This window comes from Episyrphus balteatus, chromosome 4 (genome assembly GCF_945859705.1).
Source record: "Episyrphus balteatus chromosome 4, idEpiBalt1.1, whole genome shotgun sequence".
NCBI lineage: Eukaryota > Metazoa > Arthropoda > Insecta > Diptera > Syrphidae > Episyrphus > Episyrphus balteatus.
Window position 1 is genome coordinate 81,191,009 of NC_079137.1, and position 288,358 is coordinate 81,479,366.

General features: G+C 31.1%; 5 protein-coding genes, 3 long non-coding RNA genes and 2 other non-coding genes across 11 annotated transcripts; 7 read left to right on the forward strand and 3 right to left on the reverse strand.

The window, feature by feature from the left end:
• Positions 1–45,512: 45,512 nt before the first annotated feature.
• On the reverse strand, positions 45,513–48,947 carry LOC129918964 (uncharacterized). Of its 2 annotated transcripts, none has more exons than XR_008773030.1 (2): positions 48,605–48,947; positions 45,513–45,776 (listed from the first exon to the last, which is right to left on the reverse strand). It is a non-coding gene; the product is annotated as an uncharacterized LOC129918964 (long non-coding RNA). The 2 variants fall into 2 exon arrangements; XR_008773031.1 differs by lacking the exon at positions 48,605–48,947 and adding an exon at positions 48,150–48,243.
• Positions 45,750–53,942, forward strand: LOC129918963 (uncharacterized). The gene is made up of 3 exons (XM_055999732.1): positions 45,750–45,965; positions 50,472–51,326; positions 52,093–53,942. The coding sequence occupies exons 1-3, from the start codon at positions 45,770–45,772 to the stop codon at positions 53,925–53,927; spliced, it is 2,886 nt and encodes a 961-aa protein (XP_055855707.1). The 5' UTR covers positions 45,750–45,769; the 3' UTR covers positions 53,928–53,942.
• Positions 53,943–59,351: 5,409 nt separating this feature from the next.
• On the forward strand, positions 59,352–65,922 carry LOC129919535 (uncharacterized). The gene is made up of 4 exons (XM_056000448.1): positions 59,352–59,664; positions 62,438–63,103; positions 63,226–63,789; positions 64,480–65,922. Exons 1-4 carry the CDS (start codon positions 59,499–59,501, stop codon positions 65,916–65,918), a joined length of 2,835 nt encoding a protein of 944 aa, XP_055856423.1. The 5' UTR covers positions 59,352–59,498; the 3' UTR covers positions 65,919–65,922.
• Positions 65,923–69,041: 3,119 nt separating this feature from the next.
• On the forward strand, positions 69,042–74,430 carry LOC129919387 (uncharacterized). The gene is made up of 4 exons (XM_056000247.1): positions 69,042–69,399; positions 70,884–71,660; positions 71,773–72,345; positions 72,983–74,430. The coding sequence occupies exons 1-4, from the start codon at positions 69,234–69,236 to the stop codon at positions 74,428–74,430; spliced, it is 2,964 nt and encodes a 987-aa protein (XP_055856222.1). The 5' UTR covers positions 69,042–69,233.
• A 4,135-nt stretch (positions 74,431–78,565) lies between these two features.
• Positions 78,566–88,219, forward strand: LOC129918846 (uncharacterized). Its single transcript, XM_055999590.1, has 3 exons — positions 78,566–78,819; positions 82,409–83,689; positions 86,843–88,219. Exons 1-3 carry the CDS (start codon positions 78,657–78,659, stop codon positions 88,177–88,179), a joined length of 2,781 nt encoding a protein of 926 aa, XP_055855565.1. The 5' UTR covers positions 78,566–78,656; the 3' UTR covers positions 88,180–88,219.
• A 5,457-nt stretch (positions 88,220–93,676) lies between these two features.
• Positions 93,677–94,695, forward strand: LOC129918338 (uncharacterized). Its single transcript, XM_055998814.1, has 2 exons — positions 93,677–93,943; positions 94,028–94,695. Exons 1-2 carry the CDS (start codon positions 93,760–93,762, stop codon positions 94,576–94,578), a joined length of 735 nt encoding a protein of 244 aa, XP_055854789.1. The 5' UTR covers positions 93,677–93,759; the 3' UTR covers positions 94,579–94,695.
• Positions 94,491–207,650, reverse strand: LOC129918340 (uncharacterized). Its single transcript, XR_008772946.1, has 3 exons — positions 207,557–207,650; positions 94,708–94,907; positions 94,491–94,596 (listed from the first exon to the last, which is right to left on the reverse strand). It is a non-coding gene; the product is annotated as an uncharacterized LOC129918340 (long non-coding RNA).
• LOC129918339 (uncharacterized) lies at positions 115,620–115,936 on the reverse strand. Its single transcript, XR_008772945.1, has 2 exons — positions 115,850–115,936; positions 115,620–115,789 (listed from the first exon to the last, which is right to left on the reverse strand). It is a non-coding gene; the product is annotated as an uncharacterized LOC129918339 (long non-coding RNA).
• Trnay-gua (transfer RNA tyrosine (anticodon GUA)) lies at positions 144,784–144,874 on the forward strand. Its single transcript is given in 2 exon segments — positions 144,784–144,820; positions 144,839–144,874. It is a non-coding gene; the product is annotated as a tRNA-Tyr (tRNA).
• Positions 207,651–251,441: 43,791 nt separating the features above from the next.
• Positions 251,442–251,558, forward strand: Trnal-caa (transfer RNA leucine (anticodon CAA)). The gene is made up of 2 exons: positions 251,442–251,479; positions 251,514–251,558. It is a non-coding gene; the product is annotated as a tRNA-Leu (tRNA).
• The last annotated feature ends 36,800 nt before the right edge of the window (positions 251,559–288,358 follow it).

Sequence of the window (288,358 nt, forward strand, 5' to 3'; positions counted from 1 at the left end):
ACATTGTGAGCTAGAAAGATCCCTTTTATCTAAAACCTCGCGATAAATATTTTGCGTATATGAATGTATCTCATCTCACACAACCCTCCTGAGAGCTCAACAATATACCGCACAGATGATGAATGCAACACACTCTAAAAACTCTATAAAGGAAGCAGCAGATGATTGTGTGATGAGGACAATCGCTGGATGACGATGTCAATTTAAACATCCATCGCTTCTATAAAATATCACCTGGGTGATGAGGCGAGGCGAAATAAGGGTTGAAAAGACACAACACCACCACCACCAATGCTCTGTTAATGGAAATTACATTTTAAATGAAAACGCAACAACAACAAGAAAAAAAAACACATATAAACCGGGTGCGTTTAGCGCTGTTGCTAGGCCAGAAATGTGTGGCGTATCCTTTTTTTTTTTTCAAAAAAAAAATATATATATAAAAGCTGTCATACAAATTTATGGGGTGAATTCCATCTGCCAAGCAAAAATATATTGCAGAAATCCACTACACTCTGTACGACGACGACGAGTATATACGACAGATTGTGGCAAATTATTAATGATTTCTTTTGACAGTTGACATACTCAATCGAATTTTTCATTTTTTTTTGTATTCTTTTATTGTTGATAAAAATTTTAAGACGAAGAAAAAAAAGAGGAAAAAATGTGTGCGTAGTAAAAATGATTAATATTGAGCTTAAGAAATTTAATATGCAGAGATGATTTTTTTTTTTTGAAATTTTTTAATAAAAAGCATTGGTTCAGGCTACACACAAAAATTTGTTCCAAATTTTAAATAAAGGGAGCCAATTAAGTTACAGCAACCTATGCGCTTCTATTGGCTATGTAAAGTTGGAGCCCACAAATGCTAAATTTTTCTTCAAACTCGCCTGGTTCGATTGCCCACCCTTTGTAACAAAATTATAACGGAATTATTTATTTTTTCCATCTCAAAAATCACAAAAAGTATTTTTTTTTTATTCCGTGTTACAATTGTTGGTTTTTCACTGTGGTTCGTGAGCCAAGGTAAGCCCAAGGTTAGCCCAGGATAGCCCAACTTTTATTTTCGCTATCCTTAACTGAGTCTAAAAATTATAGCAGTAATATTTTGTATTCAACTAAAAAAAAAAAAAAATAGTACGCATACACCTCAGTGACCCTTTGTATAATTTTTAATTTAGAAAAAGTTGATTTGCTTTAATTCACCTTAAAAAACACAAAATACAAAAAATTTTTCAAGTGTAAAAATCATTGATTTTTTTGGGTTGCCATATGAGCACCTAGAAGAGCTACATGCTTAGTACAATCTATTTTCAAAAGTAACAACAAATATGAAATAGAGTGTGAGGTGATTTCTTTTTCAGTACATGAATAGTGTTTTTTAAGTACTTTCTCAACTAATCATGGTAATACCAACAAATTCTATCAATTTTTCTGTTAGCAATTGTTTCTTAATTCAAAAGATTATGACAAAAATGTTTTTTTAAATTACCAACCTCTTAAAAATCAAAGTATTTTTTTTTTTTTCAGTGCAGAAATTACCAAACAGTTGAATCTATTACACTGATGTTCGATTTCGTGTGAAAAAAAAAAACTATTTTTTACACTTTTTCTTTAAAAAACTGTAAAAATTGATAAATAATGTGTAAAAAATGTAAAAAACGGTAAAAAATTGTAAAAAAAAACTTAAGATACGCATTCATTTTGACATGTTGCGGCATAGAATTCTAATAAATGATTATATATTAAAGGCGTGTTTTCTCTAGAGCCCAAATGTGATAATTTCGCAAATTATATAATTTGACAGAAATTTTCTATACTATTTGAAATTCGAAATAAGCTTATTTGGCCTCTAGTGAAAACAGGCTTTATGTCAGTTTCGCAAACAATAAACTTCAAAGAGTTGAATTTTGTGTAACTCTAATCTAATATAAAATTTATTGCAAACCTTACAGAACACCGAGTAAGCTCTTCACATTATTTGTAACCATTTTTCTATACCGAAATTCTGACAAATTAATAAAAAACTTTAACTTTCTTTTAAGAAATTTTTCAGCAGAGAGGGCATTGAAAATTGGGATAATTTTTAATTTTAAGAAAAAAGTGGAATAACTAAAAAAGGTGATGTTTTTGGACCAGGGATGAAATAAAAGGCGGAAACTTTTCCAAATTAGCTTGCACTCTTAACCAACCCAAATTGCCAAATTTAAATTTGGAGCAAGTCCATTAGCATTTAAAAGATCGAGAAAATTAATTCACACTAAAAGCAGAAACACAATCACGCTTTGTCAGACGCGTCAACGCGTTACGAGAAATCCTCAAAGCGCGCTTCTGTCACTTTGACTTCGAACAGCTGATTAAAACATGAAATCTGCTGTCAAATAAAAAAAAATACAGTCACTTACAAAATTATTGGGCCAAGTCTTTATCTTGATTTAAAAAGTGGAAAAATAAAGAAGGATATTAATGTGTTTAAAAAATGCATAGAAATTTGTTTATTCTTTAATCATATAGTTATAAAAACAAAACCAATCAAAATTAATTGTTTTTTAAACAGAACAAACAATAAAACTCAGTCTACAACATCATTAAATTATTTTTGTTTTTAATACGTAAATTGTTTTTATTTAAAATATCTCGATGTCGTTTTTTTGTGCAAAATCTACACATATAGAGAAACAAAAAAACACACCTAGTTTTGTAATAATTAATTTTTTTTTGTATTCACATTTGGCTCAATAATTATGTGGATGACTGTAACTATGTCAGAAAGCGAGCAAAAATTCAGTCTGGTTGAACTTTTGCTCGCTTTCTTACGTTTCCTTACGTTACGTTTGTCAAAAAAGCGTACGTAGAAAAAGCTTCATTGTGTGAGGTTACACAGGTTTCGTATGGTTGAACCTTGAACTTTTGGCAGTTGTCTAAATCGACGGCAAAGCGTGATTGTGTTTCTGCTTTCATTTTACTTTCAATGGCAAACGAAATTAAGCATCTCCTCTGAATTTCTGACGATGATTTAATGAATTCAACTAAGTAACCTAAACCACTGTTCAAAGTTTTATTTTTTTTTTCTCCAAATACCTATGTATCTAGTTCAAGGCAATCATTTCATTTTTTGTTTTGACTTTTTAAAGAAATTTCATTTTTTACCATTTTTTGCATCAATTAGGTTTTTCTTTTTACATGTAATTTTCAAGTTTCTTACATGTCAAAACCTTGTAAAAAACTCTTTGTAAAAAACTGGCACAGCACTGAATCTATAATAGAAGTTTGGTATTATATTTCTTTCCAAGCAGAAATCCTTAACTTCTTTTAATAATAACGCAGCACAGCAAAATATTAAGATAAGCCTCTATTCTTGGCAGTATTCTCTTCATTGCACATCGTGATTATTACTGTTGTTTTTCATCAGTTGGAGTTTTATTAGAATTTCTGTTTAAAGAAAATGTGAATTATAAGAAATAAAGCCAAATTAAATAAACTTGTTGTAATTACCTACATCAAGCTGGTGTGTTATCTACATTTCAGCACTGGATCGGCCCGTTCAGCGTTACCGTTGAAAATTTTTGAAAGGTCGCTAAAAAAGTCGCTTTCAGAAAAAAAAAGTCGCTAATCTGAAAAATTGAAAAAAAGTCGCTTTTTTGTCGAAAAAATCGCTAAATTTGAAAAAAAAGTCGCTAAACCGTTTTCATATGTTTTTATATAGAAAAATAGACACAAGTTACCTTGAAACAACAACAACAACAACAACAACAACAACAACAAAATAACAAAATTAGAAACTATAAAAAAACAGTCTTCATTTTATACCATATAATTTCGCAAATTACCAAAAAAGTGTTGTCACTATGAAATATCTCATTTCGACTGTCAAGTGTCAAGTGTCAATTCAGAAATGAGTTTAGATTTGAAAGACATTTGACAATCAATTTATAAAAAAAATTAAAACAAACAGAAGGTTTTTTAAACTCAACAAATAATTTATTTTTAAATGGAAATATAATTTTATTATGCTCCTTGCTTTTAAATATTGTGAGCATAAAGCGCAACTCATGGAATAACTGAAGAAGACGGCTGGACCCAACGCCGACAATGGATTAGTCAAGAAGTCTTCGACTAATTTGTCAGACACTAAAACAAAACAATGCAAAGAAGTTCTGAAAAAAGGGTTGTACTTTTTTCGTACCTACATTGGAAGCAGTGCAAACAAACACACCTGTACCTACACCCATGTAATGTAATGGACTTTGAGTTTGAATTGAAGTTGTGGGTATTAGTAGGGGAGCCCAGGAAGGGATTTCGCGCGTTACTCGAGCGCGTCAGAAAATCATATGGGGAGAAAGCTTGTACTCAGTAATGTACTCCTACCAAATATAAAAGCTTGATACAGTGGTCTGCGTTGTGGGCAGCCCGTCAGATTAGTAAAAAAAAATCGATCCTCGTAAATACTCGAGCGCGTCAGATTAAGAAATGGTAGGTTAAGTACATCTAGAAAAGTGTATATTTCAATAATCTGACAATTTAAGCGTGACATAAGAAAATGGGAGAGGCACAAAGTTGTAAAAAAAAAAAACATCACCTGGAAATACTCGAGCGCGATTAACTTTTTTTTTATTCTGAAGGGAATTTTATCAGGAACACGAAAAACGTATAATCTGATGGTTTTCATGGGGCATTATAGCCAAAATTATCGATAAAGCATGAACGTACAGTAAAAAAAAATACAATTTTTTGGTTCGTGTTGCTGAGTTTTTATCGTTTTTGTCGAAATATCTAATTTTTTTTGTCTTATTTACTTACACTTATTATGTGGATACGGATTGACTTAAAAAAAACTAAAGAATTCATTAAATTGGATAAAAAATAACGTGTCAAAGGGAATAAGCCCCAAAAGACGTTTTATATGGAATTCACTATCTGAGAATTTCCAAGCCGGTCCAACACTCAAATTTTTGTATCGAGGTATAACGTGACATTCTTAACATCTTTAATAAATATATAGAAGCTCTGATCGTCTGGTCATTACGTAATGTTCTTAGATTTGGGGTATTTTTTCTTTCGTTAAAGACCAGACGAGCAAAACTTATGACTTTAGGTACGTTTACTTATTAATAATATAATATCATACGAAAGAAAGATTATGAAGTAAGTATCATAACCATTTTTGCTTACAGAAACACGAGATGACGACAAAGTTGAACAAGTGGAAACCAACCTGGAAGACGAATCCAGTTATTATGAATATTAAATTATTATTGATTGACCTTTGTATATAATATGTATATAATGTAAATTTTGTATTACATCCAGTAGGTAATACCAGAAGAAACGAAAAATATTGTTTTATTCAAAAACTGTCTAATTTTTTTTTAAATTGTCAGATTAGTAATACACCTTAACATAATTGTCAGATTATCATTTAGGGTGCCTCTGACATCGAGCTGAACCTACAGTAGAAAAATCTGACGCGCTCGAGTAACTTAAGTTAACAATTTTTTTTTACATTTTCAAAAATGATTTATAAGTGTAGGCCACGTCCAAATCGTCAGTTATTCAAATTGAACAATATTAGGAGTTCACTGAACGTACCCTCTCAAAATCTGACACGCTCCAATAACTTTTTTTTTTTATTTTTTTCTACCGCTTTTTGTAGCCACCCACCACTGTCATCGTCAGATTAATATTTATCGGTTATCACAAAGTCAATGCGAGTATACCCTATTAATATCTGACGCGCTCGAGTATTTCAATGTGACAGTTTTTTTTTTACATTTTCTTAACGTGTTTATAAGCTCTTATCCCCACTTAAATGGAAAACTTCCATATACTTTTTTTCGTTTTAGAACCTAATCTTCGCAATCCAATAGGTCCCCATGGCGCTCGAGTTACTGCAAATTTAGCATCTCGGGCTCCCCTACTATATGGAAATGGATGAGTTAATGGATAGGCTTTTTTTTAACTCAGAAAAAAGCTCTGAACAGAACCAGAACATTTCGAGCGAAAAGGTCGCTTTGAATAAAAAGTCGTCGCTTGGTCGCTAAGGCTTTAAAAAGGTCGCTAATAGCGACTAAAGTCGCTTAGCGGTAACGCTGGGTCCGTTAGGTACGTTTTGGATTACAAACCTTCTATGGATCTTTAATAAAACAAGACGTCAATCAGCTGGATCTCTTTTACTGAAAAAAAAATCTAATTAGGTCTTTTTTTAATAATTATTTTTGTACTGTTTAACATAATCTAAAAGAAAATAACTGATAAACACTTGAAGGCAGTAAGCTTTTCAGTCCCAAGATTATTCTTCAATCTTCAAAACAAAATTAAAAGAGGCTATTTATTTGTACTCTTTTTAAACATTGTGAATAAACACGTGCTAACTGAAAAGATCATTAAACATATAACAATAATATTGAAGATCTTATAATGGCTTGGTTTAAAACAAAATTTTCTCTAACCCTAAAACAATTTCTATATTTTATTTTAAACAGCCTCTTAAGCTTAAAATGATAACATTTCACAAAAATCCCATTTAATAAATGTTCTCTAGATAAATTCGTTATTAAAAATATTCCTTTATTATGGCTTTTTTAACTTTCATATTCCACAAAAAAAAAAAAAACAATATTCATAAAAGAAAACATTTATGTTTCTCCATTTAAATTCTAGATATGATCAGGAAATGCCCAATGAAATAAAACAGAATCCTTCTCTGCTCTTTTTGTTCTTCACAAAAAAAAAGAACTCTTTTCATTCATACATATAAATTTTTACTTCAATCCTTAATGGGAAATTTTTCTCACATTCCCAAAAAACCATATAAAAAAAAATCCCAAAAAAATAGACGAGAAAAAAAACTCTAATCGCTCATAAAAAATAACTTCCCGAGGTCTCACTTCCTCTATTTGAACCAAAAAAAAAAAAAAAAGTCAATTGTCTAACAAAAACCTTCTCTCAATCCCCCCAAAAAACCCAGAAAAAAATAATAAAAATATCTTTATAATAAATCTAATGCTTTAAACCGCTCTCCAGGGACACAATTATCCTCAATCTCAGGGATGTAACATAAAAATGACAAAACCACCACAAAGAGATCTCATTTGGATGCAAAAAAAAAAAAAGAAAAAAAAAAAAGGTTTTTGTGCGAAAAATAACCTGACGGTTAGGTGGCGTTGGTGAGGAGAGAGTTCATATCTTAAACCTTTTCTCTTTTCTTGGTTTTGGTGTTAGTCTTGCCTTTTGTGTTTTTTGTATAATAACAGCTCTTCCCTTCAAGCCATCATATTATCAATATTATTTACGATAATCACTCGGACTTGAAATGATTACATAAGTGTTCTCTCTGTTGCCGGTTCTCGACGAAGACTTCTCGTGTGTTTGCCGGCACTGACTCGGTGATAGTACCTAACCAGGATAATAATATAACAGCCCTGTGAGAGATAAGGATATTTTGTAGTGTTCCCAATGTTCCCAGTCTACGAGTAAGTATACCCTGTCCCCTTTAGTCCCCCAACTGCCTACACCACTGCTTGATGGGACTTTCATTCTTTTGTATAATGCCGCTGCCTTGATATCACTCATTCTCCTCCTATATCGAAGGGATAAGAATGGTGTTGTGGTAGTGGCAGGCACGGCACGTTTTTGCAATAACATTCCGCACTTGGTTGGCCGGGAATAATCTTTAATCGATTTTAACCAAAAAACCATGCCCTTGAAAGAGGGAAATCCCCAAAGGTACAATAGGCAACACTGACACTGACACTCGCTGTCAGTGAGAAAAGCAGTAAAAATATGAGAATGGGAAAGGGGAACAATCGTAAGGAATCAGCTTGCACCCTCTCCCGGAAGGACACGGAAATTACTTTTTATCTCTTGACTGACACTTTTGTCGTAGGTAACTTGTAGTTATTTTCCTTGTTTGGTGACTTTTTGGTGTTGTTCTGTCAGTTTGCGAGGTGAATAAAGGTGTATTCCCCTCACTACCTTCCTACTCTTTTTATTATTTTTACACACGGTCAGCATTTTCGTCAATCGAAAGTTGTTGTCTTCACTTGACCGTGACTAATGACAATAAGAACAAGAACACCCGAACGCTCAATCGTCACCGACCGCATGTTAAATTTAGATTTGCCTTCAAAGCGGTATTTCACCTGACATTTGCAGAAAGTAGCGGTGATCGCGTACCTACACAACATACAGAGCGATATCAGACAACTTCCGTTCTTACTCATCGGTCATTGCTTACAACAGCGAAAAACTGAATTTTCTTATGCAATCTAGGCATAAAAAGAAATCAGAGACATAACCCATTTATTACTGAGTAATGATAACTAGTTTGGAGTGTGTCATCAAACAAAGAAATCATAAAATAATGATTGATTTTGACAGTTGTTGTAATTGAGCTTCGTAGGGTTTGCGCTAGATGGCACGTTTATTAATTTCAATCACCTTCTGACCTTCTAATTGGACAAAGAACAAACAGTTTTTATTAGCAAAGATCTGTCAAGTTGCCAAAAATTAATAATGACAGCTAGTATATCTACTCATTTCACTTGTCACTTGTCATAAATGACATTTCTCTAGTCTAGAAGAACGTTTGTTTGATTCCTTTGTTTGAATGGTCAGCTGATAGAATTTTTATGAAAATCTTCAACACTCAGTTGGTAGTTCTGTTGGTTAGCAAAATATAGAAATAGGTACCCATTTGCCACTTTTTCTGTATACTGCACTCTGCAGTAAATTGGTAGGAAGAGGAACACATAATATAAAAAATTGGTAGCGATGAAGAAAACATAAAATAAAGAAAAAAAAAAGAAGAAAAATCCAACAAAAGAAAACTTCTTTTTTTTTTATTTCATTTTGATCATTCATCTGGATCTCGTTTTACGTGATCGCCTGACCTTTGTCGATGTGTGAGTCATGTAAATCACCATGTGACAGTGCTGCACACTTGTTTCGATTCTTCTTTTGTTATTTTTGTAGGTATATAAAAGTGCAGCTAGACATTGCGGTGCGCTCCCCAAGTTTTCATACATAACAAAATTTGTAAATGATATATATAAGAAGAGAAAGAGAACTATATTTAAGTTTTAAGAGATCGTAGAGGGGAATTAAAGAGAAATTGTTGAGGGAGGGAGAGTTATGTATCATGTAAAGACTGCGATCAGCTGGCCTTTTTGGAGCTACTGAATTACGCTCTTATGTATTGTAAGATATAAAAGTAATGATAAATATTTACTTCAACATGAAAATAATGTGTTTGAGATGCATGATGAGAATAAAGAAAGAGCAAAGAGGGTTCTTTATTTCTTATGCCAAAAGAAACATGACCGTACACGATCAATTATGTTTAAGTCGAACAAGTGTGGTGCGGTTAGCTAAGTAAAAGAAAAGATAAAGATAAAATTGAAAAAAAAGAGGTTTGCAAACAAAGAAAATGTAGATATACCTATACGAGTATAGTAGGTAATTTAGAATTAGAGGCTTATGAAAATTAATTTTCTTAGATAGAAAACCTTTAATGAAAGTAATAAATAATTGGGTCACTTGTCAAAAGAAGGCACACAGATTTTTCTAATTCGTAGGCTTTTTTTATCAATCTATTAAATATTTTAAATAACTAATATAATATCCATTTAAAATCAATAAAAATCATGACTTTTTTCTTCAAATTACTAAGAAGTTAAAGGGAAATTTTTATTTGTCTGTTTGTCACGCCCGTTACAATGTTGAAAAAAGTATTTTTAATACTCTATCACCGTTTTATGTATGTATCATTCTGGATTGTGGACGTAGTTTTAGAAGAAATTTGTATTTAGTTTTAGTTGGTAAGTATTATAGGTAGGAACCTGTACCTACTAATGCTAATACTAATATGTACTCCACTGAAACCTACATATATCTAGACTTAGGGTGATTTACGCTAAAATCTCCTCTAAATCACGTGATTTACCCTCAGAACAAGATTTAGAATAAATCTCCTCTAAATCTACTTGGAAACGGAAAATGAGAAAATCAAACATACCCAAACAAACCAATTTTTCTGAACACAGTCATTTCCTTTTTTGACTAGCTACTTATGAAAAAAATGGGAAATTTTAATTATTTTGTAATTTTCTCACGATACACAGTGCGGCCTTTTGCAGAAAATTTGGACAAAAATCCTTTTCTTCATTTTATAGGTACATTTAACTATTTATTTGTACAAATAGAGCTTAACATAGAATTTCTTAAGATAAAACATAAGTTTTGATTTCATAAATATTTTTAAAATACGGAAATTCTTCTCTGATGAGGGATAACATAAGTTATTATTTTCCTTTTGTTTGGCTTATGCAGTTGCAGTTGATTTTGTGCCAGTACCATTTGGTTCATTGCTTAAAACTGTCTTTTTCTGTTTTAGAGCAAAAAGCCGCTACTTTTGTCCAAATGATGCCGCAAAAAAATCATGTTCCTTGCTTTATTGATTACACTGGTTAACAAGGGTTTTGTTGCCGAAACAAAAATATACTTTTCTGAAGGTTTTTGGTGTGCTAAACTCGAATCCGAAGTCAGAAACAACTAATCAGCTCCTGTTTTTGAGATATTACCGTTAGAAAATGCAAAAATAAGTTTTTTTGAATTCTTCGGACCTTATTCTTTTGTATACAGAAAATTGTTTGAGCTTATTTAGTAACGGTTTCTATAAGAACATCTTTTGACACCTGTTTAAATCTTTTCAATATCTTTTATATTGCCCGAGATCAGGGGCGGATCCAGGATTTTTTTCTGGGGGGGGCACAAGGGACGGATTGGCAAAAAAAAACAGCAATAACAGTTAGAAATAAAGTGAAGTACCATACGACTGACTAACAAGCAGAAAATTTTAACGACCCACAGTGGTCTAAAACCTGGCCAAAAATATTTAGGCACATTTCCCACATCAAATAGGTACCAAATGACCAAAAAGTTATTCGGAAGGAAAAATTTTCATTTTCTTGTTACAGTAAAAGCCACTTAAGTGCTAACCCTCTTACTCCTGGATTAGCCGGAAGAAAAAAATATAAAAAATCAGAAAATGCACGTACAATTCTGTGCTATATTAAAGTTAGTAATCTATTCTTTGTTTAATTTTTTGACTTAAGTTGTTTCACCAAATAGATTTTGAGAAATTAAGTTTTAAAGATGAAATTTTGAAAAAAAAAAAATGTTTACGTTTTTTAATTGATTTTGTATAAAATTTTGCAATATTATGGACATAATTATACCATTAGTTAATGACCTAGTAGTTTTTAGTCAAATACTAAAGACTTCATTCTAATAAATATTAAAGTTCCTAAGAATAACAAAAAAAACTGAATCCTACTTTTTTGCCGGGAAACCCAGTTTTTTTTTTTTTATTTGCATTAACCTTTTGTAACCCAAGGTCGTAAATTTAAAAATTAATAAGTCAATCGATTGGCCTTTATCTTTAATAAAACACGTATTTTTAAAAAATTGAATTAAGTCATTATTTACTTAGTTATTTCGATATTTTGGGAGTAAAAAAAAAGTTTAAATAATTTATTTTTATATAAAAATTCAAAAATTCAAGCAAAAAACAAAAACAAAAACTATTTTTTTCTGAATTTCGTAGTTTTTATACAAATTTGCTTATTTTCAAAAAAAGCCCAACTTTCAACATTAACTGTCAATTAAAAACTATTGGTGCTATTTATTAGAAATTTGAAGTACTATTTCGATAAAGCAATACTTAAAGATTATAATATTAGAAGCTTCAAAAGAAAAAAAAATAGTTTGTAGAGCTTTTATGCAATCTTTTTCGGTTTGTTACAGAAATGTCACATGGGGCTACAAGGGGTTAAATTGTTTTATACCTCAAGAATATTGTGTTCAAATCGTAGGTCTCTTGGAGCCAAATTGACCAAGTTATAAGTATTTTAATACTACCCTTAGGAACGTTTTAGTCTTTTAGTCCAGAGTTCAAAACTTTAAATCGTTATCCCCACAACTAATGTTTTCAACGCCGGTGCTCCTCATAACTTCAAAACTACTGCACCGATTCTTTTGAAATTTGGAACACTATTATTTTTACATATTTTTAGAGGTATCCCTGGAGAAATTTTCTCAATAAAATAATATTTATAAAAATCTATAAGTAAGGGTCGCTTTTGAGGAGTTTTTTTTCAAGGGGTCTTTATTTTCGGGGTGCAAACTTGGGCAAACTTCTGAAATGCAAGTTTGTTCTACATATATAGCAGTTCTATAATGTATAGTTTATGCAATTTTGTGACGTGTTCCGCTATTTTAAAAACACTAATGTTGAAAAAAAAACAACGAAAAAAGTGCAAATTTTTTAACCCCTCTGTATGAAAAAATAGAGTTGCATATACAATTATTTTTTTTATATCATTCAATGTCATTCGATGTCCATATCAAAATTTTTCACCAAAATCACTTTGAAAATTCACTTTTTTTTAAATCGAAAAATCGTTTATTTATTTGTGAGGTGGAGCTTTTCATGGGAAAGGGATGAAACAAACAACAAAATTCGCATTTTCAGCCAGTAGTACAGGAAAGTTAGTAAACAAACAGGCATTTTGTGGAACGAAATACAGGACGGCTGAATTTTTCAAATCTGAAAAAGAGGTATTAGAAAAGCTTAAGTCCTGGTTTTCGGGACGCCACCCCCCTGGTGAAATCCGCCATTTTGGAAAACGCGAATCACTCTATATCTCCAAAACTATGAGTCCTATAGAAATGGTTGTCAGACCAAAGTTCTTGGAAATTTAATTATCTTTTTCTTTGTAGTACATTATTTTTCTCAGCGGGCAATAGTTTTGAGGTTATGTTGTTTTAATTTATTTTTTTTTCGGTTTTCTTAAGATTATAACAATCCCAGTACTAGTTACATAATTTTTTAAACAGTAAAAGTTATAGACCATCAAATTTCCAATAATTTGGTATATTTTTGAAAGTCATGCGATGTATGAGTCGAAAGTTATTGAATTGAAAACTATAGTCTAAGTACAGGAAAATTAGTAAAGAAATCAGGCATTTTGTGGAACGAATTAAAGGGAGGCTGATTTATTCAAATCTGAAAGAAGGGTATTAGAAAAGCTTAAGTCCTGGTTTTCGGGACACCAACCCCCTGGCAAAATCCGCCATTTTTTAAAACGCGAATTGGTCTATATCTCCCAAACTATTGGCTTGATCGAATAAGTTACTGAACCAAAATTGTAGGTAATATAAATATCTTTTCTTGTGCATTCACTGTTTTTCAGCGAGGATATCACTTTTTAGGTTATGTTGTTTAATTTTTTATTTTTTTCTGTTTTTTTTTTTTCTTTAATTTTTCTCAGTAGAAGATAGAAACAGATAGAAACATAATTTTTTAGCATCATAAAAGTATGATGTTTGACTTAAAACAAAATATGTGTACCTCAATATTGTAAGTTTTACCATTACCCACCTTAATAGCTCCCCCTCATATCATATTTTTCTTGTTTTTACATTAGGTACCCGATTTAGCCTTTTTACTTGCTCAATAGGGCAAGTATTGGTTTCGTGTAAAAAAAAAAATTCGAGGTTTTAATCAAAACTAACATTACGATGATGGAGAAGTCCGAAAAAGTGGTTTTCGTCATGACGTCCGTCGGTCTGTGCGTCGGTGCGTCGGTGCGTCGTCACAAAAAGCTGTACATGAAGCTGCAGCCTAAACGGGTTGAGGGATTTTCTTGAAATTTGGTACAGATGATTTTTTTGTAATTTCCAAGGTTGTTTTTTTTTTGTTTCTTAATATCTCGCTTTAAACGTATACCTCCCATACAAAGTTTTGGAGTTATTGCAACTTTCTCGAAAAAAGCTCTAACGATTTTGATTAAATTTAACATACGTAATGCTGTTTGCAGTTCTAACATAACTGCGTTTTTAGTTTTTCTCAAAAAATGCGGATAGTGAAAATATGACATTAACTCTTTTTAAATCGCGGATATCGGCTCTTCCCGTACATCTTAATGGAGTTATTGCAATTTTCTCGTAAATGACTCTAACGATTTCGATTAAATTTTACACAAGTAATGTTATACGTAAATCTAACGTAACTGCATTTTTAGTTTTTCTCAAAAAATACGGATAATGGAAATATGACTTTACATTTTTTTTAATCTTTGATGTCGGCTCTTCCCGTACACCGTTAATGAGTTATTACAATTTTCTAGACTAAATTTGATATACATAATGCTTTAAGTGATTTTAATATATGTAGCTAATTGCGTTTTTTGTTTTTGTCAAAAAAACACGAGTAACAAAAATATGGCGTAAGAAAAACTAAAAAAAAATAATTTCGTATTTTTTCATTTCTTATGAAATTCCTTAAAAAAATCAAATTTTAACTAATTCAATATATTTTTTTTTTAAATCTTTGACATAAAAGCTACTTTTATCATAAGAGCAAGTACGTGCGGCCCCAGTCGTGCATTTTATTTTCATACCTTATGCAAAAACATATTAGTATATTTTTTGAAAATGTTGAGAGGGATTGCTCTTTAAGTTCCGTATCTTTGGTTTGAAAAGTCATATAATCTTCAAAAGTATCCCAAATTAATGTAAATTTGATGTTCTACAACTTTAATGATGCTACAAAATTATATTTCTATCATAGAGACTGAGAAAAATTAAAAAAACAGAAAAAATAAAAAATAAAACAACATAACCTAAAAAGTGTTGTCCTCGCTGAAAAACAGTGCATGCACAAGAAAAGATATTTATATTACCTACAATTTTGGTTCAGTAACTTATTCGATCAAGCCAATAGTTTGGGAGATATAGACCAATTCGCGTTTTAAAAAATGGCGGATTTTGCCAGGGGGTTGGTGTCCCGAAAACCAGGACTTAAGCTTTTCTAATACCCTTCTTTCAGATTTGAAAAAATCAGCCTCCCTTTAATTCGTTCCACAAAATGCCTGATTTCTTTACTAATTTTCCTGTACTTAGACTATAGTTTTCAATTCAATAACTTTCGACTCATACATCGCATGACTTTCAAAAATATACCAAATTATTGGAAATTTGATGGTCTATAACTTTTACTGTTTAAAAAATTATGTAACTAGTACTGGGATTGTTATAATCTTAAGAAAACCGAAAAAAAATAAATTAAAACAACATAACCTCAAAACTATTGCCCGCTGAGAAAAATAATGTACTACAAAGAAAAAGATAATTAAATTTCCAAGAACTTTGGTCTGACAACCATTTCTATAGGACCCATAGTTTTGGAGATATAGAGTGATTCGCGTTTTCCAAAATGGCGGATTCCGCCAGGGGGGTGGCGTCCCGAAAACCAGGACTTAAGCTTTTCTAATACCCCTTTTTCAGATTTGAAAAATTCAGCCGTCCTGTATTTCGTTCCACGAAAAAGTCTATCTTTCCTGTACTACAGAAATAGACAAGAATTTCACTCAAGTTCTTTCTGTTTTTATTAAAAATAAAACTCTTATAGTTTGATTTCCTTTAAGTATGAACTTTAAGTTCTGGGGGGGGCACGTGCCCCCGTGCCCCCCCCCCTGAATCCGCCTATGCCCGAGATATCTCAAACTGAAGTAAGTGGGTTTGGCTTCATATATCATAAAGAAGATAATGACGTTATAAAATTTATAAAAATACCAAACAACTTAGGATATCTCGGGCAGTAAAAAAGATATCGGAAAGATTTAAACAGATTTAAAAAGGTGGTAAATAGTACTTATGAAAACCGTTACTAAATATGCTCAAAAAATGTTCCTTATTTATATAAGAAAAAGGTCCGAAGTACTGCATTTTCTAACGGTAATATTTCAAAAACGGGAGCTGATTAATTTTTTTTGACTTCAGATTCGAAAACCTTCAGCACACCGAAAACCTTCAGAAAAGTATATTTTTGTTTCGGCAACAAAAAAAAAAAAGTTTTATTTTGTTAACCAGTGTTATCTTTAAAAATTTATACTGACTCAAGTTTTTGCAATATAGAATAACATAATGCTGTATATTTACCGCAAAACTCGTGTGGTTATATGGTCTATGCTTTTACCCTGAAGTATTATGTTCAAAGAGTAGTTATAAATAAGGCTCTCAGAATTTGAAAACTCTCATTCAATGGTTTTACCTAACTTTTACTAAATCAAGGAAGGGACTTTAAATATTTTTTGTAACTGCACTTTAAATAAAAATTATTTCAAACAACAAAAAAACATTTTTTTCTTAACCTTATAAAAGATATTTAAAAAAACGAATAACATATTTTCTAAAAATCTTAACTTTGCTTATACCAATTGTTTTAACAGAGAAATCATCATTAATATGAGTAAAGGTATATAAAAGAAAGCGTTTTCTTTAATCATCGTAACGTGGTAGCAACTTTGCAGATAGAGCGTTACTGTAAAACAATTTTTTTCTAAGAATAAACCCAAGAATCACCCCTTAAATTGTTTTTGTCTTGTAAGGGACAGCTGTCCAAAAATTAAAATAAAACAAAAATTTAAAAAACTTTTATTAACCCTCTACCGCATACTAACCCATATATGGTTTATCGATTTCATATCGATTTATTTCCGTTATATTGCACCAAATGTCAAAAAGAATAAACTATAATAAAACTATGTCTATTTTTGTATAAGTAACCGGTTTTTATTATCAGTAAGAGAGTCCTGATTCTGAAATAAACTCATTGTTTCAAGAGCATGTGTAAAGTGCAAATCAGTGAATAAAAGTGTGTACTTTTCAAGTGTTTTTTTGTTATAAAGAAGTTAGTTGCATCTAATTAAAAATATGTTTCGTATGTATTTATTATACTTTGATATGTTTACGAAGTTTGTTTTTTGTTTTTATAATAATTTTTGTCTTTTTTTGACGTTTTTTCCAAAACACCATATATGGGTTATCATGCGTTGGTGACTTACATTACTGATTTTTGTGAGATTTTAATTTATTTTTGTAAAATGAATTCGAAGGCTTTCTATAGAAAAAATAAGTGTCTAAATGCTATAACTTGTGATGGCTTTCGAAGTGATGACGATCTAGCTTCAGATTCTGGCTCTTTTTAATATCAAACAAGCCATCTCCGAGCACTTATGCAAATCTTTAAAGCCTACAACGTCACGAAAAAGAGGACGACCTTCAACTTTGGCAGGTGATCAATGCAGAGATGGAACAGAACAAAGGTGAGGGAGTTATACAAGTCACGGAAGTCCATCCCCATCTTATCCCGAAAGTTCAATTCACTCACAACATCAACCAAGGGCAAAAGTCGTTGAATTCAGTGCGAACTGGAAAAATCGACCATATCCCTGAATGGCAAAAAAACGCCAAAATATATAAAATTTACCGAATGAAGACGTACACAATGTGTAGAAAATGGAATGTGTTCTTCTGCTACAATGATAAAACAAAGAGTTTGAATAAATTCCATGAATAAGAAAAGTCCATTGTAATAAAAACATACTTTACAAAACATACCTTGAATGCGTACTAAACCATATATGGGTTATTAATTTTCTGTAGGAAATCGCCTTACTGCATACTAATCCATATATGGTTTATGTTTCTAAAAATGTATATATATGTAAAAAAATAAAAATTTTTATGTAATACCTTTTTTCAACCCCTAATAAAACTAAAAAATTGTAAAAAAAATGTTTATATCACTTCGTTCATAATTCATGCGGTAGAGGGTTAACACAAAAATGTTTTTTATGGTTTGATCTACGCTTTTAAAAAATCATTTAAAATAGTGTAGCAGTTTGTAGCAGTAAATTTATACAGTAGCATATAGCCAAACATATAGTCTATGCGTTTCTGTACAAATTACAGGATATTTTGAGCCTCTAATTTTTTACGTCTATTCAAAGTTCCTGAACTTTTCCAAAAAAAGCAAATTAAATGGTTATTTTCAAAATTAAAAAAAAAAATTGAAAACCTCTAATTGATTTCCAAAATATTGTATATAATAAAGCATTATACCTTCTTGATAACCCAAAAAAAATTTTTTGTTTAACTGTTACCCGTACTTGTTAAGAAAAATAATCGTTCGGACTTACCAAACTAGGCTGACTAAAATAAATTTTTTCTTGTTGCCAATGCATAGTTGCAGCAGACTTGTCGAAAAACTATTCTGCCCAATGGGAAAAAAGATTTGTTTTCCAATGGTTTGGTTATTAGACTATATGATGTAACCCTTACTTTTGTAAAAATCGCACACATTTTGTTTCTTTTTGTCCAAGGAGTGCCGCACTGTGCGATATGGCAAAATATTGAAAACTTTTTGCGTTAAATAAATCATATAAAGGTTTAAGACAGTGAAAGAATCAGTTTACAAAGCTGAAAATACACAATAAGTAGGATTTTTTTTGTCAAGTAGCTGGTATTGAAAATCCAATCCGATTTTTGAAGAACTGTCAAAACATATCTTCTTATAAAGCAACTCATGTCGGTGGAAACACCATTAAATTTCCTTTTCTAAATCTAGATTAAGGTTTGGTGAATTGAGTTAAATATTTAGCCAAGGATACATTTTTGACACTATTGAGGTGTAAAAGGTAAATTTTCAGCTGTAAAAATAATTTTGCTTGTGTAATGATCAAGAAAAGCTTCTTGTCATGATAAAATTGACTCTGCTGCAAAGAGTGCATTCAACTACGTATTTAATTTTTAATTTATTCTGAATAATTGCTTTTTAACTTATGGTTTTTTTTATCTTTATCAAGATCGCTACTTGCAGGCTCAACTCTTTTATAATAAAATTCCCATCAAAACAACATAAGAAAAACTCATTGCTTCCGATCAATATCAATTTTATATTTTTAATTAAAATTCAAATTACCAACATTATATCGTGATTCGTGAGCCATCATCAAGCAAGACAGCAAATAGGCATCCAAGATTACATACCTATCTGAAAAAAAAACTAAATTGTGCACTTTAAAATTTAAACGAAACAATCCCCTTCTCCGATTCAGGATTGGATGGTTTGGTTCAATATATTTTTTTTTACTTCATTCCTCTTTTATGAGCATCAATTATCTGATAAAAAATTAAAATCCATTTAACGCTATCAATTTCAATTCTATTCTATTAGTTTTTCTTATCTCAACACGACCAAAGTAGAAAAAAAAAATAATAATAAAAAAAAACTTGTAACGAAATAAAATGAAAACCATTAAATCTGTTTATGGCCAGTAGTTTGGAAAAGGCGAGTGAGTGTATGTTCAGCTCTATACGCTTCATTGCACCAATTGCCCATAATAGATCTAAAACGATACGCCTACACACATCCAACATCCATACATCAGAAGACCGAGAGGCCATTATTGTTATATTCGATTCCATTATATATATTGTTAGTTATACCTTCACATAGTATTTTAATATAAATGGAATAGAAGGCTATATGTGTGTTGTTTGCACATAATTTTTCTTTCAAATGGTTAACTCAAGTACACTTTAAGAATTTTTTTTTGTACATAGTTCTTTTGGAACCAAAGATATTGAAAGAAAAATAAGAAAACGTCACCGTGAATCGTTTTTCCTTTGGGGACTAATAATGATAATTTTACACAAAAACTGTCCAAATTTATGAAACCATCCAAGGGGACATAATTTCCTTTTTTATTATTTTTTGTTTGTTTCACATTTCAGAGTAATATTTTTAATTTTTATATTAAAAAAAAAAAATACAATCAAACAGAACTTATCAGAAAATGTCAAAGAATTCGTTCAGGTTATCAATTGAAACTATTCTGACAGAACAAATTGAAATGCGTTAAGCTGCGTTCACATTAGGTCTGTTTGGGTACTGCCTAAAACAGAAATATTTTTACTTTTTTCAACTTTTTTAACCCAATTCCTGTTTGGGTACTCTGAAATAGAGCATTTTTTCACAAAAAAGATGACCGCGAGAGAGAAAATAATTTCCCCTTCTTTCGATTTTCTGCCCAAAAAATTTCGTTGGACAAAAATCTGAAATCTGTCAAAATGTAGTGCTTTCTCTGTTTTACATATTCGGTCTTGTCGCACAACATACACAAAACAAACTATAAACATGGCGGTGTGTTTTTTTGTTGTGAAAAAAAGTGTTTGACGTGTTTTGATATTTTTTGTTTCTTTATTTTTTTTTTTTCAATTGTTGTTTACATTTTTTGATGAAAAAAAAAAAACAAACTAAAAACATAGCGGTGTGGATTTTTTTGTGTTTTTATTTTAATTTCTTAAGTTTTAGTGGTTAAATGCCTAAAATATATTTAAAACAAAAAATAATAAAAATTGTTTGAAAAAAAAAAATTTTTTTTGATATTTTTCGTTTGTTTATTTTTTTTTCTTTTCTTTGTTTACATTTTTGGAAGCAGAAAAGTTTGAACAAAAAGCGTTTGGGTACTTTTGAACAATTTTTCTTTCTCTGAGAGGATTTCATCCCCACTCCTCAAAATTTGACAGGTTTCATGTGTTTGTACATAAACGACCCAAACAGACCTTTTATATCGATCAACACGTGTATTTTGATGTTGATTGTCAGTGTAATGTCATTTTAACAGTCATTTCACTGACAACAAGCTGCAACATTCACAACAGAATATAATTACTGATCTCTAGACGGAGTCATATTGATCTGGTTCAACCAACTCATATTAACGTTTCTGTGTTGCTTTTCCATTAATTTGCACTTCATGGTGTGAAAGAAATAGCCAAAATAGGCAGGAAATTTTAACCTCATTTAAAATCTTTGGACTCACAGAAATGACAGCAGTGAATCCAATGGCTCTACTTATAGGGTGCGTTCCTTTGGAAATATTTATCTACTTTTTAGTACTTAAAGCTGTTTTGAACTACTTTTTCAGTATAGCAAAGTAGATCAAAGTAGTTTTAAGTACTAAAAAGTAGATAAATATTTCCAAAGGAACGCAGCTATAGTCAAATTTAGTGTTTAAGCCTAGTACGCAGATCGAGATAAATTTTAGTTCCCATACAAATTATCGAAAAATCGGCTAAATTTTAATGTGAGCTAAAATTTAGCTTTTTACAATTTTTATTATCCAATACGATATTTCAATGTAAAAGGTTACACATACGTCACAGTTACCCGCAGTTAGGACGGACGCAAACAAAATATTTAAAAGAAATTTATAGCTTACTAAACATTTACACCATTTCAACTTTACTGGCCATTCGATAAGAGTCAAAAGTAAGTAAGTAAAGTAAGTATCGCAAGCAAAAACCTATGCAGAAAATAAATCATAAAACAAAATGGCGGAAGTTGGCGGAACTTTTTATTTTCTTACCTGTTATTTTCTAAATACGGCAAAAAAATGTAGTATAATAAGTTTTTAGGTACCAAAGGTACCATATAACTTCTTTTTTAATATTTCTTTTTCAGCTTTCGTGGAAAAAGAAAAACACTTTCAACTCTGACTTAAAATGATCAAAATTAAAAAAAGATTGAAAAAATATGCTTAAAATAAAGTTGATACCTTTATATTAAGAGCCAAAGAAAAAACTCTTCAAAATAAAAAAAAAAAACAGGAAATCCACCTTATAAAAAAACACCTTTCAACAAAAACGCACAAAAAATAGTCGAATAACTTTTGACTAAGAATAAAGGCAACGGATCGACATGCCGTGATAAATATGGTTGTAACATGATGCAGTGATTATTTATCTATGGCATCCTGATAAAAAACGGAATTCCACCTCACCACTGCTGCACCACGTCCGCACCATTTCACTTTGAATGAAAAAAAGCGGTGCACCACCACCCGCACCAAGTTTGCACCATGATCAAAAATTCCATTCCCGTATTTATACAAATGTTTAACTCGTCTTCAAAGTTATTTTGACTTAGAAATAGTTCGGACGTGGTGCAGTCGTGGTGCGGCAGTGATGCAGAGCATCAGTTATGGTGCGGCGATCAAGTTTTTTTTTTTCTTTAAAAATTCAATTTCTAAATTTTCGCGGGATAACGATTAATCTTTTATTTAATGCTTCATTTTTTATATTTGACTTTTAATCAGCTTTATAAATATCCCAATGTGCATCAGTCGTTGCTGGTGTGTTAGGCGCAGGGCCTTTATCTTAATTTATATTGTATATTCTACACGGTTTTTGTTTCCCCGTTGAAAACTCCTGTCAAAATCAGAACATTATGAATTTTATTCGAAGAAGAAAAATAAAACACGAAAAGTTTAGTATTCATCTAAAGCAATTGAATTAAATAAAAGTTTCAGACAAAGATAATAATTATTATAATCTTTGAACAACAACAACATCTTGAAGGTGCTACCACCAAGTGTTTTTATGGCTAGAGTTACAGTACTGTTTCACGGATGCCAATCCGATCATCAGACTCCTTTAATTCCATTTTGTGTGTGGTGCTTGGTCTAGTAATTTTTTCATTTGATTTGAAAAACTTCTTCCGTCACACTTGAGTATTGAACCTAGACCAAGCGAGTTCAGAAGCCAGTACACTACGCACTGCGCTACCTCGCCCACGTGGTTAGCTTCACCCAATTGCAGGTTTTCTTTGTTTATCAACATGCAAATGAATAGACTTAGCATTTTTACTAGCTCCTTCAAGTATGATTATTGTTTGTTCGGCTCTTTCATGTTTTTCTCCATAGTCTTAAGCATAGCAACAATTCGTTTGCATATACGAAAGTAGGAAAGTGATTAGAAAGATGTTAGGCGCGGGCCCTGATTATTTTTCATCATATTATGTTTACAGTTTTTTCGTATGTTTCCATACTTTGCAGTGACTGCTTTTTTTTGTTCCGTCAATTCCATTATAATCTTTGAACAACAACAACATCTTGAAGGTGCTACCACCAAGTGTTTTTATGGCTAGAGTTACAGTACTGTTTCACGGATGCCAATCCGATCATCAGACTCCTTTAATTCCATTTTGTGTGTGGTGCTTGGTCTAGTAATTTTTTCATTTGATTTGAAAAACTTCTTCCGTCACACTTGAGTATTGAACCTAGACCAAGCGAGTTCAGAAGCCAGTACACTACGCACTGCGCTACCTCGCCCACGTGGTTAGCTTCACCCAATTGCAGGTTTTCTTTGTTTATCAACATGCAAATGAATAGACTTAGCATTTTTACTAGCTCCTTCAAGTATGATTATTGTTTGTTCGGCTCTTTCATGTTTTTCTCCATAGTCTTAAGCATAGCAACAATTCGTTTGCATATACGAAAGTAGGAAAGTGATTAGAAAGATGTTAGGCGCGGGCCCTGATTATTTTTCATCATATTATGTTTACAGTTTTTTCGTATGTTTCCATACTTTGCAGTGACTGCTTTTTTTTGTTCCGTCAATTCCATTATAATCTTTGAACAACAACAACATCTTGAAGGTGCTACCACCAAGTGTTTTTATGGCTAGAGTTACAGTACTGTTTCACGGATGCCAATCCGATCATCAGACTCCTTTAATTCCATTTTGTGTGTGGTGCTTGGTCTAGTAATTTTTTCATTTGATTTGAAAAACTTCTTCCGTCACACTTGAGTATTGAACCTAGACCAAGCGAGTTCAGAAGCCAGTACACTACGCACTGCGCTACCTCGCCCACGTGGTTAGCTTCACCCAATTGCAGGTTTTCTTTGTTTATCAACATGCAAATGAATAGACTTAGCATTTTTACTAGCTCCTTCAAGTATGATTATTGTTTGTTCGGCTCTTTCATGTTTTTCTCCATAGTCTTAAGCATAGCAACAATTCGTTTGCATATACGAAAGTAGGAAAATAATCATACTTGAAGGAGCTAGTAAAAATGCTAAGTCTATTCATTTGCATGTTGATAAACAAAGAAAACCTGCAATTGGGTGAAGCTAACCACGTGGGCGAGGTAGCGCAGTGCGTAGTGTACTGGCTTCTGAACTCGCTTGGTCTAGGTTCAATACTCAAGTGTGACGGAAGAAGTTTTTCAAATCAAATGAAAAAATTACTAGACCAAGCACCACACACAAAATGGAATTAAAGGAGTCTGATGATCGGATTGGCATCCGTGAAACAGTACTGTAACTCTAGCCATAAAAACACTTGGTGGTAGCACCTTCAAGATGTTGTTGTTGTTCAAAGATTATAATGGAATTGACGGAACAAAAAAAAGCAGTCACTGCAAAGTATGGAAACATACGAAAAAACTGTAAAGATAATAATTATTCATGAAATAGGAACGGAGATAAAACAGAACCCTGAGGCACACCGTTTTTATCAAATTTGATCAGGTAGAAAAAGATATTTGAACAGTTACGATATTTTAAAAATCAACTAATGTATTTATGTATCGTTTAATAAGAAATTGAATAAGTTTTACGTGCAAATAGGTATCTACAAGAACATGTTAAACCTAAAACGCCGCAGTCCTCATGAGTGCATTCCGCTATGAAACAAATTTTAATAAACAAAATTAAAGAAACCATCTGCGTAGACGCATTTTTGAATATTTTTGAATACAATTTATATAATTTTGAAGTTCTCTGCAGGCCTTCAAGTATTTTATTTGATATTTTCGACTGAACAAATACAAAAAAAAAAAATGCGATACTTGAGATTTTGTTCTTCGAAAAAATTGAGCACAATGTCAATTTAACTTATAATCCCCTTTCTTTTCTTGTATAAAACATAATGACAATTATTATGCGTATCTAAGATATTGTATGACATGTATGCTTTCTGCTTATATAACCTTTTTACCCAAGGGAATCCAATTCAATTTTCATCGAAAGCAAATAACAAGGGTGTTTTACAAAATGACTCTTTGCATGAAAGAACTAAGAATAAACCTTGCCTTAGGCATAAGAGGTTGAAATTGGAATCTTTTTTCTTGACATTTTCTAAAAGTAGTCTTTTAGATAGTTTATTGAAAAAAAAAAACAGTGGCCTCTTTTTTGAAGAAGAAATGACCTGAAGGAATTATAAAAGGATTTTCAATAAAACTGAAATGAAAAATCCGCATAATTAAGGTTAATATTAATAAATTTAGGGCTGTCTGTAACTCAACACCCAATTAGTTTACCTATCTTTAGGTTATGGCCTCTGGGAACAAATGAAACTCAAGACATCATTCATAAAATTAGTGGGCTTATTGGAAAACCTTTTGTCTAAAACCTATAGAATGAAATCTTCTTGAAATCTGAAGACGATCGCACTTTTTCTAATCAGATTTTCCCATTTGCAAAATGCCAGAAAGATATCGCAATTTCGCAATAAAACATTCAAGTCGCAACCAAATCCATCTAAACACAAATTGACAAGCCCGACAGCGAGAATTGCATATCGCTTTGTGTTTTTGGATGGCAATCCTCGACATATTCAATTTACTTTCTCTTTTTCTTTTTTTGCCTTCATCGAGGTGGATAGATAGAAAATTCCCTAAAACATAAAAAGAAAAGAAAAAAAAAATCCTAGAAATTGATTTTGTCCAGATTTCTTTTTCGTGCGCATTTTTGATAACGTCCTTGAATAGAAAAATGGCAAGCTCTTCGTTTTTATTTTATTACAGGAAAAATATGTTATCTGCACGTCCTTCCTTTCATAGACGACTTATATACCAAAGAGAACAAGGACAACATTCACCAGGAACAGAAAACCTTGCTTCCATTCAAGATACAACTTTAGATACTCTATATACGCTCTCTCACATACCTGCACACAACAAATTGCTGATTTTGGCAAAGACGACGACGACAAGTACGACGTGCAGGGTATTTATGCCATACTCATACCTTAGAGCCCACATCAATCCACCCCATCCACCCCCAGCATGTACGCAATGAATTGGCAGCCAAAATTTCGAAGTCAGAAGGATGTCTTCATCAGTTTTTTTTTTTTTTTTTGAGACGAGCGCGTGTTATGGTAGGAGGGGGGCTTCGCACAATGATACCAAAAACTGAGTTACGTGCGAATTGCTTTTATGATTCCCATGCCATGTGGAGGCCTTCTGAAAATCACAACCATCAGGCAGGGGCTAAATAGCCCTCGCGTGAAACTCTGTATTCCGCAAATTCCAACAACTACTGTGCCATTTCGCTCTTGAAGTCTTGAATGTAATTTGTAAACGTTCGTCGTCGACAAGAGAATATTTCATTTACCTACAACTGCGCGCTATCAATGTTTGGCGCGGTATGGTGCAGTGACGGGATAGATGTTTATTTATATCCTTGCGAGATTGCTAAACAGGAGCGTTTCGCAATATTCATGAGGCCTTTACGAAACGTGTAACAAGGCGATTCGCAAATATCTATAAAAGGTTTGCGAATATTTGCGAACGACTTAAATAAGAAAAAAAATCGTTTATATACCTTTTTTATGCACTTTGCAAACATTCGCTCTTAATTTGCGGATAAATTGACTCAGACCCAGATGGCAAATCGTATTTGCACAAAATTTTTGAGAATTAGCAACCATTGGATCAAATCTTTGCTTTGGATTTGCCAGCAAATTTCCTGAACACTTTTTTGCAATAGTTCGCCAACCATTTGATTCGCAAGACCCAAATCGCAAGTTATGTTTCGAAAATTGTTTGAAAACTTAGACAAATAACTTGCCTGATGTTGTGAGCATATTATCTTTTATGAAGTCTCGAAAATATGACTTTGCAATATTTCTGAGGTTGGTCATTTTATAGTAACAATTGACAAATTGCGCAAGCATCTCTTTGCGGCACTTTGCAACTGTTGGCAAGAACGATCTATAAATTAAGAATTTGTTTTTGAAAATTATATGGGCATCACAATAATTTGCTAGATTTCTATCTCAGTCATTTGCGAACATACGAAAATAAAATTTCTTAATGAAATTTCTTAATTTGGAATATCAAAATGAATCATTGTTATTTTCACTAAATCTACTTCTGCTTCATTGGGATGGTTCGCAAATATTCGCAAACTGTTTGTAGATGATGCGCAAGAGCAAAATGCCGTTAAACTTATAAAAAAAAAACTATTTTATATAATTTATATGAAATTTTGAGCATCTCATATCCATTAGTAACGAAGCTTCAAAAATATAACTTCCCAATATTCTTAACAATTTGTAAGAATTGCTGACAAATCGTGTGAAGATGTCTTTGGGAAACTAGCTGTTCGCAAATGTTCGCGAATAGTTTTAACACTTCTTTGGGATAGTTTGCGAATATTCGCAAAGCGTTTGCACGTAATTTGCATCAAAATCGAACAGTTTCATTTGCACTAAATACCCGTCTTTCATTGGGAAAGTTCGCATATGTTCGCAAACTATTTGTAGATGATTTGCGAAAGCCAGATACTTGAAAACTCATCAAATAAATCATTTATGACAATTTAACCGTGTTTGCGAAGACCAAACTTTTTGAGGTCACATGAAAATATTGTATTTGAGATGTTTGTCTTTAGGTTTTTGCAGCGCCTTTCATGTTTTAAAAACCTCATTACATCCCTGGACTTATATGACACACATGAAATAAAGACACTATTACGTAGAGAATCCGTTTACCGCATCTGTTACAGGTGAAGGATGTGCGAAATTTTCTCAAATTACATCATCCTTGAGAAGGGTGGTTAGGTTTGGTTTGGATTCCTGAATTGGCGCGATGCTTTAAGCAAATGAAGATGGTGGTTTCTTAGCTTTATTTTTTGTAAAGCATAATATAGCTCTATTTCATCTATGCCATGCACAATCCTACAATAATGTAATAAAGTTCCACCAACTTTTGTCGAATAGAATGCTTATATATTTGCGGCATCATGACTGAATAGCTAGGCTATGTTATAACATTTTGGCTTTTAGCGCACACGTGCAAAGCTAGGATAACACCTAATTTAACCGTCTAAACGTACATACACAACACATAGATGTAATTTTATGTTAGCATTTATAAGTTTGGTTCGTGTTGGGGTAAAAAATTTCCTTCATGAATCTCATCTTTTGTTATTCTAATAAGAAATAACAAAAAACAGGCAGAGTATACGTACAGATGTCGACTTTTGTCTTTATTTTAATAACAATAATAATAATAAGCTTCCCCCTCTTTTCATCAAGTAAGAAAGGCATTTTTCTTCTTTCTTTATAAACGTTTGCTTGATTGAAGGCTTAAAGGCTACCATTCTAATGGTGAGGGGTTTAATACGAGATGATGTGTATGTGGGGATATGACGAACATCAACATGATGACTTTGGTTTCGATTTTAGAATAAATAAATATAGGTACCTAAAGAAAAATACAATATATCCTATACAGCAGATTTATCACAAAGGTAACCTAACAACTTAAAAGTAGATTAAATATGCGATCAAAATTATAACATTATTGTGCGCTTTGTTAAAAAATCATTCATCGAACGCATTCCCGAGTAAAAATAGAAACTGAATTTTTAAAGAAATAAAGAAAAAATAATCTTGACCGCCGCACCACAGCTGCACCATAGCCGTTTAGCAGAAAATTACGGTGCACCACCGCCGCACCACCACCGCACCACGACTGCACCACGTCCGCACCATTTCATTTTGTATGCAAAATTCGCTGCACCATGGTACATAATTTTGGATTATTGAAAAATTAAAAATTACCGACGAGAAGGAGATTCGAACACGAGTATCCAGAGCACTTTCAATTAGAAGTCCAAGGCCTTAACCACTCGAAATTTGTTGCTTAACTCAAAATAACTTTGAAGACGACTTAAATATTTGTATAAGTACAAAAATAGAATTTTTGATCATGGTGCAGACGTGGTGCGGCGGTGGTACACCGATTTTTTTCATACAAAATGAAATGGTGCGGAAGTGGTGCAGTCGTAGTGCGGCGGTACAACGCTGCACCACGTCCGCACCATTTCATTTAAAAAAAAAATGAGAAAATATGAAAAAAATTCGCTGCACCACGGTACGGCGCAATAGAAATTTTTTATAATGGTGCGGACGTGATAAACAATAAATTTGTGTATTCAAAAACTGGTTTAAAAGAAAATATAGGTATACTCCTTACATTGGAGACAAACGAAAAGATGCCTTTCAAAAAAATTGGGAAATTTATCTCATTGAAACCAAAACAACCCATTATTCTTTATCCTTATCCTCTATTCTTTTATATGCATAGTGTCTGTCCGTTCGTCACTGTCGTAATTAAACCCATTAACTAGATTCTACATAACATAGATACCTTTAGCCCAAATTTTATGTATCTTCTGCTACATTCTCTTCCATCAAAGGGATGGGGGATCCCATTCAGTAGCCAGCCAGCCACATCCTCACATCCTTGATATATTTATACATTATTCGATGATACCTATACTTAACAACACACAACTTGTTTACGGCTGACTTATGTTTCCAGGCATACACAAATTAATCCCATAGTCTCATTATCGCTGCCATGGAACAAAATAGTTGAACCAGACTCTATTAATGAACCCTAAATAAAAGAGAGAACACAAAAAAATAATAATAAAAAAAGAAAAACAGGACCTGGGTCATTAAGTAAATCACTGTCTTCTACAAAATTTGGTTTTGTTGTTGATGTGATGGGATATCTCACATCTTTCCCCCATCGACATCTCTCAAAGGAGAAAAACAACAACGAAAAAAAAAATTTAACCAAAACCGGCCCCAAGCAAAGTATCTCTCTACACAACATATAGATGAGTCAGTCAAATGCAAATGTGTACTTATTCCTCCTTCGCAAGCAGAGTCTCGCATCAGTATAGTTGCCATCACAACCATTTTAGATCATTCCTATCCTGTCTTGATAGATGCGTCATGCCAACCGCAGAGCACTACAAACATCTCTCTCGTCATCATCCTCCTCCTGATTCACGGTTATTAATTAATTATGCCCAAAACAGAATCTAACAAGTTCCCTTCTTAAATATTAATGATGCACTACCCCCAAAGGGGGAAATCGAGAGTTGTTGTTGTTGTTTTTCGTGTCGGTTGAGACTCGACTTGACAGTACCTGCTACAAAGTATAGAGACTTTCTCTATAATATAATTTCGCTATTTTCGGTTTAATGGCAGCAAAAAATTATTATAGGTCCCCTGGATTGTTGTTGAATGTTGAGGTTTACTCATCACCAGTGTGACCAAGTTAACGGAAAATGAAAATGTTTAACTACTTGTAGTATTTTGCTATTCGTCAATGATTGGTAAATTACAATTGGTAAGTGGTAAGTGTACAAAATTCAAAATGACAGAGTACTTTTTGCCCGATTTTTAAATTTGCAAACCAAATTCACCCCACAATTCAACTTTTGGATTTATTCCGCTTGAAACTCATGATTTTTTATTAGTTTTTCATTTTATAAGGTGAATTTGGTTTGCAAAACGATTAATTCAATTTGTCAAGAGTTAAACCAGTTTGAACACTTAATATTGACCCACACCAACAAAGAATGAGGACAAAAACTCGGCAGACAGAATTTTTACATAAAAAAAGTGGTTGTCTGGAAAGCCGGTTTATGGACGATGATTTTACGTGATAACGTCATAAGAAAACAGGTTGTGTGTTTTTGTTAAAAAAAAATGATCTCAAAATTATTTATTTGTCAACTTTCTTGTTTAATATTTTTTTTTTAAATGAAGCCATATATTAATTTAATTATACAAATAACTTATTGAAACAAGAATTTTTCGTAAAAAAAAAGTGAAAAATCGAACTTTTATTCTCCTAACACCATTCAATCCTTTTTTTATATATAAATTTTATACCATCTGAAAGCCTGTTGTTTCAGCTCAAAATATTCACATCAACCATGCCTGTACGAGATCTACAAAAAGAGGTAGAATATTTTGAACCCAATCAATTTTCATCAAAAAAAAAAAAGCAAGAAAATCAATGATCTTTTTGATCAATTACCTTAAAGTCCATTTTTTTAACTGACAACTTAAAATAAATTGTATATCATCGGAAAGCTTATTATTTCACCTTTTATATGACGCTTCAATCATATTTCTATGAGAATTTTTTAAAGCCAACCATGTCGAAATTTTAAACTGAGAATAATAAATAAAATTTGTATCTGTTCTAGATCAAAAGAAAGAACGTATTGAAAAATAGAACATTATTTTACCGTTATCTCAAAATTGTGACTACAAAATTGATTGAAATTTTGCACAGATAGTCCTGTTTATTATCTAACCACAGTATAAATTTCATTTATTTATCTGTTGATGAAAAAAAGATAAAAATAAAAAACGGTTAAAAACGGTCAAAAAACTAAGGACAAAAAAGCTTGTTTTTCCCGTTATTCAGTCAAAAATCATTTGCAAATACCAATTTGCGCATGCATGAGATTTGAGATTTTTTGAAAGTTACGAAAAATTTAAAAAAATAAAAACTCACCCAAAAATACCCCAAAAAAGTAGGTGTTTTTGAAAAATTCATATTTTGAAAAAAAAAAAAAAATTTCATATTAAAAAAAATCTGTATCAGAGACCCTTAATTTTTTTTTATTATCTATCGAATGACAATTTTAAAATTGTCAAAAAAATTTCCCCTACCTATAATCACTTCTTTGTAAAAGGTCTACCTCATGTTTTAGTTTTAAAAAACAATTTATAACTTGGTTTTGAATTTTTTTTAGAATTTTTTCAATACTATTTTCAGCCTTTCAATAAATTTATCTATCGACAAAAAAAAAATTCAACTTTCTACAACATCGCGTTTAGAAAATAGCCACTTTTTTTCAATTTTGTTTTACCCCTATTTACCCTATTAAATGGCGGAATTTTTAAAAATCCTTCATTTTTATTCAACTTTAGTTTTATATCTTTCAAATAAGCGCAGATAAGTGACGCACTGCTAAAAATTTCAGGCGGAACGGGAGAAAATGGCGTCGCTTTTTCGTGAATGCTGATATGGTTCATCGATTTCTAAGACGTTATCATGTCAAAAATTACAAAACCGGAACGTCGACATTCAGGTGTGGAATATTTTTCATACAAGAACGATGTCCCTTGTGTTTTTTCGTCTGATGACTTTGTTGGTCTGGGACAGTCTTTATTTAAAATCAACTTTCATACTAAATTTTACAAGTTAAATCCATTCAATTTATAAATCAAATAAATCATATATGGAATCTCAAAAAATGGTCACCCTACTAATCACAAGCGCATCTCTATTAGATTGTGAATCATACACGGTTGATGCGGTTCGGTTTTGGATCGGCTTCTGGTTGTGTTCCCTTTTATGTGCGACGACTATGAGCTGGGTGTTTTTATTTATTTTCTGTCATCGCATGAGTGGTAATATTAACATAATTATCCTGATATTGTATTATAATTGCCAGATGCCTCAAAGCAAGAGTCACTTATAGCCTGGTGGTCTTATATAAAAAAAAATAGAACTTCTGGTTCATTTCACACTCGACTTTTTTGCCTACGGGGACCCGGAAGAGTCCTTTTTTTTCATTCAATTTTATTTTTAAAAACACTCGAGTGTTTGACTATGAAAATGAAAAAAAATATGGAAAATGTGTAATCAAATACGGAAATTTATACCAAAACCTCTCAGCGAGTGTTCGCATTTTGGGTTCCAATTTCGATGAGCATTAATAAAAAAAAAAAAAAAAATTACTAATTTTTTTTTATTGTAGAGTCGTTTCTATACGTGTTTGGTTTACACAGGTTCTGCCTGCCTGCTCTCTTCTGTGCATATAAGTTCTGTATTTATCTTGCTTCCTTATAATATTTAAAGAATCAGTGAACCATAAAGTTGCAAAACTTTGTGATATTTGCGGTGCTTGAATTGAACACACACTCGTCATAGATCAATTTCGTGATGTGTACATAATGTAGGTACATGTTGTATGTACACATGACATATAGTTTGTTATATGATGGTAATGGTAGTTATATTAGCCTTTAATATGCGCAGTGACGGATTTGACTAACTTCCGAAGATAGGGCCTGAGATACTCAACTCCTTATTTTCCGTTCCTTATTCGCGGTCATACTTGCTAGTTCTGGCATGAAAGGCTTAGACCTTTTTGCTAAAACCCCGAGTAAAAATGGAGTTCCGCCGCACCAACACTGCACCACGTCCGCACCACCGTTGCACCACGTCCGCACCATTTTAAAAATTTCGAAACCACCGCACCGCGTCCGCACCATTAAATTTTGAATAAAAAATTCGGTGCACCACCGCTGCACCACATCTGCACCATAATCAAAAATTCTATTTTCGTACTTATACAAATGTTTAAGTCGTCTTGAAAGTTATTTTGACTTAAGCAACCAATTGCCAGTTCGTACAAACATGACTTGGTGGTCGAGTGGTTAAGGCCTTGGACTTCTAATTGAAAGTGTTCTGGATACTCTTCTTCTCGTCGGTAGTTTTTTTTTTAAATTATGTATAATGGTGCAGCGAATTTTTCATACAAAATGAAATAGTGCGGCGGTGGTGCACCAAATGTTTTATTCTAAATGAAATAGTGCGGATGTGGTGCAGTCGTGGTGCGGCAATGGTGCGCCGAAATTTTCCGCCAAACGACGGTGGTGCAGCTGCGGTCAAGATTTTTTTTATTTTTTTCTATAAAAATTCAATTTCTATTTTTACTCGGGGGCGTGGCAAAAAACAATCGGGAGAATCAACTTTTGAATCTTGAAAAACTGTTTCGGATTTGATTCGATATTTCGGATTTCAAAAGGCTCACTTCCAACTCGAATCGGCCATGTTACTTATTCAAACTTTAAACGCTCTTCCCTCTGTGTTGGCCCGAGTTTTTGCAATAAATGCAAAAATTCAAATGTACAAATGTAATTTCGGGTAAAATCAGAGTGAATTAAATTGATTAACGCATGATCGGGCACACACAAAGTACACAAAACAGTGCTCGCTTTCATGGTCTGGGCAAGGCTCTTGGCAAATGAACCACAATATATTATAAATTGCACCCAACACTGCATATTTACATATATCTACTCGTATCTATCTTTTAAACCTGCAGTTTTTACACAATATATACCGACTATGTACATTTAAATTCATGTATAACATTTTGGTTTCCAAGCTCTTGCAAGGCTAAACGGGTGAAAAAAAAAAACTGAAAAAAAAATATATTCGTCCTTTTTGTGTGGGCTGGAGAAAGAAAAACTTTTCCAAATAAATTCTGAAAGGCTCATTTCCCATTTTTATTTTTTTTTTGCTTTTTTGTTTTTGTTCTATGTACTTCAAAAGTCGTTCTTGTTGAGAAACAAGATGAAAGAGGCCTCCTGCACTTCATAAATTTTCTCTCAAGAAATCTCCTTGAAAAAGTTTCACGCACTCTGCCATATAACTTTTTTGCAACGAAGACGACGACGACCAAACACCAAAGAAACAGAAGAAGAAGAAAAAAACTCGGGCAGGAGCAAAACTTTAAATCCTTGAAAATTATTTTCCTTTCCGCCGGGACCGATATTAGTTTTTTCTTCTTCTTTGATTTTCTTTCTCACTTTTTTGGCATTCGAATCCTGGTTTAAGGATCTATTTTTTTTTTTGTTTTTTTTTTTATACTCAAAGGAATATACCTATGTAAGGACATTTAGTGAATAAGCACGTGCCTAACCAATCGATTTGAAGTCCTTTTTTTTTAGCAGTTATATTGCTCCTGTTTTACCGCACCAACCGCGCGCATAACTTCGTTGTGTTACGTTTATTCCATGCTATTTACTTTCAATGCGATTCTAATTGATTGAGATTTGCTCGTTGATTTATTTTTGGCAATTATTTGTTGGCTGTTTTTTTTTTTTTGTTTTGCCTGTGCAATTTTTGTGTTGTTTTGTTCTTCTTTTGGTTGAACTCTCTCAATTTCACACATAAAATCCGATGAAACAATACACAAAACAAAAAGTTGTGTGTGTTTCTGTTTCGTGTTGTTTTGCAAGAGAGTGAAAGCAGAGAGGGTTTCAATTCGAGCTTAGCTTTGAAAATTGCTTGAGAAAAACTCTGACATAATGTTAAAACTTTTCTCGAAAAAAAAAAAAAAACGGATAAAAAAGTTTGATTTTTGCTTTCTTAATGGAACATTGATGTGATCGAACTAGATTGGCCTGAGGTATGGCTCTGTATAACACTTGTATTGTGTACCTTCTTGGCCAGTGCGGTGGATATCTCTGGTTGATAGTTAAAAAACTAAAAAAGTATAATATTAAAACTCTGAAACATTGATTCGATGTGATGGCGATGATGATGATGGTCAGAGAAGTAGAGTGAAAAGTCCATTGGAAAGTTAAATAGACATCCGTCAGAGGGCGGTTTTAGAAGAGAGTTAAGGAGTAGGGGGAAAAAGCGCATGAATATAGTTTAATTAAGTTCTTGGAAAGTTTTCTTTTAATTAAAAGTTCAGTCGATGAGAGTTAAGTATAAACATTGGGTTTATGTAAACACACAAAGTTAGATTATACCACCGCTGTTTCATACAATCTTGAAGGCGAAAGAATTGTCTGGCGTTTTTGTATTAAGTCAATATGTACAAAAACCATGATGGGGAAAAGGATATGAAAACATATTGATAAATTAATTTTGACCCTGGATTTTCATTAGTTTCATTAAATCAATTAATTGTATCCAACACCACCTGAAAATCAAATATACATACATACATTAATTACCTTGGGGTCACACGTGTATGCCCTCCATTTATGTATGATGTCTCATTTGTCGACAAAAAACGCAGCCGACAGCGTTTTGGTATGAAAAAACTTAGATGTGACAAATGAAATATACCTAATAAATGGGAACTTCTATATGGCAACCCTATTTTAAAGAAAAAAATTGTCATATAACTAATACTATCACATCTTTTTAGCTTGATCAAATAACACATTTTTTGAAATGCCAAACAACAGCATAAATAGTGAATAAAATTAATAAAACAATGTAAAGAATGTAGGCAAACAAATACGGCAACCCTATTCAAATAAAAAAAAAAAAAAAAAAAAAACATTACAAAAAATTTCTTTTCAACAAACGAGTAGGTACAATTTTGTATACACTTAAAGGCTAAATTATATTACACCAAACAAAAGACAATCTCTTCTATTTTAAAAATGTCGCGTTGCCACCTCTAAAGTATGAGCAAATAGTTGGCAACCCTACGATAATTCTAAGAAACAATGAAAATACTTTTTTTATCAGCCAAAATGTATGTATGATAGAGTAGTATGAGATCCCTTTCTTTCTTAAAAATTTCGGGTGCAACCGTGCCATCTCTAAAAAACGAACATGTAGGTACTTGGCAAACCTACACAAATACTGAAATATATAGTTCTATGAATTTTTCTTGAAAAGGTAAAGACAAGTGCCAACGCTACTTGCGGTAAGCGGTGTATTTTTTTTCAACTGGGGTCTGTTTTCATTTCCAAAAAGTTGCACTTATATTTAACTGCCTGTTAATGTAAATTTTGTATGAAAAGTCGTTGTTGCACTCCGCATACCAGCGCAGCACTCTGCCAGTAGACCATGCTCGAATATTAAAGATGAGTGGAAAATATAGGGAGCTAATTAAAACCTCACATTGAAATGCAATGTTTTTTCTCGAATTGTTTAAGAAAAAACATTGCATACTTAAAAGATAAAAACATTGCATACTTAAAAGAACCTCTTGGAACAGACTTCTGTCACTTGAAAACACGAGGCTTCCTTAGAGCGGTTCAAAAAGGTCTTTAAAAAGCCTTCTTTAACTAAAATTTACAAGGCTTCCTCTAAACACTTCTAGTAAGTCTTAAGGAGACCTCCTTTTTTTCCAAAATGGTTGACTTGCGTTATCAAGCCTTAAACTAAACCAATACAAACTATAGCTTGTCGAATCAAAACAATTGAACCTTATGCAGCAAGCCAAATTGTTACATGGGTTGCAATCTTCTTCTTATTTATCCGAGACTTACTGCTAATTATTAACGTTTGATCATCCATTAAATTTATTTAAAAACGTTACGAATTCATGAAAGCTGCCGTCGAATTGAATAAAAATCTGGGGTCGAATTACGGCACACGATTACGATCATACGTTAACGTTTTGACTATTTCTGTCTCTATTTAATTATTAGAAAACGATAGGGACACATAGCAACCATTCGTTAACGAACGTATGCCGTAATTCGACCCCTGATTTATTTTCAACTAAAGATCCGGATTAGTTTAGTTGACATATTGCAATCAATTGATAATGGGCAGGTTCAGAAACGTTAGGGACTAGATATTTAGGTAATTTCTCGGTCTCTGATTGGTGAGCTGTAAAAAAAAATCCTTCCAATTTAGGTAACTTTATTGGAAAGCTGACTGGAAAGTTAGGCAAGAAAATTTTCCCTAAAAGTTTAGGAAAGTTTTTTTTGTCAACATGACAGTAGATTGTTTTTAATTAAAGAATTAATTTAGCAAAATTACATTTATTTGTGTGAAAACAACTAAAAAGTGCATTATCGGTTATAATTAATTTTATTTATTCATTACAGTTAAGTGAAATTTGGTGCCTAAATATCTAGTCCCTATTATTTCCTGAACGTGCCCAATGAGTTCAAAAATTGGCTAGACATTAAAATGTCAAGTCATCGTTCATCCACGTTCAAATTAAAACCAAAACAAAAAACATTATTTAAACTTTTACAATATTTAAGGGCTTTTAAGCAAGAAGTGCTCAAATGTCATACTGTCCACTTTGATGACACTGACGTTTGTTTTTTTTTATTTGAAAGCATTTATGAAAACTGTTCAGTTATTTTTTTAATAAAAAAGTCAGCAACAACTTAGCTAATAAATTCATACGAAAATTATAATTTAAAACCCGTGTTTTATTAAATTTGAAATTTGTATCTGTCATGTTCTTCATCATGTTGTCAGATTTGGCTTTGACAGATTCTGTTACATACCTATTATACTTTTAAGGACAAAAGTAGATAAAAATCGAGATAGCGGATAGCGCTGTGCGGAGGTGCGTTCTTTTTCTAACAATAGTCAACGATCGTTGTTATGTCAAAAATTATTGTTGAAGTGCCATTGTTAGAAATCGTTGGATTTTTTACAAATCATTCAGGAACGATTTATTGTTAGAGATTTTTAGACTGTCAAACCACCAGCTAAATTTCTTTTGAGAATACTTTTATTTTCATTATTATAACAAAAAAAAAATGGTTTTTTATTCAAAATAAATTATCTTTCATCAAAAAATTACAAAACTCTCTTTTTATTTTAATTTTTTCCGCTTATTTCCAAAAGAAAAAAACCTTTCAGTTTGTTTTGTAAACAAAACATACACTTTGACACATCAACAATCTCATGAATGTTCAACTCATATCATTGAGGTGAGTTGGAAATAGTTACTATTTGTAACTATCCCTTCAAGCAAACAAGTCCGACCTCGGTCCGAATCCGCTCCGCCTCAGGCGGAGCTGAGTCCGACATCGGCTCAGGAACGGGTCCGAAGGCGGTTCAAATTAGTATGGAAATTATAATCACCGCGGAGCCGATTTTATATGTATTGGTTTTTTCACCACGATTTCTCCTTCGACTTTGTGTTCATACACAAAAAGTTGCAAGTGTGTGAGTGCAACCCCGTTTTTCTCGGTCGAAGGGCGGAGTGTCTTTTCTGAACTCCGTTTTCTTGCTTGAAAGGATTTGACACTTAAAAACGAGTTTAGGAACGATGTTCATCTGTCAAATAGTTACAAATCGTAACTATTTTGTAGTTTAGGAACGACAAAAGTTAACGATAGTTAACAATAGTTAACTATTGTTAGAAAATGAACACACCTCGGAGGTCACCTTCTGTCAACTTCAAATGGAGTAAAAAGTATTTGACATACAGCTGTGTTCAAAATAATAGTAGTGCCTGCAACAAAATAACATTTGTTATATTTACGGTGCTTCTATGGTTAAAAATTTAATTTCTTTGATGTCAAAGTTTGTAACGGTCAATTACTAATAAATGTATCGTAATTTTAAAGTGGAAAAGAAGGTGCCAAATAATTTTTCAATGATTTTTGGTTGTTCTTTCGAATTTGACCTGTTCAAAATAATAGTAGTTAAAGTTATTTTTTAAGAATTTAAAAGCGCTTTATAACTTAGAATATTTATTTTTGGTTTAAAAGTAAGTACTCATATAATTTGAATAATTTTTCAACAAAAAACGATTTGTTTCGGTTTTAATCTATTTAAAGTTCGAAGAGCAAAACACTGCAGTTCGGATAACGGAAACTTATACGAAAGCTGCTTGAAGAAGGGAAAACCTACTTGGAAATTCAAGTTTATATTAGGATGCTCCCCTACAATGGTAGCCAATGCAATAAAGTCAACGAAAAACCCGAAACGCGCGGTAGAAGAAGAAAAAAGACCGCCGTAGATGACAGGAGTAATGTCCAGACGAGCAAAGTTGAGCCTTCTGCATCGTTGTTTCACATCCAGAAGGCTTTAAGCCTGGATTACAGTGCAGTGAAAATTCGGAGGCGAATGTTAAACACTAATTTGTACGCTTGAAGTCCACGAAAAGTTCAGCGAAACATGTTAAAAAGCGTATCCAGTTTGTAAAAGACCACATAAACTGGCCAGCAAAGTAATGGCGTAACATATTGTTTATTGATGAGAGCATATTTGTCCCCTTTGGTGGTACTGGATCTCCAGAATAAGTCCGACGTCCACCCAATACGGAATATGTTCCAAAGTATACGACGGAAACAGTTAAACATGGAGGGTCGAAAATTTAAGAATTTAAACATATTTCTTTGTTAACAGCGGAACTTTTCGTGGACTTCAAGCGTACAAATTAGTGTCTAACATTCGCCTCCGAATTTTCACTGCACTGTAATCCAGGCTTAAAGCCTTCTGGATGTGAAACAACGATGCAGAAGGCTCAACTTTGCTCGTCTGGACATTACTCCTGTCATCTACGGCGGTCTTTTTTCTTCTTCTACCGCGCGTTTCGGGTTTTTCGTTGACTTTATTGCATTGGCTACCATTGTAGGGGAGCATCCTAATATAAACTTGAATTTCCAAGTAGGTTTTCCCTTCTTCAAGCAGCTTTCGTATAAGTTTCCGTTATCCGAACTGCAGTGTTTTGCTCTTCGAACTTTAAATAGATTAAAACCGAAACAAATCGTTTTTTGTTGAAAAATTATTCAAATTATATGAGTACTTACTTTTAAACCAAAAATAAATATTCTAAGTTATAAAGCGCTTTTAAATTCTTAAAAAATAACTTTAACTACTATTATTTTGAACAGGTCAAATTCGAAAGAACAACCAAAAATCATTGAAAAATTATTTGGCACCTTCTTTTCCACTTTAAAATTACGATACATTTATTAGTAATTGACCGTTACAAACTTTGACATCAAAGAAATTAAATTTTTAACCATAGAAGCACCGTAAATATAACAAGTGTTATTTTGTTGCAGGCACTACTATTATTTTGAACACAACTGTATATCAGTGCTGCCAAACTATTGAAAATTTTAAAAGTTCCATATTTAATGACGATCACTATATGACTCATTAGATTGCATTTATTTAATGTATTTCTACTTAAGAACGGAAAAAAAATTACATACATACCCATCCATTTGAAAACGTCTACTTGCACGCCTACAGAGCCTACTACAGCCCATTAGGTAGTTTATACATATAGAAAAGACTGCTCTGGGTGTCTTTGCATCTTTTCAATTATGGATAAACGCATGCACGCACATCACATATCCAAGTACCCACTTTTTGCCTATATGTACCTTTACATATTTCCGTCCCATTATCGTCCACACCATCCACCATTACTCTACAATTTTATCCTGGAATATACCTACCACACTTTTAACTGCATGATTGCTGCAAGTATCCTTAAAAGGTAAAATTGTAATGATGTTCTCTTATGGAATACATTTTTTTTTCTATCCGTTTATTCCACCATCATTTCATCCGTGGGCTTTTGGTTGATGTCGCCTTTAGTCGTATATTCGTGCTCAAATATATTCACATTCATTAAAAATTCCACGCACAGCAAACTCACCGGTGCGATGGTGGTGTTCGGCGTTGGTCCTTGTTAATTTATGGATTAAACAGTAATCACCTTCTATTTTCTCACATCCTTTTTTTTCTCATCGACTCGTTCCAAAGGCAAAAAAACACGGTACACGTACAGACGTAATACAAAACCCTATTCATGTGCATATAAATGTTTGCTTGCATGTTAGTTTAGTATAATATTTGTAGGTCAGCGTTTATTTGTTTGTATGTGTGTGTGTATGTGTCATGTAGCGTGGCCATTGCAAAGCAAATCAAAATAATAAATGCACAAACGAAAAACAATCAATATTCTCCTACTCTCCAAATATCCTTCATCATGGTGCTCCTCGCCACCATAGAGGTCCTTTTAAACAGGCATATGCAATGCATAATGAACGGTTTTTGTTTGTGCGTTAAGCTTTTTGCTGACTTCGACCACGCTTTGGTTAGCTTAGCAACAGGAGGGTTTTTCCCAGGATATTCTAAAAGGTATAAGAGATGGAGGATTACCTGACTATGCTAGTTGACGCAAGCATATACATATACAACGGTAATCACTAGTTGATTTATGTTGAAACGATATCGTGACTTCCATATAACCTCCCAAGTTTCTATGTTAGGAAAGGATAGGAGGTTTTAAACTGAAAATGCATCATCACGTTGTAAAAATTACTACCCACAGTAATCTATTAGCTTGACCATTGTGCTAAAGGACGAAATGGTGCGTTGCTCATTTTGTTTCCTTTCTTTATCAAATTCCGTGTGAATGTGAAAATGATGTGTATTTTTGTACAATGATTGTTATGATTTAACCGGAAGAAAAAGTTTCGTCTATCTACAATAACTGAACATGTACTGTAGAAGAAAATTGCTTTTGTATCGACAAATTAATAACCATTTCAGGTCCTTGTGTTGGTTTTTATGTAGTGTAGATAAACTGTTTTCTTATTTTAATTCAACTGAAAATGTCTATATGGCAACCCTTAAAAGTTGAAACAAATAAAAATGTGAGGAAACTGCTGATCTCTATAAAACACTGAACAAGGTTCAAAACAAAAGTTGCTTAGATAATAATTTTCTGCTCTAATAAACAAAAACCGACGTTAAGCTCCTCATTTGAAGCTAAGATTATTCATATTCCTGAGTAAAAATGGAATCCAACCGAACCGTCACTGTACCACAGCCGCACCGTTTTCAAAAATCACTATTCTGCCGCAGCATGATCAAAAATTCTAATCTCGTACTTAAAAATACACAGCAATATTGCCTCAAATAAGGCAAAAATAATAGATTTTTTGTTAACTCTGTTGTAGCTTACGATAAAAGGCTTGATATTACCCCTGAAGAAATAGTTGTTAACAAAACTATATATAAAGGCCTTTAAGTTAAAAAATTTCCTATACACATATAAAAAGACTACCTAAAATTAGGCGGGTTTCTGCATGGTTTTTTGCCAAGATAACTTCTATAGCGGAATCCATATAATCAGTGGCGTAGCGAGGGGGGGGGGGCGAGTTCCATTTATTTTTGTAGTAGATCTCATAGAGGACACAAAAAGGTGTCTAGCGGTTTGGAAGACATCTCTGATCTAAATTATTTAAAATAAGAAAAACCAAAAGATTCGTTTAAAAAATAGATGAATATAAGTAATGAACGAAGGAATAGTTAAAATTTTGATTTTGGACAAAATGGCGGCTTCCAGATTTTCGTTTTTTTACCACGAAAATTTACACTTTAAAGTGGCTTAAAAAATCGAATTATTGTCGTTCATTATCTGACAAAAGTATTTAAGAAGATCGTGTGAAAATTTCAAGCCGATTGGCCCACCCGGTTCCTGACCGACTTTGAAAACACAGTTTCGAGAAAAATGCGTTTAAAATTTTTGGGAACCATGTCAAAATGTCTTCAAAAATACGTTAATTTCTACAACTAATTGCCATATCGATGTGAAAATTTCGAAAAATAATCTTAAATATATGGTATAGACTCAAAATATGCAAACAAAATTATTTGATTTTTTCCAAAAATTACAACTAGATATAACCCCTTAAATTTTTGTTCCTTAGGCCCACTAAACAGGTCCGGCTTACTTTTAGTTCCCATACAAAAAACCTTTCTAAAATTATGCCGAGCTAAGATTTTTTAAGAACTTCACTTTAAGAAAATCACATTTCCGTTTCGAACTGCACGTTTTGTATCTGTAATAATTTAGCACACGGACCTAACCTAACCTACCTAGCACACGGAAAAAAGAAAACAATTAGCTCGATCTGCGTACTTGGCGTTATGTTATATTTTCAATTTAATTTTATAGATAAATTTCATTTAAAACATAAAATTTGTTTTTAAAAGTACAAAAACATCTTTAAACTCCATACCAAGTATTCAATTTGACAAAAAATTGTTACAAAAAAAATGTTCAAAATTTTTGGTGATTTTCAAATACAAATTAAAAAATAAATAATATATTTTTTAAGTCCAAAAAATATTTTTTTGAAAATTTTTCCTTATTTAAAAAAAAAAAAAATTTAAATCGGTTGTACCTTTGGCAGTTCAAATTTTTGCGATTCCAAAATTTGCCTATGGAAGTAAGAAATCATAGCTATATGTATAGAATAATGGAATTTCAATTAAGTATTTTACTGAGGGTGACACCATAATTGCCTCCCCGGGTGCAACCCATGCTAGCTACGCCACTGCACTTAATCTAAAGTGAAAATCTTTGTTATTTTTATGATAATAAGGAAACTTTCATCTTAAGTTAAGTGGATTTCCACATAATTTTAAGACGGAAGCCATCTTGACAAAAAAAGATGTAGATATCTAGCTAAATTTAAGGTGGTCTTTTTCTCCGTGTATAATTTGATCCGAAAATCATCTGTCAAAATTTCTTCAGTTTTATTGATTTGTTATTCAAAATTTTAAATCGTTCCAATTTTTCATACCGTCAATTAATTTGGAAACAATACTTTACAGAACGAAAAATTATGGCAAAACTGCATGAAATAAAAATCTTTCGAGATCAAAATTACGTTGGCAAACAATGCTACACTAAAAGAATTTAGCAAAAATTCTTAAGATTCTTTATTTTCATTACATTACTTTTATGCGAAACTCTCCCATCTTACGATTGAAATCTTGATTTTAAAAGATTAAAAAATAAATTTATCCTGTTTATAGTGTATATTTAAGAAAACAAAAAATACATACTAAATGGCTGGCAACTCTACCTCACTTATTTTAAAAATTTAAGAATATATCTTTTCTCAATGTTTTGAATTTTGATCCTCTTTCTTTTGCTCGCTCTCTCTCTCTCTTTAAACGAACAGAATTCTCACAGAAACCAAGGATCTGACAGAGTGACAGTGATGCCATGTTATAAAAAAATATCAAAAAATTGAGAACAAAATCTCCTTTTAAAATTTTAGAATTAACTTCAAAAAAAGAAATTAACTTTAACACCCTGTTGCAACAATTCCACTTACTGTCTAAAAAATCAAAAAAACGCACCCAATTTTAACGCTCAATGAAGAAATTACACAAACAAAATAATTTCAAACAAAATTCTCTATTATGATTTAATAGCACGAGAACCACATACTCACCGTCACCAGTGGTACCACTTTACTTCAATTGAAGTAGATCTACTTCTTTTTTTCAAAAAAAATTAAAATCTACTTCCTACTTCGCACCATCACAAAAATATCGAAATCTACTTCATTTTAAAATCTCTGTTCCAATCTACTTCAAATTATCAAAATTTAAGCCAAATCTTTTTTCAGAAAGCCAGATATTTGGCTAAAAATTGTCCATTTATACCGAAAATATGGAGTTTGAATGAATTAAAATTTTTTGTTCTAGTTGTTTTTACTAATTATAAATTATTTAACTTAAATAAATTTAATAGAATAATTTTTTTTAGCATAGATTTTTATTAAAAAAAGGATATTTTAAAATCGGCTTCGATTTTTCTCAATCTACTTCCATTTTTTCTTCAAATCTACTTCGACTTTTTTTTCTGCAAGTGGTAACGCTGACCGTCACCTACCAAACGCAGACAGTTGCTTGCTACTCTCCATGTAGTATCAACCAGCAGAAGCACAGTCAAATCTTTTGCAATACTATTGTTTTCTCTTTCATTCCACAGTGATATTCAATTCTGTCAATATACTCGTCTCTATCAGTTTGCCCATTGCAATTTTTCAGAGTGAATTATCACACAAAACAGAATCAAAAATTGAATACCCCTCAACTCCTCAAGAAAAACGAAAACCCCATTGCTACTCTATTGAAGCTTGAAGCGAACAACAAACAAGTTTGTTTGATATCGCTATCGCAGGGAGAATATAAAAAAGGGGTATCGAGTTGGTCTGTGCTTATGCTTATGCCTGCCATGTTGATGTAGTCATGTAGCGCCGCATCGCAACGCGCCGGCCGGCAATAGTTGATGTGGAATTAAAATAAAATGTGTTTTATTAGTGCGTTATGATCCACAATTTATTTTCTTTTAAATTTTCATACGTTTTTATCCAAATCTAAGAAAAAAAAATAGACAAAATGAAATTTTTGTCTGTTTCCCTTTCTGTTCTTTTTCTATTTCATGATTTTGTTCTTCACCTTCATAATTACTTTATAATTCCCCTTTTCTCATTTTTTGTTTTTTATCTCTGTTTCTCTCGTTCGTTTTTTTTCTGGTATATATTTCTTTTTCAACTCTGAGAAAATTTGTGTTATCTTTGTTTCGTTTTTTCTTCAGTGTCTTCAATTAGTTTCGTGAAGTTGGATTTGTACTTGTAGACTTCGTCGTTTATTTATTTAATTTAAAAAAAAATGTATTCTGCAAAAATAAATCGTTTTTATCAAAAAAGTTCGGTGGAATTCAAAAGACTACTAATAATGGAAATTAAGAAAAAACCAAGTGTATGGAATGATGAAAATGGATATACAGAACCGGCGGAAAGTGATAAAGATAGAGATTGGGAAATTATACAAAAAGAAATGGGTTTACGTTCTTTATTTACCATAAGTGAGTATCTATCTCTTTTTGTTTTGGTTGTTGGATGGAGAAATATGAAAATATGTATGAGTAAACGATGCTGCCAGCTTTGAAAAATATGAAATTTTTAATAAGGTTTAATAAAACAGCAATTATTTTTAAATTATAAATTAATAACACTGGTCGGCAACGGATATAGAGCAAGAACCAAACCCTACTTTTCGAGAGGAATTTTGTGTGCTGAGTCCGAATCTGAAGTCAACATTTCACTGGCACGTCACGTTTTTGAAATAATTGAATATAAATAGGTCAAAAACGCTATTTTTTGGGTACATTTGACATCGAATTACATCACCGTTAATTTTTTTTTTTTGTAAAACTACTTATGCAATCGCAAAATGCCATATTAACACGTCCTAAAGGTATTTATATTTTTTCAAAATTATTTTTTTTCTCAAAGATATTGAAAAAAGAAATTTATGATAGATATATCAAAATCTTGATAATTTTTTTCAAAGTAATGAATGGTTTTTTGAATCAAATTCCATCTTGCGTCTTTTGATTTGGACATATAAAGAGCAACATATTACGGAAAATATATATTTTTGACTTAACATAAAAAAAAACTCAATTAAAAATTAGTTTTTTAAGCTCTATAGCGAAAATAGTGATGAGTATAGCTCAAAAACTAGACGTGATAGAAAAAATCTGTAAACTGTTTTGAATTCAGCACACTAAGGCTAGGCGCACACATGCGATTTTAGTCGCGCGATTATTCAGTCGCAAAAATGGATCACAAGGATTTCAATGACTGTGAACACACATGCTTCTCGCGATTAAAAATTTGAAAATTGTGTCTACAGTCAAAGAAATTCTTGTCATCTAATTTGCGACTGAATAATCGCGCGATCGAAATCGCATGTGTGCGCCTAGCCTAAAGTCAATCAAAATCACCTTATAAAGTTCTTGCTCCCGACTTTTTTTAGTTTTTTGCCGACCAGTGTAATTGGCAATGGCAATAGGGGTATGAATATCTTTGCACAAACATAATATTTTTGTTTGAAAATCAAGAAAAATTTATAATTTTTAGTAAAAAAAAAAATAACGAAAACTACTTGATTACAAGTCTTTAGCTGAAAGGGTTCTCTAAAACATTTAATTTTATGTCTGACTTATTGTTCGAAATTTTAATGTCACACCCGTAACTTCATTGAATTGATATCGAAACAAAATAAAACGCATTATTACAGTTGTCAAATATCAATAGATTGATAAATTGCAAAAAAAATGATTTTACGGTCGACAGTTGATAGATTAAATTAGGGTGGTGCAAAAAATATTTGTTTTTTTCATTTTTCGAAAAAAAAATTGATTTAATGACAGAAAATTTCTAAATCGTGTAAACCAAGTAAGATCTCTAAACGATCAGAGATTTTTTAAGTAAGAAAAAAAATCTCAGATGAGCGCTCACTTTTTTTACTGAGATTTCTGAGACGGATTCAATTTCTCAGTTTTCTTTCTCTTTCTTTAATTTTGTTGTTGTTATTGTTTTGACGTTTGTGGTGTGCAGATGCAGATATAAAAGTGCTAAAAACATGAAAAATTTAATGAAAATTTGAAAAAAAAATGTTATTATTTTGAGCTTGCTTTGCAAAATAACCTATTTTGAAATAATTTTGTAACACAATTTAATATTTGAAGAAAAGTTGCAATTGTGTAAATTTGCAGTTGAAGTATTGGATTTGAAAAAAAATTGGGTTCATGTGAGAAACTTGTCTAACAAAATTATTTTGCTCTCTTTCAAAATGACATTGAAGATTGAGCCCTCAAAGATTTTTTCTTGGTAGGACGCACCTAATGATTTTAAATTGATTTGTTTCGTATTAGGGTGGCTCTAAAATAGTTCTTTTACAGTTGCTTGTGGAGTTCGAAAAAAATTCAACGTGGATATTCCTTTGATTAAATTATCGATAAAAAATTTCCATTACGGTGATTCAATATTTTCTGTTTTTATTATTAAAAAAAAAAATATTTTCACTGCAGAGAATGTTTGTTAAACATGGCTTATTAAATATAATCTAAAATTGGGTACATATTTTCGCATTAGGGGCTCCGAAAAATGGTATATTTTACATTTACTCTTGGAATGCAACCAAAATCGATTTAATAAATTTGATATGAATTAAATATTGTCACAGCAAAAAACTTAGGTACTTAACAAACTTCTATGCGCTAGAACTAATTTTTTTTAAACACACAACATTTTTTGAGCATCTTAATTGAAAACATTTTTTTCCATCGATATAATTTGTTTCAAATCCGCTATTAAAAGAAGAAGAAAATATGTATTTTTGTACTTTTTTTTTGCGCCACCCTTGTGAAACACGGTTTACAAATTTTCCGTGTTTTTAAAAACAATATTTTCGGGAACTGAAAATTGAAATTTTTTTTGCTCATTCTGTGGTAATTTTGTATACTTTTTTTTCTGACGTTTACTCAGTGACTGCTGAAAATTGTACTGACGCAGGCCTGCAAACGAAAGAGAAATGAAGTTCTCCATACAAAAATAGCATAACGAAATCTTGAACGAAAAATTTCGTTTTGCTTTTCATTTTTCAGTACCCAGCTCTAGGGAAAAATTGAAGCGTTTTCACTCATTTGCCACTTACTTTTTCTTGTCCTGTGGATTTATCTTGACTGTAATGGCCGATTTCATAAACATTTAAAAGGCTTTAAAATTTTTAAATTACGTTTTTGTATGGAACAAACGTCATTTAAGGACGTAAAATTCGGATAAATATTTAAAAGGGCTTTATGAAATTGGTCATAAGAGCAGTATTGATGTTTTTTTTTTTCAATATTCATTTATTTCTTGTGTTAAAAGTTATTTTCTGTTGTTTTTCTTGCTTTTAAAAAAATTTTGGAGTTTTTTTATTTCGACTTTGATAGAATACTCGATTATATTTTTTCGTTGTCGATAAAAGCAGAAACACAATCACGCTTTGCCGTCGATTTTGACAGCTGTCAAAAGTTCAACCATACGAAATCTGTGTAACCTCACACAATGACGCTTTTCCTACGTACGCTTTTTTTGACAAACGTAAGGAAACGTAAAAAAGCGAGCAAAAGTTTAATCAGACTGAACTTTTGCTCGCTTTCTGACATTTATCAGATATAGTTACAGTCACCCACATAATTATTGGGCCAAATGTGAATAAAAAAAAAATAAATTATTAGAAAACTAGGTGTGTTTTTTTTTTTTGTTTCTCTAATTGATTTTGCACAAAAAAAACGACACCGAGATATTTTAAATAAAAACAATTGATGTAATAACAATAATTTAATGATTGTAGACTGAGTTTTATTGTTTGTTCTATTTAAAAAACAATTTATTTTGATTGGTTTTGTTTTTATAACTATAGGATTAAAGAATAAACAAATTTCTATGCATTTTTTAAACACATTAATATCCTTCTTCATTTTTCCACATTTAAATCAAGATAAAGAACTGGCCCAATAATTTTGTAAGTGACTGTGTTTTATTATTTGACAGCAGATTTTATGTTTCAATCAGCTGTTCGAAGTCAAAGTGACAGAAGCGCGCTTTGAGGATTTCTCAACGTAACGCGATGACGCGTCTGGCAAAGCGTGATTGAGTTTCTGCTTTAACATATTTTCGTTGTCGGCTTCAAAACTTCAAAATGTTTCGTTTCGCTTCAGCGCCAGCTCTAGGCTTAAGTTGAAGTTGATTTTTTTTTTTCTTTTATTGAATTTAATAAAAATTATAGAGGATTGTATTAGAAATTAGACTGATTAAAAATAATCAATTTTTCTTGAATGTAATGTATATCAAAATATTGATGGAATGATGAAAAACAAATCCCTTAATATTATTATGAAGATAATATTATAAATTTTAAGTTTCTCAAAAAATGCTCCCTGTTAAAAAGAAATCAGATATTACTTTTTAATCAAGGTCTATAGTCTATCGAAATTTTTAAACAAAAGCATTTATATATTTTTGATATACCTAGGTAAATCAATATTCAGGAAAAAATAGTTTTTGGGTTAAGAAATTTTTTTTTTTGAAAAATCAAATTTTTGAAACGGGACATTAAATTTTTTGAAATTTTGGTTTTGATGTAGAAAAGTAATTTCAATGAAATGGCATACAAATTTTATTCATTTATTTTTTTTTTTCAAAAAATGCATCTTATTAAAAGAAATTAAACTGCATGCTTCATTTGGAGCTCAGTTGCTTTGAAAAATGAATTTTATTTTTTTTTTCAAAAACATTTAACAAATTTGAATATAAATTCCAATATAAAAAAAATATATATATAACTTAAAAAATTTTGCGACTTGACCATTTTCATTTGACCTATGCATTTATTTTTTTTTTACAATTTTTTTAAATTTCGAAAAATTTGAGATATTGTAAAAGACTTTTCTAAAATTATCGAAAACTGCTTAATTTTTTTTATAAAACTTAAAAATTAATAACTCAAATTAAAACAAACAAAAAAAACTTCTTAGAACAATTACAGGATATTTGGTGGACCATACGATCATTGTATTTTGAAAAGATATTCATAAGAACTATTGAACGAAATTTTGAAGCTCCAATATGGCCATATTTTCACGACTTGACTTTTATGTACGAAAGTGTTAAAGAAAATATTCAACAAAAACTTGGTGGTATTTCACCGCCATTATTTAGATCAAATCCGAATCAAGATCCATGTCCGTGCTGCTGCAACTACAATGGATCTGATCCAAACTTGGTAACAAAAATTGATGAAGTCAAGCAAGAGCTGGAATGCAATGAAGCAGAAAAATCCAACGAAGAAAATGATAAAGTTATTGAAAAAACTGAAAATTCTGAAAAAGAAGAACATTTGTTGAATTCCATAAAAGTCAAAGAAGAGCAATCTAGTCCTGTGAAAAACTCACCAAAATTAGAAGAACCAACCGAAAATGAATTCCAAAATTCCTTCGATCAATCACCAAGTGAAGGCGCAACCAACCATGCTCCAATTCCAAATTTGAGTTTTGTGGATACGAAAGATAATATTTTAAGAGAAAGTATAGTTTTTCGAGTACATTTTAATCAAAACAACAACTCTTGTTCTGATATAAACAGTTTAACCGAACACGACGATGAAGAAATTATGCCAGAAGAGCAGGGATCCATCCATCATAAAACTGGAAAGCATAAGAGTGTGTTTTCGAATTATGTTAATGCGCGATTAATCCAATATAAGCTGGTTGACGCTGTTAAGAATAATCCCATAATCTATGACACTTCTTTGGAAAAAAGTAAAACACTAAAAATGTATATATTTAAAGCTTGGAAAAGGATAGCTAAGCAAATAGGATATCCAAACATTCGTAAGTATAATTCTATTTTTTTTTTTTTTCAAATAGGGCTAGCTTACAGGTTTTTAAAAACAAAATTCAAAACACAGATCTCAATTTTTTGCTTTAAAACTGTAAGCTAGTACCTTGACTTAGTTTGCCCGAGTAAAAATGGAATTCCACCACTTTTTGACCGCCACACCACATCCGCACCATTATCAGAAAATTCTATTGCACCGCACCACCGCTGCACCACGTCCACGCCATTTAAAAAAATTCTAAACCGCCGCACCACCGCTGCACCACGTCTGCACCATTTCATTTTGAAAAAAATATGAAAAAACTCGCTGCACCATGTCCGCACCATTTCATTTTGTAAGAAAAAAACCGCCGCACCACGTATGCACCATGATAAAAATATTCTATTCTCTTTTTTATACGAATTTCCTTATCGTCGATAGTTTTTTTATTTTTCAATAATCCAAAATTCTGTATTATGGTGCATCGAATTTTTCACACAAAATGAAGTGGTGCACAGAATTTTTCATTCAAAATGAAATGGTGCGGACGTGGTGCAGTCGTGGTGCGGTGGTGGTGCGCCGAAATTTTCCCCCAAACAGCAGTGGTGCAGCTGTGTTGCGGCGGTCAAGATTTTTTTTATTTTTTTCTTTAAAAATTCAATTTCTATTTTTACTCGGGTAGTATTTTTGAATGTTATTCTTATGAATGTATTATAACTTTTTTCTGAAAAAACCCATTTCGTTTTTCTGTTTTTATTTATTTTTTTAATTTTTAATAGCATATTTGAAAACAAGATGGAGACGGTTAAGACATGACTATTTATCTGAATTAATGTATGAACGTTGTTTTGAAGAGCGTAGAAGATCGACTTGGAGATATTTCAAAAAATTGGATTACTTACGCCCATATCTACAAAAAATTGTCGAAGATAGAATAGCAAGAACTAAAAATCCAAACGCATTTAAAAAAATGGTCGAAAGAAAACAAACAAAAGCTAATGAAAAATCAAAAAGAAAAGTTTATACCAGAAAACGTTTACGTAATAGAAAAAAATCTATTATTGAAGATCCTAGAACGTCACCGTTGCCCAATGTTAAGGATGTAAAAGAAGAAATAGACAATTCCAATGATGAAATGCCTAAAAATGTGAAAGAAGAAATAAGCACTTCCAATGACGAAATTCCACCAGCTGCCAAAAAACCGCGAAAAACTTCGGGTTCCGAAAATGAAATGGCGGAAAGAATCCCTTCGCCTGTTGTTCTCAGTTCAAGTGCAGATATTATAGGCATTAAAACTACAGTAAAACCGGCGCCAGTTGTGAAAATAAATCAATTACTCAATCAGAAATTTTCTGCAACACAATTGGCCAAATTTGAACAAACCATGGCAGCTTATCGAAATGCAAAGAAGAAAACCACTGCTACAAAAAATCCCGCCGAAAAGACAGAAACATTAGTTTTAGATCCAAAAAGTCTGTCGAGCTTGAAAAACCGAGCGGTACAAATTATACCACTTAAATTTGGCCAATCTCAAAACGCTGTTAAAGAAGACGAAACTGACTCAAAAGTTGGCCCTTCAACTATCAATAAATTACCAACAAATTCAGAGCCCAAAAGTCCAACAACAACACAGTCCTTACCTTCAACTTCAAGTTTGAAAATAATTGAATCTGTACCCGTAGTTAAGATAAACCAAATTCTAAATCGAACAGTTTCTCAAGTTGAATTGGATCATTTTGAAAAAACCATAACAACTTACCTGAATCAAACAAACCCATTAAAGAAAAAACAAGTTGTTAACACAATTCCAAAGAAGACAAAAGAAGTTACACCAGTTTCTTACACGATTCGACAAAAAGTCGTTCCAAAAAATGTGGTGGAGACAGAAAAACCTGTCAATCTTCATCCAACAACGTTATCGCTATTACAAAACCGGCCTATAAAATTCACTTCCAAAAATGATGCAAGTTCAAATAAAGAAGTTTTACGTCCTGAAGACCTCCAGACAAAAGAGTTCATAAAAGAAATGTCAAAAAAACCTACGTTGCCTTCGGCTCCTAGTAAAGATGAAGCTCTTGAAAAATATCGCAAAAGTAAGTATTTTTGGGAGCAAAGCCCTCAACAAACAGCAAACGGTTTTGTTTTGGATCCAAAGAATTTAAAGACCTACCGTAATCGACGAATTAAATTAACTCCCTTAAAAATGAATGCATCACTTGAAAAAAGTTCCATTGAACAGAGTCTTCCGTCAACTTCCAAGAGATTATTCGGAAGTACAGGGTCTGTAGAAACCGAAATAAACAAAGCACCTAAAAGACTGAACTTACCACCTCCCACTACTCCAAAAATTTTTCCGCCATTGGATTTAACACTAGATGATGACGAAGATAATGACGCGGTACCAAACCCTGTTGCCAATTCTTTAATTTCACAAACCACAAATGAAGACAGTAATCAGGGAAAACAAACAAAATCAGACAAAATTGTGATGAAAAATAAAAACAAAGACGATGACGATGTAATATGTCTTGATGATAATGATGAAGGTGAAGATGATGATGTTATTGTAATTGTGTTTGATGAAGTTTTTGCTGACAAAAAAAATATTAAATAAGATTTTAGAAAAAGATATGTTTTCTTTTTTGTGGTTAATTTATAGCAAAAGGATTTAAAAGGGGGGCCCAAAAAAAGTGCCAAGACTTTTTGCGTAAGTAGTGTAAAATTTAAGCTGGAAAAAAAGAAAGAAATAAGTATGTAAAGTACATCAAATATAGATCATCCTACATATATTTGAAAATATACTCATTATTTTAGGTCTATTGCTCTTTGATTAAAAAAAAATACAAACATAAGTAGAAAATATACAACATTAAAGGAACTTTATAATTCAGAAAAAAAATGCGGCTAATATGAACCAGTTGTGTCAAATATGGCGATGAACCATAGTATGACAACAGCTAATTTTAGATACAAATAAAAATATAGGTGGACCATATTTGACACTATTCTTTTGAACTTGTTATAATTTTGAAATTGTTATATCACACAAATTAAACAAATGAAGATAAAAGTTACCAACTTAACATAAAATTTTATCTTGAAACACTTAGGTACTAAAAATTACAGCGAAAGCAAAGAAAACAATTTAACAATTTGGAAAAGAAAATTCCCCAAATTATTAATTTATTCTTCATGGTAACTCAGTGGAGCAGTAACCTAGTTGCAAATAACTGATTTTTTGCTCAATTTGAAAAAGTTTGAATATCATAAGCCCGATTTTTCGCCATCGTGAAATTCACCTTTTGGCCACCATCTTGGATTTTAGTTTTTATTAAATATCTCGACTTTTGTTCATCCTAGGTAAAAGTTGTTTATACAAAAAACGTAGACAATTAAATTTCGGGTCTTTTATGTTCAGAACACTTTTTCGATATTCTGAATATTATAAAAGTTACAAGGCGAAAAAGAAGACAATTTTTTATCAAAATTATAAAAAAGCTTTACTAGTTTATTTATTTGATCATATATTATACGTTATATTACACGGTGTTACAAAAATGAGGTTTTAAAATATACGCGGGCGAAGACCTATCAGGTTTTGTAGAGCTAGTCGCACTGAATACGAAACGGTATTTGAAAATCCCCTAACACCCCCAAAATCTGGAGTTACGGGCAAAAAACGGTTTTTTGGACCTTCACCCATTGAAAAAATTCTAGCTTCGACAATTTTTTACCCATTTTCGATTTTTTTACAGTTTCTGATAGAAGATAAATATACCTTTTCAACAATGTATAAAACATGTAACTCGGTTAAACCACTTAGAATTTTTAAGATGTCAAAGTTCAAAAATTCAATTTTTTTTGTCATTTGCCGAACTTCGGCATCAATTTAAAGTATATGTTTTCAAAACAACATGCTATTTAAAAAATATATTCTAAAACTATATCTATTTCCCAATTGATCGAGGTATTTTTTATGAAAATCACTTCAAAATTGGCTTAGAAAAAAAAATTTTTCGATTTCAACCCAGATACAGAAATTCGAACTTTTAGGTATAGAACAAAAATGTTGTTTTGGCACGTAGTAGGATAAGTTGGGCGCCAGGATTTGGTGAAAGGTTTTTGTAGAGGAGCTCAATACAAACATTTTTTTCTTTGGGAGGGGGGTCTATCTCCCCCCGTTTAGGTGGGAGGGGCATTTTTCTAAAAAAAAATTATCAAAATAAAAAAAATTATTAAAAAACAACGGCAACACTTACAGTAATAAATGATACCATTTTCAAAAGGCAAAATTGTGCATTTGATTCTAATTTTTAAATCAATATAATATAACTAATAGTTTTTGAAATAATCGATTTCAAAGTTAAAAATAGGGGAAAAAAATTTTTTAAAACTCATTTTATACTACTTTTGTCCAGACTGTGAATTTTAGTAAAAAAAATTTCTCACACAGAAAACTGCCCCAATTGATTCCTTATCGAACCGTGAAAACTATATGTTTCTATGTCTTCTAGTTTTTGGAAAAATTGAAAAATTATTTTATCAGATTTTTCTTTTTTCAAAATATTTTTTGTTTTTATTTGTTTTTATTTTTCAATTTTATCAAAAACTAGAAGACATAGAAACATATAGTTTTCACTGTTCGATAAGGAATTAATTAAGGCAGTTTTCTGTCTAAGTAATTTATTTACTAAAATTCACAGTCTGGACAAAAATAGTATAAAATGAGTTTTAAAAAATTTTGTTCCCCTATTTTTAACTTTGAAATCGATTATTTCAAAAACTATTGGTAATATTATATTGATTTAAAAATTAGAATCAAATGCACAATTTTGCCTTTTGGAAATGGTATCATTTATTACTGTAAGTGTTGCCGTTGTTTTTTTATAATTTTTTTTATTTTGATAATTTTTTTTTAGAAAAATGCCCCTCCCACCTAAACGGGGGGAGATAGACCCCCCTCCCAAAGAAAAAAATGTTTGTATTGAGCTCCTCTACAAAAACCCTTCACCAAATCCTGGCGCCCAACTTATCCTACTACGTGCCAAAACAACATTTTTGTTCTATACCTAAAAGTTCGAATTTCTGTATCTGGGTTGAAATCGAAAAATTTTTTTTTCTAAGCCAATTTTGAAGTGATTTTCATAAAAAATACCTCGATCAATTGGGAAATAGATATAGTTTTAGAATATATTTTTTAAATAGCATGTTGTTTTGAAAACATATACTTTAAATTGATGCCGAAGTTCGGCAAATGACAAAAAAAATTGAATTTTTGAACTTTGACATCTTATAAATTCTAAGTGGTTTAACCGAGTTACATGTTTTATACATTGTTAAAAAGGTATATTTATCTTCTATCAGAAACTGTAAAAAAATCGAAAATGGGTAAAAAATTGTCGAAGCTAGAATTTTTTCAATGGGTGAAGGTCCAAAAAACCGTTTTTTGCCCGTAACTCCAGATTTTGGGGGTGTTAGGGGATTTTCAAATACCGTTTCGTATTCAGTGCGACTAGCTCTACAAAACCTGATAGGTCTCCACCCGCGTATATTTTGAGTGTTACACCGTGTTATTGTTGTTTGGGCTTGAATGATCAACCTCTTAGATGCAATTAATTGAATAATTAATTCATATATTACCCAACGTTTCGCTAGTCTTTTCCAGCTTCTTCAGGGGTAAAAATTTATTATTTTTTCGAATCTTGAAATTTGAAAATAAATTTAATAAACAACACATTAATAAATTAACACTTATTGGACAACTAAACTTAAGCCTACTGTCATTTGTTATCACAAATCTATTGTTATTAGTACTTTACGAAAAAAGATTGTTCACCTAAAAATTCTCTACAACTCTGCTATACATTTTTTTGTATCGCTATAAATATAAATTATTAATGATGAAAAGAAGTTGTGATATTTTATAAAAACTAAAATCCAAGATGGCGGCCAAAATTTGAATTTCACGAGTGCGAAAAATCAGGGTTATGATATTCAGTCAATTCTCTATCGAATGAGCAAAAAACTGGGGGCGGTACAAACTGCTGGGTCCACAACCACAATTTCTATTTACTACTATAGTTTCTCCTCTAATTTGTACTTCTACTTCCTGAAAATAGAAATTCAACCAAGAGACAAATTTTAAACTTAACATTTAATTTGGTTTCTTTTCATCATAACACAAAATCTAATAGCTTAAATGAATTACGACAAAATGTTATGATTGGCAACCCTGTTTTTTTTTATTTTAGTTTACACCGATACAAAATCTTTTCCAGACACACAATGGATGATCTACCTTCAACACACACTTTACTTCTTCCCTTCTTTTTTGAACATTGAAAACCAGCAACAACTTATATAAAATAAAACAAAAACATCCCAGTACACTAACCAGCTGAAACATAGTGTAGCTTCAATTACAGTGTGTTGTTTATTTCTCCATTCCATTTACGTTTCAATATTATCATTTTTACTTTTCAGAGGCTCAGAGTAGAGAAAAACAACAAACTTGAGCAGGGGAATACCACAAAACAGAATCAAAAAAGTTAAGTACATTCTACCTTTTGCGTGCGAATACGTTAAAAAAAAACGAGTACACAATAATTCAGAGATACCCAAAGGAGATGGGAAACTTTCGTACGTTTTACCCCCCAAAACCCATTTGTTTATTTCGTGTTGTTGTAATCTCTTTTGTATTCGTGAATAAATGTGAAAAACACACATAGTGTAGCCACGGTGTTTTTACGCACACCTAAGCAAAAATGTACGATTTTTCACGCATACTTATCCAAAAATGTCTAAAGCAGCTTGTAGGCAAACCCGTATGACGTCAGAAGTTTCTCATCTCTTTTGGGTATCTCTGCAATAATTCCCAAACCTACTTTGCGTTGAATGTTCTCTGTTCTCTGTTCATACGAGAGATATAAGTCAAAGCAACAAACATAAGCACAGCACAGAACAGATAAAGTTAAGCAACGAAAAAATGTATTGCAACTTGCAATCTGCACAATGTTATAGAAAAGAATAGGGATGAGAAAGACGAAGTAGGTTTTTGAATTTTAGGTGGATTTGTATCTTCTTCTATTTTCAATGCGAGCAGGTACAAAGTATACAACAAAAATAATAAATTATTTAATTTCTTTTAAATTACCCTTTTTTGTTGTACTCTCTCGCTCATTTTTTTTTTTTTTTTTTTTGTAATTTGCTGTGTATTTTGTGCGCTCGCCTGGGCTGCAAAAGTCGATACGATTGTACTTTTTTCGATACACTTGGCTTGGATAAAGTACACAAATACACATACACTATTACTAAATTCGATACAGTTTTGTCCTTCCGCTTATTTCAATGTAAAAGGTATTCTGGATCAATTTTTTCTTTTCAATTCTTCCAAGATATTGGTAAAACTGCAATATTAGTCAAATACACGTTTGATTTGAATAGAAAATTAAACGGTCAAGGGTGAATTTAAAGTCTATATTTAATTTTCTTGAAAGAAATAAAATTTTCTTTTCAGGACATTACTTTTTTGTTTACATGTGAGATTTATTAAAAAAAATTGGCACAGGTAAGGTTTTTTAATTTTTTTTTTGTTGGAAAATTCACCTCAATTTTCATAGCCATTGACGATAAGATTAAAGCCTATATTTTAAAGTGCAATACACCTGCAATAATTCTGCATATTTACATATTTCACTGCATATTTACATTATCACGAAAGACCAAAGTTTTGAGTTGTAATGAAACATCAGTGTTTTGCAGTTGTAAACTGTAAATAGGATCACAGTAACAAAGAAAAAAATCAAAAATGACCTCAAAAGTTTTTCCGATTTTTTTGAAAAAAAAAAAATTTATTTAGTTTTGGGTTTATCTTAAAGTTTTTCATTTATTTAAAATAAATTTTTCGAATTGTTCTCTAATAAAATTTGAAAGATTCAAAAAGTACAATTCGATACACTTTTTATTTCACTTTCGATACAATGCTCAAAGACGATTTTTCAACCCTGGCGCTCGACTGAGAAAATGAGAATTGAGAACTTAACTGAGAGAATTTTATATCAGCTGTTTTTGACATTTGTTTTCATTTCGTTTTTCGTGTTTCTTCAATTAGTTTCTGAAAGTTGTTTTGTATTTGTGGACCGTAGACGTGCTCTTTTGTTATTCAAATCTATTTTATATTTTAAAAATGTATTCAAAAGAGATAAGTGTATTTTATAAAACAAGTTCGAATGATTTTAAAAGAAATCTGATAAGAATAATTGAAAAACATCCAAAAGTTTGGAATGAAACTAAGCAAGTAGATGATGAGTGGGAAATTATTCGAAAAGAAATGAGTGGAATGGGTACAATAAGTGAGTAAATATATCTCTCTCTTTATCTCTTTTGTAATTGAAAGAAAAAAAAATGAGTAAATGGTATTGCCAGCATTTATTTATTTTTTTGTTATTAGCACAAAATTTCTTAAATATGAGTTAAAAATTCTAAAGCGCTTCTGATCTGACATTCTTTTAAAAGTAAATACGGGAAAGTGGACCATATTTGACCATGAGGAACATTTGAACACGGCTTATAAAATTTCAGTTAATTATAATCTTTTTTTGAAGCTATTTACTTCAAACTTGGTAGTTAAGAGTTTTGGGTGATTTCAGAGAAGGGAAATTCTTTTTGTTATTTTTTCGAGTTTTTAACTTTAAATTTGAAAAGCAAGCAGGTTTAAAAATTTTATATTCATTTTTAAAATTTTTTACTTAAACTATAGAATATTTTTATAATTTGTAATACATAATCATTTTTGTCAAAAACTATGTTTTTATGGCGAAAATAAGCAGAGACTGAAAAATTCGCATATTTTTTTTTGTTAATTTTTTTAAAATATTCGTATGAGTTAGAAATATTTTCTCTTGTCGGATGTTTTGTTTTTACCAAAAAGATGTTATTTATTGTACAGTCATATTCGACAAAAATCCGAGAGTTATGATGAATTACAAAAATTCCACTCCGTTAAAAAATAAGAATCATGTTATGAGTACATCATATTTCGGCACATGATATTTTTCATAGACCCTAAAAATTTAAAGTTATCGTCAAAAAACTGTTTTTCAATTTTTTCACATTTTACTCAGTCATTTTTCGGTCAGTTTCAGATTTCACAAAATGTAGCTTAAAACTATGTCCGAATTCTGAAAATCGGAGAAAAAATGTTGTACTTTGAGATTCAGTCCATTAAATCTACCCAATTTGATACTTGAGTAATATAAACAAAATATTTCCAAAACGAACAAGTACTCCTATCAGCTTAGAACTGCAAAAAATCAACCGAAAATTGACTAAGTAAGAAATCGTTAATCCACTTCAAACTTGGTATGTAGCAGTTTTTTGGTCTTATACGGAGGGGTTTTTGAAAAAGTTTAATTTTCTCAAAATCGGCTCCTACGATTTTGATCAAAAAATTCAAGTGTTAGTTTTTAGACAAGGTCTATCTTTTCATGAAAACGCTTTTTTTTTAATTTCGAACTATTTTCCAAATTACTGATTAAATTTTAACGATTTTTTTATGCAAAAACATTTATATTGCCTTAATATACACTTCGCGTCACTTGAATAGAAACAACAATTTTTCTTTAGAAAATAGCGATTGGCGCTTCGGTGAGGTAACTTAGTTGATTTTTGGTTTTGCATTTTCAAAGAGGAACTTTTAACAAACAATGTTGTACCTAAAAACAAAAAATCCAAAACAGAAACCGTATGGCTACTTGTTGCGTTTTTTCGCATTACTTCACAAAAAACAGTGTTTTTTTTGCGTCACTTGAATAGAAACAAGCTCTTAAATTAGATAAAAATGATGAAAAATCATGGACAACACTAATTTTAGTAAAGCAATATTTTACTTTGACATTATTTGCACATTATAACCAATTATGGGCTACGAGCTACCACTAGGCATCACAGAAAATGCTTAAATAGCAGCTAGCATTGGAAATGCGCTTGCACTATGCAAAATCGCGAAAGATATTGGAAAATTTGCCAAATTTGTATGAGAATACTTTTAAAATATCGTAAATTAGTGATTGAATAAAAAAATAAGACAGGTGAGACCCAAACCAAGAGCAGAGAAAAAAATAATTTAAAAACTAGCAGCAATTTCCTTCACTTTGCCGCTAAAATCGGTCAAAAACGTGGTGTTAGTGCGATGGTAATGTGTTGGTTTGTTCCATCATGGAAGTTATAAACGGTGCACAACATTTAAAAAGCCTCAAAATGCAAAATAACAACATTTTAAGTTCTACTAAGATTACAAAAAAGTTAACTATTTTATAGTTGCATTCGAACTGAAAAGAAGTGAGGTAAAGAGTGGTTTTTTAAATGAAAACATACCAACTCAGATGGACCACGTTAATATTAGTTCTATTTCATTGATTTATGAAAGAATAACGCCACCAAACTGCACGGTTTGTTACAGTAATACGCTTTGTTTTTATGATGTGCAATAGCAAAAAAAAGCTTCACGCTTCGAAAAAAAGATGCAAACTTTTACAAAGAAATAATGGAAGAAGCTCTTGGGAAGTTTAGGAACGTTGAAAAACAACCCTCTTAGAGACTGCACAAGGATAGTTCCAGAAAAAACAACGCAATAGAAACAAAACAGATGCATTCCGGATGAAAACGAAAGTTTATTTCACTTATTCAAACCTTAAATTGTAGAAAATGTCATTTTCTTAATTTGTAAGAAGTAACTAAACACTTTTATCACTTTCTCCAATTAGGTCCACGATTGTGTACAGTACAAGTGCATTTTCAATGTTTAATTCTATTCATGCATTTTCTGTGGTGCCTAATGGTAGCTCGTAGCCCATAATTGGTTATAATGTGCAAATAATGTCAAAGTAAAATATTGCTTTACTAAAATTTTCTAAAGAAAAATTGTTGTTTCTATTCAAGTGACGCGTAGTGTAAATCAAAACGAAAATTTTTAAAAAAATTTTGAATTTGTGGTTTTTTTTTGAAAAATCAAATTTTCTTTACATTGGCATACAAAATTTATTTTGAAAATTTTTTTTTTTCAAAAAACTATTTGTAAAAAATTACTTTTTTTAAAAAAGGCTCTATAAAACAAAATTTTTTTAGAACAATTAAAGGCAATATGGTCGACCTTAAGATCGTTATACTTTCAAAAAATCTTCATTCGAACCATTGAATGCAACCGCGAAGCACCACAGTGGCCATTTTTTCACGATATGACTTTTATGTACGCAAGCGTAAAAGAAGAAATTCAAGAAAAACTTGGCGGTATTTCACCGCCATTATTCAGACGAAGTCCCGATCAAACTTTGCCATGTCCATGTTGTGAATATATTGATGAGTCTGATTCGAAATCAGAAACTCAAATGGATGATGAGTTTATGGAAGATATAAAATTAGAGGACGAAATGGCCACTGCAGAAACAGTACTCGAAAATGACAATATGTACGAGTACATTGATGAAAACGAGTACATTGATGAGAACGAAGAAAATTCTACAAGTTCCAAATGGGAAAGCGAAAAACAATCACTTCAACCTCAACAAAATGAAACGACTCTAATTGATTTACAAAATCAAGATGCCACTTTTAATGAGGCCAAAGAAGAAGATGAATTCAGAACTGAATCGGCAAGTTTTGATCCTTCTTCAGTGTTACCTCAGACCCAAGATAATGACGTTAATGAAATTGACACATCTTTGCAAAAAAATATGGACCCACTTGCTGTCGAATGGCCTCGGGTATCACAAAAACCAGAATCTTCAAACATTCGTAAGTATAATTATTCCTTTTCTTTTCACTTAAAGAATTTATATTTTTGAGATTTAATTTTAAACATGCGCCTGTCTCTTTCCTTTCCTTCCATTTTTTTTTTGTGCAATTTGTAATTCTAGAAATCCTCGAAACCCGGTTGGAGAAAAACGATTCCCATAGTTTTGATTTTGATGAAGAAATTTCGATAAGTTTCAAATCGGAAAGCGAAGAACAGTCTAACTCATCGGAATCTCAACCAAATCAAATGAATCCATTGGATTTACCAAGTGGAGATGTAAAGAAAGAAGAGACTTTTGATGAAATCATTGAAATTATGAAAGATGATGAAACAGAATGTCCAAATCTTCATAACAAGACTGACGACAATCACACTTCAATAAACATGCCTTTCCCAGTGCATTTGATTAAAACAAGCAATGCAATAGTTCAGTGTCAAGGTAAAGATACAAGTTCAGTTCAGGAAAAAAAGGTAACCTACATACGGTCCGGTAATATGAAATTCATAGTTGAAAAATTCAAAACGGCAAATCAATCACAGTATCGAACTATAAAATGGCTTGAACTTATTGAAGCTGTCAAAGCCAATCCAATAATTTATGACACATCCTTACAAACTAATAAGAAGACAGTTAGTGATGCGTGGAAACGAATATCCGTGCAATTATTGGGACGTTTATGTGTTGGTAAGTAAAAGTTTACAAAATAGAGAAATCGCGCTAAGTTTTATATTGATTTCAAAATTTTGTTCAATGTTAAGCTGAGCTGAGCGTAGTCAACGTACTTCCAAACAGGATTTTTTTTATGACGCCAAGTTCAACTTAAGAAAAAATCCTGAAAGTGAACATTAAGAAAGGATTTTTTTAAATTCAATTAATTAATAGGGTAAATAGGGATAAAACGACATGGTACAAATATTTCTAAACGGAAAGTCGTAGAGAGTTTATTTTTTTCGAAAGACAATTTTTTTTGAAAAATCATAGAAGTGTTGAAAAAAAATTTCAAAAATGAATTATGACCGGTTTTTTTTATAGGTAGGGGAAATATTTTACAGAAAATTGAGTTATACCAATGAAATGTAATGAAAAATTAGGAGTGCAATACGGATTTTCTTCTAAGGCCCTGATTTCGAAATATGAATTTTAGAAAAACAAATATTTTTGTATGGGTACACTTTTATTTTGAGGAATCCTTTAAGGCTTGAACAAAATCTCAAACTTATAGGTTAGATTGATTTTCGAACGTATGCAAAAAATTGAATTTCTAAAATGATTTTTTACAAAAAAAAAAACGGGAAAAACTATTTTTTTTTTCTCAATTTTATGACCGTTTTTATTTGACAAAAACGAAAACAAACTTTCTTTCTCTAATTCTAGGGTCAATCAAAGACCGTTGGGATTGGATCACAAATCAGTATTTAAAGGAATTGTTATATGAGCGTTATTACACAGGGCGAGAAAAATCCTGCTGGGAATTTTTTAAAAACATGGAATTTCTACGTCCATTCATGCAAGGCAAAATTAATGAACCCCTCTATTTACATTTGAAAATTAAAGAAAAGAATCAAGAAATTCCCTCAAAAAAAAAACCTGCATCTAAGTCAGAAATTTTAAATGTTCAATTAGACCCGAAAATATTTAATAAAATGAGAGAAACAGTTAAAAAGAATCAAAAAACTTCCTCAAAAAAGACACCTGCATCTAAGTCAGAAATTTTAAATATTCAAACAGTTAAAATTACTCAAGAAAGTCCCTCAAAAAATGCACCTGAATCAAATCCAGAGCGTTTAAATGTTGATCCACTTTCGAAAACATATAGCAAACAACCTGAACCGAAGAATCAAGAAAGTTCGTTAAAAAATGCACCTGAATCTAATCCAGAACGTTTAAATATTTCGAAAACATATAGCAGACAACCTAAACCGAAGATTCAAACGCCGCCCGTCGTGGTTCCAGTTAAGTTGTCGGTCCTGCAAAAAAGAGTCGAACCTATTGATCTCCCAAATGATGAGCAAAAAAATTTAAAAACAAATTGTACGATTGAAGAATATCTACCTTCTACTAAGAAAAGAAAGTTAAGTACCGATTTTGAACAAAGGCTGCCTTCACCAACTAATATTCCAAAAGCACCACTTTCACCTCCTATCTTCCCTGATAACGAATTTGTACCATCTACAGAAGAACCATCACCAGATCCATTACAGTTGCAGCACAATGAAAAATCTCTTGCAGCATATATGGCAACAAAAAAACAAACAGTGGCAACATATCAATCCACAGGCAATAAGCAATTGCCAAGTTGGCTCAAAAAATACCCAAATATTAAAATTACCCCAGTACCTAAAAAACTTATACCTTTTAAACATACGTTTGTTCAAAAGTCTGTTCCTGAAACTCAAACTCAACCTAGTCAATATACAGAACGGCCTGTGGTTTCTAATTCGAATTCGATTTTTTTAAATCGATCTGTTACAATGACACCTTTAAGTGGAGGCGTTACAAGTGCTATTAAAGACTTAACAAGAACTCAAGGAATACCAATAAATACGAGAATTGAAGAAGTCAAAGTTAAAACACCAGTAAAAGTTGTAAGAGTAAAGAAACTATGCAAAATACTGCCAGTAGAAGCTCAAACATATATTGTGCCTCCTCAAAAAGTCCATTATCATCCTCCGACTTGTGCTTCAAAGCTAGAATTTGCCGGCAATGTAAACAAAGATGCAGAAATAGATACAGGAAGAAGAAAAAGTAATAAAGATGATGCTAATGTTATATTATGCGTAGATGATGAGCAAATAAAGATTGAAAAAATTTAAAATAAAAAAGGAAAACAAATTATGTATTTTTTATTGTTTTTATTTAATTTTACAGGTTATTTTGTGATATTCGATAAATGGCGCCCAACGAAAGATTATTATTTTTCAGTATAATTTATTGGCAGATGGTCTTTTAAAGTATTGTAAATTGCAGTAATCTTATCTACACATTCAGTTTCTAAGAGCCGATATATTTTGGATGAAAGGGAGAATGAACGTTGGCGAAAAGTATTAAAACGGCCTGTTAAAATAATGCAGGTTAAAAAATTGGTTAAAATATTATGATCGTCATTGGCATAAATAAATAAAATGTACTCTTTGCTAAATATACATGTAAGTTATAAAAAAAAAAAAAAAAAAACAAAACATTCCTTCTTAAAATATAAAAAGCAACTCTTTAAATCAAAGTGAGCTCCAAGTATGCAGTTTAACTTCTTTTATAAAGATGCATTTTTAGAAAAAAAAATTAAAATCGTTAGATCCGTTTTTTAAAAAAGTAATTTTTTGAAAAAAAAAAAATTTAAAAATAAATTTGGTATGCTATTTTGTAGAAACTTTTAATCAACATTTAACCAACATTTCAACAAAATTTAATCTGACGTTTTCGAAAACTTATTTTTTCAAAAATAAAAATTTGAATCCAAAAATTATTTTTTCAAAATTTTGTTATTGATTTGTATTTAGGCATTATAAATGTTTTTGCATAAAAAATCGTTAAAATTGAACTAGTAATTTGGAGATAATTTGAAATTTAAAAAACTGTTCTATGTGAGGTACCGTTAATAAGGACTTTTGAAAAAAAAAAACTTTTTTCATTTTGATTTTTTTTTATAAAAATCCGTTTTTGAGAATATTAACTTAACTTAGCTATATATTTTTCATAACAACAAATTTAATATAATGGGTGTTTTCATAAACGTCTGCCTAACTTAGGCCTGCGTTAGTCGTGTTCATAAAGTCAGATCTGCGATAGGACTAACTTAGTCCAACAGTTCATAAACGTCATTTATGTCGTTAACGTCGGGCGATTGCGCAGCCAAAATTTGATGACTACAGATCTCGCGAAGAAGTTTATTTGGCTTTTGATTCGATGTTGTTATTGTTAATAAATGTAAATTTTGTAAAAAAAAATGAAAAGCAAACATATTAATTAGGGTGGTGCAAAAAATTTTTCTTTTTTCATTTTTCGAAAAATTTAGATTTTAATGATGCAGAAAATTTCTAAATCATGATTTTTGATACAAAGAGTTTAAATTGATTTTTTTCGTGTTAGGGTGGCACTAAAAAATGTTCACTTCTACAGTTTCTTGTGGAATTCGAAAAAATTAAACATGGATATTATTTTGACCAAATTATCGAAGAAAAAAAAATTTACATTAGGGTGGCTCAATTTTTTTTTTAATTATGAAAAAAAAATAACTTTCACTACAGAGAAAGTTTGTAAGGCATGGTTTATGAAATATAATGTAAAATTCAGCAGGCATTTTCGCATTAGGGGGCTCAGAAACATGGTATATTTTAAATGTATTCTTCAAAAAAAAACATCGATTTAATTAATTTAATTCATATCAAATTGCTATAGCAAACAGACAAACTTTCTGTGCAGTAAAACTATTTTTTTTTTTTTCAAACGCAAAAAAAACTATTTTTGAACACCCTTATTAAAAATATCTTTTTCCATTCAATAATTTGTTTCAAATGTGAACTACTCATTTTTTTTATTCCGCTATTAAAAGTAGAAGAAAGTATGTATTTTTTTTTGTGCCACCCTAATATAACATGGTTTACAGATTTTCCGTGTTATTAGAAGCATGTTTTCGGGAACTGAAAAAGGAAATATTTGTTTGCTTATTAAACAAAACTCATTCTGTGGTCATTTTTATATTTTTTTTTTTTCTGACATTTATGAACACTCAATGACTGAAGAAAATTTTACTTACGCAGACCTGCAAACATTCTGCAGAATTGGTGTGTTCATTAATGCAGCAAAGCAGAAAGACGATTGTACTTACGCAGATTTCCGACGTTTATGAAAACACCCAATAGCTGTAACAAAATTACAACTTTACAAAAATTTTTGACTGGCAACTCTATTTAATACAATCTTTCACTCCAAAATTTTTACATTTCCAGACGCACAATGATCGACATCGACACACACACACACACACTTTATTTTTCCCTTTTCTTTGATAATTGAAAACCAGCAACACAACAACCACCTTCCTATCCACACACTAATATAAGATAAAATAACAACACCAAAAACGAGATGACAGATGAGGATGACTATTATATTTTGAGTATCTCTGATTTTTACCCAACTTCATTATCATCAATTTTACAAAAAGAGAGAGAACAGAAAATAATAAACCTGAGAAGTGGAATACCACAAAACAGAATCGAAAATCTTGCACAGTGTTATAGAAAAGAATAGGAACGAGGTAGACGAAGTAATTAAAATAAAACGAATATGTGATTTTATGATTTTGGCATTTTAGATGGATTTGTATCTTTTTCTATTTTCGACGAACAAGAATAATTTTAAAACATAAATGAAAGAGCGATCGCAATGATTTATAGATAAATAGTTATTTTTGTGCCTTAATTATTTTATTGTTTCTCTCATGCAGCAGGCAGTGGTACCACTTTTCTTCAATTGAAGTAGATCTACTTCTTTTTTTCAAAAAAAAAAATTAAAATCTACTTCCTACTTTGCACCATCACAAAAATATCGAAATCTACTTCATTTAAAAATCTCTGTTCCAATCTATGTACCTACTTGAAGTTATCAAAAAGCCAAATCTACTTCTTTTTTTCAGAAAACGAAATATTTGACTAAAAATTGTTATAAAACAATGTACATATAAAAATACATATATTTATGACGAAAATATGTAGTTTGAATGAATACAATTTTTAGGTTTTAGTTGTTTTTATTATTTTTTTTATAAAGAAAAGGATATTTTGAAATTTACTTCGATTTTTTGTTCAAATCTACTTCGACTTTTTTTCTGCAAGTGGTAACGCTGGCAGCTAGTAGAAAATATAGGTACAAGAAAATAACAAATAATTTTCAATTCTTTTTAATTCCTCTTTTTTTGCTGTACTCTCTTGCTCATTTTTTTTTTTGTAATTTGCTGTGTATTTTATGCGCTCGCCTGAGAGAATGAGAGAGAATTTTGTCTCATCTCTCGTTATTTTTACATTTTTTCTCATTTCGTTTTTGTGTGTCTTTCTTCAATTTAGTTTATTAAAGTTTTGTAGTTGTAGACGTGGTTTGTTATTTTAATCTAAGAACATTATATTTTAAAAATGTATTCGGAAGAAATAAGTGTGTATTATAAAACAAGTTCGGTTGACTTTAAAAGAACTCTGATAAGTGTAATTAAGAAACATCCTAAAGTTTGGAATGAATCGAAGGAAGTGGATGATGATTGGGAAATTATTCGAAAAGAAATGGTTGATATGTGTACAATAAGTGAGTAACTATCTCTCTCTCTCTTTATCTCTTTTGTAGTTTATAAGAAGTGCGTAAATGGCATTGCCAGCATGAAGTTTTCGAGACATAATTCCTTAAAATTAGTAAATGAGATCTATTTTTTATTTTTTGTAACCTTTAAGTAACAGATATGTCTTTTTCTTATTTCTTACTACTTAAAAGATCAAAATCAATTGTTTTTTGTAATATTAAAAACCAATTTTTATTATTTTGATATTTTTATCAACTTAAATTTAAATTAATATTTTATAGCTGTTAGAAAAAAAAAAACAACTTTTACTACAAAAGCAAGTAGCTGTGTGCGACCCAGTCGTGCATTTTATTTCAACGGTATATTTTATGGCAAGTCCAAAAAATTTTTGACAGTTTTATAAAAAAAAAACAAACTAGATTTGAAAATTCATGCTCTTAATGTTAATGCTAATATTAAAATAATATTTTTTTAAATAAAATAGAAAATAAAATGCACGACTGACTAAGTCGAAAGAAGAAGAAAAAAATATGTAATTACTGTAGTTATGTATATAAAAACAAATAAAAAATGATAAACAAAAAAAATTAAAATCGTTTTTCAAAAAATAAAACAACATCTGAAAACAAATTGAGCCCAAAAGCAGGTATCCAATTTCATTTGTTTTATTAAGATGCATTTTAAGAAGAAAAAAAATTTCGAAATCGTGAGAGCCGTTTATTAAAAAACTAATTTTTTATAAATATTTTTTTTTTGAAAAAAAAAACAACAATTTAAAATAAAATTGGTATACCATTTTGTAGAAACCACTAATCAACATCTCAAACCATAATTTCAAAAAAAAACAATGTCGGATTTTCGAAACTTTGATTTTTCAAAAAAAAAATTTCAAATTTTTTTTATCCAAAAATTAATTTTTTCAAAATTTTATTTTTGGCTTATATTAAAGTTATAATATACACAAAATAACAAAGTTTCAATTCAATTCATTGGTCCCTTTTCAAACATTGATTTTTCAAAGAAAAAAAAAAATTTTTTTTTATCCAAGAAGGTTTCTGAAAAATTTTCTTAATCTCATTGTTAGAATTAATAAAACACAAAAAAATTTCATTAAAATCGGTCATGTCATTTACAGAAGTAAGTGTACGAAATATCTCAGTTTGAAATTTCGTCATGGTTGGTTCTAAAATTCTTACTTTTCTTGTTATGTAGGCATCGTAGAAATATTATTGAAGCGTCCTATAAAAGGTGAAATAATAAGCTTCCAGATGATATACAATTTATTATAGGTTGTCATTTAACAAAAAAGGACTAAAATGGTGTTGGAAGAAAAAAAAAGATTTATTTTTGCTTTTTTCATGAAAAATGATTGTTTTGAATAAATTATTTTTATACTTTTTGCGCATTTATTTTTTAAGAAAATTTGTAAGCTTTTTAATTTCTTAAGATTTCACATGATTTTTTTTTGTTTATAAAACAAAATTTTTTTTAGAACAATTACAGACAATATGGTCAACCTTACGATCGTTATACTTTCAAACAATCTTCATTCGAACCATTGAACGTAACTTCGAAGCTCCACAGTGGTCATTTTTTCACGATATGACTTTTATGTACGCAAGCGTAAAAGAAGAAATTCAAGAAAAACTTGGCGGTATTTCACCGCCATTATTCAAACCAAGTTCCAATCAAATGTTATCATGTCCATGTTGTGAACATGTTGTTGAGTCTGATTCAAAATCAGTAACTCAAATCGATGATAAGATAAAAAAAGAGATAAAATTAGAGGACGAAATTGTTGATTCAAAACCAGTTACTCAAATCGATGATGAGATTAAGAAAGAGTTAAAATTAGAAGACGAAATTGGAACTGTTGCTTTAGAAACAGTACTCGAAAACGATAATGCGTACGAGTATTTTGATGAGAACTTTTTTGTTTCTGAAGATGAACTTTCGACGAGTTCCAAATGGGAAAGTGAAGAAGAAGAGTCTAACTCATTGGAACCTCAACAAAATGAGTCAAATCTTATTGAGTTACCAAGACAAGAAGTAACTTTTGATGGGCCAAAGGAAGATGAGGAAATTAAAACTGAATTGGCAAGTCCTGATCCTTCTTCAGAGATACCTCAGACCCAAGATAATGATTTTAATGAAATTGCAAAAAATGAAAATCTGTCACATTGTGATAGTAAAATGGACGATTTCAAAGCCGATCCAATCGTCAATGACACCTCTTTTGAAAAAAACGAACTTGATAATTTAAACATTCGTAAGTATAATCCCTTTACTCTTCATTTTAGGATTTTTATATTTTTGAGATTTAAGTTTAAACATGCGCCTGTCTCTTTCCTTTCATTTTTTTTTGTAATTTGTAATTCTAGAAATGCTCGAAACCCGATTGGAGAACGACGATTCAGATAGTTTTGATTTTGACGAAGTAATTTCGACAAGTTTCAAATCGGAAAGCGAAGAACAGTCGAACTCATCGGAATCTGAACCAAATCCAACTACTCTTTTGGATTTACCAATTGAAGATGTAGAAAAAGAAAAGACTTCTGATGGAATCACTGAGATATTAAAAGATAAGGACAACAAATTTGAATCCCCAAGTCTTCATAACAATGCTGACGATAATCACACTTCAATAAACATGCCTTTCCCAGTGCATTTGATTAAAACAAGCAATCCAGTAATTCAGTATCAAAGTAAAGATGCAAGTTCAATTCAGGAAAAAAAGCTAACCTACATACGGTCAACTAATATTAAACACATAGATATAAAATCAAAAAGGAGAAATCAATCACAAATCTATCGAACAATAAACCGACTTGAACTTATTGAAGCTATCAAAGCCAATCCAATAACCTATGACACGTCCTTGCAAACTAATCGAAAGACTCTTACTGATGCTTGGGAACGGATATCAATGCAATTATTGGGACGTTTAAGTGTTCGTAAGTATAAGTCTTTTTTTTTTCAATACTTAAAAAAATATTAGCGTTTTAGATGGTAAAAAACTATTTGTTAACATTTCATATAGAAAGAATAGCAAACAGAAAAAAAAAACATGTATATTAATTTTTTTCGCTGTTTTTGACTTGATAACGCTTTAAAAAATTCTTACTTTTTTTGTAGGCATAGTAGTAAAATGATTGAAGTGTCATATATAAGATGAAATAATAAGCTTTTTTATGATATAAAATTTAATATAGGTTGTCATACAAAAAAATGTATTTAATGGCGTGAGAAGATCAAAAAGATTGATATTATTTTTGCTTCTTTTGATGAAAACTGATTGGGTTAAAAAAATTCTAGCTCTTTTTGTAGATGTCGCACAGACTTGGTAGGTATAAATATTTTGAGCTGAAATAATAGGATCTCAGATGGTATAAAATTTATATAAAAAATGGATTTAATGGTGTTAGAAGAAAAAAACTGATCTTTCACTTTTTTCATTAAAAATCATTGTTTTCAATAAATTATTTGTATACCTTTTATGCATTGTAAAAATTTTAGTATGGCTTAGAAAAAATATCGTAGCGTAAACCGACTTTACAGATAACCAATTATTATTTTTTTTTGTAATTTTAGACTCGATCAAAAATCGTTGGGCTTGGATCAAAAATCAGTATTTAAAGGAACTAGTTTATGAGCGCTATTCCACCGGGCAAAAAAAATCCTTTTGGGAATTTTTTAAAGACATGGAATTTCTACGGCCATTCATGCAATCAGAAATCAATGAACTCCACTATTTACGATTGAAAATGAAAGAAACAGTTAAAAAAAATCAAGAAAGTCTCTTAAAAAATGCACCACCTGAACCTGATCCAGATCGTTTAAATGTCGATTCAGTTTCTAAAACTTATTGCAGACAACCTAAACCGAAGGTACAACCGCCCGTCTTGGATCCGAGTACCATGCCGATTCTTCAAAATCGTCCTATAAAAATAAAAGTCGTACAAGTTCCATCATCTATTGATCTGCCAAATGATGAGCGTGAAAATTTAAAAACAAATTGTTCGATTAAACAATATCTACCTCCGCCAGCTAAGAAATTGAAGTTAAGTAGCGAGTTTGAAGAAAGACTGCCTTCACCAACTAATGTTTCAAAATCACAAGTCTCAACACCAGAACCATTACAATTACAAGTACGGCAATATGAAAAAACTGTAGCTGCTTATATTGATATTGCCGCAAAAAAACAAACAAGGGCAACATATCAATTAACACAATTGCCAAATATTAAAATTACCCCAAAAATTCTAAATTCTCTTCCTCAAAAACTAATACCTATTCAACGTACAGCTTCACAGTTTGTTCCTAAGATTCAAAAGACAGTTTCTGAAATACCAACTCGTCAGCCAGTTCCTATAAACTTTATTCCCGTAATTCGAACACCTATTCAAACTCCAGCTAGTCAAACAGGACGGCCTGTTGTTTCGAATTCGATCTTCTTAAATCGATCTGTTAAAATCACGCCGATAAGTGTTGTTCCTACTCTTGGTATCAACAATGCTGGTGGAGGCGGTACAAGTGCTTATAAAGACATTACAAGAACTCAAGGACTACCAATAAATATGGGAAATGAAGAAATTAAAGATAAAAGACCATTAAAAGTTGTAAAAGTAAAGAAACTACGGAAAATATTGCCAGCATCTTCTGCACCTGCTCCTTCACCACCTGTAACTAGTTTAACCCATGATCTAACGGATAAATCTCAAAAACATGGAGTTCCACATCAAAAAGTCTTCCCGCCATTGGATCTAACATTAGAAGATGAACTCCATGATGTTTCTTCGACTCCTGCTTTAAAGACTGCTACTGAAGCATTCAATAATACTCACACAGTCCGTCCAACGCTAGATCTTACCGCTGATGAAGAAAAAGATGCAGTAATAGAACATCAGGATACAGGAAGAAGAAAAAATAATAAAGATGATAATAATGTTATTTGCGTTGATGATGATAATGATTCTGTTAGTTCGTTCGATGAAGTTATTGTTTATCTTTCAGAGCAAATACAAAATGAAACAAAATAAATTAAAAAAAAAAAACAACAAAATATTGTATTTTATCTTTTTATTTTATCCCACAGGTCATTTTGTGCTATTATTAACCCTCCAGTAGGCACGTGGGTAAAAGCGACACGAGTGAGCGCGTGGTCTACGACTGTAGACCATTTTATTTGGCCCAAAAATATATTTGGAATAGCATTTTTAGTATTCAAATCATGGTCAGATTATAGAGGACTATATTATTTTCCATATTCATCACTTTAAGTAAAAAAAATTATTGATACACTGAAAAAAAAAATCGAAAACAAAAACAACTCACATTTTTAATAATTTTCGTAATCCTTTTTTATTAAAAAAAAAAAAAATACCTAAAAAAAGTTTATAACAAAAAAAAACTTATTTTTCAGTAGATAATAAACCAAATAAAATGGTAAATTAAAAAAAAGGAACATTATACAAGAAACAAAAAAAATAATTTTCTTCCTCATCGCTAAACGGACTTTCCTCGCCACTCGACAGGTCACCGAGCCAAAAGTTGTTTCCTGCGCTAGTTGAAGTAATAATGTGTATTAAATTAACAATTTTAAAATAAAAGTAGCTTCAAATTTACATTCCCTCCTTACAATTTCAAAAATGAAAAAAAAAAAATAATTTTGTAACATGAGTGGGCGCGTGGTCTACGATTGTAGACCAACAGAATTTGAACACTTTTAAAATTGACGTCCGTCCCCTCCGCGAACAAATAGGATACTAATTAGGTAGAGCAACTAATTTATCTACAGCTATTGTGAAGGATGGCGAAAAAAAATGTTTTTCTGAGAATGGCGACATTTTAAAAAAGGCTGGTCTACACCCGTAGACCACGCGCCTACTGGAGGGTTAAATGGCGCCCAACGAAAGATTATTATTTTTCAGTAATTTATCGGCAGTTGGTCTTGGTAGGTATTCTTAACCCTTTGTCGGCACACGGTTACGAATTTGGCACGGCAAAAATAAAAAAACAACAATTAAAAAAAAGTGGGTGCAAAAAATTCTCAATATATTTTTTGGAATTGTGAAACAATATTCGAATTCCTCTAAAAATTCTACATATATTTCATAAGCGTATTCTCTATAAAATATCAGACATAAAAAAGTTCTAGCGACATGAAAAAGTAGAAGCCAAAATCACATTTGTCCGCCATATTGCATTTAAGTTAAATTTTGTTAAATATTTCGACTTCTGTTGGGCATGAAAAATTTTTTTGGCCAACGAAAATTCAAATATTTGTTGTAAATTTGATTGAAATACAAATTACTTAAACAACAAAAATAATTTTTTTAAGTTCTCAGCTTTTTAGTACTAAAGAAAAAAACATTTATTTAATATTTTACCTGGTGCTTAGATTCCCAAATATCATAAAATGTATGTGTTTTTTGGTAAACTTGTAAATGACTTTTTTCTTTATTTTTGTTTTCTTCGTAAGAATAAATTAATAATTCACTACGTTTATCAAACATTATCAAAAATTGGTCTTAAAGTCAAAAATGATCACGGGCAAGAAAAAATGAACACCTAGGTATATAAATTAATATCTGAGCAACAAAAAAAGATATCAAAAGTTTTTGAGCACATTTATAATAAAACGTTTCTTTTAAAAGTAAACAATTTTACCAAATTTCTATCGTTTTTTTAAGAGAGAAATTTATCTTTAAAATGAGTAAAGGCATACCAAAGCAAACGGTTGTTTACTTCGGATTTTAATTATTAAGAATATTAAAATCTACTAAAAAAGTATATCTTGGTTTACAGAAAAAATAAATTCTCAGTTTTATTGTAATTTTTTCATTATATTATGTTTTCTAAATATTTATTTTAAAACATTGTTGGCAACCATAAAATCCCCAAAATATTTATTTATTTTTTTATAAAACATAAATATTAAAGATGTGGAAATTGTGCTAATTTAAAAAAAAAATCCATGATACATCGTAATAAGAGGTCTAAAAGAGTGTATTTGACACTTTGAAATATGAACAAATATACCTAAATCTAAGATCTAACACCTTTTTGAGATGAATTTCGCTTAATTTCTAACTTCTTAACTGTTTTGAACAGTTTAAACGCCAATTCTGGCCGCCATTTCGAATCAAAATGTTGGCAGTTTTTTCGTATTCTCCATACCTACAAAAATCCTTCAGTGTACCAAATTTTAAGCTTTTTCGTCAAGAAATGGTCATGCAAATAAATTTTGACGCCAAAAAGCACCAAAGACACCCCCAACTTTTGTTGTTGTCATTCGATAGAGAATTGGATGAATATTATAACTCTGATTTATCGAACTCGTGAAATTCACCTTTTGGCCGCCATCTTGGATTTTAAATATCTCGACTTTTGTTCATCTTGTCTAGTAGGTAGAGATACAAAAAAAGTTGTATAGCAGAGTTGTATAGAATTTTAAGGTGAACAATATTTTTCCGGAAGGTTTTTTCATAATTTTGACAAAACTTAAAAACTTTCTTTTTTTTCGTGTTTTTTTTCTCGGCTTGTAACTTTTTTAATAGGTAAATAGAATATCGAAAAATTTTCCTTAACATAAAAGGCACGAAATTTAACTGTCTACGTTTTTTGTATGACAAACTTTTACCTAGGATGAATAGAAGTCGAGATATTTAATAAAAACTAAAATCCAAGATGGTTGCCAAAAGGTGAATTTCACGAGTGTGAAAAATCTGTGTTATGATATTCACCCAACTCTCTATTGAATGAGTGAAAAAAATTTGGGGGGTGGTACAAACTGCTAGGTCAAATTATAAATGCACTGGACTATTCTGTATCTACCTTTTAGGTACATTTTTCATTTATCCTTCATCATGCTCTTTCTTCGAGTTCGAGTTAATTTGACCATAATTTCAGCCAGTGATTCTAAACTTAAGGAAAAACATAATTGAAGTAATATTTTTATGAAACACAACATGACTTTGATTAGAAATAAAATAGAAAACAACACAACAACCCTGTTACAATTGATACCTACAACATGTTATTTTGTTCTATAGTTAAGTTTCAACTCTCCTCTCGATTCCTACAAAAGATACACAAAAGATCGACACACATTTTAGATTTTTAGGCATTTTATATTCTATTCTGCGCAATGAAATTCAACAACAACAACTGACACTGATAAATTATATCAAATCCACATCCACACTCTATTCACTCTTCTACGAACAGTCTTGATAACCAGAGACGAGAACCAAAGCAATACCCAACGCCAGCACCAATCCCCTTTTCCCAATACACACCACCAGCACCACAGAGAACCAGAATAGCAAAAGCAACACAGTTGCCTGCGTTTCTATACCATCCATCCACCGACCGATAGAATTATTTCTTTTTTTTTTTTTCTTCATTTTCTTTCGATGCCAACCACCAACAGAGCACACAAGAGCAGTGAAATACTGCAAAAAGCGGAATCAAGAACGAAAAGAGGAATCTGAAAACCGAATACAACAAAAATTACTGAATACTTTGTGAGCTCGAAAGAACAACAAGAAGCAATGGGTTCGGTAAAGGGGAATTCATTTCATCTACATTTTGAAGCAAGCAGCAACAATCGAGTTGAGCTGAGACTGGCTGATGTGGTATGAATATTGTGGTACTACAGAAGATAAGGAGAAAATGCAAGGGTAAAGTAGTTGAGGACTGAGGAGGTAGTAGCTACGAAAATAAAAAAATATAAATGTGCGAGGCCGCAATGAAAGAAAAAATGCTTTTGGGTTGGATTTTTTTTCTATTTCAGCAACAATGCGAAGTAGGTACACTTTTTTTCAGTTTTTTATGCATTCATGTTCTTCATCCTTTTCTCGTTCAAGATTCAACTTTTTAGATTGAAAAATATGTATGAATACGCAACTCAGTAAAAATAAGATTGAAATTCAAATGAAAAACATAAACATAGGTTTTTTCGTTTTTTTTTTGTTTTCTCCTCCTCTTCTTCTTCTTCTTCTATAGTTTTGCTATGAATACATTTTTTTCGTTGCAACTATCCCCTTTTTCGTTTGTAATTTCTCTCTCAATTTTGTTGTGATATTCACTCATTTTCTCAGTCAAGGTTTTTTTTTTGTGTATGTATTCTCTGATATATTTGTCTGCCTGCTTTTTCGATTTTTGCCTCGTGTGTTTTCATTTAGTTTCGTGAAGTTGTGTTGTGATTGTGGACGTGTTTGTTGTTATTATATTTTATTTTTTTTATAATAAAAGTAGCAAAATGAGTGATAGTGATTCAGATTTTTGGAAATCATATTCAGATGAATTTAAAAGAAAACTAATTATGACAATAAAAGAACATCCGAATTTGTGGGATAAGAATACACAAAAATATAAAGAATGGATAGCTGTCAAAAAAGAAATGGATTGTGTTTATACAATAAGTGAGTAGAACTTGATTTTATGTATCTCTAGTCTCTTTGTATTGAAGTGAAAATGAGTAAACAGCATTGCCAGATGTGAAAAGAAAAAAACTTATTTTGAGAGAAATTTTTTGTTTAGAAAGGTGATCCGCTCAGCAATATTTCAGTTCTCTTTTGTACTTCTTCTCAGTACATATTTTACATTTCTTTTATTGATGCCTGAGAGGCCTTACTCGCGATATGGGAGAAATCAATGTTCGAAGAGTGTAAAATCTGAAAACTTAACATAAGATTACAAGTTTGATTGTTCGCACTTTAGAAATTCTTTTGCGACTGTCAACTATCAATTGATGATTGATAAATACTATAACTATTTAAAGTTTTGATCATTCCTATTAATGCTAACCATCTAGAATTGAATTAAAATTGAAAAATATATGTACCTATTACTGATAAGTTGACTGATTTAAACAAATTAAGTTTTAAAATACTAAATTTCAATATTTATCAACTATCAATTGATAGTTGACAGTTGCAATAGAGGTGAATTATTCTAAATTGTGAATATTATTGTGGTTTTTTTTAAATATTTTTTTTTTTATTCGAAAAATGAATCACAAGTGTTAATTTGCAATAATTCTAAAGATATCATAAGACTAAGTTTCTTTCGACGTTCATACAATATTTTAGTTTTCTCTGTCTGTCTGTACGTGACGCTTGCTCATAACTTGAGATATGCATACATAGGTTCTGAAGGTCAAGTTTGAATTTGTTAAAAAAAATCGAACTCGAGATAACTTTGAGACATGACATTACGATGAAACAGAAAGCGAAAAAGCTGGGTCTCGTAATTCTGGGTGTGGCTATCTCTATCTCGAGCAGGATTGTAAAAAATGATTTTTTTTTAATGCATTCGTTTTCCATTACGAACTCTTAGAGTTCAAGTTGCATAATATTTTAAGACTTTTAATAAAAAAATTTGGCAAATATAGCATGTAGGTATTTAAATACAAAAAAATAAAAGAAACATAAAATTCGTTTTTGTAAAGGAATAAAACAAAATCTGAAATCAAATTGCCCTCCAAAACAAGTATGCAGTTTTATTTGATATATTTTAGAAAAAAATGTTCAAAATTGTTAGAGCCATTTTGCATAAATCAACACCTTAAACTTAACCTTAAAAAAAAAATCAATGTCCCGTTTTCGAAAATTTGATTTTTCAACAAAATTTTCAATTTTTTTTTTATCCAAATTTTTTTATCTGATTTATATTGAATTTATATAAATGGTTTTGCATAAAATAAAATCGTTGAAATACAACTTGCCGTTTGGCAGAAAACCAGGTTTAAAAAAGCAGGTACCTTTACTAAAGATTTTCAAAAAAAATGTTTTTCCATACAAAAATAGAGCTTGTTTAAAAACTAACATCTGAATTTTTTTTAACAAAGTCGTTGGAGCCTTTTTCGAGAAAATTAAACTTTTCCGAAATAAGTATATGACAGGTACCGTTATTTTTGGCCCAAAAAAATGTATTCCATTAAAAACATACCACAGTTTGAAGTCAATCGGTCCATCCGTTTAGGCTGTAGCTCCTTATACAGACAGACGGACTTCCCACTTTTTTTGCATCTGAACTTTTTTTGTACGAATGCATAACTTGTTATGTAGCAAAAAAAAATTTTTTGAAAATAAAAATATTTTGCACTGAAAAAAAATTGTAGGTATTGCGAATACAAAAAAAAATCAATGAAAAATGTGTGCTTTCAATTTGTTTTTCTTTTTAAATATTTGTCGAACTTCTTACAATTTTGACCATACATTATTTAGATATTTCAACTGTAATATTGAAAAAAATGTACCTAAGGTCAAATAGTCAAAATTGTAAGAAATTCAATTAATTTAAAAAACAAAAAATAGTATTTATGCACACATTTTGCATTGATTTTTTTTTTTTTTTTTCAATACAAAAAATTTTTTATTTCAAATAACTTTTTTTAATGCAAAATATTTTTTATTTGCAATAAAAATTATATTTTCAATGCAAATTTTTTACTTGCTAAAGTGATTTACTTCCAACTAGTCATAGCTAAGAGTTTTCTTAGATTCCCTAGAGGAGAAATTAAAAATGTTATGGCCAGAATTAATGGAAAAAAAGTTTTTTTTCTTAAAAACAGTTCTGTCGATTTTTATTACAAAAATGCATTACATTCACTTATGAATCGTACTTAATACTTACATAGAACGTTTTCTTAACCTTTAGTAAACCAAGTGCTAAAATGAAGAACAAATTAAAAACAAAATGTTTGGATTTTAAAAAAAGTTAAAATTTTTTTTTTAAATTAACGTATTGAAAACGGATGCATTAACTTTACTCAAAATTCTTTATGTATCGATCAATATTTCCGTTTTATTTAAAAATTCTTTTATAAAGAAAAACTAGTTTTTAAGAAAACGACTCTAACGATTTTCAAAAATGTGTTTCTAAAAAATATTTGCTATGCAAGAAATTTAATGTCATAGGGTGTTTTCATAAACGACTGCCTAACTTGGGCCTGCGTTAGACGTGTTCATAAAGTCAGATCTTATTTCTTAATTTTTCGAAAAATTTGGATTTTAATATCACAGAAAATTTCTAAATTGTGTTTTTTTGATACAAAGAGATTTTATTTCGTATTAGGGTGGCTCTAAAAAATGTTATCTTCTAAAGTTGCTTGTGAAATTCGCACAAAATTAACGTGGATATCATTTTGACAAATTTATCGAAAAAATAATTTCCATTAGGGTGGTTCAAAATAATTTTTTTTTAATTATTGAAAAAAAAATAATTTTCACTGCAGGAAAAGTTTGTAAAACATGGTTTATGAAATATTATGTAAAATTGGGTAGGCATTTTCGCATTAAGGGGCTCATGGTATATTTAACATTCAGGCACTCTTGGAATTCAACCAAAATCGATTTAATTAATTTGATATGATTAAATATTGCTGTTGCAAAAAACGCACTTAACAAACTTTTGCACACCCTAATTAAATATATTTTTTTCCATTAAAATTTGTTTCAAATGTGAACCACTAGTTTTTTTATGTACCTATGTATTTTTTTCTTGCGCTACCCTAATATAACACGGCTTACAAATTTTCCTTGTTATTAAATACAATGTTTACGGGAACTGAAAAGGGAAATATTTTTTTGCTTATTAAACAAAACTCATTCTGGGGTCATTTTTATATATTCTTTTTTTCTGATGTTAATCTTCTAGTCAATTTGAACAATTTCAAAATTTCAATTTATTAAAAAATCTTTTTTTTTTTTAATTATTAAAACCAAAATAAAAACTCTCAGTCCAAAAGAATAGTTTTTCAAAATTTTACTTTTGATTCATATTCAAGCTACATCAAAGCTTCTGTGTTAAAAATTTTGAGATTGATTGGCTTTTTTAAAGAAAGTCAGTAAACGTATTCATGACCTTAACCGCACAAAAATCAAATTTTTTTAAATTAGCTACGGACTTTTTTTGGTAAAAATTAATATTTTTATACATTCAAATAAAAAAAAAATAAGGATAAAAAATATATTTTGCTTAAATTTTTTTTTATTTTAAAATTTTTAGAAGTACTTCAGTCAATCTGGGTGTCCCTAATGCATCGTTATTTTCGCAAAATTTTCATAAGAACCATCGAACGTAATTTTGAAGCTCCTACATGGACGCTTTTTCACGACATGTCATTTTTATACGAACACACTAAAGAAAAAATTCAAAAAAAACTTGGAGGCATTTCACCGCCATTATTTAAACAAAAATCATCTCCTAGCGGCATTGTTAGACCTCAATGTCCATGTTGCATTTATGTTGGATCTAATCTTAATTCAGAAAATGCAAATTCAAGTATATTAGAATGCAAACAAGTGTCTGATGAATTTGAAAATATGGAAACCGATGAAACAGAAAACTTTGATGATTCTGAGATGGTTAATTCAGTGAATTCTGTAAATTCTGTAGTAGAAGAACTCGATAAACAGTCTAATGACAGTCGAACAAATTCAGTAACATCTCAGCAGAATGAAGTGTCAGATACCTTAGATGAACAACCTGCGCAAAACGAAACAAATGAAACCTATGACGAGGTTTATGAATTAATAGATGAGGCTGAAAATCGCATAAATCCAACACTTAATCAAGTAGTTACAAACGATATCAATAAGGTCACTGAGGTCACTGGGATAACGCATGAACCAGTGAATACCTTACAAAACGCACTTATTCTTCAAGACAAGGCTCCTGAAAATATAATTGGCTTGATTGAGGTCACTGGGATACCACAAGAGCCAGTTAATTCCTTAGAAAAGGCACCTACTCAAGACAAGCCCCCTGATGAAGTCATTGACTTGATGGATGACGATGATGATGAAGTTGCAACAAATAACCAATCTACAAGCTTACAACCTCAACCATCAGCTATTCCAGCCAATACAACAACCAACACACCCGTTTTCTATTCAATGCAACAACTCTTTATAATGCACAACTTACTCGAACCATTGAAAATTAATTCATTTCGATCCGTTAATTCAGCCTTGAATGGAAGAAGTTCAGCCGAGCTGACACAATCTCCTCAGCCTGCCATGGAAACATTAACTAATGTTACCAATGTAACTAATGGCTTTTCTATTGTAAGTGAAAATTCTAACGGCTCACAAAATTCCAATGGCACTCAAGGCCCCATCGAGCCTGTGTTCACGGTAAATACACTTCGGGCCATAGAAAGGAAACAGCTTATTGATGCTGTCAGGGTGAATCCCGTCGTCTATGTCCCTGCCATGATGAAAAAAAGAATGGAGTATATCGCTGCATGGAATCAGATATCTAAAGCAGTGAACAATGTTCCAGCTCGTAAGTATTACTCGTGATTTTATTTAGACGTACATTTTATTATTATTTTTGACGTGATAACGTCTTATAAATCGATGAACCAGGGAAGCATCCACGAAAAAGTGACGCCATTTTCTCTCGTTCCACTTAAAATTTTTAGCAGTGCGGCAAAAATTTCAATGCAAAATTAAAAATGAAATATTGGAGATACAAAAATTATTTAAAACAAAATAAATAGGGTAAATAGGGGTAAACAAAATTGAAAAAAATTGAAAAAGTTATAATTGGTTTTTTAAAAATAAAGCATGAGGTAGACCTTTGAAAAAGTAGTGATTACACTGTGCAATTCGAAATTCTTGACAGGCGCGCGAATAACTGTTTCGCCATATTTCGGACCCGAGAAATCCATTGGCATCATTAGTTTTTCGATTTATCGGTACGACTTAGAACAAAATTTTTTTTGAAAGTTTTTTCAATTATTTTGAGAATTTTCCACTGTTTTTAGTCATTTTTCAATCAAAAACATTGTTTATATTGCTAATAATTCTGCTCAAACGTTATTTGCTACCAGTAGAAAGACATTGTAAACAATTTTGAACAATTTATTTGAAAGTTTAGTGATTTTTTTTTGACAAAATTTAAAAAAAATCGAAATTTTTTACATTGTTATCGTTTTTTTCGCTGTTTTTGTTCTCTTTTGCACAAATACATAGCATGTTTTCCATTAAAAATTAATTTAACTGTTAATTTAGTGTTGGTTAAACTTTGACATACTATCGATAGCATTGATAACAAAAAAATATCGAGTATATCGATACTTCTCAAAACTATCGATAGTTTCAATACTTCCAAATTATTATACCACAAGGCTACCGTTATTATCGATAGTTTTTTCTTAAAACTATCGATACAATCGACAATGGAAACTATCGATATCTACCAAACACTATGTTAATTCGTTGTTTACATCCAATGTCAAACGAAAACTTAACTTGTAGCTCAAATTGTGTTTAATTAATTTCAAAGCTATCGATAATATCGGTAGCCTTGTGGTAAAATAATTTGGAAGTATTGAAACTATCGATAGTTTTGTAAAGTATCGATATACTCGATATTTTTTGTTATCGATGCTATCGATAGTATGTCAAAGTTTAACCAACACTAAATTAACAGTTAAATTAATTTTTAACGGAAAACATGCTATGTATTTGTGCAAAAGAGAACAAAAACAGCGAAAAAACGATAACCATGTAAAAAATTCCGATTTTTTTAAAAAAATTCAAAAAAAATCACTAAACTTTCAAATAAATTGTTCAAAATTGTTTACAATGTAGCAAATAACGTTTGAGCAGAATTATTAGCAATATAAACATTGTTTTTGATTGAAAAATGACTAAAAACAGTGGAAAAATCTCAAAATAATTGAAAAAACTTTCAAAAAAAATTTTGTTCGAAGTCGTACCGATAAATCGAAAAACTAATGATGCCAATGGATTTCTCGGGTCCGAAATAGGGCGAAACAGTTAATCGCGCGCCTGTCTCAAAAATTTTTTTCAAAAAACTTGCACAGTGTTATAGGTAGGGGAAATTTTTTTTGACAATTTGAAAAACTTCATTCGAAAGATAATAAAAAATAAAGTTAAGGGTCTCATACGGATTTTTTTTTAAATCTCTGCGTTTCGAAATATGAATTTTTGAAAAACACCTACATTTTTTGGGGTATTTTCGGGTGAGTTTTTATTTTTTTAAATTGTTCGTAGCGTTCAAAAACTCAAACTTATAGAACATGAAGTCTATAACCGAGCGTATTTTAAAATGATTTTTGACCGAATAAAAGAAAAAACAAGTTTTTTTGTCCCAAGTTTTTTGACAGTTTTTAACAGTTTTTTATTTGTATCTTTTTTTCTTCAACGGATAAATCAATAAAATTTATACTGTAGATAGGCAGGACTATGTTTGTGCAAAATTTCAATCAATTTTGTAGTCACAATTTTGAGATAACGGTAAAAAAAAGTTCTATTTTTCAACACGTTATTTCTTTTGATATCACACAAAACGGTACATTTACTACAAGCTACACAATGTTAAATTAAAAAATTTCAAAAATACCTCAAAACACCTCAAAACACCTTGCCCATGACCAGTGTGGGAAATACCGTATTCTCAGTTTGAAATTTCGACATGGTTGGCTTTAAAAAATTCTTACTTTTTTGTAGGCATCGCAGAAATATGATTGAAGCCTCATATGAAAGGTGAAATAATAAGCTTTCTTATGATGTAAATTTAAATATAGGAATAAAATTGATTTAATGGAGTGAGAAAATAAAACAGTTTTTTTTTTGCTTTTTTTAATGAAAACTGATTGGGTTCAAAAAATTCTAGCTCTTTTTGTAGATGTGGCACAGACATGATCGATACTAATGTTTTGAGCTGAAATAATAGGCTTTCAGATGGTATAAAATTTATTATAGGTTGTTATTTAAAAAAATGGACTTTAAGGTAATTAAAAAAAAAGAAGATTGATTTTCCTGCTTTTTTTATTAAAATTTATTGGGTTCAAAAAATTCCAGCTCTTTTTGTTGATGTCGTGCAGTAGGCAACAGGCTTCCAGATTCAGAGAAAATTTATATAAAAAAATGGATTTTATAGTGTTAGAAGAAAAAAAGTTTGATTTTTTTCACTTTTTTCATTAAAATCACTGTTTTCAATAAATAATTTGTATACCTTTTACGCATTATAAAAATCTTAGTATGGCTTTATTTTTTAGAAAAATAATAAACTTTTTAATGGCGGAATTTTTTGTAACCTTTACATATAAAAAAAATTGATTAATGAGAAAAGAAAAAAAAGGTATTTGTTTTAGCTTTTTCTTGTAAATTATGATATTATTCAAAAAGTTATTCCGTTTTTTTACAAATCATACAGATCTAATTATGTTAGGTCTTAATCTTTAGCTTAAGAAGGTACTTTACTATAAGATTTATTATCTTATAATTTTTTTTACAAGAAAGTTGACAAATAAATAACTTTTTGATCATTTTTTAACAAAAGCACACGACCTCTTTTCTTATGACGTTATCACGTAAAATCATCGACCGTAAACCGGCCTTACAGACAACCACTTTTTTTATCTCATTTTCTCTCTCTCTTTCTCTTTTTAAAAATTTTATTTAGATACTTTAAAAAACCGTTGGAAATCATTAAGAAGTCGTTATTTAAAAGAACTAGTGTATGAACGTTATTCTGACGGAACGAACAAATCATCATGGGAATGCTTCGATCAATTGGAATTCTTACGTCCTCACATGCAAGTCGATATTGATGAAATCCATTCCACCCGCAAACAAATACAAGATACAATTAGACAAAAAGCTGCTAGTAGTGTAACATTTGGAACAAAAAAACCTACTCCAGAACCTCAAATGTCTACAACAGAAACTGTTACGAAGCATATAACTCTAACAGAAAAAATAACGAGTGAAACATCGGACAAAAATTTCCTTGAAGGAAGAACAATCACACAATTCGGTGAAAGTGATACGTGTGCGGTAGCTTTTGTAAATTCACAACAAACTTTGCAAATTACTTCCGTTGAAAGCGTGAAACTTGGTATAAATGTTAGTAAGGAACCGGAAAAAGTCCAACAAGCCATTGTTGTTGATCCTGCCACCTTGCCGATCCTTCAAAATCGACCTATCAAAATAACCGCAGTACAAGCTATACCATCGCTTGATCTTACCAATGAAGATGATGAGAATGATGTTAGACAAAGTTCTAATGATGAAGCTTCAAAATTGGGTAATGATGATGTTCCACCGCCTGCTAAGAAAATACGAAAAAGCTCAGGTTTTGTGGTGAATAGAACAAACGTGCTAGTAAATGAAATACCTACAAGACTGACTCCATCGCCTGCACCACCTCAAAGACTACCTTCGCCTGCAGTACCACTAGCTCCTAAAAGGGTATCTTCACCTGCAACACAACCACCTCCTAAAAGGCTACCTTCGCCTGCAGTACCACAAGCTCCTAAAAGTCTACCTTCACCTGAAGCTCCTATAAGTATACTCGTACCTTCAACTCCAGCTCCCCGATTAACTCTAGATCTTACTGCCGATGAAGTTCCCACAGTCCCTGCCCCAATAGCTTTTAAACAGAAGGCTCAAAAGGTTTTCCCACCATTGGATTTGACACTCGATGATGATGATGAAAATCTTCCGGCTGCTAAACCAAAACCTACACCAACGCCACCTGCCAAACCTAGTTCTACATCAGAATTTCAAAAGGCCTTTCTTGATGCATTCCTTAACGGAAGGAAATCTGCAAATGAAAATAAAGAAAAGCATAAAAAGTCAAATGGTTGCAAAAGTAAAAACGTAAATGGAAAGACAAAAGATGATGATAATGTGATATGTCTTGATGATGATGATGAAGATGATAAAAATGATGATAATAATTCAGTAAGCTCATATGAAGAAGTTATTGTTTACTTGGAAGAAGAGCAAAAAAAATAATGCAAAATGAAACGAATTTTAATAAATAAAAAAAAATTGTTAGGAATTAATTTATTGTTTTATTTTATTTTGTGGATTTAAATATGGTAAGATTTCGAAATGTGCTTTTTTCCAACACAAAACATTTAATTTAAAATTTGATGCTGGCAATGATCAAAAATCTTCAAACGAAAATCAAATAAATCTCATGGATGTGGGTCATATTGCAAAAAAAAGGTAGGTAAACAAAATAGGCAATACCCTTAATTTTGATGACGTCACTCGAATTCATACATTTTTTTGTAGGTACTTTTTATTTGACAACTTAAATTTTAGTTCTAGGTACAGCTGCTTATGGGAGTTCTCATGCGCATTTTCATACTAAAACGATGGTGGAACGTTTTATGGCTTGTATATGCAAAATAGTTTAAATACATTTTTTTTTGGTGAAATCGAAAACGACAAAGTAAATGTGGCTCTACAGATACTTCAAAATCAGTGTCTTTGAAGCGAACAAAAGTTTGGAACCACTTGATGCAAATGTGAACCCGTCAAATTCCTTATAGATATTTTTTTTACTTTTCAAATACATAGTTTTAGAAGATGAAAAAATTGATATTTTCTAAGTACTGTTTCTTTCGAGGAATTGCACAAAGTCGAAGCGGTATAAAAATATTATTTTTTTTTTATCATTTTGTCAATGTTCTATAAGGCTCCGCGAAACTAGGCCCCAGGAAATAAGGCCCCATAAGAAAAAATGAAATAAGGCCCCAATTTTTCTTTTTCATAATTAATTTATTTTAGTTAATGAAATATCACTCCAAAGCAACAGAACCATCTTTATGGACGGAAATTTTAAAATTGTTTCTCAAGGATGTTTCAAAAAGTTGTTACGATTTTTTTAAGCTATTCTATTACTTAGGGCCATTTGCTGAATCGAAACTTAAATGATTTATGTTGAACATAAACTCTTATTCCCTACTTTTTCCTCTGCGTAAACTGTCACATAAGGATTAATGGAGAACTTAAATGCTTAAGTTTCGATTCAGCAAACGGGTCTTACTGTCTTATGCTTTTTTATTCAATGATCCCTGATGGTTTACTGCACGATCTTTACATTGAGAGGCATTAGTTTGCAGCACGATGTAGATGTTAACATTGAAAAGCATTTTTCAATGTAAAGATATTGCTGCAAATAGCATTTTCATATAAATTATGAAAAATATTTTCATATAAATTATGAAAAATGAAATAAGTCCCAAAATTGTTTTTAAAATAAAATGAAAAAAATTGAGAAATTTCGTTGTTGTTTTGTGTGTATTTTGTGGGGCCTTTTTTCATTTTTTATTGGGGCCTTATTTCCTGGGGCCTAGTTTCGCGGAGCCGTTTAATAAATGTACAAAAAAAATATACTATCTAAAAGCATAATATTTTTTCTGAAATATAAAACTATCTATATATTCAAGTCCATAAATCTATATAATTGATTCTTTGAAATTACTTATTTTTAATGAAAAAAGCAAACAAAATTAACTTCTTCAAAAAATATTTTGTTACTATTACTATCGGAAAGCTTATTATTTCGGCTTAAATTGCACTAGCTTACAAGGTTTTAGCTGTCGAAACCAAATTATTCTTTTCCAACGGTTTTTAGTGTACTGAACTCGCATCCCAAGTCATAAATATATGATCAGCTCCCGTTTAAAAAAAAAAAAGAACTTCTTATCTATTCGAAATTAAGTTCGAAAATACCTTAATATTGTAATGATTTTTTCAGGTTTCAGGTTCAGGATAAAAATTATTTTTCCACTTACCAAATTACATAGCTTCCAACTTACTTACTTACACTTTATTTCAATTCAATTCACTTTTATTAACTCTCAAATAAACGATCTGTATTCTTTCAATTTAAAAATTTAACTTTGTCCGGTTTTGAGAATGTCTTCGAAGGTTCTTGTCATTGCTTCTAGAAATTTCTAATTTCCAGGAGTTGCCGCTTCATATAAGGTGGCAGGTGGCTGATGAAAGCCGCTACTTAAAAAAAGTTAAATAACTTTTCCTAATTAAGGAATCTAGTTAATTTTGTTATATTTTGAAGATAAGTTTTTAGATTTCAAAAAATTCATAATAGATAGTGGATAATGTTTTGGCAGAATTGCTACGAAAATTTCCCGATAAGCTCATATCCAGGATCTTCACCATGCCGTTGGCCCCCCAAATCGCTTGACCTTACTGCATCCAACTTTTTCTTTTAATGTTATTATAAACAGGAAGCCCGCAAAGCTAAACCAACGAATTTGAATGAATCCATTCGAAAAACATTTGCTGTCTCAAATCTCCAATGAACAACTATTTTTAAGGCGTCTCACATGCATCAACGAGCAAAGGAGGCTTTTAATATCCATTAAAACTAATTAAGCTTTATTTAATAAAATTGAATGAGCTTTAACATGAATAAAAGAAAAATGAATTCGATACAATGAAAAAAATTTATTTGAGTTTTTTAATGTACCTAGCGATTTTAATCAGCCACCCCGTACTTCAAACTATCAATTCTATGGAGTTTGGTATTAACAGCATAACTTAACTCGAAAATGAGTATGCAGAAATATTTTAGAAAAATCTATTTTCGTTTGGTCTTAACAGCAAAACTCTAAAAGCCCTATTTATAAACTCATCATAGACAGTGCATAGCATTATGTACTCTTTATTATGTCTAAACAGAAAATTGTTATTTATAAACTTTATGCAACGTTTAATAGAGGTTGTATAAGCTAAACGCGTTTTAGGGTTGTTTAGAGCCTGAATAAGAATCTATTTTGCTTAAATGTCATTTGAACTTCACATAATTTTCAGAAAAAGAAAACATAGCAATGATTTGTATATATATATTTTTTTTCTTGAAGAATTTATTTTTTGGATTACATTTGCAATTAAGTAAACAATTTGAAATCAACTAAAACAAAAAAAAAAGAAATTTGGAGATTTTTTCCTGATATAATTTCCTGATTTATATAATGATCAAGGGGCACGGTAGTGCCCAGCCAAGTTCTCTAGCGACTTTGGCACTACACCCTTACAGGAAACAACTCAGGCCATTTTCGACCCCCCTCTAACTTCCTCACAAAATTTCAGCCTTTTACAATGAGTAGTTTCTGAGATATAGGGCTTCAAAAATCGCAAAAACCGTAACTGACTGACTGACTGACTCACTCACTCACTCACTCACTCACTCACTGACAGATCATCAAAATTATGGAGAACTTCCCGTTAACGTAGAAACTTGAAATTTTACACGGTGATAGGGCTTGTGGTGTATACAAAGGAAAAAATCGAAAATTTTAGATTTTCAATTCAGGGGGCGTGGCATCCGCCCATTTCCGCTGAATTATCATCAAATATTATAGAGCACTTCTGATTATCGTAGAATCTTGAAATTTGGTAGAATGGTAGAGCTGGTAGTTTATACAAAGGAAAAAATTAAAAATTTGAGAATTTCAGCCAGGGGGCGTGGCATCCACCCATTTCCGCTGAATTTTCATTAAATATAATAGAGCACTTCTGATTATCGTAGAATCTTGAAATTTGGTAGAATGGTAGTTTATACAAAGGAAAAAATTTAAAGTTGAGAATTTCAGCCAGGGGGCGTGGCAACCGCCCATTTTAACTGAATTTTCATCAAATATAGAGATTTTCAATTCTACAGCCATAACAAAATTTTATTGATACGAATTTGAACCCAAACTTTAGAACTTGGTACACTTTTACATCTCAGTACTTTTTGTGCCAGCATAATTTCAACATAGGAGAACTTGGCTCCTTTTTTAACAGTAATGTTTTTGTTGTGATATTATATGACATCAAGAACCTTCGCTAGCGTTTTTTTTTATTTGTTTATTTTCGAATCAGATGGAGTTTGTTTATCGACAGATGGAGTTGTTTTTCGTGATTAAAAGTACTAATTTTCCATTTTTAGTACTTATTTGGACACAAACCTAGCATAAATATAATGGCTAAGAAAATGTTTTATAAATAGAAATTTATGTAACGTTGCATAAAGGCTACATAAAACCTTATGCATTGTATAACTATGAAGCTGTTTAGAGCTGTTTAGTGATATCTAATAAATGAGACTGTGTGTGTAAAGTGTTCAAAACAGCACAACTCTGTTCCTTTGCTTTTTTTTTATCAGTGACGGAAATTTCGGGGAAATATTTGAATCGATTGATTCGTGTAAAAAAAAAACAAAAGCAAATCGCGGTAAGTCAGAAAAGTTAAAATTCTTTAAAAAAAAAACTAATTCCAATATTAGCACTAAGGACACAATTGGAAATAATCTTATTCTTGAACGAAAAATAGTTTGGTCAAAACATCATATAGGTATGTATTAGGGTGGGTAGTAAAAATCGAATTTTTTTTTTTGATTTGGTACTCCGAAAAATCGATTGCTAGACACCTCTAGAATATACACACCAAATATGAGTTCTTAATATTAATGGGAAGGTCCTCCGCTTCGTAATTTTCCATTTTTACATCAAGCTTCTGCTAAAAAAAAATCATTTTTTTTTTAAATCAACTTTTTAGCAAATGTCTTCACATATTCTTGTAGGAAATTGAACGTTCTACAAAAAAGGCCTCAAACAGTTTTTTCGTTTATCTAACCGTTTAATAGATATTTGAGGTCCAAAAATCAAGAAAATCTTTAAAAATTCGTTTTTTGTTCTAAATTTTGTAACAAATTGAAAAATTATAATCATCAAACGCGCAAGACATATTCTTGTAGGAAATAGATTGTTCCACAAAAAAGGTCCTATTAACTTTTTTCATTAAAGATTTTCTTGATTTTTGGACCTCAAATATCTATTAAACGGTTCGATAAACGAAAAAAGTGTTTAAGGCCTTTTTTGGATTTGGAAGAATTTTTCTAACTTTAAAATGCATTTATATCAAAACGACGATTTTTGACTTATGTGTTAGTACCAAACTCCGTAAAATTGATAGTTGATAAATACTGAAATTTTGTACATATTTTAAAATCTTATTTATGGGAATATTGGTCAACTTTTTTTTCAATTAGATTTCAACATTTATATCGGTTAGCTCCATTCTGTTTTTATTTTGTTAATTTACTTAAATAATAAAATATCGAAATGTAATTTTTATCAACTATCATTATATTTCATAGTTGTAAAGCACAATATGGATGATTATTCTTAGAATGTTTTCTTCCACATTGCACTGCGCAAGTGTGAATAGTTGCCCTTGCCCTTATACACATTTTATTTCTATTTCTTGAATAAAAAAAAACTAAACATCAACCATTTAATAAAATAAAGGAAGTATGGCAACTCTCATGTTTCGCGGCACTCGTGAAACATGCTGGCGAACGGGGAAGTTACCACATAACCTACAGGCTACAGATAATACTTGTTTAGTTTTTTTTTTTCTTCTCGTTTCGTTTTCGTGTATCTGCTTCTGCATGGGTGTGCATTTATTTTCCTCTCGCTTCTCTATTATTATTTTTCTTCAGTTGCGTTGAGATTGTGTCCAAGTGTAGAGAGGTTTTTATTTTTTATAAAATAAAACAAAAAAAAGTTAACAATGATTAAAAAGAATAGTAAACAATCGACTGCATTAAAAATTAAATTTGTTAGAGAAGTTAAAAAACATCCAATTATTTGGTTTCCAACAATTAAAAATGGAAATTATGTACAAAACAAAGAGGCTGAAGATGTTTGGAAAAAAGTTCAGAAAACACTCGAAGAGAATTTTAATTTCCCAAAAGGTAAGCAAAAGAAAAAATGCAAAACAAAAATGTTTCATAATAAAGTTGTTTTTTGTATCTCAAAAAAAAAAAAAAATGAAAAAGATTATAAATATAGGAAAATTTGGCAAAGAATACGAAAATACTATTTGGAAGTTTTAGAGGAGAGAGCAATAAAAAATATCACATCTTTTCCCACATGGGAATTGTTTCATGAGTTAACTTACCTTTATGAGACTACACTAAGAAATATCGTGTGGAGAACGAATAAAACTGTTCCTAAATTGGTTCCCAATCCAAAAGATGCAAATCGATTATTACAACAACCATGCCCGTGTTGTTTGCCGTTGTATAGTGAAGAAAATGAAAATGAAAGCAAAAAACGAAAAATGGATGATAATGAAAACAAAAAAATAAATGACGAAGTGATAGAAATAGAAGAAAATGATGTATCGGCTTCAACAAGCAATGTTCCAATTCCAATTATTCCAGTTCCAGTGGTTGGTGTTGGTTGTGTGTCGATGCGCGCTGTCGGGGTTGATGTTAAAGATGATTTAAAAGTTGAAGACTTGGACAAACTCCAAGATTACGATCGTGAAGTGTTGTTTTTTTCAGATTCAGAAGTTGTTTGTATTGAAGACGATGTCGATGATTAGAATTTAAGATTTTTATACCTATTTAATGTAAGAATGTTTTTTTTTTATTAAATTGAAGTTTTATAAAAAAGAAAGATAAAATAGAGGTTTTTATTAAAAATAATTGAAGTTTTTTATAAATAAAAATACCGTTTATTATTGATTTATGGCTTTAAAATTGTTGAAATAGTGAAGCAGTTTTTTTTTTCTTCCCCATCCATTTTTTATTAAAGTTAGGTACCTGTAGAAAAGAGAAACGGTCCAAAATTTAAACAACATTTTTCGCCATTTCGAAATTTATCTTTCTGCCGCCATCTTGGATTTTGGTTTTTCTCAATAAAACTCGGTTTCTGCTGGTCGAAAAAAAATTATAAGACAAAATTAATGAACGAAATTAAATTTCAAATATTTTATATTTATGATATTAAGAAAGTAATAGATAAAAAAAAAAGAAAATTCATTCGATCATTAAGTGAATATCATAACCCTGATTTTTCGCAAACTTGAAATTCACATTTTGGCCGCCATCTTGAATTATAGTTTTTATTATATATCTCGACTTTTGTTTACCTAGGTAAAAGTTGGTTATACAAAAAACGTAGAAAATTAAATTTTGCGTCTTTAATGTTAAGAACACTTTTTCGATATTCTGAATATTAAAAAAGTTACAAGCAAAAAAAAAAAAAAAATAAAAAAGTAGGTAAATTCTTAAGGTTTGAGCCCTTTTTATCAAAATTATGAAAAAACCTTCCGAGAAAAGATTAACAAAATATATTGATAACTTTTGTATTTATAGCGATACAAAAAATAGTTGTTTAGCAGAGTTTTAGAGAATTTTAAGGTGAACAATCTTTTCTCGGAATGTTTTTGCATAGTTTTGATAAAAAAGAGCTCAAAACTTTAAAACTTTGGCTTGTTACTTTTTAATATTTAGAACATCGGAAAAGTGTTCTTAGCACAAAAGACGCAAATTTTAACTGTCTACGTTTTTTGTATACATATACGCAACTTTTATGTAGGATAAATAGAAATCGATATATTTAACAAAAAACTAAAATCCAAGATGGCGGCCGAAAGGTGAATTTTACCGTTGCGAAAAGTCAGATTAATAATATTCAGCCAATGCTCAATCGAATTAGCAAAAAAAAAATTTGGGGGTGGTATAAACTGCTGGGTCGCACATATATGAACATCATAAATGCACTGGACTAGATACCGATGGGCAATAGTTTTGAAGTTCTGAACGAAAAATAGAAGGGAAAAAGAGATTTACGTAACGCGTTCCACATTCGTGAAGTGCGGCTAAAGAAAGAATGTCTGTAGGTATTGGACGGTACGTGCGAAATTGGGCTGGACAGTTAACTGCCTTCTGCTTGGTTAAAGATTTCTAAAAAAAAGAGCAGTGAAAAGCTTAGATAATGTTTATTTTTCAGATTACGTTGGCAACTTTGCAAAAAATGTTCGTTGGTTAAGTTATTCCAAAAATCGCATTTTTGACCTTTTTACCATATTGAAATATTTTAATAAAATAAATAAAATAGAGACAGGGGAGTGGTGCCATATGAAAGCTTATATTCTCAGCTAGCCGATAGTGGTATAATCCGGTTTTTCGATTTTTTTCAAAATTCCGAGAAAATCGCGTTTGAAAGTTGGGGTAAAATTTTTTTTCGAAAAATCCCCGAATCTTTGAACGCTCCTGGAAGCTAAACCGCTTGAGAGCAATTTTTGGGAGTGATGCCAAATGATAGCTTGTGTCATGGGCCTACGCTTTGCACATTGTCAGATTTTAAAAAAATCGCCTTCCATGTTAAACCGCCACATCATGCCTATTTTTTCAGAATCGTGCCTATTTTTTTTTTTACTTTTAAGTTCTCCCGGTTTGAGAACGCGTGGACCTACAGGAATGGGAGTTGTACCCAAATGTAGGTTAGAGTCCCCGCTATCTTTTGGCATCAAAAATTTTATTTTAATTTTCTTCAAAATTCCGCGATATAGGCGTTGGAACGCTTTGATCTAGAGACAGGGGAGTGGTGCCATATGAAAGCTTATATTCTCAGCTATAGTGGTGTAATCCGGTTTTTCGATTTTTTTCAAAATTCCGAGAAAATCGCGTTTGAAAGTTAGGGTAAAATTTTTTTTCGAAAAATCCCCGAATCTTTGAACGCTCCTGGAAGCTAAACCGCTTGAGAGCAATTTTTGGGAGTGATGCCCAATGATAGCTTGTGTCATGGGCCTACGCTTTGCACATTCTCAGATTTTTAAAAAATCATCTTCCATGTTAAACCGCCACATCATACCTATTTTTTCAGAATCGGGCTTAACTTTTTTTTTACCTTTAAGTTCACCCGGTTTGAGAACGCGTGCACCTACAGGGATGGGAGTTGTACCCAAATGTAGGTTAGAGTCCTCGCTACCTTTTGGCATCAAAAAAATTTTTTTCATTTTTTTCAAAATTCCGAGATATAGGCGTTGGAAGTTGGGGCGCTCACTTTCAGCTCAGCTCACTTTCAGCTCAGCTCAAATGAGCTTAGCTATGGTACCTAGCTCAAATTTGAGCTGAGCTGTGAGCTGAGCTGAAATGTGAGCTTTTTGCAACCCTGGCAACTTGCCACATGGAAATTACCACATGCAACTTGCCACACGCAACTTGCCACATGCAACTTGCCACACACAACTTGCCACATACAACTTGCCACATGCAACTTACCACATACGACTTGCCACATGCAACTTGCCACATGAAACATGTAACTTGCAACGTGTTGTGTGTTTTATGTTTGCCGTACTACGGAGTACTGCATTTTTAAGTACTAAAGTACTGCCTACTCTAAAGGTGAAACGACAGCCCTGCTACCCAGGGTGATCGCGTCATAATCCCTTTGACATTCTTGTCAAAAAGTAAATTTTCATACCCACCCTCCCATAAGAAGTATAACTTCAAAAAAAAATTACATTTGATACTGGAGTGCTGTTATCGTTACGGGTGTGACATTTGACACTTTTACTCAACATTCTATTGAATTATTCAGCCTTATCGTAATTCAATATATTTAAAGAAATCAAAACATTAATGATGTACAGAATGCATGATAATTCTCACATGTAATTAAAAACATACACATAGTGCTGTTCGAAAAATGTTGGTCATACATTTTATTATTTCGAGATTAGTTCTTGAAATACATGAACATGAACGATTAGGTTTTTTTACACAAGGTAGCAACATGTCGTTCTGCTCGTGATAGAAGTCTTATATACGAACCGAAGAAGAAAATGGGAAAAATCAGTTAACCTACGGAATACAAAACAAATATTTTGTGTATGTCGCGTCTTAATTTTACAACACTCGAAATTTCAAAGAGTTTTAAGTGTGTTGTTTTTTATTTCAAACCATCTACAAACTTTCCCTTTTTTTAGTTAAAAAAAAAAAAAACAAATAAAATGCACGAATGGGGTCGCACGTACTTGCTCTTGCAGTTCAAAACACTTTTATGTTAGTTTACTTGTAGATTGGCTCTATATAAATTTAAAAAAAGTTTTGTTGATGTTGGGAAAGAGCCGACATTTAAATAGGGTAAAATTTTACTTAATGAAATTTTTGTTTTTGTTATTTGACTTTTTTGAGAAAAACTCAAAATGCGTTTTTATTGAAATCGCAAAGTTTGATCAAAATCGTTAGAGCCGTTTACGAGATATTGAAAAAAAATTTAAAAAAAACCATAGAATTCGTTTTTTAAAAGAATAAAACAAAATCTGAAATCAAATTGCCCTCCAAAACAAGTATGCAGTTTTATTTGATATATTAAGGTGCATTTTTAGAAAAAAAAAATTAAAAATTGTTTGAGCCGTTCTTTTAAAAACTATTTTTTTATAAATAATTTTTTGGAAAAAAAAACTTCAAAAAAAAATTGGTATGCCATTTTGTAGAAATCACTGATCAACACCTAAAAACAAAATTTCAAAAAAATTCAATGTCCCGTTTTCGAAAATTTGATTTTTCAAAAAAAAAATTTCGAAATTTTTTTAAAAATCCAAAAATTGATTTTTTCAAAATTTTATTTTTGGCTTATATAAAAATTATATACATAAATGCTTCTTTACAGAAATCGAATGCTTCGTTGAAATCGAAGAAGTAGTTTCGGAGCAAATCGGATTTATAAAAAGGGTTCTATGGTACCGTTAGTAATGATTTTCAAAATAAAATTTTTGTATTGAAAGATAGAACTTCTCTTAAAACTTAACCGTTTTTGAGATATTTTAATTCTACTAAAATCGTTATATGACAGGTATTGTTATTTTTGGTCCAAAAAAATTAATTCCAAAAATCCCTCTGGAGAATCGTCAAATAACGCTACATACCAAGTTTGACATGAGTCGGTCGATCCGTTTGGGCTGTAGCTTCGTTTACAGACAGACAGACTGAAAAACTGACAGACTGACTTCCGGGACCCAATTTTTTGCATTCTCTATCATCGCAATGTCATGAAAAAATATTATCCCACCTTTTTTTTGTACGAATGCATAACTTGATATATAGTAGATACCTATATCGCAAGTAAATAACAAAAGAAAAACAAACTTTCAGAATTCCATAAAAATCTGTACAAAATTTTAAGGAAAACCCTCCACCCGTTTAGGCTGTGGAAATGTGTACAGATGGACGCACAGACACACGGACGGAATTGCGAGTTCTCTATCATCGTAATGTTGGTTTTGATTAAAACCTCAATTTTTTTTCGACACGAAACCAATACTTGCCCTATAAAGCAAGTAAAAAAAACATTTTTTTGAAAACGACTAGATGTTTTTAATTTTTTTTCTCAAAACTTTGTTCTTATGAGTACGATTAAGAATTTAACCGGATCAGCCAACGAAAGCTTTAATTTTTTATTAACAATCTTTACAAAAAAAAAAATCTAAAAATGTAGTACTTGTGCAAATCAGCGTTGTTTGGAACTTGAATTCCGAAGTGCATTAATTATTCGGCCTTATTATGAATTCCATTCGTATCGGAAATTTGCAACGATTTCCGAAAAAATAATCACGGAATCCATCCGTAATGGAAAATTTCATACAAACCGTCACACAATCAGATTTTTTTTTATTATTTTATTCGGAAATCGTAGAAATTTTCCGATACGATGGAATACTTGATAAGGCCAATTTTGAATCACTTTGAGTCTATTTGTACTATAATTGTTTGACGGGATAACGTTAAACATTCACATTTCTAATGTTTTAAATCTTTTTTTCTCAACTTAAAATTAATTCTTGATGAAAGAAAAAAATTGTGAAATCAAAAACTATAATTTCCATCAGGTACCTTGAAAGAAAATTAGGTACCTAATTTAAAATCTTAAAAGGTTAAAAATAACAGAAACTAAAGTTAGATAATTAATGTTTCTTGTATCATAACCATATCACTTCTAAAAAATCTCAAAGTCATAATAGTTTTACACCTGGAAAAGAGCTACCTGCGTTTTCACTTAAATCCACTTCTTCCTCGCCCATACAAGTTGCATAGCAGTTTTCATATGTTACCAAACCAAAAACCATAGAGTTAATCAAGTCGGTCCTATCTTAAAATGGTTAGCTCGTGAATCGTTTTGGTTAGCGACGTGTGTCACCATAAGTGTTTCGTTTATCATCAAAACTAAATCGGACAATAAATTCTCTTGATTATTGAGATCTCTTGATACTGATAACATAGAAATAGCGTGCTACTAGTGCATTATGCACTCTCGAAATGAAAGTGTTACGCCGCTTGTGACTGTGACTTGTGACTGCGGGTGTACATTAAACGAGTCTCGAGTACAGAGAAGGTAAATAGGGATATTGCCTGAGCCCTGAGGTGGGTCAGCGATTTTTCCTACTTTATATTTTTAAGGACCCAGATGTCATCGTATATTTTGTTGAGTTTCTGTTTTTATTACTGCCTCCGATTAACCAAAGTATTTTTTTTTTTTTACTTTATTTTTTTTATTTTCTAGCCAAGCTAAAACACATTAAAGCTCAATCGCTGATTTATACAACAATTTTACAGGAAAAAAAGAGGGAACACAACAGAAAAAAAAAATATTAAATAAATAAAATTGTTATCGTTTCACAGATGCGACACTATTACGTTAATGTTTTTGTTGTTGTTGTTGTTATTTTGTTGATATTTACTCATTCGTGTGTATATGTGGGATAAAATGGGAGTTGTGTAAGGAAAGGAGGCCATAAATTGCTTGACTTTTATTGCTGGAAACACATCGTAAAAAATGATCGAGCACTGATGATTGAGCAAATCGCAAATTTATGACCAAGTGCGAGGACACTAAGTACCTATCGGCTACGACCGACGACGAGTTGGTAGGTATATCAACATATTTGCGTAGCAGGCGAAAAAAAAAAAAATATATAAATTTTGAGCCTGATGTCGATGTGGTAGTTTGGTAGATTTGTGTGTCAGAGAGCACTTATAGTTGATTGGGCCTCCGACAATTTTAAGAGATTAACCAAATTTATTGGGATTTTTTTTTGTCATTGGCAATAATAATATTGGTTATTATATAATTTATGTGTATTCTTTCCGATTTATGTCGAAAAAGCAATCTTATGAGTGAATAGTGAACAGAAATCGAAGGAACCTGTATAAAATAAATAAAATTAACTTAAGTCCGACAGAGTCATCTTGCAGTAGAATGCAAACATCCCAAAGGTCCAAGAAAAACTTTGGTAGCCTACTTTTCCTTTTTAAAAGAAACTCGAGCATTTTTTCTTGGGACGATTATAATCTTCGAATATAGTTTCAAGATGGGCAGCTTTTGGTATAAATTCGGGCTGAAGACGTTAGCGGTCGAAAAAGTTGTGAATACTTTTCATAAGCTTACAAGCGGCTGCACAGTGGAACGAGTGTATGGGAAACACATTTTTGCTTCAAACTGAGACAAAAACCTAGAAGTTTCTTAAATTTAGCATTTTCTCCTTCCAAACTTCCAATCCAAGTAACTGCTTAATTTTGTTGGAAACGTTTTTTTGAAACGTTAGAAATAAAACAGACCAAAATAAATTGCTAAAAATGGATTTTCCTGATTTTCTATTTGTACATCCATCTGCATTTGTTCAAAGTTTGATTTTTTATTTTGATTTTGTTTTCGGATAAGTTTTTGACATATTGGGGTATGTTCGTAGATTTGGGGCCAGTCGTCGTTCATGAAATTGAAATAACTTTTACTTAACTACAATGGCCATTTTTTGCAAAAAGTGGAAAATTTACAAAATAAATTTTTTTTCTTTCTAGCGCCATTTATATGTGAAAAAAAAACTAAAAAAATTTGTTTGACCTCTAGAAATAAGTTTTCTGAATCATTGTTTTTAATTTAATATATAAATATTTAACTTAAGTCGTTTTTTAATTTTTTTTTTTTTTGAGCTTAACATTATTATTTTTTATTCAATTCAATTTTAATTTTGTTTTATTGAACATACTATATACAATTGACTTAAGCTTAACTTATTTCTAATAAGATACATTGATTGATATAAAATTTGTTGGCACATATGGGGCCTACACGGTGGTCTTGAAAACGCGGCAGGTTTTATAAAAATGGATCCCAAAAGTAATGATGCAGATTTGTTCGAAATGATCTCAGGATTCCAAATTTGTAAATTTCAAAATCGTACCTGATCCCTTTTTTGAGTTACAGGCATTTTACATATATACACGTGGGAGGGCATTTGGAAAACAAAATTTAAACCAAAAACAAAAGCAAATTATAATGTCCTATACCTTTTTGGAAAGCTAAAATATACTCCTTGAATTTGATGATTATTTGAAGTTTATTGAGTAAATAGTTTTTGAGAAATTTAATTTCAAAGTCAAAATTAAAAAAAAAAAATTATTTTTTGTATTTAAGTTAATTTTTTTTTTTTAAATTTGGATTACAAGGTACAAGTTTTTTTTTTCAAAATTGAATATTCTATTTAGTTCTTAGTCAAATACTTAAAAATAGATGCAAAAAACTATTCTAGTTTTTAAAAAATGGGAAAAAAGATAGGCACTTTTTTATTGGTTTTATTTGTTCCTAAGGAAAAATGTGTATAATGGTTATTTAATGAACAGATTTGTAAGTTCTAATTACACTTAGTGTAACTCAGAATCAACCCCAAGAACGATTTGGTATTTTGGCTCCTTTTTTGAGGTTTTTTGTTAATTTTTGCTGTTTTTTTTTAATGTTTTTTTATGCCATTTTTAGAGTTTTGTATTTTTTTTTTTTTTCATTTTTATATTTTTTAACTTATTTTTATTACGTTCTGAGTATTTCAGGACTATTTTTTAAATGTAAGAGTTATAATGTTACGTATAACAGAAAAATATCCCACATTACATAGATTTCAGGACCGCTAAGGTCCTCAGGGACCACAAAACCTTTTCTCGATTTTCATCGTGAGATCCATTTTTCATGAATCCATGTTGACTTTTCGCGTTAATTAAAAAAAAAAAGAAGACGTCCTGATCAGCATCGTTTTACAGTGACCTTTTTTCCATTTGATTAGAGGCTAATTTTTTTTTTTATTCGAAAAAAAATTAAAAAAAGCTAAAAAAAAATTGGAGAAAAGATACATTTTTCCTTAAATCTCGAAAACTAAGATACTTTTAAACATGCGGTTTTTGGTTTTTGACTTAAAATCAATGAGAGCATTGATTTGTCTACAAAAAAATTTACCCTTTATTAAAAACAATTGAATAAAATAAAGTGAAAGAAAAAAAATATTTTTTTCTAGAATAATAACTTTAAAATTAAATTTCTCAAAAACTATTTACTCAATCAACTTCATATAAACATCAAATTCAAGGAGTATATTTTAGCTTTTCAAAAAGGTATAGGACATTATAATGTGCTTTTGTTTTTTGTTTAAATTTTTTTTCCAAATTCCCTCCCGCGTGTATATTTGTAAAATGCCTGTAACTCAAAAAAGGGATCAGGTACGATTTTGAAATTTACAAATTTGGAATCTTGAGATCATTTCGAACTTTTGGGATCCATTTTTATAAAACCTGCCGCGTTTTCAAGACCACCGTGCCTAACCTAATACAATGGATAAAAGATAAAATATATATAAGTATAGTACATGAATAGGCTTAATTTTACAAGTCTGCTGACTAGGTTATCCTCGGGGTGTTCCGTCCCGGGTCGTTTTTTAATTATTGCTGCAGATAGGGATAGTTGTGCCTAAAAAAACACGCCTATTGTGTCATGTTTATGATCCACTGAATACAATTGTTAGCTTAATGATTTATTTTCACTTAATTCTCTATCACCGCTATGACAGTAATTTATTGTAGGAAGAATGAGACATCCTGCTTTCCTAAATACTATATTTTCGTTACTTACTCTGACATACTGTCATTTCCATACTTTTCCAATATAATAACTGTTGGCCAATGAATTTCTAAAATTCAGTAATTCTCAACCTAACCTTACCTACTTACTCTTATGGATCTGTGCTCTGTGCTGTACTGCTTGCGTGTAAGTATTTTTTAATTTTCATAAAAGCCCTTCTCTCTCTGTCTCTCTCTTTAGGACGTAAAAAGGGTTTATCTCAAGGTCTTTACGAAATGCCATACGAACAAAGTATGATTTTTATTTTCTTTTCACAATTATTATTATTACCCAAAACACATTTATTTCCACAACGGTCATGTTCATGTCTATCCCAGTGTGTGATTACATCACACCTTGAAAATAAATATCTCTCTTTTAGCTTTAAGATTCTAGATACAATACCTTTAGATACATTTTATATTTCCATGCAGGTGAAGTTCATTTAAAAAATAATAATAAAAGCAAACCAAAGCCCAGAAAATAAAACTTCCACACCTTTCTAATTGATGACCTCGTGTTGCTTGCAGATAGTTACCAGTGTCAGTTTTGTAGATAGAGTCTTAGAGCTATAACTTGAGAGAGAGACCGTATCACAAATCATCCCATATTCGTGTCGTGTCCAACTTGTCAAATAGAAATTAATCGTTCGTGTGCAAGATAGTACCTATACCTACTTAACAGATCGACGACGACGATGTGGCTTGCAAACCTCCTTTTTTCAGGGACGTATAAATACATATTGTAAGGGGGAGGGAATTATTCTTAATACAGTAACCCTGCAATGTATTTTTACAGAATTTACCCGGAAACAAGCGTATTTTGAAGTTGTGGGTTCATTCGTTCCTTCATAACTTCTAAACTACATATTATAATTTGACCAAAAAGGTACCGTTAGAAGCGTCTTATTCCTCCACTGGCTTTAAGTTATATGAAATCCTTGAAAAAAAGCGCCCTCTACATATCCCCGCTTTTAAAAAACAAGTTTGTTTTAAAAAATTGTTCACCTCCCTAAATAAAATCTAGATCCGCACTTGGCTTGTCAAACCAATAGTGGGAAGAGGAAGCGTAAAAAAATATCTTATAATTGCCACAGGTGAACCATTAAGTGCCTGAACTGTTTTCGCTTTTTTTTATAAATTTTTTTTCTATTTGTCTTGCATATAAAATAACTTTTCTGTAATTACATTTGCAATTGTAGACCGAACGAACGATTACTTTAATTTCTCACGTTAAACCTATCGAGATTGAGATGGTTCCTGACCGGCTGCTGACTGACTGGAGTGTGTAGTAAGATAAGTGTTTTTAAATATGACTCAGTCAGAAACTGCAGCAAACACACATGACGTGCGCTTGTTCATTTTATATCTTTATATCTGATTGTATGGTGTGACTCTGATTCTCCTTACCGCTAAATCACTTTTAATATAACAAAAATTAAAATAAAAAAAAAAAAAATATTAAAAAGTTAATTGTTATTTGCTACAAACACAGAAATTGAGAGGAATAAAAGGAGAAAAAAACGAAGTAAACTTGCTTGCAAAACGAATTAAATAATTTCGCGTGAGCGATTATTATCTTTTTCAGTATATACAGCACTTTTGGCCCATTAACAGGTTTTGCGCGAGACGTTTTCAATTGGATGACTCTTAAGACAAGTGCACATTAATTTTGAAAATCTTAATCGTTGTGTTGAGTTTATTTTTTTTTGTTTATATAATTTTTGTTCATAAAAATAAAAATTAAAAAAAAAAAACAACTGAGATCTGTCAAAAGTGTCATAACCCAGTTGATGGGATTAAAATCGGTAATTGAGCATGCAAAAAAATTACTAATAAGTACCTAAATGAACATTATTTAAAACTAGTCTAATAGCATTTTTGTAAAAGCTGAGTAAAGATCGTCAGGCTTTAGGGTTTTCCTGAAGAAGTACCGAAAGCCATTTTGTACAAAATAGACATGACATTTTACAAAAACCAGAAAATATAGAAGTTCCATATTTTAAAGCTCTAAAGGGCAGAGCAAAAAGGTTCAAATCTCACAAAGATTGGGCATTGGGAAGACACAAACAATATCTTAAAATATCACACAGATTTCTGCCGAATAGCAAGAAACATGAATAAATAGACAATTTGGATCAAGAGACTGTGAATTATAACATAATAGAAAAACTCCAAACAAGTGGGGACCTTGCTAAAAAAAAAACTTAAAATTTTTTCTTCAAGATATTTAGGAAAATAAAGCTCGAGTTTTTTTTCTTTCAACAAGCTATGTAAGTAGCTATCAATTTTTATTTATTTTATGTTTGTTGAAAACCTTGCCTTCTAAAGAAATCTTAAAAAACAAAAAACAATTTCAAGACATTTTCAAGTTTCTTCATAAAACCGGCATGTACCTACCAAATTATTTTACTGAAGAAACAAGGTGTGAATTATAACATAACAGAAAAAATGAATACCTTCTCCTCAAAACAATTCTTCAAACATATTCTTACATATTATAATTGTATAATTGATAAGAGCTTTGAATTTCATCGTAGTACCTACTCGAAACTACTTTTTTTCGCTGATTCAACACAGTGTGAATTATATGTAAAACGATAGAAATCGAGAAAAAGCTGCAAGCCTTGCTCTGTAATCAACTTTCAAATAATGATTTTTAATTTAACCAGGGATTTTTGTTCGTTAAACTAACATCTTTTTAATTATTTTACTTAACAAGACAAGGTGTGAATTATAACAAAATAAAAAAAAACAGCATTTTGGTAAAAATCTTGACGCATACAAATTACTAATTATTTCTAAATTAAATTCAGGGCAAGAATAGTTTCAATCTCGTTTCTCACACCTTAGTTGTTTTTCTGCAAAGACAAAGTGTGAATTATAAACAAGACACAAAAAACGCAATAAGTTGGAAGCCTTGTCTCATAATCGACTTCCAAACTAATATCTCTTTGCTTAGAATAAAAAGCCGGGAAAATCCACTCCAAAGGTTGTCTAGGGAAGAGACAACAGGAGCTGGTGACTGCTACGATAATAAATAATGTTGAAGTCTAGATAATGTCTATTTTAATATCTGTTTCAAATAGGTACGCAAAAGTTATAATAATTCTGTACAAATTGTTTCAAAAACGTAACTTCAAGTTAAAGGTTATTTCAGTCTTTTGTCTACATCTCCTATATTGCTACAACAATGTTTCAAAGGTATATACGACGACGAGTAAGAATTTCATTAATAGTACCTTTGATGACCTTAGGACTTTCAATAGCCGACAATTCACGTCCAGCCATCACATACACACACACACATAGACAAATTAATACATAAATTACTCACAACACAACAATAAAAGATGAGACAAGAACTCGTCTGCATGATGCTCGTATCGCATTTATCCTTCAGGCCATCATATCATATCAAAATATTGGACTCCAGAGTGTATCTTCAACGTCCATATTATTATGAACATACCACCGACCATCATCATCGCACCGCATCAGAAAATAGCATCCACAGGCCAATATGGCGCTGCTGTACTCATCAGCAGGAAACCTAACCAACTTATATATCGGTACCTTATAGATGCCTACCTTTTATAAGAAGCCTATATACGTGACAAAGGGTCTGTCTTGAGTATCAGGTGTTGTTAAGCTTAATTGGATTTACTCTCCAGGTTCTTCTTCTTCTTCTTTGCTTATACATAAATATACAATCTCCAAGGTGCTACACGATATTATATGGAATATAAAAGAGGCACAGAGCAGCTTAACACAAAACCCTATCTGGTATCCCTGCATGCATAAACATAAAATTATTAATTTCCATATGAATGATGTGCGATGATGATGATAAAGATAATAATGATGATGATGGCAACAAAGATGATGATGGGTTACCATTTCAATACAAAGTTGCGCTCCTTGAAACGCAAACCTACAACAGAAAAAAAAAAAGACATGAAACTGAAAAAAATTCGTCAATATTCCATTTAACTCCTTTAAAAAAGGATTTTTGACAACTCTCCACTTCCACAGACGAGGTATAATAAGAGACGACTGGCTAATGATGGGCTGTATTTGTGGCTTAGTATATTCTGTGTACTGAAACTTTTTTAAATAAAATGCACGACTGGGGCCGCACGTACTTGTTCTTGTAGTTCAAAGTATGTATATATTAAATTACTATTGGAAATTAAAGATTTTCGTTAAATTTTGAACAAAAAAAAAAAAAATAAAAGTAAAAAAAAAATTCCATTTAAATTTTTTTTTTCAAAAACTTTTTTAAATTTTATTTACATTTAACACTTCAAAATGATTAGAAATATCTGACTGCAAATTTTGAATAAAATTGGATTAGTCTTTGATGAAATATACAATAGTAACTAAAAAATATATCAATTTGGCACAAAACGGCAACGCCATATCTCCGTTCTCCGAATTTTTTTTTTGAAAAACTAAAAACGCGGTTTTGTTAGAATCACTAAGACTATAACGAACACCAAATTTAATCGAAATCGTCAAAGCCGTTTTCGAGAAAATTGGAATAACTCATTAACGATAGACGGGAAGAGCCGACAAAGAAAATGTCATATTTCCACTATTTGTATTTTTTGAGAAAAACTAAAAACGCAGTTATATTAGATATACGTACAGCATTACTTGTGTCAAATTTAATCAAAATTGTTAGAGCAGTTTTCGAGAAAATTGCAATACCTCCAAAAGTTTGTATGGGAGGTATACGTTCTAGGCGAGATATTAAAAAACAAAAAAAACAACCTTGGAAATTACGAAAAACTATCTGTACCAAATTTCATGAAAATCTGTCGAGCCGTTTGGGCTGCAGCTACTTGTACAGATGGACGCACGGACTCACCGACGCACCGACGCACAGACCGACGGACGTCATGACGAAACCCACTTTTTTGGACTTCTCGACTATCGTAATGTTAGTTTTGATTAAAACCTCGAAATTTTTTTTTGACACGAAACCAATACTTGCCCTATAGAGCAAGTAAAAATGTGCCAATCAGTCAGCGTCAAGAAAAAACAATTGGGTGTTTCAAAAAAGTTGAAGAAACGAGAAGTAAAGTATTTTGTTTTCTATAGTTCTGATAACCCGGATATAAAATGTATCTAATTAATCCCAATATTACTAGTTAGAATGAATGTTGCGATTGAAATTTTCTTTCAACCAAGGACACAACCCGCGATATCACAGCGATAACCATAATTTTGATGAGAAAATCAGGGGAACTGGGGTAACCTGTGATTTTACTAAATAAAACCCGCGATTTACCGGAGATCGAAATTTGGAGTCAGGCCTGTTCATTGTTCACTGTGAACTCATATCTATAAACCAGAACTTATTTTGAGACTTTTGGTCTCCAGATATCTGACTTCGAATGTAAAAAAATATTTGGATGCAAATTATTCAGCAAGCAGACTTCCAAGAAACTTTTGGTTTTCAGCTATGAATAGAGGTTTAAGAAACCTTTCTTTTGATATCTCACTTGATGGATTTGGAGGAAATTTTTTAAAATGCACTTCTTTTCGGCAAAGGGTTAACCTATAGATTTTATATCGAAAATTCTGAATTTTTTTTAAAATTTTTTGTACCTAAATGCATAGGCCTAGTCACTTTGAACTCATAATTGCAAACCGAAACTTGTCTCGAGACTTTGGTCCGCAGGTATCTTCCTCCGAATGCAAAGAATAAAAAATATTTGAATGCTAAGATTCAGCAAATCAGCAACCAGACCTCGAAGTAGAGACCTTACCCCAGGCCTTCGGTGGTTCTGTCTGAATAGCTAATGTAAGGTGTTCACCAAGTAGTTCGGTCGAAAACTGGAATTGGTGGGAGTGCTTTCTTAGGAGCACAGATTATAGCCGATTCCTCATTCAAAATGTAGGAAAGATAAGAATCTAATATTGTATTATCCAACAATTTTACATTCAACTTCCCCGGTTCGAATTATTCTAAACTCCACCAGGTGGAAAATTAATTAAAAAATAATCTTTGTAATATTAATAAAAATTAATGATCTTACAGATTTAATTTCGATTTTCTCTAACCACTCTAGGACTCATAATCAATTATGTTAGAAGTAAGTGTGAATTATAAAAAATTAAAAAAAAAATAAATTAAATGATTAATTTTTTCTAATGACACGTACTAGGTGGTTAGATGTCGCTGTTGAGTGGTGATGTGAGTACACCATAGCCGTATTTAGGGGAGGGGTTACAGGGTTTAACCACCCCCCGCCGAAATTTTTTGAGCAAATACGACCCACATACTTATATGTATGCAGAACTTGATGGATTGATTTCATATTTTAGTTAGGTATACCTAAATCGAAAATCTCCGTTTAAGACTTTTCCAATTTTGTCCCGGTTAAGTTTCAAAAAGCTTTGAACAAAATAAAGTATCTGAAAAAAGTATTTTTTTTTTTCATAAAATTCCGATTCGCATGTAATTTTCAACCCTCTTATAATTGGTAACTATGTATATAAGTCGTATACACAAAAGTGATTAAACGTAAATTGAGTGTCTCTTCTTTTTAAACAATTTGTTTTTGCTAGAAGAATTCACTTTTGAAATAATACGTCATAAACACAAAAAAAGGAAACAGCTGAATATAAACAAGAAACGAAATGCAAAAAAATTCTTCTTTCAGCCTAAATATTGTAAACATTCATTTTTAAAGGTTATAATATGGAATATTTAAATCTTAAATGGCGTTAAAGTCAACAAATTTTTTTTTGAACCTCGGAACTAGGGGTTAAAAATAAAATTTTTCAAAATCATGTGATATACAATTTATTTTACATAGACTTATTAAATTAAAAAAAATATTTGAGGTGGAAGATTTCAATCTGAATTCGATATTAAGGCCGTGTGTGAATTGAGTTACATATTAAGCCAAGGATATTATAGACACTATAGAGTTAAAAAAATAAAATTTCTGCTGTTAAAAATTTATCCGGTTCCGGGTGCAGATAAAATTTGTATCTTCAGAGAATACATTTTTGATAAAAGGGGTTTTGTGTATTTTTGTAAATAAATGTTCAAAATAAACAAAGAAATTTGAAAAAACTCAAACCACATCGCGTTTTGGGAGTTCGAAATTGTAAATATTTTTTTTGCAGCTTAAGAAAACTTTTAATCCACGTCAAAAATATATCCATTAAATATTCAACACATGTTGTGGATGCCAAACATTTTTCTTTGGCTGAATAACTAACCCAATAAACAAACGGGCTAAGAGACAAAAACATCAAATCTAGATACTTTTTATAGAAACAAACCATCAGTAAGAGTCAATTTTTCATTTTATTGCTGTTTAAACCTTTGATTGTATCTAGTCTCTTACGAAATAGTTTTTTTGTATAAGGCTTCGGAAAGCTTCTAAAAATTTTTTTTGCTCGCTAACGCTCGCATGTTAAAATATGTAAAATAAAATTTGGTCGGTCTAAACTAACCCCTCCCGAAATGAAATCCTAGCTACGGCTATGGAGTACACTCCGGTTCTTAATATTGTTTAAGGTTAACTTCAGGTTAGATACGCTCTAAGGTGTTTATTGATTGAAATTTGACGATTTGGTACACTACTTAAACTACTTGCGAGTTCGAAAATCAATAAGGAAAGAAGAAAATCCACCTATTACCTACTAAAAAATCTGAGGATTAAATTACCTACTTTCTCAGCGAAACAATAAATTTTCTATAGGACAGTTTTTTCATTACAGAAAAGTTCCAATGTTTTTCGATACTGAATTTGAATTTTCTAATCAGAGCATTAGAGGTTTTCTTTAAGTCTACTTACCCATTAGTAACTTTCTGCTAACCGAATATTCAAATAAGAAAAAAACTCAAGACTAAAATAATGTTCCAAATTCCGATCCTTTAAAAACGTTCAGCCTTGACTCTCTCGCTCTAACGTCTAACCTTTTACATTTCTTATTCCTGTTTCTGCTCCTTGATCTTTTAAACTACTGATCTAGTGATACATTTTTCCACGAATCACACAAACCGCATTAAAAATTCGCCACGAACATGTAAAATACCTATATCTCTCCACATCATATTACAAGTCTTAAAAAGTTGGTTAGCCTTGTGGAAACCGTACCCCTCTTGGATGCCCTTTTTTTTACAAAATTATTATTCGTCAGCAAAGATTTCTCGTATTTCCTCTAATACAATACTTATCATGGAGAGAAGATATATGCAAAAGGCACTGGCACACATCACTCTCTGACGTGCAACGATTAAGAAAAACATCCAACAACATGTAATACCGGCCTTACCGTCAGTCAGGTAAGCTTAGCTCCAGAACATACAAAAATACAATCAAGGTATAAAGGGGCAAACACAATGTATATATGGAATGGTACGAGTATGTTTAAAGGGAAGCTATAAAGAGTTTTGGTATACATTTCTGCTGGTCTGCTGCTGCTGGGAAGTGCACAACTTAAAGGTCTCACATTTCACTGATGGTTGATGTTGATGGTTGCTTTTTGGTATATAAACTCCATCCCTTCATTCAAACAGTAAAAACGTCCAACTACAAAAAGTAATGCCACAGGAACATTAACAACAACAACAAATAAATTCATAACATGCACATACCATGTTATAACTCCAAGAATCCAATCGCTGAGAAAGTATGCAAAAAAACAATACAAAAAAACGAAGCAAAGAACAAGAGCAAATAACATATGATCCGTCACAGTACAAAGGAATTCCACTTATGTCGGGCAATGCGAAGGTTAAACGAAGCAATCAGCTGTTCGGATAGCATAACACCATTACCGGCATTACTGCCACCATCATCATTATGACGATCATTATCAACCAGCTGAGACAGTCTCAACCGGAACCGCAACATCATGCGGTGGGGCGACCCTTTACGAGACCATCAAGATGCTTCAATCGAGTCGGTATATCAGACTACACTCGAAGAAGAATGCAACAGCACAAAGTTACAACTAAAAAACATGTAACATGGCAAACCTGGTAGAGGTGGAACGGACCAGGAAAAAAGTTAGTTTTTTCTCGGAGCGAGCGATATTAGCAAAACATCCGGTCGACTAAACATGATCACAGAGGGGAAGGGCTGGGAACTATTAGGTACTATGATTTATCGGACGACTTTTTTACTACTCCACCCAAAGCTAGAAGACAGCTTAGAGTCTCAAAACCAGACCCCACCATCAACAATGGCTCTAATAACATTCAATTACAAACGAGATGGCATTCAATTGAGAAACTATTTCCCTTCCGAAACGATCGATGGTTTTAAAATCAAAAACCATTGCGCCTGTCGCGTATGTTCAATGAACCGACTCCGAAGGCAAAAAGCCGGCCGGCCGGCTCTAAAATCACTCAAGCATTTAGCTTGTTTGGAAGACAGCTTCAGAGTGGGTAATGCATTGTTTGTTGCATCAATGTGATAGGTAATGTGTAAGTAATGGTATTTATTTTGTTTGCTATCGAAAATTGATAACAAATCTGTAATAAAAAAGCAAGGTGTATTTTGCAGGTTCTTAAATATAGCCTGTGGAACAAAAATATACCTGAATTTATACTTCTTTTGCGGCGTTAATGAATGAAAAATTACTTTTTGACAAGAATGTCATTTAACTAGTAGCACCTCCTAGTTTTTGACGTGATAACGTCTTATAAATCGATGAACCATGGCAGCCAATACAAAAAAGTGACGCCATTTTCTCCCGTTCCACTCTCACACTTTCGCAGTGCGGCAAAAAAAAAATAATTAAAAATTAAAAATAAACTATTAGAGATACAAAAATCTTCTATAGTTTATTTGAAATATAATAACCTAAAGCTTAATCCAAATGAAGGATTTTTAAAAATTCCGTCATTTAATAGGGTAAACAGGGGTAAAACGGAAAGATGAAATTTTGGCTAAAATCTAAACGCGAAGTTGTAGAGAGTTAATTTTTTTGCTGTAGATAGATGAAATTAATTTAAGAGTAACTGCATTTAAGAAAAAATTCTAAAAAATTTTGAAACTAAGCTATAACGTTTTGTTTGAACGTTGTACACGTGTTTGGGCTATGACAAAATGATGATTTTGGGTAGGGAAAATTTTTTTTGACAATTCTTAAGGTGCCAGGTTAAAGATGAGGAAAAAAAAATTAGGCTTCTAGTACGGATTTTTTATAACACTCTGCGTTTCGAAATATGAATTTTTGAAAAACACCTTGTTTTTTAGGGGTATTTTTGGGTAGTTTTTGATTTTTAGCTTTTTTTTTGGAGCGTTCAAAAAAATGTAATGTAGGTTTTGGTCTTATCCATACATGTGCAAAAAATTGGAATCGTTTAGTGAGTTTTGACTGAATAACGGAAGAAACAAGTTTTTAAAAAACACGTTTTTAGACCGTTTTTAACCGATTTTCATCGTTTATTATTTTTATCTTTTTTTCTTTAATAGATAGAGGAATACAATATATGGAGTAATGATAGACCATGACCACGAATTTTTCGAAATTTCAATCATTTTCGTAAACACAATTTTGAGATAACAGTAAAATAAAATTTTAGAATTCAACAGGTTATAACTTTTGACCAAGAGCAGATAGAAATTTTAGTAAACTTTAATGAGTATCCTGATACAATTACCTTTCATTTATAACGGTAGACTAACTACAAGCTACACAATGTTAAATCAAGAAACTTGCGAAAAACCTCAAAACACCAGTGTAGGAAGTACCGTAATCTCAGTCTGGAAATTCGACATGGTTGACTTAAAAACTTAACTTCTCTTGTAAGCATCTTTGAAATAAGATTGATATGTCATATGAAAGGTGAAATAATAAGCTTTCACATGGTATACATTTTTTTATAGGTTGTTAGGGAAAAATGGAATTAATGACATGAAAAGATAAAAATTCAATTTTTTTTTACTTTTTTTTTGATGAAAATGATTGTTTTCAATAAATTATTTGTATACTTTTTGCGCATTGTAAAAATATAGATAAATACCGGCTACGCTACGCCTGAGGTTGTTAGCATTGTGTTTTAGATTGCAATTTCATCTTAAAAGCCAAGCGAAATGACGCCAAGTCCAACTTAAAACAGATGTACGCATATAGAGCCAGCAGTTCATTGTGTTAAACTGTTGAAAGATTTGTCTTTTGCACCAGAGGATCAATGTTCAAGCCCCAGGACAGCCCAATATTTTTTTTTGTATTAAAATCATTTTTGACAAAAAGGATTGTGCTGTCTTGGGAGTCGAAATTTAGACCTCTCTGGTGCAAAAAACAAATGGAACAGTTTTTTGAACCTAAGCGATGGTATAGCAAAATATTAAAATATTAAATCTTAAGCGGGCTTAAGGTCTTTATAGAATTTCAAGTTATTCGTCGATGTTTCGATGTTTTCTTAAAATGATTTTTCTTTGTTTTGAAATTTCGAAAGTTTAAAATTTCTTTTTCAAATCTTTGAATTTTTAAATATTTAAAATAAAAACAGCATCCAAAACCAACTAAAACCATTTTTAGAAAACTCTTATTATTTAAAAAGACAATGTATATTAGTCCTGAAGAAGAACGTTGACACTTGCGATTGTTTAAAGACACCCCGCATAGCATTTAATATTATGTAATTCCTATTTTTTTGGTTTTTTTGTTGTTTTCTTTTTTTTTTTTTTTGTTAAAATTAAAAATAATAAGCTTGAATTTTAATCTGATTGCAATTATATGTGTTTTATTGGACAACTGGTCCTCAGTAACTGCTAGAATTAATAGTTACTGTTAAAACAGAAAACGTTTTCATAACACCTATAAAAGTGGAAAAATCCAACGTGGACGACGAGTAGTTTCGGCATCCGCCATTCCTAGATTCTAGAATATAAAACCAGTTTATAATTAGCGATCAAGATGTTTAAATTTCTTTTTTCATACCATTAGGAATCCAATGACAACAATGAGGGCAAATGTTGTTAAATTTTGTAAGTTAAACATTTTGACTTGGTACGGTTAGTAGTTAGAGTCACTAATATACTTTATCCTCTGAAAGTAGCTCATTTTATACCAAATATTCGAATGTGTTACGTAACGATAAGGAGGTTGTAATATTTGTTATTTTGTTACATAAGTCAAATATTTATAGTCTATTTAATAGACCCGAGCTCCAGAGCAAAAATAGAACAAATTCGTTCAAGACTTTTTATTGGCGATTATGATTCCTTGGCATACAAGAATACTCCAGCCAAAAGTGCTACTAAATCCATTGGTGCATTTCTGAGAAAACGGCAACACTGGTCGGTTTTCAGTTTTTTTGATTTAACTCGAAAACCAAGCCTGACTTTGAAATGGTTCAAAGACACTTTTCATAGCAAATTAAATTTTCTGTCAAGTTAAGATAGTTAAAAAATTTTAAAAATTATTTTTGACTAAAACTCTAACCTAAAATCAAAGAAAAAAAAGTTAAAAAATTGACAATTTTATTTTTTTTTACTAAATCAAGGGGCATTTTGTGTATGTAGCCGGAACGTCCAAACTTTGTACTAATGAAATAAAGTAGAGGTAAAATCCTTTGATAACACTGGTCAACAAGGTTTTTGCCACAAGAACCAAAGTTTACTTTTCTATATGTTTTTGATGTGCTAAACTCGAATCTGAAGTCAGAAAATATTGATTGGCCTCCGTTTTTGAAATATTACCGTTAGAAAATGCCGAAAAACGTCATTTTGGCTGTTTTCGAGGTTATGTTTTTATGTGGGGCAATTCATTTTGAAAAAAAATTATAACGGTGTCCATAAGAACTGGTTTTATTCTTCCAAAAAATGTTTAAATCTTTCCGATATCTCTTTTACTGCCCGAGATATTAAAAAATTAAGTACCGGTCTTTGACTCAGAAGCGGCACTGGCCAACCAAATTTAACTTTTTTTGCCACAAGAACCAAAATATACTTTTCTAGAGGTTTTTGGGTTGCTGAACTCGAATCCGGAATCAGAAAAATTCTATTGGCCTCCGTTCTTGAAATATTACCGTTATAAAATGCAAAAAATGGTTTTTATTATAACGGTTATATTTCAAGAACAGAGGCCAATAGAATTTTTCTGATTGCGGATTCAAGTTTAGCAACCCAAAAACCTTTAGAAAAGTATATTTTGATTCTTGTGGCAAAAATTTTATGCCGAGGGACTCAAAATTTAGAATAAAATTAGTGTCTCTTTGGCTTCCTAACTTAAATTTAAGATATCTCGAGCAATAAAAGAGACATCGGGAAAATTAAAACAGTTTTTGAAAGAAAAATGTCTGTTCTTATAATCATCGGTACAAATTTGTTTATAATGAATTATCCCACATAAAAACAGAAGATCGAAAACAGCCAAAATGACGTTTTTAAGCATTTTATAACGGTAATATCTCAAAAACGGAGGCCAATCAAATTTTTCTGACTTCAGATTCGGATTCAGCACCCCAAAAAATACTAGAAAAGTATATCTTGGTTCTTGTGGCAAAAAAAAAGTTCAATTTTGTTGACCAGTGTAATATGCAATTTTAAATTTTTTTTGTCAAGAAACAACTTAAATGTACCTATTCAAAAATTAGCACTTTTTCTAAATTTTTGACTTTTTTAGTTAAAAGCAAGTTTTTAAAACTCAATAAAATCGTATTGATTGGTAACTTTTAGACTTTTAAAGTAAACATACTTCGAGGGATTGATTTAATATAAACTAAATATGACAAACAAAAAAATTTATTTGCATCCTTATGGCCTTTTGTGCAATTTTGTGTATGTGCATTTTTATAAATTCGGGTCGAATGGATGGACGGAGAGCCATTAGCTTTGGTCTATTGCATAGAAGAACATTTAATACCAACTCTTTTACTGTTTTCAATGGCCTGAAAAACAATTCTTGTAAAATCCGCGACCAAAGAAAAGTTTCTCTTGAAAAACGAAAAAAAATACTCTAATGAGTTTGAAACAAAATAGCTCAGGCAAATTAGTAAATCAAATTGCACTTTTCGCGGGACAAATTTTTTTCATGGAACGTGTTTAGGTGAATGTCCTTATCGTAAAAGTGAATTTTTTGGGATGATAAGATATCGGGAACAGCCGCCATCTTGGAAAAGAGGTCGGTGCCGTTTTTATTTTATAACTCCATTTTAACTCGTTTAAACCAAAAATGTCCGAGGATAAACTTATTATCAATTAAATTATCTAAAAAATGATATACAAATGAATTCCGTGAGTTAGTTAAATTCAATTTTATAGTCGGTCAAAGTCCGGGTTCTTCTCGCAAGGTTAAGACAATATGACTTTTTTTCAAATATCTGAAGAACTTTTGATTTGTTTGGGATTTTCTTAGAGAATGAATTATAGCACTTTTAATTATCTATGAAATGAGCCCTTTATCGTTACTGTAACCAACATAATGTATAAGCCATCTAACGTCGAAGTTCACATTCTACTATCCAAAAGTGAGAAAATAACAAGTTCTCTTCTATTAGACCGAGAAAATTTTTGAATTGGATATACCTCCAAAATAAAAGTAAACAGTTTTTTAACTATATTCGTCTAAATATTGAATTCAAAGTTTGAAATCTTCAATGTTAACCTTTATATGGTTTTCGAGGTTTTAAATGAAGTGAATTTTCCAATTAATGTGAATAAGCTAAAGTGACACTATTTAAAATTCTAAATATATGAACTGATGCCCTGTCATTTTTCCTAAACATGAACACCTCAATCTCAGCATTACGATAAGTATAACTCAAGATATGAGGTGTGTAAGCCGTTATGTTTTCGAGACTATTGTGTTTAATTTTTGATTGTTTATTTGAACTATTGAAATCCCAAATATGTTCAGTTTAAAAATCGTATATCATGACTTCGACGTTTGGTTGCTTCTACAATGTGATGGTTACAAAAGCAATAAAGGGTTCATTTCATAGATAATTAAAAGTGCTATAATTCATTCTTTAAGAAAATCCCAAACAAATCAAAAGTTCTTCAGATATTTGAAAAAATGTCATATTGTCTTAACCTTGCGAGAAGAACCCGGACTTTGACCGACTATAAAATTGAATTTAACTAACTCACGGAATTCATTTGTATATCATTTTTTAGATAATTTAATTGATAATAAGTTTATCCTCGGACATTTTTGGTTTAAACGAGTTAAAATGGAGTTATAAAATAAAAACGGCACCGACCTCTTTTCCAAGATGGCGGCTGTTCCCGATATCTTATCATCCCAAAAAATTCACTTTTACGATAAGGACATTCACCTAAACACGTTCCATGAAAAAAATTTGTCCCGCGAAAAGTGCAATTTGATTTACTAATTTGCCTGAGCTATTTTGTTTCAAACTCATTAGAGTATTTTTTTTCGTTTTTCAAGAGAAACTTTTCTTTGGTCGCGGATTTTACAAGAATTGTTTTTCAGGCCATTGAAAACAGTAAAAGAGTTGGTATTAAATGTTCTTCTATGCAATAGACCAAAGCTAATGGCTCTCCGTCCATCCATTCGACCCGAATTTATAAAAATGCACATACACAAAATTGCACAAAAGGCCATAAGGATGCAAATAAATTTTTTTGTTTGTCATATTTAGTTTATATTAAATCAATCCCTCGAAGTATGTTTACTTTAAAAGTCTAAAAGTTACCAATCAATACGATTTTATTGAGTTTTAAAAACTTGCTTTTAACTAAAAAAGTCAAAAATTTAGAAAAAGTGCTAATTTTTGAATAGGTACATTTAAGTTGTTTCTTGACAAAAAAAATTTAAAATTGCATATTATCAAAGGATTTTACCTCTACTTTATTTCATTAGTACAAAGTTTGGACGTTCCGGCTACATACACAAAATGCCCCTTGATTTAGTAAAAAAAAATAAAATTGTCAATTTTTTAACTTTTTTTTCTTTGATTTTAGGTTAGAGTTTTAGTCAAAAATAATTTTTAAAATTTTTTAACTATCTTAACTTGACAGAAAATTTAATTTGCTATGAAAAGTGTCTTTGAACCATTTCAAAGTCAGGCTTGGTTTTCGAGTTAAATCAAAAAAACTGAAAACCGACCAGTGTTGCCGTTTTCCCAGAAATGCACCAATGGATTTAGTAGCACTTTTGGCTGGAGTATTCTTGTATGCCAAGGAATCATAATCGCCAATAAAAACTCTTGAACGAATTTGTTCCATCCAAAAGGGTCTATTCAATAGACTATTTAGATAAGTTTTAATAATAATAATCTGTCGTGTGTTTAAAAAAAAAAGCAAATTATCAATAATTGAAGGTTTATAAAAAATAATAATAGGTACTTTTATTTTTGCTGAAATTTTTTGTGAACGAAATTGCGTTACTCAATATATTTGTAACTATAAAAAAACAACGATACTGTTGTTGTGAATTTAGGTAATCAGGCTAAGATGTTTGCCATAAAAAACTTACAAATCAAGTTTGTTTTGTTCTTTGTTTTTCATAACTCTTGATACAGAGTTATATGAGCTATAAGTACGTTACTTATGTATTGAGTACATAATTTAACTTTGTTAAAGTTCAAACATTTAAATACACGCCGTAGAATTTTTATTAAGAAACTTGTATTAAATACAGGAATGTTATGTACTGAATATAAACTTAAGAGAATTTTAAAGGTATAACTTAATACATGAGTACATTGAAGTACTGAATACACGCTTTGTGTGTTGATTACTAATGTTTATGTATTGCAAAAATACATATATAATACAAAATTGCGTATGCCTAAAAAGTAGTACTTGAACTCCGCTCACTGGAGTTTTGATTCAGTACATTTATTAAAATTCAAACAGTACACATTAACATACATAAGTTAGTACTTAACACTTTCTACTCACTATATCAAGGTCCGTATTCAGTTCATAGAAGTCAGTTTGACTCAGCACATAAATATCTACATAATATAAAGTACCTACCTACAAAACTGACAGTATGTAATGTGTACAATGTACATGTACAAAAAGGCCTAACATATTCAGTACATTATGCTGTACTGTGACTATTACTTTCTATCCTCATTGTGTAGGCACTAAATAGGTTAGTATGCATATTATTTTATAAAATAAGTGTTAGGTATTGAAAACGATGTTCCTTATGTTTTATGTACTGATTCCAGATCATAATCAGTATAATTTATTTTAAGGTTATTTTATCTTTTATTCTTATTTTTTAGATTTAGCTTGTGTTTAGACGTCAGCAATTTTCCGATTCATAAACAAAAATATTCTTAGAGTACACACCAACTTCGGTACATTGATTTTTCATAAAAGTTTTAAAGTACCTATTGAGCTTATTTTTTTTTTAAGGTCTTTTTGTTTAAAAAGAATAACCATTTGCCTCAGAATTACGAGAAATGTTCCTCATTAAGTACTATTTTATTAGTTCAGCACGCATGTAGTAATTTTTATTTAGTTTAAACTCACGGTGTTAACGTTTATGAATAATTTATTGAAAAGTTATTTATTTATTCTGAATAATTGTTAGCTCGAAATGCCAAAAAGAAAACTTTAAGTTTTTGGGTGCCAACACAACAGTTTTCTATCTAAATGTAAAAAAAAAAAAAAACAATAAAAAAAATAAAATTTAACGCGTGGGGAATTTGCAATGATGGCTATGGTAACAATGAGAAAATGAATATTTGTTCAGTGTTTAACACCCCTGAAGCCATTAAGATAGCTCAATGGAGTGGCAAAGATTTGGTAAAAGCATTTCATGTATATAAATACTTTCATAAACGACTGACACGATTCTTTGTAATTTTTTTTTTTTTGCATTCAAAAAAGATCTTCCAAGTTTTAAATCCAAAAAAATTACTTTATTTGCGTTTCTATTGTCATATCAACTATTCTAAAGGTTATGAATATTTTCAATATTTAAACATTCTCTCAACTTTAATTTTCCATGAAATGATAGCCTCAGGAATACATTGTATTGCATTCAGGAAAAATTTATGGAGATGAGTTAAAAAATCCTTTACAGTCAAACCCGCTTAAGTGAAACGGCAAAATGTAACAATTTCTCTTTCATTTAAGCGGGTTTTTCTCTTAAACGATGACAAAAGTGTTTCAGATAAGGGGGTTTTTTTTAAGTGGGTTTCTCTTAAGCGGGTTTTACTGTACCATTAGGTACATAATCAAGAATCTTTTTAATATCCTATCAATTCCATTAATCTCTTAAAAAGTCCACATGAATAACTAAAACATACATTGTATTGGCCCACACTTATTCTTATATGCGACGACGACGAGAACCAAAGCCCAGGTATTAATCTTCCACAAATCCTTTTTGTACATATTTATGTAAATTTATGTATGTATACATTTTGTATGTTGGTAATATAAAAATAAAAGAAAAAATAAAACAACTTGACATTGACATATTTTTCTCTAACCCATTTGTGTTTTTTTTTTTTATTTTTTATTTTGTTCGTGTGTATTTGTGGAATACAAAAATAAACATCCTCATCCTTCATTTGAGATAAGAATACCAATTCTTGTATTTTTCCATTTTGCTTCTGTTCATTTTGCTCCAAAAAAAAAAGTTAAAGAATTCTTTTTTTTTTTTTGAGCTGAACCTACATAAAAAAAGTTTTCGAATTTTTTTGCTTCAATGGTTTTAAGATTTGGCTTTCAAAAATCACAAAGATGTGTGTGGGTTTTTTGGTTTTTTGAATTTTTAGGGTATTCATATGTCAATCAATTGAAAATATCTATGATTTGGTTGAAATAGATAACAAAAACGAAGATGCTTTCAGAAATTTAGAGATACATCACTGCGTATTTTGGAGAAAGAAAATAAAAAAAAAAACTGTATTCAAATCCCTTTTGATTTTGATTTTAGTTGAAAAATCCTTTGGGGTTGAAAAAAGTTGAGAAGCAATCCCAAAAGGCTTCTCCTTTAAATTCTTATACTAAATGGAATGTTATATTTGTCAGATTTGTGATGTGAAAACAAATTTATTTAAAAATGTTTGAAAATCTACACTACGGCTATTTAAACTACAAAAAAAAAATGGAAATCCTGTTTTAAACTGTTTTAGATAGGCTAATGGGTGTGACATTTTTTGCAATTAGACACAAAATGATCTAAAAAAATCAAAAATATAAGTTTTTCGTGTTGCTGTTGTGACATTTCTCTTCCACAATGAGACTTAAATAAGGAGAAACTATCAAAAATATTCGTTGTTTGTGTTACGGGTGTGACAATTTACAAAATAATACACAAAATGATCAAACACTATCAAGAATACTCGTTATTCGTTTTACTGGTGTTGCTTTTATTTTTCACAAAGAATATTCGTTTTAAAAATGTTGCGGGTGTGACATTTTTTACAATGAGACACAAAATAATGTAAAACAATCAAGAATATAAACTGTTCATGTTGCTGGTATGACATTTCCCTTCCACAATTAGACACAGAATGAGGAAAAACTATCAAAATTATTTGTTATTCTTGTGACGGGTGTGACAATTTACCAAATGAGAAACAAAATGATGAAACATTATTAAAAATATTCGTTATTCGTTTTACTGGTGTTACATTTCTTTTCCACAATGAATATTCATTGTAACAATGTTACGGGTGTGACATTTTATATTTTCTTTAAAGTTTCTCATTTGAAGTAAAAAAAAATTTGAATATGAAATGCCTCTTGATGGCCTCTTGATGGCCTCTTGAAAGTTGAAAGCTACTTTATTATTTCATTCCTTTCTCTTTTTGATGAAGACCAAACTAAGCCGCTTTAAGCCACAACTACAAGATCTAATGTATTTTAACGTTCTAGTGTTTTTGTTCTCTAACCCACTTGTGAACAAAAAAAAATTAAACTGTCATAGAATAGAGATGAGAAGAGAAAATGGCATTTGAAATTCCGGAAGGCCTGAGCTATATCGTGTGACGTCCCAAACCATAAACAAAAACCTTAATACCCTTGTTTTGAATTTTTACGACTCAATAAATAAAAACCCTTGTGCTGGTACTACTTTAGCTACCAACAAAAAGCCGAAATTCTTAATTTGCATATGTGTATAGCTTTGGCATGTCTAACGAACAAAAAAAACACATATGAGTGATAAGTGCTCTCTCGTGTGAATGTTTCTGGGCAACCAGCAGTTTATTGCGGTGATGGTTTGTATTATTCGAAGCAGCTGATAAAAGGGCTTCTTTTCTTTGTAAAGTGCCAACCACGATGCAATTTTAAGTTTTCACTTAACAAAACAAAAAAAAAAATTGTAAAATAAATTGAAAAGGTGGTTAGGTCGTACAACTTGTACCTACATAAATGAGAAATGCATTTAAGTATGACATGAATTTCAATTTTAAAGACTTGATAAAAACAAACAAATGCTTACAGCAGCTGATGGAGTAAATAAAAATGTTTTCCAAAAATTATGGTTTTACGATAGTTATAGCTGATTAATCGATTCTTTATTCATCCGTTTGTTTACACAGCAAATATTATCGGGAGAAAGCCAATTCTTACAAGTGTTCAGCAAAGTAAGAACCATAAATTTTAACTTACTTATATGAAAATATTTTTACTTAATTATTATTGCACTATAGCTTTGTATACCACTTTTCCATTACTTTTAAGTCTGAAAGAATAAATTGATTGTAAGAGCGGCAAATATGGCTACTTATTTTTACAAAAGCACATTTTTTTATCAATGTAGTTCAATAACACAATGACATAAAAAATAAAAAAAGTTCTGACCTGGTAGTGCGAGTATGTAAATCATATGTTTTTTGGATTGGTGAAACCGAATCCGAAGTCCATTTTGCTCCATCACTTCTGATTTTCTAGATAACCTCAAAAAATGTCACAACCACAGAATTTTTTTTATCTAAGGGGTGGGGCTATAGTAATTATATGTTTTTTGGGTTGCTGAAATCAGATTCAAAGTCTATTTTGGCTTATCACGTCAGGCTTTCGAGATAACCTCAAAAAAGATGTTTGAGTCAGGTTGTCTGTGAACTCTTTTTTAGTTTATCTAGAAAACCTGATGTGATCGAGTAAAATGGAATTCATATTCAGTTTTAGCGACCAAAAACACATATTATAAAGTTGTGTAATTCATGATTGAACTGTCAGATTTAAAGCAATTAAGATTCTAAAAATCGAAAAATTTAAAAGTACTTTTGGCAATAGAAATTAGGTCACTTAAAACAATGAGAATCAAAAAGAACGAACATTTTTTCTATGCAAATCTAAAGGATTCCGTTTTTGAGTGGAAATTATCATACTTTGGTTACAAAATTAGGAGAAATATTTGGAGGATTTTATATAAAGCGTTATTATTAAATAGTTTATAGTTTTTCAGTCATAAAACTGCATTTATGTATGTATTTGGATAAAGTAGAGCGTTAAGATTGAGAATTTTTAAAGAAGCCCAAAACTTATTTTGCTCGTTTACCTCAATCTAAAACCATTCTTAATAATTCTAAAGATAAGGGTGTGATATATTTTCTTTATTTTTGTAATAAAGTAACAAAATAAAGTATAATCCCATCAAAGGGCTTGAAATAATAAATAATTCTCTTACCAAGCATAATTCCTGTAAAGAAGAAAACAAAACATCCAAATAACTTAGGTATCTTAAATCATCTTTAATGCAAGCAAGATCTCACATATTACCAGGGGTATCTGTTTTTTCAAAAACAAAACATTAACAACAAGTAGAAGAACTTGCCATTTAAAAAATAAAAAAAAACAACAATTTTTTTTTATTTTTTGGTTAGTCCCTTTACAAACATGATCTCAAAACATCATCTTGGCAAAAATTCGATCATTTGAAGACAATAAATAAATCTGATGCTGAAGCTGTTGTATGTACAACTCTACAACTACAAACATACAGCTTAGCTACCTGCTATCGTAACATTTTAAAGAAAAACACGTCAATCCTCTTTCTTACTTTGAGCAAAAAATTGTTATTGAAAACCAACTCCTTTACCACATGTTGGATAAATAAAAAAAAATCAGAAAAAAAGAATCAGATGTAGAGGTTCTTAAAGGTATCCATTATAAAAATCAAGGAATGCCAAAGAAGATATATCCAGAAAATGAAGGCCAAACCATATGAAGACAAAAAAAAGAACTTCTAAAAAAAAAATTGTTTACCAAAACAAAACGCTCTATAGATCAAGGTTATTCAAAATTTATAACACGTTTTGTTCCATTTTTGTTTTGTTCTTTAGACCAGGAACGTAGTTAAATTATTGAGAGCCTTTAAAAGAACAAAATTAATGAAAAATGTGTGTTTTTCACAATCAAAACTTTGAGACCCATTGGAATGTATTTAATCAAGTTTTGTTTGTTTAGAAAAGCTTAAAAACTCAGAATCATTTAAAGGAATATTAATCTTTTTTTTTTTGTTTCCATCTTGGAGCCAGTGGCGTATCCAGAAAAAAATTTGGAGGGGGCTAGAAAATTTTTCAAACATTTTTTAGAGGGGTACGAAAAATTTGTCTCTCTAATATATTCACCTTTGATCGGGAGTGAAGCTCTGTGCTGCGGTACTGAAAGTGGTATAGTTGCATTTAACTGCTCTCGACGTCTACAGCTTCGTACTACTTTCTCCTGTTTTCAAAGTTCTTGTGTGACAAACACCATTTTCGATATAAACGCCCATGAAATCACTTTTAAATTTCACGTGAAATAAAATATCATATTCTTCATTTGGATCAATTTCAAAAACTTAGAAATTGCTTCGAACTGTCATAGCTGAAGGATCATCCTTTTTAATTTTGTTTCTGAAGTTAAATTATTACTGCTGGATGCCATTTTATCGGCAATTTTAATGGAAAAAAAGAAGAATTCAAAAGAAAAAATAAGGAGACACAAATAAGTTATGATAATATTTTGTCCAAAAATTATAGATTCATTGAAAAAGGCACCAAATTTACAAACCGAAATAATGTGAATTGAATTCGATCAGAAAATTTAAATGAGTGAAAAATGCAGAAAGTGAAAGTCTAGAAACTAATTTTCCATTAAATTATTTTAGATGTTTAATTCGAAATATATATTTTTTCATAATATGTTGCTTTTTTAATCCGAATTCGAAGTCCAAAGTGGCATTTGCTGAAAGAAACCATTAGTTACATATGATGACCACTAAGATTTTGAGATATCAAATATTTCTATTTCCAATAGCTTTGAGAAGTATATAATTTTTGAAAAAAGTGTTTATTGAGATTGCATAAGAACTTTTGCAAAACTAAACGGTGTATTATTCGACGTACGTATTATACTAAAAAGTGATCTGAAGAATTTCGAATTGGACTTAAACCCGAAAAAAACCACCCAACCCCCAGCTACAGCTAAGGCTCTTACTCAAACAAACACAAATAGCCGTTTCAGAATTTGAAGGGGGCTCGAGCATCTGAGCTGCCTCTTAATCTATAAGATTTACGAACAAGTTTCAGTCAAGCATATATATTACAATGAAATTGGGTAAAAAATAATATGATCTGGAAGGCTTGGGGGGGGCTTGAGCCCCCTGAGCCCCCCCCTCAATACGCCACTGCTTGGAGCCCCTATTCAACTTCTCTTTTGGCCCTTTAAGTTTACCAATCATCTCCACTACTGTGTTTGATTCCCTTTTTTGTTGTTTCTTTATTATCAAACTGCCAACGAAGTGTTTTGTGTGCGATCAGAACAGCTTTTTCAACGTTATAATTAATGTAATTAATTTTATTTATGTGTGTTGCTGTGTTGTGTTATTTTCGTGATGAATTATTACTGCTCTGACATCATCGTTTTAAGAAATAAAAAAAAAAAAAAAAAAAACAAACCAAATAAATAAAAAAAGAATTAGAAGAATTTTTGTATTGTCCCTTTTATAAAGAAAGAAATTATAAGAGCTGAGCGTGCTGCAAAGATTATACTTGAACACATATTTTTTTATCAAATAAGTTGAAATTGTTTAAGCTTTAAAGAAATTTGTATTAAAAATACAAAAATTCAAAATTATTTCTGCAATAGAAATTAAGTCACTCAAAACGATGAGAATCAACAAGAACGAACTTTTTTTCTATGGAAATCTAAAATGATTCTTGGTTGAAGTAGAAAGTGAAGTAACAAATACTTTGATTATAAAATTAGGAGAAATATTAAGAGAATTTAAAAGTCGACTCAGTTTTGATTTGAATGGAAAAAATGAAAAAAAGTTCGTTCTTGTTGATTCTCATCGTTTTGAGTGACTTAATTTCTGTTGCAGAAAAAATTTTTATTTTTTTTTTATTTTTAATACCTACCCATTTCATTTAAGCTTTAAGTTTAAACATGTGTTGTAAAATTGATAAAAAATGTGTTCATGTAATCTTTGTAACTTTAAGATTTTCAAGTTTTTCAGCTGAATTCTTTTAAAAAAGTTAAATTTATTGAAATAAAAAAAAATTATTTCCTAATGAAAATTTGATACTTGTGTAGAAAGACAAAGTGTTTAGTTGGATAATTTTTTTTAAACAAGTCCAAACCCTAGAATATTCAACTCAAACCAAACTTTTCAACTGAAGCATTTATTTCTTTTCCCAATCGATGACCATAATATCTTCTATATACAAAAAAAAAGGAAAATAAACATAAAATATTAAAAACACTTTATGACCAAACATCCGTTCCAAAATCCCTCGACAATCTAAATTAATGTACTCGAAACTTTATATGCTCTCTCCCTCTCATCGTCAACCTTTAATCGTTCAGGCGATATGGACGATAGACACACTTCCATATTGATTTTTTATGATTTTCGGAAGTTGACCACTGATATCCGGTAATAGAACGCACAGTTGTAGAGTTGTCAGCCTTCATTCTCTAAATCACTTCAAACCCACACAGTAGAGTATAGATAAAGGTTAGTAAAAGGTATAAGGATATACCATCAACTCTCCCTCTTGCTGTTTTTTTGGGGTGGAATATAGTTTATATTCCTTATATACAAAAATATTCCTTCTTCCTTCCTGCGCAAATCATAAATCTCTTCGAATGTTTTAAAAAGGATTCAGCACTAAGGTGAACAAAAGCAGTAACCGAAATGTACATTTCCACCAAACCACCATTCCCATCCCATCCTCTTAGTGAATCCTTCCGTAGAATTCATTGAATCCTATAAAGGATGTACAAACATAATGTATACAGAAATGGAAAAAAAAAAAACAGATGCAGGAAGATTATTCTTCTGTTAGATTTCTGCTATTTCTTCGGATCATTTATCACAGAGTTGGGGACACGTATTCCAAAGGATTGACAATGATTTTAAGCAAAAATATTCCAACTACGTGCAAAATGTTGATCCTTGGTTGTCGTTTTGGCATGCCTTGGAACTTTCTACTCTACAACACGATTTTCGCTTTTACTCGTAGGTATATAGCTTCTTCCTCATCTTCCACAACTTTCTCACACTTAAATAATATTATATGTACTTTGCCCACACAACACTATTATACTCAGCAGTCGGCACGGCTGCTGCTAAGTCTTATGCAAATTGTAAAACATTGGCATAGCTCTACTATACTTCTGCTTCGGCTTCTCTCTGCAACCTGCAAGGTATTTCGACCTTCTAATTCCTTTAAAAAGTTCAGTTTCAGTTGTATTATAGTTGATGGAATAGTGGAATGGGGCTGGGCGAGAATAGTGACACGTCTGTGAAAGGTGTTTTAATCCCTTTATACGAGTAGAGTAGAGTGGTAAGGTATTTAAAAACATATAGGGAGGAAATTAGACAGTTTTTTTGTAATTTTTTTTTTAATTTTGTGAAGAAATTTCAGCAAGTAAGTAGGTTTGGGTATTAGTTAAGCTTTTAACAAAAATCAATGAAATAGAATTTGTATTTACAAAAAAAAAAAAAACAACACATAAAAAAAGAATTGGAAGAATTTTTGTTGTTCTTAATTTCTGGAGCCAGTCAAAAACCACATCAAAATTACCAGTTTTTCAAAAATTGTTTTTAATTCAGAGATAATTAAAACGTAATTTTTTAATATTTATTCAAAAATTACTATTTTTAAGCTTTAAAAATGCCGTTTAACATAAAAATGACGGTTTCCAAACGTTCGAATGCTGGTAGCGGGCAAACCACGCAACTTAAAATTAAATCATCATGGATTTTCTTCCTTATACATCCTAGAGAACATCCTTGACAAAGTTTGAGCAAAATCTTAAATGATACAGCAATTCTGATTGAACGATAACACGTTTTTCATTAAACGGTCTTAAAAATTGTTATAATCGAAAGCGGTGAAATTTTTAAAGTGAAAACTTCTTTAGTATCGTAGTGATTTGAAACAAGATGAAACGAAAAAGCGACAGGAAAAATCAATTGATTATAACTTTTTTGTTTTAATAGATAGATGAATAAAATGTATAATATAGATAGGTAGTAAAATTAACTATAGACGTGTTTTTTCTACAACTCAGTAGCTACTCATTTTTTTATTTTATTCGAAAAACAATAAAAACAAATACTTACTTGTGTAATTTTTATTATTGTTTTGCGAATAATATGAAAAATGAGTAGCTACTTAGTTGTAGAAAAAACACGCCTTATAATTGTGCAAAATTTCAATTAATTTTATATTCAAAATCCTGAGATAACGTTAAAAAGATGTTCTTTTTCTAAACACGTTGTATCTTTTGATCTAGAGCACATACAAATTTTATTAAACTTTAATACGCATGCTGATCAGTGGTACCACTTTACTTCAATTGAAGTAGATCTACTTCTTTTTTTCAAAAAAAATTAAAATCTACTTCCTACTTCGCACTATCACAAAAATATCGAAATCTACTTCATTTTAAAATCTCTGTTCCAATCTACTTCAAATTATCAAAATTTAAGCCAAATCTACTTCTTTTTTCAGAAAGCCAAATATTTGGCTAAAAATTGTTCATTTATACCGAAAATATGGAGTTTGAATGAATTAAAATTTTTTGTTTTAGTTGTTTTTATTAATTATAAATTATTTAACTTAAATAAATTTAATAGAATAATTTTTTTTAGCATAGATTTTTATTAAAAAAAGGATATTTTAAAATCTGCTTCGATTTTTCTCAATCTACTTCCATTTTTTCTTCAAATCTACTTCGACTTTTTTTCTGCAAGTGGTAACGCTGATGCTGATAATATGACCTCTCATTTGATATATTATACATACGATGACCATCCGTCCTGGTTTACCCGGGACTGTCCCGTATTTCTACAGCTTGTCCCGGGTTTTTATTTAAGTAACCCGGGACGTATGAGTGTCCCGTATTTTGTAATTTTTCCCGTGATTGTCTCGTATTTGCACATTCTCTGATTTTTGTATTCAATATTTTAAATACAAGAAAACAGAAAATACAAGAAAACAGTGGTTGGAAATTAAATTTTTTCTAATTTTTCGGGTAAAGCATTAAGCCTAGTAGTGTAGCGGCTTAGCATTAAAAAAGAGCTCCATCGTGCACTTTGTGATAAAAGCATGAAATTTATATCATTGGTACTACTCAATATAAGAGTTATTTTGAGATATTGGGCCACCTTGTATTCCATCCAGGAGGGTAGATACAAGAGCTTCTCTGTGTTGCAACCGCATTGTTGCATATCATAGTATAGCTAATGAAACCTTTTTTTAATATAATACATGATTTCGAGGTAATTTTTATCGCCCGATCGAATAAATAGCAAAATGCCTGGACCGTCATGTAAAAAGTTATTGCACTCTTTATAAATAGTCATTTACTTAAAGAACACGAGCCAAAATATTACCAATTACTCCTTGAAAATAAGTGGTAGGCACGTTTACTATACCATAGAAAAAAATAATAAATTATGCTCATCAAAATATTTCGAGATAAAGGGTGTTTTTTTTAATGAGAAAGAACACTTTCGAAATGGTACCATTGCACCACATGGAAATTTTTTGCATTTTTTTGAACCGCATATATATTTTATACATCGTATGAGAATCAAAGATAATCAAAAAATTAATTACATTTACCATGGAATATTGAATTTTCATGCAAAACTTAAATTGCTTGCTTTTATTTTTTATTAAATTTTCATACAAATTAATGTTTTGAAGGAGTGAGGTGCAAAAGTAAAAGTATGAAAAATAATCGTGCAGTTTGTGATAAAAGGATCAAATTAATAGGATTGTTAGTACAATATGTAACCCTCATTTTAAGATATTGGGCCTCTTAATATTTCGACTAAGAGGATATTTATAACGATACACAGAAAGCAATTTAAATGCATAAATTTGGGATTATTAGATGGCTAATGTGAAAAAAAACCAAAGGAAAACAAGATTTTAATCTTCTCCAATTTTTCGATTAGGTAACTCTAAATTGGTCAGTAAATCATCTTTAAAACCATTTTCTTGATTTCGTAAACGACTTAAATGATTTCAACAAAAACGCTCCCAAAAAATCGTTCTTGATATCAAAACAAGGAACTCTATTAAAAAAAATCATGTGTGCAATTAACACGTGGTAGAAGTGAAACCTTAAAAAATCATTTTTTCTTGCTAAAAAAAAAAAATAAAATATAAAAAATTACCTATTTTTATTCTATCACCTATTTTTATTTTATTCACATTATTATTCATCAAATCCAGGTTTTTTATATGACAACCTATATAAATTTTATATCATCTGAAAGCTTGTTGTCTTAGCTCAAAATATATATATCGATCAAGTCTATGAGACATCTACAAAAAGAGCTAGAATTTTTTGAACTCGATGAAATTTCATCCAAAAAGCAAAAAAAAACATTTATTTTTATGTTCTCATGCTATTAAATCAATTTTTTTGTTTGACAACCTATACAAATCTTATTTCAAAGATGTATACAAGAGAAGTTAGAATTTTTTAAAGTCAACCATGTCGAATTTCCAGACTGAGATTACGGTACTTCCTACACTAGTAGCTGGTCATCGCCAACAGATCTCCACAGTGTTTTGAGGTATTTTTAAATTTCAATTTAAGATTGTTTAATTTGTAGAGCACGTAACGTTATGTGTGATATATCAAATAAAAGGTTATGTTATCAGCAAGCGCATTAAAGTTAAATCAAATTTGTATGTGCACTAGATAAAAAGATATAACGTGTGTTGGAAAAGAACATCTTTTTACCGTTATCTCCGAATTTTGGATATGAAATTCATTGAAATTTTGTACAATTATAATTTATTTAATTACCTATCTACAGTACAAATTTCATTCATCTATCTATTAACAAGTTGAGGTCGTGTCGCGTTTTCGTTTCATCTTGTTTCAAATCACTACGATACTAAGAAGTTTTCACTTCAAAAAATTAAATTTTTTTTGAAAAATCAATATTTTCAAAACGATCCAATGATTTTTGTATCGGTCCCGGGTTTGGCTTCCAGAAATATGGTCACCGTAATTATACATAACGTAACGTGCTCTCAGTTTGAAATTTCGACATGGTTGACTTTAAAAAATTCTTACTTTTTTTGTATGCATGGTAAAAATCTGATTTAAACGTCATATAAAGGTGAAATAATAAACTTTTAGATGATATAAAATTTGTTATAGGTTGTCATTAAAAAAAATGGATTTAATGGTGTTAGAAGAGAAAAAAGATTGATTTTTTTTGCTTTTTTGATGAAAAGTGATTGGGTTCTAGCTCTCTTTGTAGATGTTGCATATACATGGTCGATATAAATATATTACGCTTTCAGATGATATGAAATTTGCTATAGGTTGTTATATACAAAATATGGATTTAAAGGTGATGGAATAAAAAACAGGTAGATTTTTTTTTTTTTAATTTTTTAAGGTTTCACTTCTACCTTTTAGACATTTTAATAAGGCAGCCCTATACTCGTTTTACAGATTCATCGACTTACCCTGGATTCCGAGATTTTCACAAATTTTATGTTTAATTTTACTCTACTATTTGTAAATACAAATATTAATGTTTATTATATTGCTGGCAATTCGACTGTCGTTTTCATGATAAAAGTTTGAAACATATTTAAATCAATACAACTATCTACTTTTCAAACTTCTGAACCTTAAAAGTATCTTAAAGGGTTATTTTTTCAAGAAAAAAAAATCATTTAAACCGAAAAAAGAACTTAATAAATCACCATTTCTAACCCTTTCCATATTTTTTTTTTTTTCTAAATCAAAGGCATGAAATGATTTTTTCTAGAAAAAAAAATCCTAAAATTTATTCTGGTGCAGAAAATAAGAAAATAAATTGAACGGGAGTAAAATGAAACCTCATCAATCTTTTCACGCACCAAAATTCATCCCCAAATATACAGCTTGTAGAGGGTCTCCCTGTGCTCTCATATAAATCATCCGCACTGACTTTCACTTGTTCTTTATATTTTTTGTTTCTTCTTCTTTAAACTGTGCGTATCCCCAGTCCATTCGTCGTCGTCTGGGATTCTTCTTCATCTTTATCTTCTGGGTGACCTTTGTTGCCTTTTTGGGATTTCTCACACTTGATATTCGTTGCACACATATACACAGAGTGTAATCTAGAGAATTAGTTCTCGAAATAAGACAAAAATATCCTTGAAAAACACATGTAACAACCAACAGAGGGCAATAAAACAAAAATAAAAAAAAAAAAAAAAAAAAAAATAAATAAAAATATTCAACAACTTGTTCTGTAATATTCTAGGTTAGGCTAGTGGAATCTACAATTTGCCTTGAGCTGCCATATCGGAAGTCGACTTCGTCTAGGGATTCAAACTAATTATATACCTACCCAGCAAAGTTAGAATCGGAATGAAAAATATAAAAACAGGGGAATGGAATGGGAGTTAACGGAGCTAAGTTAAATAAATGACTGCGCTTCTGCTGTTATAACAGATTTATAGACTTAAAGGGGGGAACCCAGAGAGGCAATACAAATAATTAGAAACCGTGGGAATCTTCATTTTTGAAAGGATACATTAACTTTGTCCTTCCGCTTTTTCTCTCTCTCTGGCGTAATCATGTCTTAAATCACTGCTCCACCTCTTTGCTTCTCCCTGGCTTTCTTTCATCCACACATACACACCCCCTTTTAATCTTAACCTCATTTCGTTTTCTTAACAAATCGAAAATTATGGTTTTGAATGCTGACAGCAGGAGTGTAGGTATAAGAATGAACGTCAAATCCTTTTTCTACCTCCAATCCTTTTGTATTGTTACATTGTGGGGAGGGGGTTTTGATACCTACAAAGTATAAAAACACCCACTTGAAAATTTATTTCATTTCAATGTGTTTCTTCTACTCTGCACCCGTTTCGAAACCATATTCCACACTCTGCCTTTGCCTCTAAATCTAAAGATCGAAGCAAAAAGGATACACAGACAGAACGATGTGGTGTGGCACTGGCACAACAACAACTCTAAACCAGCCGACACGACGACGTAATCCCCTCGTTAAAATTCAATACGCAACCATTATGAACATTCGCTTTGTTAAAATATGCGCGAAAGCAATTGCAAGGAATTGCCGCTGCCGCCTTCTGCTTTTGTATATTGTATCCATATCCTTGTGCCGCCGCTGTCGTTGAAGACCGAACTTGTGTGAATCCTTATAGTAGTTTGGTTTGTGTTCGTTTTATATTAGAAAGCTTTTAAGACCGGAGTGAATTCAAGATGAAGACATAAAGTACAGAAATAATGTGTATCCTAGATCCGAACAACTCGAGAGTCGATTTCGATTCAACAAGGACGACGACGACGATGACTGCGCTACCTACAACTCGCTAGGTCGCTATCGCTACTCCTTTCGACTCCCCCACATTCACTTTGTTTTATTGTTAAATCGAAGCGAAAATATACAACAACCAACAATAATATCCTTGAAGCAGCACATCACACAAAAATAGAGAGGTTTCTTGTTCTTGTTCTATCGCATACTCGTATATATTCTCATCGTCCTCGTTCTTTATCGCTACCACCCACTAACAGCATAATGCTCCACACAAAATCTCTAATGGATTTCAAAACATTTTCATTTTCATAACATCTATCTTTAGATAGGAAAAAAAAAAATATGTGTATTGCGCTTATTGTGTCCTTCTGAGAAAACCGTAAAAAGGATGCAAGTTTACATTCCCTCTTTCTAGAAGTATTACATATTTATATCTTGAAAAGCACTTGCATGTTGCATACTGATTAAACTCTATATTTTGATTTTTTATTTTTTGTTTTTCTCCTTTACTCTTTTATTTTTTTTTGCGGCTCATTTCTAATTTAAAAATTATAAATTGATGTAAATACACTTGCTACTGGTTTTTATAGCCACAAAGTGTAATTCTTTATTATTTCTAGCTTTAATATCTCAATGTATATAACTTAATTACTAAAAAAAAAAAAAAAAAAAAAAAAAAAAAAAACAAAACAAAAAAAAAAATTAAAACAAGTAATTTATATTCATGTAAGAACCATATTAAAAATAAATGAAGTAGACACAGTACTGTATATAAAAATTGTAAAAAAAAAAAAAAAAAAAAAAAAATAAAGATTAAGGAAATTAATAATTCAGATTTATATAAAAATATAACCATATACAAATAAATGAACTTAATTACAGCATTGTATATTAAAAAATATAAAAATTAACATATATATGAACTTGAAACTAGAAATTAAGTTAAAGAAGTTGTAAAATGAAGTATGGAAACAATAAAATCTAAAAATCTAAAAAAAAAAAAAAAAAAAAAAAAAAAAAACAGCAAAATTAAAAATAAAAGAAAAAAAAAATCATAAATATCCTTGGAGAGGATTACGGATGGGATGGGGGTGGATAGTGTTGCACGCCTTTTCTACTCGCTCCACCTGCAACTTCTGCGTGAAATCATTCACAGAAATGCAAGGATAACAAGATTCTTTTTATAAACTTCTCTTCCCAACCACTTCTTTACTTTAGTCCTTTTTTTTTCTTTTATTTGAATTTTATTATTTTTTTTAAAGGATTCCTCCTTTTTCATTCCTTCTGTGTTAGTATTTTGTTGCGGAATTCCATTTCTAAGAAGAAGGAAAAAAAAAATTATAGGAATAGATGTTATAAAAAATTAAAATATAAATATAAAGAAAACAATGAGGAAAAAAAATTGCAAATAAAAATTCCACAGAAAAATGAAGAAGGACGAAAATAAAAAAGGATCTTCAACAAAATGTCTTAGAATGGATACTATACTCTTCTCGTTTTCTGTGAATATAAAGTGAAAAATTAGATTTTGAGTAACGGGCATGAAGATGTAGAAGAACAAAAAAAAAAAAAAAAAATACATGATACTCATTGCCCGAGCCGCCCCCATTAACATTGAAGAAGTACCAAACAGCATTTTCAAAAAAAAAAAAAAAAATTGAAAAAGATAAAGAAAAGAAATGAAGAAAAAGACTATGCTGCTTATAATCGGTTTATAAATCGAGATCCTATCAAAGCGAGAAAGAGCGCAAGTGGAATGTTTTATCCTGAACAAAGGGAATAATATAATAATAATTTTCCTCGCTACTTTTGTATCTCAAATAAAAAAATAAAAAAAAAAGTTAAAAAAAAAAATCTGCGACTAGAAGAGAAAAAAAATGTTATAAAGATGAACATAATAAACATTGCAAGATGAGGCCGACCAACGATGAAGACGGAAAAAAATGGAAAGATGTTGAAATCGCTTCGCAGAAGTTATGAACGGCTCGGTTCATAAGAAATAAGATGAAGTTTGTTTGCATTTTTTTTTTTCATCTTTTTTTATGTTAAAAAGGAAAAAACTTATTATTCTGAATTTTTTTTTAAAACAATCGATTCAGAGACATTTGGAAAAGAAACTCATTTGTGGGATCAAATAGATTTCTTATCAACTTATTTTCTTTTTTTCTTTAAATATATAAATAAAAAAAATGTCTAACCTTTGTAAATATTTAACGAAAATAAATGGAAAAAAAAAAGAAAAGTTTTGTAAGTGCCACCCAGACATGTTTTATCAATAAGTTAAAACATAATTTTTAAGATATTGTCCTTGCTAGTTTCTATACAAGGTTCTAAATCTAACAAATTTATTACTCACAGCTTCAAAACAGGGGTCGAATTACGGCATACGATTACGATCATACGTTAACGTTTTGACTATTTCTGTCTCTATTTAATTATAAGAAAACGATAGGGACACATAGCAACCATTCGTTAACGAACGTATGCCGTAATACGACCCTAGATTTGTAAGACTGCAAGTAAAAGTTGTTTTTAATCTTGAAGCAATGATATTTTTGTAACACACTGAATTATGGTTTTAAGTAAGGAAAAGGAAGAATTAAAACATAATCAAGTTCGCTGATCAGCTCTTTTGTTTAAACGATGTCCTGATTCTTCCCTTTAAAGTGGTTATTTACCTAATTTTGATTTATTTTATAGTATTATATATAGAAAATGCTACTTTTCTCCTTTATCATTTTGTTGTAAGGTTATTTTTAAGTTTGTGAGGGAAGACATGAAGCATTTCGTAACAAATCGAGTATTTTTCTTTACCAAGTTTCACTTCGAAATTTATTTGCACATAAATTCGATTAATCACAGTGATCCTAAACAAATTTAAAATTGAACAAAAATGACGAAAATGAGGCTTTGTTTCTGAAGGCCTCAGCAATAATACCTAATCCGTTTTTATCAAAATCGGATTAGTTTGTTTTTTCGAAAAGAAAAATTCATATCAACGCAAGACTCGAGTACGAAGTTATTAGGCGCCGCGAACTGAAAACGTTTTTTTGTAGAAGTATATTTTTTACTTTACGGCTCACATATGGATTTTGTTTATCAATTCGTTTTGCCCTTAGGTCACATTCTAGTGTCTCAGCTATGAACTTTTTATAGTTCAGGTTTGTAGTTTGTACTCTACTAATAACAGATACATGATGCAAACATAACGTATATTTGTGATGGAGCTGTAATTTGACCACTTTGGTACAACTTTACTTAGATGGAAGTTGATTTACTTCTTTAAAAACAAAATTGAAATCTATTTACTACTTCGCACCATCACAAAAATATAGAAATCTACTTCATTGTAAAATCTCTGTTCTAATGGACTTTAATTTAACAAAAAAAAAATAAGCCAAATCTACTTATTTTTTTTTTTTTCAGAAAACCAAACATTTGACTAAAAATTGTTATAAAACAATGTATAGAAATATATTCATATCGAAAATTTGGAGTTTGAAAGAATTCAAATGTTTGATTCTAGTTGTTTTCCAGTAATTTTAGGTTTATCTGCGAAAAAATTCCTACTGGGCTCGATTTTGGTATAGACCTTCGTTACGGGGTTGTAATGACGATGTGAAAAATCGACATTGATATCGCGTCCGCGTTAGAAGTTATAGAGGTCAAAAGGTCACGAAAATCAGTTTTTCGCATATATCTCGTGACCTGTTGCTCGAAGGTACTATATATCAAGTTATGCATTCGTACAAAAAAAAAAAAAGTTGAGATAACATTTTTCCATGACATTACGATGGTAGAGAATGCCAAAAAAGTGGGTCCCGGAAGTCCGTCTGTTTGTCTGTCTGTAAACGAAGCTACAGCCTAAACGGATGGACCGATTGATGTCAAACTTGGTATGTAGCGTTATTTGGCAACTGTCCAGAGGCGTTTTTGGAATTAATTTTTTTGGACCAAAAATAACGGTATTTGTCATAGACCGATTTTAGTAAAATTTAAATATATCAAAAACGGCTCCAACGATTTTGTTTAAAAAATTCAAATGTTAGTTTAAAGCTAAGGTCTATCTTATAATGAAAAATTTTTTTTTTGAAAATCACTACTAACGGTACCTGCCATAAAACCGTTTTTTTCAAATCCGATTATCTCCGAAACCGCTTATTCGATTACAACGAAACTTTTTGTGAAGAAGCAAAAAATAAAATTTTGAAAAAACTAATTTTTGGATTTTTAAAAAAATTTTGAAATTTTTTTTTGAAAAATCAAATTTTCGAAAACGGGACATTGAATTTGTTTGAAATTTTGTTTTACGATGTTGATTAGTGATTTCTACAAAATGGCATACCAACTTTATTTAAAAACTTTTTTTCCAAACAATTATTTATAAAAAATTAGTTTTTTAAAAAACCGCTCTAACGATTTTGAAAATTTTTTTTCTAAAAATGCATCTTAATATATCAATCAAAACTGCATACTTGTTTTGGAGGGCAATTTAATTTCAGATTTTATTTTATTTTTTTAAAAAACGAATTTTATTTTTTTTCCAAATTTTTATATAGGTAAAAAGTCTTAAAAATTTAATCAACTTTAACTCTAAGAGCAAGTTCGTGCGACCCAGTCGTGCATTTTTTTTTATTTTCAAATCAACTTCGACTTTTTTCTGCAAGTGGTATCACTAGTGACTAGTTGTTTCGTACTTCAACCTTCAAGGAACATTAGTATCGAGCTCCTTTGACTATACATAAAATGGAACTGAAAATGTATATTAAAATCTTGCTTTTTTCTTTAGTAGTAACCAAGTGTGTTTTTCAATTTACGGAGAACTAGAGCTAGCACATATCAAATTGAATCGATTCCATATCACCATAGACGCAGTATTCGTTTTTGTACACTATGGTTAGCTGAAAAATGACATGTTGTGGAACGTATTCATTATTCATTTTTACTAAACATTCTTACTTAACTGAAAGGAAATAAGATTAAGCTACTTTTTTTTCGTTCATCAATTTAGTTCTTATAAACAAAACAAAAAAAAAAAAAAACGTGATGTAATCTTATAATCTTTCATCCAAATATAAAGAACTCTCCAGGACATTACATTATTAATTTGTTTTTTTCAACACAAACAATACAAAAAAACCCATATCTGATCTAAGAAAAAAAAAATAGAAGGAAATTCTACACAAAAGGTAAGCTGCACACAAAATAATAAAGTATTCCTGCACAAAAGCACGCCCGTTCCTTTTATAGAAGGTATAGTATATCGCTCAGTCCCAATCGCTTTACTTTTTCATACACAAAAAAAAAAGTCCACTCCCATATCTCTCTCTGGTCTTTGCCTTTTCAGGAGAATCGACAGACTTCATTAGGTCATAATGAGGAATCTATTGTGTTCAGGTATTCATTGCTCGAACAAATCTGGGTTTACTCTCTCGTCTCGTCTCGTATCGGCTATTCTTTTCGTTTATCGGTCAAGTTCCCCAATATTCCATTTTGCTTCTTTTCAATCTGCTGGCTGCTTCTGCTCCAAATAAACCATTCATCAGTTTACATAATCCATCATCATAAAGAAATGAGTTTTCTTATCCAAACTATTATCATTTCCATTTTGGACATTCGATGAAGACGAGATGACGAGGATGACAAAAAAAAAAAACAACGACAACGAACGACAGCGAACTATACGGACGGATACGTTCGACATTAGAAATCCAAATACGAAATCCATAAAAGAACACACAGAAAGGAGGCATGGCTAAGGCGACTCAAAGAACAAAAAAAAAGAAAAATAATAAAGAAAAAGAAGCAAAATAAACGAGGGTAAGTAAAAAACATCAAAACCAGCAAAATGAAAAAAAAAAAAAAAAAAACGGTAACCCAAGAACTTTTCCAATAGCTTGCCTTGCCTGATGGCTGACTGAAAATGGAATGGATAGATGGATGGCTCGATGGATTCAAAGGAATAATAAGCTTCTGCTCGTCGAACAACGTCTTGCTGCTTTTACGCCCTTCCTCCAGCCAGCCCAGACCGCCCCATCTGTATATTTCCATTCATTTCACCTTAATGAGATTTTTCCTTAAATAGAATAGTGGAGCAATAATGATGATACGACAACGACGACAACGTCGACATCGATAACAACGATGACTACAGAAACTGGAAGGACGACAACGACACAAAGAATCCAAACGAAGAAGACACAAGTCGTCGTCGTCGTCGATGTCGATGTGTCATCAAAGATGCGAACGAGATGATATCCGTTTTGCTTTTTTAAGCCGAGGACAACCTGACCTCTTCGCCAGCTCCTGTCATCATTTGGCCTATAAAACCTATATCTATACTTTTTTCTATACCCACCTCAATATATACCCGGACAAAAGGTTCAGGTGTGTTCTCTGTCTTGTGGGGTTTTTGTTGTCAACTTTTTCTTTTTGAAATTTTTTTTTCTCTCATTGTATTTTTTGTCGTTCCTCATGACTCTATACATGGCTGACTGGCACTGACACTACAATTGACCTAACACCACCACTGTCACTCACCGGGAGACGATGATGGAAATGATAAAAAAAAGCCTAATAAATGTAACATGAGGCAAACATTGGGTTTTTTACAATATTGCCAAATGAATTTAAATTAAATTCAAAATTATTAAAGGGAAATCATATGTTCCACAAATTTTATTTTATGCCTTATTCCTTATACAGTTCAAGTTTCCAATAAAAACTGCCTGTTTCAAATAACGGATAATAGTTTTCTAGTAAAATATTTTCACAATGAATTTCTAATTTAACTAGCTTTTCATTAAAATAAAAAAGATACGTTCCACAATTGTTTCAGGAAATATACGAGTTTGTTGACAAAATATTGAACTTGTTTCTATTATTTGATAGTTTTACACGCAGTAATTCCAAGTGAAATGACAAAAATATTATTGAAATTTTGTGGAACGTAAATTTTAATGTTAAAAATTAAAGAAAGAAATAGTTTTACAATTTATAATTTTCTATTTAATCATAAAAAAAAATAACAAAAAAACGAATAGGTTCTACAATATTTTTCACAGACATTATTCAGTATAAAAAATGAATTTTGAAAAAACCTGGGTGAAAGAGTTTAGATGATTGTTCATTTGAATGTTACAGAAATTTTTTTCATTTTGATTATATACTTAGAAATTCATGTTTCATGTTGTGGAACGCATTCATATTTCAATTTCGAAAGGCCGAATGCTCGGCCTTAAAACCGTAAATATCATTTTATTTCATAATTCTAGAAAAGAATAAAAACCAAAAGTCATCATATGATAACTATGAATACGTTCCACAACCTGTTTTACAGAAAGTCTTACAAGTCAGCACGTGAAAAAAATGAAAATTTATTCACTGCACAAATCTTTATATCAGACAAACAATGTTTTTAACAAAAATATGATTTGTAGTAAAAAAAAACTGACGTAGTTCCGAAATTCCACATGTGGATTGTAAAAATTAAATTTCACACAACGATTTTTTTATTATATTTCCATTGAAGTTAAACTGAGTTATAGACTGAACTACCTATGAATTTCAAAGTATTTGACACGAAACTTTTGAAAAAAAAAAAAATTAAAAATCTGTGGAATGTAAAATTTTGCTTTTTAAATTTTTTAAATTGAATTGAAAGAGATACTCTCTAGCGTTTGAATTGATCAAAAATTCTTTCTATGAGTTCGTTAAAACTAGATTATTTATTTCAGTTTAACATGAAAACATATACGTTCCACAACTACTTGTAGTTTGGGTAGGCTTGTTAATTCATACTTTCCCTGTTAAAATTAAAAAAAGACGTTCCACAACATAAAACTAGTTTCTAAAATACCTATGTGAAATTAAAAGCTGAAAATTTCACTTTAACATTTGGAAAAAAAGACATGATTTTCATCCGAGCGAAATATTACTCAATGAGTTTAAAAAATTACTTAAATAGCCCAACAAAGTTGGCAACCATATTCAGGAACCCCATTTAACAACAACCCAACAGTTTTTCACACACAAAAAAAAAAGACAAACCGTAGAATGAGCAGGGTGTAGGGAAATTTTTGTCAAGTTAGATTCTTTTGTAGTCATTCGACCTTACTTGCGTTTTATTCATCCCCATTAAGCCCTGATATAATCTGATTAGATAAGCATGACAGAATAAAATAGTATCCAACTTTTTTTTTTTTTTTTTTTTCATTCCATTCGAGGAGACAAAAAAAGGTAGGTAGTGAAAGTGTAGTGAAGAAGAAAAGCTATTGATATTCCACTATTCATTTTAGCTTGCTGCCGTATCAGCACTCTTTAAGAAGAGCCAATGTAATTTCATGTGAAATCAATTATTTCCACTACAAGATATAATAATACAAAATATATACGTTCCACAATTGTTTCAGGAAATAAACTAGTTTGTTGACAAATATTGAACTTTTTTTTTTTGATAGTTTCACACGAAGTAATTCTAAGTGAAATTATAAAAAAAATTATTAAAAATCTGTGGAACGTAAATTTCAGTGTTCAAAATTTTAATAAAAATTACTATTTAACTATTTATAATTTTCTACTTAAGCATAAAAAAATAAATTAAAATTTGTTTTATTTTAAATTTTTCAAGCTCTTGAAATGAAAAACGAAAACGTACGTACCTAGAAACCTACAATCTACTATAAAATTATAATATAATTTCAGCGAAAATGCCAACTATGATAACAGAAATTAGCATTTTTTATTCATCATTTTGATGCATCATTTTTCTGAAGGTCTTTTCTAATCTACACATTTTTTTTTAATTTTTCAAGCGTAAACAAAAATAGATCTCAAAATTATTTATACTTTTCTCGATCAATAAACTAATGCCTTACATTTGTTTGTTGCGCAAAATTGATTAACACAGATAAACAATCAAATTCAATTTTAAAACAATAAATAAATAAACATAATCTGCTTACTTCAGATAAGTTACTTTCAATAGGTACCTACTTAAAATAGAGTAGGTACCGATCAATGTGTAACGACATGCCGATGCCGCCGCCGCTGTTGACTGTTATGTTGATGAAAAATAAAATTGATACTTTCACTTTTTTGTTTTTCTTTTTTTATATTTTCTTTCTTTTAATTCAGAGTGATTGTGGAAATAAATTTACACGCAATTTTATATACCTTCGATAGCTCAGTTGGTAGAGCGGTGGACTGTAGAGGAATAAATTCGTAGACATCCATAGGTCGCTGGTTCAAATCCGGCTCGAAGGAAACCAAGAGTAGTTTTTTTTTTGTTGATATTTTTACTTTTTTTTGTTCAAAAAATTGTTTAAAAATGATACTTTTTTATAAGAAGTTATTTTACAAAAATAAAAGTTTGGCAATCAAAAAGAATGTTATATTTGTTCCATTTCGAAACAAAGAATTGAAAAAAAAACATATAATTTTAAAGCGTTTTGTGTATAATTCATATAAAAAAATAGTTCCTAACGATTTATAAGGAATGTAAAAAAAATATAGAATTAACTTTTAAAATTACAACTGTGTCGCACGTACCTTTTATTTTGTTTAGAAGCTATAATTTTAAAGTTTCTTATGAGAAAAATGAAGGAATAATTAAAATTAGATTTTGTTAAGAAAATTCATTAAAAATGTAATATAAATATAAAATTGTTTTTTTTTTTTTTATAAACACTTAAACATTTTAATGGCTAAATTAATTAAAAAATAAAATCGAAAAAATCTATCTTTTTTTTCTTCCATCACCTTTAAATCCTTTTTTTTTTATATGACAACCTATAAAAAATATTATATCATATGAAAGGTTATTTATTTAGACTTTAATATATATATAATAACATCTACAAAAAGAGCTTGAATTTTTAAACCCAATCAGTTTTCATCAAAAAAGCAAAAAAAAAACAATCTTTTTTCTTTTCTAACACCATTAAATCCATTTATTTAAACGACAGCTTATAGTAAATTGTATATCATCTGAAAGCTTATCATTTTAACTTTTATATGACGCTTCAATTATATTTCTACGATGTCTAAAAAAAAAATAAGAATTTTTTAAGCCAACCATGTCGAAATTTCAAACTTAGATTACGCTACTTCTTTATGTTTGATATATAAAATGAAATAAATAATATTATCAGCATCCGTATTAAAATTAAATCAAATTTATATGTGCTCTAGATGAAAAGATGTAGTGTTTAGAAAAAGAACATCTTTTCACCGTTATCTCAGGATTTTGAATATAAAAAATAATTGAAATTTTAAACAATTATAGTTTATTTTATTACCTATCTATAATATAAATTTCATTCATCTATCTATTAAACCAAAAAAGTTATAGGGTAAAAGCGGGTGATATGGCGCAGCGGGGGAGATGGCGCACCTTAAATATCTTGAGCATTTATTGCTCTAAAAATGTATGAAAAATATTTTTAGCTTTCTTTAAATATTTTAAATCGAAGTAGCCAGTATTCGTTTCTTTGTCTGTGATACAAAAAATTAAAAAAAATTTGAAAGCAAATCATGTGATGATTTTTTTCGAATTTTTTTTTTCGCTCTTTTTTTTTGTTCCGATATTTTGTGAGTCGTTGGGATCTTAGATGCCCTTGATACACCAATACATACAAGAGAGTATAAGTTATGCATTGCATGTGAAATCTGAGCTCTATTTCTGTCTGCTTTTCATAGATGCTTACGAATAGGAATTATTCGAAAAAAGGTGAGATGGCGCAGCTTTTTGCGGGTGAAATGGCGCATTCCGTACTAGAATTTTTTACTCGAGTATAGTGGTAGCATGTGCCATATCACCCTCAAACTATTTTTTTTAAGTAATTCAGCCAAGTTCAAATTTTATAAAAAAGACGACTAGTTGCAATCTATTATATGGCATGCATTGGTGCTTGACTCCTTCACATCGTTCAACCATTTGTGCAATGAATTTGGCAATAGAAACCTAAAACAAACTCATGCGCCATCTCACCCACCCTTTAGGGGGAGATGGTTTTTTTAAAACTTTTTTTCTATATTAATTTAAAAATGTAAATTTAATATGTAAAAATCTGTAAAACAAACAATACGTTGGATATTGAATATAGAACATTTTTGCATTGTTAGAAATATGAAATGTGGTTTACTTTGAAAAATATGACAAAAACAAAAAAGGTATGCCATCTCACCCGCTTTTACCCTAATCAATTGATTTTTCCTGTCCCTTTTTCGTTTCATCGTGTTTCAAATTACTACAGAAGTTTGCACTCCAAAAAGAATTTTTAATGCTATTATCAAACTATGGACCTCGAGTACCTTTCAAATGATTAGATAAAATTATTTTAGGCCTTTTTTGTAGAGCGTTTATTTTCCTACAAATAAAAAGAGATTTCCCAAACGGTCCATTAATATTAAAGTGTGTGTTTTTGTTTTTTTTTTTTTTTATATTATTATTATATTCTAGAGGTGTCTAGCAAATAATTTTTTTTTTACTAACCCTATCTACTAGGTATCTATCTTATCTTCTGATTTAACAACTCATTCCAAATTATCTAAATAAATCACTCAACCTGGTTCTAAATATTGACCAACAATTAAGGTTCATTTAAACCGAATGAAGCTTAAATACTTACATCTAAGGTTAAATCCAATAAACCTACTCAGTCTGATAGGTATTTACATAAATATCTTCCAATATTCCACATTTTATTTGGAAATTATTTCGAAATCAAAGTTCTAACACCGCCTTGGCCCAGCATTCTCCTTGGACAACTTTGCAATCAATTCACTTTGATTTACGTTTAAAGTCTTGTCAAAACTTGAAACCATAAATCAAGGAACTCTATGATGATATTCGAATGATAAACTACGCCTATAACTTGGAACAAATATTCTTAAAACCACACTTTCCTTTCTTAAAATTGAAAATCATCATCAGCACATAAACCAATCAATTCCCCAGAATAGACATTTTGACTCATCTGGTATAAGAATGCAGCCCCCCCCAACAATTCCATTTACCCACAATTCACATCAAAATGATGAATATCCAAAAACTCTCCACAAACATCTATCTATCTAAAGCGGAGGTACCTTCTATAACCTTGCAGGAAACTGAGCCCAAAATTCAAACATTAGAAAACTCATCTAATGCAATCAACAATAAATCATTCGAAGACATTATACTTGACAATCTCCACTCGCATCAAAACCTCCCTCTCTTTTGTCGCACCAAAAAAACAACATCACACACATTTTGATTAAAGACTAACTCTCTCTCCCTCTCGATGCATTCCACATTCTCCACTGAGCTGAACCAAAAACCAACACCCTCTCTTTCCCAAATGATCCAAGTCATCGTCATTATCATTCGAATTCGAATCAAGCAACCGGAATGCATTGCATTTCCTTTTTCCATTCCAGCACCCAACCATTGAACCACATATATCGATCTCAAAACCAACACAATGCCGGTTTAGGAAAGGAAAGGAACCCCCCGAAAAGATGTAACAACATTCCCAAAATTACATGGCCGCAGTTGTTCGCAATCCGAATCGGAATCCATCCCCAAACCTCCATCAACTCAATCTCCAAATACAAACGTCGGCAGTGGATGGCAAATAAACGGCTACGAGCTCAATGAATGCCATTGCCGTTATAGCGATAGAAACATCTCCACCGTTTCCGGGTTTAACTACGGATTCGAATTCGAATTTTCAGAGAAGGAGAGGATTGGTTGGATATTGTCGTTTGTCGTCGTGTGTTACCGGAATCCAAACCTAAACCCGGTCAAGTAATAAATGGAAATTGTGTATATCGCCCGCTCCATACAACCCCTTTAAACTGCAATGCAGTTAATTAATTACAACGCATTAAATATATAAATGGGGGAGATAGATACCAAAAATACCGACTCGACTACCGCACATACTCAAAGCCTCACAACTCACAACACACAACTCAAACTAACAAACTTAAACTCTGGGATAGCTTAAGCTTTTCTGGCTAGATATTGGAATATTTGGGATTGTTTGGCCATTGGTTTTGGCCAGGAACGGGTGAAAAGTATTAAATTCAAACCCTTTTCCACTCCCACTCTCAATCCTCTCACATATTCTCTATACTCTACTCAACTTGCAACTCGTATATCGGGGAAAAGTTCTCTCTCGCTGTCACCAAAAAGTCCTTTTGAGAAATTGACTAAAAAGTTTTCGTGGTCTTTCTTTTGGGGAACTTTTCGGAAAAGCGGTTCCATTGGGAAATTGAATTTTTGGGAAGCTATTCAACTGCTTGTTTGGGATTATATGAACGACAACGGCAAAGTCATTGAAATTGAGAGAACGAGGACATGCACCTTGTCCTTTCGCCAAACGACAACGATCCACATCCAATTCAATAGGTTTTAGGTTTAGGTCTATTCTATACTCTCTATATGCAAATTCAAAATCGACTATAGCTAAAGGCTTTAGAAGAGGATAATGCTGTGCTGTCAGTTTGTGTCTGGTGAAATGGGGCGAAGCTCTTATATTAGATCGGCTTTTCTCGCAATCAAAAAGGGCTGACAGCTCTAGCTCGCTTTCGTGCTCTTGATGCACCATCATCATCGTTGCCAAACTAATACCGTAATTTACTGGCCTGCCATTAACTCTTTCACTATAAGGCTTATAATGTCTACGCTTCGTTCTCTCTCTTTCTCTCTGTGATTAGCCTAACAATATCTTTTTGGATTAAGCTTAAAATTTTGTTTAAATGGAGCGGACGCCTTTTGCATTTTGAAGAAATATTAATTTTCTAAATGTTGAAAAACTAATGGTGTCGCCATATTTGGAGCAGACAGAGACATCAGCGCAGAGTGTGACACACCATCATTGCATCGCTATAATCGACAATCGCCATTGCTGCAGAATTGCAATCATGAAATAAAGAAAAAGACTTCTTCGTGCCTCAAAATCATATTCAGCGACGAAGACGGCGACAATGGAAAACAAAACGTTCAATCGAAGACCAATGACCGCAGTTTAGTTTCCTAAATTGCAATTTTGTTTTTGAACGCGATTTGAATGCACAGCACAGTTGCATACAGAGTGAGTTGAGTGCGTTAACCGCACGGACAGCCAAGTTTTTTTTTTTCGTTTGTTTTGTAATCGTTACATTCATATTTGGTGGACACAGTGGATGATAAATGTTTTACTACAGGCAAAAATTGACAAAAAATTGTAATACGAAATTATAGAAAATTTAAAAATACCTTCTAAAAAGCACTCCACTTGAGCATTCAACAGAAAAACAAAAGTTTTGTATGTACGTGACAATTCACTTTTATATCTTTACATACAAAGGTGTACATAATTTATTTTAAATAAATGTTTACAATAGTTCTTTTGATATTTTAACACCACACCAAATTGTATAGATTTCAATAAACTCTAACTTTTGACTTTATCTGTCTGTACGTGACGTTCCTTTACTTTAATTTAAAATATCTATAAAGCATGAATTTTAATGTTCTTGTGTTCGCCGAAGATTAATGGTATCCTCGATAAATAGAAATCTCTTTAAACGAGGCAGTTTAAAAATATGAACAGAAAATTGTTTCAGAAATGTCTGTACGTGACGGTGAAAACCAAAAATTGATTTATATGATTTGTTTATATCAATTTTATGTAATATATTAATAATTTGTTATGTTCCGCCAAGATGAATAATATTTTCGAAGAAAGGGAATTTCTTCGAACATAGTGCAGAAAAAAAATTCAAAATTGTCTGTACGTGACAGTAAAATTCACGAATTGATTTTAACTTGCAATATAGGTACTATAATCAAGTTATGCATTCGTAAAAAAAAAGTTGAGATAACAATTTTCTATGATATTACGATGATAGAGAAAGCGAAAAAAGTGGGTCTCGAAAGTCTGTCTTTCCATCTGTCTGTCAAGATGATTGTCGGTCCGTATAAAGAGCTACAGTTTTAACGGAAAAGCCGATCTACTTCATGTAGCAGTTTTTTGATCCTGTACAGAGGGGTTTTTGGAATTATTTTTTTTTTGTGATCATACCTGTCATATACCAATTTTGGAAAAGTTTAATTTTCTCTAAAACGGCTCCTACGATTTTTGTTAAAATAATCAAATATAAGTTCTTAAATAAGGTCTATCTTTAAATGAAAAGTTTTTTTTTTTTTTTTCAGAAATCCCTATTAGCTGTACCTCGCATAGAACTGTTTTTTTTTTTTTTTTTTTTTTTAAGTTAAAATTATCTTCCAAATTACTAGTTCAATTTTACGATTTTTTTTTACGCAAAAACATTTTGAATGTCTTAATATAAATCAAAAACAAAATTTAAAAAAAAAAATAGTTTTTGGATTTAAAAAAAAAAATTGAAATTTTTTTTTAACTTTTGAAATTTTGGTTTCACGTGTTGATTAAAAGTTTTTAAAAAGTTTTTTCAAAAAATTATTTATAAAAAATTACTTTTTAAAAAAACAGCTCTATGATTTTGAAATTTTTTTTCTAAAAATGTATCTTTATAAAAGAAATAAAACTGCATACTTTTTTGGAGTTCAATTTCATTTAAAGAGTTGTGTTTTTACATTTGAAGATCGAATTTTATGTTTTTTTTAATACATTTACCAAAATTTGTATATAAAAAGTTTTTAGTTCTAAGCAAGTTCGTGCGACCCAGTCGTGCATTTTATTTCGCTTTGTTACTGGCAATTGTATATTATTTTAATAATTTATGGTGAGTATACGCCATTATTAATCAGAAAATTGTACAAAATGTAATGGTCGAAACGCCAATTTTTGGTTTGGACTATATTAATTTAATAATTTAACAAGTCCAATAAAAAAATACAATTAATACAACGAAAAGTTTCGTTAGCTAACAAATATTTTTTCGTAATTTAATAACGAAAGTTCTTTCATAAATTAATCAAAAAATACATTGACTAACGAAAAATATCACCGTGGTTAATTAAATTTTACGTTAATCGATGAAAAATTTCGTAAAGTGATGTAAAAATTCATTAACTCTCGATCAAAAATTTGTATGAAAAATTTCATTAAAATACTACAGTTTTCGTTGATTGATGAAGTTCTTCATTAACGTATGAAAGCCATTTCGTTGAGCCAATTAAATTTTTCATCGGCTGAAAATTAATTAAATTTTCGTTGGTATTTACGTAAGGATTTGGTTCAGTGCGATATCATGAGACATTACTCACTCTTGGGCCTCCAAACAACTTCTTGATTGACTTTGCTTGTTTGTCTGTGACATTCTTTTGGTTTTGTTTAAGATCTCTATAAAACATGAAAATTTTTAAATTTTTTGTGTTTCCCGAAGATGGATTGTGGCATCGAAATATTGAAATTTCTTCAAAAACAACACTGGCTGAACCGAAAATACAACAGAATTGTCTGTACGTGACAGTGAAACACACAAATTTGATTTGTTGTTTGTTTTATTTTATTTGTTTCTCTCATTTTAATATTCTTTTAATAATTTAGATCGTTAGGTAGGCAAAATTTTAAACATCTTGGATTTTTTGCAAGTCCTTCAATAATTTTGCACTCCACTGTTAATATTTCATTAGCATGCACAAAATGCGTTTATGGTAAGTGTACGCCATCTAGGCGAGTGTCACTTTGTATTTTATTTGTTTCTACATCGTAATCTTGTTGTCGTTTGGTTGAAAAAAAAAAAAAATAAATTATATTCAATTTAATTACCGTTCCATTAATATTCGTTCGTGGATCTGCACTTTTGTGTGTCTTCCATTTAGTTATTAGATTTTTTTGATATTATTTTTACATTCAGTTTGTTAATCTTTTTTTTATTTTTTTGTTTTGTAATTTTTCTATAATTTTTAATATGATCGAGAGGGATAGGAGCTGAAATGGGACGTTTTCTATCTCTGCGCAGCTCATGTTATGAATTTAAAAATTCATCGTTTCATGGCTGTGTTGTTGGCTTGACTTTGCTATAGGCTCTTTAATAGTGCACTATTGTGTGCTCCGTGTGTGGGCATATTTGGATGGTTGTTGATTTGGCATTTGATTGTCAGGTGGACGTGCCTTTACAGTGATTGTTATACGAGCGACTGATGCAGCTATGATTATGGCAATCAAGCTAACAACGAAATGACGATGATGAAGATGATGATGACCCTAACTTAAAACCACGTGACATGGAATAATTAATATTTTTTTTTTTCCATACACAGAAGGTAAACTTTCTGAAATTGGAATAGGTAATAGTTGTTTGCTTTTGGGAAAGACGATATGGTTTTATGTGGTCTATAAAGAGAAAGGGCTTAAATCTAATCCATCAAACATTCTCATGTTTAATGCTTAGAATTAATAAATAGATTTGAATCCAAGAGACGATAGGTTTTTGAAGGTTTAGGGTGCCTACATTAGTTTTGAATAAATGAAATCCATTATCGAAATGGAAATTACAAGTCATTCTACCTACCTACCTTTAGGAGACCTGATAGAGTTAGTGCGCTTGGTCTGTCTGGGGCTTGTTGACAAATTTTGTTTTTAATTATTCATGTCGAGGCATATTGATACGCATGAATTTGTCAAAATAACAAAAAAAAAAAGAAAAAAATTGTTTTGTATTTTTATTAGAACATTATTTAGGGTAGTAGCAAAAGGCGGATGAAGGTAATATTTTTAGGCCATTTGATTAATGCTGAATTTCTTGCTCACAGGCATGATTTTTTCTTAATTATTTTTCTGTGCTTGAAAAAAAGAAAAATTTCGGACTTTATTGTTGGTCATTTTTTTGACGAAGAGTATAATAACTCATTGGTGTTGTACAATTTCATAATTTTTCATTTTAAAATTCCAAAATAATAATTAGATCTACCAATTAAAAGAATTCATCATAGTGGAGTAACTAAAGCTAAAAAAAAATGGCAATATTAGATGATCTTTTTTTCAAACTTTGGTAGGTAATTAAAAATACTTTAAAGTCTATCGATTAAAAATTGCCGCTGTTGCCGTTTTGATTTTTTAAATTTAATTGAAGATTTTTGTTAATTTTTTTTATTAAATTTTACTTAAATTTCATAAATTTACTAATGCCAAAAGATTGTCTAGACAATTCAAGGAAAACAACTATATGGGAATGAAGGACAATCGTCCATCGTATAAGCGATAGATGCAATTTTTTCATAATATGACTTCAAACACAAAAACAAATATTTGAACACAACGGCATGATCATCAGATTTTTGAAAAAAAAAAAAAATATACAATGGTCGGAAAAAGTATTTTGACAAAATGAACATTTTTCTAAGTGGTGAGAATAATCTGTAACTGTTAAACATAAAATAAGGAAGTTGACGGTTATTTAATAAGTATATTATGGTGAATTTCATGATGGCCAATGTCAGTCATATAGTTGGTATTATGCTTCGAGGATGCATTTTTTGTATAAAAAATAATAATTTTTGAAGGAAAAAAGTATTTTGACAAACGTTCTTTTTCAACGTGGGTAAGGTAAGGTAATGCATTTTACGTGTTTCAAGTACATATGTATAAAACTGACAGACTTATTAAGGCTCCAATTTGTACAAAATTGGGCAAAACGGCGGAACTTAACATTTAAATTGGTGCATCTTCTGTTGCAAGTCATAATTTCGGTGTGTCTGTTAAAAAACCTGTGCAGAACTGAATTTATTACGGGAAAATAAAAATTACCAAGTATTACAACACAAAAATATAATTATACTATTCAAAATTTACTACAAATGGACAAAAAATGAAAAAATGCACTCAAAAAAATTGACGCATTTTGAAGAATTCACTTTAAATCGGGGATTGAGTCCAAAAAGTCTGAATTTGTAAATGCCATTCTTTCATCAAAAACTTTGTTAGCAAAAGTACCCTTTGCGTTGAGCTCGAAGAAGACAATTTTACCATATTTATGGGACGATAATACAGTACTTAAATCATAAAGCAAAAATTGAAAAAAACTGACTTCTCAAAGGAACTTATTGGTATGCTTCTTTCATTCAAAAACAAAGTTTTATGAACCACATTTTCACAAATTTCTATCTCAATGATCCGGGAAACGTAAAGGAACTGTTGAAGCTCCGTAAAATTTTGGTCAAGTTTGTTCCAAAAGCGAAAAGCACAACATGTCCCTTTGAGAATTCAATTTTTTTTTCGAATTTTGTTTTATGAGATAAATACTGTATTATCTTCCCATAAACATGGTAAAATTGTCTTCTTCGAGCTCAATGCAAAGGGTACTTTTGCTAACAAAGTTTTTGATGAAAGAATGGCATTTACAAATTCAGACTTTTTGGACTCAATCCCCGATTTAAAGTGAATTCTTCAAAATGCGTCTATTTTTTTGAGTGCATTTTTTCATTTTTTGTCCATTTGTAGTAAATTTTGAATAGTATAATTATATTTTTGTGTTGTAATACTTGGTAATTTTTATTTTCCCGTAATAAATTCAGTTCTGCACAGGTTTTTTAACAGACACACCGAAATTATGACTTGCAACAGAAGATGCACCAATTTAAATGTTAAGTTCCGCCGTTTTGCCCAATTTTGTACAAATTGGAGCCTTAATAAGTCTGTCAGTTTTATACATATGTACTTGAAACACGTAAAATGCATTACCTTACCTTACCCACGTTGAAAAAGAACGTTTGTCAAAATACTTTTTTCCTTCAAAAATTATTATTTTTTATACAAAAAATGCATCCTCGAAGCATAATACCAACTATATGACTCACATTGGCCATCATGAAATTCACCATAATATACTTATTAAATAACCGTCAACTTCCTTATTTTATGTTTAACCGTTACAGATTATTCTCACCACTTAGAAAAATGTTCATTTTGTCAAAATACTTTTTCCGACTGTTGTATATTAAAACAATTTTAACATGTCGCACAGTGGCCCGTTTTGACTTTTTTGCTTGCAAAATTAATATCTTCTAAACAAATTAAGATATCGCCACAATTTTTTTTTTATCTTGAAGGAAATTTCCAAGGCTATGAAAATTGTAAGTTTCAAAAAAAAAACTTTTCAGGGTGTTTCAGAATTTGGTGTTAAAGTAAGAAGTTTTAGATAAGGTTGTAAACATAATGGCATTTTAATATACAATCGTCAAAAATCAATTTCTGAAGTAATCTGAGTTAAGTGACACAGTGAGGAAAAAGGAAAGGAACCAATTCGAGTGAAACAGTGGGGAGAAAAGTATTTTAATTTTTATGCAATTTTTTTTATTTTTCTTTATAGAAGAATACATTTATAATGTATTTCAGTGATATATTACAAGTCAAACAGTGGAAAAAGATAAAAGAAACATACTAACATATGTATAAAAAAACACTACATTTTTCTTTAAAACTATAATCTAGGTCCGGGGTAATTTGTAATAAACTCATCATTTCTGGAGAGTATTGTTCTTTCAGATCTTTTTGGTTTCTTACATGCCTTTTATTAGAAAATTCTTAAATCCGGTAAAAAGCACTTATCAATTAAGTACCTGAATGGAATTTAATGATATCTACCCAAAAACAAATGCATAATTAATTAAAACTTTTATAAGAGGTTTAAAAGAAATTAGCTATAAAACCTTTTCAAAAAAATTAGGTAGTAAATACCTATACATAAAATATGTTTTTCCTTTTAAATAAAAAATCATGTTTATGAAATCCACCAATTTTTTATTTTTGTTTTTAATTTTCGGTTTAAATAATTACACAGCATTTGAAAAAAAAAAAATAAAAATCAAAACGTTTTAGAAGCCCTCTTCCTAGTTTTAACACTCAAAGCTAAGAAAACAAATAAAAAAACAGATTTTTTTTTTCATAATAAAAAATCATTAACTTTGACTTGCTCTATAAGGCACACCAATAACCCAAATTGAAAATACTCGAGCTCCAAACATTTGTGAATCCAGTGATCTAAAAAGTTTTTCGTTATAGACCTACTCAAAAAATGAATATTGCAAGCACTTTTGCCTAAATGGGCCACTGTGTGTCGTTTTTAAATATTTTTGGCCACATTTATTATGATTTGAAATTGTAATGTCAATATGAAATACAGTTTATGAAAAAAATTAAAAAGTATTTCATTTTCGAAGAAATTTTTTTAAATAAAAGTTTTGAAAAAAAAAATTAACTTCTTATTTTTTTTTAAGTTCAAAATTTAAATATAAAGTTATTATTTTCTTCATTCAATAGCCCTTATTGTTGAAAGTTGAATAGCAAAATGTTAATGATAAAATCAATTATTTCAATGCAAAAACTCAGTTTTTATCAAAAAAAAAAATCCCATGATTTGAAGTAATTCTTAATTTTTTTTTAAACTGTAATATATATTACCTTTTGCTCTTCGGAATTCAACTGATAATGGCCATAATTTTTTTTTTAAATAAATTCTTATTGTACTACGAAAAAGTTTGAAAACAAGTCATTTAAACTTTTTTTTTCCAAAATTCTGAGTTGAGAACCATTCTTTCAAAAACTCTTGATCAAATTAAGTGGATTTAAATTTTGCAGATAGAAATGAGATTCTGGTTATTTAAAAACGTGTATGTAAATATTGTAGGTGTTGCCGTTGTATTCAAAATATTTTTTTTTTATGAAATTTAACCAAAAAAATGTTTTTGTTTATAAAAAAATTAATTTTAATTTTGAAAAAACAATACGGCAACATCGGCTATTTTTAACCTATAGACTTTAAAGTATTTTTAATTACCGAACGTTTGAAAAAAAAAGATCATCAAAATCAGAGCTGTTCGGCCGGGTTCCCTAATAATTTGCTTTAGTTATTACTTCATTATCAACCTGTTTTCAATAAAATTATTTGGTATTTTCTTTAGAAAATTTAAGAGTGCGGGTTTTGAAAATTGTTGATCATTTTAATTCTGCTCAGATGAGAAAGTAACAAATTGCATAGTGAAGTGTACTAAAGATCCAAATAACTTAAAGAAAAAAGAGAATTGCAACCTTCTAAGTCAAATTTCTCCAAGTTTAATATTCAATACCTACTGTTTTTAGCAGACACCAATCCAGAGTGTTTTTTTTTTTTTTTTTTTTTTTTGATGATTTATTGATTTATTTCTTATCCACTTATCTGCTCGTTTTTAAATTATTCGTCTTCTTTTGCTCAGTTATTGCTTATTTGCACATACACAACTTGCAAATTGAATTCAAACGGTGTTTTTCTTCTATTTCATGTTGTTGTTGTTGTATTCCGCATAGACCCCAGCAGCAATAAGCTTTGCATAACAAAATAAATCTTTAATCTAATCCTTTACGCACTTTTCACTCAAGCCCGTTGTCACAATCAATTTGTATTGCATCTACCGCACCCACCACCATCGCCATCATACAAATAAACTGCAAATATATGTCTTTCCCTCCCATCCCCCCAAAGGATTTCATCCTAGTCTCAAACCTAAATTTCCTATCAGAGAGTCCTTTGGAATGATTTACACAAACGTGATCGTAAATTTTGCAGTCTTGTATTCGTTCCGTCTTCTCGAAAATTGAATCAGTTTCAACTCAGCCAAATGATATGGAAGGAGTGAAGGGAACCCCCTTTCCCCTCCTCCTGATATTCAAACTACACACACTCGCGAATTCAATTTGTAATAATATGTTTCAAGAGCAGAAAGAAGTATTGAATTTCTCACACGTTTCCTTTTTCGAGATGCGATTGGGATATAAAGCGATCAAGTGTATATTTGCATAGATGACACCCCTTCCTTTGGGATAGAGGGTTTGAGTTCGAATCGACTCGAATTGCCTTGCTTCTGATATGTGTACATACGATTTCTATTTCAATCGGCAATATACTGCAATAAAATTTGTTTGTAGGTCTGTGATGGGCACACAACAGCTGCGGTGGAAGGAGGTTGGAAGAAGTTTGAAATGGAGTTTGACGGTACCATGGCATCAGTCAGTGGCGGCATCAGGTGTGGTAAATTGGCTCGAGTTTGGTGGTATATTCGATTTGCACATCATTTTGATTATGCAAAGCAGCAAACTGATACATATTCTCCTTTCGTCTATATTTAGAACTATATTCGTGTGGGAGGGGAGGATTTTTTTTTATTCAAAATGCCAGGATAAATAACACATTCGATACAATCCTATTCCCTTGCATATACTATACATATCCAAGGACAAATTGAGAGAATATATGTGATATGAGCCACAAGCTTATTATCATCACATTGCGGGAAAAGTGGAAATTTTGATTAAGTTTTTCATATATAAAGTTTCTGTGGGAAGGAAGTACTGAAGTATGAATATTTCGTACAAATGGCGCCCAACGCGAGCGATATTCAAAATAAATAAAGAGCAAATCATACCATGTTTTAAATATGCAGCGCTCATATGGCAGTAAATTTTTGGCAAAATCAAAACGTGTCGTCTGACTAAATTGCGCAATAAAGAATTTAAAATCTTTTAGTATGTCAGCACATAGTAGAAAATGCCGCATAGGACGACCTACCCTCATCGTTATACCAGTTGATAGTTATATTTTCCGAAAGCTGGTGTCTAAGGAACTACTTTGCTAGCGATATCCTGTCAAGGCATAGAGTTGCCAAGCCTTAAAGTTCATTCTTTGAGTTTTTTTGTGACTACGCCGAACTGCTTATATGGCAACTTTAAGAGTCTTCAAAGAAATATTATGTCGTAGAAAATACTATTTAAAAATTTTGATATTCAGGATTTTTATTGAAATTTTAAATATTAGTAGTGAAAAATGAGGTGAATTTACAAAAAAAAAAGCCAAAAACAATTTTCTAAACAAGAAGTGATAGAGACAAGATTAATATCACAATCTAAAAAAGTCATACATACAAATAAAAAATGTCAAAAATTCACAACTCTAGGTAGGGTCAATGTGGGTAAATGTAAACAATTTCATGTCTTTTTTTTCTTTTGACTTTAGATTTTAATATGTTTTCACGGAACAACTTGAATGGTATCTTCAAATACAAATATGAAATGATGGCAATTCTTCTTTATAAATGTAAACAAATATTTCCCAAATTGTTTAAATTACTGTCAAATATGGCATGTTTACAAATACCCCACCATGTTTGTGTTTTTTTACAAATTCGGGGTAAATGTAAACGGTGGTTTAAAATTTTGAATTTCCTCTTTATCATATGGATAATGACTTGAAAAACGTTCAAGAAGGTATTTAACAAAAACTTTTTCAAATTCCAATAAAAGTTTTTGTTTTCTTCCTTTGATTCTTTATATAGGCACCCAATATGCATCCTGAGCAGCTCTGAACGTCATATATTTTTTTTTTTTTTACGTCAAAGACCGATTTTTCAACATCATACACTATACCTACACTGAAAATGATGGTGTTGGCCAGATGATGATGACGACCAGGCCGGGAATCGAACTGGAGACTTCAAATCATTAGTCGCCCACCTTACCACCTGAACCAACCTGCCATGAAAATAATAATCACGATTTTTGTTCTAGTGTTAAGTTGCAACTTTTCACTCAAATTTCAATAAGATTTTCTTTATAAAAATAATAAGAAATTTCCTTAAAAAAACCTTATTAATCGTTGATTTTAATAAGATTTCCTTATGAAATGTATGGACGGTAAAACAATATGGCAATCTGTTAGTTTTTAGCGGGTCATATTTTTCTCTGTGAATGTCCTGTATTTTAAAATTTATTTGTTTCACATAGAATCTACATCAAAATTAAAAACTAAAAAGTATTTGCAAATTATACTGACTTAATTAAATCTGCAAAAATATTTAATTTTTCTGAAAGACTAACAACTTGTTGGCACTTTAAAAAATTAACTTTCACAGAAAATACGCTAGTCGAATGAATTCTCTCTTGACATAATATAAAAGATACATGCGTCCGCGATTTGTACTTATGTATGCATCAAAGAGATTTAACTGAAGCTTGTTATGAACCATGTTTTCATTTACCCCAGTTTACATTTACCCACATTGCTATGGACTTTGTAAAGTAAAAAAAATACAAATTTGACGTTTGAGAAATAATTCACCAACATTCAGAATGAAAGAATTTTGAAATATGTAGTTTTTATGTTATTAGAAAGCATAAATAATAAATAATTTGACAGGTATCTGCCAAATTTTCAGTTTAACTTAACATTTTTGTGGAGTGATTTTTTGGAAAAGTAGGTACTTATTCAAGTATTTCAATTTATCAAAGTTGAACTTCTCTCCATAGGATGACATATCCTCACCGATATACCAGTTGAAAATTATAAAAAAACCTCTATTTATCTTTTTGTTTTAAACGGTAATTTAAAGTTTATAAATAATAATATTTGTGTGTATATTAAAAAATCACGTAGGTATCATTTATCCCTGAATTAAAAACAATTTTTGAAAATCAATGAATCTGTGTAACGATTATTACTAACAGCTCAAATAAAAAAGTTAAAAATAAAAAAATTCATGTTTTATAAATTATATGTATTTGCATAGTAGATTATAGTAGTTGTTTTAGGTTTATTTTGGCTTTTTACCGTTTTGGGAGTTTTAATTGATTTATTGAACAAGAAGTAAACTTAGAAGATATGAAAATTGAAAATAACACAACTTTTATTTTTAAGACTCAAAGTTAAAGATCGGAACTTAACATACTGTAAGTTTCATGTTTCTATCTTTAGTCAAATCGTGGAAAATCACAATATAAAAGTGTTTTTTTTTTCAAAAACTCATTACTTTGAGCTTAAAATTTTTGCATAGGAGTACAGCTATCGAGTTGATTTAGGACTTATTTTGTTGAAAAATATCTAAATTTATTATTTGGTAATTATAAGCATCGTACATATAAAAGTCAAGGTTCTGGAGCTAGTCAAAAACCATAAAAAATCAGCAAAATAACCAATTTTTCAAAAATTGTTTTTATTCAAAAATTATAATTCTTAAGCTTAAAAGATAAAAAGATATCTTTAAGAAGAATAAATATAATAACATAAAAATGACGTTTTCTAAAAGTTCGAATGTGGGTAGCGGGGAAACCAAGCAACTTAAAATTAAATCATCATAGGTTTGCTTCCTTACAGTCCTCGAGAACATCCTGACAAAGTTTGAGCAAAATCTAAAATTAGGCAGCAATTCCGACTGCGAAAAATTTCATCCACAACAACAAGCCTTTGATAAGAACATTGTTAAATTTTATTTCTCCAGGAAAGTATTCAAGAAGATCATCCAGAAACAAGTTGAAGAGAAGTAAGCGAAGCTGGAAATCCTCCACTCCATATTTTCTATTAAATGAAGCATTTTAGAGATTACCCAATGTTTCTTAGTCTTCTTCCACTTCCAAGATAAGATTTCTCAATATTTAGATACCAAACAAATAATATTGTCGGTTTTTGAGTAGCTTGCCCAAATTCTCGACAAGTTTTTAAGTCCGTTAGTTTTTATCTTTATGAATTAATTAAGTAATGAAATTTCCTTAGATCCAGATAGTTTTCAAAAGAACATCATATTTCCCATTTTTTTAAAAAGTAGACACGATCCTTTTTACTTGCTCTATAGGGCAAGTATTGGTTTCGTGTCGAAAACAAAAATTGAGGTTTTAATAAAAACAAACATTACGATGGTGGAGAATTCCGAAAAAGTGGTTCCCGCATTTCCGTCCGTGCGTCTGCGCGTCCATCTGTACACATTTCCACAGCATAAACGGGTGAATGGATTTTCTTCAAATTTGGTACAGATGATTTTTATGGAATTCTGATTTTTTTTTTTGTTTTTTTTTTTTTTATATCTCGCTTAGAAAGTGTACCTCCCATACAAGTTTTTCAATTCAAACCAATTTACTCGAAAACGGCTCTAACGATTTTGATTAAACTTTTTTAGTTTTTCTCATAAAAGTCAAAAAAGTGTACCTCCCACACAAATTATACCAAATAACTCGAAAACGGCTCTAACGATTTTGATTAAACTTTGTAGACGTAATATTCAAAGCAATTGCAATAAAACTGCATTTTTATTTTTTCCAAAATATTCAAATAGAAATTTTTTTTTCTTATTTATCAATATTTTGCCCTAAATGTCGGCTCTTCCCCAATATAATTTTATTTTTTAATTTATATAGGTAGAGCCAGCTTTTAAAAATCTACAAATCTACACAAACATTTTGTGGCTCCTGGCCTGCATTAAGTTTTACGTAATCAACAATAACCCGAATGAGAACTTTAAACTCAATTTATATTTATGTTCAATTAAATTCTTTGTTTTTTATAATTCTTGAATAACTAAGGGCCAAATATATCTCTTTGATTACCTGAAGTAGTGTTAGTAGAGAAAAGTCCACCAGTAATAAAATACAACAAGAAAACATATCTATACTCGTACTCGTATATCTTTTTGAAAATATACAATTTAATTATATTTTCCCAAATTTGAAACCTTCTATTTTAGGTAAGCAAAATAAATTCGATTTTAATGCATAAAGCCATTTATTTAATAAAATCCATTTCAATATGGCAGACTTATAATACTTCTATAGCTTCTGAATATACACTAGAAATGCATTGCATATAGAGAGAGGTAAACTATATCCGATCACCTGTGCAAACCATTAAAATTCATTATTTGCATCTGTACAACAAGCACACAGGACACATAGAACACACAAAGGACACACACAGGAGGAATATAATAATGATGCAATGCACAATACTCGTCGTCGTTCGTTCGTAGGCAGGCATCCACCATCTCATTCTAATTTGAATTCGCATATATATTTGCCTACCCCAACCCCAACCCCGGGGGACATTTGCACTTGCAAATTCTGCCAAAATTTAACATTCTAATTACCATCGTAAGGATTTGTTCGAAATTTCATGAAATTCATGTACAAATCTGAAAATCGTTTACATGTTTCAAAAACGGATAATAACATCAAAATCATATACACATTCATATGAGTATAGTGCGAGTGTGTGTGTGTGTGTGTGTTCTTTGTGTCGTGTCCTTGCCTCACTCTTTACAATCTCTATTTAAATATGAAATTAGAAACCCAAATGAAATCCTTTCATACACTGGAAATATACAAGCAAATTCACTTTATTGAGTCCTCTGGACATTTGAGACTTTCATTTTGTAGCAAAAACGAAATAATACAAGAGAAATTAACAAAAAAAGCTAAATAAAAATAAAAATCGAAACGAGAGGAAAATACAGAAGTGCTATAGTTTATATTTAGATGGTGCTTCATGCCCAAAATCTGCTTACGATTATACACAAAATGTACAGGCAAGTTACATCGACTGTAGGGAGAGAGAAAGAGAGAACGAGAGTGCAAAAAAAACTATAAGCAAATATACATTTGAGGAGTTTCCCAATACATGTGAAATAAAATGCACGAGTGGGTCGCACGAAGTTGCTCTTATTGTTCAAGTTGATTAAATTCAATTTTTAAGTCTTTTTATATAGAAAAACTTTTGTTTAAAATACCGTTTTTTAAAGAAATAAAACAGCGTCTGAAATTAAATTGCCCTCCAAAACAAGTAGGTATGCAATTTCATTTGTTTTATTAAGATGCATTTTAAGAAAAAAAAACTTCAAAATCGTTTTTAAAAAAACTAATTTTTAATAAATAATTGGTTTTCGAAAAATTTAATTTTCCAAAAAAAAAATCCAAAAATTAAATTTTTCAAAATTTTATTTTTGGCTTATATTAAAATTATATAAATCCTTCCGTTCAAAAAGTTTCATCGAAATCGAATTAATAGTTTCGGAGAAAATGGGATTGTAATGTCATGTCTGATTGGGGTAACCGACGAAGTTATGAATACCAGAGTTATGCGGGACGGAGTTATGGGCGTCAAAGTTACGAAAAACCGAAGTTATGATATTTAACACAACGGTTACACCAAAAGTAACACGTACTTTACATTTTTGTAAAGCCAAAAACTGTATCTTTTAATTTGTTTTTAAATATAGCTGTTTAATTGACTAGTTTTTGAAAAAATTAGTTTTCAAAATCAAAATTTTGAAAAAAAGTGAAAAAATAAATTTCGAACTTATTTCTTTCAAAATTTTACGTAATTAAGTGTTAATTTAAATTACATAATTTAATGTTCTTTTTTGTTTTTAAACTAAAACTGAAAACTGGATCCAAAAACCTCTTGTCGTTTTCGATAAATTAACAAAAAAAAAAAAACAAAACTACTTTTTTTCAAAAAAGCCATATATTTTTTTTGAAAATTAATTTTTCAAAAACTGTTCCATTAAACAGATTTATTTAAAAACAATATACAAGAACAAGTCTTTTGCCTTACAAAAAAGTACAGTACGATATTAATGGTGTGTAACCGTTGATATTTTAATAATTTTTTTCAAATTAAGTCATTATTGTAGAAAATCCCCCCTCCCGGCTAAACGGAGGGGAATAGACACCCCGTCCTATACAATTTTGTTCTTGCCTTGACTCAACCTATACGCTCTAGCTTTTTGGTACGTTCCTCCAGTATATCGTTCATCTCAATGGTTGCCAACCCAAAAACATCGTTTCATAGCTTTGGTGTTCGTAACTCTGGTTTTTCGTAACTTCGGTCTTTCATAACTTCGGTCTTTCATAATTCGGTCTTTCATAACTTCGGTTTTTCGTAACTTCGGTTTTTCGTTTTTTCTAGTATTCGTAACTCCGTTACCATTTCACCTGATTGTAATCTTAACTTTTTTTTCTCAAGTAAGAAAGGGACCTGATTATGTTAACCAGACTTAAGTCTTCAGAGGGTGAATTTTTGAGGCTGACAAATTCGGTTCATCTTGCTAGAAAGCTTTATACACAGAGAGAAAATAAAGCAGAGATAATCTATTTCTGGTATATTTAACTATATTTCTGGTAAATTTAACCATATTATGAACTATACCAGAAATAAAGTTATCTGTGGTGTTATTTTTTCTGTGAATAGCTGTGACTGCCCTTATGAGCTTCATCCTAACCAAGTCCCTAGTTTGTTATCTAAGTTCGTTTCTCCTGAATCTCCCAGGGAATTCCAAACTATTCCTAATAAATAATCTCTAGAACAACTTTGAGGATTTGAAGACAAAATTATTTAAAAACCACGAATACAATGTAATCCTCCTAAATATTAAGGAAACAAGGGAAAATAACAAAATCCTTTCGGCAAATATATACTTAATACATTTCTGTTGCTGATGCCAAGCCACACACAATTTTCCTGAAATTTAGATTTTGCATTGGAGTATACTCCAGGATATAGATTTCCAAAAATAAACGAGTTTCTAGTTCCTAATACATATTTTTATTTTTATTCATTTCATCATCTTTTTTTATTTTTGTCGTTCATATATTCAACCAACCTACCAACCGATCGATTCCAATGAACACCCTCAAAAGGTGGTTATATGGCGGTGGTGACGACAATGACTATAGGTACAACAACAACAACGACGACGACAAAACCGGCCGAGCTTACAATAACATACAATGGAGATTGGGGATATACCTACTGACTGACTAATGTAGGGGGGAGGAGGGGGAGAGACTTGTACTGCTGGAGGACATTGCAAATACAGGATTCTAGTTTTTGCTTATCCTGGCTATGCTGCCTGGCATGTAGGTATTGTGTAGGTACACATAATACCAACATGTCTGACTGCACATATTGGGTCCTCTATATTCTATACATCACCTTATAGAGTTGTTCCCAGAGTATACAGACGTGTAGGCAGGTATTATAAAATAGAAGCCTAGAATTATTTTTAAGGGCGGTGCATGTTTGGATTCATTTATATTGAAATCGAATTTTGGTTGTTGGTAGTACACTTAATGGTTAGAAAAGTCTGAATTTTTTTTTCCTTTCTTCAAGTTTTTGTTGTTGTCTGAAGCTCTGTGCTGTGTGCCTAACTGCATGCATGCATGGCAGAGGCCTTGGAACAATATAGGATTTTTGGTGACTTGCACTTTTTTAACAGGGTGCAACTGAATTCAGTCAAGGTCTATTTTCATACTCATCTTCTGAATCCAAGGATTTGAAATTTCCCTTTTTTAATTCAAAATTCCCGGGAAATCTAAAAAATATCTTCTTCATATCGATTTGTGGAAACAATACAAACTTATTGATAAATAAAAGTTTTTCATTGTGTTTTTTTTCACGCTGAAATCAAAAGTGGATTTTAATAATTTTGTGGGACACACTTTTTTCCCCATTTTGGACATAATTACAAGACTTTGATTAGGAAATAGTATTTGACACTTAACTCTCATGGAGTGAAATATTTATGGTGAAATTAAAAGTGGACAGCAAGATATTATGTGGAATCTATTATTTTACGTTTACGAAAAGAGTTTAAGAATAATTCCTTTCAAATTTCACATGTTCCACAATTTTTTTTTTAACATTCGTGGAACGAAATATGTATACATTCAAAAAGGGGTTACGATAAATATAAGAAACTTATGAGTTCGTAAGAGAACTATTTAATACGGCCTAGTTTGAAGATTGAAATTGTGGAACGTAAAACTTAAAATTCACAATATTAAATTACATTTATTCAACATACAATTTCACACTTTGCGTCTAATAGTTCACATCCACTATTTCAAAAACAGATGTAAGCCTTCAAACAGTTTTATACTTTATTTTCTATAATTCACATCATCTGTTTCATAACATATGAAATAGCGAAGCGAAATAATTAGTTAAATTCTTTCGATTGGAGTACTAAAAACAAAACAAGGGTTAAAAACCTTCATAAAATCTAACACTTTGCTTCTAACAGTTCACATCCACAATTTTTTAAAATTTGAAATGGTTAAAGTGTAGATGATGATTAAGTTTTCCTTTGATTGAGTAAATTTGTATGGTTAGCAAAATAAAGAAAAACTGCAAATTTTATCACGATTTTAAACTTTACGTTTATAGTTCACACTAACTCATTTCTAAAGAAAAATAATTATGTGTAGAGCGAAACAGTTTGAAAAATTTAGCATATATAGAAAAAATGCAAGGATTAAAAAACTTCATACGATTTTACACTTCACTTTTATAGTTCACACCCACTTTTTTCACGATAAAAATATTTCTTAATCGTCTTCTGATTGATCAGACTGGCTCAACACGGGTTCTAGCTTGAACTATAAGAAAGCTCTTTTGAATTGTTGTCCATATACGTTATAAATGAGATCCAACTTTGAGCTAAGAAAAAGTCTTTGGACACAAGTTCTTTTATTGTGTTTCAAATGTTTTTTCCTGTGAATTGCTAGCCAGGGAAATCAGGGTTTTTATAATGTGAAGCCAAAATTTTAACCTTTGCAGGTGTTTGTATCCAATTATTTTGCCTGTAATTGGTCCATATTTGACAGAATTATGAGTTTTTGATTTCATTTATCGCGAATTAGGAGTTTGACGTAGCTATTCTGTGTAATTACAAAATTTATCTAAAATCATAATGACAAACTCATTATTCTCCAAAAAAAAAAAGAAATTGACAAAAAACTTTTCAAACACTCTACACGTGACAATGACAACCATCATCTGGAAATGGCAATCATAACTTTATATGATTTTCTCCTTTAATTAATATTATGCGCCCATGTGTGTCTGTCTGCCTGAGTGTGTGTGTGTGTTTTCTATTCAGAATATGTCAAGCATGTTTCATATTTATGGCTTTTGTCAATTCGGCAAAATATTTCATTCTACTATGAATAACCATATCACCCTGTGGGTTTAGTTTGGTTTGGTTTGGCATTGGGCGCCACGTAAAAGTGTATGCTTTTGTGTGTTTGTGCAGTTTAGGCAATTACATCAACTACAATTTGATTTTCTACGAAAAAGAGAGGAAATGAAAATGCGTATCACATTTTGAATGGACTATACACTACGTGTGGGTGCTTTTTCTCTAGGTCCTGGGAGAGAGAATTCATATCATAATACGTGTGGTGTGCAGACAAAAATACATAAACTATACCTATATTGCCTGTGCTATGCCATGGGCCCTCATTGTCCTTGCGCCATTTCAAGTTTTGTTGAATAGCGCCGTACAAGAACAACATACTGACCCCCACTCTCCCACATTATGGGTTGACGGGGGTGACAACACAAAATGGCATCGGTAGGTCGGTGGAGTGTAGAGATGGATGGATGGTGATGGTGACCCTTAAAGGCACAGCTAGTATTATAGCACTGGACACAGATGTCCCATAATTTCGTTCAATTACTTCCACACACTTATTCATGTCATTTAAAATGAATGGTTTGGTCCTCAATCTCAATAAATGTGTTCGTCCTTGCTGCTGATGCTGCTGCTGGTGGTGGAACTGAATGTATGTATTCATGCTGTTAAACACACTGCACACATATGGCATTGTACCGCACCACATCACTGACTGACTGAGGAGAGAAAATTATATAAATACAGAGGATCCATATATCCCAATCCCAACGCCATCGCCCGCCACAACGAAAACCAAAAGGCAATATAAGAAGGAGAAATAATATAGCTTAAAATTCACTGAGAACTGGCTGGGACTATAAGATTGAATTTCAAGGATATACGATGTTGAATCTCTGAATCCATGATTCATGAGTAATGACCAACAGAGCGATGTTGATGATGGAACTTTCCATGATATAATCACCTCTTAGCTTAGACAAGACTCAATTTGAGTTGAAATTGCCACAAGGATCAATCAATTAGGTTTTTTTGAGGGGTGGGGATGATGAAAGTGTGTATGTATGTAGTTTGTAGGTAGATATAAGAGATATAATGGATCAAGTGTTGCAACAGACTACAGAGTGAATTTCTATTCTAACTAATGAATCAACGTGGGTGGTAATATTAAAATTTTGGTGTTGAATGGAGTAACGAATAACATTACGATGTGAATATTCGGAATAAAAGACGCTGATAACATTTTAAGGCATTTTAATATTCTTTTATAGTACAGGTAAAATAGTACATAAAATCAACAAATAAAAAAAAATAGTTACACTCATTTAACTTGGCAAAAAGTTTGATTTTGGTTTGATTTTAAGTGAAAGGGTGTTTTTTCGAAAAAGACATTAAAGTCTGTAATTAGTCCCAAAAAGCCAATAATTCATTTTATTTTTAATTTTTTATAATTTTCAGTTCTTAGACGTTTTTCACGAATTATTGGCTTTTAATAAAAACTCTTTTTACCAAATTTCATTAGGTTGATCCATTATTTTTGTTGTCACTCAAAAACACACCCTTTTAACCATGATATTCTTATAGACACTCTGGATTCTGGTTAATTTCAAAGTAACAAAATTGCTGAATTTCAATAGGGTACCATAAAATTATTAGGTACTTACTTTTTTCAATATGCCCACATTTTCTCTACACCTAAAAAAACACCCTTTCACATGAAAAACAATTGTAAACTTATTTCATTCGTAATTCCCATAGGAAAGACAACATTTTTAATAAATTTCGTAAGGGTAACTCTTATACCATTGATTTTATTGGTCTTATCGCGGATTTTCCCTATTTCCCAAAAAAAACAACCTGTCACCTAAAATATTTGTATAGACTGTTTAGTTCTTGAATTTTGTTTTAAATGAAACATATGTACCGATTTCTGTTGGTGTAACATTTTTTGTCCCAGTTTTTGTGTGGTACTAATTCCGAATTTCATAATTTCTTAAAAAAAAAACACCCTTTCACTCACGATAATTTTATAGTCTTTTTAGATTTGTATTTCTTATAAGAACCAAAACTTCTCACTAAGTTTAAAAAATTAATAAAATGTTTGTCAGCTGTTACGATACCTTTCTCACACATAACTCAACCCTTCAAAAAAAACACCCTTTCACCAAAATTATTTTTAGAAATTTTATGAATGCTTTGTCCCTGCTTTATCATAAACCTTCATCCCGAATTTCATCAATGGATCTTGTTTATCACATGGGTTTCGATAATATTTACCTGTTGAAGTAAAAAAAGCAAGCGCCTTTGTTATTAATCGACAATCTCTTAGAGCAATCGTATTGACTTTATTTTTATGTCATTAGATTCAGATGATGATATTTCATAAACAATTTTTTTCACTATATTTTTAAACTTCATCCCCTCCCTCTTGCCCGTGAAAAAACACCCTTCCATCCAATTTTTTCTTATACATAGCCTTTTTTTATCCTTGGTTCTTATTCCGAAAAGCAAACTTTTTGTCAAGTTTCATGAGTGTAACAATTTTTATTTTAATTGTAATTTGTTTCAAATTTCTCTTTTCTAGAAGTCCGAAAAGTTTTGAACATTCGAAGGTTCTATAAGAAATAATGAGCTCAAAACTGTTAAATATTTGTTATGGTTTAAATAGTGCAAATGTTCAAAAAAAAAATGCTTCGGGAAGTCCAAAAGGCTGCCTCAATTAATGTTTAAAGTCATTGATGTAGCTGATGTAAGCAATGTAGTAAGCTCTGAAATAGGCCCCTGATTTCGTTATAATTTTAATTTTTGCTAAGAGGGTCACTGTGGTGTATGTGCAACTTTTTTTTTTTAATTGATAAATCGTAGCGGTTAATGAATAATGCTCTTTTCTTCAATAAATTACTCAAGAAGACGCAAAAAAGGACCACTTCAACTATGGAAAAGTGATAATTGCCTCAGACTAATATTTTTAATTTTGGACTTTTTCTTTGGCTGAGAAGATTTGTTATAACAAAAGCTTTTGTATAGCCTACAGGAATTATCTTGGAACTGGAGTGATCTTTAAGACAAAAATTATAATTTTGAGAGAAGAAAGCAACCAATTTTTTGAAGGCCCAGTCCATAGGAAATTATTTGTGTAGGTTGAAAAAAGCGATTGATCCTTCAGCTTCTTATTCTAGGAAGAACTTCAAGTGGTCACAAATTGCTTACATTGAACTCTAAATTTTTCACTTTGAATACTTTTTTTGTACTACTTGTCTTATTTCAAAAATGATTGGGGAGTAGTTTTACTTAACTTTCTGGTTCACTTGAATTTTCGAAGAAGAAATTCTTTGACCTGTCATACACAGAATTCATTTTCCAATCTTTTAAATGGTGATGGTGGTACCCTTGTAGCCATATGAAAACCTATTTTTTGTATGAATTTTCTAGGCAAAATCAATGAAGGTGAAAGCCAAATTCTGGTCATTAGTCGATATTCACCGACCAATCAGCAAAAAAATCAAAAAAAAATCTCCTATATTCCTTTTAATCCTTTGATATCCTTTTTCATAACGCTTTATGCTCTCTCTGCCACTCTTGACCTCAGTAAAGTGTGTATAGAGGTATTTATTTTTTTTGCTTTTCACTCCAACCGTAAGTGCAAATCCTTGTTTAAAAAGAAGATTGAAGCAAAATATAATAAAAAAAAAAAAAGAAAATGTGAGCCATTGATTCTTGCTGAAGCGAAAATTCCTTTGAATTCAATTCCTTTTTCCGATGCCGCTACCAATGCCGGCCATGCTTCGATAACTTCCATCCGTTTTTGCCCAACAACATTGCACGGATGAATACCCTGCCAAGAGAGCTCTAAAGGTAGGTTCGTTCGTTTATACTATAAATTATTATCCATGGCTCAGGCTCAAAGTCTGATGGTAATATGGTTTGCTGGATCAGCAGAATGTTGTATATATTTGTGCTATAGCATGATGCCTCTAATTAAGCTGGAATTGTCAAAAGCTGATTAATAAACAGAAAACTATTTTGTTGTTGTTGTTTTTTTTTTTGATAAAAATTTCCTTGTTTTTGAATCAATCAATATGTCGGATATATACACCCCAAAACCCACCATAAACAACCCCCACAATGATGATGGTAATTATTGTTTTGTCGAACAAAACGAACTAACAGAACGGACGGACACGGACACACATATTACCATCAAAGTCTCTGTCTATAAGGCTTCTCTTCGGGTTCTCTGTCAGAGAATTCCACAATATTATGACATCGGTTGGAGGAGGCCTATTGTATGACAACTATGTAAACGACTGTTACCAATTGGAAAGTTGGCATAATTAAACTTAAATTATTTTAATTGGATAAAAGGTTTATCTGTCGGTCGGGGGGCAGTCGGCATTTTGTTTTTGTTGTTGGGGTAAGTTTTTTTTTTGAGGTGTCAGTTGTAAGTCACAGTACTTTAACATTGTCTATATAGGGTGCAATTCTACCATAGTACTTCTGCTGATGACGGGTGTTTCGGTATGCTTAAGAATTTAATGACGCGAAAAAAGGCTTCTAATCGCACAGATACCATCGATGTAGAATTAAAAAAAAAATAATATGGGGTACCTGTTAGGGATTAGAAAACACAAGGATTAATTAGATAGTGGATATGTGAGTTTGGGGGGAGGGATTTGAATTTAATCCAAGTAAGCATGAAATATTAAAGTGGTTGTTTGGTAGTATAGTTGAGTTGCTTGAGTCAAAGGCCTTGGAAAGTGCTTGAGAGAAAAAATATTCATTAATATAATAGGATTTTAGATAATAGTTAATGTGTGGAAAAGTTATATTCAATTCGACACACATAATGTCTGAAGCTCAAAATTAAATTATACAAATTTTTCGGTTAAAAAAATTAAAATAGAAATAGAAAAAAAGACCTTTCTTTATGTGTCATACAAAATTGATTTAAAAGAAATTTTTCAAAATTAATTTATTGCAACAAGAAGTTAACTAGAAAAACGTATGAGATTTTTGAAATACATATCATAATTTATGATCATGAACTTGAAGACAATTTATCTTCTGAAGTTTGGACAGTCACCAAAGTCAAAGCTTACAAAAAAAATTACAGCATTAAAAAGTTTAATATTTCTTCTAAAGAATAAAGCCATAGATACTTAAATTTTTACAATTCGTAAAAAGTATAAAAAATAATTTATTAAAAACAATAACTTTTCATGAAAAAAGCAAAAAATCATTTAGTTTTTTCTCTTAACACCATTAAATCCATTTTTTTATCAAAAGCCTATAATAAATCTTATACCGTCTGAAAGATTATTATTTAAGCTTCAAATATTTATATCGACCATGTCTGTGCGACATCTACAAAAAGAGTTAGAATTTTTTGAACCCAATTAGTTTTCATCAAAAAAACAACAAAAAAATCAACCTCTTGTATCTTCTCACACCATTAAATCCATTTTTACTTGAAAGGTCGCAAAATGATCAAAAAAGATTAAGGTCTGATAAATATTTGTTCAAGAATATAGCAATAGCAGTTTTAATAAGCTGTTAAGATTTTTCACTGAAAAAAAAGTTACACATACGCCCCAGTGACCCTCTTAGTTAAATAAAAAAAAAATAATAATAACAATAACAAAATGTATGGCCATCTAAATAATGCAACCAGTTGACCTTTTTTGACCGATTGGCAAAGTTCTTCAATTCAGTTTTTAAAAAACCTTCAAATGTTCAAAAATCTTTTGAAATAGTAGAAGTGGTAGTTTTAAAGACTTTTTAATTACTCGTATTGTGATTTGTGAAGCTTTTTACTATAGCTGGGAACCAGTCCTCTTCCCAAAGAAGCAACAAAACAAAACTTTAGCTTTAATAATCTGATCTCCAAGAAAGGAAACTAAACTATTTGGGCGATGTGGGACGGCTGCGTTATTCTTTTACTGAGATCGTGAACGCTTATGGCTTTTCGTTTAACTCTTCTTTTTTTTTCTCTTAAATTGATTGGACACTAATGAATAAATAGCCTAGTAGGGAGCAATTAAAAATGAATATGTTCCACGAAGTGAAAAACTACATTTTTGAAAGCATTTATTATTATTTACACAGCACAAAGTTCATGTTTATACGTATTTTTACATCTTAAAAATAGTATTCCCTGGAAATTTGGATTTCTTGATAATGTTAATTTTAATAATTTGTCTAGCATGTTCAACTGCCTTAAAAAATATAACTTAAATAAAACTGATGACCAAGCAACGCCAGCAAGCCTGTGCTAGTCAAATTTATAATTAACTTTATGCTAAATAAAAAAAAATCATTATTTATAAAGTTCTTTTTTACTTGCGATATAGGTACTAAAGGGCAAGTTTAGGATTCGTAAAAAAAATCGAACTCGAGATAACAATTTTACATGACATTACGATGATGGAGAATGCCAAAAAAGTGGGTCCGGCAATTCTGTCTGTCTGTCTGTCTGTCTGTCTGTCTGTCTGTCTGTCTCTATCTGGAGCTGCAGCCTAAAGGAGTGAAGTGATTTTCTTCAAACTTGGTGGTTAGCAGTTTTTGGTGATTCCCTAGAGGGGAAATTGAAATTTTTTTTATGACCAAAACTAACGGTACCTGCCCTATTACGGAAATAGAAAAGTTAATTTTTTTCAAAAACGATTTTGATTAAAATGTTTGTGTGTAGTACTACACATAAGAGCCAACTTTTGAAATAAAAAAAATATTTTTTGTACCGTTATTAACGGTACCTGTCATAGAACATTTTTTTCGTTCCTGAATATCTCGTACAACATTAACCCGATTTAAACGAAAATTTTAATGCAAAAGTGTTTAAGTGAAAATAAAATTAAAATTTTAGAAAATTTTCTAAAAACGCATTTTTGGATTTTTAAAAAATATTTAAAATTTTTTTTTTTTTTTTAAATCAATTTTTTGAAAACGGATCGATGAAAAATTTTGAAATTTAGTTTTTATGTGTAAATTAATTATTTCTTCAAAATGGCATACCAACTTTTTTTTTTTTTAATGTTAAAAAATTTTCATATATAAAAAATTATTTTTTTAAAAAACGGCTCCAACGATTTTCGAAATTTTTTTTCTAAAAATATCTTTTTATACAAGTAATAAAATGGCACACATAGTTTTTTTGTAAGAAATCATTTAAAGCGGTATTTAATTATTTATTTTTTTTGCACCACTTATGAAATTCCGTGCAAATATCAAATTTATTTTGTTCAATGAAAAGCTTTAACATTAGAGTAACTTTTACCATAAGAGCAAGTACGTGTGACCCCAGTCGTGCAATTTATTTTAAACTCAAATCGTGGTATTCTGGCGATGTGGGATGGCTGCGTTACTCTTTTACTAAGATCGCGAAAGCTTTAAGCTATTGGAATAACTCTTCTTCATTAACTGTTTTTTTTTTTTCTTAAATTGAGTGGACACTTATGATTAAATAGCCTAGTAGTGAGCAATTAAAAATAAATAGGTTCCACAGAGTCGAAAACTACATTTATGAAAGAATTTATTATTATTTACAAAGCAAAAATTTCATGTTTATACGTTTTTTTACAGCTTAAAAATAGCATTCCCTGGAAATTTGTATTTCTTGATGATAATAATTTCAATATAATTTTTCTAGCATGTTAAAATGACTTAAATAAAAAAAAAACTAAAATAAACCTTTTATGACCAAGCAACGCCAGCAAGTCTCTGCTAGTCAACTTTATAATTACCTTTATGCTAAATAAAAAAAAAATCATTATTTATAAAGTTTTTTTTTTTTCTTGTGTAAGTAACTCGTGTAATCTAAAAAAAAAAACAAAAGAGGAAATCCTTTGAATTCATTTCACGGCTTAAGCATTAGTTAATGATAAAATATTCGACATTATTACCTCGTTAAATCGTGTGCAAACCCAGCAAAGTGCATTATCCCGCAGCCAGTCTCTCTCTCTTCTACTCAATTCAATTCAACTTAACTTTACTTAACTTCATGAATCATCGGCCCATTGTCATGCTTATTGTGAATTCAAAAGAAAACGCAATATATTTTAATGAAAAGTGCGTGCACCACCATGACAGCGGCTATTGTGTATACATGCTCTCTCCCCTATATATCTTATGCTACCGTGTGTGTTTATACTTAACAATGCAAAAATGTGTTCACTAACTATTACAATATAATATGTTGTTAGTAGACATACAACAAAATTGCAATGTAAAATTGAGAACTCCACTAAGTTGTATATACTTGCTTCTATGACTGAAATTATGACTGAAATGAAACACAAATACGTTCCACAATTAATTATAGAGGAAAAAACTTTCTATCCAAAATGTATCTTCATTGTTATCCCTTTATTGAACCACTTACCAATGTTTAAGACCAGAATCCACAAAATCTTTGTTGCAAATTTGGGAAAAATCAGTTATTTATTTTTAACGGTTATTATTTTAATATTTAGGATCCACATCTCCTTTTTTGAACCAAATTAGCCTTTAAATTGTCTTCTCCGTTGAAGATATAACGATGATAAGTTGAATGATACCTATGAATATGTGTGGAACGTGTTGTGGAACGTGGTCTTAAAATAATTTTCAGATGAAAACTTTTACTACAGGGTTTTAAATAAAAGATGTAAATGAGTAAAATTTGTTTTTTTTTTCATGAAATCCATTGTGGAACGTATTCCTTTCTTTTCGTTTCACGACATTCCCTATGAAATTTTGATTAAATTTTATCTGCCTCTATTTTTTTGTTTGAATCCAAAACTTGTCCTCTTCTAGTACCTACCTTTATTGCAAATAATATGTTTAAAAAAGAACTGTCTGCATTGGCAAAATATCCCATCATCGAACAAACCCGCACTGTTGAAATAACGTGACCATAAAAAATTAACTGTGTGCAATCTCTGGGCACTGGGCACGCATATGCAAGGCGACGATATGTTAATTTTTTAAATTTATTACAATTTTTTTTTTTCTTAACAAATTCATTTGGCTAAGGGTTTTTTTTTTTTGTCTTTCTAAAAATCACCAATATAAAAAACCTACTGTGGTCTATACTGATAGGGAAAATGGTTGAAAAAAAAGTAACGATTGATTTATCGGAGGAGAACCATACTTTGCATAGACAAAAAAAAAAAAAACTACTCGGCAAATGTGTTTTCATTTTATATAAATTGGACACTGGTAACGCGTGACCATAGTTTAATACGTGACAATTTTGAAGCGATATGCTCGTTTAACTAAAGTAAGCTATAAATTTAAACAAAAAGAGAAAAAAAAATTAAATTTTATGCAAATAGAGTTTGTCGTCTGGTAGAAAAAAATGGAGAAATTTAATAGGTAAAAAAAAAATAATCAGGATATGAAGTTTTTCGGTCATTAAACTTAAATATGGTAGGAATATTTTAGTAGATGACTGTAAATTTTATGTAAGTTGAATTTTTGTTGCCAATATTTTATTTTAAATTTGATGCAGCTATTTGATTCTACAGATATAACAAACAAATGTGGTGATGCTGCAAAAAAAGAATTCCAGGTTCCCAAAACACTTCTGCGTTACCGCACGAGTGGTTTCTTTATCAGTAGACTGAAAAAGCGTTACAGCACTTGGATATCATTCCTATTGAATCACATGGCTGTGTCATGCGCCAAAAAAACGCATGTGTGCACTAGGCCTTATAGTTTCCTGTCAACTTGAGAAAATAAACACAAATGCTGTAACGCTGCGTTAATCAACTGATATAATGTAACCACTAGTGCGGTGATGCTGCGGGAACAAAGACAAAACACAGCTGCGTTACCGCACGAGTGGTAAAATATATAAGTAGATTGACACAGCTTCACCGTGTTTGTAATATATCGTGCGGTGATTCTGCTTTCTGCGTTACGAGTGGTTACATTTACCAATTGAAGTAGCGTCACCCCGCTGTAAAGTTAAATGGCTGTGTCGAAAAACGTATCTATGCACTTGGAATGTCCCTATACCTCGGCTGCGAGGATGTTCCGTTCATAAAGGCAAAAACCCGTAACGCTCCTTCGTCCGATATTTTGGTTCGCCAACTCTTTTCGCACGAGCCTCGAAGTGAGAATGGACTTTAAAACACTTACATGTCTTCGATCCACATAATTCCCAGCTTTTGAAAACCGCTTCATTGGGTGACCTGTGTAACGTCTAGTATCAATGGTTCCAACAAGGAAATATTTTAACCTTGACTTCATCGTTATCGCTGTTAAAATTAAAATAACAGAGTAGGTAGCACAATTTTTGTTGATTAATGCAACAAACTAACATCAATTCAAGTTTCAGCTATGTAACGCAACTTTTTGCTCCACCAATTCCTTATTCCTCCTTCACGTTCTTCATTATGTTATTATGCAAATATTTGCCTGATTTATTGTTAAGTTCTTAATCAAAATCAATCAAAAATGCAAAAGGAAAATAATTTATATACAAAAAAAACCTACCCAACCGAATATTATATCCATCCTACATGCTAATAAATCAGCTAGACAGAAAGACATATACACAAAAAATCAACATATCACGCAGCCATTACATTATCCACACGCATACACAATACACAATTCCATTCAAATTTTACCAACAGAACCAGAGAGATAGATAAGGTGTTGCCCTCACCGCCTTTTGTCATAATCAAAAGCCCATTACATAAAGTTCAACTTCTGGAAAGAGACAAGAATACAAAGAAAAAAAAAATAGACTAATGAGCCATCTCCTAAGTTACGTCAAAAACGAAATCGTGCATAGGTTAGAAATGTCAACTAATTTGAATTTTGTCCCCCCCCCCCCCCCCACTCCACATCCCCTCCTAATGATTCGTTTTGCTTCTGGTTTTCTTACATCAACTTATCACCCACTAACCAAACTGAAAAGCTAATTGAGCTTAAGCGGTAACAAAAGGCGAAGAGCATAGAAATGATAGAAATGGCTTCGTATGAGCTCAAGAAATATCCCACAGACAGGTGTCTCTGCCTGCACTAATGAGCGACGCACCGATAGATAAGCATCTTAAAATCAAACAAACCCACAAATGCATTGCATCCGTATGGATGTGTTCGTTTACGTTGGGTAAGCTTATATTCAAGCCTCTCGTTCGTAACGTAACGTTATTAATTGCTTTTTTTACTTCTTATACAAATGCATGTTGGGATAAAGGTAGCAAAACCAATACACCTAATGTGAATGGGAATTTAACATCAACAGCATACAGACTCTGTGTGTCTGTCACTAGCATAGAGAGAGAGGGAAGATATAAAAGAGAGTGAGAGGCATTAAAATAGATTTATTTCTATACTAATAGCAATCAAAGAAGGAGAATTGGAAAATGGAATATACAGAAACCCATCAACTAATTGCCAGGACTTTCGCAAACGTCTACAATCCGAAAGGATTATTTCCTCTCTCTCTCTCTGTTTTGCTTAGTTCCCCGAATAGCACAAAATACGATTTGCAACAAGATTTTTGTTGCATTTGTATCATACTGAGGTTATCTGAAACGAATGCCGTTGTAACTCAGTTTTATTTTTGTACCCAAAAAATTGTTTGAAACTTTTTTATTCGAAATGCTGTTTATAGGTTTTAATTAAGTTCAAACTTGTTTCTTTAAAAAATCAGATGTTGTTTAGATATTATAAACAAGTCTCCAAGTTAAAAGTTGGTAAAAAGTTATATTTACTCTTATTCAATTTCGATTTTGGTTTCTTTCAACTAAAATGTTGATAAAACCTTTATGCAGCATTCTCTTATAACAAGTGAGTAACTCAATTAAAATCTTTAGTTTTGAATAATTTTAAATACATAAAAAACGATTTAACAACATCACTCAAACTATGATACTAATTAGAATATTTAAGGATGGAACAAAATATTTAAATAACATTGGAATGGTTCAAGTAGTTGGTAAAAGACAAATTAAAATCATTTTTTGTACCAACAATACAATTTTTAAGAAAGCACTAACTTTTTTATTTCCCTTTACAATCTACATTTTATTCGATGTCTTTATTAAATAAATATACTTGAACTTCCTTATTGAGCGTTAGGGTGGGTCGATTTAACTTAAGTTTTTTTTTTTTTTTGACTTCGGTCATTTATAAAAAGTTGTCACTGAGTGTAAAATATGAAAGAAAAGTTATATTTGACTTTTAATTCTCACTCTAGGAAAAATCTGAACAAATGCGTTATGAATTAAAAAACATGAATTGTTTAGCTCTCCATTTCCATAATTAGTTAAGGTATTTGTTAAAAAAAAAGTATTTAAAAGTTGATTGTTTTTTTTTTTATTTTTCACTCAGTTAGACATACCTTTTTGATAACATTCTAGGTATCAATGGTTTATATCAAAATATTAAAAACAAAATCGATCCACCCTAGTATACAGGCATATCCCTTCTTAAGTGGTGTTTTTGTTTTATTTTAGTTATTGTTCCACAGTTTAATGAAACAAAACAACCAACATACAACAAATAAACGGTCATAGAATTAAGCACTTAATCGTTGTTATAACATAATATGTAGTGTATACAATTTCATGTTTAAATGTATTTATTTTGTTTTTGTTTACCAATAGTTTGATTAAACATATGCCAAATCAAGAACTGATTCAAATATAACATTCAAACATCAATGTAACTTAATAGTAAATATGATTTTGTATCTTTGTCATTCAGGGATGTTTCTGTTTTATGCTGATTTTTCAATAGTTTTGCTTAGCAAATGTCAAACTAAGAAAAGTTTTCAGATACAAGAATCAAACATCAATGTAACTCAGTCGATTCTATGTTCTGTTGTCTTCTTCTTTACCCAGTGTTTTTTGTTTTATTCTGGTTTATTAACAGTTTGGTGAAACCAAACTGTCAAGGAACCATTTTTTTTTCATCTACAACATTAAGATATACAGTCAGCGTCTAATGAAAGTTTCACATTAATTGGTTTTCAAAGAAAAAAAAAACCTTCCTAGCTATTTCAACTATTATTGGTACGTATATGAATTCATTTTATCATATTTGTTCAAAACATAAAAAAAAAACATATTGCAGAGCAATTCCTCTCAAATCTAAGACTATTATAATAATAATTATTATCATGCGAAATCATTTAGCACGTTTTCATACAAATATTTAACCGGTTTAATGTTAAAAAAATCATTAAGTAGGAACACATGAATAAAACTTCCAAACTATTAAAATAAAATTAATGGACAAATCTAGACAAAAAAGAATTTTAAATGTAAACTGTTAACTTTTTACCGACACTGACTGTAGCTCAACTGTTTTGTTTTTCGTTCAAGAGTTTTTATTACACTTAAGTTTTTGAAAGTTTGGTTTAACAAATATAGAACTAGAATTACAACATTTTTGTATGTATTGAAGTTGAAACAACAACGAGTTCCAAATGATATTATAGTTATGTTTCTGGAGCTCCGAATTATAGTTTTTGTTAATTCCATTTTGACAGATGATGCTAGTTGTAGTACTTAGTTGTAAATCCATGGAAGCAAAACGAAATGTTATTATATGCCAGAGTTGCCTAAGACAATAAAACAAATTTACAGGCCAGAAAACAAAAATTGTAGATTTCTGGATGGAAAAACAAAAATATTTTAATATTATTACAAATACCAACATAATACAAAATTAAATTTTCACATAGGTATAAAAGTCATATCTAATTTTGATATTTTTTTAACAATTCGTTCCATATTTCAATAGATGCCTAGAAAGTCAGATGTTTTTTTAATCGAAAGTGATTGCAGCCATTTTGTTTTTTATTAATTTCATATTTATTGTGTTTTTAAAAAAGATGGCAATTAGCATTTGAAGGTTTAATGTGACTTAAAATAAAAACACACTTAAAGTGGAAAATAGGAAAAATGTAAACAAAAAATACCCATGGCAAGCCTGACAAAGTATAAACTATAAATTAGCATATTTCTCTGTTGCACCAAAATTGTTAAATGGTTGAAAGGGATTGTTTTACAACATTAAGTTTCTATTTTGTTCAAGTTATATGTTTAATAACATGAAAGTTTTAATTTGAAATTCTCTTGTTTTAGTTTGGTTTCTTGCAACAAGCGCCATTTTGACTTCCATCAAAATTCGAAATGATTTAACGTGATGAATTTTAAAATTATTTTTCATATTCTTGTTGCTGTTTCATATTAAATTTCAGTTAAAAGGGATGTATATTCCATTTTCTAACATTACCCAGTTTTTTTCCGTCTTTTGTACCTAAATACAAAAAATTATTGTTTTTTAATTTTCAATTTATTTCTCTAATTTCAATATTTTATGTGGCGCGTGAATTTTATAAAGGCAAAACATTAATCTTTATGATAAAAATAGTAATTGCATTACAATTTCCGTTCATAAACACCTAAAACCTTCATTTTCAATCATAATTATTATACGTATTATATTGATTTAGTACTTTGGACTTTTATCTTTTTTATAACATCGTAAGACATAAACATTTTATGAGAATAAGAATAATAACTTTTGGGAAACTTTTTAGATGTTTTCGAAAACAAACACTTCGTTTAATTATAACAAATCCTAACAAAAATAATAAAAGTCACTACTTTCTTTAACATTTCTACAACATAAGTAAAGCTGATGTTCGACTTCATTCTTAGTTGCACACTTATTAGGTTAACTTTCATGAAACAGTTTTTAGTTCAGAAAACACAAATAAGACCAAGAAATAACAAAATTTAACCTTTATAAAACAGAATTGCCACAAATTTGTTGCAAATCAAGAGGGGAAATGCGGCTGTTCGGGTTACAATATTGTATAAGAATATGTTTCTGAAATTAATGGAAAACAATTAGATTGTTTAACTGGAGTTACATCTGCTAAATTAAAACCCATCTGTGCTATTCGGGTCTTGTGTAGAGATCTATAGAAAAGCTTCTAGCCATTTAATTTTGTGTGCAATGTGTATAGAGAGAAACGATGAAGGATGGGAAATGGATGCATGAGGTATTCGTATTCAATTCTTAAATCGTGTCGTTAGAAATGCATGATTCTCACAGAGTTTTCTATACACACCGATTCTAAGGAAGAGAAGAAGAAGAAGAGATCGACGACGACAACGACAACGAATAGGACGTATATACACGAAGACAAGGACAAGTGGCAAGGACGATTGAAGGGAAAATTCTGCAACATCAATTTCGGAGCAAAACGATTTGCATTTTCCATTAAATTTAAAAACCACCAAACACACTGATGTCTGCGGAGTCTTCTCTCTAGCATAGCAGGGTGGTTGTGTTTGGGTTGGTTGTAGGTGGAATACTTGGATGGAGGTGATTTTTTTTCTATCGGTGGCAACTCTCAAATAGAAGGAAACTTTTAAGATGAAGAACGTCATATATACAGTGGAGCCAATAAGGGGTAGAAATATCTAATATATTTTTTTTTGTTTTGATTTTTATAAGAATTTGAATTGAAAAAGGGTGAATTTGATTTGCAAAAGAATGAATTCAAGTTGTTAAAGGTTGAACTTAAGTTAAAAACTAGTATGATGGATAGGATAAAGGCCTCGAAGATTTCGAAAACAATGTCTTGAAAAGACCAGCTTATTTCAATTTCACTGAGTTGATTATTTAGCCTGATCTCTGGATGAACTTCTTAGTTGGTTGGACATGGTTGGCTTTAAAAAAATCTTACTTTTTTCCTAGGCATCTTAGATATATGACTAAAGCGTCTTATAAAATATGAAATAATAAGCTTTCTAATGATATACAATTTTTAATAGGTTGTCGTTTCAAAAAATGGATTTAATGGTGTTAGAAGAGAAAAAAGAGTGATTTTTGTTTGCTTTTTTGGATGAAAACTGATTGGGTTCAAAAAATTCTAGTTCTTTTTGTAGATGTTGTGTAGACATAGTCGATTTAAATATTGAGCGGAAACAATAAGCTTTCAGATGATATAAAACTTATTATAGTTTGTCATAAAAAAATGGATTTAAAGGTAATAAAAGAAAAAAAAGTTAGATATTTTGGATTTTTGTTTTTTTTTTTTAAGAAAAATGTTTTTTAAGGTTTCACTTCTACCACGCGTGAATTGCACACATGATTTTTTTTTTAAATTTTGTCACCTTTTACATCAATTTACCATCACATCCATAGATCCAGTTCACTATTGGACAGAAGATATAGCTGAATTGCTTTTCGTTGCTCCACATGTTAGCTTAAACTAAAAAATTTCAAAATTTTGAATTCACCTATAATTTAGTCAATTTCGAATGGATTATAGTGGTCTTGATAGGGTTAAATTCAATTTCATCAAAATGTACACAAGTATTTTGTGATCTAACTAATTCAGCTAACTATCAGCTGAATTTGTTAGTAGTTTTTGCAAGAAGTTCTGAATTCAGCTTTGATTTTGTCAATTGTCAAAAGCAAACCAGTGTCGGTTGAAAAATATTCAAGTTCACTTTAGATTTTCGAAATTTAGTTGATAATTTTTGAATTCAGCTGAGATTTTCTGAATTCAGCTAAGGTTTACAAAATTATATATTTATAGGTAGGTACTTCTTTTAACGGTTCTCGGAATTCAGCTTTGATTTAACTATTTCGAATATCTAATTCTAAGTGAAATTTTACGAATTTAGATCAATTACGCTTAGTTTTACATTAATTGGGTGAGAAATAACGAATTCAGCTGAAATGTATTCAATTTTGGTTAAGAAGCACCGATTTCAGCTGTAACCTGTATGTTGTTGCTGTAATTTACAAGTTATGATTGAGTTTTTTTTCTAATTTAGGCTGAGATTAGGTGAATTCCAATTGCATTTAACTAATTTGACTGAGTGTAATATAATTCAGCTGATATGTAACGTATTCAGCTAAAATTTAGCTACATTACATATTAGAATTTAGCGTATAAGGTATAATTTTAACCCTCTGGCATGTCCAAAATTTATAGTTAAGAAGATTTTTTTATCTAATTGCCCTCTAGAGACAAAATCAAGACACGATATTCAATTTAGGGTGACTTCACATCGCTTATATCCAGGACACAATCAAGACGATTCCAGCTATACATCACTTGTCAAATTCTGATAATTTGTTCAGAAGTTATGAGGGAACATATGAACCCACATTTAAACATACTGCTTGCTGCGATGTGATTGGGTAGTTAAAAAAGTATAATGTACGTAAAAGAGATTTTCTTTCAACCTCTTATTTATCGATAGCCTCCACTGTGCTCGAATTCAAAAAGAAACGAAAGAACTTCTTTCAGTGTATCCAGACTGGTAGTGGAATGAAAAACGACGACACTGCAGGGTGTGTACGTGGTATAAATTTGATTGAATGGAAAAACGATTTAGATCCGGGATCAATTTTATGAGTGCAAACGAACGAAGGAGAAGGAATTGAATTTTCTTCATATACACAAATATACAAAAAAAAAAAACAAAAATCGTTAAGAAGGAAGGCGTTTGTCGCGAGCGCGGAGGAGGCATTTGAGCCAAAGAATGGTGCAAAAAAGGATGGTTCCATCGATTTTTTTTTGTCGTTATTTTTTTTTTGTTATTAATTTAAATTTTTTTTTGTGTTGCTTTTGCTTCACTCCATCTTGACGTTTTGTTTGTTTCAATTTCCTCGAACCAAATCAGAAGAAAAACCAAGTTTTGGAATTTTAAATGAGGACAACGTCGTTCGTTGTCGTCAACGACGACTAAGAAGCTCGATGACGTACAACAACAACGTCGAAACTCAAGAAGAACGTAGCAAGATTACGGAAGAGTGAATTGTGTTGTGTTGTGTGTGTCTTGTTTGTTGTTTTGTTGTGTCGTTGTCGCATAAAATGGCTTTGCGTGCCAAAAGAGAAAAGAATTTTTCCATTTAGCTCTGGAATACCATCATGGGAAACTTAAATGAAACTTTGCCAGAATAAAGCCATGATATCTATTATACCTAGGCTTAACTTCTAGCCACTGACTGCTCTGATGTTAGCTGTTAACTCTGGGGAGTTCATTAAATCAAATGCCTTGGCTTTCATATGTTGTGCACATTCGTTTAGCTTGTGTGCTGGATGAAGGAAGGACGAGACGTAACGCACGCTAACGCTAGGCTTTCCAGCTCGTTCTACCATTGTGTCAGAGAACCATTGCCAGAAGCCTTGATGTTTATGCAAATAGAACTAACTCCCGCTGCGTGAATGGTCGCACTAAAAATAAATTCTTTTCGCTTTAATTAATTATTATTGGTTTGAACTGTTGCACTGTTGTCCAAAATGACTTATCTCGTTGCAAAAATCATAACTTTTGAACGGATTGAGGTAGCGGTACAGTTTTTTTTTTAATTTGAAGGAAATTTCCAGGGCTGTTACACCAATGAATTTCAAGAAAATTGTTTTACAGGGTGTTTAGGAATCATCGGCCGAAAACCGATTTTCTTAAAAAAAAAAATATTTAAATTAAAATTGGTATGCCATTTTGTAGAAATCACTAATTCACATCTAAAAAAAGTTCAGATTACACTTTTCCATGATATTACGATTATAGAGAATGCCAAAAAAGTTGGTCCCGGAAGTCCGTCTGTCTGTCTGTCTGTATAAGGATCTACATCCTAAACGGATGGACCGATTGACTTCAAATTTGGTATGTAGCATTTTTTGGAGACCCTCCAGAGGTGTTTTTGGAATTAATTTTTTTGGGCCAAAAATAACGGTACTTGTCATACACCAATTTCAGTAAAGCTGTAATTGCTCAAAAACGGCTCCAACGATTTTGTTTAAAAAATTCAAATGTAAGTTTGAAAACAAGGTCTATCTTCTAATGAAAAAAAATTTTTTGGAAAATCATTATTAACGGTACCTGCCATAGAACGGTTTTTTTTAAATCCGATATTCTCCGAAACGGCTTATTCGATTTCAACGAAACTTTTTTTGAAGAAGCACTTATATAACTCAAATATAAGCCAAAAATAAAATTTCAAAAAAAATAATTTTTGGATTTTTAAAAAAATTTTGAAATTTTTTTTTGAAAAATAAAATTTTCGAAAACGGGACATTGTATTTTTTTGAAATTTTGTTTTTAGATGTGGATTAGTGATTTCTACAAAATGGCATACCAATTTTAATTTAAACATTTTTTTTAAAGAAAATCTGTTCCTTCTGCCTTCATTTTTTTTCAAAGTACAAAATCTCGGCAGTGCGCAAGCATGCGCAGCTAAATATTTTTATTTTGAATCAACAATTGATTGGTACACATACCCTATTCGGCTTAATGAATGGAACCGAATGGATTTTTTACGGTACCTGCCATAAAACCGTTTTTTTTCAAATCCGATATTCTCCAAAACGGCTTATTCGATTTCAACGAAACTTTTTGTGAAGAAGCACTTATATAACTCAAATATAAGCCAAAAATAAAATTTCAAAAAAAATAATTTTTGGATTTTTAAAAAAATTTTGAAATTTTTTTTTGAAAAATTAAATTTTCGAAAACGGGACATTGTATTTTTTTGAAATTTTGTTTTTAAATGTGGATTAGTGATTTCTACAAAATGGCATACCAATTTTAATTTAAACTTTTTTTTTAAAGAAAATCTGTTTTTGGCCGATGATTCCGAAACACCCTGTGAAATAATTTTATTGAAATTCATTGGTATAACAGCCCTAGAAATGTCCTTCAAATAAAAAAAAAAATTGTACCGCTAACTCAATCCGTTCAAAAGTTATGATTTTTGCAACGAGATAAGTCATTTTGGACAACCGTGTGTTGTTTCACATTTTGTGGTGTTTTTTTTGTAATTTTTTTATTCCTTTGTATTCCAATTTTTTTTCCATTTTTCTCTGACCACAAAATTACTGTGCTTTGAAAAACTACAGTTTCTGGTGCGGTCGTTCGGTGGTGGGGTAATATTATAAACATGACACAGGGCCGTAAAGCATCAGGTTTGCACTTTAACAAAGTTGATTGCTGTCTAAAAGGGGAAATGAAGGGGAAAAGGGAACTCTGATGTGATTGTTCTATTAATGAGTAGGGGTTACGTGGTTGTGTCGTTTTTATTATTCCGGTAGATTCATTGTAATTTTTAAGTTGGCCCATTGTTTGGCATTTGAAAGAGAATTGATACATTGTCAGTTGGCATGACATGCGACATGTGAGCTCTGACAGGTCTAACAACTATCTTATAAAGTTGTTAACAAATAAAAAGAGAACAAAATAAAAACTATTGTAACGCAAAGTCACTATACCTACCTACCTACTTTTGATACAATTGAAACAATTGAATTTAAAATGAGTTGACTCTCTTTTAATGGTTTTGTGTCTTGTCTGAATAGCAATTAGTCTTAGTGACAGAATTATATTTATCATAAGCAAACTAGCTTCATTAGAATAGGTCAGGTAGTGTTATTAACTAAAGTTGTGGTAAATGACAACTCTGGGAATTTATTTGGAAAAATTATTGGCAAACAAGTGTTTCAAAGTTCAGTGAAATTAGAGGTAGATAAGAGTTGATAAAACGCAGGTTTTTATAAGCGGTATCGACGTATCACAGAGTTCGCAATTTATGTAATCTGGTTTTAATAGTGTAATCCAACAATATCATAGGCTCATCTGATAAATATCACAGATTTGTTAGTTAATTATCACAAAGCTTAAAATCATGGATTACTCAAGAAAAAAAGCCAAATTATTCTGAAAACTGTCAAGTGAGAATTTGAAACTATAGACTCTCCAAACCAGATCTGTGATATTTTTAATAGAACCCTGTCATAACCCTGTAATACTTATATCTTACAATTATGATCGTAATACTTAGCTCTGATTTTTCAATCGTCAGTTAGACTATCAGAAGAATAAATGTCAATATAAAAAAAACTTTTATTCCTAGGAATAAGCTCTATCTGAGGTTTATCTGACTATTGAAAAATTGACCCTTAGTGAAATAACTTTTTATAGGTCTTAGCCTTATTAGTCTGTGATACATATCAAAACAGTATGTGATATTTGACGAAAAACCCTCTAATACTTATTGAAAATACCGTTGGCAGTTTTCACCCTTATTTTATGCAAGTTTCTGGAGTAATTTATCATGAAACCTTTCACCTTTTGTGATAGATAACTGTGATATTGACTCTGGAGACCTGTTATCATAGCATAGCGTAAAAAGTCATGATTTGAATAAAGTCTTTCATTTTTTACGACCCATTTCTTTAGTAAGTTTCTTACCAAATAATTCTGTGATATTTGTCCGAGAATCCTGTGATATCTATTGGAAGCTGCGTTTCTTAGTTATCAAATTTATTTGTGATTATTTCAGGAGTAACTGGTGATGATATCCTTCACCATTTTTGATACTTAACAAAACTAATCTGTGATATATACCAGAGAAGCCTGTGATACTTATCAGAGAAACACCTTATTCTTTATCAAATTTTACTGTGAAAAAGTCCATTTCACTGGCCATTCTATTCTGAAACAAATTATTCTGAAAACTTCAAGTGATGTTCTGATGTTCAGGGTACACACTTTTGTATTTTCTTTTTTGCATTCCACCATGTTTCTACGTGTGTTCGAAGCATGTTTATTCAATAATTTTTCTAGTGAAGAAGAAAGTCTCCAAAATACGTATGACTGCATTGACCCTTGTTGTGGAGAAATATTTTTTAATATTTTAAATTAATTGAAAATTTCTATTCCAAGCATAAATAATCTTAATTTCTTGGTGAAAATAATAAAATCTATTAAGTACATATAAGTCTCCAAAGAGGTAAGGAAAAGTAGAGATTTTATTTTTTGAAATTTTATTCCTTTCTAATATGCAGTCCACGATTAAATATGAAAGAAGAACATTTTAATCTAAACTTAATAAATCTAAAAAATAAAATGAAAGCGATAAATGACTTTGTAGAGTTTTGTTTAAAAATAATTATATTCTGCTAGGTTCCAGTTTTTTCAAGATTTGTTTACCTATTGCATAAAATTCAAGAAATAAAATTATGTATAAAAACAAATGATTGGAGGGTTTTGTGTTTTCTGCTATTTTCCTAAAATTTGGAGAGTTTTTATTATATCTTTCAAATTCAATAATTTTTTATTAATGGGAAATAAAAGGGCCTGCAAATTTATTAAACAGCAAATCCACGAATTGTCTGTGTAGAGTTTTCTTATGTGAAAGATTTAAGTCTAGAAATATATGTGTAATAATGTGCCATATTCATCAATTGATTTGTAACTCATCCCTGGATTTAATTAAGCATTACAAAAGTCTACACCATTGAAATTTTAACTATTACAGCGAAGAGATAACGATTCTATCCACGCAATAGCCTCTCTGAGCTCAATTAAATTAATCAAAGAAACCGCGTAATGTATTTATTTCGTAATCCACAGAAGCTTGTTTATCCAGCGCATCTTTCATGATCATCACAAATAATTCAAAAAAAGGTTCCTTTCCAACAAAAATGCTACCGAACTACCAATTAAATCCAAATCAATGTCAACAATTCCAGAATAAGAAATCTAAGTCTAGACAAAGTCTCTGCTAAAGCTTGTTTTTCGTTCCTTTCAAATCATTCCTATACAACATACCTATGCTTCTATATCTCTCTGGATCAATCGGGAATAGCCCATCTCTCTCGCTGATGCCATTCATAGATTATACAGATTCATTCGACGACGACTACGATGAGGACGACTTCTTCGACCGACACGGCTTTAGATTGCAAGTTTTGTTTTAATTATATTTCTCCTGGTTCGTTTGGCCGTCCATATATGTATGCAATGTTTGGAGGAACGTGCACAGCAGAGTGCACCACCGGTCTTCTTTTATTGAACCTGTCAGCGGTTTTTTCATTTCCAAGTCCATTATTCTTGCCACATATGGCAAACGCAACTTCGATAGGGTGGAATATAATTTTCTAAATTGGCAAGGCTTTTCCATCCTCTCAAACACACACAGGCACAAATATACAATAGGTATCTAGTCGATTTTGTGCTGAATTGGAAAATAGAAAGAAAATTAAAACATTTCCCATGATGATCAACTTTGGAGAGTCTTCAATATAAATTTTGTGAAGGCATAGTCGTCAGGGAGGAAAAGGGTCAATCAAAATATACCATCACTTTATTCGAAAAGTTTTTTTGTTTGTCTTCCTTTTTTTTTGACGAAGGATGTGATAGAGAAACATTCAGCTGCAGGTTCTATTATTCAACATTTTTTATCCCAAGCAAGACTGGGGATGAATCATAGCATCACATTGTGCGCCGCACATCTTCTATTGTGTAAAACTTTTAAAAGGCTATTTTCGAGGAAAGGATAGATGAAGCATCCATACCAACAACAACAACATCACCATCAAGAAACTCACAAAAAAAACTAAAGAGAGAAAAGAAAACAGAATACACCGCACTGTGTACACAATCAGGTGTTCTGAATGTTGCCTTTTGTCCTGAACAATTGATGGAATTCCTTCCCATCAAAGGTGTAGAACATTGAAAACTGCACTTGTTCTTTCGACATTGATTGAGGCAGAGGGGACCTCTGTATTTTTCGAAAGTAGTTTTCCATTCTTTTGAATTGTGTTTACCGAGCCTCTCTGTTCTCTATTCAGTACACAATGGAGCCTATATTCAATTTGGGACAAAAGAGAGGGGTTGAATTCATTTTTAATAGAGGGTTGACGAAATTTCGCAACCATCACAATTATCTATCGAGATTTGTTTTTTTTTTTTCTTGACAATGCCTAATGCGCTTATGTGGGAACAAAAATCCTTAAAAGGTTTTTGAGTACACTGAACCTTTTCATCGTGTACTGAATCATTCTCAAGATTGACAATATTTCCTCTGGTTATATCGTCTAATTAAATGTCCTATTGCCAACGACTTATTTATGTGATCAATTCGATAATAATTTTTCATCGTTTATGAGCCTTAGAATGCTGACAAGGAAACATTTAAAAAAAAACAGGGCACACACATCACATTTGATATGAAATGAAAGGCAATCTAGTAGCCCAGTCATTTTAGTCATTTTTAAGCCCAATCTGCGGAAAAATTCCTACTGGGCTGAATTTTGGTATACAGCTTAATGACGGCTTTGTTATGAAGATGTGAAAAATCGACATTGATATCGTGTCCGCGTTAAGAGTTATAGGGGTCAAAAGGTCACAAAAACTGGTTTTTCACGATTTTCAGCAAAACGGTAAGTCTTATCAAAAAATTTTCAATGCAAGAATTGTAGACCAGATTATTATATATAAAAAGTGTCATGACACTTTTTTTCCTAAGACCCACCGTTTCTTAGGTATAACGATTCAAAAAGTTGAAGTTTAGTTGTAATCGTCATAATCCTATTCCTGAAAAAAAAAAACTCCTAACTGAAAAGTTCCTGAAATTTCATTATTTTTTTAGCTTGAATTTCGTTCCTCAACTGTTAAGAATATAGGGAAACCAAAAAAAAATGGAAATTTTCGCCATTTTTCCGATTGGGGCCCTTCTCCCGAAACCATTTAACTGGGAATTTTTGTTTAGAATATGTCTGAAAATATACAGGGTGTGCAATAGAGAATGGACAACCCTAAAACGGCTTATAGCAACACTTATGATTGTTCTAAAAACAGATAGAAAAAAGTTCTATCGCAACCAGTTCATAAAATATGGACTTTTTTTCGTTCAGTGTATTTTAAATTTTATCATCTTATGTTTTCGTTCACTACAACCACGAATGAATGAATTTTATTTATTTCTTTTTTTTTATAATTTTCTACAATAATTGGATGAGTACATAAAAGCTTTAAAAATTTCATAGCTATTGCACATTTTCGTAAAAAAAATTTTGAAATCTGTTTTTTGATGCAAAATGTAAAAAAAATATTTTATGAAAAATTTTAAACACCTGTGGTATAAAATAAATCTATAGAAACCTAGGTGGCCTACTTTCTTAAAAATATTCTGGTATAAGGAGAATATTTTTAAGAAAGATGGCCACCTAGGTTTCTATAGATTTATTTTATACCACAGGTGTTTAAAATTCTTCATAAAATATTTTTTTTACATTTTGCATCAAAAAACAGATTTCAAAATTTTTTTTACGAAAATGTGCAATAGCTATGAAATTTTTAAAGCTTTTATGTACTCATCCAATTATTGTAGAAAATTATAAAAAAAAAGAAATAAATAAAATTCATTCATTCGTGGTTGTAGTGAACGAAAACATAAGATGATAAAATTTAAAATACACTGAACGAAAAAAAGTCCATATTTTATGAACTGGTTGCGATAGAACTTTTTTCTATCTGTTTTTAGAACAATCATAAGTGTTGCTATAAGCCGTTTTAGGGTTGTCCATTCTCTATTGCACACCCTGTATATTTTCAGACATATTCTAAACAAAAATTCCCAGTTAAATGGTTTCGGGAGAAGGGCCCCAATCGGAAAAATGGCGAAAATTTCCATTTTTTTTTGGTTTCCCCAAATTCTTAACAGTTGAGGAACGAAATTCAAGCTAAAAAAATAATGAAATTTCAGGAACTTTTCAGTTAGGAGTTTTTTTTTCAGGAATAGGATTATGACGATTACAACTAAACTTCAACTTTTTGAATCGTTATACCTAAGAAACGGTGGGTCTTAGGAAAAAAAGTGTCATGACACTTTTTATATATAATAATCTGGTCTACAATTCTTGCATTGAAAATTTTTTGATAAGACTTACCGTTTTGCTGAAAATCGTGAAAAACCAGTTTTTGTGACCTTTTGACCCCTATAACTCTTAACGCGGACACGATATCAATGTCGATTTTTCACATCTTCATAACAAAGCCGTCATTAAGCTGTATACCAAAATTCAGCCCAGTAGGAATTTTTCCGCAGATAAAACCTAAAATTACTGGACTATAGGTAACACACGCGAATCCCCATTTCAAGACAATTTCTCTATAAACTGATTCTGCACTAGTGATGGGAATCAACGAATAAAAACTATCAAAATAGTTCTAAAATATTCATTAATTCGATAGTTTTGAATCATTCATTCATTTAGTTACTATGTTAATTCGAATAATTTTTTGTTTCGATATTTTTTTCATTCGAATAGTTTTTTATTCGAATATTTTTTTTTTATTCGATAGTTGTTTTCATAGTTTTTCATGCGAATAGTTTTTTTTAGTCGATAGTTTTTTCATTCTAATAGTTTTTTTATTCGATAGTTTTTTCATTCGAAAAATTTTTTATTCGATAGTTTTTTTTCATTTGAATAGTTTTTTTATACTATAGTTTTTCATTCGAATAGTTTTTTTAGTCGATAGTTTTTTCATTCTAATAGTTTTTTTATTCGATAGTTTTTTCATTCGAAAAATTTTTTATTCGATAGTTTTTTCATTCGAATATTTTTTTTTAATTTGATAGTTTTTTTCATTCGAATAGTCGTTTTTTTATAGGATAGTTTTTTCATGGGAATCGTTTTTTTATTCGATAGTTTTTTCATTCGAAATTTTTTTTGTATTCAATAGTTTTTTCATTGGAATAGTTTTTTTTTTCCGATAGTTTATGCGATATTTTATTCGATAGTTTTTATTTGATAGTTGTATTCAATAGTTTTTATTCGAATGAATGAATAATTGAATGAACTATTCGATAGTTCAAATCATTCGATAGTTCCCATCACTATTTTGTCCTCAGGTACCTACTGCAAAAAACTAAAAACAAAAAAAAAAAACAGCAATTGATGATAACTTATTGCATCAGCCACAAGATGGCGATGGCGTGTTGTGTTGCATCTCTCCAAAGCCCGATACCTACCTTTTACTTGTTTTGGCCGATATCAATGCCAATAACGTTGCAAGACAAAACGACACAAAAAAAAACAAAGTGGTTCAGCAGAGTCAAAAGCAACAGGCATCAACAACAGAAAAAGAGAAGAAACTCAAACAGAAAGACCCCATAATTATTAATTGCGGCATGAATCAGAAATAAATATCGCCAATTGCTATTCCAAGCCATGACCATGATAAATCGATTTGCCAGCAAGATACAGCGCGAGATAGTCTCTCTCTGTGGTGCGAGAGTGTTCTTTTGGTTTTTCAGCTTCGAAATGAGGTTCCCATTCGATAGAAGGAGGAGGATCATAGCCATCAGGGAACCGGTTAAACTTTATGAGGCTGGCAGATGGACAGCGCAAAGTGGTTAAGTTTTTTTTTTTTTGTGTTTCTTCTGTTTTTTTGGTTGTTTCTTATTTAAAAGGTGCTGCAGTGCAAAATTGAAAAATAATAAAAAAAAAAAAGATAAACGTCTATTGTTCATTTGCACGTAAAGTCATCTGGTTTTTTTTTTTTGCTTTTTGTTCTAAAAAACACATCAAAAGTCACACAGCTCCTCGCACAGATGGCGTGTGTGTTGTGTGATTTCAAATTGAAATTTATTTTAGTGGCAAATGTTTATCGAAGCTAGTGTATATTGAAAGAATTAGACAATTTATTGGAAGAATTTTAATAAATTGATTTTTTTTTTTCTTATTCTAGAAACTTGTAAGTGTTCCATATTCTGTGATATATTTTATTTTCATTTGCAGATATGAAACCATAAGAAAAGTTTGAAGGATTTCTTGGAAACTTCATGGTAGAATGGTACGGTGAAATGGACTTTTCACTGTAAAATTTGATAGAGAATAAGGTGTTTCTCAGATAAGTATCACAGGTTTCTCCGGCATATATCACAGAATATTTTTGTTAAGTATCACGAACGGTGAAGGATATCATCACCAGTTACTACTGAAATGATCACGAAGTAATTCGATGACTTAGAACAGTAGCTTCCAATGGATATCACAGGGTTCTGGGGCTAATATCACAGATTAATATGGTAAGAGATTTAATAATGAAACGTTTTTTTAGTAAAAAAAAAGTAAAGGTTTATTCAAATCATGACTTATCACGCTTTGCTCTGATAAATATCACAGGTCCCAACAGAAAATATCACAGTTTATTTTGTTATCTATAACAATGAGTATTAGAGGGTTTTTCGTTAAATATCACAGACTATTCTGATATGTATCACAGAATTATTAGGTTAAGACCTATGAAAAGCTATTTCGCTAAGTATTACGATCATAATTGTAAGATGTAGGTATTACAGGGGTATGACAGGGTTCTATTAAAAATATCACAGATCTGGTCTGGAGAGTGTATAGTTTCAAATCCTCACTCATTTAATTTAATGTTTTGATAAGTTAAAAAACTGTTAAATCTCATTCAGTTGAACTTGTCATGTAAAATCGAAGAGGCGACTTAATTTATCGAAAATAAAAAGATATTAGCCCTCTCTTGAATAAAAAAAAGTCTCCAAATACACTTGCCTATCCAATTTTTTACACAATTGTTTCTACCTAAACCTCTTTTACTTAAAGAAAAAACAATATAATTTTCACATCTTCTTTCAGACTAAAAAGATCCAAATAAAAATATTTAATTTTCACTTACAAAACTGAAACTAAAATTATAGAACTTCAGCCATGCATGCGGTAGCTATCCGTATATATTCCGCCCATACACACCATTCGGCTTGCATTAAATTCCCATTAGCATCCTACACACATGTGAACGTATCGTCTTAATTACAAACTAATTCAAACAAAACGAAAAACATATCTTATACTTACGAGAAAAGGTGAACGAACAACTGGTTCCAAGTAGTTTGGGTTTGTAGAGTTGAAGAAGTCTTTAAGGTTGGTATGAGTTATCCCAAAAATAAATCTAAGCTCTGAAATTTACGGGCGTAAGATGACACTCCACAATCGATTTAAATGTCACCCTGTTTAAGGCAACTTTGTCATGATACCCCTCCGGCTTTTGATAACTTATACCCTTCACTTAAACACCTCTCTCTATCTCTCCAATAATAGGTTAGAGCTTATCTTTGGACTTTTAAAAAGCAATATACTTTGCCTAAAATCAAGATAAACCCCTCAACCCATTTTATAAAGCTTCTCAATTTCTAATCGCTGACTCACGACTCCAACCAAGCAACAATCCGCAAGTAGAATAAAACTGGATGGAAACTCAAACCTCATAGATTTCCTGGGTCCAATCTTATTACAACAAAATTGAAAGGTCTGATTTATTTGCCCAACCGCATTAAAAAAAAAAAAAAAAAAAAACAGTCTCAGATGTAGTCTTTAAGTCTTGAGAGTCTTTTACAATGTATAAATGCTGCGTGGGCCTTCAAAGATATACTTTGTAATGTTGGATATGACTTACCTCTCTTACCTCCTGCCGTAAATTGGAGAGATGATGGAGGCAATCTTTTAAGTCGTGTTTGGAAAGAACTTAAAGATAGCCCTGATTGTGTATAGTAGACGAACACACGAGGCTTGTCCGTTCAACTTTTTTTTTTTTTTTTAGGGATTAGTTTCTTTTAAGTCTTTGATAGGTTTTTTTTTATAGCCTCTGGTTCATAGTTAGTTAGTTTTTTTTTGGACTCCATACAAAGTTAAGTGCCTTGTTTGGTTAATGGTTCTATGGCAAAGTGACTCAACACAAAAAAAAAAAAAAACATAATCAAATCAGATAGAGAGCAATGAGCTACTGGTTTTCGATTTTAGGCTTTTCATTCGATTTAATAGGCATAGGAGTTTCAGAGTTTGCCTTTTTCACATTATTTGATTAATTACTTTTGATAGCTTTCGATAGAGCAAAAGTCTATGAGTGTGTGTAGAGGTATCCTATAAGTTATGGGTATCTTTATTGGTACCTCTCTATGGTATATAAAATGTAAATATCATCAAACTCAAAAGTGAAAGTTAACCTTGGTTATACTTGCAAGAAGACCATCATCATTTTGGGTTCGGTCGGTTTGGTTGGTTTGGTTTGAATTTGAGTGGATTAATATGAGGATAAGTCAAGATGATGACAATCAGTTTTATTGAAGTCATATTAAAGTATGATGAACATGAATTATAGTTTAGTTGAGGGAATTTTTTGATTTAGTTTTCTGGTTTTTAGATAAGTTTTGTTGGTTTTAGAGAAGTTTTAAGTTTAACGTTTGGTCGTCTTTATACTTGAAGCTTTTTATCTTGGTGACACAAATCAAAAACAAATATCACAAACGAATCAGGTAATATTTCGTAGTAACTTGATTTTTCTGTGATATTTTCTGAAGTAAAACGTGATATTTTGGGTAAACTGGGACTACAGTAATCTATGATACATGTAATAGTATTTGTGATACCTGGTGGAGCATTGTGGTACTTAGTAAAATAAATTTCAAACAAACCACTTACAAGATAATCTTGAAAACTACTATATTGGTTTGTGATACCTTCTTAAGTAACCTGTTGTCCCGGATTATTTTTATATGTTATGCCTGTTTATTCTGTGATACTTAATTCAAATAGTCTGGTACTAGCCAGAAAAACTTCTGGTTTTGATTAATTAAAATTAATAACAATGCTGTTCAATGATATCAGGAGATCCTGTGATACCCAAAAGAATAAAGGCTGGAGTAAACTGTGAAAGAAATATTTGGCATTAAGATCCTTAAAATACACTTAGGTAACTCGTGATATTTGTCAGAGAAATCTGTGATACCTACTGGAGAAATTTGTGATAAATACCATGGCTTCTGTGATATATGCCAATGATGTTTTATAACAGTATAAGTTGTCTTACTTGAAACACTTGAAAGTATCACAGATAATCTATGATATTTATTGCATTACAAGAATATTTTTAAATACTTACTGATACTTACAGAAGTATGCCGTAATATAAGCACATGGTATATTGGTTTAACCCGTGATACTTAATAAAATAGTAGTGGAGGAACCTTTGATATTTATTAGAGTTGTTGTTTTTAATCTTTTGTGATACTTATAAAAATAGTTTGTTATGCTAGGAATCTGTCATACTTATCGGAGAAACTCAAGATAAGTTTTTCTCAAGAAACTTATAATTAATTATGATTAAAAATGGAAGAACCGGTGGTACTTACTTGAATAGTTTGTGATACGTAATGAGGCATCCTGTGATAAATACCATAGTAATTAACTATCTGTGATAAATAACCGTGAAATTTACTAGATTAATCTCTGAAATCTTCTAGAATAAGTCACTATTCAGCCCATTAAAAATAGTCTGTGATTAGTTAATAAATATCTGATATTAACCAATAAAACTTGTGATATTTACCAAATTGAGCTGTATTTTTTTCTGCAGCTGCTAATAGATGTACATACATGTTTCGTAATCATATTGAAGGACTTTTCTGAATCACAAACATTTTCCATTTTTCTGATCCCAAATAGTTGCATTAAGCATCTGCACCCCGTTTTTTTTTAAATATTTTCCTCAAACTTTAAATCCCTTTATGAATCTTCACTTTCATTGTTTTAAAGTCCAAGCACATGTTTCATATAAATTTTCTTAAAACAAACAAAATTTTCCCTCCTAAATGTCATTCAAAACTATAAATTCTCTAATTAAACTCTTTTCATTTCATTCCCTTATTTTAGAGCTAATTCTGTTTTTTATGTTTATATTTTTATTTTCTTTAAATCCCAAAATTTATATATTTTTGTTATGCCCCACAAAAGCTACCAAATCACTGCTTGGTTAAGTTTTATTTACGATGACATTATGACTGATGGCCATTTACAAATGAATGACCAGAGACCAAAACCATTATATAGCTGCGGGAGAGAAAAAGGTTTGGCAGCCATCAGAAATAAATAGAGAGAGAGAGAGACTTGAGACCGTAATTTAAATGGCTCTATGTTCTATGCATACTATACTACTACTCTCGTAGAGATTCATTTGCATATTTTTAATGTTGGATTGTGGTTGATAAATGGCAAATGTCAATGCTGGGATTTTAACTTTAATATTTTCTTGTTGAAAAGGCGGGTTTTGTTTTTTTTTTTTTATTTTTAAAAGACTTATGGTTTGGGTACTCAACTCAATGAGAATAATTATTCAAACTCACCCATTAAGGGAATTTCTTAAAATATTACCTAAGACAAGTTTAAAGAAAATGGCTATAAATGTTTTAACTGTCAAGGTGGAAACAATGTTAAAATGGAAATACATAATGGTGTTGCCTGTCAACGTAATTTCGAGTTTGATTAAAATCCAGAAATTAAGACAAAAGATTTCTTCTTTCTCTAATCCGTCAAACTTAACGTTGTAACGTTGTGATACTTTCCAGATAAATCTGTGATACATTCCACATTATATAATTACCAAACATACTTACCAACTTGTGATACTTATCAAAATAATTAATGGAATATTTTGTGCAAATATTAGAAGTAACCAGCGATAATCGCCACATAATCCGTGATATTTAAACAGATAACTTTGTGATACCTCCTGCAGTAGCTCGTCATAAAACTTACTAAGATAATTCAAAGTGTTTGATGGTGTTATTATATTTCAACACAAATACTACACGTCAATGTAAAGCTCCTTAAATGACAACTGGATGATATTAAACTTCTCCACAGCCCAATTTTAAAAGTCTCCAAAATCTATTTCTTGTTTAAAAAGTATATGGAAACTTATTATTCTCCTTGTTTAAGCACTGCCTAACATGTAAGAGTATTTTATTAACATTATACTAAATAATTCCAGTTTGCTTGTTCATTTCTTTGGAGACTTTAGTGTCTCCCATATAAGTCTCTTACAACACACAAAAATTATATCTTAATGAAGTAATTTTGGTGTTTTCTTCTAGAATATATTTTATAGTAGCTCCCTTTAGTAAATTGTGTGTCCCTTTAGATCATAACTTACGCCATCAAATTGGAGACCAACACAATTAATTCAAAAACCATAAAATACCATCTAAACTACCACATGCTTTACATTTTAAATGATTGCTTCACTTAACACATCCGCTCGCTTGGCATAAATAGTAACTTACAAAGTATGTGGTTTATAAATGGCGCCCAACGCTAACTACTATAAATAAAAAAAAAACACAAAAAAACACTATAAAAAAAGAGCTCCATGGGAGTTAAAACAAAAGAAAACAAAAAAAAATTTGCATACCCATTTCCTGTATAACGCAAATACTATATAAATTTCGGGACTTACATACCCCACGAGACTTGTAAAGTAATTTTCATTTTCATTAAGTTTGATTGAATGTCTTACCATGTAATTTTTACGACCTTACAAGATGCTATAAAAAATCATGCTACAATACACAAAATTCTCCACTCTCCCCCTCTCCAAAACCATAAGGGCCAAAGTGGAAGTGCGTGATGTGCGTTGTTGTTTATACGCAAAAAGACCTCCAGTGAGAGAGTGACACAAGGACCTTATACAACATAGTCCCGCACTAAAATCAACACGGCTAAAAGCCTTTTTCATTAACGATAAATCACCGAATGGGCTGTAAAAACCTTATGTGTGTAAAGCAGTAGTGTGTGTATAGTATTTGTGCCTATAAATTCGCATATATATACCCTTCTTCTTTTTCTTGGGGATTTTTGGGGGTTACAGAGTTGAGAAAGTTTTGCAATAAAACTCTTCTCTATGATCGCTTGAACAAGTTCTCTAGTTTGCCTTATTTCCGTTGCCGTTCAAAGACAACTTTTCACAGCAAACCATTCGAGCAAATGATGATGAAAAAAATAGATATATAACGTTAGGCCGGGTGAGGTATGATGGTGGGTTGTAAATTCTAACCAAATTTCCGGGTAACACATTTGAAATCAAGGATGCGTAAGAAGTATACCGAAAGAGTGGATGTATCGTATTTTTGGAGAGATATGCATTTTACGGCATAAGTGTGTCTTGAGAGATATCTGTCTTTATAGGGTATTATGTCTTCGCGGGAATTGGGGGTGACTATAAGTTTTCATAGTTTATTTTGATTCCCTTAAGTGATCTATTAAATCTGAGAACGAACAAAGCTCTCAAAGGTACCTGGAAGAAAAAGGTAGGTATATAATTTCCAAGACAATGAATTCTCCAAAGAATCCAGGGTTGTTAAAAGTTTAAGTATCGCTCGTAAAATAGAAAATGGAAAATTGAGAATTTGGGTCCAAAATATAAATTAAGGATGAGTTTACCAAATTAAACATTTTTGATTGACTATGACATTCATCCCACTTCTGATCCCAAAACTGTACAGAGATGTGATGGTATTTTTCGCCCATTTAAACTACCAACCTACTTTTCAAAGAGATTATAAACATAAACTGCCTTCAATTTCCTGCTTTTCGAAGCCAAAATGAAATCATCAAACGTCCATTAAAACCAGGACAAGATTAGAGTTCTGTCGTCGCACAGAGTTGTCGAGATGAATAACAAAATTTTTTTTTAATAAAATTAATCAATCATCTTCCTCAGAAAAAAAAGCTTAAAAGGACCCCAACAAATAAACAAACATCCATCGCGTGTATGTCATTTTGTTGTCGTCGTCGGCCTATGACTCGCTGGCTGGCTGTTGAAAATAATCTCTTTAGTGGATGGAAATAAAAAAAAAAATGAATAAGTAGGACAGCAATTTTCGGGCTAATGGAATGTAAAAAATACTTAGTTCCTTAATTGAATCCTCGCCATACCCATTTCGCATTTTTTTTTTACTTACTCTCCGCTATCCTATTTTTTTTGTTTTGTTGATCCCTGGCCGCTGTCTCTAGTGGATGGGTCATCTGTTTTTTTCTTCTAGCTTTTTTTTTTAATATTTAAATCCATTCGAATTAACATAAACGAAATGGACGCACGCTTGATGGACGTGTACATCCGTCTATCTTTGAAACTGTCCATTTTTTTCTGGGGACCAGATAAAAGTCTGGATGTTTTTTTTTTTTGTTTTCTTCGAGTGATGATTTTGTCCTGGATAAAAATTCTAGCGAAAAAAATCACAGCAAACGAAGAAAAATGATAAACAGAAAAAATAAAAAATTGAAAACGGAGCCACCACAAAAATTTATTCAATGTTACTAACGGTGACATTGATTGATGGTGACCCATCAATAAGCAAGGCTGTCCGAATGTAGTTTGTTTTGAAATTTTAGTACTATTTGAATGAGAAGATTCATTTGATATGATTTGTGGGGGTAGATAGTTGAGGGTAATAATTGTTAATGGATATTTCCATGATATGTAGTTTTAAAAACTTTTTTTAGAAGTCAAATTTTGGGCTTAGATTTCAGGTTTAACGACATTAAATAAATTAAAAGGTTTTTCACTTGCATATCAATGTTCAACAGAAATACAAAACTCTACATTCTTTTAGGTGAGCCAGGAGAAACAACATATATGAGTTATAAATGTTTTCTTTTTGCCAAAGAAATGTATCTTTCTTGTGTAGACTTGATGTTTTTATATGTTCTTAATGAACCCCTTACAAAGCAAGTATTTGATCTTACTTCAGTAAAACTTTTGTTTAGTTAATGTCTACAATGCAGATCGCGGTAAATTTCAATTACATACAAAATTCTCTCCAAACCTGTAACTTTGTAAAGAATTTTGTATAAAACACGATCTGAATACATACATTTAACTGTTATTTTGAAAGAGATAAAAGATGTCAAAAAACCATTTAAAAATTAGGGCCTTCTTTTTACTGTTTACTTTTCTTGCCTATACAACAGTTTTTTTTTTTTCAAAAGAAAATAAGTCCAAATGCGAAGATGCAAATTTAAAACCAAAATTTAAACTCTCAACTTTTTTTCTTTAGTTCAATCATAGTTTAATAACCAAATTTGGCCAAATTTTTTAAAAATATAAAAACTCTCCAAAAAAAGGGTGTGATTTTTAACTAAGAAAAAAGTTTGGTATTTAAAAACAATTTTTGTTTGATGTTAAAAAAGTCTACAAATAAGAATTATACAAGGCATGAGCAACAAAGAGAATTTGTATTTTTTTTTTGACATAATACAATTTTCCGATTAAAGCCTAGTACGCAGCTGAAGGAAAACGAAATTTTCCATACAAAAACTCGAAAACGAAATCTAGAACAAGATTAAATTTGTTTTGTTTTGCTTTAAGACCTATTTTCTGATGTTTTGATTGAATTTTTTATTATTTTTACTTTGCTATAATACCCGATTGTATTTTTTCATTAACATTACCGCTGTTGACTTTGGAGACTTCAGCTGCGTACTAGGCTTTAGACATAATTGTTTGAAATTCAATATGTAACGTAAAATAAAACGTTTGGAGCCAGGTATGAAAAGAAAGTCAGACTTTGTAGAGTTTTCAATAATTTCATGGATTTGGTGAGGTTTTGTATTTTGTATTTTCTTTTTATCATTTCACCATGTTTCTACGTGTGGTTTAAGCATGGTTATTGAATAATTTTCTTGGTAATGAAGAAAGTCTCCAAATATTGTATAACTGCACTGACCCTTACTGTGGAGAGATGTTTTTTAGTCTTTCAAATTGATTGAAAAGAATAATGTATAAAAAAAAACCAAACAAATTATTATTGGAGAGTTTGTGTATTTTCTTCTCTTTTCAATAATTTTGGAGAAATTTTATAGGTACTATCTTTCCAATTCAATAATTTTTTAATTTTCTGTCACAATAATTTTTAATTTATGGGAAATAAAAGAGTCACCAATTTTTTTTAACAGCAGAACTACAAATTATCTGTGTAGAGTTACTTAGGTAACTCGTTGAAATAATATCCAATGCGAAAGTTTGAAAAACTTCTACCACTTTTTTCAAAATACAATAAGTCGCTAAAGCGAAGAAGTTATGCGAATTTAAAACCAAAATTCAAACTCTACAAAAAAAGGCCTTCAATTTGAGTTTTATTTAATTTTCTTAAATTGAATTGTATTTTGATAACCAAATTTGGCCAAATTTTAAAACCAAAAATAAAAACTCTATAAAAAGAAGAAGGGATTTGAATTTTCTATACTCTTGCAGCAAAATTAAGAGTTCTTGGTAAAAAACTTTTTGGAGACTTAATTTAATTTTCGTCTCTATTTTGTGGCTTAAAATGTAAACTACTCCAAAGCGTGTGGTGTTATTAATATTGTTTTGTAGGTCCATCATAACTTCTACAAATGTCTCCATTCAAACTTATTTAAAGTGTACAGCCTTTTTTTTTTCAATTATGTTAATGGATTTCCAACACAATTAATCAAATCTAAAACAGCATTGAAAATTTTACTTTTAGATTAAAAAACCCAAAGGATTTGATTTTAACAGCTTATGTGCAATTCGACATCTTTTCTAAAACATTAATATCCGCTAACACATAAACATAAAAGTTCATCAAACTAGAAAAGTTCTCTTTCACATACAAATTAAGGTCACTTCCATAAACAATAAAATACAAAAAAAAACTGATATCCCAGAAGAAAACTTATGCTCCTACTGTTTCTATAGTCGCTCATGAGACTAATGCACTAAAAACGATCTGCGTGTAAATTTAATTCTGCCATTAGCTTCTTTATTTTGACAGCAGCAAACAACTTTTTATGTTCGCAAATCTGCTAACGCATTTAAAATTGCCTGAGTGGCTTGCTTGCCCACAAAACAGCACGAACTACTAGAAGCCAGTTACACCATCAGGCACAATCTTTATAAAACGTAAACAGGACGCCATCATCATCATCATCTAGCCGCAAAACAACTTTTTTTTTGTTAACTTTTTGTTGTTGTTCTATGTTAAACAAAACAAGCAAAACAACTATAGAGAGATAACCTATTAACTTAGGTGCACTGATCTTTCTCCTTTCTCGCCTCTTTTTTTAAGCCTGATTGAACATGGAGGTCTGTACCACGACAAGAAAAAAAAGAACTAAATAATGAAGAACCTCACCTTAAAAACTAGTTTTTTGTTTTTTTCTTCTAATATTCCCTGTGGGCTTAATGGAAACAACAAGAATTGTACAAAAAAAAAAAGACTAACCACCAACCTGCAATAAGTGGTTGAAGAGTGCAAAAAAAAAAAATAAACAGACACGATCACACTTCACCTGCTTTGCAAAAGATCGCTTCTCGGGAGAAGAGAACTTTAAAAAGTCTAGGAAAATAGAAATTCAAGTCGTTGCAAATGACAGATGACGACGCACGACCGCGTCGCTGGCTGTCGTGAAAATGGAAACAACAACATCAATAACAACAAAACTGAATCTACAAATAATAATAAACTGGGCTAACTCCTCTTTGGCCATTATAAGGTTCTTAAATCACACAACGAGGCTCTGCTGTCGGCATATAAAGAACGAAGAAGGAAACAAAAAAAAAAAATAAACAACCTAACCTCATTGCGCTATTACATCATTTTTGAGGTTGGAGGTTGGGCAGCTAACTTAAGATACACAATCAAACAGGGTTGCCATATTAATGTTATGAATTCTCTAAACTTAGTGAAATGATTTATTTTTCGTCGTAGCTCCAAGCCAAAATTAAGTCTAGAATTTAGTAAGCAAAGCAATATTTTAAGAAAATCATTTGCGTGCAAACTTACGTTCCACAAACTTTGTTTCGAAATAGGGTTGCTTCATTGACAAAATTTAAGTGAAACCATAACAATTCAGCATATTTTCTAAGGGCTATATCGTTGGAAATTTGTTGTGGAACGTATTGAAATTTTACCTCTTAAGATAAATTTACTGCTCAATCTCAAATGTTCAAAATTATTAATTTCACGCCATATCTTTTCAGTGTTTTTTCAAGCCAGTTGATTTCAGAAAAGAATCGTATTAGTTCCACATTTTTTTTTCCTCCATGATATTAATTTCACACTGTGGAACTTCAAAGGGAAGAATAGAACTACGTAATAGACATTTAAACGAAAAATTTTTACGTTCCACATAATGTAACTTGTCTAAACAAAACGGTCAATAGCTAAGAAAGTTTGGACAAACTTGACATTTACATTTTTCAGCCATATTAGAAGTTGTGGATTGTTAGTCACAAATATTCACGAAATCAATTTTTTGCAACTCAAACTCATCAATGCATTCCACAGCTTCTATTGTTAGTTAAAATTGTGTGTTTTCATTTCCTTCGTGCAGATGGTAATTAAAAAAATGGCTCCCTTCGCGTTGTGGAACGCATTTTGTTTTTCATTTCACAAAGGGTGAGTTTGGATACTTTTTACACTTGATGGACAGTTTTTTTCACATTTCTATTTTTCATTTCAATGACTTTAATAATAAATATTTGACAACCCTCTGAAAAGTATAAAAGGCTTGTGGCAGATTTCTCCTCCTCGCAAAATCCAGCAATAAATTTAAAATAAAAAATAAATAAATTGAAATAAAAACAAAAAAAAAATACAAAAAAAACAACAAAACCCGATAAAGATGTGAAAAAGAAACTCACCAGAACAAAGAACAACTCTTTATAGAATCGAATCCAAGACACCCGGGAGCTTGGATGGGAGTTAGTTTGGAGTTAGTTGGTTGGTTGGTACACCAACAAAAAAAAAAAAAAAAAAAAACAATAACAACAAAATCTCACACTGAAAAGTCAGGTTCGATGTCGAAAAAAAAAGAGGTTTTCTGGAATAACTGGTTACTACTTGGATCTGTTTTTTTTTGTTTTGCCTTGTTCTGTATACAAAAAACTTGTGTATGGTGTATCCCTCTATATTCCTCCTCTTCCATGTACATATGGCTCTGTAGAGATTTTTGTTGATTTCGTTACAAAAAAAAAAAAGAATACAAAACAAACTCTTCTCAAACTCCATTGAATTGTATCACAAATAAAGAAAAAATCTAAAAAAAAGTTCTCTTTAAAAATGAATAATAAAATGTAAATAAAAATAAAAAGGGCTGTCAATAATAATGACAACATTGACAACCTAAAGAGATCAATAGAATCGTACAAAAAAAAATAATGAAAAACCATAAGAAGCGTGGATAATTGCAATGGGTAACTTCATATCTTGTAATAGCGGGATGATCCTGAAGATACTTTAAGGCTCAGGGTCCAATGATTTCATTTTTCGATAAAGAACACGGTGTTACAAAAATGAGGTTTCAAAATATACGCGGGCGGAGACCTATCAGGTTTTGTAGAGCTAGTCGCACTGATTACGAAACGGTATTTAAAAATCCCCTAAAACCCCCAAAATCTGGAGTTACGGACAAAAAACGGTTTTTTGGACCTTCACCCATTGAAAAAATTCTAGCTTCGTCAATTTTACCATTTTCAATTTTTTTACTGTTTCTGATAGAAGATAAATATAACTTTTCAACAGTGTATAAAACATGTAATTCGATTAAACCGCTTAGAATTTATAAGCTGTCAAAGTTCAAAAATTACATTTTTTTTGTCATTTGCCCAACTTCGGCATCAATTTAAAGTATATGTTTTCAAAACAACATGCTATTAAAAAAATATATTCTAAGACTATATCTATTTCCCAATCAATCGAGGTATTTTTAATGAAACTCACTTCAAAATTGGCTTAGAAAAAAAAAATTTTCGATTTCAACCCAGATACAGAAATTCGAACTTTTAGGTATAGAACAAAAATATTGTTTCGGCACGTAGTAGGATAACTTGGGCGACAGGATTTAATAACGGGTTTTTATAGAGGAGCTTAATACAAACATTTTTTTTTGGGAGGGGGGTCTATCTCTCCCCGTTTAGGTGGGAGGAGCATTTTTCTAAAAAAAATTATTAAAAAACAACGGCAACACTTACAGTAATAAATTATACCATTTCCGAAAGGCAAAATTGTACATTTGATTTTAATTTTTAAATCAATATAATATTATCAATAGTTTTTGAAATAATCGATTTCAAAGTTAAAAATAGGCGAACAAAATTTTTTAAAACTCAATTCATACTATTTTTGTCCAGACTGTGAATTTTAGTAAAAAAAATTACTCACACAGAAAACTGCCTCAATTGATTCCTTATCGAACAGTGAAAACTATATGTTTCTATATCTTCTAGTTTATGAGAAAATTGAAAAATTATTTTATCAGATTTTTCTTTTTTCAAATTATTTTTTGTTTTTATTTGTTTTTATTTTTCAATGGGTAAAAAATTGACGAAGCTAGAATTTTTTCAATGGGTGAAGGTCCAAAAAACCGTTTTTTGCCCGTAACTCCAGATTTTGGGGGTGTTAGGGGATTTTCAAATACCGTTTCGTAATCAGTGCGACTAGCTCTATAAAACCTGATAGGTCTCCGCCCGCGTATATTTTGAGTGTTACACCGTGGAATTGATGTATAAAACTAAATATTATAGGTACATAGACTCCACCTTGTGGAACACCGAGTTCAATTACTAAACCATTGTGGTGGTATCGTAATGGGCGCCAATTACACTGGTTTATAGCCAAAATCGACACTCAATCCTACTATTTTTTTCTTACGTACTTAGACCTCAGGGACTTGGAAATCACTTTACAAAAATTACGTTTTCGAGATATAATTTTTCAAAGTTTGTTATAGTTGTTTTTCCCAGCATACTTAGTATTCGGGCTATATGTTGAGTAATAAACGATCAATCTGAACAGAAAAACTGGCACCTAAAAGCTGAATAAATAAGCAATAAACACTAGAATAAATTTTCTGTGTCACTCTAGATAGTTAAGTGCAATATACCAAAACATTTTTTAAAAAATGGATTTTTTAACGGAAAATTTTGCCAAAAAATATTTCTTATTGAAAGAAAAAATCAAAATCTTTCGAGTCCTCATAGTTTTAAATTTTTTATGTGTAGAACACTTTCTAGAAAAGATAACAAGATAATTTTCTACAAAATCTATGAATAAGTTATAAAGATATTACCATTTTTGTAACGATCAATATTTTCGACTCTTTTTGTTACTTTTTGATTTTTTGTCTATAACTTGAAAAGCAAGCCGAATTTAAAAATTTTTATTAAGTAAGTTTTTGTAGATAATTAAATTTCCTTTCGATATGTATCCATTTAAAAAAATTTTAAATTAAAATAATGTAAGAAATTTAAGAAAAACTATTCAAAAAAAACAAAAATAAAACGACATTTTTGATGTTTTTTCTAAATAGTCTATTTTTTCCTTTGAGCATTTTTGGATATTGAATATGTAACGGAGAAGAGAAGCTATGTACTTTATTTTTTATCATAATGATAAAAAAAAATTGAATACTGCTTAAATAGGATAAAATATGGACTTACAAAATCTACAACTGTTTTTGGTCTTTTTGAAATGTTGGGCGCCAATTAACTCATTTCTTATGCATGTAATTAAAATTTCTCAATATCATTGGAATTACTTACACAATTAACTGTAATATTGTATGTTTCAGTTAGCTAACTAAAAAATACCCAGAATGCAAGTCAAACATATATATCTTAAAATCTAAAAATTAAGATCTCTTCTTTACGTTGGGCGCCACTTTCTGAGAATTCATTATGAATTATATCTTACTCTAAATATTGACGTAGATTCTACGCCTTTATTTCATTCTATTAAAAACTGATAAGAGTATAAGTTTCAACTGCAGTGACTTGGAAGTAAAGTAAAGTTTATGGATTAAGGGAATCTTGAAGGAGTCCTTTGTAGATTTATAAGATAAGGCAAAGTAAAATATTATTTATTTCTTTTATGATTTTTTTCAAAATTCCATTTATCTTTTTTGTCCTTTTGAGGCTATCCTTAATTCCATCCATCAAACACATGATGCAATTTCACATCTTGACTTTTCATCGTTCGTTAATTAAACACAGTTAACAACAAAAAAAAAATTGTATTTTATGTTCGTTCTTTTGTTTGTCTATTTTTGTTGTATTTTTTTTTCTTTTTCTTATTTTGCATTTCAACGCACAAAGATATTTATATACTTTGCCATGGCTGACGGATTTATAAGAGAACAGAATTAATACAAAAAAAACAAGATCAAGATATATGGCATCGGCATGATGGCAATGGGGACAAAATGTTAGGTTGTTGCGGGGCGAGTTGGGGGAGGGGGTAAATGGAGATGAAGTAGAGGAAATGACAGTGAAGTATTGAATTTCGTTGACACTGGGGAGCGGTATAAAGTCGACTATGCTTATACGAAAAAAACCAAACGAAACAAATGTGAATGTAAATTTGTATCTTTCATGTTTTTTTTTTGGTTTATGTGTATGATGCGGATACTTTGAGCTTGAATGTAAACCGGCAAAAGGATTCCACATGAATAAATCTAGCTTGTTGGTTGGTGGGTTTTCTTTCTCGAAAGAAAATTGTGTTTTCTCTGACATTTTTTTTATAATCAATTTTAAACGTAGAAAAAAAAAACAAATGCCAAACAAGTGTGAAAAATAACTACATAATGTGTTGCCATGTGAGTGTTGTAGATCTGTTTGGTTTGTATTTTTTTTTTTTTTATTCCACAAGAGAATTCTGTGTTCCGTGGCAATGAAATTAAATTAATTGCATTTTGTAATGGGGCTCTTGGATCTTTCACTCTTTTTCTGTGTCTCTATGCATAAAATGTGACTCCAATTAAAATTGTTATGAGTAAAGCGCAATGTGTGTGCGTGCAAGTGTTATCTTGAATGCGAAAAATTAAAAAAGAAGAACGGTTGTTGTGTTGGAGTTGGTAGTACAAAGAAATATATAAATGGCTAATTATGATTTTTTTTTTTTTCTTGAAGTCAGTGCGTGAAAATGGGTATAACAAACTTAAATTGCTTTAAAAAAAATGCGGACTTTTTAAAAAGGGCTTAGAGAGACCGATAAAATATAATTCATATAAATTATGTGACAAGAAAATGGAAATTTAATTAATTTATCTTTCTCATTAAAAAAAATAAAACACAGACACATTCTTTCAAGTATAAATATTTAGCACTTGTGAAGAAAAAAAATCTAGGCCTTTTGTAGGTGGAAAAATGTGTTAATGAAGAATATAACATGATCATGAAACTTTGCTGAAATGTTGAGATTTTTATCTAAAGATTTAGCGATAAGGAAATAATAACCTAGAAGACTTTTTTCTGCATCAGATAAAATTATAAGAACAAAACTTTTAAACAATCAATAACAATATCTTATCAGGATGCATTATTTCAATGTCACCACACAACTAAGAACTTCTGAAAATGAAGGTACACAAATATTTGATGTAGAAATTGAATAGTAGAAAATATCAAAAAAAACTTATGGCGGTCACAGTACTATTTCATGCCTGAAAACTTATCCCTTAGGAAATAGTTAAATATTAGTGGAGACAATATAGAAAGTTAAAAAAGTACACTATTTACGTATACAACAAAATAGAATATAACATATAAATAGAATATAATATATAATAGAATTACGATAATTATAGTCTATCTTGGTAACGCAGTGCTTTTTCATGCAAAATATTTCTGTCTCAGGACATCAGTCTTCTCTCCAATTCCAACAGATATTAATTTCACAAAATATTAAAATAAATAAAAAATATTTTAAATCGTGGCTCCAGAAAGGAATTCAATTTTAGTTACCCTGCGTTACCATGTGAAAGCAAGCATTAATTGTATATAGAATGTACCGCATTTAGTTTGACTTGAAATAAGCTTTTTAATAAGCCATTGGTCAGTGGAAATATGCAAGTCAAATAAATAGCTTCAAAGTCACTAAAAAGGAGCGTGACCACTGAGTTAACGCATTTGTGAGATTCTTATACAGAGCTTTTATACTAATAATATTGCTAGTGACAAAAGTTTTGCGATTTGTTTTCAATTAATTTGAATATTTACAATATATTATGCGTTACTGCTCCACTGCGTTACTATAGAGAGAATAAATTGGTAACACAGTTGATTTAGACTACAGTTTTTTCGAATATAATTCAAAACTAATTCAAAACTAGGAGGTTTAAATGCTCTCTTGTAAAATTTGTTAACATGGATTAACACACTTTTCTGGTTTTACCGACAATATGAGAGAGCTCAATTATCTGATTTTATAAATAAAAATGTAATTTTTAGTAAAGTAACGCAGTTGTTTAGTTTTTCGATCGCTTTGTATATAAACTGTCATAAATATAAAAATATCATTCAAAAAATCACTGCAAGCTCATTTTTTTTTCAAAACTAACTGCGCCAATTACACATTGAAAAGTATTTTGGACCAAGTGCCAGTAGCCAAACATACAAGTAACGACCTTGGTGAGGTAGTAACGTTTTGTTAATTGCCACTGAAGTAAATACCCCGCAACTAAGTAATTCGGTACCTACGATTTCCTACAGCTCTAGTCGAAATGAATAACTGATTAATTAAAAACTATCTTCATTAAAAAGTTGTGGGTGAACATTAAAAACGTTACAAACACGTTACTTTAAATTCAAATACACAAATTGAATAAGGTTAAACTTCATCTGATAAATTTTGTCTGAAATCAAGCTATTGCTAAGCTCTTTTTATCTCTTTGACCTTTTCTAAATAAGTTTGCTTTACTTCACAGTGTAATTTCATGTTTTATAATTCTAAAATAATTAAAGCGTTACCCCTGCCTTGCTGCCGATACAAATAAAATATTTAAGTACTACTGACATTAATTGCCCTGTAATTACTCATGCAAAGGCATTGTACGATTATTATTCGTTACCTTAGTTGTTTTCTATTAAAAAAAAATTCACCTTGTGTGATGCACTCTACTGTCAGAGAGGGAAGGGAACCATATTTCTTCAAGGTTTCTATTCTTATACAATTACACATAGTCCATAGCTATCTCCCTTTAGAGAAAAAAAAAAATAAATGAAAACACAGCGGTCAATCGGCGATTCTTTTGAAACAAATTTCCTTCCCCTCATTATTCAGATTGAATGGAAGAAAAATGGAAAAATACTGTGATTAATGCGAAAAGCATTATATGCAATCAAAACTCATACAAATGCACGCATAATGAATCTCGTGGAAAAAAAATGGAATAAAAATATAAAAACTGACAGAAGTTTGCGGTGCCCAGCTGTAACGGCCGCAGAGCGGCGACCATTTGTCTGTTCCGATTATAAATGATATCCCACATTCACATGGATTGTTAATAGTGTTAGTGTCTGTTGTAATATGTGTCCATATGGAAAAATTATAAGTATATCAGCAGCAGAACAAAAAAATAGTAATCAGAGGTAGAAGAGGGTGGGGTTGGGTTGGAAGCAGCAGAGAACACCCGCCATGCCGGCCGGCCGGTCAGCTTAGTGAGCGGTTGGAACAGACAACTAGTCGCCAAGCTATAATGTAACGCTTTTGTAATATGAGTCCAGAGGTGAGAATGCATCAGTGCATGCGTAAGAAGCCGCTTGCGGTTGGAGACGTTGGTGGTGGCGGTGAGGAGCGGTTTGTTTCACGGACGGTTCTACTTCTATTTTATTGTTATTGAGGGGTTGGTTGCTTTGTACTCATTTCTAAAGTTTTTTTTTTTGCTTTGCGTTACAGCTCCAAGAGTGATTATTATTCATTGTAAGAGGCATTTTGGTGTGATGTGTTGCTATGCCATTGTTGTGTGCATTAAATCACCACCGCCATTACCGCAAAACCATGACAATGATTTTTTTTTCTATTATACTTCTCCGTAGGTATAAGCGTTTTTTTTTCTACTTAAGAGGCAAACAATGAACAATAAAAAAAACTTGTTCAACAAAAAATGTTAACAAGTGGAGGAAAAATACGAAAATTGTATATACAAAGTGTAATAGTTAAGTTGCGATTGCAAGTTGCGCGAGGCAGATGGAGATTATTGTTGTTGTGTGATGGAAAAATACACACGGTCGACATCGATTAGGCAGATTGCGTAAGAAGCTTGAAAAAAAAAAACTCTTCTACAAATGAAAGGTTTATTTTATTTTTTTTTTTTTTGCTTCTTTGTCAAACATAATGAGTGAGAGAATTACAAACGGTTTTTAGTTTTTTTTTTTGTTGTCATTTGATTGTTTGTTTTGCAACAGTTAATGGTAGAAATTCTGTTATGCTAGCATGAAAATTGCTTATCAAAGTGATAGTTGCTATTTGCAATAGAACCTAATTATCTTGATACCTACAAAGCTTAATTTTCAAACTCACCAACTATTCAATTAAGGTCCCTGAGCACTGTAAGAAGAACAGTTGAAGAATTTCTAAACAAAAAACACTTAGGCCATTCCAATGTAACGCAGTAACGCTTGATATTCAGTTTATCTCGTTGAAAAACCAATCTATTTTCTTGATACTTGGTTAGTCTTAACAACTCATCAATAAGTTGATATCCAAGAAGTTTCACGGAATACTAATAAAAAGAAGTCAGACAAAGACGGTAGGTAACGGAGAAGCGTTACTTTCGTTGTTTGATAAATTTTTAAACTCACTAACTATTCAATTGAGTTCTCTGAGCAATGTTAGAAGAACTGTAGAAGAATTTCTTAAAACAAAAATTTTGGTCATTCCAAAGTAACGCAAGGCATTTAGACGCTTGATATTCAGTTTATCTCGTTAAAGAACCAATCTATTTTCTTGAAACTTGGTGAGTCTTATGAGCGCGCATCATAAAGTTGATGTTCAAGAAGTTCCACGAAATACTAATAAAAAGTGGACAGACAAAGACAGTAGGTAACGGAGAAGCGTTACTTTCGTTGTTTGCAAAATTTTCAAACTCATCAACTTTTCAATTGCGATCTCCGAGCAATGGTACAACAAAAGTTGAAGAAGAATTTCGTAACACAAACACCTTGGCCATATCAAAGTAACGCACGCAGTAACGCTTGATATTCAGTTTATCTCGTTGAAGAACCAATCTATTTTCTTGAAACTTGGGGAGTCTTAAGAACTCTTCAATAAGTTGATGTCCTAGAAATTTCAGGAAATACTAAAGGAGGTAGGTAACGGAGAAGCGTTACTTTCGTTGTTTGCAAAATTTTGAAACTCATCAACTTTTCAATTGCGGTCTCTGAGCAATGTAAAAAAAAATTGTAGAAAAATTTCTTAGCACAAACACTTTGGCCATTCCGAAGTAACGCAAGCCATTTAGACTAAAATTTATTAGTTTTTTGTGAAACTTCTAGGATATCAATTTATTGATTAGCTCTTAAGACTCCCAAAGTTTCAAGAAAAAAAAATATTTTCTTCAACGAGAAAAACTGGATAACAAGCGTCTATATGTCTACTGCGTTACATTGGAACGGAATGATGCAAAAATATTAAATTGGTTTCACAATTTTCGACGAAGAGAACTCTCCTACAAAGTTTTTCTCCAGTTACCTACAAATAGATTTGGATCTGAATCGCCATTAAAGTAAACACCTATGAGTTGACATTTTTTTTATCAAAACTACAAATTGGATCGAACACAAGTTCTTCATTACCAAAAACTCAAACAAAAAAAAACAAATTGCTGTTAATTTCATCTGGATCTATGACATGAATTTGATCGTTGTTGTCTCCAAGCAATTTAAAAATGTTCCCTTATTCTGCTCGTTTCTAAAAAAAACCAAGACTCGCTCTCAACATCAACACAATACAAAGAGAGATAGATAGATGATGATTTTGAAAAAAATTACACACGATCACTTATAAACATTTATTCTAGTGACACCGGAGCTTAATCAAAATCCACCTTTCACGTTCTTGTTTCTACCAATTCAAGATGTTTGCCCGCAGAGATTGTGATGGCTCCCTCACGCCCCCTGCTTTTCATATTTAATTGCAAATTAATCACACTGACAGCAGCACCATTTAAAGGAGATTGTGGGATGACAGTGAAAACGAATTTAATGCGGGGGCATTGAAAACCTAAAGAATCAACACGCGACAGTTGCATGGTTTCCCTCTAATTGGTTTGTCTACTCCAGCGAGGTGCTGAACAAGTCTCCCCAAAAATGGGACTGACTCTCCTGACATTGACATTGGTAGAAGTTATAGTATAACCGTGTGATGTATTAATCACTTAATAAACTGACAGCTAAGGAAACCTTTGACATTTTATTTTATCTCTCACAAAAGATCAATCAGGATCTGTCTTAATTTTTTTTTTGTGTTTTGTATTTTTGACAGATGATGATCGTTTTAAAAGCAATTAACAGCTTCAGAAGTTGAATCTTGAATGAATTGATTGAGTGTCATCGAAAGATTATGGCACAAAAAGAGAGAGAAAGGTGAGGATCAACAACAAAATGATTGAGTGAACGTGTTCATCATTATTTTTGTTGGCATATAATTGCACATTAATAAGAGTTGTTTATTTGTTAACGAAATGCCGCTTCGAGATAGCAACGAATGAATGTAAAAAAAAAAAAACTAGTTTGATTAAAAGGCAGTTATTTAAGGTGGAATTACATCAGAACTGATTTAGGAACAATTATATTGAGAAGGCAGGCAGGACAGAGGGCAGTAAGAGTGGAGATCTGTCTGATTAATTTGTGATTTTAGAATCTTTTATAATATGACTGGAAGTAATAATTGTGAAGGTGTGGCAAGCAATTTATGTAATTAACAAATTATGGAAAAATTTTCTGAAATTTTAATGATTTTAATAACTACTTTCGAGTAAGTAAGTAATTTTGAGAGATCGTGTAGTGGAGTGAATTTCAATTCATTCTTTAAATTTTTAATAAATAATCCAGTCAAATAAGGGTTCAACCTCGGAATGAATGTTAATAAAATTTTTTTTTGCTCAATATCTTCCTTTTGCCATTCTATAACATATCTCAAAAGTCTTTAAAAATCTCATGTCCGCTTGTCGCGATTTCAAGGTCAAATCGCGAAATGGAGATTTTCAAAATTAGCAAAAATAGGCTATGGTATTATATACACAAATGATACATGATTTCAAGGTATTTTTTAATGCTGATTCCAAAAAATCTAAAATCAAGGCAATCTGACGTCTCTGAAAAAAGTTATACCTGTTTTTCATCTTTCAACCCATATTATTATAACAGTTACTAACTTACTACCGAAAAACCCTTAAAAGTAATGGTAGCGGAATCATATTTTGCATGAGGGTTTTCATATTCATTATCATCAAGAATCAAAACTATGCAATGCAAAAAAAAACATTTATATCTATGACAAAATGGTATTTTTTGAGAAAAGGGGAAATTTTGGGATGTGCATGGCTAATTTTTTTGTTTCTATCTTTGTTTGGATATTCTGTAACTTATGTCAAAAATCTAAAAAAAATCTCATGTCCGCAAGTTCTATTTTTCCAGGTTAAACTAAGTTAGGTGCAGATTTAAAAAAAAATAATAAGAAAACTTTAGATTCTTATATGTATACAAACATAACCCATATCATTTCAAGGTATTTTTAACGCTGATTCCAACAAAACCCACAAACAAATCAATATGACCATCCCTGAAAAGTAATGTACCTTATTCATGTTGATCTGACACAAGTATCTGAAGAGTAGTTTTTCAATTTTTTCAAATCTGCACTTTATCTTCAAACCAAGAAAATTAGGACTTGCGGACATGAGATTTTTTTAGATTTTTGAGGGTAGTTAAAGAATATCCAAACAAAGATTAAAATGAAAAAATTAGCCTATTAGCACTTATTCCTAAGATGAAAAAGAATCTTCTTTAGTGTATATCCTAAAATTTGCCCCTCCATCAAAAAATACCATTATTTCGTAGGTATATATATTTTTTGTAATGGATTGTTTTGATTTTTAATAATGATGGATTTTAAAATCTTCATGCAAAATTTGGTTCATCTACCATAACTTTTAAGGGTTTTTTCGGCAGTAAGTTTGCAACTGTTATAATAATATGAGTTGACAGATGAAAAACAGGTATAACTTTTTCCAGAGACGTCAGATTGTCTTGATTTTAGATTTTTTAGAATCAGCATCAGCAAAAATACCTTGAAATCATGTATCATATGTGTATATAATATTTTTGTTAATTTTGAAAATCTCCATTTCGCGATTTGACTTTGAAATCGCGACAAGCGGACATGAGATTTTTCTAGACTTTTGAGATATGTTATAGAATGGCAAAAGGAAGATATTGAGCAAAAAAAATTTCTACTAACATTCATTCCGAGGTTAAACCCTTATTTGACTGGATTATTTCGATTATTTATTATAAATCACAAAAAACTAAATTCAATCAAAAATTTGCTGAGATCGGAATGAAATTGAGGCCTCATTGGATATTTTAGCAATGTTCAAATACATTTCCGCATACATGAGACTGATGCTCTGGGATAATAATATTTGGTATAAAAAACAACAGCGTTACCAAGTTTTTGAGTGGTGACAGTCGAGTTATATAGCCAGCCCAAACATTTCTTGACCTAGTTGGATTTTTTTATCAAAGTTAAATGCCAACAACAAGTGATCCACTCAAGGAAGAGAACTGGGTTCAGTGACTTTTCTTCAGCCAAAAATTAGGTAAATATGAATTTCAACTCAAATATTCTATTCATTAACCCAATTTTTCACTTCTTTTGAAATAACATTTAACAGCATTTAAGTTGATACACAGAGAAAAAATAAGGCAGGGATGACTATGCTTCTGGTATATTTAACTTTATTTCTGGTATATTCAACTTTATTCTGATTAAATATACTAGAAGTAAAGTTATCCCTTGCGTTATGTTTTCTTCGTGTAACGTCTAATGAAGTAGATATCTACTAATCACGGTTGCCGGAGTGGGTAGGATCCTACCAAACTGGGTAGGTTTTTTTACCTTGGGTAGGTTGGTAGGTTTGAAGTCAATTTGGTAGGTTTTTCCAAGTTCTTTCTCTAAAATAATTTTATTTTTAATAATTGACGTCAAATCTACCCAAAATATTTGTGCCAAACAAATGTGCCCATCTAAACCGAGAGTAATAATATTAAGTAGTGTATGTAAACGCAGTATCCTCATTGTTGGTGTCTGAACTCTTCCATTTTCATGTTTTGTGTTGACACTAACTTAACATTCTTGATTAGTGATTTCTACAAAATGGCATTACAATTTTATTTTAAAAGTTTTTTTCCAAAAAATTATTTATAAAAAATTGTTTTTTTAAAAAACGGCTCTATCGATTTTGAAATTTTTTTTCTAAAAATGCACGTTTATATATCAATCAAAACTGCATACTTGTTTTGGAGGGCAATTTAATTTCAGATTTTATTTTATTTTTTTAAACGAATTTTATTTTTTTTTCCAAATTTCTATATAGAAAGTCTTAAAAATTTAAGCAGCTTTAACTCCAAGAGCAAGTTCGTGCGACCCAGTCGTGCATTTTATTTTTTTAAACAAGAATTTATTCTCTTAAAATCAAAAATTTTCGTTGGGTAGGTTTTTCTTTGAATTGGTAGGTTTTTTTCGAAACTTTGGTAGGAAATTTTTTATGCGAGTGGCAACCGTGCTACTAATTCTAACAAAGTAATATTTTAAGCACTCTTTTTTTCATAAAGTTTTGATTTACCAAGAAATTTTATTATTAAAGGACTAACTTTTTTTTTTAATTCAGGTTTCTTAAATAAAGTAGGTACTTGCTTTGAGCAAACACTCATTACTTAAAAATGTTGGCTTAGAGAAAAATATGAAACACTCAAAAAAGTCACTTAAATAATTTTTCAAAAACGTCTTTTCCAAATAAGTAAATTCTTTGAACATCATCATATTCACAGCATTTTATAATCTTGAAGTAACTACTTTTGAGTAAAGTCTAAATTTATCTAAGAAAAAAACACTTATGGATCTCAATTTCACTAAGAAAAAACCACACATCTTCAAAAGTGTTGGGTCCTTAAAAATTAAAAAAGGATATATATTTTTTAAAAACTATGCACATTTAAAGTAACCATTGCCATCAGTCATTATGATGAAAGTGAATATACTTTATTTGTTTGTGTAAAAATATGGCTGCAATAAATTGTATGCGTCAGAGTGTTAGTGTCAGAACAAATCATTCTAAGGAGGTGACATTTTATATATGTAAAAAAAAATGTTTTTTTCTTCCCTTCCTTCTAAAAACTTATGTTCGTCGTCTTGCGGTGTGTATGTCCTTTTCCATCATATTGTGCGTTGACATGAACTAAGAAGACGTCGCGTCGTCTTTTATCCTCTCCCTTTGATTAACTTCAAGGAAAGTAATAAAAATTCTAAATGTAGGTATGCAAGTTTGTGTTCCTGAGCTCCTTTATAGAAAAGCTCATCCTTTTCCATATCACACGGAGTAGGTATAAATGTATAGTTGTTATAAGCAAGGTATACAAACTGTTCTGGCCCATTGTTCTCGTCTAAGGACAAATATCTACACTTATCTCTTTGCATAAAATTTCTCCCTCCTCTCTTCAACTCTGTATTAAGACTCACATATATGTAAAATTTGCTGCAAAGCAATCTTCCTTGCCTTCGCCGTTACTGCCTTCATATTCATCCCCCGCATCCGTATTCTATTCACTGTGTGACATCATTCCGTCGTATAAACACACATACTTTAATTGCAGTCGCATTCAGGACATAAGTGGTTGGAGGAAACGTGCATGTATCCCAGGTAACTAAATCCTTATCTGCATAAATACTCCCGTCGAGATGCTTTCTTTGCGCATTCGAGGCGACACACATGTGTGCTGGAAGAGAAGTCGGAGCTCCTATATATGCACTTGAGCTCAGAGAAGAGCGAGTGGGCTTAGAAAAGGGGGGACATGTGGGTGGTTATATAAATGTGTGTGAGTGATATATTTCTAGCCGGGTTGTTTGGTTTCGGTATAATGACACCAGCCGGCGTTGGCATGCATCAGCATTAAGCGCGGCAACAACAACATCCAATACAAAACACAAACTCTCTAAGGATCCTTACGACCGACAGAGCCTCTTACAGGGATACTGCCACTACTGCTTCTCTGTATGTCGTCGTTCTTGCTTCCTCACCGCCCTCCTGATGGCTGTTTGCTATATGTGAAGTGGGTGACGCTCTTATGAGGTCTCTATCATCGGCTTTCCAAAACATCGACAACGTCAACGGAAAGCAAAGCAAAGACAAAGTTGGGTGGCAATTTTGGTAGCTCTGTAGGGCTTGTGGACATTTTTATCTGCTGCGCTCCAAGGATGTGCCACCTCACACATGCATCCTTTTGCATCTGATATTCCTCGTCTCACTAGTGCGATGATGATGAACTAAAAGGGTTTGTTTCAGTTTTTTGACCTGGCCTTTCTGAGAACCGCTTTCCATAAGTGGATCTATATGTGGGCTGCAAGTCCTTAATGCTAGTAACGTTCTCCCGCACAGTCGGAAGCTTTGTTTCTACACACATTTCTATTATACAGAAAAAAAAGAAGAAGATTTTTTCGGGTCGATAAAAAGAAAGGGACCGTTTTTTTATAATAAGCTTCGCGCAGTTCCTTGATTATAATGTCAATCCTTTTGTGTGACCCTTTATTCCTTTGATCTTTTACACATAATAATAGGATCCACTTCCACACACTCAAGGCAAGTACACTAATTCCCTGACAGAAGAACCATTGATTAGTGTACTCTTGATGATGATGGTGTGCGATGGGAGATGGCAGCACTCCTTGAAGGGATATCTTTTGATGTGCTAACAAAATTGTGCATAATTATGGCTTTTGCTAGGATATCCATAAATCCTCTTCGTGTGACAGCTGACCACATCAAAACTTTTCCATTGCAAAACTTTCCTTTTACACACACACACAGGCAATATTTATAGTGTCACTGTCATAGCTCATATGCAAATGATTTGTAGTCTAAGTTTGCTCTGTGTGGACATCATTTTGTGTGTTGTGTGTGTCCGTTCGTCCGTCAGTCATGTCAAAATCGCATAAAATGACAAAATGAGAGAGAGAGAGAGAGAGAGAGAGAGAGAAGAGAAGAGTGGTTTAGGCCATTGCGACAGTTGCAACATTGCATCCATCTAGCTTAACCATTGTTACTGTCAGTTGGACATTTTTATTTGCCTCCATAAAAAAACAAGAAGCTAGAAAAGGAACCCTCTAGAGACGGTATAACGGTAACGGTAGCATATAGCCAGGGTCGAATTTGTTAGTTGATGGATAAACAAGCACCAGCAACAGCAGCACAAAAATGAATTTCCCCACAGACGACGACGACGACGACACTGCCACAGAAAGGCATCCAGTTGGTTTAAACTGTTGGTTTTGGTAGAAAAATAAAAAAAAAACCTACACACACACAGGGTCAAATACGACACGAAAAAAAAAATTAAAAAAAAAAAACGAAACACTTTGAGATAATTGCATCTGTCAGATGCATTTACAGCTATAAATTTTCGACAATTTGTGTTGTTTGTCGTTGGTATTAAGTTTGTTGCAGTTGCAGTTGGACTGTGTTTTTTTTTTTTTATTTGTGTAAGCTTGTATACAAATTTAAGATCATTACATTGTATAGACCAAGTTGGATTTTATTGTGAGGTTTAAGTCAAAAATTGTGTAATTTACGATGGCATCTATGATGCAAAAAAAGGGATAACAAAGTATTGTATCATCGTTGGTTAGTTTTGGTGAAGTGAAGAAAATAATGTCTTAAAGCTTTTCAAAGCTGGAACTTATCAGCAGTTTTTGATATCCTCGAAAAGTTCCTTCATAAATAGACCAGATTTTGGGAGTAGAGCCCTAGTAAAAATAGAAATTGAATTTTTAAACAAAAAAAAAAAAAACAAAATAAATCTTGACCGCCGCACCACAGCTGCACCTACACTGAAAATAATAAATTTCGTAAAATTACGAAAATCGTTTCATACACTACATTTTCGTTGGCCCAACGAAACTTTCGTTGGCTCAACGAAAATATGTAATTTTTCGTAATATGAAAACCTTCATCAATTAACGAAAACGCTTCATACACTTTTTCTCCCTTTTTAGTGCCAAAAAGTCCAATTCAATGAAAAGATTCATCAATTAACGAAAAATTTCATACTCATTTTAAAGAATAAAAATAAGAATTTTATCCTTACTTTATTAAAGTTTTAATTAAGTAACGAAAAAATTCATTAACTTATGAAATTCAACATTAACTAACGAAAATCTTCATAAGCTTATGAAAATTCTTCATATACTAATGAAATATTACATTGGCTTATGAAAAAATACATCAGTTAACGAAAAAAATCGTTGCCTTACAAAAAAAAAACGTAGGCTTGGGCGCATTTCTGTTTTAATGATTAAAAATTGAATCTTGCTTTATATAGTTCACATTAGGTTTTTGTTTAAAAATCTATGTAAGTTGAGCTGAAAATAAAAAATATTTGCGTTTTGACAAGGTGTCTCACGATAAGTCGGACTCATCAGTTGACTTAAGTGAGCTCAACCTTGTCGAAACGCCAATTTTCGGTTTGGACTGTAAAATAATTATTTTAACAAGTCCAATAAAATAAATAAATACTATAATCTATTAAAAAAATAATAAATACAACGAAAAGTTTCGTTAGCTAACGAATATTTTTTCGTAATTTAATTAAAATATTCATAAAATTTACGAAAAAAATTCGTAAGCTAACGAAAGTTCTTTCATAAATTAATCAATGTATTTTATTGACTAACGAAAAATATCACCGTGGTTAATTAAATTTTACGTAAATCGATGAAAAATTTCGTAAAGTAATGTAAAAATTCATTAACACTCGATCAAAAATTTTTATGAAAAATTTCATTAAAATACTACAGTTTTCGTTGATTGATGAAGTTCTTCATTAACGTATGAAAGCCATTTCGTTGAGCCAATTAAATTTTTCATCGGCTGAAAATTAATTAAATTTTGGTTGGCTCAACGAATTTTTTCGTTGTATTTACGTAAGGATTTGGTTCAGTGTACGCAGGAAAATTTCAGCGCACCACCGCCGCACCATTTAATTTTTTATGAAAAATTCGCTGCACCATGATACATAATTTTGGATTATTGAAAAATAAAAAAATGAGAAGGAGATTCGAACCCGAGTATCCAGAGATCTTTCAATAAGAAGTTCAACAACTAAACCACTTGACCACCAAGTCATGTACAAACTGGAAATTTGTAATAAAAACTGGAAATAACTTTGAAAACGACTTAAACATCTGCATAAGTACGAGAATAGAATTTTTGATCATGTTGCAGGCGTGGTGCGGTACGGCGGTGGTGCACCAAATTTTTCATTCAAAATGAAATGGTGCGGACGTGGTGCATTTGATAATAACAGCTATCAAATTAACATTTTTCAGTGTCAAAAGTCGTCCAACAATTAAAATATCAATTTTGATATTTTATCATATAATTTTGACATTTTTTAATTTTATGAGTGTATAATGAAAATTTCACTTTGACAATTAAAATATCATTTTGACATTTTTTTAAGTTTAAGTGGATAGTGAAAATTTCACTTTGACAATTAAAATATCAATGTTGACTAGATTTTACGATTTAGTTTATTATAATGAAACCTATTTCTTTCTTTTTCTTTTTTATTATTTTTATTATTTTAAGTATTTTCTTTCTTTTTTCAAAACATTACTGAAAGTGAATATTCTTTACAAAATAGTGGTGATATTATTTTTTCTATTATAGGTGATATAATTAGTTTGTTATTTTCTCCCAAACTATGTCAAGTAAAATCTTATTGCCGATCAAATTTTCTCAGTAAATCACACATTTTACTTCGAAAAAACACAAAGCGCCTTTAAATTAGTTTATACATTAAGAATTTTTTATTTAATATTTTTCAACAATTTGGAATGAGAAATTGATATGAAAAAATGATAATAAAATATCAAAAAAAATTTCCAAAATGTGACATTTAAATATCATCCTGATAATAAAAATATTGTTTTAACATTTTAAATATCATAAAACACATTTTATAGAGCATTTTTGACTGATATTTAAAAAATGTTAATTTGATATTTAAAAAATGTTAAATTGATATTGGTTTTTTTTTCGGTGTGGTGCGGACGTGGTGCAGTGGTGGTGTGGCGTTTTAGAAATTTTTAATCATGGTGCGGACGTGGTGCAGCGGTGGTGCGGTGGAATTCCAATTTTACTCGAGATTTCCTCGAAAAGTTTCGTTTTAATAGATTTTGAGATTTTGGGAGTGAAGGGGGTCAATTCCCGATCTGTGAAACTGTGAAGTGATAAAAATAATATCATTTCAATTTTCACAGCGTTTTTTTCACAGGCAACCCTTATGCGATTCTCAAACTCAATGTGAACTAAATGAAAAAAACTTTCATTTTTGAGAAAAATAGCTTATATGAACAAAAGTTTTGCTAATAAACAAATTCGAATTAGACTAGTAAGTAAGGCGGTTGCCTTTTACTCTACCGGTCTAGGTTCGAATCCGGATGTAGTTGAGATTGTTTATTTTTTTTAATTGTGTTTTTTATTTGTTTATTATTTTTCACAAGAATATTGGGTTGTGATAAATAATTTATCATGTGAAAAAATTTTGACATTTGTTTTATTTCTTTCACAAATCAAGAATCGAATTTATTATGAAAACTTGATAAAACTTATCACTTCACATTTTCACGCATCTTTTACAAGAATCCTTTAGCCTATGATTTGAATCTTTTATATAAAATTTCTTTCTAAAGCAAGTTTTATAGAAGTTTTATAAAAGCCAGAAATTGGGAGATACACGGAGAAAAAATAAATCTGAGGATAACTTTACAAGTACTTTTGGCAATATTTAATCATAATGCAGTTAAATCTACCAGATATCATTTAAATATACCAGAAATAAAGTAAAATTTACCAGAAATAAAGTTATCCCTTCGTTATTTTCTTTGTGTGTACCAATATTTCTAGAATTAAATAAATTGTTTTAAATTCTTAAAATTATTTCTGGCTTCAGTAACATGTCCCACTTCTGAAAAGAAGGGCAGTTTTAATCTTTAAAATTTCATATCTATCGGTATAAGAATAAACCTGTCATGTTTCCTTTGATTGATTTTTTTGGAATTATAATCCCAACATCATTGAACACCTCTCCACCCAATTTCGTAGTCTTCTATCAATGTTTTCTAAGGATTCCTTTTTATTCGATGTGTTTTGTGTATCCAAATAATGATTTTATTCTATTATTTTTTTTTTCACGTGTCCTGCGCCCACATCCTTGATATGTGTATTGATAAGATTGTGTAGATGAACATCAGAAAACAAGAATAAAAGAAGAAAAAAATATAAACTTCAAATAAAAATACATCAAAAACAGATGTGATTTTTCTCTCCTCACGTCATTCTTGTTTGTTGTTGGATGAATTGTGTTATGTTTGTCCATGATCCTAGAGAGATCTATTATAGCAATTCAACAGGACAAGACACATACACGTAGTTAAGTAAATGTGTCACTACCAAAAATAGCATGAAAATCGCCTCTCTTTTTCTCTGTTCGAAACAGAAGAAGAACCAAGATTAAATCGAAGAAAAAAAAAAGAAGAAGATTAAACAAGGAACATGTCGATATTGAAAGTAAATTGGATTACAATCAAAATAGTCATCTACACTTCTCAACAAGCTTGTCACTTCATCATTATTGTGGAATCCATTCCACCCAGTTAAAGCTTCAAAAATAATCTCTGACTCGATTCTAAAGGTCTGAGACACGATGATGAGGTCAGCTATAAAAATAAATCGTGTTTTCTGTATTTCATGTACACGAGCGCAACATGAGTATGAATGGATTTTCCTTTCACTTGATTGTATCGGAAAAGAAAATTTATATATGCAATTCAAACACATACATATACCCGCCCATTCACGGTTTTTAATAACAACCCAGCTACCCTTTTAATTTGTTTCCCAAACACATAATAAGAACTTGCGTTAGCATCGGAATCAGGCAACAGTGTGTCGCCTCGAATAGTTTTAATGATAACTCCTTTGCAAATTGCATTCTGCATATGGCTGCCAACTGATTAAAAAAAGGCATACAAAAAATGAATACTTACCTTAATTGTCAAACAATTCAGTAGGTACCTAAAAATTGAAGCCTTTAAACTGAATATTTTATCCAAAAAGTTTTAAAAACATGTCATAGATTAAACAGATTTCATAATTCCAGTGATAATTTAAAATAATGACATTTCAATAATTTTAATAAAATTTGCAACAAATTCACCTCATTTGGCAACCATCTTTTGAGTGCATATCGCTTTGTTGGCCTATTAATCATGTGTATGCACTACATGAATAAGGAAATAATTACCTAGTGCGCTAAAGTTAATAACACCGAGTCCCAATTCAATTCGCGATAACCCAGCTTAGCCCAATAATAACAGTCTTTTTGATGGCAGAATTTTGTTCATTTTGTTGCGAATTGTGACTTGTAAGTTGACTTTGTATTCAAAGTCCATAATTATATATTAGTTTATGCTTATACACATGAATTGGAGGGACTTTGTGGGTGGTAAAATGTAACAAAAGTTAACTGGAGGACATTATTATTTACTTATTCCTAGCAATTATATTATTCAGTTTGAATTTTATTGAAATAAAAAAAATCAATTGGGTGAATATTCCATTGCCTCTTTTTACTTGCTCTATAGGGCAAGTATTGGTTTCGTGTCGAAAAAAAAATTTGAGGTTTTAATCAAAACCAACATTACGATGATGGAGAATTTCAAAAAAGTGGGTCTCGCAATTCCGTCCGTGCGTCTGTACGTCTGTGCGTCTGTGCGGTTGTGCGTCCATCTGTACACATTTCCACAGCCTAAACGGGTGGACGGATTTTCTTCAAATTTGGTACAGATGATTTTTATAGAATTCTGAAAGTTGGTTTTTTTTTTGTTTTTTTATATCTCGTTTAGAACGTATACCTCCCATACAAAAAAATACGATATTGCGAATTTCTCGAAAACGGCTCTAACGATTTTAATTAAACTTTGTATACATAATATTTAAAGCAGTGGCAATAAAACTGCATTTTTATTTTTTCTCAAAAAAGTCAAATAACAAAAAAAAAATTTTTTTCATGCCCTAAATGTCGGCTCTTCCTCAATATCAATTTTTTTTTTTTTAATTTAGAGCCAGCTTTTAAAATCTACAAGTAGACTAACATAAAAGTGCTTTGAACTGCAAGAGCAAGTACGTGCGACCCCAGTCGTGCATTTTATTTTAATTTAAGTTCTTTTTGAAGTAACATGATCTATTAATATAGTCTTTAGAAGTTCTCAAAAGAAGTAACTTTTTGAAGGATTCGACATGTTGTATGTCTTCGACAAAAGAACAAGATTATAAAATGTTCAGTCTGTTCATAAATGCTCTTATAAGGTCTATAAGAAACCTTATTCAATCTGAGCGTTTTAAAAATTAGCTTCGATGAAGCTTCTTTAACTTTGAAGAAGTCTTACCTAAGCTTTCAAAATGGCATCCAAAACAGTGTCAAAAAACTGCTATTATTTTGTTGTAGGAGGTAATTGGTTCGACGTTATACACCCGAAGTTTAATTGGTTACATTACTACCAATAAAATAAGTTTTTTTATAACCAGTTTTGAAGCTGTAATAAAATAAACGAAGAAAAAAATAACAAAAATAATAACTGATGAGCCCACTGTCGTACCTGGGCGAAACGCTTAATAAATTTTTGGAGTTGAGGTCACTTGAACTTATATTGAATTGTAATAAAATTGTTTAATTTTGAGCTTACAAAATGTTGTATTTAACTAATTTCAAAAGTGGTTCTTATAAAATCAGTTATTTTTATTTTAAAGCTAGTTTTGAACTTAATGTCTTGGAAATAACCAGGAAATCGTAAAAAAAGTAAATTTTTCTTAAAAAAAATTAAAACCTAGGCTGCATATAAGAATTTGAAGCCAAAACTAAGGTTTTGAAAAAAAAAACAAAAAAAAGTATATAAAATAAGCAGAAATGATTTTTAGTTGGTTTTTGGACTGGCCTTACCCTGAAGTTAAAAAATAACCAATTTGTCAACAAAATAGGATATTTAATTACAAATTTCAAAAATGATTCATAAATAAAAAAGGCAGGTTATTTTAAGGCTAGTTTTGAACTACATAGCTAAAAGTGGTAATAAATTAACCAGGAAATCGAAATAGTCAATTATTGGTAAAAACAAAACTTAATTTAAAACCTTGGTTGGGAAAAGGATATTTTAAAGCTAAATTCAAACCTATAGGTTTTGAAAATACGGAGAAAAAATGATTCAACATCAGCAGAAATGAGCTTTGGGTTGATTTAAGTATTTTTTTTATCGAACAATTACCTGCAGTTACAATATAACCAATTTGTAGCTATTTTATTATAGCGGTAAATTCAAGTAATATTTTTACAGTGGTTATTTAGTTACTGAGTTTTTGCTTAAGTAGTGTATATTCCTTGATAGAGTCTTGTTCTTAGTTTTATTGAATAAAAAATACAAATAAGCTTATTTAGACTTTTTTTTTTTTTTTAATTCATGAATTCCTGTGTTTCATTTCACTTGAAAATATGTATTTCTAACATTTGTTCAAGTTTATAATGTTTAACTGTTTAAACTTGAACAAATAATTGTACTATCTCAATCGATAACATTTACACAGAAACCACTTAAGCGAACTTCTGTTGTTATTATCTTTCCATCAAAATCAATAAAATAATGCACACAATGTACACAGAACAGATACCTTCTCTGCTTCTTTGGAGCGTGAAAGCAATAAAATTGTTAATTGATCATTGTTTGATTGTTGTATCTACGTGAACTACAAGTAAATTGTATGTAGGAGGTTGTGTGTATATAGTTTCAATCTTATAACAATCAAAAACAAACATTCCCTTCTTCCTTTCAATGCCCTTTTGTCGCCATCAAAACCTTAACTATTAACTTTGTTCCTAAATTAAATGCAATTAACACTAATTACTCAGTGTGATTGCAGTAATGATAGCAAAACCAATGACCAGAAAGAGAGAGAAAGAGAAATATCTCCTCATATAAATGTACTAATTGAAACAATAAACGTGTAGATATACAGAAAATACAGTACTTTTTATGTCGACTGATTGTTGTTTCATGTTCGATTACTGGAAACGAAGGTACTCGTCGTATCTCTCTCCTGGTTCTGGTTGTGATAAGATAGCTACTTCAGTTGCCAAGCAAAACACCATAATGGAAGCTGAGAGCCAAAAACAACCCAGCACCAAAGTAGTAGAGTAGAGTTAGAGTATAGGGTTGCCATGTGAACAGCACTTTAAGTTTTAACCGCAGGAAAGTTTCAACGTTTTGCACATCTCGCATCCTTACATACATATCGTCGGTCGTCGTCATCCTTATCATCATCAAAACCACCATTGCACCACATTGCATAGATACATATATAGAGTTTGAGGGGTGGGGGGGGGGGGGGTAAAATATACTTTTGGAGTGGCCTAGAAAAGTTTTTAATCCTGATGCTTTAAGGAACTAAATCCCATACTATTATACTTGCCTGCCTTTTTTTGAGTGGTTTTGAGAGGTTTTGAGATGTTGCTATGGCCCTGGTTTGTGTGTGTTTATGTTCGATGATTATGGGCAGATGCAGAAAAGTGATGATGGGTAGGGGCTTTGGGGCCGGACTTGTATAAATATTTAATTAGATTTTCTTTTGACATAGAAAATTGATTTTAACTTTTTCAACCATCAACTAGGTTTTCTTTGTTTTGTGTGATATAGTTAGAGGCAAGTTTTTTTTTCTTTTTAGGTATACAGAGCAACATCAAGACTTAGAGAGTCTTACCGCATGGCTGGGCTATCGGTTCTTGGTAGATTAGTGTTCAATGGAAATTAATTTTCAAATTATATTTAGTTTCTCTTTATTTATTTTTTTTTTTGTTGTGTTAATGTTTAAGTTTTATAGAGAAAAAGACTTAGTGGTTTTCTTTTGCAAATAATAGGATTTGTCTAATTTAACTTTTATATTATATTTTTTGTCATGATAACGTCTTATAAATCGATGAACCATTTCAGCATTTACGAAAAAGTGACGCCATAAATTTCAATTAAAAATTTAAAATAAACTATTGGAGATACAAAAATCTTTTATAGCTTATTTGAAAGATAATAACCTAAAGGTGAAGTATTTTGAAAAATTTAATCATTAAATAGGGTAAATAGGGGTAAAACAAAATTGCTAAAAAGTGGCTATTTTCTAATCGCGACGTTGCACAGTGGGTCACCTCCCATACAAAGTGTGGTCAAAAATATAATCACCATTTTTTTTTTAATGAAACACCTGTATTATCATTTTATATGATTTATTATTGCAAAAAAATGCATTAAGTCAGTTTTTTTAAAATTTTGGTTATTTTCAAGAAAATTTAAAAAAGGTAAAAAAGATTTTTTTTTGAAAATATAAAAAAAAATGGTTAATGCCGGAAATGGACCTGCCTGTCAGTCGAGCACTTTACCATTATCCTATAGTTCAGTCTTTTATAAAAATAATAGTGCCAAAAAGGAATTTTTTTAGTTTTACGTTGTAATTTTTTTTTCTCCGTGTATCGTCATTTAAACTCGTATTACTCGAAAAGGGGAAAAAAGGGGAAAAACGGCGCTATTATTTCGAAAGGTAGGACGGTATTCTTCATTTGAGAACTTAAATTGTAGAGGGCACTCGAAGGCAAACCAACTAAATCTCTAATTTAATGAAAATTGAGCTAAATAAAAATGGTTAAAATTGCTTCGCTAACGAGCCCCATTACAATTAGCCTTAATGTTATTTAACAATATAATTTATGTTTTTAGAAAGTATTAACCTTCTCGTTTAATATCCATAACAATTTAATACTGTTCACAATTTTTAACACCCGCTATCACTATCGCAAGTTCACATTTTATAACTGCCGCGATTAAAAAACTGTACCTTTTTTTATATACCGACTTTGAATGGCTATTAAGAAATGAAAAAAAGGGTAACCGTCAAATTATTTTTGGTTTTGGCTCGATGGGAGATTGTAGAACGTTGTTTAATCATTGGATTTTAAAAAATTGACATTTACTTTTTTTATTTTTGACCTATGGCGGGACCCACTGTGCGTTGTAGAAAGTTGAATTTTTTTTGTCGATAGATAAATTTATTTTAAGGCTAACAAAGGTATTGAAAAAATTCTAGAAAATTTCAAAACCAAGTTGTAAATGGTTTTTTAAAACTAAATCATGTGGTAGACCTAAGGGGTCTCATACGGAGATTTTTTTTAAGTCTCTGCGTTTTGTAATATGAATTTTTGAAAAACACCTCCTTTTATAGAGGTATTTTTTGGTATTTTTTTAATTTTAGACATTTTTTTGGAGCGTTCAAAAAATCTCAAACTTATAGGACATATAGGTTATTTGGTATTCTAAAATGGTTTTTAACCGAATAACGGGAAAAACAAGCTTTTTTTCCCAAGTTTTTTGATCGTTTTTAACGGTAGGAAAGAATATATTTGTGGAAAATTTTAATTAATTTCGTATTAAAAATTTTGAGATAACGGTAAAATAAAGTTCTATTTTTCAACGCGTTCTTTCTTTTGATATGGAACACATAGAAAATTGATTTAACTTTTTTGATCATGCTGATGATAAAATCTTTCATTTAATAATATTACACATAAAATTTGTTTTAGGTTGTCATACAAAAAAAACTAATTTAATGGTGTAAGAAGATAAAAAAGATTGATTTTTTTGCTTTTTTTAATGAAAATTGATTGGGTTCAAAAAATTCTCGCTATTTTTATCGATGTCGTAAAGACATGGTTGATATGAATATTTTGAGCTGAAATAATATGCTTTCGGATGGTTTAAAATTTATAGGTTGTGATATAAGAAAATGGATTTAATGGTGCTAGAAGAAAAAAAGTTTGATTTTTCATGAAAAATTATTGTTTTCAGTAAATTGTTTTTATTCCATTCTTTAGAATGGTGTAATTTTTGTAAGCTTTTCTTATAAAAAAATAGATGTAATGAGAAAAGAATAACCATTTTTATCAAAAAAACAAAGCCGATATCCATGGATCAACACTGGGTTTTATGGTTTTTCTCATAGTTTTTATAGCCAAAACATAAAAAAAAATATTGTACACTGTGGTGTATACGTACTTTTTTGAAAATTGTAATTTTCTTTGTTTTTAATTTATAGGAGAAGTATTTTTTGCGTGTGAAAACTATATTTAAGTCGAAAGTCACTTCTCTTGTATGTTTGTACTAGCTGACCCGGTAGACGTTGCCCCTTCCGGATATTAATTTCCATTATTAAGAATTTTGGGTGATTTAAACATGAATCTATTTTTGTTTTTTGTTTTAAAAATCCTTACAAAAACACTTTAGCATAAAAGATTTCTCCATATCAATCATAAAACTAACTTTTCAGAGCATATCCCCCCCTTTCATAGAATTTAGCTTCCAAGAACTTATGAATTAATAAATCATTAGAAGGAACAAAAAATTTTGATTTCTGTGTCATGTTTTGAATAAAAATTATTTAAAACAAAACCTCATCATAACTTTATGATTAATGCTGCATGTAAATAAACAGAAGGAGAAATTATTCAGATATTCTGGTTGCATTTTGATGATGAAGATGATAAACCTCTGGTTGCTGCGTTTTGTTGATAATAATCAACAATTTCATCACGCACTTTGCTCATCTTTTGAGCCAATTTTCGTGCTTCTTCTTTTACGGTTTTCATTGCATTCCAACTATATACATTGTAATTAATCCTCATAAATTTAAGTCAATTTTGTTTTTTTATTTTTTTTTTTGAAAATATTATTTTTTAATTCTGAAGCCAAGTGATGTCTTTCAACCGCCTGCAGCCTGCATCATAATGACTCACAGCAACATTGTGTAAATTAAAATAACAATTTTTTAAACTTTTTTTTTGTTGTTGTTGGAAAAAAAATAAAGGAAATGTCTGCATAAACAATGCCCGCGGATGCATGCAAAAGCAGATCGCATGCTCGACAGAACAAAAGCGCTGAAATACAACCAACCAGTCAGCCAGCCAGCCAGCACAGAGCGCAGCCAGTAGCATCAACATCAACACCATTATAATCATCAACACAAAACCAGAAGCAGAAACAGAAAAGAAGCAACAACGACGACGACGGACGTCTATACTACGTCAGTTCAGCAGCCCAGCAACATAATTTAACTGCGAATGCGAACTGAATTGAATTACAGAGCTCTACTCTCCACTTCCATCCCGCCCGCTTTAGTGTGGAATATAGCCTCTTTGTTTATCCGTATCCGTATATTTGGTATACACTACGTCCGTGGTCCGTTTGTGAATCTGAATGCATTGCGTGGAATTGCATCGCATCGTCGAGCCTTTGAATCTCTGATGAATGCATTCAGTGTTTCAGTCAGTCAGACAAAAGTGCTGGTAGGTGCTGCTGCTGCTGGTGGGTGATTCACCATGAGCGTGGTTTGAAAAATTTACAAAAGGGGGAATGTCGTGATGGAGTTAAAAATTTTGCATTGTGATAGAATTTTTCACATGTTCAAAAAAATGGATCTTGTAGTCTGTGGAACTATGTGGAATGCATTCATTTTATTTAATAAAAGTTATGTACCTCCTCAAATTCCAACAACTCGTGAAAGATTTAACTCTTTACTTAGAACTATCATAAAAATGTGGAACATAGGTTGTTATTGCTATTCCACGTGATATGAATTCATGAAAAAATAACAATGCATTCCACAATCTTTTTCTTTCACAACTTGCCTTTTCGAAATAAAAAAATACGTTTAAAATATGGCATTCAAGTAATATGATGTGGAATGTAAAGAGGTTCCACACCAATATTTATAAGGTTCATTCTAAATTTAGACTTACCAATGCTTTATGCCTTGAGATATTTCTTATGGTAGCAAACTACAAAGCTGTGAATTCCTCTTGAAAACGAATGTGGAATGCATTCAAATTTTAAACAAATACACTCCACAGCTTGTAATTTGTAGAGAACAAAATTTAATGTTAGTTCATTTTATCATTATCTTCCACTTTAGCGACATCATAAAAATTGTGGATCATTTTGTTTTCAAACCTTACGTTCCACATCTTTTTTTTTACCAGAAAACTACCCAAAAGATATCAAACGTTTTAGATCTTTTTCGTAGCAAATCTTTGAAGTATTTCACAAAATTCACATATACTCACATTTTACATCTTACAATCCACAAACAAATATTAATATATAGAAAATGTGGAACATAATTTTTCTGTTAGAAAGATAGATAAAATAAAACAAAACTCTGAAATATTTTGTTAATGAAATTTACTGATCAAATACCTAGTTTTGTCTAATAGAAATCATAGAAATAAAGACAAGTGGAAAATTGTGGACCATAGCCATTTTCACACTATTTCAATTCACACCTTTTTTTAAATGAAATAAATTAATCCCTAAATAGCGTTTGTAGATCTTTCAGTGTTTTTTCATTTGTCAAATTGAATTTGTGAAAAAAAACAAAATTGTGGATCGTAACATATTCCACACCTTCTACTATTGTACAAAATATTTGATTGACCGTAAATAAATAAATTTGAAAGGTTAATACTGTTGCGCAACGTTTTGTGGACCATATCGAGTCTAACACTCGATGCTTGTGAATACCTTCCACAACATGTAGTGAACAATAAACGCACTTTCTGATCATTCAAACCTAGGGAAAAAGGTTAAATTGATAAAAATACAATTTTTTAATCGGAAGAAAAGAAAATTGAACGAAGTAGGTTTTGAATACAGTGTGTGGAACGTAAAGTTGAAAATTCAAATATACCTGCGGATTATAAATAAACATTTTACAATTTTCACTCCACATTCTGGATTTTTAAACAAAATCTTTTGAGAATTCATGAAACTCTTCTCTTTTAGCTTGTGCAAATTGTGGAACGTATTCATTCGTGTTATTTTTTACTGTTAATTAAAAACAATTTTTAAGTGACAAAATAATGCCAAGCCTTGAGATTTACCTTATTTGTCAGCTTTTCACCTGTGGAACGTATTTATTTTTCATTCCACAAGTTGTGAATTACATGCTAATTCCATCAAACTACATGTATAAGCCCCTTTGCAGCCCCCTTTAACCTACGGTCTTCTTTGCTCCAGCAGATAGAGAGAAAAGAGATCTCGATTTGTCTGTCTGTTTTCCCTGGCTATAAGCTGCGAGGCGTGAGTTTGCAAAAAGCTAATATTGAAAACCGCGACGCTGTAATCTGATTTTGAATTATATTTCCAACAATTTTTGTTTTCTTCTTATTTTTTTTTTTTGTTTTTTGTTTTCCTGTTGTGTTGGTTTCGTTTTGGTTTCGTTTTGGTTTTTGCATTTTCAAAAAGTTTGGCCCCCTTTTTCGGAAGAAGGCGAATCAGAATATGATGGTAGAACAATGCACAGCGGTGTTTCCCACGCATACTGCAATTACTCTCGTTGGATTTTGAGAATTTACTGGGTTCTTGTTGTTGTTGTTGCTGTTTGGTGTTGTTAGCTTAGTGTTTTGTTTGGCAGTAACAAACAAATAGACAAATAGCATGATATCCACAATAATGGCATAGGTTTATATATGAAAAATCGTGCGCAGCCAGGAGAAGTTGTAATAAGAAAAGTCGTGGATTCTTGTGGAGTTGAGGTGGAGCTGGAGTGCTGGAGCAACAAACACTTTACCAAGAAGATATAAATGCGCGGTACCAGGAGCTGATGAGCTACTATTATGCTTGAAAGAAAATGATTGATGTGTGTTGCTGCTGCTGTTGGCTTGCAGGTGGTTTTGCTTATGCTGAATTCACTACCAAATAGGACGAGAGGGAGATTCAAGATCCAACGGTAATATAGTAAAATTAACATAAATTTAACATTGACGAGTGCTGGCTCTGATAATGCTGTGGATGATGATGATGATGGCAATGTGGTGATGGTGGAAATGGCAGCAGAAGCAGAAACGACGATGGTGTTATGTCATTCAGTTGGGGCGAATAAATTGCGTACAATGGGAATTTGAGTTCTCTCTGACATGACAGTTTGCTGGTGTATGCGAGCTGAGCTGTCTGTCTATCTGAATTGTATGTTCTATCTCTATTTTTGGAATACATAAGTGAATAAGTGATACAATATTGCTATAAGAGTCTCAGAGGAAATCGGTTTATATTTATAAAGTTGAACCTAAGTTGATTGGAGTGGGACTTTGGTTTTGTAGTTGCTGTGGAATTGGAAATGATCTTTTGTAGAAGATTTTCAAGGAGAATGTGTGTTTGGAGAGAGAAATAATCTATATAAACTAGGTTATGAGTGATAGATTGATGTGTCGGTGGTGAAAGGTGAATTTTATTACCCGAATAAACCAATTGTTTCTAATATTCAGTTTTGAGCTTGATATAGGATTTGAGGTCTCACGAATGATCTTTAAATTTCAGACTGCAAGAAATTTTATTTTTCACAATCCGTTGCAGTTTAAATTTGTTTTTAGTCTTTAGGATCCACATTCTCAAGTTCTGAGCTCGCAAAAAAGTCCATCATTATTTGACAAACAAACAAAATTTAATTGAGAATTGAGCGGATGGAATTTAATACTCAATTTTGCACGCCAAATATATTGTATATGATTAATTTTCATTTGAAATTTTCATTTTGACATTTTTTAAGCTATTTTCCTTTTCTAATCGAATGCTCATAAATTACCAATATGAATTTTAGTATGATGTGGAACGTAATCATTTTCCATTTTACAAGCGGAAAACAACAAATTTTGCATTAATGCAGTACTGAGTACCGAATACTTTTATTATTTTTAGAAATTATTTATTGGTAAATACCAATAATATGGAACACAAAAATTACATTCCACAACAACTAAAATAAATGTGGAACCTATTGAAATGGCGTGAAATTATATAAATAAAGACCATATTTAGTGCAGCTTACATAAACCTTTAAAAAGTTTCGTTTGTTTAAAGAAATAAAAATTTAAATTTAATTAAAAAAAAATACTACAAAAATTATACCCCAGTATATATTAGTAAAAAAAAAATGTATTCACCACAAACACCAGGAATCTTAACAGTCTATTATAAAAAATTTTAAGGTGAAATAGGGTTTTTTTTTTTTTTTTTTTTTGTCCGTGGGTAGGTGTTGAAATCTTCAAAAGATTCTATGAGGCCCGGAAAACGCGTGCTCATAGATATGTGGGACTCTTAACCACTAAAACCACCTCCTCCTCCCGATTGCAACTAAGTTCAGATGGAACTTATCTAGCAATTTATCTTTCTCGAAGTTAAGTTACGTGTTGTAGGTAACTTTCCGATGAAAGTTCCTACTGATGATATTTAAAAATAAATAAATAACATTCGTTTTAAATTAAATCATTTAAGTAATGGTTTAAATTTTGTTATCAAAAAAATACTTTAAAGGAAGTTAAACAAATAAAATCTCTAAAACATTTAAATTTATATTAATCAATGCCGATATTTTGAAATAAAGGAATTAAATTGAAAAATTTCACTGTACCAAATCGGAAGGTTTAGTCCTTCGCAAACGTCGTACTAAGTTTGTCTCGTCGAGTATTTCTAGTATTGTTCTATTAGTATGTTCGACTAACCGTTTTCGATGTTTTTGGGCAAACGTTTTTATTTCTTCGCGAACCGTGGGGATTCCAAGATCCCTGTGAAGATCTTCGTTTCTTATATACCACGGCGCATTTACAATTGATCTTAATAATTTATTTTCAAAGATTTTGTAATCTATTTAAATTTGTATCGCGGGTACAACCCCAGAGTTGAATACCATATGTCCAGACAGGCTTAAGTACTTGCTTGTAAACTAATAATTTGTTTTCAATACTAAGTCTAGAATGTTGTCCGAGCAACCAGTACATTTCTCTTAACTTAATATTTAATTGATCACATTTATTTTTAACATGCGGTTTCCATTTTAATTTCGCGTCGAGAGTCATCCCGAGATATTTTGCCTCATTTGGGACTTGAGTAGTATTAATAAAAACAGGTAGTCTATTTATTTTCTTATATGTAAAGTCCACGTGGACTGACTTAAATTCGTTAAGCGCTATTCGCCATGTTTGTGTCCATTCATTGACATTGTTAAGAGCATTTTGCAATTTACTTGTCGATTCGTTAATTGTTTTGCCTACTGCAAGTATTGCGGTGTCGTCGGCAAAAGTAGCTACAATTGTGTTTTCTGTTTGAGGTATATCGCGTGTGAATAGAAGGTACAGAATGGGACCTAAAACACTACCTTGTGGTACCCCAGCCACTATTTCCCTAAAGTCTGAGTAATCATTTCCGTGCCTAACGCGAAAAATTCTGTTCTCTAGATATTCTCTAAGAATGATAAAGAGTCCTTCAGGTAGGACTTGTCTTAACTTGAATTTGAGACCCTCGTGCCATACTTTATCAAAAGTATCTAAAAAGACCGCTGAACAAATTTTCTTTTCTTCAAGAGCTTTCTCAATGACATCGGTGATTCTATGTACTTGATCAATCGTCGAGTGCTTGCTTCTAAAACCGAACTGGTGTTCAGGTATAAGACCTTTTTCTTCTATTATTGGCTGGAGGCGCTGTAAAAATATTCTCTCAAAAACCTTTGATACTACTGGAAGCAGTGAAATGGGTCTGTATGATTTCTTTTCATGTGATGGTTTGCCAGGTTTCAAGACCATTATTACTTCTGCGACTTTCCATTGGTTTGGAATATATTCTAACCTAAGAGTGGCATTCATTATGTATAGGAGGTTTATTAAACCTTTCCGTGGGAGCATTTTAAGAATTTCCGCAGTAATTAAGTCGTATCCTGGAGCTTTTTTTGACTTTAGCTTCTTAATTTCTTTGTTTAATTCGGCAAGCGTAACATTTCTTGTGATGAAGCTTTCACTTGACGTTATATTCATATTTATACTATCATTCAATGCTTGCCCATTGAATGGTTTGAATGTTTCCTCTAGGTAATCAGCGAAAACGTTTGCTTTCTCTTTGTCGCTTCTTGCCCATTCATTTTGGTCTTTCATAATCGGAGGTGCTGGAATCTTAGGTTTTTTCGTGGCTTTTATAGCTTTCCATAGAGAGTAGTTAGATTCTTTACCTGCCGTCAAATTTTCAAGGTAATTTTTAGCTTCGCGGTTCTTGAAATCTGATATCATCTTTTTAAGTAAATTACTTAAGTGATTTAAATTAGATTTGTGTTGAGGAGCACGAGTTTGTTGCCATTTTTTGCGCGCTTTTCGCTTTTCTTTAAGAACGTCTTTTATCTCTTGGGGATATTTAGGTGAAATAGGGTGTTTTTTTTTTTTTTTTGAGAAGTTAGGAAAATCCTTAATAAGTCCAATTTAATCAATGTTATAAATTGTACCTTTACGAAATTTATTAATAATGTCTTTTTAATTGAAATCAGTGTTGCCAGAGCCAGCTATTTATCGCCAAACAGGCTCCTTGAACTTTTAACTCGCGGCTTAAAGTTTTTATTTTCGATTTATCGGATTTTGGATCTTTTAATTTTAAACTTGGTGATTTGAGGCCCCTTTAAAATCCAATTTGCATACATTTTTCATATGATTTTCATTTAAAATTTAATTTAACGCCCGTAAATGAGCATGAAAACCAGAATATATCAACAAAATGAAAAAAAATCATTATGGTTACTTGAAACCTAATAAGCAAAAGTTATTTGAAAATAACAAAAAAAATTAAAACGGGTATTATTGGCTTCAAGATTTTTCGAAATCGGCTCCTTGTCTCGAAAATGTTCTGGCAACACTGAGTGAAATTACTAATAATAAAATCTAGGTATAGTTTTTTAAAAAGGGTGTTTTTTTTTTTAATGTAGAGAAAATGTGGGTTTATTGAAAAAAATATTGCATTTGAGATTGGAACCAAGAATCTCAAGTATATATGAGGCGCTCAGCGCCAAAATGGCCTAACCCCAGGAATTTCGTTTTGAGTAAAACGAGTTTAAAGAAAATCATATTTTCAGGGTTTCTTTTTTGTTGGCTTGTAAAAGTTATAAAAAAATATTATTTAATTCTTAATTTGTAATTTTTTTTAGTTAGGTGTGTTGGCTATACTTTTGGGCTAAGGTCTGATATTTTCTTTATTCCGAAACTACATTTGTTATAAATGATTTAGGAAATTTTGTCGCCGAAGCCAAAATGGCGTCTACTAGAGTGACAAAAGTTTTTGGCTCTAATTATAACTCTATTTAATATTATTCAATGGGAATGTATTTTTATATTATAAATTGTTTTATTGCGGTTCGATCTGTGTACTTAGTTTGATTTTTTTGAAAATGTGGGTTAGGCCGTTTTAGTTCTGAGAGCCTCATATGAGGCTACGAGATCAATAATGGCGTAACCCACTTTTTTTCAAAAAATGAGTTTTTCATAAAAATGGGTCTCTTAATATATCTATTTTTAAACAAAAAATAGATTTATGCAGCTAGATACACTCAAAACTAGATGGCACTCAAAAGTGATGCTTTAAAAAACCCTGTATCTTAAATCTCTCGTAGCTCAAAACTTAATTTTATGGCTTACGGCAATATTGTTCTCATAGCCTCATAATAATAATATCATGTTTAAAAGGGTGTTTTTTTTATTGAAAAAATTGATGGGTTACTGTAAAGAAATTTAGTAATAACGTTTTTTTTTTGGGATAAAAACCAGGAAAAAAATAATTTTTGAGTTAAAGGGTGTTATTTTTTAATTCAAGAGTAAATTCTGTAATATTTCCCAAAAAGCCAATGATTGAGTATAAACGTTCAATTTCTCATCGAAACCAAAAATAAAATGAGCTTTTGGCTGAAAGGTTGTTTTTTTTTTAGTACAAGGAATCATAAGAAATTATTAACAAAATCAGCTTAAGATAAAAATGATACGCGATTGGAATCTAGTAATAATGTTGCATTAGGATAGGTGTCAAGTATCTATGGAGTCCATTCAATTATTTTGAATGAAAGGGTGTTTTTTTTTTTGACATTTCGTTCCACTTCAGTTTCCTTCAGAAATGTTTCATTTTCAACTATCGCCTATCGGCCAACCCTGTAACATTATCCCTTACTCATCACCAAAAACTAAAAACATCACTCAGCAATTATTATTGGACACATCCACATTATAGCCCACAAAATATGGATAATATCTTAATACAATCTCAAAATATAGGGTTCCACAGCCAGAACCAGGGAGAATCATTTGGATGTGTCACCGACATATCATCAATCAACTCAAAAACTTGTTTTGCATTTGCCATCGCCATGACGTCGGAATTGAATGCCATCAACTTTAGCTAAGTGAGATATGCGCCCTCTACATGATGACGAGATGTGAGAATTTGTATACTTCATGCCAGATGATATAGCTACTCCAGAAACTTTCTTTCTTTTTCGTCTTCTAGCACTTCCACTTACAAAAAACTCTCTTATATTTATGAATTTCTATGATGTAGCATGTTTTATATTTGCACACATACGACGACGAAGACCGACTCCACCAAAAGTTATTAATGAACCAAGCTTCCATATGTGGAACACGCAGGATATATTCATATGAATCTCACATAAATGATTGCTATACCTCTACGACCCCCTCGCACCCGGTGTTGTGGATTGTCACCCCAAAAATCAGTCTTTTTTTTCTCTCCTTTTTTTTGACATATGCACGCCAATTACGAAGATGAAGTGCACGTTGCACAACAATTTTGTCACGCTCACCAGATTATGAATGCGTCCCAATGGGGCTCCGCCTCATTGCCGATATGCCTGCTGGTGTTGTATACAACTACACTACGAGCACAGTTAATCATGTATCCTCGCATATACACAACACAACTTTGTTTATGATGATAAATATTACTTTTTCCCTGCTACTCCTGCTACTGTCACACACCCTCTGTGTGACATTTGTGTGCGCAAAAATAAAAGCCAACCCAAGCCCGGTAGGCATATACATCACGCAAATGACCCATTCAGCGAGCCCCAATCGTCCTTCCTGTTCCCTTTTTTCTATACCAGCCCAACAGAGGCCCTCCCCCTCCCCATAATGATCGTTTTTGTCACCTAGTTTATGATATCGGAATTATATCGTGTCGCATGTTTTTCCACATAGGCCTCGGGGGAAAAATTATAGGTCAACTTATTCGCTGTTGCACACACTAAGCGAGCGAACATACTGTCATTAATAATTCACGCATGCCTCCCTCCAAAAAAGGTAAAAGGGGGTTCGATGACGACTCCCTCTGCACTGGCTATTAGCTCAATAAACATGGCCATCGTCGAGTTCGCATTTGGCCGCATGTTTTGTGTGCAAAAGTTACTGCGAAACGCTGCAAATTATTGTCCCTCGACAATAAACCCGATAATTATTATTAATTAGCAATAAAAAGCCAGCAGGACGTTGCGTTGTTTTGTATATCTAAGCACTATCCCCATCAGTCCAAAATGCACTTAGAGATAGAGACACAGATCGAACGTCCAAACAACGACGATGAAAGCCAGCGGCATTGAAATGTTTTGGCTTAAATGCAACCGGAAGTTTTGCAAAGAGTGAAAGATGGGTGTGATTAGTTTTAATGGCCGACGGATGGCAAATGCTGAATAAGACATGGACCATCCAGCAGCCAGTAATAACATTTGTTTAAATGAATCCCACTGACGCCTGATGATGTTATATGGAAACGCGCTAAGGCGCTCAATGCAAATACAAACATTGCGAACTGTCAAAGTAAGAGCTTTGCGACGGGGATTGTCATAGTAAACATATTCGTTATTGCGTCTGAATTTCGAATATACTCGAGTCCGAGTGGCGCTTCAAATGACACTAATGACAGCCGCGAGGACAATATACCAAGAAATCGCAATCGGACGCATTATTCGCAAAAGTTTATGATTATGATTCAAGTTGAGTTCGCAGAGAGAGAGAAAGAAAAGTAACGACCATTATAGACTGATTCGAGTATGAAAAAGAGCTGAAAAAAAAAAATAGCACATCACAACAGCGCACACAATGGGGAATAATATAAGGAAAAATAGCTTCCGTCTGGCAAATGGAAGATAAACACAGAAATACTGCTGTGCTGGGGAGCATCCAGCAGCAAAAGAAATGAAGAAAAGTTCAACTTTACAATATGCTCTGAAGCGGAAATATACTATAAGCTACTATACCCCACTTCTACGCTTCTTCTTCGAACAAACTGATGATGATAATGGCGATGGCAATGACTATCAATATGGGATGGATGCTATACTAAAAAAAAAAAAAGGAAGTTTTGTTCATTAAGTTTTTCTTATACTTATTTTTCTTCTTCTTTTTCTTATTTTGTTGCTTTTATAAACTCCTTAATAGATTTTGTTTATGTTTTTCTTATATATTTTTTTTTTCTTTCTGGCCTTTTTTCTTGATCTATTTTAATAAGGGAAATACCTACTCGACGAAATAACAGTTAAGCGATGTTTATGAGGGTTCGTTAAAAGAAAAATATAAGTAGACAAGTTGTATAACAAAAAACGGATGTGCGCGCCTGTTAAAAAAAGTTGTTTTTTTTCATTTTTTTGGAAAGAAAACTGCTTATGAAAGTTTTGACAATCGAAGTATGAAATTTGAAAGTTTAAAGAAGTATCATTCAGTTTGTTGATTTTTTGAAGAAAATAAAGAAAAAGTTTATTTTTAACAGGTCTAGAGAGTATATGTCTTGTTTTTAATGTTTTTTTTAAATTTGCATAGCTGCTGAACTTAACAGTTTTTTGTTTTTTTAGAAGAAGCACTTTTTACTTTCTTGATATAAAATTTTTTAAACTTATTTTAGAGTTTTTTAAACGGAATGATGGATAGTTTGTTAAGTTATGAAGGCTTATAACATTTCCCAAAAAAAAAAAAAAAACATTTTGTGTGAAAATTGTCGATAATTTCTTTTCAAAAGTATTTAACATGATGTTAAATTAATCGAAATACTAGACAAGACTTGACCACGACCATTGAATGAAAGCACGAGGTATTTTTAGAGCTCGATTTTAGAGAAGTCGAGATTTATTTTTTGAACTTAGGTATTTTGTATTTATATTTTTTTTCTCAATAAATTCATTTGAAAAATTGTGGGGGGTAAATTCACCAAAAATTGACAGCATTATTGTAATCTTAGTAAAACCTCAATTTACAGAAGTAAAAGTGCGGACAAATAATTGTCAGATGATTACTTACAAGACTAAAAATTGGTAGGTACCCTCAGATCATTTATAAGTAGAAAAAGGATTTAAAAAAATTATGTTTGCAATTCACACGTGTTAGAATTGAAACCTAAAAAATCATTTTTATTGAAAAAAAAAATCGAAGAAATCTAACTATTTTTTCTTCTTCACCTTTAAATCCATTTTTTTATATATAACAACATATAACAAATTTTATATCATATGAAAGGTTATTGCTTACGTTTTTAATATTTTCTTCAACCATGACTGTCCGACATCTACAAAAATACCAAGAATTTTTTGAAGTCAATCAATTTTCATGCAAAAAAGTAAAAAAAATCAATCTTTTTTCTCTTTATCATTTTTTAAATGATAACCTATAATAAATTCTATATCATGTGAAAGCTTATTATTTCACCTTTTATTTGCCATTTCAATCATATTTCCATGATGTTTAAAAAAAAAAATAAAAATTTTTTAAAGCCAATCATGTCGAAATTTCAAACTGAGATTACGGTACTTCCTACACTGGGGGCTTGTCATCGTCAACAGATCTTCACAAGTGTTTTGAGGTATTTTTTAAAGAGGTATATATCAAATGAAAGGTAATATTATCAGAATGCGTACACAGAGAAAAATATGACCCGCTAAAAACTAACAGATTGCCATATTGTTTTACCGTCCATACATTTCATAAGGAAATCTTATTAAAATCAACGATTAATAAGGTTTTTTTAAGGAGATTTCTTATTATTTTTATAGAGAAAATCTTATTAAAATTTGACTGAAAAGTTGATTTTTTTTGCAACTTAGCACTAGAACAAAAATCGCGATCAATATTTTCATGGCAGGTTGGCTCAGGTGGTAAGGTGTGCGACTAATGATTTGAAGTCTCCAGTTCGATTCCCAGCCTGGTCATCGTTTTTTTTTATTTTTTTGCAGATTTTAAAACAATAAGGAAAACCCGATTGTTTTAATAAGGTTTCCTTCTTGGATGAAAACCATAGAGAAATCTTATTGTTTTTGTTCTATTTTATGTGGTCTATTTTTCTCTGTGTATTAAAGTATAATCAAATTTTTATATTCTCTCTAGATCAAAAGATATAACGTGTTTAGATAACATCACCGTTTTCTCAGGATTTTGAATATAAAATTAATTGAAATTTTGCACAATTATTGTTCATTCTATTACCCATCTACAGTATAAAATTTATTCATCTATCTATTAAAACGAAAATGTTATAATCAATTAATTTTTCCTGTCGCTTTTGTGTAAAAGCGATGATAAAAGTATGAGGGTTGCACTAGTGGGCACAATATAGCTGCCAAAAGGCATTAAAAATCCAAAATTAAAAGGAATATAAAAAAATATTCTAAAAACGATACATATCTGAAAATTGGTCTCATTATACCCCTTTTTAACATATTCAAGGAAAAAAATTGACACGTAGCACAGTGTGTCGTCCCCTTATGATAAATCACTTTTTTTTTGTTAAAAATTAATATTTTTGCTATTAAAATATAATTTAGAAGTGTCAAATCATATGAAAACATATTTATCTTAGAAAATTACCCAGGTTATGTATTCAAAATAAGCTCCGAAACATGAGTACCTCGGAAATCGAAAATATTTTGAGGAATTTATGGGAATCTTTGAGAGTGTATATTTCACGTTTGGTAATTTTTTGAAAAATTTTGTTAATGTTATTTTGTTTATTTGAGTGTTGTTGTAAAACGTATAACAAAAAAAATTAAATTTATAAAATTATATATGAGTTATTAAAATTTCTTTGATAAATGGCCAAAAAAAAAATTAATTTTTAAACTTAATTTAAAAAAAAACATATAAAATCATATCGATAATTTTTTTATATTATTTTGCCTTAGGCCTATACTTAATATTGGCAAAGTTTGGTCTGCTTCTGTTTGCGATTACCAGAGATATTCACATTTATCTGCTACGAGTCAAGTACTCAAAATAATTCGTTTTTTGAGAAACATCTTCAAGGGGATCACAAAAATGAAAAAATCGATGTTTTTAATAATTTTTAGCCATACACAAGTAACAAAAAGATGTTTATGTAATTAAAATTATTTTGAATATTGTTTTCAACAAGAAAAAATTATATTTTTCTGCATACTAAATTTTTAATATAATTACTTGACCCGGCCACGCTCTACTGTGTATTATAGCGTATTTACCAACCTCGCCGATATAAGAATTTACGAAAATGCAAATAAAACGTTATTTCAAAATTTGAAAGCGATTGACAAAAAACTATTCGAGATTTGCTATGAAACGCAAATAAACATACGATTTTTTTGTATAGAGAAGATAAACAAAACAAGTTGACTTCAACTTAAGATTTCTCAAGGTAGAAAAAAGATATTGAAAGGATTTAAACGGTCTTTAAAAGAAAACATTTAGTTCTTTTAGAAACTGTCACAAATTTATTTAAAATAAATCACCACGTTCAAGAACATAACCTCAAAAACTGTTAAAAAACGACATTTCAGATTTTCTAACGGGAATATTTCAAAAATGTGATATGATAGAATTTTTCTGACTTCGGATTCGAGTTCAGCACACCAAAAACCTTACGAAAAGTATATTTTTGTTTATATATAAAAAAAAATTAATTTTGCTCACAAGTGGCTTCTTCAATAAATGTTAATTTCGTAAATTATATATACTAAAAAAAAAGTAATAGGTTGTTTAATTTGTTAATTTGTAATTTTTTTTCTATTCCTGCCATAAAAACACAAAAAAAGATATTAAAACTATAAAAACTTAGCTGCAAGTATTTATCATAAACTTTTGTATGGGCTCGACACACTGTGCGTAGGTTGAACCATCAACCCTAAAACTTTGAAAAAACCTTTTCTTTAACGTTATTATTATCTAAGCTTTCCGTATTTAAATAACTTATCAACGGGGAAAGCATCACGGAAATCAATCCTCAAATTATTGTACAATTTTTCTAAAATCCGTTTCAAGAACCACACATGCATGTACGGTAGATGCTTCAAAAAGTACCACCTGTCCTATCTATCCGATTCATGTAATACACTCAATTTTTTTTAAAGCACACTGGGATGAGAAAAAAGGTCGATTGGATGCATTAAGTTTCTGTCAAAAAATTCTAACCTCAAAAAAATTGTCAAAGCTTGTTATTAATTGCAGAAAATTAACTACCCGGAAAAAATACATATAGTTTCTCTGAAATGTGTTTGAAGAATGTTTCATGTCAATCCTTCTTATTTTTTTCCAATAACCATCTATAACTGACTAAGAATTCTAAAGGTTTTGAAATCAAGTTATCAACAATTAAGGTATACCTATACCTTCTCTGGTGAACTTTTGCCATATTATCGATAACACGTTCGGTATACTTTTATTTCTTCCCCCTCCCTCACACAAAAACACACCTTTTGGGTAAATTCAACTTGATTCGATCCTGCACATTGGTACATAATCCATGAGCTTGAGCATAGCTCTCAACCAACTCAAACCTAACTACCCTACACCGGATAGAAAAATATCCATACTTTGTGACTTGTATTTCCGTTTGAGTGGTCATTACCAATTGGACATATCTGCAAGGAATAGGTTATGGCAGGGCACACTAACGTTCAAGTACCTGGAAGGAGCAAGCAAGTACAATCGTCGTCGGTCGTTCGCCATCAGCTTGATGTAAACCGATGATGACGGTTCGAAAAGAGTTGTAAGTGGTATATCCCTCCAACTATATAGTCCTTGATAATATTCTGAGAAGGGCGAAGGGGGGTAAAATGGAGCTTATAGAGCAAGCAATACACAGTCAAGTCAGCCACACTGCCACTGCCACTGGCGACAGATTATTACTATGCGATCGATACGAAACGAGTTGACTACTTGAACGCAAGTAGCATATTTCCAGGATGTTGTATATGAATAGCTTATAATGCTTGGGCTTGAGCTGCTGCTGCAACTCTGAACAGTCTGAATAATGGGCAAAGGTATAGAATAGAGAGAGGTAGAGGTGGTTGTTGCTAGCTGGTGGCTGGTTTGCTAGGAAAAACAATATAAAATCGAATAATAAATTGGTATCCCTATCGGGGGCCCGCATTGTCTATTCATTGTGTGGCATGATGTTGATTGTTAGTTGTATACTTATGAATTCAAGGAAGGTTCTTTGGCGCTCCCCTTAAGAGCTGTCTGTCTCATTTCATTTGGAATTCAAATTGGAGTTTAGTTTCACAAACTTGTGTTGACTTTTTTTTGTCTTCGTTCTTTTTTGGTTTTTTTTTTTGTTCTTCTGTTTTTCTGTTATTATTTCCCTGAAAAAAGAACAAAAAACAAGAAAATTGGGCTTGGCTTTTTGAAAATTCGAATATAATAGATGCACACAGAGTAATATACAAAACGAATACGAGTACAAGTATTTTGTATATAGTTAAGGTGCACAATAATTTTTGAAGCATTATTTTCTGTATGCAATATGGGTTTGAAAGAGAAGGAGGGGGAAAGGAGGTTTTGAAACTTGAAGCAATTTGGCTTTTGTTGTTTATGTTTTGAATGAAAATTTAAATGCTTATAATCTTCTATGGGAATAAAGCAAAATGGCGGCGATTATAAAAGTTTATCTTTTTGTTTTTTGGTCTTGTTGTTTGACATGACATCATAAGAAGTTTTATTCTTTCATTTTCAGATTTAAATTTTTCAAAAGAATTACCTATGTAGTTTTTGAAATGATCAAAATGGTTTTAATGACTTAGCAGGGACAACTGTTGTTTTAACATGATATTTTTGTAATGAGGTATTGAAGAGTCGTTAAAAGTGTTTAGGGATATCCATATCCATGATATTTAGGAGAGTTTTATTTAAGTAAACGAAATTAACTTCGTATAAAGTTTATTAATAGAAATCTTAAACCAGAGTAGAGTTAAAAACTTTCAAAACAAGTCATTTTTAACGAATTTTAAGGAATTCATTTCGGTTGTTGTACATTGTATACATGGAATTTTTGAAAACAAAATGAAAAATATCTAAGGTCTTTTACACCTATGACACAATTGATATAAAAAAAATTAAAAATAATACTCATACGCCCTAGTGAATCTTACTTTAGTTATAATCAATTGGTGAAAATAATCGGTATCAAGATGAGAAACATTTTTTGAAAAAAAATAAAACTTCTATTTTTATATTACCTACTGAAATAAATTTAACAAGCAACTAAAAAACATCGACAACTAAATAAACATATGTCAGGATGGCCGAGCGGTCTAAGGCGCCAGACTCAAGAGCAATCTTGCCTAGACAAATAGGTTACTGAGCGTTCTGGTCCTCTCTGAGGGCGTGGGTTCGAATCCCACTTCTGACAATAGTTTTTTTTTTTTTATTTGGAAATACTTTTGTTTTGTTTTTTTTTTTAACTTTTTATGGGCGGTTTTTCTTTTTAATGTTTGTTTTGAGTGAATAATATGTATCAAATTAAAAAAAACATAGGTCTGTAAAGTTGTTTTTTGCACGATAATTTTACTTGATATCGTCATAAGAAAGTAAGTTGTGTGCTTAAGATAAATAAAATGCACGACTGGGGTCGCACGTACTTGCTCTAAGTTACTCTAATGTGGAAGCTTTTAACTGAACAAAATTACTGAAAATTTAAAATATAATCTGTTTTTATAATTGAATAAATGTCGTTTTAAATTATCTTTTACACAAAACCAAGTATTCCATTTTATTTCTTGCATAACAAAGAATTTTTAGAAAATAAATTTCGAAAATAGTTAGAGCCGTCTTTTTTTAAATAATTTTTAATATATGTATAAAAATTTTCCAACATCATTCAAAAACAAGTAAAAATATTGCTACCTATACCATTTTGAAGAAATAATTAATTCACACATTATTTAAAAATTTTTCAATTACCCGTTTTCAAAAATTTGATTTTTCAAAAAAAAAATTGAAATACAATTTTTTAAAAATGCAAAAATGTATTTTTTGAAATTTTACTTAAATTTTAATTTTACCTTTCCCTAAACGCTTTTGTATAAAAATTTTGGTTGAAATCAGGTCAATGTTGCACAAGATTTTCAGAAACCAAAAGTAACCGTTCTATGGCAGGTACCGTTAATAATGGTACAAGAAATATTTGTTTTATTTCAAAAGTTTTTTGTTATATGTATACTATAGACAAAAATTTGAATCAAAATAGTTAGAGCCATTTTTGAAAAAAAGTAATTTTTCTATTTTCGTTAGTTTTGGTCAGAAAAAAAAAATTAATCAAGTTCCCCTCTAGGAAATCCCCAAGAACTACTAACTACACGGTTAAAAATTCTGGAGTATTTTTAATACTTTTTGGGTTACATTTAGGTCTACGCCAGAAATGTATTAAAATTTAATAGGTACAAGACAAATATTAAAATTTTTTATTTAATACAAAATGTATTAAAATGTAATATAGTTGTATTAAAAAATAATACAGTTTATATTAGAATTTTATACCAAATGCATTAAATTTCAATTACCTATTGCATATTAAAATTTAATCTTTAGGCCGTGTGCGAATTGCGTTAAAATGTTGGTTAAAATATGACGTTTGGTTAAAATTTGACACTAGCATGGTGAATAAAATGGGTTAAAATTTACCCAGCTGCGGAGCAGGGTAAAATTTGACACTAGTGGTTAAAATTTGACGTTTCTCAAGATAGAAAGATCAAGATAGATTTGAAATTATTTTTGTTATAATGCGTTGATATTTTAAGAAATGTTAAAAGTATTAATACAAAGTACTTCCTCAAATTGATATTCATCTTGAAAAATTGAAAATCTACTAATTGTTTATTTGTTTTTTATTTTTTATATTTCTATTTTGTTGGCAGCTGGTGAACTACGAATTAGTGTTCGAAGACTGAATTAATAAATTTCTTTTTGATCATAATGAAATGGGAATTTATCTATAAAATAAAAAAAAAGTATGTGAAATTGAGAATTTCTTACATTTTCATACTAGAATATTTAACTTGATTTATTTTCAACTGGGTTTTGTTAAAAAAAAATAGTTAATTGAATATAAGAAAAACCATTTTTGAGGGTAATTTTGTTTTATCTTGAGGGAATTTTATTCAAAGTAGTACCAAGAAAAAAGTCCCATTTAATACATTTTAACCCAATTCGCACAGCAAAAAAAATAAATTTGATCCCTTTTTTTAACCAAACGTCAAATTTTAATCGTGGTAGAAATTTTAACCAACATTTTAACGCAATTCGCACACGGCCTTAATAATACAAATACATTTCAATTCAATACCAAATGTATTGAAAGATATAATGAAATGTATTCTTTTTTAAAATTTCATTACTGAAAATAAATATTAATCATAAAAAAATATAAGAATGGTGATATTATTGTCTCTATTTTATCTGTTTCACAAACTGTGGCATGTAAAATCTTATTGCCGATCAAAATTCATCTGCATGTATGCATTTTGTTTCGAAAAAACACAAAGCGCCTTCAAATTAGTACAAATTTACAAATTTTAATTTAATTTTTTTTTAGAAAAGGTACCTCAAACAATAGATTTTTTTCATTAAAAAAAAAATGGCTGCTGCTGACATTTTAATCCTTTTTATATTAGTTTTTATTAAATTTGTATTATATTTTAATACAAAATATATTAAAATGTAATATAATTATATTAAAATTTAATACAAAAATGTTTAGACGTTTAGGCTGTAGCTCGACAGACAGACAGACAGACAGAATTGCTGGATCCACTTTTTTGGCATTCTCTATCATCGTAATGTCAGGCAAAATTGTTCTCTCGAGTTCGATTTTTTTCCGAATCCTAAACTTGCCCTTTAGTGCCAGTAAAAATATTTAATGCACCCATTTTAGGAGATGTATCAAAAACCAACTCTTTTTTCTGATTCATCTCTGTTAAAGCTTTTTTTTTTAATGTTAAAACTGCTGCCAAAATATTATTTGTGATCAAAACCAAAAATATCCTGCCTTAGACCTTTAAAGTTCATCAAAATTTAGCTCAAAACGATCACATGTCAAAATGCATCATGATTGTTATCTCTCTAATTTTGTTTACCTTAATACTGGTTATACATTTTAATCATCAAGTAACACACACAGACGACGACGCGACGGTGTTCGACTAGAAACTCCGTTAATATGGTTTAGCAGTTATGACTTTTTTAACAGCACAGAGCTTGTTGTGTGCATTACTTACACACTACAACATCATTATTTTCTTTGCACTAATCGCAATGATGCATCTAGAGGCTCCGCGGTTCCTGGGTATAGCTGATGGCTGGTAGCAGCTTCTCGTGGCGCGTTGACTATGTGTTCAAAATCCGCCATTCATTATAAATAACACGAACCCATCATTACTTCCTGAACTTAATTATAATTAATAATCATAAAGACAAAACACCATAAACATGAGCCAAACTAGCATCCGTTGTTATATAGTCCTTTCCAGTTCCACCAGAGGGAGCTGGCATGGGAGTCTATATCTAATACCTTATACCTTTAAACCCACCAGCAGCATACATGAAAGCCTTGTGGCTCCTTTATAAACGTCGATCTTTTTGTTGTTGTTATTTTTTTGTAGCTCCACTATATTGCATGTTGTGTGTTGTCAGTAAAAGTGCTATAGAACGGAGAGTGTTTGAAGCAAAATCGATTCGCTAGAGCTAGCTTATAATATAGAACTGCTTGTTCACCGTTCATCGTCACCGCCGCCGCCACACCACCAACATCACTCAATCGTTCTTTTGTCCTAACGAACTTGTAACTCGTCACAGACTGAACACACTATAGGTATTAGGTGCGAGGAGGAGGTAGATATATACCGATTAAATCCCTCGAAGAGCGGCTCCTCGAAACGAACGAAAAGAAGCAATAGAAAAAATATCGGGTTTCCTGTTGTCGTGCACTGGAAAATTGCATAAATATCAAATTGCCATCATTACGTAAAATGCCAGGCCTAAAGGAAGCACACCATCATGTAAAGCACAAGAACTTACATCCTACCGATTGGAGTGCAGTGGGTCCTTTATATTCCTATATTTTTTTCGTTGTTGTGTTATTTTTTGTTGTTGTTATCCTAGAATTTTCTGTCCTGGTTATAGCCAATGCACTTGTGTTAAAAAAAAAAGAAGAAAAATACTCAATCCTTTTGCTACTATATGCCTTGGATATTAGTTAGACAAAAACTTGAAAATTAATTGCTACACTTGAAGCTTTTTGTAAATTGGCAGAAGCGTGTGTAAAAGAATTGTACATTTGTTATTGGTTGTACATTCAATGGAAAGCTATTTGGCAAAAGTAATAGCTTCAATATCTAGAATGATGGGCTTTAGGAATTGGAAAAATGCTAAAGGGGTTTGAATATGTTTGCTATCACACTTGGGAATTTTTTGATTGCTGCTTTTTGTCATCAGCAAAACAAGTAGGTTGTAAATTTAAATAAAATATGGTGTCTATAGGACGTGCATTTCCCCAGCCCGGACCTATCGCACAATTAAAAATAAAGTATGCAGAAGTTTTGTACAAGTTTTGTACAGTTTTGTACAACCAAATTCAAGTTTTGTACAAGCTTACAACGAAAGTTATAGCCAAGTGAAAGTACCGGGCTGGGGAAACGTTTCCCCAGCCCGGACATTTCTCAAAATTAAACAAAAAAAATTTTTTTTAATTCTACAATTATCTACGAGTTTTGTACAGTTTTGTACAACAAAAATCGAGTTTTGTATTTAGTTTACACTAATTACACTACGTACCTAGCCAGCTATACGGTGTGATTCAGGAGTAATGTGCCAAAAAGGTAGAGCGTGTAGGTAAGATTGAGACAAGAAAAAAACTGTATGGGAGGGGGGGTCTATTGCCCCTCGTTTAGCCAGGAGGGGCAATTTAAAAAAAAATTGATTTATTTTGGAAAAAAAATTATTAAAAATCAACGGTTTTACTTACTATAACGTGCTATGTCTTTTTGTAAAGTCAAAACCCTAGTCTTTTAAAAAAAATTTAAAGAAAGCCATTTTATGGAACAGTTTTTGAAAAATTAATTTTCAAAATCAAAATTTTGAAAAAAAAATTTGAAAAAAAATTTCAAACTAATTTTTTTCAAATTTTTATATAATTAAGTACTAATTTAGTTTTTAAAATTCAATGCTCTTATTTATTTTTAAACAAAAACAGAAAACCGAATTCAAAAATATCTTGTCATTTTCGAGAAATTAACAAAAAACCAAAACTACTTTTTTATAAAAAACCTCTTTATTTTCTGTTTTTACGTGGCTGGACTTGTTGATAAATTAATTTATGAAACATTAACCATTCGCCAATTATTTTTTTAACATTCAGACTTAAATAAGGATACAATCAAGTGATACAGTATTGGATTAACCCTGAATTGATCAAATTTTTTCATTGATAACACCTGAAAACTTACCTGAGAATTTTTCTTACTATGTCTGGAGTGCTCGCCGTTCCATAATTTTTTTTTAAAAGACTAGGGTTTTGACTTTACAAAAAGACATAGCACGTTATTGTAAGTAAAACCGTTGATTTTTAAGAATTTTTTTTCCAAAATAAATCAATTTTTTTTTTAAATTGCCCCTCCCGGCTAAACGAGGGGGAATAGACCCCCCCTCCCATACAGTTTTTTTCTTGTCTCAATCCTACCTACACGCTCTACCTTTTTGGCACATTACTCCTGAATCACACCGTATAGCTGGCTAGGTACGTAGTGTACTTAGTGTAAACTAAAATAAGCTCTAATTATTTAACAAAGCTTGTACAAAACTCGATTTTTGTTGTACAAAACTGTACAAAACTCGTAGATAATTGTAGAATTAAATAAATTTTTTTTTGTTTAATTTTGAGAAATGTACTTTCACTTGGCTATAACTTTCGTTGTAAGCTTGTACAAAACTTGAATTTGGTTGTACAAAACTGTACAAAACTTGTACAAAACTTCTGCATACTTTATTTTTAATTGTGCGATAGGTCCGGGCTGGGGAAATGCACGTGTCTATAGGCAAGAGTTGAAAAAAGTAAGATGATAAAATTGTCTGTCATATAACGGAAATAGACAAGTTATTAATTTTTCAAAAACCGCTTTAACGATTTTGATTAAAATTTGTGTGGGTTGGAAATAAAAAAAAATATTTTTATATAACAATCGTTATATAAAAAGATTTTAAAATTTTTAAAAAAACACCATTTTTGGATTTTTAAAAATTATTTCAATTTTTTTTTTTTAACAATGAATTTTTTGTTTTTATGCTTGTTGAATAATATTTAATATAATTTAATATAATATAAGAATGTTTAAAAATTGTATTAATAAAAATTATTTAAAAAAAAAGGCTCAAACGATTTTTCTTTTTTATGCAAGAAATCAAATGGCATACTTGGTTTTGTGTAAAAGAACCTTTAAATTAAATGATGAAAACCGATTTAATTTTTTTACACTACTTATGATTACACTACTTATGATTAATGAAAAATAGCTGATATGTTACCCTAATGAAATTTGGTAATAACGTCTCCCAAGTAATCAAGCGTATTTGTGCAGTTTTGGCAAGAAAAAGATACAAATCTGAGTTTTTTGTTGATTACATTCAGTCTCTTGGGTTTCACCCCGACTACAATTCAAAATTCCCAATTCCAGTGATTTTTCGAATCCTCACCCAAATCACAGTTTGCGAAACAATTTCCGAACCTTACTCCATAATCATCTAAACACCTCTTTGCAAATCGGTTGCAATATTTGTGAATACTTTAAGGAACAAAAAAATAGATATTTTATCTGGACCTACTCTTGAATAATGACAGTTTTGCGAGTATTTGCGTGACATTTCACGAAACTTGCGAATTACTATCTAAAAATCTCTTTGCAAAAAATTGCAAATTGCTTGTTACAATTGTCAAGCCAAAATACACATCGAAATTTACCCAGAATCGTGTGTGACAATTTTCGAGCATTTGCATGAAAATTTTGCGAGCTTTGCTTGGTAATCAACTGAACATCAACTTAGACCAGCATTTGCGACTGCATGTGGATTTGTTTTAAGAGTCAACAACCAAATCGAAAGACTATTTACGGTTTTGCAAAACTAATAAACATTTGCGAGCAATAAATTCACAATGCGCAGGGTTCGCAAATATGCGCAAGTCATTTGCAAACTTCAACTGAAATGAAATTTAATTTTCTTTGTTTCAGCTGGAATTTCCAATAATATCTTCTATTTTACTCTAGAATTTACCATTTTCTGATGAAATTTTCAAGTTTGTTTGACAAGATTTTGGATCACCAGTCACAGATAAGACAATAGAATAAATTTCTTCCAAAAGTTATGTTCATACATTTTTTTAAAACCGGGCTTTTTAAAACTTTATTTTTGGTATTGTTTTGGTATCAACTGAAAGAAAAATGTTTACCTTTAAAACAAATATTTTCGATGTTCTTAGGCCTTCAAAATAAAAAACCAATCGTCCAAAGAACTTTAAATCTACCCAAAGAGATGATGACAAGTTATGTGGAATTTCCCAATCCTCCACTTTCACAGCATGGAAATCCAATTTCATTTACATAGAAAATGTCCTTGGACACAAAAAAGCAATCTTCGAACTTCTTCCTAATAGAACATTAATTCAAATGCGTAAATTGCCATTTGCACATTTCATCCTTAAGCCATTTTACCCAGGAACTATTTTAAATATCTCTCTCACATAATGCGGCAAATGCATTTTCAAGAAAACTCAACTAAAGATAAAGATTATAAGTATCCCACAAATTCCAGGCCCGAAATATATAAAGTCACAAGAAAATCCAAACCACTTATCTGTTTTACCTCCCTTTTACACCCTCTCTATTTTTGGAATACTATCGTTCTGAACATTTTCCGAAACTGAACGTAACATTGTTTCAAAAGGACTTTTCTCTCTGAAAAATTATGACCTTCCAATACCATACCAGCACAAACAGCATAACTATTGTCTAGAATCCAGATGCAATTTTCCCGATTGCCATCGCATCATCTTGCCTCCTCTCAAACCGTTTAAACTGCTTCTTTTTTCGGCTAACAAACACAATGCAAGTCCATATCTAGATCTATACCCTACATGTTTATTGCTCGTTTTAGACGATAGTTTTACTGTGCAACACCCAAAACCAAAAAGATCCAAAGCTCCAAAACTCCCCCTTGAGTGCATTTAAATTTAGACATATCGGGCAAATCGTGACTTTTATACTTTCCCATTAGTAGATCGGAATAAGAAGCCAAACACATCGGTGGGTCGGGTCGGGAGTCAGGACTATCCATTATAATGGTAACGGTACCAAATACCTCTTCTAAGTATACATTGGATAGATTCTGGGGCTTAAGCCGCACTTGGAAATGAGTTGCAGGAGGAGGATAACCTGGACGGACCTTCGATCCGCAAATCACCAAACACTTTGTGTATGTTTGCCTTTGGAGACCAATCGACCATTGAAGATGATTATCCTGCTACCACCTTCCCGCTACTACACCTTAACCGTTAAACGCAAAGATATAGCCTCTGTCAAATGACGACAATACCAAACGAGGAAGCTTAACATATGTAGAGCTATGAACATTATGTTGGTTTGGTACATTCAGGGTGTTGGGACAATGGTGGCAAGAGAATTGAATGGGATCTCTCTGATGCTTTGGCCAAATCTGAAGCAACATTTACGTAATGAGGTTCTTCGTATATATAAAACCAAGCCCACCTCAACTTCTTGCATTACCCGTCGACGTTTCCTGTGCATATTACTCTTGGGGAGGGCGAGGGGCTGTCGTGGCAATATGTCCCCGTTGTGTTGTTTAAGCTTACAGATGTAAAAAACAACAACAAGATAATACTCTGGCGTAGATAATAGTCGAATACTCGCACATCCCGGTCGGTTGAGGGAGGCCGGGGCATGATGTGGATGGGGGCAACTACAAATTGTGAGGTGCTGCGAGATGTGCTCGTTCGACAATGACGACGTGAAACAAAACAGCTCCCAAGGATTTTTTTTTTTTTGTTTTTTTTTTGTCCCAACAAACATCTTATGGAGCAAGGGGGGCCACTGACACAACATACACAACCAGCATCAGACATCACAGGCAGGTAGCAGAATGCGAACGAACACACATAGAAACCCTATTATGCCACACACCACCACTAAGACGATCCATTTAGGATTTGCAATCAGGATAAGAGCTTTTGTCACTTTGTGCAAGAGGGATTTTGCACAAGGACAGCAACATAATAGAAGGACTTTAATAGCTCTAGCAGCTGATACGAGGAGATGCATGCGATCAGAGATGCTCTGGTATATACAATACACGTCGAGTTCAAGCCACCACATAGGTATAGCTTTAGCCCCCCCATCACCGTTGCGAGAGATGAGTAAGAAGAAGACGCCAAGCAAGTCATACGGCACGACAAGGCACGGCGAAGTGAAACGAAGCGAGAGGCGACGAACTGAAATGTACTTTCAGCATTATTATTGTCATTTTGTAAATGCTCTTGGCTATGTTGGAATTGCTGTAAGGGATGTTTGCTATTTCTGTGTGCGCTATTGCTGCTACTTGCTATTTGATTCTTTAAATGCAGAACGGCAGCAAGGAACTGGCTACAAGAGTCACACAGAGAGTTGAATTAAATTTCCTGGGAAATGTCATTGAAATTTTTGATGTGGCTACGAAAAGTCATTTAACTTTGAAGGCAATGGAGAGGAAACAATCTGCTAAAGCAGCATATCATATGAATAGACAAATGATGCGGAAGAATGGGATGAATTCTGAAACAATAATTTATGCAGTTCTTGCTAAAATGGAGAGAGAAAACAAAACGTGAGTTGATGATTTGATATAAGAAAAGCTAAAGTTTAATGAAATATGGCAAACATTTAGTTGACAATTTGCGAAACTTGCGTCGTAATTTCTTATGAAAACCTCTTTGTAGCCATTTAACTTATAGTTCGCAAAGTTTGCGAATACTCTAAACAAGCAGAACACTGATCGCAATTTTAGTTGCGAGCACTTTGTTTAACGTTTGCAACGCTTGCGAACATTTCAGAGAGCTAAAACACAGTTCGCAATTCTATTTGGAACCTTTCTCTAGTTCTTCCGAACCCTTACCAAAAACATTTATGATATTTTACCTGCATTTTTCTTTACTATTTGTGAGCCAAACTTGATCATCATCTGAAGACCTCTTTGGAGCCATTCGCAAATCTTTTATGACTTTTGCGAATACCTACTCCAAAGAGCCAAAACCCTTATCGCATTTCTATTTGCGAGCAATTTGCTTAGCGTTTGCAACGCTTGCGAACACTTTAAAGACCTAAAACACAGCTTAAAATTCTGTTTGGAACCTTTCCCTAGCTTGTTAAGACCCTCAACTAAATCATTTATGACAATTAACCAGCATTTGAATGACAATTAGTGAAACTTATTTAATAGTTTATATGAACACCTCTTTGGAGCAATTCGCAAAAGCATTTGCGATATTTGCGAATACTTCAAAGAGCCAAAACACTGGTCGCAATTCTATTTGCGAGCAATTTGCTAAACGTTGCAACGCTTGCGAATACTTTAAAGGCCATTAACCCAATCCGTAATTCAATTTGGAACCTTTCCGCAATTTGTCTAGACCTTCAACTAAATCATTTATGACTTTTGCAAATGCTCCAAAGAGCCAAAACACTGATTGCAGTTCTATTTGCGTCCTTTTCGCATTGTCCGAATCGCCCAAATCGTTTGTGAAAATTTGCGAAACTTGCCTCATTACCAAATAAACACCATTTTGGAGTAGTTGGCAAATCTAATGAAACGTTTTCAAACATCTCCTTGAAGCAACATTTGCGATTCTTGCAGATTTTTTTTTTTTTTTTTTTCAAAATCTAAATCGAAACACTACTTGCAACTTTTGCAAAACGCATGTAAATTTGCGAGCAATAACGTTACAATACAAAGGCCATTTGCAGACTTTAACTGGAATGAAATCTACGAGTTTCTCTAAAACTTTCTTGGTTTTAGCTGAAATTTCCGCTCACATCTTCCATTTTTCGCTCGAATCTGCGAATTTTAGATAAAATTTGCAAATTTGACCGAAATTTTACAAGTTTAACCTTAAATTTTCTCCAAGATCTACCTGCTTCAGATTGAATTACCCATTTTAGCTGAAATTATTCGGTTTCAGCTGAAATTTCCGAAATAAATGTACCAATTTACGCTTAATTAAGCTGAAGTTAACCATAGTTTAAGCAGGACACATTGGAACCTTATCGGTACCTTATAGGTTATAGTAGATAAAATGTAGCTTCTTTAATACCTTATAGAAGTACACCCGAAGTTAATTTATATACCTTCACTTAACCTTACTTTGAAAGGTTGTAAAAAGATTTAAGAAGGAAAAACTTATCGGGAACAATAAATTAAAAACAAACAAATTATTTAGTTAGAACGTATACCCGCTTTCATTAACTCTAACACTACAGATTTAGATACTTTGTTCGACAGTTAAAATCTACTTCATTTTGAAAAGTTATTCAATTTTCCACTTATGTAAATTTATCCCTGGAGTTCTTTATTTTTTTTCTGTTCACAAGAAAGTTAGTGTCAAAGCAATATTATAATTGTCTTATCGACCAAAGAAATTTAAAAGAGACATAACTGTTATCCAGAGCTCTTAAATTTCAACAATAAAATATGAAAGAGGCATACTATTACTCCTCCTGGACCAATTAAACATCAGCCGCGTACTACTCATTATTCCCAAAATCGTGTAATAATTTATCTTAAATGTTTTTCATATAGAAACTGGAGAGAACTCAAAAATTTATTTTTACTTTGAACGAAAAATTAAATATTTTTACTCTCTTGCACCACCAAAAAGAAAAGCTTTGCCGGATTAATTTTAATCCATCACTGATTAGAAAAGTTTTCTACTCTCATGTCCTTAACACATACAACCTTCCCTACCAAAAAAAGGCACACATAAATATGCCCAAATGACGACGGAAGAGACTTTTCTATCTACTATGTGTGTATGTAGATTGTAGATATAAATTTTGTGGTCCACCGAATGGCCGGAAAAAGTTTTTCATTTTGTACTTAGTTTTAAGCTGTTTTGGTTAAAAATTTCTTTCTTTTTTTTTTGTTATATTTATGGTTTATGGTTTATGGAATTAATCCAGTCAAATAAGGGTTTAACCTCGGAATGAATGTTAGTAGAAATTTTTTTTGCTCAATATCTTCCTTTTGCCATTCTATAACATATCTCAAAAGTCTAGAAAAATCTCATGTCCGCTTGTCGCGATTTCAAGGTCAAATAGCGAAATGGAGATTTTCAAAATTAGCAAAAATAGGCTATGGTATTATATACACATATGATACATGATTTCAAGGTATTTTTTAATGCTGATTCCAAAAAATCTAAAATCAAGACAATCTGACGTCTCTGAAAAAAATTATACCTGTTTTTCATCTGTCAACTCATATTATTATAACAGTTGCAAACTTACTGCCGAAAAAACCCTTAAAAGTTATGGTAGATGAACCAAATTTTGCATGAAGATTTTAGAATCCATCATTATTAAAAATCAAAACAATCCATTACAAAAAATATATATACCTACGAAATAATGGTATTTTTTGATGAAGGGGCAAATTTTAGGATATGCACTAAAGAAGATTCTTGTTCATGTTAGGAATAAGTGCTAATAGGCTAATTTTTTCATTTTAATCTTTGTTTGGATATTCTTTAACTACCCTCAAAAATCTAAAAAAAATCTCATGTCCGCAAGTCCTAATTTTCTTGGTTGAAAATAAGGTGCAGATTTTAAAAAATTAATGAGAAAAGTTTAAATTTTTATATGTATACCAACATAAGCGACATGATTTAAAGGTATTTTTTAACACTTATTCCAACAAAACTCACAAACAAGTCAACCTGACCATCCCTGAAAAGTAATGCACCTTATTCATGTTGATCTGACACAAATATCTGAAGTGTAGTTTTCCAATTTTTTAAAATCTGCACCTTATTTTCAAACCAAGAAAATTACGACTTGCGGACATGAGATTTTTTTAGATTTTTGAGGGTAGTTAAAGAATATCCAAACAAAGATTAAAATGAAAAAATTAGCCTATTAGCACTTATTCCTAACATGAACAAGAATCTTCTTTAGTGCATATCCTAAAATTTGCCCCTCCATCAAAAAATACCATTATTTCGTAGGTATATATATTTTTTGTAATGGATTATTTTGATTTTTAATAATGATGGATTCTAAAATTTTCATGCAAAATTTGGTTCATCTACCATAACTTTTAAGGGTTTTTCGGCAGTAAGTTTGCAACTGTTATAATAATATGAGTTGACAGATGAAAAACAGGTATAACTTTTTCCAGAGACGTCAGATTGTCTTGATTTTAGATTTTTTGGAATTAGCATTAAAAAATACCTTGAAATCATGTATCATATGTGTATATAATACCATAGCCTATTTTTGCTAATTTTGAAAATCTCCATTTCGCGATTTGACCTTGAAATCGCGACAAGCGGACATGAGATTTTTCTAGACTTTTGAGATATGTTATAGAATGGCAAAAGGAAGATATTGAGCAAAAAAAATTTCTACTAACATTCATTCCGAGATTTACCCCTTTTTTCTCCTTATTTGACTGTATTAAATTAGTTTCCTCAATTTTATACCCCCAAAATTATTATACACATAAGTTTCTTTCTTTATATTGTTTATTTTTCAAACTTAATATAAAAATTAAAATATTCTTGTTTTTTATATTCATATAGAACTTTATGGGGGCTACATGTAAAGAGACCAAGTTATGTTGGAGGGAAATCTCTGCCATAATTATATACTCAACTTTAATACAATGTCACTGAGAGTTGACAAAAAAAACCAAAGGAAAACGTATGCAAATCTGAAACCTAAATACCTGAAAACCTAAGCTACCAAAAGAAGCAATCACATACAAAATGCGACCAGAGACAAAAAAAAGGTAAATGACAAAAGAGGCTTAAAAGAAATTTAAAGAATATTAACTGCGTCGCAGGAAAATACTCATGTTTTTTTTTTGTTTACTAAGAAAATTATAGTTCAGTAGGAGAGTTAGCCTCTGTTTTGTAACTTTTTCCTCATAAATAAATTTTCTATAATTTGGACCATAAAAGGAAAATACACACTTTTTTATATCTAAAAAATCTATGACGTCACATTTTTGAGATATAAGAAGTTCAAAATGAATTTTTATCTCCGAAATGAGATGTCATAGATTTTTTTCGACTTCGGATTTGAATTTAAAATATTGAAATCTCTTAGAAAAGTATATTTTGGTTTTCAATATATCATGTTTTACAATATTTATTTAAAAACATAGTTGTTGGCAATCATATAACCCCAAAATACACAATTTGTTTATGAAACATAAATGGAAGAGATGGTGCTGTTTTACAAAAATATCAATGAAATAGGGTAATAAGCGTGTTTTATTAATTTGGTACTTTTTGGACTTTGTTTTAAAAATTTTGGATTTTTTTATGGAATATAAATATACGATTTATATATTTAAGATCTAAAACCTTTTTGTCCTGAATTAAGCAAAATTTCTAGCTTATATATTATTTTGAAATAGAAAATTCTATTTAAAATCTGATTCTGGCCGCCATTTTGGATCTGCCATTTTGAATACAAAAAAGTTGGCAGCTTTCTCGTATTTTCGTACAAATATCATTCAGTTTACCAAATTTCATTACATTTTGGCATGAAATGGCCGTGCAAATAATTTTGACGTCAAAAAGCACCACAAAGGTGCCACTGTGTGCCGAGGCAAATAGCAAATAAGCTTATGCATTTATAGGTAAAAGAAATACAATTTTTTTTTTTTTTTTTATTTTCGAAAAACATCCAAGGGATACCAAAAAATACGTTTTTTAAACAATTCATCCAAATCCATCGAACGAGACACCAAACGAAAAGTCTCTTAAGTTATAATCATAATTGAAAACCAAAAATTTCTTGAAGGTCAGGTTCCCGAGATATTTCCAACAAAACATATTTTTTCTTACACTCAAAAGCCGATATCTTTTGACCAATGTTTCGAAGTCAGTTTTGAATTAAAGATATGAGTTGATAATAATCAACAGTTCTATGAAATGAGGCAAAGAAATTATAAATCAATTTTTTCGGATATTCTAAAAAAAAAACAACAACAAAAAACTTTTTTTTTTAAATGTCTCCAAATCCATCAAGTGAGACATAAAAAAAAAGCCTCTTTAAGCTCTAAAATAAAATTTCTTTTGGCTTAGAATTGATAGTTCTTGGGGCCTCTGTTCTGAAGTAATATGTACCAGGTAAATTGTACCTACATGTAAATATTTGATTTTCCATCATCAAACATAATTTTTTTTTATTGTGGGGCCCCCGAAATTACATATTTTAAGGCCCCTAAAATAAAAATTTTTGAAGCTTAGAATTGATAGTTTTTGGTGCCTCTGTTCTGAAGTAAAAAATACATATTTGACTTTCCATCATCAGACATAATTTTTTTTTTATTTTGGGGCCCCTGAAAAATTAATTTTGGGGCCCCCAAAATAAAATATTTAGAGGCCCCTAAAATAAATATTTTTTTAGCTTTGAATTGATAGTTCTTGGGGCCTCTGTTCTGAAATAATATGTACACATTTGATGTTCCATCATCAAACATAGTTTATTTCTTTTGGGGCCCCTAACAAATTATTTTTAGGGCCTCAAAATTAAGTGCTTAGAGGCCCCTTAAATACAGGGTGTCCCAAAAGAAATGGATCAAACGAAATATGCTGATAGGCCAACTTTGGGGCTCTCAGAATTTGGTAACTTGTTCATCCCAAATTCTTACGGTTTTCGATTTAATGCAGTTTTTGTGAAATTTCGAAAAATCCCGACTTTTCAAGAGTATTTTGCTTTCTCCGGTAAAAATAGATTTTTCTTTTTTTTCAATTCTTTCACTAAAACATTGCCTAATAATAAGAAATAATTAATTAATCAAAATATTTTTTATTTCATACGCCATTTTATTAACAGTTCCATGTTTTATAAAAACTCAATTTTTTACTTTTATTTTAGAGCAACACCCTGAAAAAAAATTGTATGTATTATTTTTTGGGAGCCTTCATATAATATTTTTGGAGCCCCGAAGTCATATTTTTTGGGGCTCCTAAAGTAATATTTAGTAATCCATCAACAAATGTAATTTAATTAAAAAAACAATTTTTTTTTAATTTAATTTTTTTTTTGGCGCCCTGAATTAAAGGATTTTGGGGCCCCTAACCTGAAGTTGTTTTTTGCTTTTATGGGGCCCTTAATATATTATTTGTGGTTGCAAAGATTTTTCAAGTAATATTTTTTGGGGCCCTAAGATAAAATTATAATTTTTCTTTTAAAAAAGCAGTTTATTTTTTGGGGACCCTGGGGTAACCTTTTTATTAAATCAATATATTACACGAAATGACATAATTTGTCTCCCTTGTATCCGAATTGATTCGAATACATTTTAATTTACTTCGTAACTCAATTTATGCTAACAGTTTCTTTCTATGAATTGTCTCCAGTGGGGGCCCTGGGGTCGGTGGCCCCGGAGCGCCACCCCGCTTGCCCCAAGGGAGTGTACGCCCCTGCTTGGAAGTGTGGTTCCTGAGATATTTCCAACCAAACATAGTTTTTCTTAGTTTTTTTTTCAACACGCCTTGACTGAAGCCTCGAAATTAGTATTGAATTGAACATATGAGTTCATTATCAACAGACCTATGCATACAGATAAAGAAATTACAAATCTTTTTTTTTTTATTTTCAACCCCAGGGAACTGTCTCAACTGTTCCAATGGTATGTACGCCACTGGACAGAGGTTTTTGTAGAGAGGACAAATAGTTTAAAAATTTACACATTTCAAAAAAAAACTCTCCATAATGTTAAAATAAAAAGTATTGAGATAAATCTATTTCAGTGAATAGTATGAAAACTCTTGAATTGCCTACTTTTAGGATTCATTTATGTTCGAATATGAAAAAAATTAAAAATCACATCACCAATAAGCGGCCATAATATTTTTTGTTTAACATTTTGAAAAATAAGAATGCTAATGTGGCAGGGAGAGCATTAATCCGTTGTCATCGTAGTAGTTTGTCCCCATGTCCATGTTTCGCACAGGTAGAGAAGAGTGGCATGCAAAAGCTGCATAAGAGACCAGTTTTTTTTAGAAATGACCGATTGCTAGCTGCTATGGCCCCATCCATATCGTCGTATACATAATATTTTGTGTTGTAATTTTTTTTTTTTTTTTTGTTTTTTATAATTCTGGTCTCTCCTGTGTTCCCTTTTTCTGTCTTTTCCCGGTAGACATTGTGGAGCCATGCGATGTTGTCTTGTATATATATGGAACTGGACATGGTATAAAGGCACACAGTAAAGTCAACCCAGACCTTGCCAATTGGCTTTAAAAAAACCAGTCAGTGGTAAAGAGAGTAGAGTGGCAAAGGTTACTTTAGCAACATATACATAGTATTTCTGCTGAAACAGTTAATGACACTCGATTATACTTTGTCGATTTTTTTGTCTTCTACTACTTTTTTTTTTTTTTTGTTCTTCTTTAGATTTACAGTCTCTCTTTTCAATATGTATCCTTCTTCAATTTTTCAGAGTGGGACTTTTCTTTAAATTGGATTTGCCACATCGAAACGGGATGTTGTGGATGCATTGATGGGTCTCTTTTTTCTTTGGTCTGGAGGTTTATGGGGGGGGGGGGGGAGAAGGGGGGGCTCTACAACATGTGAGAAAGGTAGAACGAGACTTGACAAACGACAACTCAAATGAAAAATATCAGATTTCCAATTGAACTTTCCATCATTGTTGCAATATGTTGTAGTATAGTTTTTTGTTGTATAGAGCAGACATGGGATATAACGTTGTAATGACTTTGGGATATATGAAAAGGTAAAACCACACAAATGAAGAACGGATGTGTTCCTTTTTTTTTTTTTTTTGTTATTTTTGCATGAAAATTGAGACGAACATTTATTATGAATGTTTATTCTGATGGCTTAAGGTTTTGGTTTAGACTTGAGAGATGTAGAGTTGTAGGTTGTAGCAGAGAGAGAGAACCAGGTGATGAAGAAGGTAAGGTACCTGTACCTTTGGTAAATTTGAAATTCTATTTGGTTTCTAAGGACTTTGAAAATAAAATTTGATATTTTCTTCTTTATTTTGCATGAAATATGGATATGGATTCATTTGCGAAAGGTTGGTATACAAGGATAAGAGTGGAACGAGCACAAAAGCTTATGAGTTACTTAATACACATTCACTTCAAATGATGATATCATTTAAAATTATGAAAGGATTCTTGGAATTCTATTGAAATTTAATGAAGATTTTGTTCAAATTTCATTCGAATTCAACAAAAAGATGATAAGTTTGATTTGGAGTCCATTAAAAAGTTAAGACTAGAAAAAAAAATACTGTCTGACGTTTGGGTATTCTCATGAGCACAGTTCCTAGAGATTTCACGTTCATTTTCACGTTTCTTTTTTTGTAACTGGGAATAAACTTGTAGTCTCGATCCATAGTGAAACAAGGCCTTACTTAAAAAAAACAAGCATTTAGGCCAGATTTATTGACTCTCCATTAAACTTAAATCGCCATTAAAAAAGGGAATTTTAAAATTAAAAACAAAATTCGTTTAATTCAGTCTCTGTTAAGAATTTTTTTGAAGTTTGACATCATTAACTAATTGAGCATTAAATTTAAAAGTCCGTTTTGTTAAAAAGCCAAATTCGACCTTTTAAGAGGGATTTTTAGAGCAAATGGAGGTTTAAAAAAGGATTTCTATTTATTCACTCTCCATTAGCGTCAAATGTCATTTCAGTTATTATTTCATTATTTTTTTATTTGAAAAAAAAATTGTTCGTGAAATAAGCTAAAGTATATCATTTAAACAAAAACAAAAATTATCAGCCCTATTTATAAACTCATCATAGACAGTACATAGCATTATGTACTCTTTATAATGTCTTTAAACAGAAAATTGTCATTTATAAACTTTATGCAACGTTTAATAGAGCTTGTATAAGCTAAAAGCGTTTTTAGGTTGTTTAGAGCTTGAATAAGAATATATTTTGCTTAAATGTCATTTGAACATCAAATAATTTTCAGAAAAAGAAAACACAGCAATCATTTATATTTTTTTTATGTCATTGAAGAATTTATTTTTTGAATTATATTTATAATTTTGTAATCAACTGAAACAAAATATAAGAAATTGTGTTTCTTCGAGATTTTTTCCTGATATAAGATGTGAGAACTTTTGGCTGCAGTACCTACATATGTGGGTTTTCTTTTCATCTTTTTCTTTTTACATAGAAAAAATGATTTAGGCATGTTTCTTTTTAATTGATGTAATTTTTTTGGAGCATGTGAACAATTTGTAAGCAAGAAGAACAAATGAAATGTGTTTTTTTTTTAGATTTTCTTCTTTATATGACATCAAGAACTTTCGCTCACGTTTTTGTTTTTTTGTATATTTTCAAATCAGATGGAGTTATTTTGACAGATTTTTCATTTTTAGTACTTATTTGGACCCAAACCTAGTGTAACTATAATTGCTAAAAAAATATTTTATAAATAGAAATTTATGTAACGTTGCATAAAGGCTACATAAAACTTTATGTATTGTATAACTATGCAGCCGTTTAGAGCTGTTTAGTGAAGTCTAATAAATAAGGCTGTAACAGTCCAGAATAGAATATTTTTGTAGGGTAGGTATTTATTTATTAGCATTTATTCCATAAATAAGTTACAATTTAAAATGACTACGGCTCGCCAGATATTTTTTTCTATGGGCATGAGGGTTAAATAGACAACACTTAATTTATGATTTTTCTCATCTACTTCGCCGAGCGCAGAAGAAGCATATATACATAGTAATAGATCTACCAGAAACTAGATCTTCTCCACTTCAAAATAATCACGAGGTAAAACTAATGAGATGCTACATACATATATAATGTAATCATCCCAAAACATTGCAATTGTAACTTTGTCTTTGGTTACCACTGGTGGTACATACATATATCGTTACTCTCGTCTGTGTGCTTTCGTCGTTTTACGGCTCCAAAATACTTACGGGCCATAGCTTTTATGTTTTTTGTATTGGTTTTCCATAATTCTAATCTTCAAATTTAAAAAAAAATTGATTTGACAAATTTCTGCTTTTGACAGTTTTATTTTTCAAAAACTAAAAAATCCCTAGGATATTTTTAATGGAGTTTTAAATTTAAAATTTTCATTAAAAGTAAAGACTTTAAGGCCCAATTTATTGACTCTCCATTAAACTTAAATCGCCATTAAAAAAGGGAATTTTAAAATTAAAAACCAATTTCGTTTAATTCAGTCTCTTTTAAGGATTTTTTTGAAGTTTGGCATCATTAACTAATTGAGCATTAAATTTAAAAGTAGTTTTAGTTAAAACACCAAATTCGACCTTTTAAGAGGGATTTTTAGAGCTAATGGAGGTTTTAAACAGAATTTCTATTTATACACTCTCCATTAGTGTCAAATGTCATTTCATTTATTTTTTTTATTTGAATTATTATTTTATTTGAAAAATGTCAAATGAGCTAAAGAATTATTAAAAAAACATCACAACTATGAAAAAAGTCCAGACTAGAATTTTTTGTAGGTATACACACATGCATTTGTACCATAAAGAACAACAAAATTCAAAGAAATTAATGCATTTCTTGTCTACTTCGCACAGATAATACTAGATCTACTAGATTATATTCTCCACTTAAAAACTAATCATTTTTGAGATGCTGCATAATACATAACATTGCAATTGAAGCCATGAAAAGAAGAGATATAAAGCAATGACACGAGATGAATGCCGATAACACTTAAATTTAAGTTGTTATATTGACACCGATGGAAAAAATTAAAAATTTCACTTAACTCCTTCTTCTTCTCATGGTTTCAATTGTAGGTTGTAGCATTCTTTGGTTACCACTGGTATATCGTTAATCTCTTGCATTTTCTGGCGTTTTCAGCTGCAAAATACTTACGGGTCATAGTTTTTTGGTTTTTCTTCCAAATCAAATCTATTTGATTTGACAAAATTGTAGCTTTTGACAGATTATTTTTCAAACAAAATAAAAAATCCCTAGGATATTTTTAACAGAGTTTTAAATTTAAAGTTTCCATTAAAAGTAAGGACTTTAACTAAAGAAGAGTGAATTAAATGAATTTTTAATGATGTATACTTAGTAACGAAGAATGTATACTTAGGGCCAATTTATTGAGCCTCCAATAAATTTTGAAATTTATCGCTTTAGTTAACGGCCTCGTTAAACTATTGTCGCCTTTAAGTATACATCATTAAAAATTCATTTAATTCACTCTTCTTTAGTTAAAGTCCTTACTTTTAATGGAAACTTTAAATTTAAAACTCTGTTAAAAATATCCTATGGATTTTTTATTTTGTTTGAAAAATAATCTGTCAAAAGCTACAATTTTGTCAAATCAAATAGATTTGAATTGGAAGAAAAACCAAAAAACTATGACCCGTAAGTATTTTGCAGTTGAAAACGCCAGAAAATGCAAGAGATTGACGATATACCAGTGGTAACCAAAGAATGCTACAACCTACAATTGAAACCATGAGAAGAAGAAGGAGTTAAGTGAAATTTTTTATTTTTTCCATCGGTGTCAAATAGCTAACAACTTAAATTTAAGTGTTATCGGCATTCATCTCGTGTCATTGGTTTATAAGTAAACTTTATATCTCTTCTTCTCATGGCTTCAATTGCAATGTTATGTATGTATTATGCAACATCTCAAAAATGATTAGTTTTGAAGTGGAGAATATAATCTAGTAGATCTAGTATTATCTGTGCGAAGTAGACAAGAAATTCATTAATTTCTTTGAATTTTGTTCTTTTTATGGTACAAATGCATGTGTGTCTACAAAAAATTCTAGTCTGGACTTTTTTCATAATTGTGATGTTTTTTTAATAATTCTTTCAGCTCATTTGACATTTTTCAAATAAAATAATAATTCAAATAAAAAAAATAAATGAAATGACATTTGACACTAATGGAGAGTGAATAAATAAAAAAATATAAATAAAAATCCCTCTTAAAAGGTCGAATTTGGTGTTTTAACTAAAACGACTTTTAAATTTAATGCTCAATTAGTTAATGATGCCAAACTTCAAAAAAATCCTTAAAAGAGACTGAATTAAACGAAATTGGTTTTTAATTTTAAAATTCCCTTTTTTAATGGCGATTTAAGTTTAATGGAGAGTCAATAAATTGGGCCTTAAAGGCGACAATAGTTTAACGAGGCCGTTAACTAAAGCGATAAATTTCAAAATTTAATGGAGGCTCAATAAATTGGCCCTAACTAAAGTAGAGTGAATTAAATGAATTTTTTTAATGATGTATACTTAAAGGCGTCAATAGTTAACGCTGTTAACTAAAAAGATAAATTTCAAAATTTAATGGAGGCTCAATAAATTGGCCCTTAGTCAATATAATCCTCAAATCATTTTACAATTCAGCCATTCACTAGAAATCAAATCGTCATACACTGCAAGCTGCAACTATGGTACTCAGCAGTCAACCTGCAACTGCTTCTTCAACTAACAACGACTTCGTAATATATTTTTTGTTGTTTACTTTTTTTTAACTTGATATAATTCACACTATATGTGTTCAGAATTTATACCTAGTAAAAGGTAGTATAGTAACCTTATGGAGGCCTTTACTATAGCTTCGCTAAGGAAACTATCACATTCATTGGATGTTAAAATCAGCGCTATCGTGAGTTTCACGTGGAATGTTTTCCATCCAAAATATTTTTGTTCGCTCGTACCGTAAGTTTCATCCGAAGGGTGCAGCACTCTACCAGTAGACCATGCTCAAACATTAAAGATGAGTGGAAATATGGAGCTAATTGATACCTCACATTGAAATCGATTTTTTTTTCGAATGCAATAGAAAAATTGCGCACTTTTGAGAAAAAACATTGCATACTTCCAAGAAGAAAATATTGCACACTTAAAAGAACCTCTTGGAGCAGAGGACTTCTGTCACTTTAAAATACGAGGCTTCCTTAGAACGGTTCAAAAAGACTTCCTCTAAACACTTCTTAAGTCTTAAGGAGACCTCCTTTCTTTCCAAAATGGTTGACTTGCGTAATCAAGCCTTAAACTAAACCTATACAAACTATAGCTTGTCGAATCGAAAAAATTGGACCTTATGCAAGCCAAATTGTTACTTGGATTATAACGATTATCAAGACTTAGAATCCGAAGGCTTGGAGAGGACCGTGGTAATCATTCACTCCTGGCCCTGGGCTGCCATGTTCAACATACAGCGCAAAGCCCAAGAAACTGCGGCATCACGTTCCATTTTTTGTCTTGATATTCAATTTGGTCTGCTTATCATTAGTCCCAAAGCAACTTCCAAATCTGTGAAAACTATAAGATTGTAAACCACCTTATCTTTTAATTGAAAACAGCTTTGGAATCGAGTTGAAGAGTAATGTATCGATATTATTTCAACCCTTACATGGAGAAAAAAATAACGCCAGGAATAACTTTACTTCTGGTATATTTAATAATAATAATATAGTTAAAAACACTTAAAATTAGTTAAATATAGCAGAAGTAAAGTTATCCCTACGTTATTTCCTCTCGGTGTACAATTGAATCGTTGATTTCAGAAACAGCATAAGTCCATGAGCACTTACTTTTCAGGAGCAACAAAAAACTGTTTTTTATGTTAAAACTCCACAACACTTCAAATTTAGAATATGCAGAGTTATAATCTAGCTAAAGACGCATTTAAAAAACTTAAAAATATAAACCTTTTTTCAAGTCTTAGCGGGTTTTTAAGCCTTTAAAGTCGTTTCTGCTCAAAACGAATTTTTGTTGGTAAAACTTTTGTTTTCATCTAGCTATAGCTTTTGAACCCTGCTTCTGATTTTAATGAATAAAAAAGCAGTAGATAGAGTAAATCTTTACCTTTTCATTGATGTATAATAATAAAGCTTGCGTGTCATGATGGCTGCCAAAATAATTAAAAACTGGTAAAATGTCATATATTCAACAGTTAAAAACGCTACACCCGCGAGAAATCTGGCTATAACTGTTGATCCCTGAGTTCAATTTTAATGTATTTAAATGATATAGATAGAGTGATTCCTTACCTTTTCATAGATGTAGGTATAACAAAAGGGTTTGCGTGTCAAGATTGCTGCCAAAATAACTTAAAACTGGTAAAAAGTCATGTATTAAGCAGTCAAAAATTTTTCACCGGGTGAAATATTTCCATATATTTTGAACCCTTTTCTTTCAGTTTTCGTATTTGAGGGGGGGGGGTCTGACATACTTAATTTAATTTTAACTTTTGCGAAAAATGGACTTATGCTGTTTCTGAAATAAACGATTCATTGTTCATATACCTAACAATAGGAATAATTTTTGATGATAGGAAAAACATTTCGATCCATGACGCATACTGTCAAATACTGTATAAAATTGAGTTGAGATTGTTCTCTCATAAATATGCAACATTTTTCAAAATTTCCACAGACTCCTACATTTTTCTCTAAAAGTTAAAACCAATTTTTTTTTTCGAGGATATCAGTTATCGTCTGCATTTTTTGAAAGTTTGTGTACAAAAAAACACCATTATCGACGTTAACTTGATTAATTTTTCAATTTTTACTGTTCAAATTTTTTTTTTGGTACATCAACACCCACTGGATATCTCTTGCACAATGTAAGCCCTTCCCAACGCCAAATATTCCGACTGTCCAACAAACATTCCACAGCCTGGTGGAGAATCGCCATTTATCATCACTTACTGAAAAATAATCAACATTGCAGTGCAGCAGCAAAGTAATGGTTATTTTTTTCTGTACTAGCCCAATTTTACAAACTCATTCCACTAAACATACCAAAAGGCATACAAAAAAGAGGAGGGCTAGACAACGTCCCCAAATAAAACTTACATCCAGAAAAGAACACACCAAGCCCAAAAATTCCCATCGTCCGACATAGCTAGCTTTCCGAGCGATATGAGAATAACCCACACGATGGTTTTTGACCTGCCTGCTTGCAGTTTTGTAGCAGCAGCACCATTCTGCAATTTCATTCTGACATTTGGCTATAAATTTCATTCCGCCACCAATTCCGTTGCATCACAGACCAATATATAACTACTCTATACAAAAATACAGTATACTTTTAGGTGTAGGAACATATAGTACATGTGTATTTGCTACACCTAAAAGTATACAATGTTCTATGTGTGATGGTGAAAATCATGTAATTTATCCTTCAAAAGTCCTATAGCTGGATAAAGTTGTTGTACAGATGCTTTTCATGGTGTTTTGTGTGCACTTTTTCTTCTTTGTGTTTTTAGTTCTTTTTACGATCTTTATCAATTTTCGTTTAACACGAACCGAAAATCGAAAAAGTAGTTCCTAAACACCATCGCCATCTATTCACCCTTTAATCTCATTCCACGTCGTGTCGTTGAGAGTGGATAGCCCCCCAGGTGAAAGGATAAGAAAAATGTTATACCAACCGGCTTAAAGGGGGTGAGAGTAGTTTGGACAAAAAAAAGTGAAGGAGATGAGTTCAAACCACCACCATCAGTTGCCTTATAAATAACAATTTTTGTAGTAAATCGTCGGTGAGCACATGTTTCTGGCGGAAACTCATTTCTAAGTGAGCACACACCACCATGCTCTGCTTTGCTTTCTTTTGGTTTACTTTTGCTGTTCTCAATAATACCCTCCACAAACCTCTCTTTCTCTCTCTCTCTATTCTCGAATATCCTGGGTAATTATGAATAATGTCCTCGAAGAAGGCCAACGGACGGTAAATGTGTGTCCGTTTGGCAAAACCCATAAATTCCCAACCTGAAAAGTGGTGATTGTTCACCGCAAGCAAAGCTTGATAAGGGGGCTCAAAACCCCCCTGACCACTTAAATAACCCACACTGGAACTGGGCAACAGAGAGTGGGCCAGTGCCCAGAGAGAGAATGGACTTAAGTGACCTTAACGTTTTTTGTGCTCTAGTCGAATGCATTACTTTCATAACTAAGTACACTTTTTGAGAAACCCCCGGGTCTTCTATATACTTTCGACTTAAACAATTTATCCTATTTTCGTGACCTTTTTTCCAATCAAAATTTTGATCCTAAGTGGGCTGTAGGTCTGTCTTGGTAATTTATCAACACAGCAAAAAATTTTGTTAACAGAGTATTGGATATCAGTGACATTGTCTTTCGTCAAAAAAACATAAAAATAATTACCAATACTTTACTTTCTAACTCCTTTCCATTAAAAATAATAAGAACAATATTGAATCAATATTTCAATCCCGTGGTTCAAACTAATTTAGTAACAAATGTTACACAGTTTTCATACAAAAGTATTCTATACATTCCAGGTCTTTCAAATAGAATTTTAAATGCCCCCATAAGAAATAAAGACAATGTTCGTTTAGCTTTTAAATCGTCAAATATCTTAAGAAGTTCATTGTTTTCAAATTTAAAAGGTGAATTTTTGAAAAGTGAAAGATCAAATATTGTCTATAAGATAAAATGCTTAGGTGACGGAATAAACCATTGTCCTTCCGTTTATGTAGGAACTTCTATGCAAAAGCTAAAAAATCGTTTAGCTGGTCACAGATCAGACATAAATAGCGGACATTCACAAAAAACAGCATTAGCTTTACATTGTATAGATGAAGGACATAGGCCAGACTTTAACAATGTTGACATTTTACAGACAGAAAAACACTATAGTAAACGTATGTTATTGGAAATGTTGCATATTTTAAATACTAATAATACAGTTAATAGGCGATCAGATTGCGAAGGACTAAGCAGTATATATAGCCAATTTGTTCATAGAAATATTTTAGGCTAAATTTTATATTTGACCTGATTTCTGAAGATCGTTTTTGATTTTGAAAGTCAAATTTTGATTTTCTTATCAAATGTGAAATTTAGATTTCATTATTTTGAAATTCGATTAATTGAAACGTCTTTTTCAAGGCTTCAATTTTTGAATTTTGAAATATTTACAAAAATATAAAAGAGATACCAGAAAACTAACAACCACAAATTTTAAGAAACATCTTAAAATTTATTATTTTAAAATATTGTAAGTATAGATTTTAATTTTAATTTGTTTAGTATTTTTAGAATTAAATTTTTTTAGAGTCCTGAAGAAGGGTGTAATCACGCCCGAAACGTCGACGAAATATATTAAAATTACCAAGACAGACCTACAGCCCACTTAGGATCAAAATTTCGACTTAAACGACAAAAAATTTATATCTCCTGAAACTTTAGGTTTGGAATTTTTATTGCTACTGATTTGCATTTAGAATGGTAACTCTGTGGTAGCAAAATTTAATGTAAATTGTTTGAATGTCCTTATTTTTTTTCGGGAGGGAAGACCATAAAGTTTTGGAGAAGAGTGCCAGGTGTGTAATGGTCAATTTAGTTGACTTGTATATTTGTCCATTATTTCAAAAAAAACCAGGAGCTTAGAAATTTTTTTTTTTTTTTTGCATAAAAAAGGGAGGTTTATCAATGTTTGTTTATATTCTATTTCAAGACTGAGGATAATGAGTGTATTTTTTTATTTTATCTTCATCTTCATAATTCATAAATCCATTTCAAATGGTTTTCATTCAGTTGAACACATAAAATTAATACAAAAAAGAGAGAGGGAGAAAAAAAATTAAAGAGAAGAAAAATTATTCCCTCATTTAGTTCGGCCAATTAAATTGTCATTACCGTCAAGTAACATTTGCGTCTTCTCTCACTATCGTTGAGCGCTTGAGAGAATATATATATATATATAAATACTCTATAGCCCCTCCCCTGTGGGTAGCCTAATATCCAAGCTCTATACACAAAAGCATAGAAACAACTAATGAGTTCCTAATTAGAAACCGCATCCTAAAGCGAAAATTTTATAGCGCTGGGCAGAAATGAGAAACAAAAGCTCAATCATTCTGCTACTTTTGCTCTCACCCACACTCTCTCCAACACTTATTAACTTCTCTTGAATACCCATCAGGATGCAGAGCAGCCAGGTCCCTCCTGGTCCCGGTCAAACTTATACAAAAGAAACCGAGTTGTGGAAATCTAAAGACATCATTTCGTCCAAGGATTTAACTCTTGTCTGCGATGGGAGAGAAAAAAAAATCACTTTTCTCTCTCACCCTCGCTCGCCTCTCTTTTTATGTTATTTCTAGCAGCTAACTAAACCTTGTTTTTTTTCACAAGTTTACAAAAAGCAAAAAAAAAATTGAAGCATTTTTCGAACACCCACCATTCCAGGCTTATTTCTATTGCTCGCACTCGCTATAAGGAAAGCTATGAGATGCTGCGAGATGCTTCTTTTTGTTCCCCGGCAACAGTGAGCTACCAGCAGCAGTTTCCATCTTGTTGTATATTCCTATTCGGTATATTCGTATTCGTAGCACTTCACCTCGAGAATGCACCAGGCACAAATCTCATGCTGCACACGGAAAGAGATGCATTCATCCATTCAACGAGATGAGCAGAATGAAAAACGAGACACGAATCATGGCTTTGGCTACCCCAGATAGATAGAGTAGAGGTTCTATTCCTCCGAAAAGCGTTAAAAAGTTGCACTTTTTTGCTATGAACACAAGAAGGCACATCATTCCTATCGAGTTGCAACATAAAACAAAATAAGAAAGAACGAAAAACTAACATGGATGGGGATAGTTTTGTGTGTTTTTTGCTGAAATGGCGCCCAACTGGGGACTCTGTCAATCTCTCTCTCTCTCTAGAGAAAAAACTATAATTCTTTTTTCCTTGCTGCTATTGCTGCTGTTAGATCTGGTGCACTAAATAAATTCGTCACCCGACCGCATGCGACAAACTATAAATGAGTAAGTGAGACAGAAATATACACTAGATTCAGAGAGATAGAGAGCAAAAACCTATTTTTGCCGGTCTACCGGTCTGTCGATCTTCTCTACTAATGATGATGATGATGAAAATTGTGGTGATGGTTGTGGTGGTTGGTGGTTGTAGGTATGTTGGGGGTGTTGTTGCGCATTCAATGCTATTGCTCCCTGTTGCTGGCTGATAGTTTTCTGCTTGCTGTTGCTAGGCACAGTATACATTATGTTGGTACCGGTGTTGGTACCTGGTGTATTTCTGTTGCCACACTGCACTTAGTGGGCTATAGTTAGGGCAAACTAAAAATATTGTGAATGGGTTAAACTAAGCCTTCGCCCCTCTTCCACCAAACGAACCCACTTTGCATATGCTCTGTCAGTAGTTTTTTGCCTGATGATGATGGGGGGCCTGGGTGTAGTGAACTTTCTAGTTCCAACGATTTTTTGTATTTTCTGTGAACTGGTATTTCACCCTCTCTGTGCTTTTTCTTTTGCTTGTTTTTGAACGGACTACCCTCTGGAGGATTTCATATTCCATTTTGAACTAAGTTTGTGTGAGAGGAGGAGGTATACGATGAGATGAGAGTCGACTGTCAGAAAATTTTGTTTCATAGGATTTTGGGTTTTTGTAGAAAAGTGCAGGATGAATGGCCCGATTTTGTTCAATTGCTTGGCTAACCTGGCTACATTGAACTTAGGGAAGAAGAAGAAGAAGAGAGGATTGGTGGAGGGTGTTGTTAAAAATAGTATAAGACAACTTTGTCTCTAGGGGAAGTGTCACATCCAAAATAGTGGTTTGTACAAAAGTTGCACTGTTTTTAAGCCTTTAAAATAATAAAAAAGCAAAAACTTGTTTGATTTAATTCATGAGCTTATCACATTGGTCAAATTCTAGATTTTTCTGAAGACAAGACAGTCAAACTTGGCGATCAAAACTTAATAAGGTTTAAGTTGGAACCAGAATACCAAAGCGACAAATATATTCACACAAACAAGCTATTTGTCACTAATCACTAGTTACTACTTAATTACTAATGACTAATCACTTAAAACTACCCAAGTAACAATTTGGCTTGCATAAGGTCCAATTTTTTCGATTCGACAAGCTATAGTTTGTATAAATTAGTTTAAGGCTTGATTACGCAAGTCAACCATTTTGGAAAGAAACGACGTCTTTTTAAGACTTTTCTTAGAAGTGTTTAGAGGAAACCTTGTAAATTTTAGTTAGAGAACCCAACTAACAATTTTACTTCCATAAGGGTCTAACGAAGCTGTTTCGATTTTAGAAATATTGCTTGTATACTACCATAGAGAAGCCCATCTGGCCCACCCGAGAAGCTTGATAGGCCTTAGAAGAGTCATATTCAAGTTGATTGGAGAGACTCATAACATGTCTTTAATGCCTTATAGAAACAACCAACATTTGAAATTTGAAAATGTGTATTATTGTTGCAGGCTTTTATTTTTATTTAGAAGCTCTGAGTAGACTTGTCGAAGGATTGTGAAGGTCTAAACGAGGTATATCCCAAATAGAATAAAGAAAAAAAAGTATTTTTTTTTCATTTTATTTTTTTTTTTTTTTTTTTTTTTTGTGTACCTATTACATTTTATTTTTTCATTTTCTTCTTTGTTTTCGATCTAGACAAGTTTTGCTTCTGAAATTAAATTTCCAAACACAATTTTATTGAGAAAAAAACTTCTTACTTACTTGACGCATTTTGCTGGATTTGAACCTCGTACATCCTGATTGATAGTCCGGTACCTTACCCATCGAGCTACTCAGGTATATAATAAAAGAGTTTCAAATTTGGACTAGTTGAAACCAGAGCTTTCTAAGGGCTTCGATTTAACTTCCTGATGAGTTGCACTATCTTAAAGAGTATGGTGACCATTTGTGTTTTTTTTTTTTTCAAAGTTATTATTTTTGGTTATTTTCTGTTTTTTTTTATCTTGTAAAAAATTATTTAATAAAGACTTAATAATATTATATTCTGATTGTCAAACCATATCATTATTTAGAAGATGAAAGAGAATAACTTGTCACTCAAGAACAATTTTTTCTGGAATATCTGAAAAATGCGGTTTTTTAGACTTTAGAGGTTTCACCCGGATGCTGCCGTCAACCCGCATTTTTCCGAAGCAGAAAAAAAATCTTTAATTTTTTTGGGCTTTTGGCTTTTTCTTAAAAATTAGAGAATTAACTTTGTTTAGAACTTAGATAAAAAATCTAAAATGTCCATCACTATTTTATATTTAAATAAGTGGAGAAGATTAAAATCTTGTTTTCCTTTCTTCTCCACTTACTTGAATATGAACTCCGAATTGGTCAGTAAACCATTTTTAATATCACTATTTTAAACCAATTACCGATATGAAAAGATTTACTTTTTCATATATTTCTTTATAACAATGAATAAAAAAAAAACAAAAATGGTCACCATAATGGCACTTATCCAAATATTTCTTATTCTCATGAGTTTGCCTGACAGTTTAAAAAATTTAGCTTGTACTCACTTTCACAGGGCTTCTAGAAATAAAATTAGGGAGCCTAACTTCGCTTAGGCAAACTTATAAAATTAAATGCTTTTTACAATGTTTTGCTTGTACTTAAAGGACTTCTACAAATATAAATAAATATCCCCTAACTTCGCTAAAGCAAACATATATAATCATTTTTAGCAAAAAAACAGAACCGACTTCCATGGCTCAAAACTGGGTTTTATGATTTTTAAAATAGTTCCTATGGCTAAATGTAGATGAAATTGAAATGGGACCACACTGCAGCCACCAGCTTTCCAATACAAAAAGATTTATCAAAATTGGTTCACTCAGTCCAAAGTTATGCGGTAACAAACATAAAAAAAAAAAAAAAAAAAAAAAAAAAAAAAATACAGACGAATTGAATACCTCCTCCTTTTTGGAAGTCGGTAAAAACTAAAAGCTTTTCGCGCATGCGCCGGAAATTGAACTTATTTTTTTCTCACACAGAGATGCAAAACATACAATTATGTAAGTCGTTATATTTGAAAGTGATATTAAACATAATTTTCAATCAAAAACAATGATTCAACAATTTTTTAATTCAAATATTAGAATGGAGTAACTATAACACATTTATTTTGTGGAATATTTGTTTAAAAAGGCAAAACCGTTTAACTGCGGTTTATTTGAAATTCAACGTAATTTTTTTTTTTAAATGAATATCACGACTCATATACTATTGACATAATTTTGGTAAGATAGAACTATAATAATAAATGCATTTAAGGCAATTGTATAAGTATATACTAAATATACTAAAAAACCTACCTAAGTCATTTTTGAGTCTAATAATTTTCGAATTGGATAAAAAAAAAATACATAGCATTCATAAAGATTTTGTAAGCAGTTCTAATACAATTTCTTTTGCAAAGCCATTTAAAAGAAGTCAGTTATTGGCTTTTATTTCTTGTGCTTCTACAATGGAATTTCATGTGGCCATATTGAAATTTAAACGAAATGTTTTCATTAATGCTTGTAGAAATTTTTAAATTCCACTTGCACTAGGTTTCTAGGAAGCGGTTAACGAAAGTTAAGCCTCGGAAGTTTGAATTTTCGATTCACAAACTAAATACAAGCCCTGTAGAGATAATAGCTGCAAGAAATTAAAGATCCTAACCTTGTGGAAGTAAAATTGTTAGTTGGGAAGCTATATCTTCAAATACATAAAATTCTCGTGTAGCGGTGTTTCTTATCAAAAACCTCCGAAACTGCTGGGCCCATTTTTATGAAAATTTCTGTGCATATCGGGTGCCATCTACCCTCTGAAATGTGAACTGTTAAAATTCTCAAACTCGAATATTAACAATATCTTTCATTATCACTGTTATAAGACTTGCATAAAATGTTTCTAACCTCGGTAAAATCACAAAACTCAATTTTTCCATATACTCCGCACCCAATTCATCATCAAACCATCACCCAAACCTATAAAATAGCAGTACAACTGTCTTTCACACTCATAATGCATGAAACGTGATGAAAGCTCCTCTGAGGATTTGTTGCATTTAAAAACATTTTATGCAATATGTCAGAGAAAATTTCTCTGAATTGATATTGAAATGTGTATAGAAATGAGGCGACTAAAAAAGGAGAATGGTGGCGAAGTGGGTGGCGTAATAAAAAGAAGACAAAAAAATTCAAGCTTTAGTGTATCGTATCACCCTTATATCAGCAGGGGTTTGAGAGTTCCTTGTACTCTTCAAGGATATTTCGTGCATTTCATTTTATGCCTGTGACTGTGCATTGGGGTGGATTGGCAAAGCATTGATTTAAATTCACCTCCAGCCGTCTCACTCTTAAAACGTCAAACCCACACCCCTTTCTTCCAGTGATGGGCGATATTATATAGGTACTCGTACATCGTACCTACAAGGAAGAGGGAATAAACAAAAATTATTTATAAATGCAAAATGTTTATTCACTTCTGTGTGTCTCCTTCGAGGCAATAGCTCGAAGGGGGTGAGTTTTCTATGAATATCTATCTCTGGTGCATAGGTGAGGAACCTAGATGGAGTAAGTGTATCATATTGAACATCTCACCACACATTTATATTTTGCAAAAAGAAAGACAAAAAAAGAACACTAAAAAGAAGAAGACAAAAAATGCAGAAGAATATGACAAAAAAAAAAAGGTATTTGAAGAAGCTTAGAAACGTTTGAGTTGAGCGGCCTTCTTCCTGAATATTTAGTGCACATGGCAACATCGAACAATAACCCTGATCTGTCATCGTCGTCGTTGCGACAACAACAACGTTGCTGCTTCTATTCTTCTGGTTTCATTTGCTTTAGCTTCTTCCATTGGGTTTCTTTTTTTACTTTTTTTATTCTCTCCAGTTTCAGCCTGTGGCTAGGGCAAATAAAAACGGGGTTGGAGGTTGGGGTTGGGGGGTTGAGATTGTTTATGGGACTTTGCGACGAGCGGAGGAGGGTTCATTTCAAATTCAAATTTATTCCCTCTCGCTAAGGAATGTAACTGCTCGACATAAGTGCGGCACTTTGTGAATCAGTAATTCAGATGATGACAGCTTTTTTTTATATATTTTTTTGGTCTTCTTATTCTTGTGATGGTTGTATGAAAAGTAGCTAGCTCTGCCTACCTATATAGGAGATGCCTTCCAGTATGTGGGTGAAGGGTTCATTTTGATTTATCATTTTGTCGTTCTTTGTTTAAAACATTTAAGTAAATAATACAAGTTTTGTTTGGAATTTGAATAAAGTCTTATTTTTCCCTTTTTTTTATTTTTTTTTTTTTGTGGTTTGTTATCAAGGTCACTAAAGATATGTTGAAAACCATGTTTCTTTGGTTAAGAATAGAGTTCATACATATTTTTGGGTTTTAGTAGGTTAGATCTGAAGGCTTAAATAGATGAAGAATTCAGACCATAGGTACAACATTCTTCGATATTTTTAACTTGAGAAATTGTTTTTTTTTTTTCCTAAAATTGAGGTCCGATAACTATAATGTTTAAGGCCACAAATAGTCCACAAAGGTCATCATTTCTTTAGAAGAGACAACTTTTTCCTGCTTAGGACATTTCTTTAAAACAAAAACTAAAAAAATGTTAATCATACGCCATAGTGACCTTTGAATTTTCCTTATGTCATGTTGAACTAACTGTTGAGTTTTTCGTTAGACAGTTAGTTCAACATGGCGAATAAAATTCTCCATGCAATTTACTATTTTTTAGACAAAAACAAATTAAGTATATATATGTATATTTGGAAGTTGGAACTAATGGGTTGGGGTCGAAATTCTGTATGTTGCAAAATTCTGTATTCAAAATACTGTATGTCAAAATACTGTATGTCAAAATTCTGTATGTGCAAAATGCTGTACGAACAAAATTCTGAAAGTCAAAATTCTGTATAGCAAAATTCTGGTTGGTCATAATACTGTATTTCAAAATTCTGTACATCAAAATTCTGTATATCAAAATTCTGTAAAAATGCTGTAAAAAATATCGTTTTGACAATGTAAAAAAGTGCGCGCGCACTTTTTTACATTATCAAAACGATATTTTTTACAGCATTTTTACAGAATTTTGAAATATAGATATATTTAAAAGAGGGTTTACTATGAATTTCTAAGAGATCAACTACGTATATAAAGAGGCAAGCTTCTAATGCTGATTAATCTAGGTACTTTATTAGGAACTACGGAAAAAAGAGAGAGAAAACAAAACTACACTTATTTAAAAAAAACAATCTGAATAAAACCACGTTGCATACCTAAAACGGATGAAAAAAAAAATTTATATTGATTTTGACATTTTTTTGTAAAATGTATTTTGTATTTATATTTAAGAAAAGTTTGATTTGTGTTCCTAGAATTGATTTACTTTTTTACTTTAATAATTTTGTTTGTATAAAATTACAACTTTACTGTCAATAATTATATTTAAAGCTAGTATTTAGTGTTTTTTTATCAAAGGAAATTTCTTTAAAAATACTGTATTGAAAATACAGTATTTTGCCGTACAGAATTTTACAAAACAGAATTTTGCAAGTCAGTATTTTGTTCATACAGTATTTTGACGTACAGAATTTTGTATTTACAGTATAATGACGTACAGAATTATGGTCTTACAGTATTTTGACCCCACAGAATTTTGTCGTACAGAATTTTGACAAGCAGAATTATGACCCGCTCCCGGAACTAATAATTGTATTTTCCATTAAAAAAAAACTGTACAAATACAATATTTAAATTTCTTTTCAAAGTTGCAAAATATTATTGTCTACGAAACAAATTGAAAATATTTTACACAAAGCTCATTTTTTTAAGAGAAATGTTGGAAAAAATGCTATCTTTGACATTGGGCCAACTTTTTTTTAATACAATTTTTTTTGGTTTTAGAAAAGCACGAATATTACATTTTTGTACTAGATTCATTTAGATAGGAGAGAAACATTTTCAATTATATCAAAACACAAAATTTGTTGTAAGCAACTACTCCCAGTCATAGCCGTAGCTAGGATTTCATTTCGGGGGGGGTTAGCTCAGACCAAACAATTTTTTTTTAGAAATCACAATACTTAGTATCAACTATATGTAACTGCAGTCGATTCTAAATCCCGCTAGTATTAAGTATTTTTTAGGAGAGGAATTCGTAGTTAAAAGTTTAAAAAAGCCCTGCTTACGGTAAACGAATTTAAAAATGGCCGAATATTCAGCGGCATTTCTAGTTTTGTAGGTACAAAGAATGATAAGTTGGGTGATATAAATTGCGAGCGTTAGCGAGCAAGAAAATTTTTTTTAAGAAACAAATTTTAACCATTCTAAGGCTTTATAAAAAAAATTATTTCGTACAATTTAATATATAAAACATTGAAAAATGGACTTTTTCTTGCACTGAAATTTTGTAGCAGAAAATTGACAGGTACATTCTATCTATTGAGTTCTAAATGAAATTAGCAATACTTAAAAACCAAAATTTTAAATAACCCAAGTTGTTTCACATGAGCTAATTACACTGGTCAACAAGGTTTTTGTTACAGAAACCAGGGTATACTTTTCTATAGGCTGAGCTCGAATCCGAAGTCAGAAAAATTCTATCACATCACGTTTTGGAGATATTCCCGTTAGAAAATCAAAATGCCGATTTTTACCAGTTTTCAAAGTTATTTTTTAGTGTTTACTTATTTTTTTTTAAATTAAATTTGGACAGTAGAAAAGATGTCTGAAAGATTTAAATAGATTTAAGGGTAATATTTCAAAAACGAGATGTGATCGAATAAGTCCGTCTTTGGATTCGAGTTCGGCCACCGAAACCCTTTGAAAAAGCATAGTTTAGTCCCGGCAACAAAAACCCTGCATAAGTACTTGTGGTATTTAAAGGGTTCTTAAAAGAGCATTTTAAGGTGTTAACATAGTGCTTAAGGAAATGGTCAAAGAGATAAAAACTCTTTGTAATGGACCAAACAATTTTTGTTTTCCTTTGTACAAACTTCATCGACAGCTTCTGCAACGATGCAAAATTGGTAGTGATTTTAAGGGAGATTTTCGTATAGGTAATCAAATCACTAAAATACAAAAACAAATTATTTAGTGCTGCATATATTAGACTTGTATATGTT

Bases quoted from the DNA above. Each gene is read 5' to 3' on its own strand.
- LOC129918963 (XM_055999732.1), top strand. From the start codon at position 45,770: ATGTATTCTGCAAAAATAAATCGTTTTTATCAAAAAAGTTCGGTGGAA. The intron at 45,966-50,471 runs GTGAGTATCTAT...AAAACTTCTTAG, and splicing joins ACGTTCTTTATTTACCATAA to AACAATTACAGGATATTTGG. The intron at 51,327-52,092 runs GTAAGTATAATT...AATTTTTAATAG, and splicing joins AATAGGATATCCAAACATTC to CATATTTGAAAACAAGATGG.
- LOC129919535 (XM_056000448.1), top strand. From the start codon at position 59,499: ATGTATTCAAAAGAGATAAGTGTATTTTATAAAACAAGTTCGAATGAT. The intron at 59,665-62,437 runs GTGAGTAAATAT...AAATTTTTTTAG, and splicing joins GAGTGGAATGGGTACAATAA to AACAATTAAAGGCAATATGG. The intron at 63,790-64,479 runs GTAAGTAAAAGT...CTCTAATTCTAG, and splicing joins ATTGGGACGTTTATGTGTTG to GGTCAATCAAAGACCGTTGG.
- LOC129919387 (XM_056000247.1), top strand. From the start codon at position 69,234: ATGTATTCGGAAGAAATAAGTGTGTATTATAAAACAAGTTCGGTTGAC. The intron at 71,661-71,772 runs GTAAGTATAATC...TTGTAATTCTAG, and splicing joins ACTTGATAATTTAAACATTC to AAATGCTCGAAACCCGATTG. The intron at 72,346-72,982 runs GTAAGTATAAGT...TTGTAATTTTAG, and splicing joins ATTGGGACGTTTAAGTGTTC to ACTCGATCAAAAATCGTTGG.
- LOC129918846 (XM_055999590.1), top strand. From the start codon at position 78,657: ATGAGTGATAGTGATTCAGATTTTTGGAAATCATATTCAGATGAATTT. The intron at 78,820-82,408 runs GTGAGTAGAACT...TAAAATTTTTAG, and splicing joins GGATTGTGTTTATACAATAA to AAGTACTTCAGTCAATCTGG. The intron at 83,690-86,842 runs GTAAGTATTACT...AATTTTATTTAG, and splicing joins AGTGAACAATGTTCCAGCTC to ATACTTTAAAAAACCGTTGG.
- LOC129918338 (XM_055998814.1), top strand. From the start codon at position 93,760: ATGATTAAAAAGAATAGTAAACAATCGACTGCATTAAAAATTAAATTT. The intron at 93,944-94,027 runs GTAAGCAAAAGA...AAAATGAAAAAG, and splicing joins GAATTTTAATTTCCCAAAAG to ATTATAAATATAGGAAAATT.